The sequence below is a fragment of the Carcharodon carcharias genome, chromosome 1 (genome assembly GCF_017639515.1).
Source record: "Carcharodon carcharias isolate sCarCar2 chromosome 1, sCarCar2.pri, whole genome shotgun sequence".
NCBI classification, from domain to species: domain Eukaryota; kingdom Metazoa; phylum Chordata; class Chondrichthyes; order Lamniformes; family Lamnidae; genus Carcharodon; species Carcharodon carcharias.
This window is the reverse complement of record NC_054467.1, coordinates 181,453,111-181,696,903: the sequence shown is the minus strand read 5'-3', so window position 1 is coordinate 181,696,903 and position 243,793 is coordinate 181,453,111. Positions and strand designations below refer to the sequence as shown.

Here is a 243,793-nt window from a genome sequence, read left to right as displayed (position 1 = left end):
ACAAAATTGCTCCTTATCAATTGAGAGAACTAGGAACCAGGACCCACAGGGAACCATTAACCAAACTGTGGTTTCCACAGTTCTTCTTTTCTGTGAAGGACACTAGCAGCCACAGAAAGCTAGTAGTTCCTAAAGGGAGTTCCTAAAGGGAGGAGTTACAATAACAACAGGCAATGTTTGCTTCTCTGCTTTAATGGATGGAAACGTTTCCTGTGCCTGCAGGCGTCATTGCTTTACTCTTGGAAGGTGTGGCTCTGACTGAAGCAATAGCGTCACAGTCATTTAATAAACACTGACTTAATCAAGACAGAAGCTATTTAACATAGACACAGTGTGAGAGTAGCTCAGGGAACAACAATTAGAAAGAGTGCAAGTGATTACTTTGAAAGTTTGTGCTGGAGGCAGAGAAACAACTTGAATTTGAATGAACTCTCAGCCAGCTATGGGCTGCAACAGACAAGGAATTATTTCCTTTTTACTCCTTGTCCAAGGTAAGAATATCATGAGCCTTAGCCTGTGTTCAATTTTCTCAAAGGTTTGGGTTTTGGAACTAAATGTGAGAGAGTATTTTGAGAGTTGCTTCATTGTTTTAACTAAAGAATTTGTGTATATTCTGCATTAAATAGAATAACTCTGATTGTTAAATCCTGTACCTGCTAATGTGTACACTATCTCAGTTCAAACCTCCACTATGCATGGATTTTTTATTTATGCGCAGAAAGTGTTCCTCATTATAACACTGTTGAGAAGAATGTGTGTGTGTGTAATATTATTACCTGTGAATCAGCTTCAGTGCTTGCTCATAACTTCGGTACTGTACATTTAAAAGTGAGTAAAATTCTTAAAAGTAAGTGACCACATGTCAGGTTTTAAAAACATCTTTAATCATGTGGATGTTAAAGTTCAGCTGCTCTAGACTGGTAGTCTATAAGTAGAGGTATTCCTAAAATAAAAGGCCAGTCGACCAGAGAATGAAGTGTTGTGAAAAGCTGATATCAATTGTTTTTGGTAACATTTAAATCATCTTGTAAATTCCATCAGAATGAATTGGTGGCACAGAGTTCATAGATGGATACATATTTTATTTTGACTCCTCTGCTGATTTCTTTCAAGGTTCACAAATGATAAGCACAGCACATGGAAGTGAAAATAAAAAGCCAGGGAAACTAAGAGACAACAATCCTATCGCTTTTTGTGGAATTGTCTCTCAGTGTGAAATTTTCTGCATGCTTAGAATGTTAATAATAATTTTTAAATACTCTATTTTTTAAAAATATCCTATACTGCATGTGCACTATTGTACAGTCATGTACTGCAACCTAATCCCGCAAGTTGAACAGTCCTTTTGAATTTGTTAACTCAACCTGAATTAATAGGAGGCACACAGGGTATGACAAAGTCACTGGCTTATAGCTCAGTCATGTTTGTTCATGTTTCAAATAGGCATGTTACTAGAAGTTTCAATGATTTGTTTGCCTTCAGGCAACCTGACTATATTTTTTGTGATAAAGTGCTATGGCACAGTTATACTTTGAGTTTGAGTTGTGCAGTGACTATGAAACAGGAATCTGTTGTAACCCACATAGTTGGACTAATAACTCAGAGAACATGGCCAGGATTTTACCAATCCCCTGGAGATGGACTGGGAGCCGGGAGGATTGATAAAAGAGTGGCAGAAGGTGTTGGGAGAGAAGCCCAACATCTTTCTGCTGCCACTGGATATTCCCTAAAGCAGGAACAGCAGCTGCTCGGCCATCCGCCAACTGGAGGCCGATGGCAAATTAATCTAATTAACTGACCCATTAACTGTCATTTTACAACCCCTTTGGCATTCTGTTGGCATCTGAATGACCCCCTGCTGCATGGGGAGACCACCAGGTACATCGAGACCACCCAGTGGCTTCCAGGGGTGGGGGGAACTTTCTTTCTGGAGGCTCCATGATCCATGGAGGGGCCCTGAGCAGCAGTAATCATACCTGCAGCTCCAATGCCACTGTTGGAGGGTTCGTTCCTCTGATCACCAGGGCTTGCCTGCCAGCTGGCCCCTGCACAATGAAAATATCTCTAACCCACCCCTTGAGGGTGCTTCAACATGGTGGCAGCCCCCCCTTCTCGCTGCAGCCTTGGCAGTAGCCACCTCTAAATGTGGCACTGCCAAGGTTGCCAAGCTGCTAGCTGCCTGATTTCAGATTGAGGCCTGGCAAATTCTGGCCAGCTCTGAGGCTGAACCAGACCTCATCTAGGTTCTGGGAGAGGGAAGTGGTGTAGGGGAGCCAGCCCTGGCCAGCAGCATCCGCCAGCACTTTTATGGAGCCAGGAAGAACAGTTCTGGTCTTCTTGGTTCCAGTTGAAATGTAACTATTAAAAGGTTTGCTGGCTATTTCTTGAGTGACCTCCAGCTGTCACTTTGAAGATTGCAGGTGAGGCTGCTTAACATTCAGCACAACTAGGCAGAGCTTGCAAATTACAAGCTCCGCCCATCTGTACACAATTTTGAACTGGAGTCCTGGAGTTTGGACCCTGACTTGTACATGCCAATAGGATTTTCTGGACACCTTAGAATCCCAATATGGGTCCAGCTTTATTGCAGGGCAGCTCGGGCACAGGAGATTGCCGCCTGAAATTTGGACAACTGGTTACATCTGAAAACTGAACAAAGCTTAAGTTAAATTTCTCCCTTATTTTTTTCACATGTGCTTTTCAGGGAAGCCTGCCCTTTCACATCATCTCCATTCTCCCCAACCACCCCACACAGGCCTCCCCACTATCCTATCTCTGAGGGGCTGTATATGGCCTGTATAATGCAAACTTGCAGCAGACTGACATTTACTCCCTGCAGTGCCGCTCTTCCATGTAAATTGATTCCATCATAAACTTTCTGGTACAAAACCCAATGATAGTTCACTCAGTCTGTTGGGAAAGAAGCTGCCAGAGGTTTACAAGTGTATATTTTGAAAGATAAGCAACATGTAATCTGAATTGGTGTGTGAGTTTATAGTTCTTAATGTTTATTCCACTGTTCAAGGAAACAATGAATTTCTTGTGCTGTCATTTCAGAACATCCCCCATTCATATCGGCAAGCATCTAAACTTCTGTAAATGCACAATAGTCATTTATCAATGTTCTCTGTCTGTTAGGATAAAGTTTCCTTTGTCATCCTTGGGTTATTATCTTGAATGTGGATGATTACAGACTCACTGTCTTACAGAAATAGTCTTAAGAAAGTGACATTAGGAAAGGGAATCAAACAAAGAGCGTTTATTGTTTGCTGTTCCACTGCAAAAAAAGGCATTCTTTTCTGTCGTCATTAATGATTGATTGATCAAAAGCAGAGTGCAGTGCAGTAACATTGTAAAACAAATTCTAGCACTGCTTTCTTTCACTTAATAAATTGTGACAATCCTAATCATTTGGTGTTTGAAGGCTGTGAATTTTTTCCCTGCAGTCTAATCATTAGTATTTAGTAATTGTGTTTGTAGGGTAATGTTCAATGACTTCATCCCACCCATTGCTGACTGTCAATGGAATACACCAGCTGTGTAGGAGGACTCCAGCTAATTGTTAGCTGGATTGCTCAATGGAATGTCTGATGGAGGCACAATGTCTCAACGGAAAATCCAAGCTCTCTCATCGCAAGTTTGTCATATTATATCTTCGCTGATCGAGCACATAAGAGCAGTGACCTGGTAGACGTAGTGAAACCCATTATTCTCTCATCTGACAGAGCCTAAGGAAGAAGGGTTATAAAAGAATAAATAGAAAGATTCAAATTTGAAGAAACATTGGAAGAAAATGCTCCAGATATATATAGACCGAGAGAAAGGAATTGCATTTGTATGACTTTCACAACCTCAAGATGTACCAGAGTACTTTACAACCAATTAACTGCTTTTGAAATGTAGTTTCTGTTGTAATTATTGGGAAGAATGAAGCCATTGTCTTTGCTCCCCGCCACAAGCTCAGTTCCCTAGGCATCAACTCCATCCCCTCCCTGGCCAATGCCAAACTAGACTGTTCGCAAGCTTGGTATCCTAGCTGATTCCGAGATGATTTCTGACCCTATATCTGTTCCATCACAAAGGCTCCATAACTTTGCCTTCCTCCTCCAGCCCTATGGCTCTCCAAGATGTTTGAGCTCCTCCAATTCTGGCCTTTTGCATCCATGCTTTCAGCTGCCTGGGCCCTAAGCTGTGGAATTCCCTCCATAAACTGCACCTCACATTCTTTTCCTGGTCTAACATCTTCTGTAGCTCAGTAACAAATCTAATTTAATAATTGTCCCGTGAGAGTAGTTTTGTAATGTTAAAGGCACTATAAAAATGCAAGTTGTTGAAATGTAGAAAACAAGGTAGACAATTTGCATAAAACAATGTCCTACCAGCAGCAATGCGGTAATGACAAGATAATCTGTTATTTAGTGAGGATGGTTGAGGAACAAATATTGGCTAGGACACTGGGGAGAAATCCCACGCACTATGAAATAGTGGCATGGATTTTTTATGTCCACCTGAGAGGGAAGATAAAGACTTAGTTTGACATCTCATCTGACAGCACCTCTGACAGTGCAGCACACCCCCAGTAATCCACTTAAGATTCAGCCTATATTCTGGGCCAAACCTTCTGGTCTCCTGATGGTCGGAGACTGGACATAAGATTGAGATATGCGTTTGGAGCCTGTGAAAGTCCTGAAGCACAAACTTACATGGAAATTGCCCAGGAGGTTTCAACTTCTGATGGGCAATGCCCCTGCTCCCCAGGACCCTCTGCAAATATCTCCAGTTCTGAGTTAGAGTCGGAGACTTTGGACAATTCGATGGTACTTACCTAGATTAAAACCTAGTCTAACGTCTGGGTAACTACACAACTGACCCCACCTCTAGCTAGCCACCAACCACCCCTTCAACCACCCAACCACTCTTGTGACTCTAACCCGACTGTCCACCAACCTCCCTACCCATTTACCCACCTCACCCACTTACCCACCATACATTCATCCATTCACTAATTTTCAGATTGGACCTTTAAGCTTACCATACAGCAGCTCGTGCCATAAAAAGTGGGTGTTTCTCCTCACTGATCCTCTTCGGGGGTCTCTACGTGGGTTCTTGCGCTGAGTGAGTTCTTCAAGAATCGGCATGGGAAGTCAGGCCCTTTTAAATCTAACCAGGTTTTCTGATGATCAGCATCGAACACAGCAGCTCTGAGGCTGATTGGAAGATTTGAGTCTGTGTTCAAGTTTCTGGAGTGAGGATTTGAATCTATGACCTTCTGAATCAGAGGCAAGAGTACTACCCATTGAGCCCCAGCTGACAGATGTTATCTAATAGGTAATTATTCAATTTTTTTAACTTTGCAGTTTTATTTAAAGGAGCTGAGTGCTTTATTATTTTAAGCTTAAACCTATAATATTTCAAAGACTTATTTAATCTCTATAATGTGCCGGCAATGGTATGTTACTGTTCTATTGAAGGAACCAGTTTGAAATTGACTTGGCATGGGGATGGGAACCAGAATGTAACAGTAGAAAGGAAAAGCAAGAGCACAAACTGCTGGGAGACACTGATAGCTCTAGAGTAAAAAATAGCAGGGTATTAAGTGGGTAAATAATGTTGGTGAGCTGCAGGCGCAGATGGACGTGGGGAAATATAGTGTTGTCAATAAGAGAGGTTTTGCTAAAAAAAGGACAGGACTAAGTACTAAATATTCCTGGATACAAGTTGCTAAGGAAAGGTGAAGGGGCAGAAGTATTGAATAGTCAGATTTTTTAAATATTGTCTTGAGGATGCGAACATCATTAGCAAGGCCGGCATTTATTGCCCATCCCTATTTGCCCTTGAGAAGGTGGTGGTGAGCCACTTTCTTGAACTACTGCATACCATGTGGTGCAGTTACACCTCCAGTGCTTTTTTCTGTAGCAGTTTTGATACAACTGTGTGGCTTGCTGGACGATTTCAGAAGAAGGTTAAAAGTCAACCAATTGCTGTGGATTTGGGTGACATGTAAGCCAGCGCAGGTAAGGATGGCAGATTTCCTCCCCTGAAGGGCATTCATGAACCAAATTTATGAAAATCTGGTAGTTTAATAAGATAAGAATCTTATTCCAGGTTTATCAATTAATTAAACGTAAATTATCAAGCTATCGTGACAGTGTTTGAACTCACATCTCCAGATCATTAATCCAGGCCTCAGGATAACAGTCTAGCTTTATTACCACAGTGCTGCCATCCTGCTGATTGAGCAAAGGTGTCCTAGAGTTCAATACAGAACCCTGGTTAAAGCTAAGAAACAATACAGGTACTATTGCATGACTGAGTTTGTTCTGCAGGCTGCCAGCTAATGGGAAAATATAGGGAGGAACAAATTTGCAAACTTGGCAGTGTTAAAAGGTATATATATAAATGCAAGGAATATAGCAAACAAAACCGATGAGCTGAGGGCGCAGATTGACACATGGCCACATGATATTGTTGCTATAACAGAAACTTGGTTTGAAGAAGGGCAAAATTGGCAGCTCAACATTCCTGAATATAGAGCTTTCAGTCAGGATACAGAGGGGGATAAAAAACGGTGAGGACGTAGCATTATTGGTTAAGGAATCAATAACAACTGTAAGGAGGGATGTTATACTAACTGAATCATCAAATGAGGCCATATGGGTTGAGCTCAGAAATAAAAAAGGGAGCAGCCACACTGGTACTATAGACCTCCAAATAGTGAGAGGAAGATAGAAGAGCAAATGTGTAGGCAAATTCCTGAGTGCAAAAACAATAGGCAATAATAGTTGGGGACTTCAACTACCCTAACTATCAACTGGAATACGAACAATATGAAAGGCACAGAGGGCACAAAATTCTTGAACTGCATTCAAGAGAACTTTTTAAACCAGCCTGTAATAAGCCCAACGAAAGGGAGGGCAACTCTAGATTTAGCCTTAGGAAATGAATCTGGGCTAGTGGTTCAAGTAGCAGTGGGTGACCATTTTGGAGATAATGACCATAATACAATTAGATTTAGCATCATTATGGAAAAGGAGAAAGAAAGAACAGGAGTTAAAGTTCTAAATTTGGGGAAGACAAATTTTACGAAACTGAGAAGCGATCTGGCGAAAGTGGACATGTTACAACTTCTTGAAGGTGTATCAGTGACAAATCAGTGGGAGGCATTCAAAAGTGAGATTCTACATGCACAGTATTGACATGTCCCAACAAAGAAAAAGGGTGGGACTGCCAAATCAAGACCCCCCTGGTTATCCAGAAGCTTACAAGGTAACTTAAAGCAGAAAAAGAAAACCTATGACAGTCAAAAAAACTTAATATTGTAGAAAGCCAAGAGGAATATAGAAAGTACAGGGGTAAAGTAAAAAAGGAAATTAGGAAAGAAAAGACAGGATATGAAAAACTATTGGCAAGTAAAATCAAGGAAAACACAAAGATGTTTTGTCAGTACATTAAGAGCAAGAGGATAACTAAGGAAAGGGTAGGGCCTATCAGGGATGTACAAGGTAACCTATGCATGGATGCAGAAGATGTGGACAGAGTTCTAAATGAGTACTTTGTCTCTGTCTTCACAAGGGAGAGGGATGATGCAGACATTCTAATTAAAGAGAAGGATGTGAAATATTAGATACAATAAGCATGGTGAGTGAGGAAGTGCTGGAATGTTGCAGGTAGTTAAATCACCAGGGCCAGAAGGACTGTATCACAGGCTGTTAAGGGAAGCCAGGGAGGAAATAGCAGATGCTCTGGGGATCATTTCCCAATCCTCACAAGACACAAATGAGGTACCAGAAGATTGGAGGTCTGTAAACGTTGTACCATTATTTAAAAAGGGTGCAAAGGATAGGCCAAATAGTTAAAGGCCAGTCAGTCTGACTTTGGTGGTGACCAACTTATTAGAATCAATTCTGAAAGACAGGGTAAACTGTCACTTAGAAAGAAACAGATTAATCAGGGATAGTCAGCATGGTTTTGGTTGGGAAGGTCATGTCTTACTAATTTAATTGATTTTTTTGAGGAAATAACAAGTAGGATTGATGAGGGTTGTTCAGTGGATGTTTCTACATGGATTTTAGTAAGGCATTTGACAAGGCCCCACATGGCAAACTGGTCAGAAAAGTAAAAGCCTATGGGAGACAGGGGAATGTGGCAAGTTGGATCCAAAGGCTTCAGAGGCAGGAAGCAAAGGGTAATGGATGATCGATGTTTTTGTGTGGAATGTGGTTTCTAGTAGTGTTCCACAGGGCACATTGTTGGGACTCTTGTGGTTTGTTGTATATATTAATGATTTGGGCTTAAATGTGAGAGGCATGATTGGGAAAGTTAAACGTGACACAACTTGTCTGTGAAGTTGATTGTAAAGACGCTGGCTGTCAACTCCAGAATGATATCAATGGCTTGGTTGAGTAGGCAGAAAAGTGGCAAATGGAATTCAATCCAGAGAAGTGTGAGGTAATGCATCTGGGGAGGGCAAACAAAGCAAGGGAATATTCAATAAATGGGAGGGTATTAAGAGGGGTAGAGGAAGCAAGAGACCTTGGAGTGCGTGTCCACAGGGCCCTGAAGGTGGCAGGACAGGTGGATAAGGTGGTAAAGAAAGCATATGGAATGCTTTCCTTTTATTGGACAAGGTATAGAACACAAAAGCAGGAATGTAATGCCGAAATTGTATAAAACGCTGGTTAGGCCACAGCTGGAATTTTGTGTACAGTTCTGTTCACCACTTCACAGGAAGTACATAATTGCTCTGGAGAGAGTGCAGAGGAGATTTGCAAGAATGTTGCCAGGGCTGGAAAATTGCAGCCACGAGGAATAGGCTGGGGTTGTTTTGCTTGGAACAGAGGAGGCTGAGGGGTGGTAAAATTATGAGGGACCTATATACAGTAGATAGGAAAGACCTGTTTCCCCTAGTGGAGGATTCAGTTACCAGACAGCACATATTTAAGGTGATTGATAGCAGGCTTAGAGGGGACTTGAAAAAAAACTTCTACATCCAGAGGGTAGTGGATAGTCGGTGTGTGCAATTCGCCGCCTGGTTTGGTGGTGGAGGCAGAAACCTTAAGTTCATTTAAAAGGTACCTGGATCAGCACCTGAAGTGCTATAACAAGCAAAGCTATGGACCAGGTGCTGGAAGGTAGGAGTAGAATGAATTTTTTATTGTTTTATTTTTTGGCCGCCAGAGGCACAATGGGCTGAATGGTCTCATTCTGTGCCATGACTTTTCCATGGTTCTATTGTTGTAATTATAGAGTTGTCATAATGGAGGACTTTAATCATCTAATTTAGATGGGGAGAGTAACAGTGTAAAGGGTGGAGAGGGGGAAGAGTTTCTGAAGTTTGTTCAGGAAAATTTTTTAGATCTGAATGTTCCCAGCCCAATGAGGTAGGAGACATTGCTGGATCTGGCTCTGGGGAATGGGTTGGGTCAAGTGGATCAAGTGTCAATACGGAAACATTTAAGAGACAGTGATCATTGCATTATAAGGTTTAAGTTGGCTATGGAAAGGACAAGAATCAATCCAGAGTAAAAATTACTAATTGGGGAGGGCCAATTTCAATGTGGTGAGACCAGATCTGGCCCAACTAAATTGGAATCAAATATTTATACGCAAACGGTAATGGAACAATGGCTGTCTTTAAAGGAGAGATGATTTGGGTGCAGTCATTCCCATGAAGGGGAAAAGCAGAACAAAGAAAGCCAGAGCTTCCTGAATGATGAAATAGATAGAGATTGGGATGAAGAAGGCAGCTGATCCATATGACAGATGTCAGGTTGATAACACAAGTGAAAACCAGGCTAAGTATACAGAGTTCAGAGGTAAAATGAAACAACTAATAAGAGAAGCAAAGGGAGAGTATAAGGAGACAAAGGGAATTCAAAAGTCTCCAATAGGCATATAAATAGTAAAAGGGCAATAAAAGGAGGGCTGGTGCCGATTAGGGATCAAAAAGGGTATTTATGAATGGAGGTTGAGGGCGTGGCTGAGGTACTAAATGAACACTTTACATCTGTCTTTACCAAGGAAGAAAGTCTTGTTAAAGCCTTGCAGAAAAGAGGAGATAGTTGAGACAATGGATGGGCTAAAAATTGAGAAAGAGGAGGTATCAGAAAGGCTGGCTACATTTAAAGTTAATATGTCACCAGGGCCAAAAGAATTGCATCCAAGAATACTGAAGGAAGTGAGAGTGCAAATTGCAGTATTGGCCATAATCTCTCAATCCTCCTTAAATGCAGGGGTGGTGCAATAGGACTGGAGAATTGCAAATATTACACGCTTGTTCAAAAGCAAGTGTAAGGATAAAGCTTGCAACTACAGGTCAGTCAGTTTAACCTTGGTGGGGAAAAAGAATCTAGAAACGATATTCCAGGACAAAATTAATAGTCACTTGGATGAATGTTGATTAATTAAGGAAAGCCAGCACATGTCTAATTAACATGATTGAGTTTTTGGAAAAAGTAACGGACAAGATTGATGAAGGCAATAAGGTTGATGTGCTGTACACAGACTTCAAAAGGCATTTGATAAAGTGCCACTTAATGGGCATGTTGGCAAAGGTAATGACCATAGAATAAAATGGGCAGTGTCAGCATGGATACAAAGTTTTCTGAGTGACAGGAAACTGAGAGTAGTGGTGAAAGGCTGTTTTTTAGACTGGTGAAAGGTATACGGTGGGGTTCCTCGGGGATCAGTACTAGGATCACTGCTTTTTGTGACAAATGACCATGAAAATTAAAAGGATTCTCATAAAAACCCAATTGGTTTATTATTATTCAGAGAAGGCACCCATCATCTCTAACCAGTCTGCTCTTTACATTGCTCAATCTGTAACTTACAAAAATCCTCCCCACATCCCTACCTCCAAAGCCGCCTCATCTGACCTGATAAAATTCCACCCAGTGTTTCTTCAGATTGATGACCTTCCATCAGATGGCCTTTCACCACAGAAGCTGCCTGACTTGCTGCATTTTTACAGCATTTTTTTTAATATTTCAGTTTTCTCGTATGTGCAGCATTTTACTTCTGTTGGAGATAGTGGAAGGAGATTTGACTGACAAAATTGACCACTATTAGTTGCTGTACCATTTGTTACAGTTTTAATTGATAAAATTAGCAACTTTGCTTATATGTAGCAAATTATTTGCTCTCACTGTGTGTCTAAAGTTTAGTTCCACGCCCAATGTCAATGATTAGTGGAGAATTATGTGTTGCAGCTTCCACCATTTCAATTAAGGTTAGTCTTTGTTGGTCTCACTAGTAACTCCTACTGGAATTCACATTCCCATGGTTACCATATCCAGTTTGCAAGCCAAGCACGAGCTGAATTCCAAGTAGTACGTTGCCTGCAGTTACATTGCAGCATGTGTGAGAGGCATGATCTTCCGATAAGCCTCAGTCAAATGTAAATAAAACAACAGTTCATCAGCAAACGGTTCCAAAGTCTAACAAGTCAAATCCAACTCAAAAAGTGACTTTTAATTAAATTAAACTAAAGAGATCTAGATGTCTTAAGCATTATAATTATCTCTGAATTAGTTATAATAACATGTTTTAAATTTTGTTTAATGTTAAATAATTGAAGTTATAAAATTTAAGTAATAATCACTTACTGGTTTCATTTTGATTCCATGACCTTGTAGGTTTTAAAATAATTTGTGAAAGACTATTATTTTATTCACATCGCCCTGAGAAGTTTGTTATAAAAACAAGTACATCAACATGACATCAGTATTATATAGAAATTATTAGTCCTGCAAGCTATAAATATTACAAACTCTGGAATTAATCATGCCTCACTGGTAGCACTCTTTTCTCAATTAAAAGATAATGGATTCAAGCTGAACGTCAGAATTTGATTAAATGGTCTAGGTTGATTCTCAAGTGGAGTGACTGAGAGATCATTGTAGAGGTGCTGTTCTTCAGTTAAGATGTTAAACTGCAATTCCATTTTCCTGACTGATGTAAAATATATCCAATAGTACATCTTGTTCAGGGAAGGTGTTCCAGTGTCCTGGACATCGTATATCCCTCCAGGACCAGCTTCAAAAACAAATGGACTTGCAATTCCTTCCATTTAATGTTTGTAGATCCTGTAGCTAACTGCTCTGTTTGTTTATAAATACAGTGAGGAACTTCCAAAAAAATAATTAATTAGTTGTAAAACATGTCAAGCTGTGCTGAAGATGTGAAATACATGTCCGTTACATGTCTAAACTTTTGAAATAAAAACAACCTCATATAAATTTAATATCTGATGAATCTATTTTGTCAGAAATGAAAATCAGGAGCAAATAGTTTGCTTTCTCCATTGGGATATTGGATTATCTATTCGATTAGTTTTAGCCTTGGGATAAGTTATTCTCCTTATAATTTATTGTACTGTGTATAAGTGGCAGCTCTATTTTAGATCTATTATTTGTGGAGCATGTCATGTCATGACTGGCAGACGTGTTGCAGCTGAACCATCAAGAATTATAGTACATTCAAAGCCAAACTTCTTGTAATGACTAGTTCCAGACGGACTCAAAGAAAGCTTAAGGAGGGAGTCCATCTTAGCCTTTTATTGTTGTGAGTTCTTTCAACTTTTCACTAGATTAGTTAAGATTTTTTTTAAACTGATAAAATTAGAGACATAGGGTCCTCTACAGCACAGAACGAGGCCATTTGACCCATTGAGTCTTTGCTGGCTCTCCACAGAGTAATCCAGTCAGTCCCATTCCCCATCTATCCCTCTAACCCTTCAAGTTATTTCCTTCAGGTGCCCATAAAAATTACCCTTTGTAATCATTGATCATCTCTGCTTCCATTCTCCTTGTGGGAAGTGAGCTCTAGGTCATTACCACTTGCTGCATAAAAGAAGTTCTTCCTCATATTTCCCCTGCCAACCCTTGCCCAAAACCTTAATTCCGTGTCTCCTAGTCCTTGTCAGATAATGGGAACATTTTTCCCTTTGCCAACCTTATCCAAACCTGCCATAATCTTGTGCGCCTCTATTAAATCTCCCCTCAGCCTCCTTTGCTCCCTAAAAAAAATCATAGAATTATCAGGCCCAATGCCAGTGATATAAATCTATAGCTGTGAAGAGAGACAAAAGACACTGGCCGGGATTTTCCGTGCCTCCGGTGTCGGGTATGTTCGGTGGCATGAGCGGACAATATGGTGTGATCGGTTTCACGACGTCCTGAAACCAGTTTGTGATTGTCCGCTCAGCCCACCAATGGCAGGCCGCTTTTCCTGCCATCAGATGTCGGGAACTTCATCGTAATACATCAGCATATCATTACAAGGCCAGCTCGACGGACTCATCCCCCCACACCCACCCCCCACCACCCCCAGAGGGCTGCTGCCTTTAGGGGTCATTTCTTCTTTGCTGCAGTCCTGGGCTGGAAGCACTGAGTGTGGCTGTACTTTAAATGTGGTGCCTGGCGTGATGATGCAGTGAGGTGATGGCATGGTGGTGAACGAAAGCCCGTGTGCCATGTAAACGGCATATTTCCTGGGAAAGCATAAACAATGCGGCCAACGGGTGAAATGTTGTTTCACCCGCCTATTACCACACCTAGTGCAAATCTGGGACAATTCCACCCACTGGAACTATTTCCAATGGAGCAGAGGATAAGGAAGATTAATGAATAGGGAAAGACTATTTATTCTGTTTGGGCAGTCAACAATGGGATGTCACCAATTTAAGTGATCAATACAGTCTAGAATTTCCTTGATATGCTTCACACTGCTCCTGATCTTTAAAATAAGTGTTGTGTTCATTGCTGGACTCTGGGGGATATACGGTTTCCTATGTATTATCATTCACATAAACATTTGTGTGAAAAGTAGTGCAAAAATGCTGCAGTTAGCTTAACTAATGGAAAACTTTACTCCAGCTTTGTTTCAGTAATTTTTGATCACACTTGGACTGAATTATGAATATTCAGGTGCCATCTGTGCCCAGAATACAGCAAGGTGCGACATCAAACCCAAGGAGAAGAATTTGTAACTTTGCCCATCCAGACTGCCAAACCCTCCAGGAAATGCCAACATGGCTGTACCAAAGTTCCTTCACTGAAAGAATTTCCTACGCCATATCCCAGCACCACTAATGAACTAGAAATGGTGAGGAAATTCATTTCTTTAGAGAGAGGAGAGTAATAGGAGAAATTTCTTCACATAGAGAGTTGGAGCATGGAATTATTTGTCATAGGTTTCTGAGGCAGGATCCAATGCCAACATTTCCAGAAACCTGGATAAACATTCAAAGCTAAAGAAGATGTAGGCTCATGGAAAGTGAGTAGGGAATGGATTTGCTTTGTGTTGTTCTAGCAAAGAGCTAACACAGACATAATGGGCTCCTTCTGAGCTATAGAGTTGGTTCATTTAAAAGGTTTTAATGGGGAAGGGAATATATCCAATGGTAGGATCTCTCCTGGACCTTATGCCACATTTACCTTATAGTTCTGTTGATGACTTTATCTCCCTATTTGGTAACATCAAAATGTAGATCATACATTGCTGCCTCCATTGGAGATGTTAGGAGATAAGCTTGACCAGCATTTCCTGCAACAGCATATAAGCATTGCCATGTGAAGACCAGAATATTTTACTGCTGCCACGAATTTTCCAGCCCCATTTGTGTCGGTTGTCATTACGGTTGGGGGGTTGCAATATGGCGAGAAGGCTAAAAATCGGTTTCATGCCTCAGTGAAACCAGTTTGCAATCATCCGCTCCATCCATTAATAGCAGACCACATTTCCCACCACCGTAAATCAGGAATCTAATTTCAATACTTTATCATCTCATTATAAGCCCTGCCCACTGGAATCATCCCCCCGCATTGGATTATCGGGATACCTTGGTGTGATTGCACACCGACATGTTTCACAACTGTACATAAGCGACATGCACCTGGTAAGCTGCACTTCGCTTAGGACTTTAAGATTTGTTTGTCTACCTTGCTTCAGACAGCACTCAGAGTTGTTAGTGCCAGGCTTTGCAGGCAGCACCACATCACTTTTAAGGGGGCTCATGGGCAGTTCTCTATCCACCAGACCAGCCATAAGGCAGGGTGGTTTTTCAATGGTTGCAGGGCTAGGGCTTGCTTGGGGAAGAGGAGAAAGTGGCATCAGGCATGGGAAGAGTCTGCAGCGTGAGGGCTGCACTGGGGAATGTGGTGTGTCCCAGGATGTGTGTGAGGTCACATGTCGACCTGTGCAAGTGGCCTCAAGGTGGTAAGGGCTAAGGAGGCAGTCTCCAGAGGAGATGAGGCCAGGAGATGTGAGGGTGTGAATGAGAGAATGAATGGTGATGTCCTTTAAACTGGCAGTGAGTGAGATGCCAGTGAATGTGTGATGGCCTTGTGAGTGTGTAAGTTTGGAGTGATGAGATGGTTGCCTTACCCTGGCGGCAGGGATGAGATCATTCATCCGTTTTCTGCACCAGATTGGCACTGACCATTGCTGTCACCACCTCCCAAATCGTATTGGTGAGACTGATGGGCCTCCACGGCGTCCAAAAAGCATCCCAAGGATGTGTCACAGAATCAGGGGGCTGCACTCTTCTTGGCTTTTGGGGCCATGTCTTACCAGAGCAGTCCTGGGCTTCAAGCATTGAGAGGTGTGCACAGCTGCTGCAGTTTAAATCTGGTGCCCTGCGAGAGCAAGTGGCAAGATAATGGCATGGCGGGCAAATCAGGGACGCCTGCCAGCAAGACAGCGTGTTTCCTGTAGCTGCATAATTAATGAGGCAGGAATGGGATGATACAGTGCAAAAACCCACCATTACAGCCAGCTGGTAAAACAACTTTTTTCTGACCTGCTGCCGCACTTCGTGCATATCTGGGACAATTCCACCCTGAGTCATTCAGGTCACTCTTATATACCACAAGATCATAGGACTCATAAGAAATAGGAGTAGGAATAGGCCATTTAGCCCCTCAAGCCTACTCCGCCATTCAATATGATCATGCTGACCTGATTGTAAGCATAACTCCACTTTCCTGCCAGCCCTTCACTCCTTTGTAGATCAAAAATCAACAAAGCAATATTCAGCGCAGAAAATGCAACAGCCAGGGAAAAAAATAACAAAGTTTCAACTTAAAATCAGCTGTGTACATGCAAGGTTATATAAATTTTATGGGCTGAAATAGACCACAGCATGCTGTTCACCTTGTATATTGCTACCTCACAGTGTTTAAATGTGTTGAGGTACAAATCAAGTCAAACCCTATGCAGTGTGGTAACTAAATGTGCACTTTATTAAAAGCTGATTTAGCTTTTTAATCCCTCTGTTGCTAAAGTACTAAAAATAGAATATAAACACAAGCACAAACCAGTTGGGTTGAATGGCTTCTTTCGCTACTGTGTATACTAAGCTAATATATGTAATATGTAAGAGCAAACTGCATGCTGTCACTGAGTGTGAGGCGATGGCATTGTGGTATTGTCACTGGACTAGTAATCTAGAGACCCAGGGTAATTACCTGGAAAAACTCAGCAGGTCTGGCAGCATCGGCGGAGAAGAAAAGAGTTGACGTTTCGAGTTCTCATGACCCTTCGACAGAACTTGAGTTCGAGTCCAGGAAAGAGCTGAAATATAAGCTGGTTTAAGGTGTGTGTGTGGGGGGCGGAGAGATAGAGAGACAGAGAGGTGGAGGGGGTTGGTGTGGTTGTAGCGACAAACAAGCAGTGATAGAAGCAGATCATCAAAAGATGTCAACAACAATAGTACAATAGAACACATAGGTGTTAAAGTTAAAGTTGGTGATATTATCTAAACGAATGTGCTAATTAAGAATGGATGGTAGGGCACTCAAGGTATAGCTCTAGTGGGTTTTTTTTTTATATAATGGAAATAGGTGGGAAAAGGAAAATCTTTATAATTTATTGGGAAAAAAAAAGAAGGGGGAAACAGAAAGGGGGTGGGGATGGGGGAGGGGACTCACGACCTAAAGTTGTTGAATTCAATATTCAGTCCGGAAGGCTGTAAAGTCCCTAGTCGGAAGATGAGGTGTTGTTCCTCCAGTTTGCGTTGGGCTTCACTGGAACAATGCATTGTTCCAGTGAAGCCCAACGCAAACTGGAGGAACAACACCTCATCTTCCGACTAGGGACTTTACAGCCTTCCGGACTGAATATTGAATTCAACAACTTTAGGTCGTGAGTCCCCTCCCCCATCCCCACCCCCTTTCTGTTTCCCCCTTTTTTTTTTCCCAATAAATTATAAAGATTTTCCTTTTCCCACCTATTTCCATTATATAAAAAAAAAATAAAAAAAAAAAAAACCACTAGAGCTATACCTTGAGTGCCCTACCATCCTTTCTTAATTAGCACATTCGTTTAGATAATATCACCAACTTTAACTTTAACACCTATGTGTTCTATTGTACTATTGTTGTTGACATCTTTTGATGATCTGCTTCTATCACTGCTTGTTTGTCGCTACAACCACACCAACCCCCTCCACCTCTCTGTCTCTCTATCTCTCCGCCCCCCACACACACACCTTAAACCAGCTTATATTTCAGCTCTTTCCTGGACTCGAACTCAAGTTCTGTCGAAGGGTCATGAGGACTCGAAACGTCAACTCTTTTCTTCTCCGCCGATGCTGCCAGACCTGCTGAGTTTTTCCAGGTAATTCTGTTTTTGTTTTGGATTTCCAGCATCCGCAGTTTTTTTGTTTTTTTTTGTTTTTTTTTTTTGACCCAGGGTAATTTCCTGGTTTGAATCCAGCCACAGCAAATGGTGGAATTTAAATTCAATAAAAAGCTGGAATTGAAAGTCTAATGATAAAACCACGGTCAACTGTTGTAAAAACCCATCTGGTTCACTAATGCCCTTGAGGCATTCTGCTGTCCTTCCCCTGGCCTACATGTAACTCCAAACCCACAGCAATGTGGTTGACAATGCCCTCTAAACAAGCAATAAATGCTGACCTAACCAGCAGGATGCCCACATCTACCAGAACATGCAAACCAGAGAGTTAATGTTAGTTATTGCACTAACTGAGCCTCTTTCTCCCAAACCTTGCTTAAAAAAAGAGGGATTCTACCAGCATGCTGCATTGATATCACAGTTTTATCACATTCATCAATGTGTGGAGCATAGACCAGTTGGGCTGAATGGCCTGTTCTTGTGCTACACACACTACACAATTCCATGTTACTCCATCTTCCATGCAGTTCAACCAGCCACCTCACCCCACTGTTTGTCCTTGGCAAAGCACCGCCAGCAGCAAATATAAACAGTTACAGCTGTCAGTAGTGGGCACAACAAGGCAGCATTTGTTTTTCTAGGCACAAGCTGGATTAACTGTGCTTCCAGTCTTCCAGAACTCATATTCTTGACCCATGCTCATCCTCACAGCTATCATAAAAGCATTGCATCTGGAGATAAACAGTAATGATTGTAGCATCAACAACCACTTGTATATGCATTGTTGCTTCTTGTCCTCTGGAATCTAGAGACAGTTCCAGACAAACAGAAGCCAAGGTAAACAAATACTCATTTTTGAAATAGCTTTCTGTATTATAACCGATAACAGGCATCAGCCACAATTTTTATTCTTGACCAAATCATTTGTTCTCCTGCCGGTAAGGTCATATGGCACTCAAAATAGTGGAAAGATTGCGATCTTGCTCATCCTTGCAAAAGTGGTTCTGCTCTATAGATATAATATAGTACTAATAGAATAGAAAAGCGTACTAATTAGGGGAATTATATCAGGGTGGGGGAGTACTGAGTGGGATGTCCCAGGGCTCCATCTGCTTCTGCTTTGGTTGTGTCAGAATCACAGACTAATATCCATATTCCACTGATAATTAGATGGGTAGCACTAGCTAAACCAGGCATGATCTACTGAAATGGCAGTCTTCATAATGAAACTTATAAATGGAAATAATCTAAAGACCAATCTTGAAAATTTTGTATGATGAGGCTGTGACTATTTCCTATGGCAGCTTGTATCTACATGTTGGGGTTACGATTATTTCTAATTTACGGAAATGATTTGAATTCATAATTTCCATGCAAAGTGCCATACTTGCAGATGGTACTAAAGTTCTATGGGTGGTGTCATTGGAGGATGCAGCTCAGAAATTATAGGATGAGTCAAACAAAATATGTAAGTTGACCAAATAATTTATTGCAGGCAAGTGCTAAGTACTGTACATGGGAAGAAAACCAAAGCACAAACACACAAATTACACTAAAATGGCTAAGAATGAAGCTGAAAGAGACCTTTCTGTTTTAGGAATCTTAGTAGACTCAATGCTTAGTAGACTCTGGGAGATTGGAGATACTGCTAATCCACCTTTTCCCAGAAAAACAAACGTAGCCTTGTTGTACCCACAACTGACAGCTGTAACAGTTTATATTTGCTGCTGGTGGTACTTTGCCAAGGATAAACAGTGGGGAAAGATATATCTTGAGGTGGCAGTCTATGGCACTGTTCTACCTTCCAATGCAGTGCAGCAATAAGCAAAACCAGTAGGATATTGTTTTATGATGCCGTATGTGCCTTCATGCCATTGTAATGTAAAGGTGCTTGGCCCTGCCCACGGTATGATGTATACAGTCACATGGTAATGGACTGAGAGAACAATCAGGGGAGAATACTCTGGAAGCAGCCTACATGCATGGAACAGCACCATGCATAACAGTAACCTAAGATCTGTGAATTGTTAAAGATTAACAATAAATGGTTCATGTTTAAATGCACATGTCTCAAGATCTCACCATTGAGACATTTAAAGAACCCATATTACAACAAGGTTAGCAGCAGTAGTCGCTGCCAAAAGATATCACATCAGCAGTGACATGAAAGGTGGCATTTTAAACGATGAAACCAGAATAGTATCCCAAGGTATGGAAAACTAAAAAAGCTGAAGTCAGACTAGAGAGACATGCACTAACGAAGAAAACTTGAAGAAACAGTTGAAGAAGCTTCGCTACAGACTTAGAAGTTGAGCAATCCACCAGAATGGATAGAAATCCAGTGCAAAACCCTTGTGTGATGCAGGGTAAAAAGGAAAAATCCTGGTCAGATCACAAAGATGGGTGAGCACAAGTACAGAAATTGCAAGACCCCTGATTCATGCAGAGAAAAAAACTGCTCAGATCACAAAATGGGTGAGCAACACTACATAAATTGCAAGACCTTGAGTGATGCAGTGTCAAAGGACCTAGTTTGTTCATAAAACAGTGAGCAAGAATTATTAACACAGAAGCTGTACTTACCTTATAGAACAGGTGGCAGTCCCACAGCTTCAGCATATCCACAGAGAATCTGGAAGACAGCTGCAAGTGTTAAAAAAATTTAAAAAGGGAAATACAGCACACAGAAAGAAATGCTGCAGCTTTAAGTTTTTTTTAAAACAAGTGAGCCGACTGAGTCTCCCAGATTGCGGGACATCCAAAACAGAGGAGAAAAGTCCCTGCAGAGTAAAAGAAAATAAAAGAATCACCCAGAAAAAACATGCTGTTTTTTTGAAGTTTTAACAAGTTTGAAAAAAGGAGACCCATGATCACCAAGGGAGCACACCAAAACTTGAAAAAATGCAGGAAACTCAACAAAGAAAGCTGACAGCTGCATACAATCTGAAGTGAAAAAAATGGTCACTGCACTGAATGTCTTAAAGGGGAAATGACATTTAAATCTGTAACGACAAGAAAAAACTAATGGCCACGGACAGAAAATTAGAAGAACCTGACACATTTTGGATAAGGAAATGGCTACATCTGACACAAGAGTGGTCTATCCCACACCCAATAAAAGTCAAAAGCAACAAAAGACCCCAGAGAGAGGGCAACTCCCAATAAAGTGCCAAGGGCAACAAGAGATCCCAAGGGTGGGGCAATAAAAGACCCCAGTGCAAGTGAGACGAAGGATCCCAGAGTGAGGGAGACAAAAGACCCCAGAGCAAGGGAGATAATATTCAAGTCAACCACAAGATGGTGCCACCTATGTTAGTGCAATGAAATGCACTGGCCGAAGAGTTTAAAGCAGAAGAAAGAAATGGTGACACAGTACCCAAACGGCAACAGCAGATAACAGCATGGAGTGTGTAGATGAATGGGAATGAAGGAAAGCTATCTGAGGTAACTCAAAAGAAGCAAAACATGCAAAAAGTAAATGAAGCTGTTCTACGGGAAAATGTTTGCATCAGAGCTGAACTGGAAGATTTGAAGCACAAGAATCAAGCTGAGTAAATGAAACAATGCACTGACGCCCAGAGTGAGTTGGCAGGAGGTCAATGAGAAAATAAACAGTTGAAAGAAAAGTTGATTGTCCTTCAACATCAAATGCAAAAGAAGTGTGTGACCCTGCGGCAACACGAAGAAATGAAGACTGTCTTAGACAGCAAATTGGAAGCACAGCAGAAGAAACTTGAGGAGCCTTTATTGAATTACAGGAAAACTCAAGATGAAGCAATTGAGCCTTGCAAAGAAAAGGAAAACCTGTTGACAGACCTTCACATGCTACAAACGTGGAACAGCACCAAGCATGACAGTAACCAGGGATCTGTAAGTAGTTAAAGATTAACAATAAATAGTTCATGTTTAAATATACATGTCTCAAGATCTCATCTTTGAGACACCTAAAGAATCCATATTACAGGAGATATTAAACAAAATAGGGAACTATAAATCAGAGGGTGTCATTATCAAACTACAGTGCTCTGGTCAAACTACAGCTTGAACACTGCATTCAGTTCTGGTCAAGGCTGAAGCGAAATATTTGAGTACTGAGAGCAGGGAGAAAAGAGGTATGAGGGCTGATTGCTGTGTCAGGTTAATGATACATTTCAATGGAATGTGCAGGAACAAAGTTAATAAAGCATTTCTGTGAAGACAATCTAGTTGTAACATGTATTGCATGCAGTGATGTGACTAACAAACTTACTTCACCAAACTCACACAGCAGATTTGTTGTGCAAATAAAGCTTAAAAATCTCCATCTGCAATATGTATAATTAGAGAAAATAACCTGTAAATATAGATTACTTGATGTTCTATATTGGTCATCATGACTATTAAATGCTATATACCAGGAGTAAGTTGGCAGCCAAATTGGAAATATAATAAGGACAATAATTCCAACTCTCTTTAACTGCATTCTATCACTGTTATTATTTTTTTCCTGCTATACATCTTATCCTTTAACCATCTCCTATCCCTTCAGTTAAAAATATAGTTACTTTCTCAATCATTTAACAGTTTCTTTCATTGGCTTTCCCTGGTAATTCATTTGCAAGCTACAGCTTTTTGCATAAAAAGATCACTCCTGGCATTTTGAACCAGTGCCATAGTGATGAATTTGCCAGGAACAATTTTGTAATCCCTCTTCAAAATCTTGTAAATTTTAATTATGTCACCTTTTAAGTTTTTTTCCAAAGGAATGGATGCCCAATTTTCTTTACTCGTTCTCATAAGTTCTCAAAACGTGTTTCATAATTATTGGTCGTTCTGAACTTGCACAGTCAGTTGAGAAGGTCCACAGCCAGCAAATTAAAGCCAATAATAATAATAATAAAATTAAAGCCAATGTTGATTTGTAAACAATTATGCATACAACCCAAAGAAACAGGCAGGTTTCAGAGTACTGACGGTCAAGACAAAATAATGACTCCTATTTGAAAGAGTTCTGTTAAATAGCAATCGGCTACTAGATGTCCTATGAAAGAAAACTAAGACCCTGATTTCTACATTAGTATTATGGCCCTACTCATAATTATGTTTGACAAATTAATTATTAGCAAAAGCATTGCATTTTTAACGGTATTCCTGGATGATATCTGAGCTTTCAATGGAGTTGATAGAGGGTGTTTTAACAGTCAAATGTTTTGGAAAAATTATATCTATCAGTCATTAGAAGCTATTGTTACAGTCAGGGAGGGGATTAATTTAAACAGCCCTGATTTCCCCAATCACTAAACAGAAAGGAGTTTTTGATGAGTGGTGGCATATTTTCCCCAAACCTTCAGTTTTGGAGTTATCAAATCCTCCACTACTAATCCCACAGCAAACTTGAGATAAGGCAAAATAAGAAGATTGGTTTGCTTTACACATGCAGACAAAACACAGGAAAGAGGTTTTGCAACATCTGCCCCTTTTTGCATTCATACAATAAAGGAGGGATAAGGGAAAGAAAGAGGTCCAGGGCAGAGACCAAGGTAAAAATAAGAATTATGGTTTCATGCGAGTCCAGAATCCAGAATCAATGCCTAAGGAAGGTTCTTTTAGGTGACTTTGTCTGGCAAAATTGCTGGTCTTGGTCCTAGGAACACGGTTGTAGGTTGAGTCCATTGAAGATGCAGCAAAGTATTCTTGTATCCTGGGTATTAGTTCACTCTGTAGGCAAAACAAAGGGTTCTTTCTGGAAATCAGATTTGGTGAGAGAGATAGTGGTCAGAGGCAGGCTGCTAGTCAACAGTCCAGTTCTCTTATGTGGTGAAACCACAACTGAAGGTAAAATTCAAAAGTTGAATAATTAAAGGAATTCAAACAGTTCATGTCTCGGTCATGCGACAGGGTGGTTTCAGGTCAAGCTGATGTAAGGATGGGCAAAAATCCAGAGCCAAATTTCAAGCTCGGTTTAGCTCAGCTGACTCTTGTGCCTTTATCTGAGAGAGAAAAAAAATGTTGCCCATGGACAAAATGGAAACCTGAGGATTTAGTCTCACCTCATTTTTACTGTCTCGGGTGTTTGGTTTAAACACTGCGTTTGAATTTTTCTTCATTTTTCCATGGTTTGGGCACTTCTAGTTTGGATTGTAGTTTAGATGAGAAAATGAGATCTATCTCAAGAGTGTAGCTAGGGCTTTGTGGTGACAGGAGGTTTTATGGTGGATTGTGCAGATGAACAAATAACGTTGGGCAGTATATTCCCCCCATCGGGGGGTTGTATGGGGGCAGGCGGGAGTGGGCGCAAAAGAGCACAGAAATTTCCCTGAGGCACGGAGGTTAAAATTTTTTAAAGCTAAATACAGAAAAGAAAATATTATAAGAATGTCCCCTCATGTGACAGTGTTTTGAGCAGGTAACTGAAGAACCATTAGTACAATGTTGGGAATGATGAGTCCCAAACAGCTCCACCTTTGTCTAGAGCTGGCTGGTACAGATGTATCATCTATGAATCCTTTGTTGCTTGGCTGGAATGTTTATAAAATAGAAATCACATTCCAGGAGGATGATGAGGTAACCATTGTCTACTAGAACTGTTTATAAACTTCCAGAAACCATCATGTGATTAGCGGCAGTCATTTTATCAGCCAAGCAATTGTCCATTTCGAAAAACAGAAAAAAAATATTTTTTAATGTAGTCAGGCTGACGTAGATTCTTCCTGTCTCCTGGATGGGACACTATCAAAAAGTTTTATGCTATTTTTATGCCAACAATTATGACCTTAAAAAAGAATTAGGCTGAAATTTTCTGTGTGGGACCCCAGGCAGCGCCCCAGCCAGAAGTCCATTGACTTGCGGTGGGACCAGAAGATTGCGGCGTTGGGCGCGTGTGCAAAATCCTGCCCTTAGGCTTTTTTGTTAAGACTATGACATTTTTAAAAATTGACGATATCGTTATGACTGAACACAGCAAATTTCAAATAAAAATAAACCATTTTGGAAAAATAGCACATTTCATTTTTCTTGCCTAATGTTAACTACTACTCCACAATCAGTGTAAGAAACAGTAACTTGAGCAGGGCGTTGTAAGGATGGGCAAAAATCCAGAGCCAAATTTCAAGCTCGGTTTAGCTCAGCTGACTCTTGTGCCTTTATCTGAGAGAGAAAAAAAATGTTGCCCATGGACAAAATGGAAACCTGAGGATTTAGTCTCACCTCATTTTTACTGTCTCGGGTGTTTGGTTTAAACACTGCGTTTGAATTTTTCTTCATTTTTCCATTGTTTGGGCACTTCTAGTTTGGATTGTAGTTTAGATTAGAAAATGAGATCTGTCCCAAGAGTGTAGCTAGGGCTTTGTGGTGACAGGAGGTTTTATGGTGGATTGTGCAGATGAACAAATAACGTTGGGTAGTATATTCCCCCCATCGGGGGGTTGTATGGGGGCAGGCGGGAGGGGGCGCAAAAGAGCACAGAAATTTCCCTGAGGCACGGAGGTTAAAATTGTTTAAAGCTAAATACAGAAAAGAAAATATTATAAGAATGTCCCCTCATGTGACAGTGTCACATGAGCTGGGACATGTCAAGGAACATTATTTAATTTTTTAAAAAGTCATGAAACCTCATCCCGCCCATGGACACGGTTCCATGAAAAATGCAAAGGCCATCTGGGCTCTTTGCCCACCAACCTTAAGGTTGGACGGGCAGATCACGTAAATATTTTAATTAGTTTTTAACAGGCCTTAATAGGCCTTTGAAAATTCAGCGGGCATGCAGCCAAATCGGCTGCGCGCCCGCCGAACTGAAAATCTAAGTGGCGTGCAGCGACATCGGGACGCCCGTCCAACATCGCCCCGCGTCATTTTATGCATAGGCAAGCGGGCCCCATCCCCACTTGCCGACCCAAAAAATCTTCCCACTGGGCAGAATTTTCTGCCTGTCGGGCGGGTGGGCCCGGCCCAATCTCCGGCGGGCAGGAAGCTGATCCCCGCCAGCGAAGCGGGCCGCACCGCCATTTTATGTGGCGTGCCAGTTAAGGCCCACCCAACATGACGTCCAGCGGGGAGCGCTATGCGCAGGGGGTGATTCACTAAAAGTGAGAGTGCACTCTTTCACGCATGCGCACGAAAGAGTGCACATCTCCCTGAGGCTAAGTGCTGCCTCAGGCAGATTGCTTCCACTTTGAAAAATATTAAAAATAGAAAAAAAAATCCCTAGCATGTCCCCCTCATGTGACAACGTCACATGAGATGGGACATGTTCATAATTTACAGAATAACTTGATTAACATTTTGAGAACCCTGCATGAAACCTTATCCCGCCGCTGAATGAGGTTTCATGTTTTCTCTATTTGCCGCCAGGGCTCCTGGCCTGCCTGCCAACCTGATTTTGCTGCGCCCCCACCTTCCTGAAAATTTAAATGGGGTGGGATGACATCCGGGGTTCCGCCTGATGTCATCCCACGTCATTTTACATGTCGGCGAGCAGGCCCTGCCCCCTGCTCGCCGATGGCAAAATTCTGCCCATTATTTTTAGTTCTGATTCGTGCAAAACCAAAGGTACAGATTTTCCAATAGAAAACACCATGAATGCTCGAAGTAAGAACAAAATACACTGGAAACCCACAGCGGGTTAATCAGCATTTGAAAAGGAAAGATAAAATAGTATGTTTGTCCCATCTCTCATTTGACAAACCAATCATCTGTTTTCTTGTAATGCGAAATGAAGTAGACATCAATCCTATCGTAGTTTTCTTATAACATGTAGAATGGTACATAAAGTCAGATCAGAGAATATAACATAACTTCAGTTCATGTGACATTGCTAGACTTTATGATACTCATTGCAAGAATATAATTACATAGAAATTATAACATGGAAACAGACTATTCAACTCAATTGGTCCATTTTATTTTTTATCCATAGCATGAGCAGTACTCCTAATCCTGTGATCCCGTAACAATTTATTCCCTTTTATGTCAACCACTTAACAAATCTATTCTTAAATGTTGATTTGGGGCTGAATTTTCGTCTGGGTGCAGAGGTATGTTTCAGTGCACAAATGGCCACATTTTGACTCTTTTGGAGAAAATCCGATTTTCCTTTGCATTCCCAACCTAGTGCCATTTTCCTCTGATCTTTTTCCAGGCCGGCATTGCCAAGTGTGAAAAATGCACACCTGCCCCTGCTGAGTTTTGGTTCCCTATTTTGAATGATGGACGAAAATTGGATTTCCACTCACTACCATTTTTATCTGGTGGTACAGGGTTTTGGAAGCCCATTAAAAGCATGCCAGGTTTGATAGTTTGTGAAGAAAATGGAAAGCCTGCTGAGGAGTAAGGAACATTCTGAAAGTTAAGCAGAAAATATTTTGCCATATTCAGATGTCACTTTGAGGTGGTATCTTGTAATGTAGATAATTTTTTAATGCAGTGATTCATCATAGGGATTTGTCCTGCGTAGGTAAGTTGACCCTTACATTGACCAGCATTTTGTAATTGTTCATATGAATTACAGTACTTTTCCATTGGAGAAAGTGACATAATATAAAAAAGGAAGTCCTCTGTTGACATGTTTTTGTGCTCTGAATTTATTGGGTAGAATTTTACCATCAGTGAGCAGGGGGCGAGGCCCACTCGCCAACGCATAAAATGACGCAGGATGACGTCAGGCAGAACCCCCGACATCATCCCACCCCATTTAAATTTTCAGGAAGGTGGGAGCACAGCAAAATCAGCTGCGGGCCCGCCGACCTGTCAATGGTCAATTGAGGCCATTGACAGGATCAATGATACAATTAAAGGACCTGCCTGTTCAGCCTTAAGGTCAGTTGGCAGGCCAGGAGCCCCGGCAGCAAACAGATAAAACACGAAACCTCATCCAGCGGCGGGATGAGGTTTCATGTAGGGTTTTAAAAAGCTTAATAAACCTATTCTGAAGGATTTTCCCCTCAGCGATTTGGGGGCGGGGCCCACTTGCTGAGGGGAAAATGACACGGGATGATGGTGGGAGGAACCCCTGACATCATCCTGGTCCATTTAAATCTTCAGGAAGGCGGGCGGACAGCGAAATCAGCTGTCTGCCCGCCGACCTGTCAATGGCCAATTAAGGCAATTGACAGGCTAATCAACCTAGTTAAAGACCCTGCCCATCCAAGCTTAAGGCTGGCAGGCAGGCCAGGAGCCCCAGCCAGCTCCAGATTATTCATGAAACCTCATCCACTGGCAGGATGACGTTTCATGTCCATTTTTTAAAATTTTAATAAACATAGTGTTTCTTGTTAACATGCCCCATCTCATGTGACATTGTCACATGAGGGGGACATGTTAATAATTTTAATACTTCTCTACTTTTTGACTTTTCTTAGCTGTCAGTAAAGTCCCTGAGACAGCACTTTGCCTCAGGGAGCAATGCACTCTTTCGTGCGCATGCGCAAAAGAGCACACTTTGACAGTTGGGGATTCCCTCCCCCCCACCCCTGCACAGGAAGCACATAGCCTTAATTGACCCGCCCACTCAAAATGGCAGCGGGCCCCGTTTCGGTGGCGGTGGTTGGCTGCCCGCCCGCTGCCGAGCCTGTGGGTCCCACTCACTCATCGAGGGCTAAATTCTGCCCATTATGTAAATTATGAACATGTCCCATCTAATGTGACATTGTCACATGAGGGGGACATGTTAGGGAATTTTTTTTTCTATTTTTCATATTTTTCAAACTGTAAGCGATCTCCCTGAGGCAGCACTTTGCCTCAGGGAGATTGCGTTCTTTCATGTGCATGCATGAAAGAGCGCACTCTCGCTTTTGGGGAATCCCCCCCACCCGCACAGGAAGCACATAGCGCTTCCTGCCAGACTTTGCGCTTGGCGGGCCTTAATTGGCCCGCCCACATTAAATGGCAGCGGGGCCGCTTCTTCAGCGGGGATCAGCTCTCTGTCCGCCAGAGATTGGGTCAGGCCCACCTGCCCGACAGGCAGAAAATTCTGCCCATTGTCTGGCAGATCTGGCTGCTTTAAAAAAAACTGCTTCCAAAGGTAAAAGAAATCTGTACCTGCTCTCCTTCCATTGGCAGGCACTCTGCTTTGAAATGAAAATGGATATATATTCTGCCAGTAGAGCAGGAAGCTTTTGTTATGACAGCTATTCCATTATGAATGCTTGGCTAGGTTTCAAAAGTTTCAGCTCAACAGGTGGTCTTATTGGTTAAAAAACTATTAAAACTTTTACTAGCTTACAATAACAGAATATGTCTTCAATATGGTTTTGTTTCTTTACAAATCAAAGATGCACTTAAAGGATGACAATTTTTTTCTCTAGGGTTTTGGTCTCGTATCAATGATAGTGAATTTCAATTCAGATTTTTCTAAGATTGTTAGGGGTTTAATGTTTTTCCAATGATTTTGAGATAATTTCCATTGCTATTGTATAGGCTCCTGAGAACTATACATAGTGCAACTTGTTTAGTCCTATAGAGGATATATGGGTCATAGAGGTGGCATGGAGTGACATGGGGAATGTGAGGTAGCATGGAGTGGCATGAGGGTGGTGGGAGTGAGGGGTGATGTTTAGGAGCCTTTAAATGATGTTGGAAGCTAAGCTATTGTGCTGGAGCACCTTCACACCCATACTCCTCACACATTCCATTGCAACACACAAATTGCACTGCAAACCAGGCCCCTGTGTGAAAATATGGAAGTCTCTCATAAAGTCTCACATGTGTTTGCTGTGCATTTTGCGAGTTGCAAAAGTGCACAGGTCAGGTTTTCCCTAATCCAGATGAAAATTCTAGGTACATGGCCAGGATTTTACCCTCATTGGGCAGGCTCGGCGGGGGCGAGTGGGAGCGGTCGGGAAGCTGACCACCAACCGCGATCAGGCTGCAACTGTGATTTCACGCTGGCGGGCCAATTAAGGCCCACCCAGCTTGAAGCGCATGCTGCAGCGCTCAGCGCTGCCTGTGTTCGGGGGGGTGGAGGGCGAGTGGGGAACTTTGCTCATGCGCATGAGTGCGCGCAGGAAAAGCTCCCTGTTCGGGGAGCTGAAGATTTTAAAAATTACAAATAACAAGTTTTAAAATGTTAAAATACATTTCCCCTCATGTGACTGTTGCATAAGCAGGGAGATGTCATGAGTGAAATTTAAATTATTTTACTTTTATTTGCGATTGGAAACCTCATCCCGCCCGTGGATGAGGTTTCCTAAAAAATCCAAAGGTCACTTGGCCTTTTCGCCTGCCCGCCAACCGTAAGGTTGGACAGGCAGCGAAAAATTGAACTTAATTATTACTTTAGTGGGTCTTTTAGTTGTTGGCGTGCACGCCCGCTGACAGAAATATCATGCGTCATTTATGCTCATTCGGGTCGGACACATCCGCCAAACGAGTGAAAAATTCTGGCCTATATGTTAGTTCCCTATGACTAACTGAACATTAGATGGCTCTCTTCTTGGGAATAAGCACATTGTAGTAATTGTACACATTGTATTGTTTTGTTGTTCTTCAATGGAAGATGCTAGGGGTTCAGAAAATAAAAACAATTATATACTTAGGTACTGAGAAGTGTTTATTCAGATCCAACTGTGAGAAAGAGGTTAACAGGCAAAACATTATTAAAAAGATTATATATATGACATCTTTGTTCCTTGTCATCTGAAATGCTTTCTATCAGGTCTGCAAAACTTGGAAAATTGATGAATACTGAATCAGGTCACAGTGGCATGCATGAATTGAAAGATTTGGTTTCTTGTTTGATGCAAATTAACTTGGGACAGAAGCCAAAAAGAGAGCAATTATGCTCACCATCTGAGGGCCTGCAATAATATTGATTAAGATTCTGATTGCTCCTGTCCAGCCTAAAGGCAGAATGTAAGAAGCTTTAATCCAAATGGTCAAAGAACACCTGAGCCTGAAGACCCTTGTTATTGTGGGACAGTTTGTGTTTAACCAGGAGAGAAAAAAAGGTGATGAAAATGTTTCTCAGTCTGTGGCAATACTGGGAAACTACAAAAACATAAAACTGTTATGGGTTTCTTGAGAACACAGCACTTTGAAGAAAACATTGACACTGAGAAAAATGTTGGTGGAAAGCAGACTCATGTCTCAAAATAGTAATTATGGTAAGTGCCACAAAGTTCAGCAGCTGTGGATTTAACAGCGTTGTGCAACCATTTTAGAGGAGTGGTAATCATGATCATTCAAGCTGGCATTAAAGTAAGTGTCATAGCTGGGCAGAATCAGGCTATTTAACTCAGTTAACAACTAAGTGTTGCTCTGAACTGGTACATGCTCCTGGATTGGAGGAAGGGAAACAAAAATAGGTCCAGAAATCATATCATAGCACTGTGAGGAGAAGACAAAAATCTGGTCTTCATTCTGCCAATTCTGACAAGGAACCTGAGAAAGAAACTGGTAGCACAAGGTTAGATGAATGAAGGAAGAAACTTCTTATATGTTCCATTACAGGATTGAAGCAATGTGAGGTTGTGGTGTCAATTTAGATATTGGTGAAATTGAATTGGACACTGGAGTTCCAGTATCTATCACGTTAACATAAGTGTATTTGATAAGTTTCAGAAAACTGCCCTACAAAATTCATTTGATTCAAAAGTTATTGTGGACACTTTTTCCTGATCCTGGAGAAAATAAAACACAAAATTCAGACCAAACAATTGTCTGTAATTGTAGTTAAGTGCAGAGGTCCCTCATCAATGAGCCAAAGTCAGTTTCATTGCCTGAAGTTAAACTGGGCCAGTATTATGGCCTGAATTTTTCCTGTGTCAGGTCGGCTCAGTGGAGCAGGCAGAGGTGGTCGCGGAGCTGACCACCGCCTGCAATCGGCTCCGCACTGCCATTTTACGTGGGCAGGCCAATTAAGGCCCGCCCAGTGTAATACGCGAGTGGTAGTGCTGAGCGCTACCTGTGCGGGTGGGGGGAGAAGGGAGAGTCGGATCCAACGATCTTTCGGAAAGAGTGCTTCAATCTCTGAGGCATGGATCTGCCTAAGGGAGATTGAAGCACTTTTGAAAAAAATACATAAATGAAATAAAAATTTAATGAAACATGTCCCCTCATGTGACTGTGCCACACGAGATGGGACATGTTTTTATTTTTTTCAAAAAAAGTTTTTATTCAGTTTGAGAAAGTTTTAGGAAACCTCATCCCGTTCGTGGATGAGGTTTCCTAAAAAAAGTAGACCGCTTGGTTTTCTCGTCTGCCCACCAACCATTGGACAGGCAGCATGAATTTGAAATTAATCAGTTCATTAATGGCTTTAATAGGCCTTTATATTATCAGTGGGTGCGCAGCCGACGCCGGCATGTGCCCGCCAAACATAACATCACGCAACAGCGCGATGATGTTGGGACGCATGCCCGACGTCATCGCACGTCATTTTACGTTCCGGCGCGTTGGGCCCACCCCCGCACTCCGAATATAAAATCCTGGCCATGAAAATCACCACTCAAAGAACTGCAGCTGGATTCATGGAAGAAGCCCAATCTTCCCAAGGAAAGATCTTTTAGAACAGAGATGAGGAGAAACTTCTTTAGCCAGAGAGGGTGAATCTATGGAATTCATTGCCACAGAAGTCTTTGGAGACCAGGTAATTGAATGTAGAGATAGATCGGTTCTTGATTGGTAAGGGTATCAAAGGTTACGGGGAGAAGGCGGGAGAATGGGGTTGAGAAACTTATCAGCCGTGATTGAATGGTGGAGCAGACTCGATGGGCTGAATGGCCTAATTTCTGCTCCTATGTCTTATGGTCTTAATCTCAGTCCAAAACCTGGTACAGCAAGGGACATCCAGGTAAATCTTAATGGCCCAGAAACTGGTGGAGCCGTGTGCCTCATGGCAAGTGATGTGAATTAGACCTATTTCTTTACCGTTCAGATTTTCTATTTTTGGACAGCAAATCGATGGAATTGCAAAATAATAATGGTGCAACAATGTCAATGTCACAGCTGGGGGCCTCATGAATGGCGTGCCTATTGGTCTAGCTACTTAAACAAAATTTAACTGCATGCAGTTTTAGTTTCCCTATTTAAGGAAGGATATAAATGTGTTGAAGGCAGTTCAGAGGAGATTTCCTCGATTGATACCTGGAATGAGTGGGCTGTCCTTTGAGGAAAAATTGGACAGACTGGGCTTGTTTCCACTGGAGTTTAGAAGAGTGAGGGTTGATTTGATTGAAGTATACAAGATCCTGATGGCCTTGACAAACTAGACATTGAAAGGATGTTCCTCTTGTGGGTGAGTCCAGAACTAGAGGGCATTGTTATAAAATTAGGAGTTGTCCTTTTAGGACAGAGATGAGGAGAATTTTTTTCTCTCAGAGGGTTGCGCAACTTTGGAATTCTCTGCTTCAGAAGGTGGTGGAGGCAGAGTCATTGAATATTTTTTTAAGGCAGAGGTAGATAGATTCTTGTTAGGTAAGGGAATCAAAGGTAATTAGGGTTAGATGGGAATGTGTAAATTGAAACACAAGAAGATCAGCCATGATCTTATTGAATAGTGGAGCAGGCTCAAAGGGCCAAATGGTTTACGCCTGTTCCTGTTTCTTATGTTCTTATGTTCTTAAGGAAAGAAAAGGAAATGGAGATAACAATGGAGAAGGAAATAGAATGGCTTGGAGTCAATACGCAGAAAGAGAAATAAAGAGAGGGAAAGAAAGAGAATGGATTAAGAGAAAGAAACGAAAGGCGTCAAGGCCATGTGAGGAGGGCTAAATATGATTACCCCATCCTACCACTCCAAGTCTGATTGTAACAGAGGGCAGAATTTTCCCATCGGCAATTTGCAGGCGGGACCCGCTCGCCGACGGGAAAATGATGCAGGATGACGTCAAGAGGAACCCCCGATGTCATCCTGGTCCATTTAAATATTGAGGAAGGCGGGGAGACGGCACAATCAGCTGTCCGCCTGCCAACTTGTCAATGGCCAATTCAGGCTTTAAGGCTGGTGGGCAGGCTAGGAGCCCCAGCGGGCTTCTGATAAAACATGAAACCTCATCCACTGGCAGGATGAGGTGTCATGTCCATTTTTAAAAACTTCAAAAAGTTTATGTGCTTCTTATTAACATGTCCCATCTTGTGTGACATTGTCACATGAGTGGGACATGTTAATAATTTTAATATTTTTCTATTTATAAAGATTTTTATACTGTCAGTGATCTCCCTGAGACAGCACTTAGTCTCAGAGAGCAGTGCACTCTTTCGTGCGCATGCGTGAAAGAGCGCACTTTGACAGATGGAGAATCCCTCCACCCCCCGCACAGGAAGTGCGCGTCCTGTTGGGCAGGCTGCTGGTTGGGCCTTAATTGGCCCGCCCACTCAAAATGACAGCCGGCCCCATTTCGCCGGTGGAGTTCAGCTGCCCGCCCGCCACAGAGCCGGTGGGGCCCGCCCACCCATCAAGGTAAAAATTCTGCCCAGAGTTTTTCATGGATTTAGCAAGGATGTGCTTTGCCAACACTGCAGAAGCCCCATGTAAACTTTCAGATTATAAAGAATTAATCAGGCTGGTTTTCTGAGTCTATACAAAGAATAAGGTAAGTTTGGTGACCCTCTTCCCAAATTTGAAAAGAAACTAGGGCCAGAATCTTTGTGTCCGCGATCAGCTGCGCACCCTCCTGTGCCCGCTCCCGTCCAATCCCCAGGACAGGGAGAAAATTCTCCCCTAGCTAAATCACAACCACCATCTATACATCGCACACATCCCCTGGACCCACACACACACTAGTATAGATGGTAGCATAAGAGGATAAACTTAAGGTTTTTTACAGTTCATGAAAAAGATAAAACAAGCAAAGAAATATACAGTTAACTGTCCTTCGGCTCGTCTTGATGCGATGATTCCACTTTGCATCCGTTTTATTCGGTTGTCTTCCTGTGTTTAGTTGTATGGAGCAGATTTCCATGGTTTATTCCCAAAAGATCGCGGTTTTCAGTAGATTTCTCTTGTCAGGATAGTTACTTTGCAAATTGGGCATGATGCTTTCAAGGAAGTGAGAGAAAAAAGCAACTTCCTTGCAGCTTTTCAGCACAGCATTCTGATCTCTCCTTGTGATCTCCCTAGCTTGATAAAGCAGTTCTTAAAAGCTCTGTTAGCTGCATATCCAGAGGAATTTGATTACCATGTCTGCAATGGTCATTATTTTATAGAACAGGCAATTATATTTTTGTGTCTCATCTCCAAACTTTTGCAGAAATTCAAGATAGCATGAAAGCCAACAAGAAATGGAATTTTTCACACTCTTCGGGGGGGTTGGGGGGGGTGGGGAGGGGGGGTTTGGCAGCAGGGGTTTGGGTATCTGTTTCCCTTTCATCCCACTTGGGTGGAATGCAAGTTGTATATTCTGGCTGATTAGCAGTCCTCTAATGTCTTAATAGGCTTACAGTTCATTGTTTTTTTTTAAATCCAGCCAGAAAAAGGAAATTAAAAATTGTATCTTTTTTTTTAGAAAAGGCACATCCTCATAACAAAGGATGTCAGTAGAATTAGATTGGATGGTCTATGAAAGCATAATTGAGATAGGCAAGCCTGATTGTGCCTTTGATAAAACCTGAACAGAATGGTTTCAAGATCATTCTGAATGTGAAAGTACTATGAGACCGACATTAGTTGGGTATGTGGTTTCAAAGAAAATTGTAGATTGCTTACTCTGGAGGCCAAGAAGCAATATGACCTGGAATTTCCCTTGGTATCAATGTGCTTAACCCTTATTAAATGGGTAGTGCCAAAGAACATGTCAGCAGCACTACCATGGAAATGACATGCCAACTTGGTGACATCAAGGCAGCTTTTGTCTGGGCGGGCTACTAATTGGCTCTAGTAAAACTGTGTGGCTGTGGTCATACCATAGCCAAAGGAAGATGGTTGTTGATGTTGCAGAAGACCTTGCCTCAGCCTCAGGACATCACTGCAAGATTTTGCAGGGAAATGTCCTAAGCCCAACAACTTCAGCTGCTTAATCAATGACCTTCCCTTCATCATAAGGTGTTCTGTGTTCATCTCCATTGGCAACCACCATTCAAGCCACACACGTTCAACTAACATGATGGTTACAGCTGTAACACTCAAGGGATTTTGACACTGCTCTGAACAAAGCAGTTCTGCTTGATTTAGCTCACTATCCACTAGGTTAAGCCTCAATCCATCTCTGCCAGCATACCATGGCTGCTGTTTATACTATCTACAGGATATACCGTAGCAAGTCACCAAGGCTTTATCAGCAGCACTTCACAAAGCTATAAACTCCATTATGAGGGCATACAAGGGCAAAAGGTGCATGAGAAAAACATCACCTTTAGGTTTCCCTCCAAGTCACATACCATCGTCGCTTAGACATGTATCACCATTCCTTTATTGTTACTAACACTGGTAGTGCATTCTACATCCTCATGATTCACTGTGTAAGAAGCAAAAGATTCTTTTGATTCTCTGCTCTAAATCGCTGACGTGTAATCTTGGATCAATTGCCTCTCATAATTGACAGAATCTTAGAATGATACAGCACAGAAGGATGTCACCTAATCTATTGTGCCTGTGTCAGCTCATTGGTAAAGCAATCCAATTGACCCACTCTCCTGTTCTTAACCCATATTTTCCCTTAAAATATTTATCCAGTTCCGTTTCGACAATTATTACTGGGCAAAATTTAATGGACCCCCACCGGCTTGTTTGCAGGTGAGGTGTCTGTAAAATTACCCAGGTTACTTTTCCACTGCCCTCCATTCTGCCCCAACCTGTACGCAATTTTATGAGGGCCAAGCAAGGCTTAGCCAACCTACATGCCCTTGCCCAATTGAGGCCCTTAATTTGCTGTTTAACGGCCACTTCCCACCCATTCTCAATGTTTAGGCTGATGGGAGATCAGGGGCGGGTGGGGGTTGGGGCAGAGGGGCCCATCAAGTCACCCTGCTCGGGCAGGAAGGGGGAGCGGGGGTGTGGAGGGGGGGGGGGGGGGGGCTCACTCACTGACTCCCTTTTCACACCGGGCTTCCTCCCAAGATCTTCCCCCCACCCACCTTCTGAGTGCTTCTCCCACTCTCAGCCTCACCAGCAAGACCCCCATCTCATTCTCCCCCACCACCCCAGATCTCTCCTCCTGTCTCCACTGCAAGAGCCACTCACTCCTCCATCCTGAGCACTGGGATTTAGAAATTGGCTTGTTGTCCCAGTAGTGGCCACCACCTTCAGTCAGACTGACTGACAGCTCTCTGAGGCAGGATTTCCCCCTGAACAAGGGAAGACTAGTCTTGCCCTCAGCCAATTAACTATCCTCGGGGAAACCCTGCCACCCTGTTAAATTCTGCCCATTGAATCTGCTCCCAATACCTTTTCAAATAAAGCAAGCCAGACCATAGCAACATGCTGCCTTTTTTCCTCATGTCACCTCAGGTCCTTTTGTCAATTGCACTTAAACAAACTGATTTCTATTGGTCTAATGAAAAGCCATGGTAAATCACTTCTCACACATATTTGTGACCTAACTGTAGGAGGTTGTATATAATTGGGATAAAGACTTGGGGGGAGATGTAGAGTAAAGGATTAACATCAGAAGCACCGACGATGTAGTGACACATAACTGAGTGACATAGATCGGAAAGGAGGTGAGGTTCCAACATCGAGCAAAGTTCTTAATATGTACATAGAAGCTGTAAATTAGGAGTAAGGATTTTAACAAACTACATTCTCAAGCAGCTTACTTTGGGAGAATAGACAAGCCCCAAAGAGCCCCACCTAAACCCCAAGCACACAACAAAACACTAACCAATGTTCTCTCTCGATGCCAAGCAGACACGCAGCAACCCGAACGTTCTTGCGCAGGCTGTGTACAAATCGACACCATGAAGTCACTACACAAAAAGGTTTAAAGGGGCCATGCATTTAAACATATCGCCCATGCACTCCAATAAAAAAATCAGAGGGCATGTTGGACCTAATATTTGTTTACTGCTCTAAGAATTCCTTATTTTTTTAATTATTTGTTTAAGCAACTGCCAAGGGAATGTTTAAAATGACATGAAGGTGTTGAGGTTAATGGCACAGATGCATTTAAGGGGAAGTTAGATAAGTAAATGAGGAAGAAAGGAAATAGAAGGGTATTCTGTTAAAATTAGGTGAAGTAGGGTGGGAGGAGGCACATGTGGAACATAAACATTAACTTGGACCTGTTGATAAGAATGGCTTGTTTTTTTGCTGTAAATTCAATGTTTTTTTGATGGAATTCCAGAATATTCATTATTATCAGGGAAAGTGATTTGACTTAGAAAAATGCTTGTTATTTTCCTTACTGCTTGGAAATGAAGGAGGCTTCCTGTTGGTTACTGTAACATTTGGTTATAAAGCTGGCATGCATGCAAATTCATCCTGCTCACTGTACTGTTTGGAATGAGTACTTGAATGAAAATCACAGTGGGGACATCTGATCATGTGTCCACTAGTAAATAGGCGAAAATTTTCTTCACTCGTTTACAGGTTAAAGGAGACAGAACCTTTATGACACACTGCTGATTAAGATTGAAGTGATGGCAAAGTGACATAGGGCAGAATTTTCTCTTTGGCGTGCGGAGGCGGGCCCCACACGCCAACACGTAAAATGTGGTGACGTCGGGCATGCATCCTAACGTCACTGCGCGTCATTCCGATCTTCCGTTTGGCGGGCGTGCAGCGGAGGGGGCTGTACGCCCGCTGAACTGTCAAAGGCCAGTTAAGGCCATTAGGAGAGTAATTTAATTAATTGACCTTAAGGTTGTCGGGCAGGCAAAGAGCCCAAGCAGCCTTTGCGTTTTTCATGAAACATCATCCACGGGCGGTATGAGGTTTCATGAAGGTTTTATTAAATTAATAAATATTTTTCTCACATTTCATAAACATGTCCCAGCTCATGTGACACTGTCACACAAGGGGACGTGTTTAAATAATTTTAATCTGTCTTCATTTTAAACTTACAATTTGAAATTAATCTCCCTGAGGCATTTCCAGAGATTTCGACACATGCACGAAAGAGCGCAGGCCCCGACTCTCCCTCTTCCCTTTGCCCGCACAGGTAGTGCTGACCGCTACCGGACACACGTCACGCTGGGCGGGTCTTAATTTGCCCACCCATGTAAAATGGCGGCACGCAGCCAATCACAGCTGGTGATCGGCTCCATGCCCACCCACTCCCAACAGGCCCACCCGACAGAAGATTCTGCCATAGAGAAACTTCTGCTGCAAGGTGAAATTAGTACAATTGTTCACAGGATATTGGCCAGTACTTTCTTAAGCATCATAATTGGTGATTTACACCAGAATTTCTTATGAATCTCATTTAGCATTTTCCAGAATGCAAAGACAGGTACATAGCAAGCACAAATCAGCACAAACAATCAGGGCCCTAGAAAATCAGAAAACACACCCCTAAAATGAAATCACAAAACTTACGCTATATCCTTTTATGCACTTAGGCAGGCATTTTTCAGAAAATACAATTGTTGAAAGCTGCAAAGCTTTCAAAGATTTCTAAGTTTTAATTTAAACATTCTGGTGTCAGAAAAATGCTTTCAAAGATCCAGAACATACAATGAGGAGAAATTAAAAAATCCCTTTAGAAATTCTCCATGGCCTGAATTTTTCAGGCAGTGGGCTGGCTCGGCAGGAGCAGGCGGGGGCCAATTAAGGCCTGTCCAGGTAATGCACAAGCTGTACCGCTCAGCACTACCTGTGCGGGTGGGGGAGGAGGGAGAGTCATGCATGTGAGCAAAAGAGCACTTCAATCTCCCTGAGGCACAGATCTGCCTCAGGGTGATTGAATCAACATTGAAATAGTTAAATAAAAAGGTTAAAAATGTATTTAAACAAATCCCTTCATGTGACTGTGTCACATGAGATGGGACATGTTTTTACATCTATGAAAAAATTGTCATTTATTTAATAAAAGCTTTAGGAAACCTCACCCCGCCTTATAACTGTGTTTAAATCCAGTTGCTATGTCATTTAAAGGACCCAGTACAATTTTGAAGGACAACTGAATAGAGCATGTGCTTGCACTCTCTGCCATTTATAACAGGTGGTGCAAAGGAAAAGGCCACAAAAAGGTAAGTGAAAACCTATTTTTGAGAGGCCAGGAGGGGCGGCTGTGTTGCTCCAGGCTCAGGCTTAGGCTGTGTTGCTCCAGGCTCAGGCTTAGGCTGTGTTGCTCCAGGCTCAGCAAGAATAATGGAGGTCACTGTTTCCCTGGGTCCCCCTACTCCGCAAATACATATTTTCCTCCCTCTATCCCTGGATTTACCATCATTCTGGCTAAGAAAGCCTAAGGGCCACCCAATACATAGCAGGAGGTGAGCTACAGTGGGCGCTCATTTGGGGAACTAGCTCTCCAAAGGCATGGTAATGAAGTGTGGCCCTCTAAAATGACCAGACCTCTCCGTGTTAGGAACAGGTAGCTATCTCCAAGGGCAAAGAATTACCTTCTGAAAGAAGAATGGCAACATTGCAATTACTAATCGGCACTCACATTTTTGAAGTTAAAATGTTGAATGTTAAAATAATCCACAAAATGTGTGATGTATTATTGCTCAATTAGGCTTGAAAAATAGAAAATTACTTAAAATCATAACAATCATTCTTAAATATTAATTTCTTTCTGCTTCACAAATTGATATTGTTTTTGTCCTTTATATAGGTGGTCTTCTTCTGCAACCATCCCAGGCCTTTAATGTTGATGTGTTGAAAGCCAAAATGTTGTCAGGCCCTCCGGGTGTTCAGTTTGGCACCTCCATTCAGCAGTTCTCAAATTCTGATGGGCAATGGTAAGACAAAAGTTATTCTGACATTTATTTTGAAAACATCATAATGGAACTTGGTCCAGTCATGCTGTTCCTGGTTACTGCAGGGTTGAAGTAAATAAAAAAAACAAGACCAATACAATGTTCAATTTGGGCACTGTAAAGAGAGCAGGAGAATGGGTGACTTCTTCAACGTTTATTTGCTATCAGCATTTTTTTATCATGCTCTAAAGGGAATAGATAGTTAATTAGTAACTGAAATGTAAACAGGAAGTGGCAATTTTCAGTGGTATTGCTTTCCTATTTGCCATCCTTTCTTTAAAGAAAATTTAGCTTCATTGCTCACATCCATAGTAATGTGCAACCTCTTGCGGAAAAGCGTTGACAAACTCAGGTTTTAGAAAAGGGTTTTCACAGTGAACAAAGGATGAAAGAAAACATGGCCCACTTGGAAAACAATAATTATGGGAAGCTAAAGAGCAAAGAAAAAGTGCAATGGTTAAATGGCTACTTGATATCTATCTTTACCTAGGAATAAGAAGGGAAGTTACTTAAATCATATATCCAAAACAAGTCATCTATAATACATTAAAATCTTATATGTGCAAGCACCTAGGGCAGGATTTTACCAGCGGCGGGGACCGCTCGCCAATGTGTAAAATGACGCGGAATGACTCCCAACGTCACCCCGCCCCATTTAAATTTTCAGGAAGTCGGGGGCGCAGCAAAATCAGCTGCACGCCCGCCGACCTGTCAATGGCCAATTGAGGCCATTGACAGGATCAATTAAGCAATTAAAGAACCTGCCCATCCAACCATAAAGTTGGTGGGCAGGCCAGGAGCCCCAGTGGCAACTAGAAAAGACATGAAACCTCATCCACCAGCGGGATTTAAAATTTTTAATAAAGTTGTTATGGAAATTATGAACATGTCCCAACTCATGTGACATTGTCACATGAGGGGACATGTAAGGGAATTTTCTTTTTCTAATTTTAATATTGTTGAAAGTAGCGCCGATCATCTTGAGGCTGCACTTAGCCTGAGGGAGATAAATTGCTCTTTCGTGCGCATGCGCGAAAGAGCACCCTCTTGACTTTAGGAATTCCCCTTCCCCCCACCGCCCGCACAGGGAGTGCATATCTGGGTGGGCCTTATTGGCCCACCTACGTAAAATGGCGCCGCTCTTCCGATCAGGGGCGCCGATCGGAAGCGCGTTCGCACGCGCCAGCCCATCAACCTCCCCCAAACGGGGGGAAAATTCTGCCCCTACTGTGTGACATCTACTTCTTGTAGCAATTATACTTTTCTGTCACAGTCACATTTATCACTCACAGCTTCAACAAGCTACGCCCCTTGTGCTTTTCTGTCATGTTTCTCACTGTTTCTGTTTACATTACTTAATTTTTTCCCACACAGCAATGGTTATCTTTTATTTATTTATTCATTCACGGGATGTTGGAGTCACTGGCTAGGCCATCATTTATTGCCCATCCTGAATTGACCCCGAGAAGGTGGTCGTGAGCTGCCATCTTGAATCGCTACAGTCCATGCGTTGTATGTACACCCACAGTGCTATTCAGAAGGGCGTTCCAGAGTTCTGACCCAGAGACAGTGAAGGAATGGTGATATATTTCCAAGTCAGGATGGTGAGTGGCTTGGAGGGGAACTTGCGGGTAGTGGTGTTCCCAAGTATCTGCTGCCCTTGTTGTCCTTCTATGTGATAGAGGTCACGGGTTTGGAAAGTGCTGTTGAAGGAGCCTAAGTGAGGTGCTACTGTGCATCTTGTAGATGGTAGGCACTGATGCTACTGCATCCTCGGTGGTGGATGGACTGCGTGTTTGTGGATGGGGTGCCAATCAAGCAAGTTGCTTTTCCCTGGATGGTATCAAGCTTCTTTTGTTGTTGGACTTACATTCATCCAGGCAACTGGAGAGTATTCCATCACACTCCTGGCTTATTTCATATAGATGGTGGAAAGGCTTCGGGGAGTCAGGAGATGAGTTACTCACCACAGAATCCCCAGTCTCTAATCTGGTCTTGTAGCCACAGCATTTATATGGCTGGTCCAGTTGAGTTTCTGGACAATGGTTACCCCCTGGAAGTTGATAGTGAGGGATTCAGCAATAGTAATACCATTGAATGTCAAGGGGAGTAGATTAGATTCTCTCTTGTTGGAGATGGTCATTGCCTGGCACTTCTGTGGCATGAACGTTACTTGCCACTTATCAGCCCAAGCTTGAACAGAGTCTTGCATATGCACTCTTCAGTATCTAAAGATTCACAAAAGGTGCTGAACATTTCACAATCATCAGCGAATATCCCCACTTCTGACCATATGATGGTGGAAAAATGATTAATGAAGCAGTTGAAGATGTTTGGGCCTAGGACACGACCCTGAGGAACCCCTGCAGCGATGTCCTAGGACAGAGATGATTGATCTCTAACAACCACATCCATCTTCCTTTGTGCTAGGTATAACTCCAACCAGTGGAGAGTTGTTCCACTGATTCCCATTGACTCCAGTTTTGCTCGGGCTCTTTGATGCCACACTCAGCCAAATACTGCCTTGATGTCATTCTCACCTCACCTCTAGAGTTCAGCTCTTTTATCCATTACACTTAAAAAATACTTCACTGGTTGGGAAGCATTTTGAGACATCCTGAGGTCATGAAAGAAATAAAGCAATGTTTGTATTTATATAGCATCTTGTACAACCTCAGGACGTCTTTGAAATGCTTTACAGGCATTGAAGCACATTTGAATTATAGTCACTGTGTAATATAGGATCTTCAGCAGCCAATCTGCATACAGCAAGCATCCACAAACAGTTTTGTAATATTGATCAAATAATCCGTTTTCTGTGATGTTGATTGAGGGATAGATATTAGCCAAAACAATGAGAATATGTAATAGGACATTTTGACCCTTCCCTAGAGGGTAGACATATCTGGTTTAACACCCCATCTAAAAGATAGCACCTCCAGCAGTGTAGCACTCCCTCAGTGCTGAAATGTCAGCCTAGGCTTTTGCACCCAAGCCCTGGAGTGGAAGTTGAACTCACAACTTTTTGAGTCAGAAGTGAACATGTGACCTAACCTGTTCAATGGTTTGATTGATTGATTGATCTGTGTTTCATTATAATATGTTGCTGGAAATCTGGAACAAAAACAAAAATTAATGGAAAAACTCAGCAGGTCTGACAGCATCTGTGAAGAGATAGACAAGAGTTAATGTTTTGTTAACTCTGTCTTTCTCTCCACAGATGCTATCAGGTCTGCCAAGTTTTTCCAGCAATTATTGTATTTGTGTTTGATTATGTTTGGCTATTCTCTTATCTATGTCACTGTACTTGAATGCTTAAGCCTGTGGATGTAGGTATAGAGATAATTAAAAAGAGAAGCTTCCAGAGAAAAGACCTGGGTCCTGGATAACACCATGTGTGTACAAAAATCCCATAAATTCTGAGAAGTTGTGAAGTATTATAAATAAACCTGTTGTAGATTTAGAATTTATGTCATCTCTGCATTGTTTTTAGATAAATCAGACATAAGTTATGCAGCAACCTGGTGAATACACAACAAAAATTTCCGATGATGTTTGAGATGACAACACAAAGTGGGATGCAAGGCACTTGATAGTGAGCAAACCAGGATATTAAGTACATTGATAATGAGGATACATATCCTTTTCCTATGAGTGATGTTGATCATCCGGCTTATCAAGTTGATCACACAGCTCAACATCAAGTTTATAGATCTAATCGCAGATTGAAGAGAACTTTGCATCTCAAAGGTTATTTCTGTACTTGGAGAAAATAGGCAAATATAACTATAAATGATTTAATTCAAAACAAGGTTTTAGTTAAGGGGGCGGTGGGGAGATGTAATGTTCAATGGTTTGATTCACCTGTGTTTGATTGTGTTTGTCCGTTTTCTGATCAATGTAATTGCATTTGATTTTCCAAGCTTATGGGTGGTCTATAGAGCTAATTAAACAGAGAATCTTCTAGAGAAAAGACCTAGGTTCTGGCTGGCATCATCTGTGTGTACAAATGCTTTAAGTTCTGAGATGTTTTAAAGTATTGTTTAAATAAGCCTGTTTTAGATTTAGAACTAGTGTCATATCTGCGTTTTTCCAAGATAAATCAAACATATAAGATATACTGCAATCCAGTGAATACATAACACTATAAACTGATCCAAGGCTGACACAGGCACTGTATAAATGCAGTTCTTTCTTTCACTTTTCTTTCCATTACTGGTTAAGTGGCAGTGTTCCCTAAGAGACCTCCCACATCTGAGGGGAATAGATAGCGAGGAGAGGATGAAATTGTTTCCCTCAGTGGAGAATTCTCGAACCAGGGGACATAAATTCAAGAAAAGTAGCAGAAGGTTAGGGGGACATGAGGAAGAACTTTTTTAGCAGGTGTCTGGAATTCACTGCCCAAGTTGGTGGTAGAGGCAGAAACTCTAAACTCTTTTAAAAAGTACCTGGATCTGCACATTAAGTGCTGTAAGCTGCAGGGCTTTGGGCCAGGTGCAGGAAGGTGGGATTAGAAAAGGCACCTGGGTGTCCTCGGGCTGGCATGGACAAGATGGGCCGAATGGCCACATTCTGTGCTGTAACTTTTCTATGGTTCTATCTGTTTCCTACCTAGGTGGCACTGTTAAAACCTGTTTCTGGCATTGCAAATTTTTTAATTAAGTTTCAAAAAAAATGTATTTTACGTTTGTGCATAAACAACAGTGGGCACAGTTAACCTCACTGGCCAGAAATTCCCCCCTGCCGGGCGGGTTGTGCAAAGGTGGGCAGGGGCGCCTGAGAACCCAATCTGTGTCCCCGATCGGGTCCGCACCGCAATTTTGCGTGGGCAGGCCAATTAAGGCCTGCCCATCATGACGTGCGCCCAGAAGCGCCAAGCGCTCCCTGTGTTTCTGGTGGGGTAGGGGGGTGTGGTGGCGTGGGGGGGAATTCTCTGAGTGGTTCCCTGTGCTCTTTCACACATGTGCATGTGCGCCTAAGTGCACAGAGATCTCCTTGAGGCATGGAGGTGCCTCAAGGAGATTTGTTCCAGTGTTAAGCTTTTAAATAAAGGATTTTCAAACTTTTGAAACATGTCCTCTCATGTGAGACAGTGTCAAATGAGCTGGAACATGTTAATGAAATTTTGGAAAATATTTTACTGATTTTTTAAACACTTCATGAAACCTCATCCTGCCCATGGATGAGGTTCCATGGAATATGCGAAGACTGCCTGGGCTCTTTGCCTGCCCGCCAACCTTAAAGTTGGAGGGGCAGCTCATTTGATTATTTTAATTAGTTTTTAACAGGCCTTGATAGCCCTTTGACAGTTCGACAGGAGTGCAGCTGACTCAGCTGCATGCCCGCTGAACTGAAAATCTAAATGATGCGTGGTGATGTCAGGATGCCCACCCGACATCACTATGCATCATTTTACATGTCGGCAAGCGGGCCCCATCCCCACTCACCGACGGGAAAATGCTGCCCTCTGTTATTTTGACAGGAAATTCTGGCCAGTTATATGTTGGAATGAATCAATGAACAAGAGCCTCATGCACTTTATGAAACAAATTAGGTATCTAGACAAACTCACTTTGTCCTTTTCTAAGAATAAATCTTGCTAATTTAATTTATTCCCATAATTAATTCAAATAAGAAATGATATAATTGTTTTTGTTTATTCTTTTTTATTCCTGTGATTGCTGAAGCCTTATGAATCAATATATTGTTCATCCATTCTGACCCCTGCTGTGTTCTATTTAACTGGAAAACCTTCCTTTGACAGATTCCACATTTCATCCTGCATGCCCTTCTCTGATTGTCCAGAAAACCCCGAAGCTAGATGCTAATGCTATGGCTGTGTTAAAAAGCCACAGCAAAGGCTGGTTCAACAACAACCGGATTCCTGCAAAAATGTCGCGGGAGATGGGATATGTTAATGAAGTACACAAAAACTTTATTAAACTTTTTTAAATCCAAAATCAAACCTCATCCCACCAGCAGTTAAAATATCACTTACCCGGCTTCCCGTTGGGCTACGCCACCCGCATGTCAGCCAGAAAATTCAGCCCACTCAGTGAAAATCTGGTCCTTAGTGAAAACACAACATAATATGATGAATACGAAAGAAAATCTGGGACAGAACCTCAACTGAGTAGACCCACACACTGCAGGGACACTAAGCGAGTCGTAAATCCGGTTGTTGTTGAACCAGCCTTTGCTGTGGCTTTTTAACACAGCCATAGCATTAGCATCTAGCTTTGGGGTTTTCTGGACAATCAGAGAAGGGCATGCAGGATGAACTGCGGAATCTGTCAAAGGAAGGTTTTCCAGTTAAATAGAACACAGCAGGGGTCAGAATGGATGAACAATATATTGATTCATAAGTCTTCAGCAATCACAGGAATAAAAAAGACTCAGATTGATGCTGTGACCACACATAGGTCTCTTGCTCTTTCCTAGAGGTCTAGCTGTGGGATCTGAGGGACTGAAGTAATGTGATGTTTGCAAGAAATGAAGGAATAGATTGGTCTCTCTAAGCAAGCATTTGCGGCTGGAGTGATCAGCGGGGGTGTGTCCCTCAAACCTGGATAAATTGTCCCAAAAAGTCAAGGATTTCTGGCATCCAGTGGTAGCCACCTTGACAACCACAGGCAAATGTGTGCTCACCTAGGCCAGGAGACTGACCTGCCATGAAAGCCTGCACCTCCTGAGGCACTGGTGCTCAGGTCTGATGAGATACTTATTCCTCTACCTGTAGACCCTGTGTTGGGGGCTTCATCTGCTTCCTGCTGGATCTCTATCCATCCTCTCTGAACGGCAATGTGGCATATGGATGCAAATAAGGCAGCTGGTGCTGGTGTTGCTCCTATTGCTGCTTGTGTTGCTGGTTCTGCTGATCCTGCTCCTCTTATTCTTTATCTGGCCCAAATTAGAGCTGCTCCCATGCTACAGTAGAGTCAGGAAATGCAAATCAGGATGAGTAAATTCCAAAGCCTGAAGAGCATGTGAATTCCAAGAAATTGGTGATCACCTGTCAAACACCAAAAGCACACTTTCAGAAGAAGAGCACCAGCCACTCACCCACGTTCTTTAGGTTCACTAATCAAAGGCTACCCAGCCTGTCAGTTTCACTGAAGAAGCACTTCTCACTGTGTTCTCACCTGGCTGATCCTGACAAATTGCAGACAGCTCAGGAAATCTGTGCGCTGGCTGTTAAAACCAGAATGTTGAGTTAAACCCTGAGATAACTGTCTCTTTTTAAGTATACCAATTATTTAAAAGATAGTTCCACAGAGATTCCCTGTTCACTTCAAACCCGTGTTAAGATGGGGAAAGATGTGCGATAATTTTCCCCCTCTGATTGGAGGAGCCCAGCAGATCAGTGCAAAAGACAAAATTGAAGCTTTTACAACCATCTTCAGCCAGAAGTGCCAAGTAGATGATCTATGTCAGTCTCCTCCAGATGTCCCCAGCATCACAGCTGCCAGTCTTCAGCCAATTTGATTCACTTCATGTGATATCAAGAAATGGCTGAAGGCACTGGATACTGCAATGGCTATGGGCCCTGACAACATTCCAGAAATAGTACAGGAGACTTGTGCTCCAGAACTAGCCATGCTACTATCCAAGATGTTCCAGTACAGCTACAACACAAGCAACTAACCCAACAATGTGCAAAATTGCCTAGGTATGTCCTGTCACAAGAAACAGGACAGATCCAACCCAGCAATTACCACCCCATCATACACTCGATCATCAGCAACTGGATAGAAAGGGTCATCAACAGTGCTATCAAGTGGCAATTGCTTAGCAATAACTTGCTCACTGACACCCAGTTTTGGTTCTGCCAGGGCCACTCAGCTCCTGACCTCAATACAGCCTTGGTTCAACCATGTACAAAAGGGCTGAACTCTAGAGGTGAGGTGAGTGACACAAGGCAGCATTTGGCCGAATATGGCACCCGAGCAAAACTAGAGTTAATGGAAATCGGGGGGAAACTCTCCGCTGGTTGCAGTCATATCCAGCACAAAGGAAATGTTTGTGGTTGTCGGAGGTGAGCCATCTCAGTCCTAGGACATCACTGCAGGAAGTCCTCATTATAGTTTCTTAGGCCCAACCATCTTCAGCTGCTTCGTTAATGACCTTCCCTCTATCCTAAGCTCAGAAGTGGGGATATTGGCTGATGATTACACAATGTTCAACATCATTAGTGACTCCTCAGACACCGAGCAATCCGTGTCCATATGCAGCAAGATCTGGACAACATTCAGGCTTGGGCTCATAGCAGCAAGTGGCATTTATGCCACAGAAGTACTAGGCAATGACCATCTCCAACAAGAGAGAATCCAACCATCTTTCCATGTCATTCAATGGCATTACCATTGCTGAATCCCCCTCTAACAACATCCTAGGGGTTAGCATTGAGCAGAAATGAACTGGGTTAGCCATATAATTACCGTGGCTACAGTAGCAAGTCAGAATCTGGGAATTCTACGGCAATTCACCTCCTGATTCTCAAAGCCGGTCTACAAGGCAAAAGTCTGGAGTGTGATAGATGAGTGCAACTACAAGAACACTCAAGATGCTTGACACCATCCAGGACAAAGCAGCTGGCTTGATTGAAACCCCATCCATCATCTTAAACATTCACTCCCTCCACCACTGTTGCACGGTGGCAGCAGTGTGTACCATCTACAAGATGCACTGCAGAAACTCACCAAGTCACCTTTGACAGCACCTTCCAAACCCATGACCATTACCACCTAGAAGGACAAGGCAACAGATTCATGGTGACACCACCACCTGCAAACTCCCATCCAAGCCACACCTGGAAGTATATCACCATCTGTTCACTGTCGCTGGGCCAAAGTCCTGGAACTCCCTCCCTAACAGCACTCTGACTGTACCTACACCACATGGGCTGCAGAAGTTCAGAGCAGTGGCTCACCACCACCTTATCAAATGCAATTTGGGATGGGCAATAAATGCTGCCTCAACAACAGCAACTACAGCCCATGAAAAAATAAATGAAAGCAAATAATCATTATTTTTCACAACATTGGAAATGTAAATGCAACAACACTCACTTCTCAAATACATAGAGCAGAATTTTCAGTTTGGCAGGCAGGCGCAGTCGGTGGGTCCAGAATCGGTCAAGAACCGCCAACCGCGATTGACCCCGACCACGATTTCACGGCAGCTGACCAATTAGCGGCCAGCCAGTGTGAAACGGGCACCGAAAGGCTCAGTGCTGCCAGGGTGGCGGGAGGAGGGCGGGCACTGACATAAGCATGGGTGCGGATGAGCATGGAATGAAAACTCCCTGAAGGCAGAGAGCTGCCTCAGGGAGCTAAGGAATTTAAAAGCAATTAAGAACAATTTTAAAATCCAGATAAAATGTCCACGCATCAGAATCAGTTACCTGAACATATAAAAGATGAAAATTCTGTCCATAATTTTTTTTTAATATTTAATAATAGAAACCTCATCCCGCCCTTGGATGAGGTTTCATCGTAAATGCAAAGTCCGCCTAGCAGATTTGCCTGTCTGCCAACAGGAAGATTGGATGGACCATGAAAAATCGGGGACAATTGGAACTTCAATGGGCTTAATTGCCCTCTTAATTGTTGGTGGGCCACTTCCGAGTTTCATGCACGCCCGCTGACCAAAACATCACGCGAACACGGGATGACGTTGGGACACTCGCCAATGTCATCATGCGTTATTTTACACTCGAGTGGGTCAGGCACGTGCCCGCATGCCAAGCTAAATATTCTGCCCAAAAAGATGATTTCTAAAGACATACATGCACTTAAATCACTTAAATGTTGAAAAAAAAATGTCACTTCTTTACACAGTCCTTAAGACTAAAACTAGGTGGTTGAAACATTGCAGGCCCAAAGGATTCTCTTTTGGTTCATTAACATTGAAAGGTTCTACCTTTTCAGAGTGAAAGTTGTCAAAGTTGTAGTTCAGCCAAGAAATATAATTCTGCAGTTAAAACGGTTAACCCCCATTCTCTGCCTAAAGTGACTTTTGAGGCAGTGTCCTTCCTTGTGCTAGTTGAGAGATGGCTCTCCTCTAAAAGGTGATCCATAAAGTTCTAATGGAGCGTCTAATAAATGTTAAACATATGCTTAGATATTATCCAAACTGCATGCTATGTTATTTTTATAATGCTTGTCCAAACCTAAAAGTCTTTCCTCTCCTCTAGTCTTTGTATCCCAGACTGACCTGCTGAGCTTCCCTTATGGATTAATAAGGTATTGGCTATCTCCAGCCAGTTTCAGTCATATAACAACAGTATTGATGTATTCCATTGTCCACACAATGGATTTATGACAGATGTAATTGATGTACAATAAGGAATGAATGATATCCCATCAATGTTCCATTTATGATTAGCCTCCTGAAATGTTTTCATTTGAAATTCCATCTTCATGGGGCTCGCCAGTTTAGTAGCCATTGTAATTTTAAGTCTCTTCCATTGAAATGGTGAGGGGTAGTCAATTAGCATCTGGAAAGACCATTTGCATTGCCAGAGATTTGTTCAGACAGCTCTCTGTCCCTGTACAGAAATCACAAAATAAATCAACTGGCTATTTAGACTCCATTCTGTGAAGGAAGAGTGTCCATATCCCACATTCCTTTTCAAAGTAAAGTATCTATCTCCCTATAAGCTTGACAGGCATATGAAATGACTGTAACACCGAGTTAAGCCCAAATTGGATGGGCTCATATTGAGTTCCCAACCTGATGCCACTTCTCGAAGATTAAACGCTGCCCACCCATCCCCTCCTGCATTGAACCCAAACCAACCACTCTTGGCAGTTAAAATTCTGCCCTTGGGGTGTCAGTAGTTGGTAATATGTAATGGGTATATTTCTATTCATGTTTATGAAGGTTGTTTACTTCTCACAAGTAATGGGAGTTCAGCAGTGCTCATTCCACTTCAGTCATGGACTATTTTAATGATATGATACTCTGGCTACAGCCCAAAATGGCAATGCTAATACTCAAGATGAGCTAAGCCACAACCCAAGTTGCTATTCAGATTAACTTATGAAATCATTATTTTTTTTGACTACTGCAAAGCTTTGTTGTTCGAGAAACTGAGCTCTCCTTACTCCAGAAAGTGATCCACAAAGTTCTAATGGAGTGTCTGATCAATGCTAAACAAAAGCTTAGATATTATCCAAGCTGAGTGCTGTGTTATTTTTACAACGCTTGTCCAAATCTAAAGCTCTTTCTATTAAAAAGCAACAAAATATATTTGTAATGTGATACATGTGTCTCCACGTTCCTCCCTGCAAATTCATGTGGCAGAGGCTGGCTCACCATTAAATAAATACTTCCCTTTAGGAAAAGAAAATTGCTCCTGAAATCAATCTGTTGGCTAACCAACAGAAAGCAGAAAGTCGGGATAAATAGGTCTTTTTCTGGATGGCAAGCTGTAACTATTGGGGTGCCACAGGGTTCAGTCTTTGGGCCCCAACTATTTATAATCGATATTAATGACTTGGATTCAGGGATAGAAGGTGCTATAGCTAAATTTGCAGATGACACCAAAATAGGTGGGGAAGTAAGTTATAATGAAGAAATAAGAAATTTACAAATGGATATGGGCAGATTAGGTGAATGGACCAAAATTTGGCAGATGGAGTTTAACATGAATAAGTAATGGAGGTTATCCATTTTGGTCAGAAGAATAAAAAGGCGACATTATTTAAATGGAGAGGAACTTCAGAATGCTTCAGTGCAGAGGGATCTGGGTGTCCTCGTGCAGGAATTGCTGAAAGCTAGTATGCAGGTACAGCAGGTAATAAGGAAGGCAAATGGAATTTTAGCATTTATTGCTAAAGGAATAGAGTATAAAAATAGGGAAGTGTTGTTGTAACTTTACAAGGCATTGGCGAGATCACACCTGGAGTACTGTGCACAGTTTTGGTTCCCTTACTTGAGGAAGGATGTAGTTGCATTGGAGGTGGTTCAGAGGAGGTTCACTAGGTTGATTCCAGAGATGCGGGGCTTGTCTTATGAGGAGAGATTGAGCAGTTTAGGCCTATACTCACTAGAGTTTAGAAAGATGAGAGGAGATCTAATTGAGGTATATAAGATGCTAAAGGGGATAGACAAAGTAGATGTGGAGCGGATGTTTCCCCTTGTGGGGCATTCTAGAACAAAAGGCCATAATTGTAGGCTAAGGGGTGGTAGATTTAAATCAGAGATGAGGAGGAATTACTTTTCTCAAAGGGTCGCGAATCTTTGGAATCCACTGCCTCAGAGTGCAGTGGAAGCCAGGACGCTGAATAAATTTAAGAAGAAGATAGACAGATTTTTAATCAGTAATGGGTTGAAAGGTTATGGGGAGAGGGAGGAAAATTGGAGTTGAGGCCGAAATGAAATCAGCCATAATAGTATTGAATGGTGGGGCAGGCTTGAGGGGCTGAATTGCCTACTCCTGCTCCTAGTTCTTACGTTCTTATGTTCTTAATTCTATACCCTATCCTAAAACCCAGCCAGACTCAAACTCAAGATAGTCTTGGCCTAAATGTAACACTCAGCTCAATGCTAAACCAAACCCTAAAACTAAATTCAATCCTAATATTAAACCCAAATCTAACTCTGAAACCAAGATTCCTAATACCAAAGATTTTATTGTAATTTTATTCCTGGGATTCCCAAGGAATGTACATTTTCTCTGGAGTGACAGGAGACTACAATAGTTTAATACTTTTGGTGCTTAAGCTTCAAACTTTGGGTTCAAAACCATGACAGATGTCTAGGAAAGTAAATGCTGATGAGGCATTGCATACATAGCAAATTCTAAGGTCAAAGCACCAAATGCATATAGCTGGTAGAACCTGGTGACATGCTGAGACCATATTCAATGTATTTTAGGAGTCAAAGCCTTTGGTTAGCAATCCACTGGCAGAATGGGAGGGCATTCATAACTATTTCCTGACTCAATGTTTTTACAAGCTTGACAATGGTTGATGTATTTCTTTTAATCACCCTGGCATGATCAATCTTTTTCCTCCTTTACCTTCCCTTACTGTCATACATTCTGTTGTTCCATTATAAGAACTACTGGCAGCTTTTAACTTGCAATCTATGGAAAACATATGACAAGCAGCAACTTCTACAATGAAGTCTCTTCTTACTGTACCAAGTTTTTCAAGCACAAATCATATGCCATAACCTAGTTACAGTTATTGCTTACAGTAAAAAGAATTATATTCTCATTTTCTGTAAAGTGTACAGCATTCGTGTGTGTATTAATCTGTATACTATATAATGTATGTACAATACAGTAATAAAATATAAATACATTATTTTTGGAGCATTATGCAACATTGTAAATTAAAAATCAGCAGAATAGAACCAAATTCATCAAATCACTCAAATTATATTATTTGTTGCTATTTTCTGTCAGCAATATTAGAAACTAGAAATACCACAATATTAATTCACAAATAAGAAGTGACAGTTCAAGGTATCATTGTTTTGCAGAACAGACATTCATCAGTTCGTAAATCAAGGCACATTTACTGTTATACTGGGACAACACAATTCAGTTTCCATCAGAATATTAAGCTGTGAAATCCTCTGATGAGGATCCTGCAGAATCTTCTTCACTGAAATCAAATTCTGATTCAGGTACATCTGAACACCTCTACTGCTTCTAAATTCCCCAATCCCTTGATTCAGGCTCCAGTCCCCATGTATTGTGATTGTTCGCACTCTGCAATTTTGGAAAGTATTCAAGTCTTCAGCCATGTAGATTTTCTCCAGTATCTAAACAACAACTTTGTATGGTCTATTGTCTGAAGAAGCTGTGTTAGGTTGCCAAGTATTGGAGTTGTCTTAATTTTATTTTGTGTAGAAGGCTTCTAAAAGTATTTGGTAAGACCAGGGGCATCTGGGAGTAAATCTCCCTCCTTGGTGCTAACACAAGACTTCTTCATAGAATCACAGAATCACAAAACATAGAAAGAGGCTATTTGGCCTATCATGCTGTTGTAGGGTGGCTGAGTTGTGCCATTAGTGATAGAGTTGATCTGCAGACATTTCTTGGATGGAAACTAAGTTTATTTACAATATACTCAGCAGCAACTACACATGTGCTTTCAACCTCAACACCAACTGCTAAACATATAAAATGTCCTGAAGTTCTTTTCAGATGTGTAATCAAAAGAATTGGAGATGTTAGAAAAGGTAACTAGGATTTGTGAAGCATGCACCCACAGCCTTCTATCTCCAAGGCAAGAGTGCTATCACTGAGCCAAGCCTGACACCAATTACACTTTGTGTCTTATAGACAGCTATCAGAAATGATGAGGTTAAATCTTGTCTCAATACAATCACAGTATAAATCACTTAATTACAATCTGTCTTAAATTGCAATTTTCATTCTCATCGTGCCATAAGCAGAAGAAAGATAATCAATCAATTACTTCGAAGAAGGGATGTCATCATATCTGAAAAATATATTATCCGATTCCCATTGTCTACTGAATATATATATCTAATTGGAAAAAATATAAAAGAGCAAACGAACATAATTACAGATATCGGAAAATATAGACTGTGGAGGTCCTTCTGTCTAATTTAGCAAAAGGATTGTGTGAATTTTTTTATGTGGGAATTTCCATTTAATACTTATGTCAATTTTTTTGGTAAAATTGTCAATGGGGGTGGGGGGCAATTTCACCCTCTAATATTTTAAAAAGTCCAATTGAAATCTACATGTCTTGGCTGACCTTGTCTTTATTGTTAACTTCACTTAATACATGCAGCCTTTAAAGGAGCTGTTAGTGGAGATGAATTGGCTGATTATGAAATTTGAAGGCTTATTTCCTCTTGCCATTCTTCTAACAAAGATGTGAGCAACTCATTGAGCCACAAAAGACCCATGTTTCTGCAGTGAAAATGCAGCCTGAACTGTTATATTCATGTCTAAATTTATAATGCCCTTTGATCTCTTTCCTCAAATATACTCATGCTTCTGTATACCACAGTTTTAGATGCTGTTTTCACACAATAAAAGATGTATCATGATGGTAGTTTCATCCTTCCCTTGCAATTGATATAGGAAATAAGATTGTTTGATCTCATGGAAACAAGACAGTTCAAAGTTAAACTTTACAAACCCTCCATCCAAAATTTCGGCCTGAATCAACCAAAAGAAAACACGCCTAGATCTGCTCAGCCTTGCCACATTACACAGATCCATATTAACTTTACTGCTAGGCCATTAAATATATATTTTCTGTAACCATGGTTTTCAGATTTAGTAATCTGACAATTCAATTTTTAATTCAAGGACTTTAAGATGTTCTGGCTTAAAAATACCATTTCCTCCACGTCAACATGCTGCACTGATGCAAAAAGGTCATTCCAAAGTGCATTGCTTTATTTTCCAAGAAAAAATTGTTATGAATCACTGTCTAGATTTACATAGGGCAAGTGATCACTGATTAGGTCCCAGAGACCCATTGCAGCCACAAACCCCATCCTTCTACTTGCTTGCGGGAATTATGCCAGCTTTTAATTGCTTGTTTATGAAGGGTAGCATGCTAACTAATTACTACACTTCTTTCCTTTTCCCAGAGACTTAAGGGCAAAATTTCTCCCCCGATGGGAGGGAAAGGGCCGAAGTGTGTGTGGGCAGGCGGCCCTCCGATCGGTGCCCCCATTTTTTGTGGGCAAGCCACTTAAGGCCCGCCCAGCGTGATGTCCACACGAAAGCACTGTGAGCTCCCTGTGTGGGGTGGGTTGGGGGGGGGTGGAATGGCAAATGCGTAAGTGCTGCCTAAGTGCTGCCTCAGGGAGATCAGTTCCCAAAGAGAATAAATTAATCTTTGGAAAATTTCATTAACCATCCATGTTCCCTCATGTGACAATGTCGCATGAGTTGGGACATGGACATAACTTTAAGTAAAAGTTAATCTTAATTTTTTAATTCAGCAATGAAACATCATCCCGCCTGTGGATGAAGTTTCGTGTTTTCTCAGGTGGCCACCAGCGCTCCTGACCTGCCCGCCAACCTTACCAACGGGCAGGTCCGCTAATTGCTTTAATTGATTTTTCAATGGCCTTAATAGGCTGTTGACAAGTTGTCGGGCGCACAACTGACTCGGCTGCGCCCCCGCCGACATGAAAATGCAAATGACGCAGGATGACGTTGGGAGTTCTGCCCCCCACCTTCCGCATGCCGACAGGAAAAAAATATTCCCTAAGAATCATAAAATGGTTACAACACCAGGATGCCATTCCGTCCATCATGTCTCTGCTAGTCCTCTGAAAGAGCAATGCACCCTTGATTTCCCCCGTAACCCTGCAAATGTTCAGATAATGACCCAATTCCCTTTTAAAAGCCTCAACTGAACCTGTCTGCATCACACTGTCAGGTATTGCATTCCAGACCCTAATCACTTGCTCTGTGAAAAAGCTTTTCCTCATGTTTCCATTTTTTTTTTGCCAATTACCTCAAATTTGTGCCCTATGGTTCTTGATCTCTCCACCAATGGGACCTGTTTTTCACTATCTACTCTGTCCAGTCCCCTCAAGATTTCAAATACCTTTATCAAATCTCCTCTCAGCCTTCTTTTCTCCACGAGATACTGCTGATAAGCTTTTAGAGATTGATAAAACTCATGTAGGTGCAGAAGTAGTTGAACAAGGTGCTTCGTTTATTGACTACAGTAACTGAACTAAAAAAAAAACATGGACTCTGCGGTCCCACAATGCGCTAGCTTGCAAAGTACGGCAAGATCAACAAGACATTCAAAAGACATTCAATACATAACAGTCCTCTCCCACCAGCAGGACAGACCCAGCAAAGTCATGGCATTAAGTCATATATGGACAAGGAAACCTCCTACTGATTGCCACCTACCCCCCTCCCTCAGCTGATGAAAAAGTGCTCCTCCGTGTTGAACACCACTTAGAGGAAGCACTGAGGGTGGCAAGGACACAGAATGTACTCTGGGTGGGGGACTTCAATATCCATCACCAAGAGTGGCTCAGCAGCACCACTACTGACCAAACTTGTCAAATCCTGAAGGACATAACAGCTAGATTGGGCCTAGAGCAGGTGGTGAGGGAACCAACAAAAGGGAAAAACCTGCTGGACATTGTCTTCATTGAGATTACTCTATGGAGCAGACTGGTTTCATTAAGAAACTGTTAAACTTTATTACAGAGACATTTTTAGTCCTTGCACGCTCGACCAGATCTCTCATTGGAAAAGCCCCACCCGGTGGATTGCCGAGCCAAGAGGCCCCTGGTCGAAGCTCCCACAGTATATCACATGACCCGTGATTGGCAGGAGGGAGTGACTATACATCCAGTTACCACACTCATCAATCTACCTATCACAAACGCGATAGTATCCATGACAGTATTGGTAGGAGTGACCACTGCACAATTCTTATGAAGACAAAGTCCCTTCTTCACACTTAGCATACCCTCCATTATGTTGTGTGGTACCACCACTGTGATCAATGAGGTGCTGTGGGCTATCAGCAGCAGAATTGCAATCAACCATAACCTGGAACCTCATAGCTCATCATATCCTTCACTCTACTTTTACCATTAAACCGGGGATTAAGCTTGGTTCAATGAAGTGTGCAGGACAGCATGCCAGGAGCAGCACTAGGCATACCTAAAAATGAGGTGTCAACCTGGTGAAACTACAACACAAGACTATTTACATGTCAAATAGCAGAAGTAACATGAGATAGATAGAGTTAAGCAATCCCATAACCAATGGATCAGATCTAAGCTCTGCAGTCCTGCCACATCCCGTCGTGAATGGTGGTGGACAATTAAACAAATATCCCCATCCTCAATGATAGCGGAGCCTAGCACATCAGTGCAAAAGAAAGGCATTTGCTGCCAACTTTAGCCAGAAGTGCCGACTGGATCTCAGCCTCCTCTGGAGATCCCCAGCATCATAGGTGCCAGTCTTCAGCCAATTCGACTTCATGTAATACAAAGAAACAACTGAAGGCACTGGATACTGCAAAGGCTATGGAACCTTTTTTTTTATGCACTCTTGGGATGTGGGCGTCGCTGGCTAGGCCAACATCTATTGCCTACTTGAGGGCATTTAAGGGTCAACCACATTGTTGTGGGTCTGGAATCACATGTAGGCCAGACCGAGTAAGGATGGCAAATTTCCTTTCCAAAAGGACTTTAGTGAACCAGCTGGGTTTTTACAACAATTGACAATGGATTCATGGTCAGCATTAGACTTTTAATTCCAGAATTTTTATTGAATTCAAATTCCCCAAGGTCCCAGGGCATTATCCTGGATTAATCCACAATCTCTAGATTGCCAATCTAGTGACAATACCACTACACCACTGCCTTCTGACAACATGTCAACAATAGTATTGAAGACTTGTGCTCCAGAACTAAACGTGCCCCTAGCCAAGCTGTTCCAATGCAGCTACAATACTGGCATCTACCCGACAATGTAGAAGTTTGTCCAGTTATGCCCTGTCCACAAAAAGCAGGACAAATACAACCCAGTCAATTACCACCCTATCAGCTTCCTCTCAATCATTAGCAAGGGGATGGAAGGAAAGGCAACTCTGTGATCAAGACGCACTTACACAGCAATAACCTACTTACTGATGCAGTTTGTTTCTGTCAGGGCAATCAACTCCTGACCTCATTACTGCAAACGTAGACAAGAGAGCTGAACTCATCTCAGTTCCAGGATATCACTGCAGGAGTTCCTCAGGGTAGTGTCCTAGGCCCAGCCAACTTCAGCTGCTCCAAAAATGACCTTCCTTCCATCATGAGGTCAGAAGCGGGGATGTTAGCTGATGATTGCACAATGTTCAGCACCATTCGCAACTCCTCAAATATGGAAGCAGTCCGTGCCAAAATGCAGCAAGGCCTGGACAACATTCAGGCTTTAGCTGATATGTGGCAAGTAACACACAACTGCCTGGCAAAGACCATCTCAACAAGAGAGAATCTAACCATCTCCCCTTAATATTTAACAACATTACCATTGCAGGATCCCCCACTATCTACATCGTGGGGGGTTATCATTGACCAGAAACTGAACTGGACTAGCCATATAAATACTGCAGCTAAGAGAGCAGGTCAGAGGCTGGGAATTCCCTCCACCAGGATGGTCTGGGGGTTTTCTGCTGCTTCCTTGAACAGAGGCCCAAACAATCCCCAACCGCTACTATTCTCCTCCACTTGGCTGAACTTGTTCTCTCATTGAACAATTTCTCCTTCACCTTGTCTCACTTTCTCCAACTAAAAGGTGTGGCTAAGGAAACCCGCATGGGCCCCAATTATGTTTGTCTTTTTGTGGAGTATGTGGAACATTCCTTGTTCCAAGCTTACTCCGGCCTCCTCCCACAACTCTTTCTCCGGTACATCGATGACTGTTTCGGTGCCACTACACGCTCTCGCCTGGACCTGGAAAAATTTATCAATTTTGCTTCCAATTTTCACCCCTCCCTCACCTTCATCTCCGACACTTCCTTTCCCTTCCTTGACTTATCTATCTCCATTGCTGGGGATAGACTGTCTACCAACATTCATTACAAGCCACCCAACCCCTACAGCTACCTCGAACACACCTCCTCACACCCTGCTTCCTGTAAAGGCTCCATCCCTTTGTCCCAGTTTCTCTGCCTATGTCATATCTGTTCCAATGATGCTACCTTCCAAAATGGCACTTCTAACATGTCTTGCTTTTTTCCTGAGCTCAGGATCACCCCACTGCCCCTTTCTGTAATTGATGGGGCTCTCAACTGTGACTAACCCGACTCCCTTCTGCCCTCACCACTTCCCATTCCTCCCAGAACCATGACAGGGTTCCCATCATCCTCACTTTTCACCCCACCAGCCTCCGCATTCAAAGGATCATCCTCTGCCACTTCAGCCAAATCCAGCTTTATGCCACCACAAATTGCATCTTCCCCTCACCTCCCTTGTCAGCATTCCATAGGGTCCGTTCCCTCCATGAAATCCTGATCAAATCCTCTATCACCCCTAGCACTCACCCCCTTTCCATGGCATGTTTCCATGCAATTGCAGGAGCTGTAGCACATGCCCCTTTACCTCCTCCCTCCTCACCGTCCAAGACCCCAAACACTCCTTCCAGGTGAAGTAGTGATTCACTCGCACCTCCTTCAATTTAATTTACTGCATTCGCTGCGCACAATGTGGTATCCTCTACGCTGGGGTGACAAAACGCAAACTGGGTGACCGCTTTGTGGAACACCTGTGCTCAGTCCACAAGCATGGTCCCAACCTTCCTATCGCTTGCCATTTCAATTCACCATCTTACCGTCGTGTCCATATTTCTGCCCTTGGCCTGCTACAATGTTCCAGTGAAGTCCAACGCAAACTGGAGGAACAGCATCTCATCTTCTGATTGGGTACTTTACAGTGTTCTAGACTAAACATCGAGTTCAACAAATTCAGACCATGAATTATGTCCTCCATTCTGATATTTTTCCCAACCCCTTCCCCCCACCAGGGCCCATCTGTAGCTTGTTTTTATGTTTTGCTTTCAGAAAGTGCTGACACTTGTTCTGCTATTAACACATTCTGCCATCTGACCTTTATGCCACTATTAGCACCTGCCTTAATCTTTAACACTAGCATTACCACTCCCTTTGTTTTGTGTCCTTGACATATTTGTCAAATCTCTCCTGAGCTCCCAACAATCCCTGACCTTCTATTTTGCTTCAGCTGCTCCGCTCCCTCTCAGTATAAAACAATATAAAACAGTATAAAACCCATTACATTTCCACCTCTCTTCAGCTCTGAAGAAGGGTCATACAGACTCAGAATGTTAACTCTGTTTCTCTCTCCACAGATGCTGTGAGACCTGCTGAGCTTTTCCAGCATTTTCTGTTTTTATTTCTGGGAATTCTGAAGTGAGTAACTCACCTCCTGACTCTCCAAAGCCTGTCCACAAGGCACAAGTGAGGAGTGTGGTGGAATATGGTCCACTTGCCTGGACATCTCCAACTCTAGATGAGTCAGCATGATTGTACAATAAGTGTCAGGCTCGAGGCCCATGGAATTTCAGGGTTGATTAATGTACAAAATGAAAAAGAAATCACAGCGATGCAGTAGAGAATGATACTTAGGCTACATTTTTCTTCATTCCTAATAATAGTGGAAAATAATAGGGCAGGTTTCCTAGACTATAAGGAATTCAACCTTGCATTTAGCCCATGGTGTATCTAACTCAGGAGGGTTTGATGCTGCAATTGGGTCCTAAAGATAGAGAGCTATTCTTCTTAACACTGGCACCCATTCAATGGTGAGCACAATTTTTAAAAATTTGAAGGGCCTAGAAACTCTGTTATTGAGTTTTGCTAAGCAGCCCTTGACCAGTTCTAAGTTTGGGATTGTGACCGCAGAAATCAGTAAATTTCAGTGATTATCTCCTTAGTCAAGTGCATGTCTCAAACATTGGCCATCACTGAGGCTTAGGTATCTCCCCGAAGACCCTGGGTGGATATGGTCTCCTGCTGAGAGTGTTCCTCGGTCTCTTCCTCCTCCCTCTTCTAGTAGCTTGCCTTGCTCTGGGTGGATTCTCTTCATTCTTCCAATCATGTTCAATTTCAAGAGGAAGGCCTAATATTGCACCCATGTCTTAGAGCAACTGGTCTATGCAAAAGCTTAGAAGTCAGCAAAAAATTACTTCAGTACCTACCAAACCACTCCCTGTAGACATTCAAAAAAATTATAGAAAGCATCCAAAGTGTATAGAATTTCAGCAACAGCCAGAAGAAATAGACCAGCACTAAACTATATAGTTGATGATACTTTTAAGTGGCACTGGTGGGGCGTCCCTTCTGCTGCTTAACATTGTGTTCAGCTGTGCAAGATTAAGAGAGGGTGTGGATCTCTAAATGTCAGCACTGGCGTCAAATTAGGCTGTGTTTATAATCTGGCCTGCTCTACGGGTTCCCAGCTGACATTTGTCTTCAGTCGTCCCTTGATTCAAGGATAGTGTCTACCCAGGGTTGTGAGTTTGTCTTGTGTCTGTATGTGACTGAGCAATTTTTGGCCCACAGCTCTTTGGGCACATGGGGCAGGACGTCCCATAAAGTGCTGGGTTCAGGAGTGCAAGATTTGCTTCCTTTTCTCCCTTCTCTGGTGTTGCTCTGCCTCATCATTAAAGCATTAAGACTTGAAGCATGATGCAGCTTGATGAACAAATTGTCACCATTCTGAATGATTGGTAGCTCCTACCAGACATAAAGGTCAAAGCTGCTGCACTTGAAGGAGAGCTGCAGAGTTTCTGCAGCATTTTCATCCTCCCTGCGAACATTGGCCATTTGAGAGTTGAAAAAACAGGACCTGACAGAAGAGATGATATTCACCAATGTGGACATAGTGTCCAGTCCATCTAAATTAAATGTGCAGGAACTTTGCCTGTATGCTTGTGGACCTGTCTTCAAGAGGAACACTAACATTTATTTGACGGTCCCTCCACTGAATCCAGAGGCATTATTGATAGAATTTCTCTTATGTGCCATTGTTACAAAGTCTAAGTCTCACTGCAGCACAGGAGTGTGGTGATAACAACTGGTCTATACACTTAAACTTTTGTTGACTTGCAGAGGTCAAATCACTCGCTGCTGTAGTTTAAAAAAGGCTGAGCTGGCACAGCTGATTTTGGTGCTGGACCTCCTCATCAATGGTGGCCTTTTGAGAGAGGTGGCTGCTAATGTATGGGAAGTGCTCAACGTATTCCAGAGTCTCTCTTTTAATATTTATTAGGTGGAATATTCAGCTGACCAGCAGTACGTTTATATAAGAGTTTTATTTTGGCAACAGTCCAAGTTCCTTGTGTGCAGAAATGAAGAGATAAAGGGTGGCTTACAAATTTGGTGCAGAGTAGGCAATGACATCTATAGTTCATGTATATCTATGATAGTCTGTTTTGCTTTTGCAACATACATTCAGGTTAGGATTTAACATGGATGCAAGTCGCACTGCCCAGCAGCTGCAAAGTCACTTTAGGCTGGGCTGTCCAGAAAACAAAACACTGAATGAAAATTAAGTATTTCTCCCTCCCCTGCCTTCACTGCCCCAGGTCATAAGAGAAGTAAATCAGCGAATGAGTCATCTTACGCTGCTCTGATGCTTTTACAGAGCTCAAATAGCAGTTTACCATGACACCAACAGAGCCTGCATGGGAATAGGTCATAAACCCACACTTCCAGTCAGAGTGGGCTATGCTTTGGGAAAAATGGTACAAAAGGGAAGGAATTATTGGTGACAAAACAATCAAGTCAATCAATAAATGAACTTCCCATCCTCTGAAGTAAGAATTCAATTTTGCAAGCTTTACGATATTTTCTCTTGACAAATGTATAAAAAGAATATTATTTAAACTTCAAGATCACTTTCCTAAACAAACATCACACTTTTACTCCACGCTACATTTTTGTTCACCTGAGTAAACACTGCCAAGTAGTCTTTGACCTGACCCAGGAGAAATTCCTGTCTCTTGTGCAGCTCAGATCCAGAAAAGTGTTGCAACATTTATGTGTTATTGTGGTGGTTAGGAAAGGAAATGATTAACATCAGTGGTGAGCTGTCCTTTATGTGTTTTCTGCCCACCCCCTTTGCATCATGCATTGCTGACTCTTGACACATCTCTACAGAGTCACAGGTGGTGAGTTGCATCCTCTGAAATTAAAGATTACTTTGTGTCCACTTTTAGAAATTGAGCCTGTTCTCAGCTTTTGGAGGTGAGACCCCATGACTAGGCTATGGATGCATTAATTGATCGTGTCATTGTCCCGAAGGAGTGTAATGCAGCAAAAAGCTCACTGGACACATGAAGGTTCCAGTTCAGTGACCCTTTATTCCATTAGCACCAAACATATAAATGCACACATGAAAAAAACTTATCCCAAAGAAACATACTCCTTACATGGACAGCCTTTACTCGGCACCCCAAATCAAACAAACCACTGACAGCTCATCTCCTTGTTTCAAATCAGCAGCATTGCAGATTTGTTTGCTAAACCATGGGAAGCAGGAATGCCTTACTTTCAGCAAGAAGGTCTGTGATTCTCAACCTGTCTCCTTTTACCTCTTATTCCACTCTTCACAAAATGGTTTTCGGCTTAAAATTACACTTGAAGCACAGCCAAAACAAAGTTGAAAGCCAGTGTGCTTGGGGCACTCCCGTTGCTAGTTTCACTCAGTTCCTCAAATGACCTTGTCATGCAGACCACATAGAGTATCTTCAGCATCTCATGGCTTCTCGAACTCAGAGGAATCCTGTCTAGACTGCCCTCCTTGGTCTCCAGTAGCTGGATGCACACTCTAGTTCCCCTTTACCGAACCAGTTCCCCAGCCTTGGGCTGCTCTCTCTTCTCCTGCCCGCGCATCTGGCTCAATCCCCACGAGTCTGCTAAAAAAAGCTGCTCCCTTCCGTGAAAGAAGCAAGCTTTCCAGGCACTGATAGGTTCACCAAGCCGACGCTCGACACTGCCAGCGTCACCTGCCGCCGACAGGCACCACGGCAAGCACAGGGCTCAGTGTGATTCAGGAGGACAGTGCGACCTCCCCACTACACATTTCACAGCTTATGAGTTGCAAACCTAGCAACTATACATGTCAAACACTACTGTTTACTAAGCAATTGCATAACTAACAAGTTTGTTTGAGTTCTGATATCTAAAAAATTCAAATCAATGTTAGTGGCCACAGAACTGACCAAATGGTGAAAATGAGGATGATATCCAGCACTCACTCAAGGTGACCTCTTAGTACATCATCTGTACGAGTGCTGTGGGAGCATTAAGATGTTAGACACAGTCTTAACTTCTTATTTTTCAATGGGACCTGGGCTGGGTGATGGGTCAGGCATTTTGGGGTCTATGTCGTTCATGCTTTCAAGAACTTAATGAGCAGGAACAATTGTTGCATCAGCTGCAATCTCACTCACTACATGACATTTCTGCATCTTCTTCAGGTATTGGGGCAGGCCTTTTTTTATTCATTTATCGGATGTGGGTGTTGCTGTCTGGGCCAGAATTTAATGCTCATCCCTAATTGCCCATGAGAAGGTGACAAGTGAGCTGCCTTCTTGAACCGCTGCAGTCCACGTGGTAGGTACACCCACTGTGCTGTTAGGAAGGGAGTTCCAGGATTTTAACCCAGTGACAGTGAAGGAACGGCAGGATGGTGAGTGGCTTGGAGGGTAACTTCCAGCTGGTGGTGTTCCTATGTATCTGCTGCCCTTGTCCTTCTAAATGGTAACAGTCATGGATTTGGAAGGTGCTGCCTAAGGTGCCTTGGTGAGTTTCTGCAGTGTATCTTGTAGATGGTACACACTGCTGTCATTGTGCATTGGTGGTGGAGGGAGTGGAGGTTTGTGGAAGGGGTGCTTTATCTTGGATGGTGTCAAGCAGGAAGGTGGTGTCGTAGTGGTATTGTCATTGGACTGCTAATCACAGAATCACACAGTGCATTGAGTCTGCACCGACACATGAGAAACACCTGACCTACCTATCTAATTCCATTTACCAGCACTTGGCCCATAGCCTTGAATGTTATGACGTGCCAAGTGCTCATCCAGGTACTTTTTAAAGGATGTGAGGCAACCCGCCAACACCACCCGCCCAGACAGTGCATTCCAGACAGTCACCACCCTCTGGGTAAAAAGGATTTTCCTCACATCCCCCCCAAACATCCTGCCCCTCACCTTGAACTTATGTCCCTTCGTGACTGACCCTTCAACTAAGGGGAACAGCTGTTCCCTATCCACCCTGCCCATGCACCTCATATTCTTATACACCTCAATCAGGTTGCCCCTCAGTCTTCTCTGCTCCAACAAAAACAACCCAAGCCTATCCAACCTCTTTTCATAACTTAAATGTTTCATCCCAGGCAACATCCTGGTGAATCTCCTCTGCACCCCCTCCAGTGCAATCACATCCTTCCTATAATGTGACGACCAGAACTGCACACAATACTCCAGCTACGGCCTCATCAAGGTTCTATACAACTCCAACATGACCTCCCTGCTTTTGTAATCTATGCTTCGATTGATAAAGGCAAGTGTCCCATATGCCTTTTTCACCACCCCACTAACATGCCCCTCCGCCTTCAGAGATCTATGGACACATACGCCAAGGTCCCTTTGTTCCTCAGAACTTCCTAGTGTCATGCCATTCATTAAATACTTCCTTGTCAAATTGCTTCTTCCAAAGTGTATCACCTCAGTTTTCAGGGTTAAATTCCATCTGCCACTTATATGCCCATTTGACCATCCCATCTATATCTTCCTGTAGCCCAAGACACTCAACCTCACTGTTAACCACCCGGCCAATCTTTGTGTCATCCGTAATCCAGAACCCCATCATGCATGTTGGAATTTAAATTCAATAAAAAACCTGGATCAAAAGTCTAATGATGACCATGAAATCATTGTCGATTATCATAAAAACCCATCTGTTTCACTAATGTCCTTTCGGGAAGGAAATCTGCCGTCCTTACCTGGTCTGGCCTCCAGATCCACAGTAATGTGGTTGACTCTTAAATGCCCTCTGAAATGACCCAGAAAGCCATTCAGCAAACCACCTCCTTGCCTTTAGATCCTCTAAATTCATGACGCAGATCATTCCAGGATTCAGTGCCACTGTCCAATTCTTCATCACTTGAGCCACTGCCAGCTGGCACTCATGTTTGGTGACACCACTGAGCATGCTGTTTGTTCTCACACCATCTACAAGACTTGGCACCAAGCAACTCCCCTCTGTGAGTTACAGGTTTGATGGCATAGGTGTGACTTTGTGGGATTCAGGATCGCAGACATCTTGTATCTTAGTTTGACCCTTTCTATTCTTATTTCTATATTTCCTATTCTTGAGAAATACTCTTGCACCGATCCGGAGATCAGCATCATCAGCCTTCTAGTCATATAATGCTCAGTGCTTCTTTCTCTGTCCTCTTGAATGCCAGCCCAAGTAGATGACCTATGTAAAGAACTGGGTCTTTCCAAAGAAGATGTAGTGTGGAGAATAGCCTGATGAGGAATGTGAGGTATTGTTATAAGCATAAACTAGTTCTGGAAGATACTCAGGCCATTTTCATTTATGTTTAGGACATAGGATACACAATCTGTCATGAAGGGTGCAGTTGAATCGTTTGGATTGTCCATTATCCTCTGAATGTTAGCAGGTAGTGCAACTCTTGACAATATCATAGACCTTGGCCAGAATTTTCCCGTCAGCGATTTGGGGGCGGGGCCCTCTCACCGACGGGATAATGACGCGGGACGACGTCGAGAGGAACCCCAACGTCATCCCGGTCCCTTTAAATTTTTAGGAAGGCGGGCAGACAGCGAAATCTGCTGTCCACCCGCTGACCTGTCAATGACCAATTGAGGCCATTGACAGGTTAATTAAGATCATTTCAGACCCTGCCTGTCCAACCTTAAGGCTGGCGGGCAGGCCAGGAGCCCCAGAGGGCTTCTGATAAAACATGAAACTTCATCCACCGGCAGGATGAGGTTTCATGTTCATGTTTAAAAACTTTAATAAAGTTTCAGTGCTTCTTGTTAACATGTCCCATCTCGTGTGACATTGTCACATGACGAGGACATGTTAATAATGTTTTTATTTTTCTATTTTTAGAGTTTTTTAACCTGTCACTAATCTCCCTGAGACAGCACTTAGTCTCAGGGAGCAGTGCACTCTTTCGCACGCATGCGTGAAAGAGTGCACTTTGTTAGATGGGGAATCCCTCCATCCCCCGCACAGGAAGCACATAGCGCTTCCCATCAGGCAGGCCACTGGGCGGGCCTTAATTGGCCCGCCCACTCGAAATGGCGGCGGGCCCCGTTTCGCCGGCGGGGGTCGGCTGCCCGCCTGCTGCCGAGCCAGGGTGCCCGCCCACCCGCCCACCCTCCAAGGGCAAAATTCTGCCCCTTGTAAAGCTCTTGGCTCACCATCAACTTCTCAAGGGCATAGGGATGGGCAATAAATGCTGGCCTAGCCAGCGATGCCCACATGACATGAACAAATAATAAATAAATAAATAAAATGATCTTGCTCTCAAAGTTGTGCACTTGATCACTGTGTATTCTGCATGGAACATCAAAATGAACAATTCATTCATGCACTAGAATACAAGCTATCGTTGAGGCCTTCTGATGATGGATGGAAATTGTCTGTGGTAACGTGGTGAAGTTACCTGTTCATACGAGAAGTTGTTCATTCCCATTCGTTGAGGACTGTGAAATCCACAGCTGGGACTTCCAATGTCCTAGGAGCAGTCAGGGATTCCATGTGGGGTGACACCATTCCTTTTTTTTTTGGTAAAAATAGGCTTTATTCATAAAATATCTGAAAGAACATTACAAAACCTTTCAAAATGGCCATCACAAAAAGTGCAATCATATTCAACTTTTCCACATAGATCATGAGGTGCTTCAATACAACCAATGAACATTACAGACATTTCAATATGGCCAATACAGACAGTCAGACAGTGCAATGGTATTCAAGTTATCGACATAGATCATGTTACACTCTGAGGCTCTTCAATACAATTATGGTACATTTATTAATCACTGCATACATTCCTTCTGAGTCATACAGCCCGAGGGGTCTATACAATTTCCAGCCCCTCAGTGCACAATGCCAGAAAGGTCTTAGACATCGACCTTTCCCCAGTGGGGTGAAGCCACTTCCCTTCTTTGACTAAAGTATACTTCTCACCTCCCACCCTGACAGTAGGTGGCAATATTGTCAGCCATCCCTGGCCAGTAACACCACTTTCTTGACAGGGCAGTTGCCTTTTCTAGTGCTTAGTGCCCTGCTTGATCATAAACTGCTTTCAACATTTGAAGCTTGAGACTGCCGGGAAGAATAAGTTGCTTCACCTCTCTTTCACTGTAATGGAGAAGTTGATAGTGTTATGACCTGGATGGGAGGTGTGCACGAATTATCAAGCCCCACTCCTCCACAGGCCATACCATTAATTTATACGTTTAATTTTCTCACTTAAATGGCCAATCGTGTATCTATACATCTAGAACCCAGAAGAAAAGAGACTCTGACCAGGCTTCTTTCAAAAACTCAGAATGATTAATTTATTTTAAAACAAAACCTCTTTTAATAAGTTGCAATACTGGTTAACACACAATGGTAATCGGGAAGTATAACTATCCATTTCTTCCTAAAGAATTCCTCTAGCACACACACAAACACACAAACACAGATAAACAAACAACAAACAAATAGAGTCTCTCTGCAGAGATGGATTTTGGAGAAAGGGCATTATAAAATAAAGAATAAAGTCCACAGGGTCTTGGCGCTGTCGACCTGGAGTTCTCTCATGTGCAAACAGGCCATTGGTCCTGGTGGATGCCTGGACGTTGTCACCACTGGGCTCAGCTTTGCAGGTCCAAGTGCAGACTGGTTACGCTCAGATGAGGATTCTATGGCTATAGGTTGAGGCAAGGTAGAGAGAGAGGCAGTCAAGGTAGCCTTCCATTCTCAGCTTGTTCTCCAATAAGAATTACCCTCAAAACAAGCAGGTTCACAACTTAATTTTTTTCCCTCTCTCCAATTTCTTAATCTCCCAGCTTTTCATTAAGTAAAGTTCTTTGCAGTTCAAACAAACAACCTCTCTCAAGTACCATATAGGTCAGCTGATTTCTTGGAAGACGCCTGTTTGTTTACAGTTCCAAGGTGAATTTATGACCTTTTAAAAAAATCCCAGGTTAGCATCCAGATGGCCAGATCATGCCAGTTCTTTCCATTTTATAAAAGAAACCTTCAGTTTTTGAGAGATATGATTCTAACAATAAAGAACATCACCGTCCTTCCCAATCCTTTTCCAGCACCTCAACAGTTCGGACTCTTTCGTAAGGTAGCGTCAGGTAGGTAGGTATTCAATTTTCTTTTTCAATTTGAAGTCTAATCATGTCTTCATCAACAAGTTGAAGTTGCCTGATGTCCTCCTTTGAGATAGATGGCAAAGGTGATACTGAGTGTGGCTCTACCCTGCTGGACCTGGTTTGGATCTCATTCAAAAGCACATCAGTGACATTTGACAAATTCCTGCCCAGTTTTCATGGGGAATTGGGGTATGAATGCTGTCCCCTGCTTGAGGCATGGACATGATGTCAGCTGTAATCTTATCTAATCTGGCAGGGGTGGGTTCCATTGCATGGTCAGTTTTCTTGCTGAGGACATCAGCATGTCCTGGAATCTGAATTGAGAGAGTTCAGCTGCCCATCTGGTCTCTGTTTCTCCAAGCTTGCCAGATGTCTGTAAGAAGTCGAGTGGGTTATTGTCTGTAAACACTTCAAACTCTGCACTAATTACAATGTCTCTGAACTTCTGAGAAGTAGCTCACCTCAAAGCTAGCAGCCTGAGTTTCATGCTGGAATAATCTGCATATTAGAACTATATAATCATAGAAAAGTTATGGCCCATCGTGCCTGTGCCAGTAGAAAAATAAAAAATAAAAAACTAGCTGACCATTCTAATCCCACCTTGCAGCACCCAGTCCAAAGCCTTGCAGGTTACAGCACTTTGGGTGGAGATCCAGGTACCTTTTAAATGAGTTGAAGGTTTCTGCCTCTACTACCAAACCAAACATTCACTACCCTCTGGGTGAAGAAGTTTTTCCTCATGTCCCCTCTAATCCTCCTACCAATCACCTTAAATCTGTGAGACCTGGTAGTTGACCTCTCCACTAGGGGAAACAGAACATCCATGTTTACTCCATCTAGGTCCCTCATAATCTTGTACACCTCAATCAGGTCACCCCTCAGCCTCCTCAGTTCCAAGGAAAACAACCCCAGCCTATCCAATCTTTCCTCTTGGCTGCAATTTTCAAGCCCTAGGAACATTCTTGTAAATCTTCTCTGTACTTTATTATGCAATTATGTCTTTCCTGTAATGTGGAAACCAGAATTGTACTCAAAGTTCCAACTTTGGCCTAACCAGTTACATCATTACATCCCTGCCTTTGTATTCTACACCTCGTGCAATAAAGGAAAGCATTCCATGTGTTTTCTTTACCACCTTATCCACCTGTTCCGCCACCATCAAGGACCTGTGGACATGCACTCCAATGTCTCTCACTTCCTGTACCCCCTCCCAATATCCTCCCATTTATTGCTTATTTCCTAGCTTTGTTTGGCCTCCCTGAATGCATTACATCACATTTCTCTGGGTTCAATTCCATCTGCCACTTTTCTGCCCACTCAACCAAATCATTGATATCATTCTGGAGGCAACAGCTATCTTTTTCACTATCAACTACATGGTCATTTTTTGTGTCATCTGCAAAATTCCCAATCATGCCAGCCATACTTAAGTTCAAATCATTAATACATACAACAAACAGCAAGGGACCCAACAGTGAGCCCTGTGGAACACTACTGGAAACAGTTTTCCATTCACAAAAACATCCAACAAACCTTTGTTTCCTGTCGCTGAGCCAATTTTGGATTCAACTTGCCACATTCCCCTGTGTCCCACGGGCTATTACTTTTCTGACCAGTCTGCCTTATGGGACTTTGTCAAATGCCATACTGAAATACACGTAGACAACACCTACCCTCATCAACCCTCCTTGTTACTTCCTCAAAAAACTTGATTAAATTAGTAAGGTACAACAAAACCATGCTGACTATCTCTGATTAATCCGTTCATTTCTAAAGTGTTTGGCCCATCTCTCACACCCTTTTTAATGTTGGTACAATGTTCACAGATCTCCAATCCTCTGGTACCTCACCTCTATCTAGTGAGGATTGGAAAATGATCCTCAGAGCATCCGTTATTTCCTCCCTGGCTGCCATTAACAGCCTGGGATACAATCCATCCAGCCCTGGCCATCTGGCCATTAGATTACAAAAGCAGGGAGGTCATGTTGGAGTTGTATAGAACCTTAGTGAGGCCACAGCTGGAGTACTGTGTGCAGTTCTGGTCGCCACATTATAGGAGGGATGTGATTTCACTGGAGGGGGTGCAGAGGAGATTCACCAGGATCTTGCCTGGGATGAAACATTTAAGTTATGAAGAGAGGTTGGATAGACTTGGGTTGTTTTCGTTGGAGCAGAGAAGACTGAGGGGTGACCTGATCGAGGTGTACAAGATTATGAGAGACATGGACAGGGTGGATAGGGAACAGCTGTTCCCCTTAGTTGAAGGATCAGTCACAAGTGGGCATAAGTTCAAGGTGAGGGGCAGGAGGTTTAGGGGGGATGTGAGAAAAAACTTTTTTACCCAGAACGTGGTGACAGTCTGGAATGCACTGCCTGGGAGGGTGGTGGAGGTGAGTTGTCTCACATCCTTTAAAAAGTACCTGGATGAGCACTTGGCACGTCATAACATTCAAGGCTATGAGCCAAGTGCTGGTAAATGGGATTAGGTAGGTAGATCAGGTATTTCTCACATGTCGGTGCAGACTCGATGGGCCGAAGGGCCTCTTCTGCACTGTGTGATTCTGTGATTCTGTGGACACTGTTCTGGTTGGCACAGCATCTTATTTGCTTTCTGGGAACACTAACGAGGTACTTTGGCAGATAAAACTCGCAGCCTGATTGTAACTGGCTTCAGTTTGTTTCTGCTCTTTGCTCAGCAGAGACATTCGTACGTTGACTTTCTTCACAGCAGCCCTTACAAAGCACTGCTGTTTGGGCCATTGTTTTGGTCATATATTTATATTTTTGAAAAACTTGACTATTCCCTCACACTTCCAATATCCTGCCAGGAAGGCTCTCTTTCGTACAGAATGGCCAAAATTCAATCAATTTGGTGTTCCATCCTACAATGCTGCAGGTGTGTCCTTTTGGGCAAGCTGTGTCCTCTTCTGCTTGATCAATGTGAAATCTTTATTGAGATGTTTGTACAGCTAGTGATGTATTAATTTGCAGTTGGTAATAGTTACCCACATCACCTGGCAAACATTTATCCTTTAACCAATAAAGATCCAAGTCATTTATTTCATTGCTGTATGTGGGATCTTGTTGTTTTCAAATTGGCTGTTGTATTTCCTACACTACAACAGTGAAAAACTATCAGAAGTATTTCATAGATTGTGAAGTGCTTTGGGCCTTCCTGAGGTCATGAAAGGCACTATATAAATGCAAGTCCTTCTTTCTACATCTGCCATTCTCCAAGCAAAGGATTCCTTTGGCACCATCCACTGGATAAAGTAGGTATCACATCAGCATTTGACAACAAAGGCTGGATATGTTGACTAAACACAGAGAGAAAAACAAAAAACTGTGGATGCTGGAAATGAGTTCTGTTGAAGGGTCATGAGGACTCGAAACGTCAACTCTTTTCTTCTCTGCTGATGCTGCCAGACCTGCTGAGTTTTTCCAGGTAATCCTGTTTTTGTTTTGGATATGTTGACTGTTGCTCATGAATGTTCAATCCCTTCTATAAAATGGGTCATAGGGCACTACTCTGACAGTGGCACACCTAAAGGTGCAATGTCATGAGAATGTTATGACCACAACATGGATGAGATTTCAATTCCTGGGTCGGAACACCAAAATCGCAATGAATTCTGGGTGCTGACACTGCACCAATGTGGAAAAGAACACGTGCTGTTGTTTTGATATGCAAAGCACTCATATTGACCGGTGATCATGTTCACTGCCCAATTAGCACTGGCAGACATGAGAAAGAGACAAGATCAAACCAGGAGCAGGCCCATCTTAAAGGGTTTGAGGCAGCCATTACTGAGGCTGCTATTTGTGCACAAAATAGAGGAATAGCCTGATCTGTGGGCAGGGAGGGCTCTGGTACTGCAAATAGACAATAGGCCCATAAACTTCCCCAAAGGGGAAAGACAGGATAACATCTTGGGCATAGATCTAGTCAGTTCTAACAGTGACAAAAGTTTCCATTTATATAACAGCTTTAATGTGGAGAAGCCTATGAAACAGAGGTGTGAGGGAAAAATAAACACCAAGCCAAAGAAGGAGAGATAAGGAATGGTGGCTATGAAAAATGTTCACACTTTAAATATTAGACTGTCCTTTATTTTCACAGATGCTAATAGACTTGCCAGTATGTTAGCAGAAAGTTCTGGTTTTATCTTGGTCTGTAATGAACCCGGTCTCTCCAGCGTACCTTAGCAATTTGCTGTTGCTACGAACTCTGCGTCATTTTTGCTCCCAACGCTGAGGGTCACCTCACAGTCTTCTTTTTTCATTGTTGCCTTTTGCCTCTGTCCCACCATTGCAGATCGCTGTCCGCTATGTCAGTGCAGCCTCCTACATGTCGTGATTCTGACGGCAAGTCGAAACCAACCTATGAAAGAGGAATCTAAAACTGTCCCCTGAACAAGCTGACAGCAAGCTTGTTAATGGCCTTAAAAGGCTATTTAAGAAATTTGGGTGGGTTGTTTCTTCCGGCTCCTGCTGGCACCTTCCGAAATCTGAGCATCCTGGTCTCACATCAGGAAACAAGCATGCTGGCCCAGAAGGTGGTTTTAAGCAGCTGCCTGCCCGCGAAAATGCCTTCTCAAACAATCCAAAATACCTCCCCTTGTTTTTAATATAAAGCATAATTCTAAAAATATCCTAAGAGCACGTTTCCTTTCTGCCATTGCTGCAATCAATTCTGTTATGCAATAAAAAAGTACAGCAAAAAGCAGTAACTTGGAATTTTTGTTTATTCATTCACAAGATGTGGGCTTCGCTGGCTAGGCCAGCATTTATTGCCCATCCCTAATTGCCGTTGAGAAGGTGGTGGTAAGCAGCCTTTTTAAACCCCTGCAGTCCCTATGGTGTAGGTACACCCACGGTGCTGTTAGGGAGGAAGTTCCAGGATTTTGACCCAGAAGCAGTGAAGGAACGGTGATATATTTCCAAGTCAGGATCGTGAGTGGCTTGGAGGGGAATTTCCAGGTCGTGGTGTTCCCATCTATCTGCTGCCCTTGTCCTTCTAGATGGTAGAGGTCATGAGTTTTAAAGGTGCTGTCCAAGGAGGCTTGGTGAGTTCCTGCATGCAGCTTGTAGATGGCACACTCTACTGTACGTCAGTGGTGGAGGGAGTGAATGTTTGTAGATGGAGTGCCAATCAAGCAGGCTACTTTGTCCTGGATGGTGTCAGTCAAGTTTCTTGAGGCTTTTTGGAGCTGCACTCGTCCAGGCAAGTGGAGAGTATTCTGTTGCACTCTTGATTTGTGCCTTGTAGATGGTGGACTGGCATTGGGGAGTCAGGAGGTGAGTTACTCGCCACAGGATTCCTAGCCTCTGACCTGCTCTTGTAGTCGCAGTATTTATGTGGCTAGTCCAGTTCAGTTTCTGGCCAATGGTAACCCCCAGGATGTTGATAGTGATAGGCTTAAAAGTTCAAGGCTATTTGGATGCATTAAGCATACACGTGTAGCACATTTACACCCAAACCTCCAGATTGTTTAAGCCATAGGATTGGTTTTTCTCCACTGTTACATGTTTCTCAGAGTGCAAATACAGAGGAAACTTAAGGCCTCAGTGTTCAAACCATGACAAAAACACAGTTACCCACTGCTGCACAGTATTACCAATTTATTCTTTGCGCACTGTCTGGCATCACTGTGGTAAATTCTCAAATTGGCATTATTTAGCACTAATTTGTGCAAATTTCATGTTTGGAGTTAAAAAGAGACAAAATAAAGTGTCTGGCAAAATTTAGAAGACATATTGATCCACTTACTGTGACTAGATTGAGTGAAGGAGGGATAAGGATTATGAAGCAGAGAGATACATTCTAACATGCTTGACATTTCTTAAAGGAAATCATTATTAGAGGGAAGTGCTTTCAGATAAAAGGTCTGGTGATTAAGTTGTGGGAGACTTTTATTTCTCCTAACCGCTGCTTGTAAATAGTATTTTTTTAATGAACAGCTTCCTAAGAGTGCGTGAGCTCAGCTGTCACTAGCCGGGTTCCATCAGGGTCACTTTCATAAGCAACAATGGAACTCAGCTGCTCTCCAACAGCGATGGTTATATAAGGCAATATACTAAGGGCGTCTACAGAACAGCTGTCTGGTGTAGGATTGTCAAACACAGCCTCCATTGCGGAAAAATGTTTGTAGGAGATGTAAGAGGTTAAGGACTTTAAACTGAAAGCATCTCTGCAACCCTCCTCATAGCAATAATCCTGCGCATAAGACTTTAGCAAACAGAATCACCATGATCTGCCCAGTGGGCCAAATTGATCTGTAGCAATATAATGTTAATTGAATTAAATATGGTTTCCTGACATTTTGTCAAATGCTGTCAATCTGCTGTTGTTCAAAGACGAAGCCCATTAAATATTTATTGCAATTTTCCTTCTGGTACCTGATAACTCAGCCAAGTCACTGCTTTTAAGTAGAAGATTCCTATTTGGAATAATGCCCCTCATCATTTTTCCAGTCATAATGTACAATTTGATTATTGTTTTGCTTTCGCATCACATCTGCTTGAACCTGATAAACAATTAACAGCACAAAGTTCAAGGCCTGAATTTCACATTGGCGTGCATGTCAAGTTGGCGGGAATGAAAGCAGATGTGGAATCTTCTCCCAGCCGCAGATTTCACACTGGATGGCCAATTAAGGCAGCTCCCTGAAGGCTCCCGGGGGAGAATCTTCAAAGCCTGTCGAACAATGTCCTTACCAGCAGCTGGAAACGTCAGCCAATCTTCTCTGGATAGTTACTCCAATAACATACCAAAATGCTACTGTACCCTTGGTTAAACCCAAAGATCAAGAATGTTCTCAGTGTGGCTCTCACTCTGCTGCCATGCCTCTTGCTGGAAGTGTGACAGAAATTCAGTTTCTTCTCTTTGAATAATTCCTCCTTCATGTCTTTTCTTTAGCTGCTATACTCTCCATTATACCACCAAGACTTAACAAATCACTTTGCTTCTATTTGTTAGAACAGAAAATTTGAATAATTTCTCAGTTAACTTATTGTAGTAAGTTAAACTCTGGTGAAATTAAAACTTTGGTCCAATCGTTCAGCCATTGAAGCAAAGCTACCTAAAATGCCTTTACTCTCAAGATACTTTCCCCATGAAGTTTAAGGATGAATAAAATATTGAGTTTGGTTCCACCTATTTATGTTAGGTATGGAGGCCCTCTGCTCTGCCATGTTTTGTTCATCTGTTTACTGGTGTGACCACTAACACCATATATTGTTATGTTGAGTTGATGTGAGTGTCAACATGATATAAATTTTGTTTTTGTCTTAATGGCCTGAGTATGCTTCACTTGTTTTGTAGGTGCAGGGCACGCCAGTATCTCATGTTGGACGTGAATGGCTCTAAACTTTATGGCACAGGTACTGAATGGACTTTGAGTTCAAATTAAAGGTCATTTCAAACATCGGGGATGGAGGTGGCAGCCCTGGCATGAGGTGGAAGCAGATCTTTGGCAGCCTAGCTGAAGGAGCACTGGATCAAGGCATCCCTGGTGTCCCTACCTCCCTGAAGAATACAGAGGTCTGCCTCCATGCCCTCAGCGTTCTCCTCACCATGCTCCTGACTCACCACTGGATTCATCCTCTGTGGCCTGTGGAGCTGCCTCAAGATCTTCTTCCTCCAGTGGGTCCAATCTGCCAGTGTCAGATTGTGGAGAGCGCAGCATGCAACCACTATCAGTGACTCCGCTCTGAGGGGTATTGTAGTGCTTCCCCTGAACGATCAGGCATCAGAAGCACATCTTCAGAAGACCTATGGTCCTCTCTCACCACCGTGTGGAGGCGTGACTCTGATTGTAAAGCTGCTCTGCTTCTATTCTTGAGTAGCAGAGAGGCATGAGAAGCCACTTTTTCAAGGGATAGCCCTTGTCATCCAGCAGCCATCCATCCAGTCGAGCTGAAGCAGTGAGCAGCCTTGACATTTGTGATTGTCTGAGGATGTAAGCATCATGGGAGCAGCCAGGATACCTTGCACAGACTTGCAGAATCTGTGTCTTGTGGTCACAAACTATTTGGACGTTCATCAAGTGGAAGCCCTTCCTGTTGACTAAGGCACCTGGCTGACCCGCTGGCCACATGTGTACAGTTGATTGCACCCTGGATGCAGGTGTTATGACCCCTGCTGAGATTACCCCTGAACATGCCTGATCCCAGGGTGGAACCCAGACTGATAGATCCTAACTTTTATTTGTTTGTTTAAATACATGGAGAGTAGCCACTGAACAGAGTCACAGGAGTCAGCTGATGAACTTTTTACAAAAGGACAAAACATTTATTCAACAAGAAAAGATGAACTATATTACAATACACCTTCATCCAAACTATACCTTTACAATATATATAAAGATTTGTAAGGATAACACAAGTTAGAAAAGTTATCTTATACTTTAATGTTCACAGTAAGTCCCTGTAAAACTATGACACCCTGTGGTCAGACACACCACACTCTGAAACTAAGGGCAACATTTTCCCCATGTCAGGGGAGAAGAGCGGGAGCGGGCACCAGCGGGCAGCCTTTTGATCGCCGCCCCCGATTGGGGGGCGCAACCATTTTAAGTGGGCAAGCCAATTAAAGCCCGCCCAGCATGACGTCCACCAGGGAGCGCTCGCTCCCTGTGCATGCGGGAGAGATCCCCTCAGCCGGGAGTGTGCTCTCTCTTTCACCCATGCATGCAAAAAAGTGCACAAATCTCCCTGAGGCAAAAGTGCTGCCTCAGGGAGATCGGCCCCGATTTAAAACTTTTAATAAATATGTTTAAGATTTTTCCCTGCTGTGTCCCTTCATATGACACTGTCACATGAGTTGGGACATTCCATAAGTTTTATTGAAACCTTTCTTAAAAATGTAAGTAGTCTCATGAAACCTCATCCCACCCATGGATGAGGTTTCATGCTTTTTCCGAGGCCCTCCTGGGCTCCCGGCCTGGCAGGTCCTTCAATGAGGTTAATTAGTTTTTTAATGGCCTTAACAGGCCGTTGACAGTTCAGCTGCGCGCCCACCAAACTGAAAATCTAAATGACACAGGATGACGTCGGGACGCATGTCCGACTTATCCCCGTGTCATTTTACATGTCGGCGAGCAGGACCTGCCCCCACTCACCGACCAGAAAAACCTGCCCTAAGTGACAGATGCCACCTCAACCAGGTGCTATGGATCTCCCCTCAACTCCCCCCAGATGTTTGACGCACCATGGGCCAACCAGTCTCACTGAACTCCATCTGTCACACAAGGGTTTCCAATTACCACTGTCCTAGACCTCGACTTGGAATCTTCTCCCAAACCGACACTTTCTCTCAGATGCCTTCTGCAGGGTTCACCTCCAGGGTTTTGAACTCTCCTTCTCATTTTCCTCTCCCTTGGGTCACCACTTGCATTCAAGCTGTCTTCCATGCACTCTATCTCACCGACTCAGCCATTAACAGTACCACTGCTTCACATGTCCATACCAAAGAGTTACAGACCTTCTTGCCTCTTGCAAACTGTTTTCACTTTAAATATGCTTTCTGCAGCTTTTGTCTCTTTAAATCTGAAGTTTGGAGCCTTTCTCTCTGCCTCTCACTCTTAACTTCACTTAACAGGACCTCTTTCAAGTTCCTGTCCTTCCTTTGACTAGAAAATCTTCTTGGGACTTTCTCTTGTTCCACTCCCCTGGATTTTGGGGTCTTTATTTAGCTTGGGACTTCCTACCTGACATTTCTAGGTTGTTCCTGCCTGGCAGCTATCCTCAGGAACTGCTTCCAAAACAAGCTGCTGTTTTTCTTCTTCTGTGTGTCTGTGGGAGGGACCTGCCTCTCTGGGCCCCTGTTGCTAGGCAACAGCCCAATTTTTCTACCCTTGTGTTGCTTAACTTCTTAAGTCATAACCTTTCATTAGAAATGCAAGCACCTTTTTAACGTGAAACTAAAACGCTATTTGACTTTTCTTAACACACAGATACAGAAATACAAGACAAACTTAAACTTTAGAGCTAAAACTCATTCCTAACATCCACAAATAGCCAAGTAACTTACCTAAACAGTTTCTATTTTCTAACATCTTCTCTTTGGAGAAAGGAAAGCCTCACACAAACTTAACATCATAAATCTCTAACAATAGCTTATTACATACTATACAAACAAATTTTCCACCTCATTTCACAATTGCACATCATATTGCACAATTACAAAAACGTACTTAAAGAAAGCCAATAAACGTAACAGGAGTAGCAGAATTTGCACATCATAGTATTATCATAGTTCAACCCTTATGTTTCTTTTCCCTCTCATCCCAGTTTTTAACTCAGCAAAGAATGTTTCATTTAAGTCCACAGCCCAATTGTCCTTTTCATTCATTGTAGGCGTAATTCCATCTTCAAGCTCATTTTCTTAACACAAATGTGGTAAATTCTCATTTCAATTTAGCAAAGTCAAAATGGCATTTTTGTGCATTAACATTTCATTTCTTCTCTGTTGGAAATCTCTCTTTGCCATTTCAAGGGTGCAATTGAGATACTTTTTATGCTCATACAAAAGGATTTTATATTCCTGCTTGGTCTGATCTTTAAACTTTTTGTGAAATTGCTGTTTCTCCAGATCCCATTTCTAACATGTCTCTTCCGCTTCCTTTTGAACAATGTCAATTATATTTTCCCTGTGGAGTTTCACAGTTCGTTCCAACCACTCAATTCTTTTGCATAATCCATGAACTATATTGTTCCACTCCTTTACAGGTTTAGAATGGTCTTTTGTAAACTATTCACTTGCCTGGATTCCAACAGTTGTATTTTGTATATTAGCACCAGCAATCACTTGTAAACCTGTCTCCAGGCTATTTTGCACTTTCAGTCCTTTTTGCTGACAACTTTTGATTTCCAATTCTGCACGCACTTTCATTGTTTTCATATTGTCCATAACTAAGGTTGATACATCAGTAATTTTACTTGGATCAGTTCTTTGCACCTGTATGTTCTGAAGGAACATGGTTCACCTGTAATACTGTTACAGTTTTAACAACCATTTCCTTATCTGATGCAATCTTTCCTGAGGAAAGGTTGATGTAGCTGTCAACCTCAAATAAGCAATCAGCAGCAAACTTTCTCCCGAACTCCTCACTACTCACAATTTCAATGCTGCAGACCCATTTTATCCCACCTTTGGATGAGGTTTTGTTAAATGTGGGCTGCCCGCCTGCCCGTTTTGCCTGTGCAACGAGTGTGAAATCACGCAGGCAATGTAAAACCGAGTGTAATTGGCTCTTTAATGGCCTTAAGTGGCACTTTAATTGTTGGTGGGCATGGCTCCATCACCCACACATGCCTGCCAACCTGTAGATCGCTCATGTGTTGGGGACACTCGCCTGACGTCATCTCACGCTATTTCACATCCATTCAGGTCAGGCGTGTGCCTGCCCATGAGACGTAAAATTCTGGCCTAAGTCTTAATTTAAGCAGCATTTTTAAAAATTGTTTCCTCTGTAAAGCACCTTGGGATATTTTTCTAAAATCGCTATATAAATACAGGTTGTTCCTTTTAATCTCTTATGTCATGAAGACAGATTCTTCTGGAAAAAAAGGATTGAAACTTCCTTTTTTTCTGCACTCTTAATCCTCTGAAGACCCAATAAGGCACAAGGTATATATAAGATAAGACATAAGATAAGGCCCAATTTTAGCCCCCAAACACAATGGGACAGGATGGCATAGAGCTAAAATTCTAGCCGCACACTTCTCACCTCATTTAGATCATCTTCACCCCATCATCGTTTTAACAGGCACAGTTTGAACAACCAATGAGTTCCTTGGCTCAGATAGACCAGGGACTCAGTGACATTCAAAAATCGAGGTTATTCAGGCCCTGAGAATGCTTAGTGAGCAGTCGAGTTTGAAGGTGGCTCAGGGTTCCTAATTAATTGCTGAGTTTAGCTCTCTGAACTCTGGGCCAGAATCTTCAGGTCGGCAAGTGGAGGCGGACCCTATTCACCGAAGCATAAAATGACGCGCGGTGATGTTGGGCGTGCGTCCCGACTTCACCAAGCATCATTCAGATCTTCAGTGCGGTGGGCGCACCCGCCAAACTGTCAAAGGCCTATCAAGGCCATTTAAATTCCAATTAAAATAATTAGCTGAGCTGCCCATCCAACCTTAAGGTTGGCGGGTAGGCACAGAGCCCAGGCGGCTTTCGCATTTATCATGAAACCTCATCCACGGGCGGGATGAGGTTTCATGAAGGTTTTAAAACATTAACAAAAATTTTTTAATAAAATTCATAGACATGTCCCAGCTCGTGTGACAGTTTCACACAAGGGGACATGTCTTAAAAAAAATTTTTTCGTTTATTAAAATTTTTAAAAAGCTCTGTGCCTCAGGGAGATTTCTGCGCTTCTTTGCTTGCACGCACAAAAGAGCGCAGGCCCCGACTCAGCCTACTCCCCCCAGCCCGCACAGGGCTGCTCAGCCCTTCCAGGTGTGTGTCATGCTGGGCGGGCCTTAATCAGCCCACCCACATAAAATGGCGGTGCCCATGATCGGCTGCGAGCCTGCTCCCGCCCAACCCCCATCAAGGGGGAGAAAATTCTCCCCCTGATTTCTTAGCATGACCTTAAAGTGATGCTGTTATGTTTCATGGAACTGATCACCTGCCAAGTTTGTTACACAGCTTTCAGATGACACAACTTTTAAATGCACAGCATTGAAAAAGAATTTCCTCTCATCTCTAGTGAGATATTACAAAGCTGAAATGCAGAAAAATTGGGTACCAAAGCTATGTCCTTAATTTCATCTAATCTTAGAACAAGTTAATGTTTACATTTGTTTTAGTTTGATTGCAATTTTTCAACCTTCAGCATGGTTATCAGCTTTTAAGGGCAGGAGTTCTAACCAGCAAAGTTCATTTATAAATGCTTGCTTATACTATTTCCCTGTTTACGCTATTTTTACATAAGTTATCACTGTTTAAAATAAAGTAAAAATAGTGCACTCAAGAATGTAATGCACATGTTCCTAAATTAACACCACTTGGAATTTCTACCCTTGACATTTTCAAGGTGGCTACCTAATAGTGGTTAAATGCACTGATACTAAAAATCTATTGTGGCTCCCTCCATAAGTTCATCAGGAAAACAGGGAAGCCTCCTGCCTTGCCCTGTGTGACACAAACTACGAAGACACTGGGCAGAATCTTGCCCTTGGATGGCGGGCGGGCCCCACCGGCTCGGCGGTGGGTGGACAGCCGACCTTCGTCACTGAAACGGGGCCCACCGCCATTTTATGTGGGTGGGCCAATTAAGGCCCGCCCAGTGGCCTTCCCGACAGGAAGCGCTATGTGCTTCCTGTGCGGTGGGGGGAGGGATTCCCCATCTGTCAAAGAGCGCACTTCTCCCTGAGGCAAATTCCAGTCTCAGGGACAATACTGACAGTGGTAAAAACTTTAAAAATAGAAACATTAAAAAATTATTAACATGTCCCCCTCATGTGACAATGTCACACAAGATGGGACATTTTAATAAAGAACACATAAACTTTATTATTTTTGTACAAACCAGACATGAAACTTCATCCCCCTAGTGGATGAAGTTTCAACAATAATCTGGAGCCTGCTGGGGCTCCTGGCCTGCCCGCCAGCCTTAAGCTTGGCCAGGCAGGTCTTCAAGTACTTTAACTAGCCTGTCAATGGCCTCAATTGGCCATTGACAGGTCGACGGGCAGACAGCTGCTTTTGCTGTCCGCCCGCCTTGCTAAAAGTTTAAATGGCCCAGGATGAAGTCGGAGATTCCTCCTGACGTCATCCCGCGTCACTTTTCCCTCGGCGACCGGGCCCCGCCCCCAAATCGCCGAGGGAAAAATCCTGGCCACTAAGTTTAATCTCCAGTCTCTGCCGAATTGTGTGGCATAATTTAGGGCAGCAGTGGATGCTTAATTAGCTTTGGTGTACCTAGTCTGTGGTGGAGACACTTGTCCAGTGTTCCTGCTCTTGGTCATTCTCCATAGATCAAGAATGTGTGCGCCTGTGTGTGTGCATGTGTGTTTGTGTGTGTCCGTGCGTGGGTGTGCGTGTGTGTATGTGTTTGTGCATTTATTTGTGTGCTTGTGCGTGAGTATATGCGTGCATGTTTGTGCATGTGCATTTGTGCGCGTATTTATGTGTGTGCACACACATCACATGCGTTTGTGTGTGTATATGTGTTTTTGTGTTTGTCTGTGTGTGTGGGCAGAATTTTGCCCTCGTCGGGCGGACGTGGTGGGAATGGTCGCAAAGCCGACCACCACCCATGAATTGGACCCCGACATGGATTTCACACTCATGGCCAATTAATGGCCAGCCAGCGTGGAACACGCACTGCAGTGCTCAGCGCTGCCGGGCAAGGGGCGGGAGGAGCACGAGAGTGGATGTGTGCGCATGTGTGGGGGTGCACGCAGTAAAAGCTCCCTGAGGCACAAAGCTGCCTCAGGGAGCTGAAGATTTTTAATAATAAAAACAAACATATTAAAAATAATGAAAACATGAGACTCTGTGACATGAGCATGGACATGTTAAGTATGAGTGTTAAGAGTTTTAAATTTTTTTAAATCACTGGTCAAAACCTCATCCTGCCAGTAGATGAGGTTTTGCCAAAAATGCAAATACCGCTTGGCCTTTTCACCCGCCCTCCAACCAAACGGTTGGATGGACAGCGAAAAATTTGAGTCAAGTGGGTTCTTAAGGGCTTTAATAGGCCGTTAAATTAATGGCGGGCAAGGCTCTGACTTCTGCGCACACCCGCCAACTGAATTTTCACGCAAGTTGCTCGCATGATGTCATCGTGCATCATTTTACGCTCGCTTGGGTCGGGCATGCACCCACCTGACAAGCGAAAAATTCTGGTGTGTGTGCGTGTGTTTGTGTGTTAGATGGGATCAGGTTCCACATGATAGAATAGCCATGATAAATCAGAAACAATCATGTAAGTACATAAACACACTATTGTGTATAGATTTTTATCTTATTTTTAGACATTAACATCTGCATAAAAAAGAACATAGCCCTCGAATTGCGAATGAATAATCAAGATTTGGATGCAGCAATAGGGTGGAGTCTTATGAGATCCGTAGAGGTGCATGAAGTTGGAGGCTGGACCAGGAGGGAAATCAGAAAGGCTCACATTGGGTTAGCAGGTTGACACATTCCCACCCCTGGGCGATCTTGCCTGAGGGGAAGTGAACAATGGCTATCCACCTGGGAGCAGGGGTTAGGCAATAATGATCAATTAGCAGCCTATTGAGAGGAATGGGAGGACAACACCAGGATCTTCCTGGCATCGGAGTTGCTCCCGCTGAGTGGCAATCCCAGCAATTCACTGAAGGGGCCCCAAAGACCAGGGCAGGCAAGGCCACTTCCATGGCTCCTGGAGCAATTTGGCCAGAGGAGTTTGCCTTCTGCTTCGAAAGATTGACTGACTTCGGGCTTGATCAGTGTTAATTTTGTTGGACGCCTCTGATTGGACCCGCAGCCTCTGGAACCCATTCTCTGTGCTTCACTGGATGGGGATCCTGGAGGCAGCTAATTGGCATCCTCCAGGAAAATCTTACAGGTGATTGGGTGTCACAGATCATCGGTAGCAAGACCCAAGTCCGTCCCCAATGGATAATTATTTTCAAAGGAGGCAAGATTCCACCCACAGAGAGCTGTCAGCGTCAGTGGAACTCTTTTTCATCTTGACTTAGTGCCCACGGAGAATAGTCTAAAAGAACTTAAGCTAAATTCTGCTGACGTTGATTCAGATGAATATGAAGTGATATTGTGTAATTATTTTCTGAGTCTCATGCTATTTTCGATGCAGTCACGTTGTGCATTCCACACCACAGGTTACTGGTTGGATCACCATGGAGTAGCTTTCCTGAGAATCGCATGGGAGATGTATACAAATGTCCTGTCAGGGACAACAGTGGTACTTGTGAGAAACTCAACTTGGGAAGTAAGTGTGGCCCCATAACACACGGGTAAAATGTCAAAGTTACTGGTGACATATCTAAAAATTATGGCCTGGACTCCCTCACCACCCCTGGCTCAGTTTCATGCTGCATTGGAGCAAGGTTGCATGGAAAGCTGCCCATAACATATGAACATAAGAAATAGGCAGAAGTAGGCCATTCAGCCCCTTGAGCCTGCTCCACCATTCAATAAGATCATGGCTGATCTATTTGTGTCTTGAATGCCACATTCCCATCTACCCCCAATAACCTTTGATTCCCTTGCCTAGCAAGAATCTATCTATCTTTGCCTTAAAAATATTCAATGATCCTGCCTCCACCACCTTCTGAGGCAGAGAGTTCCAAAGTCGCACAACCCTCAGAGAGAAAAAATTTCTCCTCACCTCTGTCCTGAAAGGGCAACCCCTAATTTCAAAATAGTACCCCCGAGTTCTGGACTCACCCACAAGAGGAAACACTCTTTCCATGTCCACCTTGTCGAGACCATTCAGGATCTTATACACTTCAATCAAATCACCCCTCACTCTAAACTCCAGTGGAAACAACCCCAGTCTGTCCAACCTATCCTCATAAGACAACCCACTCACTCCAGTTATCAATCTAGTAAACCTCCTCTGAACTGCCTCCAATGCATTTATATCCTTCCTCACCAATGCCCTGTATAACTGAAGCATAACATTCTTACTTTTATGTTCAATTCCTCTCGTAATAAAGGATAGCATTCCATTAGCTTTCTTAAATACTGGCTGTACCTGCATACTAACTTTTTGTGACTCATGCATTTCTTTCATATCATTTCTCTCTCAACCTACTTCTCAGTGCCTCCTAGCAATGGATGGTATTAAAGCCCGTAGTATTTTCCAACTATATGCAAATTGGAGAAATGCATCCTCTGACACCCTTTCAATGATTCCTTTAACCAGTGGACATGGTGGGTGGGGGGACCGATTATTAGGCCCAGGGGTCCAAAGGCTCTTAATTTATTTTCTGGTATCTGGATCTCTATAAATGTTCAGAGACTGTGGCTTTGCACAGGTTGACGAGCAGGTGCCATTATTTGCCAAACAACTTAGCTTTGCCATTGTTGTTTCCATTCCCCAGCATCTTAGGTTTGTTGCCGTTAAACCACACCCCCTGGTAAAGGTTAGGTAGCCCAGTTCCTATATTTAAATGACTCCAGTGATAGTTCAACAAGGTATGCTCACATGGCAGGTAAAACACTCAGCCTTTCCCCATGGGGATATTAGGAGGAGACAATTTTTTGGACTGTTTACTCATTCTCACTGGTTGCAGTTTTTATGGTTTGCTTTCGTATGAGTAATGTTGACTTCAGGCCATAGTGTAAAGCCAGTCATATCAATTCAGCAACCAGTGAGAAATCTCCCCTGATATTACATAAGGAGAAATGTACAATGAGGGGCTGAATCAATATCATTCATTTAACATGATCACCCAAAAGTCAAAATTACCCCCACATGTGACTACTTTTACTGGCCCAAATCTCTAGGTAGTCAGAGACCGGACATCCTCTGAAAGATGTGGGACCCCTCGGAAGTCCCAACACAAGGATTCCATGGAAATTGATCAGAAAGTTTGAACTTCCAATTGGCAATTCCCCTTCTTCCTGGGACCCTTCAAAAATTGCCCCAATCCTGAGCTAAAGTCAGAGATTTCAGACAGTTTCAACTTACTTATCTGCATGGTTACCCAGGAAATGTTAAACAGGAAATAACCTAGTCTAAAACCTGGGTGACTCTGCAACTGACCCCCCAACCATTTACACTGACCCCCCAACTACCCCACTGAGCCCCCTACTATCCCTTGGCCCCATGACTCTACCCCGCAATCTGACCTGACCTGATTAGCCCCCAACTGAACCTGACTAGACCCACCACCCAGCTCCCCACCTGAACACCCCAGCCTGACTAGCTGCTGACCCAAATAGCCTCTGATCCCAACCCGACCCTCCCCAACTTGACCTGACTACCCCTGACCCATGTACACACTCATCCACCTGCCACTCCAGCCCACCAGCAACACTGCCACGCTATCCACCAACCACCCTACCCGCCTGCCATCCTTCCACCCCAAGCACCTGCTACCCTACCCCCATCCCACCCAACCCCTTACCTACTTACCTTATCCACCCTAACCCTTTACCCACTTACCCTACCCACCCTACTGCCTTACCCACTGATGTTCTCTCCATAGCTGTTTTCAAAGCAGCTTTGGGACATTTGAACTCTACTTATGGGAATACGGCAGCTGGTGCTGTAAAAAGGGGAGTGTGGCGTCTGTGCAGATTCTCTGCGCTGTTCCCTACAAGGTTTGCTGCACTGAGTCCAATGTGAAGGATCCTCCACTGAAAGATCGCTCAGAAAAATCGTAAGAAGTTAATGTGCATTTTTGTGTCTGATCGGGGTCGGAAATAAGGTTTCTGATCCTGATCAGAAGATCTGACCACTGTTTTTACTGTTATTCTTAGCTTCAGTTGTTTGCTGTCTTCTAAGTCTCTATCTGCCCCTCTGATTACCCCTTTCTGTATTTTCTTGAATTTACCATAGTAAGACCCATCCCCATTTTAATATATAGAATTTTTGCAGGTTGTTTTTCCTCTTTACCTCACTTCTAGTTTGATTGTTCATCCATGTTGGGTCACAGTATTGTAATCTGATCTTGTTGCTTTCAGAAATGTTTTGTATTCTGCATTCTTAGCATCGTACCTTTAAGATTGTCCCACTTGAGTTCCATTATATTTGCTTAGTTGTTCATGTGTCATTTAGCCTTCTTCAAATTGTGTACCTGGCTCCTGGCATTGGGTATTTTGAACTCCCAGAACAAGTTAAATTTGTTCACTCTGCTTATGATGATGCAAATGGCGTTCATTTCCTGGATGTTGTCAAGAGTTATCAGTAAATACTGGGTCAAGGTGAACACTACCTCTGGTCCTCTTAGTGCACTGAATTCTGCCATACATCTACCGACTCTGAATCTAAGGCAGCTGCGTTTTTCCAAATCTCTATTAAATTGATTGATGCCCCCTTCCCATTATTTTAATTTTCCTATTCTCACAAACTTCCCCTATCTCTTCAAAGAGTAAACCCTTCTCCTTCTTATGCTAACTTTATAGTATGGTAACAGAGACCCAGATTTTTTATCACAATGGAGATGCTCTCCATCATGGCAAAGATCCCGGATATGGCCAAAATTTCTAAGTCCCACACCCGAAGTTGGCATTTCCCATCTTCGTGGCTGCAGGACTGGAGTTGGGCCAGGGGTTCACACATATAAGTTTTGTAGGGGCAGCTGGCCACTTAAATCACTAGCTGCCTCCACTGAAGCGGGATATTGGAAGGCCAAGACTGTAGAATCCAGGGTGTACTGATTAGAACAGGCAAGCGGATGTTTGAACTTGGTGGATTCACTCGGATAGCCAGGGCACCTCTTCAGAGAGGTAAGGTATGCCTTTGGGTAAGGTCCTGGGACAGCTTTTGGATTGGTAAGGCACCATTTGGATTGGTAAAATTAAACATAATTATGCCCTGTTTACACACAAACCCATTGGAATTGTCCAGTTGGTAAGGAACTGTCCAGCTGTCAAGGAACAGTCCAGTTGTTAGGGATCAGTCAAGGAACTATCCAGCAGTCAAATAAGTATCAAGAAAGTGTCCATCTGTCAAAGAACTGTTCACCTGTCAAAGACATGTTCAGCTGTCAAAACCGAGGTGAGGGGGATGAGACGTGAGGGCTGGAGGGATATTTTATGTTTTATTCTTTTTCTTTATTTTTGGACACAGTGACTGATACCCTAATGAAGGTCTTCAGCCCAGCCCACCTCCATAACTGGCAGCCTCTTCACTTCTTCCAGTGTCATCCACCCGTGTTCTAATTCATTCCATACCCCCGGACTGAAAATCTGATGTTTGGGTAGCCATTTTCAAAGGTTGGCTTCGCAGAGCACCCGATGTGGGAGAAAAAATCCCTGCCTATGTCTCCCTCTCTCTCTCTCTCTCTCTCTTTCCCTCTTATTCTCCATCTCTCTCTCGCTCTCTCTCTCTCTCACACTCCTGTGTAATGGATAGAGATTAGAATTGCTTTAATCAAATAAGGCCAAAGTTTCTCATTTTCATCTGGGCTCAGTAAAACATGAGCTGCACACTTTCTCAACTTTTAAAATGTACACCCAACCCATATGTGACTTTACAAGGGATTTTCATCTTTTCATACAGGAATTGGGTTCGCAGTGCATTTTGCAAGTTGCAGTGGAGTGTATGAGGAGTGTGGGTGCAGAGGCAGGCTGGTTAGAAGGCTTTCACTGATTCTCCAACCCAGCAGCCCAATTCCCAACATCACTTAAAGGCCCCTAAACCTCACCCCTCTCACCACCCACCCCATGCCTCCCAGGCCACCCCACACTCCCTGATACCTCTCATACTCCCTTGGATTCCCCCATGCCAGTTCTATGACCCCATGCCACCAAGTTATTGATGCTGGACCAAAAAATACCAAAGGAAAAGGAAATAGAAAATCTTTTAAGCACCTATTAAGTTTGTGAACGAACAAGAAATCACACAAAGACATAATCTGTTATTATAAGCTCATAAATGTTTCAGTAGTTCTTGGATCAATAAGACCACCTGATGAGCTAAAGCTTTTGAAACCCAGCCAAGCTTTCATAATGCAGCAGCTGTCATAATAAAATCTTCCAGCTCTACTGACAAAAACTATATATATTTCTATTTCAAAACAGAGTACCTGTCAATCAGTGGAGAGGGAGCAGGTGCAGGCTGTTTTTTCTACCATCAGAAACAGTTTTTTCTAAACAGCCAGATCTTCCAAACCAATTAGAGAACAAAAACATGACAGTAGAGGACTTTTTTTTACATTATGGTTTTTTCAACATTGGAAAAGCACTGTAATACATGTGAACAATTACGCAATCTGATCAATGTTAAATCAATGTCGACTTACCTTTGCTGGACAGATACCTCTGATGAATCACTGCATTAAAAACACATCCCCATTAGGTACAGAACCTAATAGTGACTTCAAGCTCTCAAACCTTGCATTCTTTTAATGGACTTCCAAAACCCTTCAGCGACAGATGAAAACGGTGTAGGGGAGCAAATCAAATTTTTGTTCCCATTTAAAACGGAGAACCCGACCTTAGTGGAACCGGGTGCGCATTTTGCACACTTGGCATTCCCGACCCACAAAAAGCCCAGAAAAAGATGGCATGGGATCAGGAATGCAGAAGAAAATTGAATTTCCTCCAAAGAAAATCAAGGTGTGACAATTGTGCACCCAAACACACCTCTGCATCCAGCCGGAAATTTGGCCCAAACAGTTCCAAAATAATTGGCATAATTTTTCATTGTTAGATATATTTTTGATAAAGGTACTTAATTTATTGTTCTATCAAGCACTGAACAGATTTTATTTGTGTTGTCCCTCAAACTCAACTGTCCATTTAGTCATGACAATTGCAATGTCACTTGCACTGTATGAATTGAATACCAAAATATAGTATTCTATCAGTTGTTTTGGTTGATCTTTCAGATAAAATAACTTTTCCAAATGTGACAGAGATCAAGCAGAACATGAGTGCTGGTTCAACACTTATCAGGAATGATGAAACTGGTGGATTTCTGGTAACTATGAATTTTCAAACTAAATATTTAAAGAGGACTGTGGGGTGATACTGAGCCGAGAACAACTCAACTTTTACTTTTACACAATTTCTTCAGAGTATGAGTACTCTTGATTCATGGTAACAACTAGTCAAGATCACTTTTCAGAACCAGCTGAAAAACAGATTAAATAAAACTCTTTTAATTCAGCTACATTTATGGTAAATTTAGAGAGCCATTAAATTTTTAAACACTATTTACTTCTCTGAGTATATTACTACTAATATCTTTAAATATCTTTCCATATTGTGGGAAGATTTCCTTTGGGCAATATGTAGTGAAATAGTTGACATATTTTTGAAATGCAAGTTTACTATCTTGTTACATAATAGACAGAGTGCCCTCCAGGTTGCTGCTTCTTAATCAAAAAGGTAGCTAATCGATAATAATTCTCCTTCTGGGGTTTAGATCGACAATCTGTTGTAACTGCTCTGCTAATGTAACTTCTAAACAAAACAAAAGGGGCTGGATTTTCACTACCAAGGTGGATAGCTCGAGCTGGGAAATTTCCTGACTTGGCAGATCTGCCTTGATAGAAAGTGCCGCATCAGACCTAACTCTCATTCTGGGGAGGCAGGGGTGGGATGGAGTCAGGCTCACTGTCCCTTGAAGAAGATTGGAGGCAGCCATAGTGGCAGCCCAGTGCTGGGGTGGGCTAGTGAGAAGGCCCGCCTCCTTTCTCTGGGAATTTAGTCCCATTGTTTGCTTATATTTTAGACTCTATTGCCCTCACCCCCACCCACTTCCCATACCCTCTCCTTACCAGCTCATCCCCCCCCCCACCCACCCCCATGGCCCCTTATAGCCTCCATGCTAACTCACTGCCAACTCATGGCCCTCCCTTACCCATTAACCCAATATATATTCTGTACAGAACCAATAAACCCTATAGTAACACTGGGCATGTATAAAACTGCTTAAAATGCATCCATTCATGATTTCCAGAAAAAAATGATCTTGCTACAACCCTATAAAAGTGTCAATCAGTCAGAGCAGTAAAATATCAATAACAGAAGCTTTAGGCACTTGAGACCTCTCTATCTTGTGCAAATAAACATTGAGCCATTGACAACAGATCACAGAAAAAATAGTTTATTATAACCTCATATAGTTGCCGATCAAGCAAAATCCATACTTCTCCCCAGATTTGTAAGCAGATTTGATATTGACTTGGCATTGAGTTGGCATGGAGGGAGAATGGGGGCATGGGTAAGACCTTTTGTAGTTACCTTTCAAAAGGTTCCCAAATCCAGACCAAGGTTCATGACTCCTCGGAGGGTCGATGAGCCATGAGTTGGGGAGAAGCTGGCCCAACTCCACAAAAATGCAGGGTGTGAGGAGTTGCCTACTTTCGCAATGGAGCTGGCCTAGTTGGGAGTACAGGACGCTGCCTGCAATCTTATCCCGCACCAGCGAAAATTGAGGCCACCAGAATGGGGCAGGAATCCTGGAATCAAATTTTGCTCACCATTTTTAAATGGCTCCAGAGCCCTTACAACTCTGTGAAAATCCAGCCCAATATTTCATATCATGACCTTTCATCAGAACTGAGAGTTTAGAAAGCTATTATATGACTAACAGTGGTCATTTAGAAGCTTCTACTTTACAATAATTAGACAAAAATTGCCAGGTTAATTATTAAATTACAATAATTTGTTTACTTGTTCTTACATCTATCCAGTTCTGGAGAACTATTTTGTTCTTGTATAGTCACATAGCTTCCAGGAATTTCTTTAGGTAAATTCTGAGGAAATTCCTCTAAGAAAATGAATGTAGGAATTTTCCCAAACTTCACTTGAAGTAATGTTATGACTTGATTTTTTTTAAGTTTTAAAATTATCTCCTGTATATTTTACAGTATTGTTATCAACAGAATTTCATTTATTTTTCTTTCTTCCAGACTTGTGCTCCATTATGGACACAGAAGTGTGGCCAGCAGTATTACCCAAGAGGATTATGTGCCGATATAAATTCAAACTTCCAATTATCAAATATCTTCTCACCAGCTGTTAACCGTAAGCTATTTCATTTCAGATGCTGTGGACTTAATGTTAAAAAATGTCAGACATTCTAAATAGAACATTACTACCATCTCAGAACTGTGCTTAGCAGTGATCGTTGATCATTTTATGTTCGTCACAGCGAATGGCTGATGTCACTGGGGGTTGCTTGCTTTCCAACATGACCATTATGTTTCACAAGCACTTTATCTCCTGGCTTTAGTGGTGTAGATCTAAATTTTGTGTTTTACTCTGCATTTACTGTCATTCAATCTTTCTGTTCTCGATCATGTTCGCATGCCTGTTGATAACTAGCTCTGAGGGGTAGACCTTCTATTTGTGAGTGATTTTGATTGTAGACACTCTTTCGATCATGTCTTTCCAATTTCATGATTCCATAGCCACCATGCATAGCTGCAATGCCTCATCTTGTTTTGTTACCACTTTAACATCAGCTAGTTTTAGCAACATTGGCCACATTTAGGCTTACATAGTTAAGATATTGTTCAGCAACCTATTATTCACGACTAATAGGAATGACTGTCGGCAACAGATGCTGCAAAAGATAATCCACTGGGTTGAGCCAGCCGGCTGATATTCAACATGGAACTTGAATTCATTTAGTTTGAGCATTCAACACTTCATTTGAGTAGATGGTTTCCTATGTGGATTATGGAACAAGTTTAATATTGGTTTATGTTTGTATAGTATTTCAAACTCACTTCCATACAAGTAAAGATGAAAGTGTAAATGTTACAGACAGAAGGGGCTTTACTTTAAAACAGCCCTGATTTCTCCCATCACCCGTCTGAAAACAAGCATTTTTGATTTTTGATTTCCCTATTTATATGTGGTGGCATATTTTCCCAACCCCTCATTTTTGGTGTGATCCAATTCTCTTTTAATAACCCCACAGCAAACTTGAGATAGGGTAAAATCAGAGGTTTAGTTTATTTACACACACTCAAAACACAGGTAGTGGGTGTCGCTACGTAGCCCCCGATACATTCATACAAGAAGAGAGGGATAAAGGAAAAAAGAGATACAGGGCAAAGACCACAGCCAAAATAAGAATTATTGTTTCAGAGTCCAGAATCAAAAGTCCAGTGATGTATCACTTCACAGAGATTAGCAGGCTAAAGCTGATGCTGAGTAATTCACTTTTCCAGTAGCAACGACTTCCACAATGGGAGAGGCACATAGAGATGGATTAGTCTTGTAGGCACTGGTACAGAAGTTCCAGTAGAAATCAATGTAGGTGGGGAGCCAGGTATTCAAAAACCTGGACAGAGCCCTTTTTTTGCTGCTGCCGGCTGGATGGAAAATGGCAGTCTGCCTCTTTCAGCTCCACAAGGCAATGTGTTCAGTAGCTTGGGTGAAGGGGGTGGTGCCTTGTGACATGACTCCCAGTTCTCCACCTTGGCTTGGACAAAGATGTATATTCCTCAGAAGAACAGTGATATGGACTCGAAACGTTAACTTTGTCTTTCTCTCCACAGATGCTATTAGACCTGATGAGATTTTCCAGCATTTTCTATTTTTGTTTCAGATTTCCAGCATCGGCTTTTATTCCTTGTCTGCATTGTTGAAGTTGTTGATGTTTCATCCATTGATATTCAATGGAGGTTTCATAGTCCTCATGTCCTCGCTTACAGATCATCTCCATTGGCAAGGGGCTGGCCTTAGAAATGTAAAGGGGCTTTGTACAATTCCTTGGGATTTGATCTCTGCAGCCTCAGGGGCATTAGAGCCACTTTAGAAATAACAAAGTTGCTGCTGTTCTGAAGGCCAAAAATGTATTTTGTGTAAGTTATAGCCAGTCATGGCTTCAGTCAGTTTAAAACCTTTGTCAAGGTTTTTAAAAATAATAATTTTATAGATTAACTAGGATGACACATATATTATATATATATATATATATATATATAAAAACATAGAGTGAGGTCTTTGACCCCTGACAGTAAGGTATACCATGCAATTGAGAGCACTTCTCTCTCTGTTTGTGAATAACATTGCTGTACAGGCATTAGCGCTCTGCTTGCCAAAGCAACATTTGATTGACTGCACACCTTGTCTTTCTGCATGAGAACTGCACCTAAGCCAACCAGGCTTGCATCCATGACCAGTTGTATGATTTTCTCAAGGTCAAAAAAGGCATTTGTGCAATTTGTTGACAAGCATCTTTTAATCAGGTATACAGCCTGTGTTACGATCCCAGCTGAGATTACCCCTGGAAAAGCCTGATCCCAGGTGGAACCCAGACTGATAGATCCTAACTTTTATTTGTTTGTTTAAATATGTGGAGAGTAGCTACTGAACAGAGTCACGGGAGTCAGCTGATGAACTTTTTTTACAGAAGAATAAAGCACTTATTTAACAAGAAAGATGAACTATATTACAATACTCCATCACCAACAGCTATACCTTTACAGATATATACAGATTTGTAAGAATAACACAAGTTACTAAAGCTATCTTATACTTTAATATTCACAGTAAAGACACAGGCAATGTAAATCTATGGCATCCTGTGGTCAGACACACCACAGTCTGAAATCAAGTGGCAGATGCCATCTCAAACAGATGCTATGGATATCTCCTCAACTCCCCCTAGATGCTTGGCACACCGTAAACCAATAAGTCTCATTGAATTACATCCTTCACATGAGGGTTTCACCTCCTGGATTTTGAAATCACCTTCAGAAGTTCCTCTTCCCTAGGTCACCGCATGCATTTAAGCTGTCTTCTACACACACTGCTCTCTGACTCAGCCATAAGCAGTACATCCCTGCTTCGCATGCCCATAGCAAAGAGTTACAGACCTTCAGTTGTCTCTTTGGACCCTCTTGACTCTTACAAGCTATTCTCACTTTAAATCTGCTTTCTGCAGCTTTTGTCTCTTTAAACCTGAAGCATGGAGCTGTTCTCTCTGCCCCTCAAACTTAACTTCACTTAACAGTACCTTTTCCCAGGTTCCTGTCCTTCCTTTGACTAGAAGGTCATATTTGGATTTTCCCCTCTTCCATTCCCCTGGATTTTCGGGGCTCTCTTTAGCTTCAGACCTGCAATCTGTCCCCTTTGCTCCAGTCTCTCCTGGCAGCAACTTTCAGAACCAATTGCACTCAAACAGCTTCCAAAACAATTGCTGCTTCTCTTCTTTTGTGTGTGTACCTGTGAGAGGGACCTGTCTCCCTGGGACCCTGTTGCAAAACAACAGTCCAATATTTCTACCCTTGTATGTTTATGTTTACTTTATAGAAGTCGTAAAACTTCCCATTAGAAATGCAAGCACCTTTTTAAAGTGAAACTAAAACTCCATTCGACCTTTCTTAACACACAGATACAGAAATACAAATCAAACTTAAACTTTAAAGCTCATTCCAACACCCACAAATACCAATATAACTTACTTAAACTATCTATGCTTCTTAATAGCCTGCTTATGCAATTTAATCTGTTCCCACTTGGTGGCCTCTTTTGTCAGATCACGTTGGCAGGGGCGGGGTGCAGATAATGTAGTGAGGTCAGGAGTGAAGTGACTACAGTACATGGAGAGTCCTAGCAGACTTCGGACTTCTTGCATGTTTGCAGGATCTGCAACGTGTGCAATGGATCAGATGATACACCTTCTGAAGAAAGCAGACAAACACTTTCCAAAATTTTCATACCTAAAAGCAAAGTTTTTTGCTGAAAAGAGAGACTTGTGGCAAAAACCTTTTGTCTCGCACTCATCAGGACAAACAGAATAATGCCACATTTCAAACAATCACAACACTTTATACAAAGGAGTAAAGGGGACTGATTCAACTCTGATTAGCCAAGGCTCTACCCTGCCCAGACCACTTGTGAGTTTGAGTTTTTCCTACCAAAAAGCAGTTCATGTCCAAATGCAGCAAGGCCCAGGCCTAGACTGACAAGTGGCAAGTAACATTCGTGCCACACAAGTGCTGGGCAATGACCATCTCCAACAAGAGAGAATCCAACCATCACCCCTTGATGTTCAAAGGCATTACCATCACTAAATTCCCCCACTATCAGCATCCAGGAGGTTACCATTGACCAGAAGCTGAACTGGACTAGCTATATAAATACTGTGACCACAAGAGCAGGTCAGAGGTTAGGAATCCTGCAACGAGCAACTCACCTCCTGACTCCCCAAACCCTGTCCACCATCTACAAGGCACAAATTAGGAGAGTGATGGAATACTCCCCACGTGACTGGATGGTTGTAGCTCCAACAGCACACAAGAAGCTGGACACCATCCAGGACAAAGCAGCCTGCTTGATTGCCACCACATCCACAAACACTCACTCCCTCCACCACTGATGCATATTAGCAGCAGTATGTACCGTGCACTGCAGAAACTCACCAAGCCTCCTTAGACAGCGCCTTCCAAACCCACAACCACAATGAGTTTCCTCAGCTTCAGTTCCTATAGGCAACAACTTGATGGATAGAAACTGGAGGCTTTTCACGTTTGTGTTGGATCTTAGAATTCTTTCTCCCTTACACATAACATCATTTCCTTTATACATGCTTCTCTCTTTTCACGCAAATTCCAGTTATTTTTGCAACTTTGCTTTTCTTATGATATAAATCTTTCATAGTACTCATTTTACCATCTAGAAGGACAAAGGCAGCAGATACATGGGATCACCATCACCTGGAAGTTCCCCTCCAAGCCACGCACCATCCTGACTTGGAAATATATCGCCATTCCTTCACTGTCGCTGGGGCAAAATCCTGGAACTCCGTCCCTAATATCATTGTGGATGTACCTACACCACATGCACCTATACAACTGCAGCAGTTCAAGAAGGCAGCTCATCACCAACTTCTAAAGGGCAATTAGAGATGGGCAAGCCAGAAATGCCCACATCCCATGAATGAATTTAAAAAACCAAGATGAATCACTTCACCCTTCTCTACATTAAATTTCATATGCCACTTATCCGCCCGTTCCACCAATCTGTCCATGTTCTTTTCAAGTTTAATGCTATCCTCCTCACAGGTCACAATAATTTCAACTTCTGTGTCTTCCACAAATTTTGAAATTGTGCCCTGTACACTGACGCCTATGCTATTAGTATCTATCAAAAGCAGGGGGCCAAACACTGACCTCTGTGGAACCCTTTCTCCAGTCCGAAGAACTGTTTACTGCTATTCTCTGTTTATTGCCACTCAAGCAATTTCGTATCCAAGTTTCTACTGCCCCCCTTTTATTCCAGGAACTCTAACTTTGTTCACAAGTCTGTTATGTAGCACTGTATCAAATGTCTTTTATACACAACATCAACTGCATTGCCCTCATTTAGCCCTTCTGCTACCTCATCGAAAAGATCAAACAGTTTAGTTAAACTTTTGTGCTATCCTGCAAATTATGCACAGTCAGTATCTGACGTGTTGGCTATGAGCATCAAATCAAGTGATAGCGCTCTGTCTGCATCGTCATTGGGCAGGATTTTCCGAACAGCGAGTGGGGGATGGGTCCACCCGCTGACACGTAAAATGACGTGCTGTTACGTCGGGTGGAACTCCTGATGTCACCAAACCCCACTTAAGTTTTCAGTTAGACAGGGGCGCAGCAAAATCAGTGTGTGTCCACCGACCTGTCGATGGCCAATTGCGGCAATTGACAGAGTAATTGAAGTAATTAATGGGCCTGCCCATCCAACCTTAAGGTTGGCGGGCAGGCCAGGAGCCCTGGCAGGCTTCAGAAAAAGCATGAAACCTCATCCACAGACAGGATGAGGTTTCATGTAGGTTTCTAAAAATTTAATTAAAGTATTTTAAAAAGTTATGGACATGTCCTAACTCATGTGAGGGAACATGTCAGGGATTTTTTCTTCTGTTTTTAATACTTTTTAAGTTGTAGCCGATCTCCCTGAGGCAGCACTTAGCCTCAGGGAGATGAGTGCGCATGTGCAAAAGAGTTCACTCTTGGGTTTAGAGAATTCCCACCCCCCCCCACCCGCGCAGGGAGCACATAGCGCTGCCATGTGGACGTCACGCTGGGCGGGCCTTAATTGGCTTGCCCACATAAAATGGCGGCGTGCCCCCGATTGGGGTGCCAATCGGAGGCGAGACTATTGCGTGCCCAACGGGGGAAAATCCTGCCCATTGTCTTCTTGTTGTTTCTCCAATACATGGTGTCATGAAAATATAATAATTTTCATAATATTGTTGTGATTTATTGTAAAAGTGGATTAATAATGGTGTTTGGATAGTGTCTGCGTGAGATTACGTGTGTGGGGGATTTAATTGAATTTAAGACAGCTAGTCTAGAGCTTCTGAGTTATCAAAAGGAAAGCCAGGTTCGAAGTGCTAAATACATAAACATGGCAGAAGTTATAGAAAGTGAGGTATGAGGAACATTTGCATTTTTAGATAAACCAAAGTAGTTTGAATTTCAAAGAGATGGTAGGGTGTTACACCTAGTCATGGGAAGCTAAGCCAAACAGTGTGTTTATTTTCCCCAGAGATTACTGATAAAATGAGTACTTTGAAAGATTTATATCATAAGAAAAGCAAAGTTGCAAAAATAACTGGAATTTGCATGAAAAGAGAGAAGCATGTATAAAGGAGATGATGTTATGTGTAAGGGAGAAAGAACTCTAAGATCCAACACAAATGTGAAAAGCCTCCAGTTTCTATCCATCAAGTTGCTGCCTACAGGAACTGAAGCTGAGGAAACTCATTGTGAATGTCCCTCTCCAGGGTATTGTGTGCTTTGCCTGGGTCAGTTGAAATCTATCATGTTTTATGTTGCCTTAACAGAGGTGTAACTAGGAGTCAGATTAATTAAGGGAGTTAGGAGATATTATAGTAGTAATTTGCAGACCTATGTATGTGCTTAAAATCTTTTCTTTTATTAATAAGTGTTTAATTTAGTTTTGTAAAATAAACCTAAGTCTCAGTGGTCTCATTACTGCTGAATTCAAAGCATGCATCTTAAAATAATCTACAAGTTGCAAAACAATTGTGGCTGCTGTTTCAAGTTTCCCTCTGGGATTGAGCAATTGACATTTAACATCTGCTGTGCCATAACAATGGCCAGGTTGCACTTCTTGTGTTTCTGAAAAGATAAAGGCAGAAGGGTAGAATTTTATTTGCATGGAGTGGGAGAAGTTGAGAGATGCATACTTGAACCATCCTCAGCATGTAAATCAGAAGAGAGTCTGGAGGAGATTTGGCTATGAGGATACCATTTTATTTGATGGCTTCAGCCCTCCCTTGGGCTGTGGCCTCAGCAATAGGCATCACAATAATAGCCAGTAGTGTCTCCTCTATGAGGGTTAGAAAATGCAAGTACTCCTGTTCCCTCCCGGTTAGCCTGCTGCCTCCAGTTGTGGACAACCGTGTTGTGCAAAATAGAAAGGGAAGCATGTCAGTGAGTGTAGTGCAACCTGTTAGGATGACGTAGCTGTCCAAGATAAATAGCTGGCATTCTATCCAAGCTGTGAAATGAGTATATGAGGCTTGCTGAAACATTAACTGTGTGAGCCATGATGGGGCAAATGCATGTCATGTATGAATCCTGATTGTTGGATTGCTAGTAAGGGGTGATGGGCATGCAGTGAATTGAGGAGTGTTTGAGACTAGTAGTTGTCATGAAAATACATTTTTACAAGGTTATTGGGATTTATTATAAAGTAGGAATAGTGGGGTTTGGATTGTGTGTGTGTGTATGTGTGTGTATGACTTAATTGAATTAAAAACAGCTGGTGTGAAGGCTTTGATGTATCAGAAGAGAAACAAGGTTTGAAATGCTAAATAAGTAAACATGGCTGAAGTTTTGGAACATGAGGTATAAAAGGAAAATCTGCATTTTGAGATAAACTAGAGTAGTTGGGAATTTCAAAGAGAGGATGAAATGTTACTTTTAGCCAGTAGAAGCCAAACAGTGTATTTATTTTTCCCGAAGCTTACTGATAAAATTGGTACTATAGAAGATTTTTATTATTAGAAAGGTAAAGTCCAAAGACATATTGAAACAATGGGGTTTACATTAAAACAGGAGAAACAAGTATAAAGGAGATGAGGTTATGTGTAAGGAAAGGAGGATTTCTAAGGTCTAACAAATGTGAAACGCCTCCAGCCTCTATGTACCAAGCTGCTGCCTATAGGAACCAATGATAAGAGAATTCACTGTGAATATCCCTGTCCGGGGTATTGTGTGCACTTTGCCTGGGTCTGTTGGAATCTATTTTGTTTTTACCATTGCCTTAATGCGGTGTAACTGGGAGTTAGATTAATTAGGGGACCTAGGAATTATCATAGTAGTAACATGTAGACCAATGTATGTGCTTAAAATTATTTATTTTATTAATAAATGTTTAATTTAGTTTTGTAAAAAACCTCTAAGACTCAGTGGACTAATTACTACTGAATTCAAGGCATGTATCTCAAAGTCAAAATATGAATTGCAAAACAGTTGTGACAGTTGTTTCAAGTTTCCCACTAGAATTTGAGCAGCTCAGCATTTACCATCTGCTGTGCCATAACAGTTGTGCAGTTGGATGGACATTACATTTGAAGATGCATTCACTGATCTTGACCACTCTAGTACAGTGAACTTTTTGAGGCACTACATGCAGGTCCTTGGGGCTTGATTCTTGGAATTGACTTCCATGGCCATCTATGCCCATTGCCTACTGAGCCTACTGTGGTTACAGAATATCTCTCCTCCTTTCCACATCCTCCACCAAGACCTACAGTGCAGTTTCCGAAATTTTCAAAACCCGCTCTCTTGCACCTGCCATTTTTCAATGTTTCCTAGGTGAGATTCACTTTCTGCACAACTGCCAGCAATCTGGTCCAACTTCATTACACCTTCCCTTTAAACTATGCAGCCCAGTTTTAAGTAGTACTAACCAGTGACAACATTGGCCTCCTGCCATATGTCCAACCAATCAACATCTTAGTTAGCACTGTTTGATATGGAATTGAATTGAGCAGGCAGCATGAAGTTGGCATGCTGCCTGCATTGCAGTCAATAGGCACAAGTTAACCACATGGTCTCTATCTCCATGTCCATTTGCAGGGTTATCAAATTTAGCCCCCAAAAGTTCTATTGAGCGGATCTCGCAAAGTAAATGGATGTTACATAATTAACACTATTGCATTTATTCTGCTTAAAGGTTGTGGATCCAACATGGATCTTGTGATAGTGCTGGATGGATCCAACAGTATCTGGCCTTGGGAACCAGTCCAAAATTTCCTGAAAAAATTAATAGGAAGTTTAGACATCGGCCCTACTGAAACTCAGGTAACCACATTATTTGTTTTTACTTCTGGTACTTATCTGGCTCCCTAAAATGGTGTTTTACTAAGCATATAGATTTTATTTTCTATTATGTTTGTTGTGTGTGTCAGTATCTATCATATAAAAACAAGGACAGAGTGTATGTTGTTATAATAGGGATTAAATTAAGTCAGAGAATATGACCCCACTTTTACCTATTCTATTGCTTTCAAGTTTCTGTCCTTTCCTTTTTCCTGTTCTCTGTAATTTCCTTTTTCTTATGCATGGGTAGCGGTGTGTGGTGCAATGAGGTGGAGCAGGGAAAAGAGTCACCTATAACTGGAGATTACATTTCCTGTTGAAGGCTGTGGAGAAATTGTGGCCTTATTGGTTGCATTCCTCTTACCTTTTGCTGTCAATCGTTCTTCACCCTGCTACTTTGCTTCCTTTATGATTTGTTTTCTCAGTATCCCCTCTCCTTCCTACTATCCCTCACTCACATTGCTGCCCCTAATCACTCCTATTGCTACCCTTAGCTCTTATGCTTTGAGCTATCTGCTTCACCTCTTTATCCATCTTTCCCCCATCAAGCCCCTTCCTCTGCTGTCAATCACCTCACAATTAATTTGCTGTTCACTCCCTCTCACTCCCACTTGCTCCCCGAAGGATGAGTTTTTTTCAAAATCCAATTTGTGCAATTTTCCTGGAAAATTAACCAAACTGGGATGATGAAAGGTTCCCTAGTCTAGAAATCCCTAGAGTCACAGTTTGCTGCCTGTTCCTGCTTTAGCCCACAAATCACAAGCACCCCTATTGTATAATAAGGGTGGGCACCCACACCAACTTCAGCACCATTAAGTTACCCGCCCTGCACAGACATAGAGTTTTGCAGTGGCACCTAAACTCTTTGTGCCTGGGCATCAGGCCAATGCAGCTTAAGATCTTCAGGCTAACAATTTTTGTCTTGGCTCGCTCCTTTTTTTTGTTTTACATCTTTACTAAAGGCTGTCATCTGTCTGAGATTATTGGAAATGGTATTTTGGACTCCCACTTGCAGTCATTGTGTGGCAAGTAGTTCTGCTTGACCCAGATACAAACACTGTTGATTTGCACACTAGACAGAGCAGGTGAGATTTCCTGGGGAGTCCAGCAACCCATCAGTCCTGCCTCTAACTGTGATGTAAAGAGAAGAGGCAGGATGAAAAGGCAACTTCAATATAACCATCATCACCCCTTTTGTCACTTAAAAGGTATGCCAGTTCTACCCTATCACAGAGCTTCCGTTTAGTACTTGTTTCCCCTTGCTCCTTTCCCTTTTTTTAATTTGTTCATGGGATGTAAGCATCACTGGCTAGGCCAACATTTATTGCTCATCCCTAATGGCCCCTTGTTCAGCGAGCATTTAAGAGTCAACTGCATTGCCGTGGGTCTGGAGTCACAAGTAGACCAGACCATGTAAGGACAACAGATTTCCTTCCCTAAAGGGCATTAGTGAACCAGATGGGTTTTTACAGTAATCAACAATGGTTTTGTGGTGATGACCATCTTTTAATTGCAGATTTTTTTCTTGAATTCAAATTTCATCATCTGCCATGGTGGGGTTCGGACCCAGGTCTCCAGAACATAACCCTGGGTCTCTGGATTACCGGTCCAGTGACAATATCACTATGCCACCACCTTGCTGAAAAACTAGTGTATCTCTTTTTGCAGTTTTGACTAAAGATCATCAAGCTGAAATGCCAGACCTGCTGAGCACTTCCAGCATTTTCTGTTTTTACTTTAGATGTGACCACTTTATGCAGAATGCAGTGAACGCATGGAGTCAACTGCCAAGGGAAGCAGCAGGGGCAGATTGGATCAGTAATTCTAGAGAGGGTTAGAAAAGTTGGTGAAAATTTGTCAGAAGAATGTTAGGAGTATTGTGGTATATAATATGGCTGAATTTCCTGTCTGCCCCACTGCCAATATGCATTCCACTTCAATTGACGCAAACATTCCTGTAGTTTTGGTCATGATACTACCATCCCTTCTTCGCCCCGATATGTCACGATATAGGCCTGCCCCCGAGCAAAACATTGGCCAAAGTTAACGGCAGTAATGCTGCCATTTTGAAAAGTATGTATATGAAAAATTGTCTTTTATGTCCAGCTGTAAAAGGTGATTATACTTATTTTTTTCTTTATTCTTGCATGATTTGCGGATATTTCTGTAAAGGCCAGCATTTGTTGCCCATCACTAATTGTCCTTGAACTGAGTTACTTGCTAGGCCATTGCAGTTAAGAGTCGACCACATTGCTGTAGGCCTGGTGTCATAAGTAGGCCAAACCAAATAAGGATAGCAGATTTCCTTCCCTAAAGGAAGGCATGAAGAAACCAGGTGGATTTTCACAACAATTGATGATAATTATCATGATTACTGTTACTGGTTTTATATTCTCCAGATTTATGAAGTGATTTTAAATTCAAGCAGCTGCTATGGTGGGATTTGAACCCATATCCCCAGAGCATTAGCCAGGATTTCTAAAATATTGGTTTAGTGATATAACCACTATGCCAGCATCACCCCTAATCTTATTGATTTGATCCAAATAGGTGTCTATTATACAATATGCTAAAGATGCAGTATTTCAATTCAAGCTGAACAGTAAAAATGTAACAGCCGAAGTTGAGAACGTCGAACAAAAACTAGGAGATCAAACAAACACAGCTGGTGCAATTGACTTTGCAAGGTAATTCATGCCTTAAAGTAACTACTTGTAATTGTTTATTAAAATATTGCCAGAATAATTGCCTGGAATATTTCTTCTTCCGAATAAAAACCGTTTATGCAGGAAATTCACAGCAGGTCCATCCACATCTAAAATGAGAAAAGACAAGTTCAGAATAGAAATGAAGGCATTCACTTATAGCCCTCATTACTGTGGTGAAGTATGAGTTTAGGATTTTGGGTAAGAGATGCAGGGGCAATGTGAGGAAGGATTGTTTTAATGCAGTGAGTAATAATGACCAGGAACTCACTGCCCATGAAGGTGGTGAAAGGAGAAACAATCAATGATTTCAAAAGGAAATAGGATAGGCACTTGAACAAAAGAAACTTGCAGAACCACAGGGATGGAGCAGGATGGTGGAATTGATTGGATTCCTCTGTGGTCAGCTGACATGGATCAAATGGCCTCCTTTCGTCCTGTCTATCACCATAAATGGTGCAGTTTGCCTATTTTTAATCTTTTTGAGATGATACTTATTAGGGGCTGAATTATATGGGCCTCCGCCAATGGGTTTGCAAGTAGTGGGGCCTGTATAATTCCCTAAGTGGCCTTGTCGCCATTCTCCTGGCTGCCCCCAACCTGTCCACAATTCTTTGGGGGAGCAGGCCTAGGCCGAACTACCCTTGCCCTCGCCCTTATTAAGGCCCTTAAGTAGGCAATCAATGGCCAATCAAGAGCCGCATCCCACCTGAGCAGGTTGCCCTGCCAAGGAAGCCCGGCAGGTCACCCTGCTTGGGCCCAGGATAGGGTGGGCGCCTCCATTACTGACCCCCTTTCCGAGATCAGACACCTAAAGTGTGCTCCCACCTCACCCGCCCTTCAATTCATGACCTCCACTTTCTGGGCCTCCCCTCCCCGCTGCAAGACCCCAGATGTATTTGTGTCCTAGGGCTCTGACACTTTGATTCTGGGGGGCTGCTTGTGGTCCCAGCAGTGGGCAATGCTTCCTGTGGTGCTGCTGGGACTGCAGAGTTGCCTGGCAGCTCTCTGAGGTTAGGCATCTGCCAGACTGAGGGTGGAGGTCTCACCTCCAGCCAAGAAATGCTCCTCCTGATTGGTGGGATGTGCCCCCTGCTGATTCCTCTTGTGACGGGGTGGGAAACCCTGCCATCAGAAAAATTGTCCTCATTATGTCTATTTTGTTATCCAACAAATTAGTTGATCTTCTATGGCACTCCTCACAAGAAGTCTACTGTTGTAATTTTTAACTGCTAACTATCCCTTTAAAGCAATTGCTCAGGACACCCATTCGAGAAAGTGTTCTAAAAGGCACTGGGGTCAATTAGAAACCAATTATTGTTGTTGTTGGCAATTAGTTGCCTCTTCCCTTTGTTTCTTCAAGAACATTTTTAGGTTAGCTCAATGTCAGAAAAAATAGCAAGGTACAAATGAGTTTCCTTCTCTTTTTGTATACATTTTCAAATATTGTTCAATTATGATTTACTGATGTTTTATACAAAGCGGAGTGTTATAGAGTGCGATAGAAATGTAAAATGTTTATAAGAGTAGATGAATAATATCACAAGAAGATCAACTTTGCAACAAAATTGAATCCACAGTGACAGCACTCATTTATAACATTTGGGGGACATCATCTAACTTAGAAACCTGGATGATTTAAATGATCAAGAACAGGGGAACTAATGACAAAATAGCCCGTAGGGCGTAGATCTCTAACTGAACTGATTTATAATCGTAGCATTGGCAGTAAGTATTTCTGGCCCAAGTGAAAAGGTAACAGCTATATGCTTTGCCTCATACTGAATTGATAATCCAAGTTTAATGTCTCCATTTCTAACAAACTATTTAACATTATGTTTCACTGTACATTGATTGAAAGACTTGTAGATTGCCAGCCAGTTATTTTGCGAACTTGTTGAATTCACCAGGGTAACTAACTTTCAGTACATTGGCAGGTTTTGCTTGAAAGCGGATCGGTTCTGCAATGTGTTACACCATTTTGTCATATTTCAGGCAGGAAGCATTCTTACCTGAAAATGGTGGCAGACCAAAAGCAACAAAGGTAATGGTTGTTGTAACTGATGGCGAATCTCATGACAGAGACAAGTTACCAAAAGTGATAGCTGATTGTGAGAAGGAACGCATCATCCGATTTGGGATTGCCGTAAGTAAATGCCAACTCTTTTTTGTCAGCAAATTAGATACCCATTGTTTAACAGATGTTGTAAAATATTTAGCAAAGTTATGCACTGAGCAACAGAACCTTTTTAAAAATACACTTTTCAAATTGTCAGCAGACAAATATTTCACACATTCAAGTGACATTGCTCTGTCAGTTATTTTATCCTGCCCGTTTATGTTAAAAGGATGAAATTGTTCAAATTGCAGAGAAAGGGATGTCATGCAAACTTAAACATTCATTGACTAAATACTGCGACTTTAATTTTATGTTTTACTGGGTTATAAGCTACAGTATGATGGGCCCTATTCCCAAATTGTTTTAGATAATGGAATTTGTCACAAAACGGAGCGAATGCAGAAAGGCATTGGTTAGGAAATGACGAGAAATAACTAATTCAATAGTTCACACCCAAGTTAAAATCACAGGCAGAAAAATATCACACAAATGTTTTGAGCATTCTTTCACTAATATCACTGAACCATAGATGCGAATAGTCAATGTTTGACACTGACAGTCAACATTTTGGAAACTTATCCAGATTGACACACATAGCAGCAAAATGTCTGCAAAGGCAGTCCAGTCTACTGAGTCTGCTGTCGTCGTCATCATTGTTGTTATTGGCTGTCTCTCAATTGGAGGCAGATGTCTACTCAGGGTCGTAGGTTTCTGCTATACCTGGGCCTTCATGCAGCTGAACGGGACAATTCTCGACCCACAGATCTTTGAACACATGAGATAGGATGTCCCAAGAGGTATTAGGATCTGGAGGCAGGATTTGCTTCCTTTTCTTCCCTTCACAGCCACCGCTCTGCCTCATCACTAAGGCGTTTGGACTGACAGCATGATACAGCTTGATGGACAAGTTGTCACCATTTTGAACGATTGGTAGCAAGCTCCTTCCAATCATTAATGTCAATGTTGCCATGCTTCAAGGAGAGTTTCAGAGTGTCTTTGTAGTGTTTTCTTTGTCCTCCTCTGGGAGGCTGACCATTTGAGAGTTAGGAAAACAGGAACTGGTGGAGGAGATGCTTTTCAGCCATCTGGACAGTGTCCAGTCCATTGTGATAAAAACAAAAAACTATGGATACTGGAAATCCAAAACAAAAACAGAAATACCTGGAAAAACTCAGCAGGTCTGGCAGCATCGGCGGAGATAATATCACCACCTTCAACACCTCTTCGGATTGTTCCGACAGGGTTACACCAATAGTTATGCAGAAAAATTTGGAAGAAATTAACCTCTTCTAGCATCTGGGCAACTGTTGTAAAGACCCAGACCAATCCCCCAGCGGGACTCCCCCAACACTCCCAACACCCAGGAGACACCCCCACCCCTAACAAACCATCTCCCACAATATCACCCACTCCCAACCCCCCATGGGATTCCCCCCAATCGCACGGGACTCACCCCACCTCTTGCGAATGTCCAACTCCCCCACCCCCTCTCAAATATCTGACACCCCCCACCCAAATGTCCAACCACCCCCAGCCCCCCAACACCACCCTAGTGTCTGAGCCCCCCACCCCTCCCAAATGTCCGTCCCCTCTAGCCCCCCACCCCCCGAATGTCTGACTCCCCCACACGCCCCTAATAATACTCCACCCCCTCCCGAATGTCCAAGCCCCCCACCCCCTCCTGATGTCCGACCCCCCCCACCCCCTCCCAATGTTTGACACCCCAAACCCCCAAACGTCCGACCCCCCAACCACTCCCAAAGGTCCACCACCCCCCCACCATCAGCTCCTGAATGTCCGACCTTCCCGCACCATCCCGATTTCCGCAACCCACCCCCAGCCCCCAAACCAACTCCCCCACTGAATATCTGACCCTCCACCATCCTGAAGGTCTGCCCCCATCCCCAGCCACCATCTCCCAGATATCCGACACACTCCAACCTTTCCGAATATCCGACCTCCTTCCCAATGTCCCAAACCTTCCCCCTATCCCCACCTGACCTCCAAACACCTCCACCTCCCAAATCCTATCCACTTACCTTCTCCCTGGCCTGTCAATTTCGATTGGACCTTTAAACTTACCTGCTTTACGGCTGCTAGTGCCGTAAAAAAGGGGGCGTGTCCTTCTTCAATTTAACGATGCTGGATTTCGGAGACAGTTGCGCTGCCTGGATCTCTCCCGGTCTGAGTCGGAAGGTCAGATAAGACAGACACAGAAGAAATTTGATGTAGGTAAGTGGGCACGGAGTGGCAATCTGACGCTGATTGCCACTCCAAGGGAGTTACGGCCCTGTATATCTATGGTAGTCAGTTTAGTTTTGGCATAGTAAGCAGTATTTAATACTCACACCAGAGGGCAGTTGATCTTTGAAGAGGTGAATGGCCACTGTCAGGTAGATTGTAAATAGTATGGGGACTATCAAACAGCCTTGCTTGACCCCAGTTAGGATTTTCAACACATCTATTTCAGATCTCCCACTCAAGAGAGTTGCAGTGTATTATCATGAAGCAATTGCAGGATTGTGATGAAGGTTCTTGGACATCAAAATCTCTGGAGCACAATCCAGAGATCCTCGCGATTTAATGAGTCAAATGCTTTGGTCAGGTTGATAAATGCAATGAAAAGTACCCAGTGTTGTTCTTGACATTTTTCTTGGATTTGTCTGGCAATAAAGACCATGTCAGAGGTTCCTCTGGAAGGTCTAAAGCCACACTGTCTCTGGGAGGATTTGCTCAGCCACGTGAAGTAGGAAAATCAGGAGAATACATATAAGGAATTTCCCTGCTGTGGACAAAAGGAAAATAGCTCAATTGTTTCTACAGCATGATTTATCTCCCTTCATGAAGATAATTACAGTTGTCACATTCCTGAAGTCAGGTTGGGGGCAGTGTTGTGAGGAAGTTCTTTTTCCTCTCAAATCCATTGGGTGAGGACATGGTGTCTTGACGTAAGCAAAACACTTTGAAGACCTCAGGCGGGATACAGTCGGGGCCACAGGCTTTGTTGTTTGTCATCTGTCTGCTTGTTGCAGTTGTCCCATCATTGATGGTTCACCAGTGAATCCTACCACCGGGTACTAGAGAGTATCAACTGCCACTGTGGATTCACAGTTGAGGATTGTTGGATATGTTCTTTCCAGTATTGAGGATGACATTGTCACCCTTAAGAGACACTATTCTGTGAGTGAAGGGAATTTTGTCCATTTGACTTTGGTCTATAGATGGCCCTGGTAGCTTCAAAGCAGCTTGGCATGTCATGACGGTCAGTATATTTTTGGATCTCTGGAGCTTTCTCTTCCCACCACTTGTCCTTTATCTTCCGGATTTGTCTTTGTGTATCAGCCTTGAGCTGTTGGAATGCTGCGTTCTTGACTTTTTTTTATTCATTCATGGCATGTGGGTGTCACTGGCTAGGCCAGTATTTATTGCCCTTGAGAAGGTGGTGGTGAGCTGCCGCCTTGAACCACTGCAGCCCATGTGGTGTAGGTGCACCCACAGTGCTGTTAGGGAGGATTTTAACCCAATGACAGTGAAGGAACGGCGATATAGTTCCAAGTCAGGATGGTGGGTGGCTTGGAGGGGAAATTACAGGCGGTGGTGTTCCCATGTGTCTGCTGCCCTTGACCTTGGTAGTGGTCGTGGGTTTGGATGGTGCTGTTTAAGGAACCTTAGTGAGTTTCTGCAATGATCTGCATGTTGTAGATGGTACACACTGCTGCCACTGTGTGTCAGTGGTGGAGGGAGTAAATGTTTCTGGCCGGGGTGCCAATCAAGCTGGCTGCTTTGTTCTGGATGGTGTCAAGCTTCTTGAGTGTTGTTGGAACTGCACTCATCCAGGCAAGTGGAGAGTATTCTATCACATTCGTGATTTGTGCCTTGTAGGTTTTGGACTTGCAACCTTGGGTTGTTCTGCCAGGCAATGAAGGCTGATCCAGAAAAATGTGACCCTTGCTCTCTAATGCAGTGGACAACCTACAACTATGCAGCACTCCCTTGGAGCTGCTTGGAAGTATCAGCCAACACATGCCTGGGACTCACCACATACAAATGTGCAGTGGAAAGAAGAGGAGCATGGTTACACCATCTGCAGCTTTATACATTATATAAGATTGTGGGATATGAGTGAAATGGGATTTCAGAAAGTGCATAAAGTAGGAACACACCATCATCTTGAAGACTTCAGCGACTGGTCTCAGTGATGCCCATGCCAGTAATGCTAAGTACTAACTCTTCCGAAGGAGTGAGAAGATGTAGCTTTGCTGCTTCTTTGCTGCTCCCTCCTATTAGGTGCCGCTTTGCCCTGAAAGAACGAGGAGAGAATGCTAGTAAGTGTGTTTTTTGGTGATGTGCCTGTATTTGCTGAATAGCTTAGGGGTGATGTTTGCATCAGTGCTAAATATTTGAGGGTGAGGTGGAGCATCTGAATGTTAAACATGAGCCCTGGTTGCTAAGGATTGTTGATGGGTGAGTGATGGAGATCCATTGCATTGAGCAGTGCACTGAGGTTGTTGATGTGGTTGGTAGGATGTGGCATTTAAAAATGAATTCACTGCCCTCGACCATTCGTTTGAGGTCACTGAGCTTCTTACTTAGCTGAATCTAGCTCCAACTTCCTGGCATTGACCTCTGTAGCTATCTGCTCCCACTGCCTTTGCAGTGTCTGTCTTGGAGAACTTCCTGGGCCCCTGCTGATAGAACATCTTGCTCTCGCTCTCGCTCTCTCTCTCCCTCCCTCCCCTCCTGCACTAAGTTTCCAGTGCTGCTTTGGAGAACCTAGGAACTCTCGCTCTCTCTGGCCTTTTGAGCCTCTACTCCAGTATATTCCTGTTCCACAAATGTTTCCCAGCCAGGTGAATGAGCTTCCACGGCCAGAATGCATCTCCCTTTTAAGAACCACAGGCCAGTTTTAACTCGTGTTAGCCTCACATGAATACAGGCCCCCCCCCCCCCCCACCCCCCCCTCAGCTGAGCATGCAGACATTTAGCAGTGTACTTAACATTGGGTACAGGCCACTATCATGAAACTGAGGAGTATTAAGTTTGTATGCTACTTGGATTACCCTCAATAGGCTTAATTGAAGATCACAATCCCAACACCCATTAATAGCCTATCCAATGTTTAGCCTATTATCTCTTAACTCAAATATGAGGGCATCACCATTGAATCAAGCTAACATCCCAGGCAAACTAAATTTGTGAATGTGAACAATTGAACAAACCTATTGAAAATTGAAACAGTTGACAAAAATGTTCAATGTACTTCCATGTAATTGAATTCAATTTATTTTCTATTTCATAGGTTCTTGGATATTACACTAGAAACAACATAGACCCAGAAAACTTGATCAATGAAATCAAGTCCATTGCAAGTGACCCAAAAGAGAAGCATTTTTTCAACGTATCCTCAGAAGCTGCTTTGATGGAAATAGCTAGTGCACTCCGAGAACGTATCTTTAGTATTGAAGGTAAATCTTTCTTTCTGGTTTCTTCAAAGTATTGTGTTCTTATAATTTTATTTTACCCTAATGATGAATTTCAAACAATTAATCCATCCAAAGGGCTGCTATAATGATACAGTGTGCAGTTTTGGGACTATAGGAAGGAGGGTGAGGCAACAGGAAAGGTACAGCCCAGATTCTACAGTATACTGTCTGCGAATGAGGAGATAGTTGCCAAAAAAAGATTTGCGAAATTGTGGTTGTTTTCATTAGAACAGAAGACATTAGAGGATGGCTTGTTTAATGTATTTAAAATTATGATGGATATTTCAGAGGAAAACAGACTGTTTCCAATGCTTGACCATTCTACAGGAAGGGGATATAATTATATAATAAAATGAAAGAAATTTAAGTCAGAGAACAGGAAAAAACTTTTACAATAAGTATTGTAGGGCAATGGAATATACTGCTAGAGTTAGTTTTGAAGCAGAGGTCATAATCAACATTTAAGTTTATGTTAGATAAATGGTTGAAGGAAATGGGAATAAAACAATAGGGGGTTAGAATAGACTCATGGGATTAAAACTACTCCTCAAGCTGAAGATACAAACCAACATAAACTGGTTGAGACAGACAGACTATCTTTGTATTAAAACATAAAATTCTGGAAAAACTCAGCAGGTCTGGCAGCATCTGTGGCAAGAGAAACAGAGTTATCGTTTCGCGTCCATATGACCTTTCTTCAGAGCAGCTCTGAAGAGTCATATGGACTCGAAACATTAACTCTGTTTCTCTCTCCACAGATGCTGCCAGACCTGCTGAGTTTTTCCAACATTTTCTATTTTTATTTCAGATTCCCAGCATCCACAGTATTTTGCTTTTATCAATCTGTCTTTGTTTTGTAATTCTATGTATTATAGCCTTGAAAAGTACACCTGAAGTTATAGGTACATATTGCAGTCGGAGCTCCTGTACAGTGCTTCAGATCCTCAGAATGGTGGCATGGTCACAATGCTAGGGCTTTTCTCTTTAAACGTGTTGTGAGTAGTTGTTCTGCCAGTCTGTATTGGTTTTGTTGTATCTTTAGTAGTTTTAATCCCCATATTTTTTTATTCCCATTTCCTTCAACCATCTTTCTGATATTACCTTAAATGATGCTTATGACCTCTGTTTCAATACTACCTCTAGCAGTATATTCCATTGCCCTACAATCCTCTTTGTAAAAGCTTTTCCTGTTCTCTGTCTTAAATTTCTTTCATTTCATTATATATTTATACACCCTTGTTGTAGACTGGTCAAACATTGGAAACAGTCGATTCTGCTGGTTTCAGGATTTATTCAGTAATAAACATAGAATGTGTTGGAAATACACAACAGGTCTGGCAGCATCTGTGGAAAGCGAAAAACACGGTTAACATTTCGGGCCATGGCCTTTCTTCAAAATTGATTCCGACAAAACAGTCTGATGAAAAGTCACAACCTGAACTGGTAACTCTATTTTTCTCTTTCCCCAGGTGCTGCCAGACCAGCTATATATTTCCAGCATTTTCTGTGTTTCTTTCAGATTTCCTGTATCCGCAATATTTTGCTTTGGTGTCAGGGTTTCTTGACTTTGTTTCCAAACTGAACTTAATTCAGAGATCCTTAAAATTCATCACATTGAAACAATGATTCAATTTGACAAATATGTAGCTGGTATGTTACCTTAAGCACAAGTTCACGCTTTCTAGGCATCATCCATGATTTCATCTTAAGATGGTATTATGGTGCCAATGTTATTTTAAGGGCCAGGAAATCTGGCTAGTTGTCTTCCAACTGATAAAAAATAATCAAAGGTATGGCAGAACATTATATTAGATTTCTGTATTTTGTATATAGTATGTTTCATAGTTTTATATTTTATCCTTCTAGGGACAAGCAATAAAAATGAAGATACGTTCCTATTGGAAATGGCACAAGTTGGATTCAGTGCACACTTTGTCCCCAGCCAGGTATTAACTTTCTCTGTGTGGTTTTCATTTTATGTCATAATCATCAAGGTGAAGAATTAGCACAGGAAGTGTTGCGTTTTATGCCTTGGAGATATGCAGAGATGACACACCAGTTTCTCTGTCTAAACAGAACTTTATTTGCAAAAGGTTTTAAGATGTCTGCACTCCCATCTTTCTGGCTTCTTGCTTTCAGATTAGTTTCTGTTTCTCTATAACCACACTTGACTAATAGTGCACACAGAACAGAGAAGAATCAACAGGCACACATTATCAAGCACCGAACAATTGAATACTACATCTTTTCCACCTGAAAAACTAAAAATTCTCATTTAAGTTAAAACATCATAAACAATAAATTAAGGCATTTCATAGTGTTCAGCATGTTCATTTTCTCAAAGTACAGAAATAGTCTTTGCGATATGAAGGTTGTTGATAATAAACTTAAGGCTGTGGTTCTACGTGATCAGTTCAATGTGGTGGATGATCAACACCGTAATCACTCATTGAAAAAATAAATGTCTCCTCATAATCATTGTCCTTTTAATACCTTGGTTTGCTCATTATCAAGTGTCCAGCATTCCACTACCTATTGTTGTCCACAAATGGTACTGTGCAACCGCTCGATCTGCTTTCGTGGTGGAGGGGCGTGAGAGTCCCTTGCGGCACTTCACTTAGACTCGGAGCTGTACTCTGGACATAACAGGAATGAGTGACTCAATACCAAGTAATGTATAAAAACAGCAATTCATTAAACAATTATTAATAAAAAGGAGAGAAAAATAACTTGAACAAAAAAGGAAGCAAAAAACATTTTTGCCTTTCTTTCTTTTAATATACACTTTATTATAGTACAAATGACAATCTCAAATTGGTCTGTTCAAGGCAGTTCCCCAAAATGGTAAAACATCTCCAAATTAGTCTGTTTGAGACAGTTCCCTAAAATAGTACTGTTCCCCTTGATACATACATCACCAAGTCTCTGAATAACCTTGCAGGGAGATAGACTCTCCGGTCAGTCATTCCATCGATGTCCCTCCCTTGTTTTAGTTCCTGTGACTCTTCAGCAGAAGTCACAAATGGCAACCATCTCAAATTTTGTGAAACTGGTAGAACTGATGTGTTGATATGAGGAGCTTAATCTCTCCAAATCCGGTCAATAAGGAAGGATGGTATTGTACATCGTCTGTGTCATTAGTCATGTTAATGTGTGCTCTGGTGGACTGTTTAAGTTTGAAGCCAAGCTTATTAAGTAGGTTTACCACATAAGGCTCCTGCCTTTGGCCACGTAGAATATGAACCTGTCTATGGTGATGTTTTTGTTGTGCACTGGAGTTGTTATGGTTCCCAAAACCGGAATAATCAAGTAATCGAAAGTTTGTAGAGTGGCTGTTGTAGAAGTGAAAGAAAGCTGTGAAGAGTAACCATGGTTGAGTTTGTCACTCAATACAGATACGTTCAAGGCACAATGATGAGGAGCGACAGTGAGATGCTTGCAATCTTGACTGAATATTTCGTAAAATGACCTGGTGCTTTACTGACAATATTGGTGTACACACGCTGTACCTGACTCTTTAGGATTAGATTCCTCCACATGTCAAACTGATCAAGTCGTCTTCTTTGATGACATGCACACCTTTACAAAGTGATTCCGCTTTAAGCATGAGTTACGCTAGACATGGTGTTGTGAATCAATGAGCACCTCCACAATTTGGGAACATTTTTGAAGATGTCTGACTATAATGGGGCATGTGTTAATGATACTGCTGAGGTCTCGTTTGTCTGTAACCCTTGCAAATGAACTGGTTGTGACTGCAACCTTCAGTCTAAGGATGCTTTTCTGTGAAACTCTTGGAATCTAACATGTCAGATCCAATTTGGACTGACAAAGTTTGACTTTTTCCAAGGTTAAATCATCATCCTCCATGAGGAGGCATTCCTTAATTCATGGAATTGAAGTCTTTTCAATTGTACGAATGATTCATTAGTTTATATGCCAAATTTACATGTGGAAGGCAATTGCCACAATGCTTTTTCATCCTGTTTTATGGGCTCACATTTCCCTGACATCTGATGGAATGTATATCATTAGATTATCACACTTCTCTTTAGTCCAAAGTATCCTTCAAAAATACTTACCAATGTATCAAATGTAGTTGTGTCTTCTGTGAGCTGTTGAAATATTCACTGGTGACAACTTTCACTGTGTTCCGAGACAACGTACAAGTATTACCTTCTTGTGAGTTGATGCTACATCTGGACTGCCCATCCCCATAGTGAGCAAATAGATTTTGAACCCCGAAGTCCATTGATCCTACAGTATGGGTGGACAATTCAATGAAGAAAATAAAGTTGCTGGAACCAGTAAATTTAAATATTCTCTATCTTGTCACCAATTGTTGTGTTTTGTGCCTCAGATATGCAGAGATCACACATCTAACTGTTTCAACATGTGTAATTGGAGTTTTATTTACGTGCTTTTTTAAACGTCTGCACTCTCATACTTCCAGCTTCTTGCTTTCAGTTTAGTTTCTGTATCTCAATAACCACATCGAGGCTTGACTAATAGCACACAGAGAAGAGTCAACAGATGCATATAATCAAATTGAATAACTGAATACTAAAGAAAATGAATCCTTTCTATGGGTGTGGTGAGAGAGAACTCTTATTCCTTTCCTGGGTGTCTGTAATTAGTAAGCTTTTGAGAGAAAGATGTGTGGGCATATTTTGACCCCTGAGTGTGTGAACGATTTGAATAACCAGCAGCAAGCTTTTTGTATATTTAAAAAAAGGAAGAGGATTGTTTATGCACTCACACCAAAACCTAATGCAACGGCATTCACCAACTTAGCTTTGCATTCACAAATTCATCCAAGGAAAGTACAGTTGAAAAGAATAGTGTACTTTTACATGTTATAAGTAAAAGAATAGTTCATAATTCACATGATTGTCTTGTTCTGGAAAATACATGTTGCAAGCTTATTGATGAAGACATTTTTATTCCTGAATTTTCAAGATTAAAAAAGGACAAACAGGGCTGCCTCACCAGGTGACTCCTTTTTTTTATTCATTCATGGGATGTGGGCTTCCATTGGCTGAGCCATCCCTGGTTGCCCTTGAGAAGGTGGTGGTGAGCTGCCTTCTTGAACCGATGCAGTCCATGTGGTGTTGGTACACCCACAGTGCTGCTAGGGAGGGAGCTCCAGGGTTTTGACCCAGTGACAGTGAAGGAACAACAATATATTTCCAATTCATGATGGTGAGTGATTTGGAGGGGAACTTCCAGGTGGTGGTGGTGATTCCATCTATCTGCTGCCCTTGTATTTCTAGATGGTAGTGGCCGTGGGTTTGGAAAGTGTTCTTGAAGGAACCTTGGTGAATTCCTGCAGTGCATTTCTGCACTGGTGATCTCTTTACCAAATACGGCAATGGCCTTGGGTTAATTAGCCACATCCTGGTTTATTGTTTGAAGACACATCCTGAGGAGGTTAAGACAATCACCTTCTTTGTTTCAAGAAAGGACCCATTCAATTCAGGGATGTCTCATGATGGTCTCAGGATGTGTGTAGTTAACACCTTTTCATATGGGATGTGCCTTTTTGTCTCTGTTGGACAATGAGGCAGTTTTTACACGGCAGGTCATCTGACCTTCAGTGGCCATCTTTGCAGCACATTGTTCACTTTTTAAAGGAATCTGAGTTTATGCATTGTTATGATTTTGATAAATCCCTAACAGCTAGAGAGACCGGAACATGCATTGAGTTGGCACACTTCTTTTCAATTTTTGGGACTGAATATAATTCTGAATACAGTAATAGAATGAAAGTTCTGCTTGAGCTGCAAAATGCACTTCAACAGTCTGAATATATTTACTAGAGGTTGTACAGTATACACAACTCCTAATTAAAAATGTTTGGCATTAACTGACCAATCCCATTCAGAAATGTTAAAGTTTGGTTAAAGAATGAAAAACAGTGGTGCAGTAAGAGATATTCTTCTGAAGTTGAGGTGGATAAAGGAAACTTTACTTTGCAATACTTATCCTGGGACAGCCAGGTGCAGTCACTGGAGATAGAAAATGGAGAAGTGTTCCACTTTGCAGCAATAATATCCCTCAGCTTGATCAGAACAAAAACTTAAAAGGATAAATCCAATGCAACACCTTAAGAAGAGTGTGATGATAAAGTAATGCCACCCAGTGTTCGATGCATTGAGTAGTTTCCTAGTTGTGAACTTTATTCAAGGTAAACATCCTTTTTTCAGGACTTGCTGATGTTGGGAGCTGTAGGAGCTTATGATTGGACAGGCACAACTGTCCATAAATCATCTCGCAAGACTATTATTTTTGCCAGGAAAGTTTTTCAAGACATTTTGCAAGATAGAAATGACAGTTCATACTTAGGTAAGCTTTAACCTCATTCCCACACATTATAATATCACAGTTGTCACATTCACCTTCTGGATCATTGATTTGACTTCAGGGCAAACAAATTGGTTTTACAATTTCTATGTTATTATAAATAATGAGCAAAGTTTCCTATCAAGGTTAGAAGCCCCTATGCCATTGCCAGTCATAAATAGGATGACATAAGCATCAACATGTTGAATCATGTAACAGTGGGATGAAGGCTTACACTTGAAAAATCACAAATACTGAGTTCCTCAGGCAAGATGCCATGGATCTTTGTTAAGCTGAATGCAGATATTCCCCAAGGAAGTATGGACAGGATAAAAGTCATTCCCAAACTTGTTTTACTGCACCTCCAAATGGTTTGATTTGGAATTACTGTGACCTGCACTTTGTTCATTTCAGTAACTGCTTAGAACTTAACTTTTTTTTTGCACAATGGAGCAATTTCTCAGTCTGATGTACCTGGGGAACGGTCTGTTCCAGGTGCAAAGAAGAAAAGGGATATTATAGCCATGATGCCAGTCTTCTCCATTCCTTTATCTCGCCCACAGATTTCTGGGGTTACCTCCCAAGTAGGTTCCTGGAGTGTTTATGGTTGCCATGATAATGAGAAAGGCAGGGGACAACTAGCCATTCTGCACATTTCGCCACCCACCCACCTGAGCAGCTCATTTGAGAATCCTTATTTTGTAGGGCTTCCAGAAGAACCTCTGATTGAAGAATCAGAGAGGTCGCATGGATTGTATGGATATACACCTGTCAAAGACAGAAAGTAAAGACCACAGAGTATAAGTCCCCTTTTCTTACAGAGACAGTAGGACAGAATCACAGAATTGTTATGGTGAAGAAGGAGGCCATTCGGCCCATTGTGTCTGCATCGGCTGTCCGAATGAGCATTATGACTATGTGTCATTCTCCTGCCTTTTCCCCATAACCCTAAACATTGTTTCTATTTAAATAACCGTCTAATGCCCTCTTAAATGCCTCGATTGAACCTGCTTCCACCACACTTCCAGGCAATGCATTCCAAACCCTAACTACTCGCTGTGTGAGAAAGATTTTTCTCACATCGCATTTGTTTGTTTTGCAAATCACTTTAAATCTGTGCCCTCGTGTTATCGATCCTTTTACAAGCAGGAGCAGTTTCTCCCTATCTACTCTGTCCAGCCCCCTCATGATTTTCAACATCATTATCAAATCTCCTCTTAGCCTTCTCCTCTCCAAGGAGAACACTCCCAACTTCTCCAATCTACCTTCAGAACTGAAGTTTCTCATCCCTTTTTTGTAAACCTCTTCTGCACTCTCTCCAATGCATTCACATCCTTCCTAAAGTGTGGCACCCAGAACTGTACACAATACTCCAGCTGAGGTCTAACTAGTGTCCTATATAAGTTCAGCTTAACCTCCTTGCTCCTGTACTCTATTCCCTTATTAGTACATCCCAGGAGACTGTATGCTTTATTAGCCACTCTCTCAAACTGCACATATACACCCACGTCCCTCTGCTCCTGCACACCCTTTAGAGTTGTAACCCTTCTTTTATATTGTCTCTCCATGTTCTTCCTAGCAAAATGAATCACCTCACACTTCTCTGCATTGAACTTCATCTGCTACCTATCTGCCCACTCCACTAACATGTCTATGTCCTTTTGAAGTTCTATACTTTCCCCCTCAGTTTACAATGCTTCCAAGTTTTGTATCATCTGCAAACTTTGAAATTGTCCCCTGCACACCAAGATCTAGATCATTAATATATATCAGGAAAAGCAAGGGTGCCAATACTGACCTCTGAGGAACTCCACTACAAACCTCCTCCAGCCCGAAAAATATCCATTAACCATTACTCGCTGTTTCCTATTTTGCAGCCAATTTTGTATCTACATTGCTACTATCCCTTTTATTCCATGAGTTATAGCTTTTCTCACAAGTCTGTTGTGTGGCACTGTATCTACTCTTTTGGAAGTCCATGTACACCACATCAACAGCATTATCCTCATCAGCTCACTCTGTTCTCTCTTCAAAAAACTCCAGCAAGTTAGTTAAACACAATTTTCCCTTAAGAAATCCATGCTGGCTCTTCCTAATCGACCCACATTTTCCTATGTGACTATTAATTCTATCCCAAATAATTATTTCTAGAAGCTTCCCCATCACTGAAGTTAAGCTGATTGGTCTGTAACTGCTGGGCATATCCTTACAACCTTTTTTGAACAAGGGTGTAATGTTTGCAATTCTCCAGTCCTGTGGCACCTCCCCTGAGTCTAGGGAGGACTGAACGATGATGGCCAGTGCCCCTGCAATTTCTACTCTCACTTCCTTCAATATCCTTGGATGCATCTCATCTGGCCCCAGTGCCTTGTGAACTTTAACCACTGACATTTTATCCCAATACCCCCCTCTTTATCAATTTTGAATTGATTTAGTGACAGTTTCCTCTGTCACCGTGGTCACCATGGCTTGGGTAGCATCTGCTTCTTTGGCAAAGTATTCATTTAACACCTCAACCATGCCCCCTGCCTCCATGTGTAAATCTCCTCTTTAGTCCCTAATCAGCCATACTCCTCCTTTTACCACCCTTTTACTAATTATGTGCCAATAGAAAATTAGATATTCCCCTATATGTTGGCTGCCAGTCTTTTCTCACAATTCCTTGTTGCTTCTCTTATTTGCTTCTTCACCTGTCTTCTGAATCCTCTGTATTCAGCTTGGTTTTCAATTGTATTTTCTACCTGACACCTGTCATAAGCACACTTTATCTTCTTTATATTAATTTCTATCTCCTTTTTCATTCAGGGAACTCTGGATTTGTTTAATTTACCTTTCCCTTTTGAGGGAATATAACTTGACTGTGGCCAAACCATTTTATCTTTGAACGTAGCCCATTGTTCAGCTACAGTTTTTTCCCACCACCCTTTAGTTCCAGTCTATGCAGTCCAGCTCTGTTCTTACCCTATTGAAGTTGGCTATCCCCCAGTTATTCTTACTCTGGATTGCCCATTGTCCTTTTCTACCATCATCCTAAACCTTATGATACTGACTACTAAATGTTCCCCCACAGACACTTGATCTTCTTGGCCCACCTCATTTCCAAGAACCAGGTCCAGCAGTGCGTCCTTTCTTATTAGACTGGACACACCATACTGCTGTAGAAAATTCTCCTAAGCATACTCTAGGAACTCTTGTCTCTCTCTGCCCTTTACAATACTACTATCCCAGTCTATATTCGGGTAATTAAAGTCCCCCATTATAACTACTCTATAATGTTTGCTCCTCTCTGTAATTTCCCTGCAGATTTGTATCTCTACATCCTTCCTACTATTTGGTGACCTATAGACTACACCGAGCGATGTAATTGCACCTTTTTCATTCCTTTGCTCTAGCCAAATTGATTCTGTCCTTGAACCTTCTGGGATATCCTCTTTCTCCAGCACTTAAATGCTCTCCTTAATCAATACCGCCACCCCTCCTCCTTTTCTTCTTGCCCTATCTTTCCTAAATACCTTGTACCCAAGAATATTTAACACCCAGTCCTGCCCTCCCTTGAGCCAGGTCTCTGTATTCGCCACAACATCATATTCCCACCTGTCCAGCTGAGCCACTCGTGGTGCCACAAACCTGGCTCTGACTGCAATCCTCTGATGAACAAACGCCCTGACCAGTATCCAAAATGGAAAACCAGTTAGTGAGCAGGATGCCAGGGGACTCCTGCATTACCTGCCTGGTTCTCTTAGACTACCTGATGATCACCCATTCCCTTTCTGCCTCCATGCTCCTAACCTGCGGTGCATCCCTTATTGACTGTGCTGTTTGAAAAGCCTGTCTCTTTTATAGACTCTCTGATGATTCACTAACTAGTTTAGCTTCCTGCTACAGTAATTAACACCACTTGAACCGACTGCTTTCAGGTGATTGATAGATAACTGCCACTCCAGGCAATTCTCTACTTAACAAGCTAGCCTAACTTACTTATGTCAGATCTTGATTCTTAAATCTATAGTTAAACCTGAAAAGGACTTACCAGGACTTACCACGTGAACCTACTTAGTTTGCTACTCACTCGGTCACTGTCGTATTTGCCTGTCTCCTCACAGACCCCTTACTGACATGCTCAGTCCTAGAGTCTTTTGGCAGGCTGTTTTTTGGACTGAAGCCAAAAGATCCTTTGGCAAGCACTGCTATTTAGGCCTCACAGGCTCCAGCCACTATATATCCATGCCCTCTTCTATGTCCAAAGCCCTGACAAAACTAATAGACTGAAACTGCAATTATGGGTGGATTGCGATAACAGCAGATTAAGAAGGTTTCAGGTATATTCATTCTAACTAGTACCAAAGCTGAAAGAGGCAAAGAAAGCAATTCTAATAATTTGCAAGTATTCAGATCCCCCTCATCCTGCTTACTAGACAAATGTAGTATTAGGTTTTATAGTGATGCATGAATTAAATATTTAAAGCTCAATTTAAGAATTTAATCAATGTATATTTAGTATATGTTATTTATATACTTTAGAAACCGTTTATCGACTTTGCAACAATATTTTCACTGATGATATATGACTTGTATTTTACATCCTAGGTTACTCTGTGACATCCCTGGTTACACAAAATTCTGTGCTCTATGTTGCCGGAGCACCACGCTTCCAACACACTGGCCAGATAGTCATTTACACAGTTGGGTCAAATGATGAGGTGGTAATTAAGCAAACAGAAAAAGGAGAACAGGTATGTACTATGCTAACTCAACCTTTTCTTTTAGATTCTGCTAGACCGGCTGTGCAATTACGTTACTTTCTGTTTCTGTTGGAAAGGACAAAGGCAACAATACAGCAACATGACTGGATTTGTGTTTGAGGAAAGATGTTAAACTTATTTAATAGAAAGCCAAGCATTGCATTATGTTATATTTGGGGAAATGTTGCTTTGATTCAATCTGCAATCTTTAATGCCATAAAGATCAATTTTTATCAGCAAATTACATACAAACTACAAACTTCAGCTCATTCACCAAAGCAATATTGTGCCACAAGTGGAGTGAGGACCTGACCTTGACATAGTTGCTCCCATGGCTGAAGAATAATAGGTCTATTTGACTTTTGACAGCTGCATTTATTTTCCTTCCACGAGGCCATTTACAAATGCTAGGCAGAGTCCAGGCACAGAACCTCCCTCTGCTGGGGCTGTTTACGTGCAGAAAACAAGAAAAAATGAGATGCTGTCTGACATCCTGAGTGTTTCCATCATTTACTGTTTTTAAATCACAATCAGAGCCCTGGGAAGGAGAAATTAAATATCAACTCCTTTTTTGCCACCATTTCTTCAACTGACCTCGGGACAGTTGTGGAAACTCCAGTTGATGGGAGTCTGTGGCAGGTCACAGTGTCAATTGTTTTGATTAGTGCCATTTCATTGAGTTGCTCAACAAGCAGATTCAGAAGAAAATATGTCAGGAAATGCCCCTCCCCACTTCATTACAATACAGCAGGAAATGGCCCCTTCTATAACAGACAGGAGATGTCTCTTCACCCGCTTCCCCTCTACTCCCCACACCACCACACCTCATTTCAGGCAGGAACTGCTCCCTCTCACATCATTACAGTACATGCATTGGGCCTACTCCTATTATAAGCGCAGGCCTAGTACTAACATGAAAAATACCCAGGAAGTGCCAGGACAGCATAATGGTTGGGGACACCTGATCCAATTGGCCTTTGCTTCTTTTTCCTCTGTGCTGTACCTGGTGCAAGGCAGAGGAAAATCTATGGTAATGTAGAAAAATATTGCTGAAAAGAAAGACATGTTGCCAAAGCTTTTCATCTTGCTTTCATCAGGACAAACGCAAGAATGCCAAATTTCAAATGATCACAACAATTTATATAACAGGAGAAAAGGATGCTGATTGTTTGACATGTTGACTTTGATTGGCCAAGGCATTGTCATGGAGAAAGCAACATGGAACTATCAGCTCCACAAGCTCCTGGATAATTCAAAAAAGGCACAAAGGTTGAACATATTGCTTTTGTTTGAGAAAACAGATACGTCACTTCTAGCAAGCCTAAATGAGCCAAATTATGAACTCGACTGATTATCTTAAATTGGTTGTTAGTGCAGCTATTAGCGTACTCAGCAATGTTCAGCAAATGCTGCTCAGTCATAGAATAGCATCTAACTATAGGCATTTTAATTTGGGTTTTGCAAGTGTGGGCTGGTTGAATACTTTGTACTCTGTTGTCTGGGCTCTGCCTATTACGAGCAACCAAAGGAACATGTTGTTTGATTCAATCAGCCAATCCCTGGGACATACAGCCTATGTAACTGGCATCACACCAGCACTGCTTTCTCCATGGCAATGCCTCAGCCAATCAGAGTCGACTTGCCAACCAATCAGCACCCTTTTCTCCTGTGGTATAAATTGTTGCAATTGTTTGAAATTTGACATTCCTGTGTTTGTCCTGATGAGTGAAAGATGAAAAGCTTCAACAACATTAACACAACAAAAAAATTTTGTTGTGTTAATGGAGAAAATTGAAGGCTTCATCGCGGACAAAAGGAAATGTGACAAATGCACAATCGGAACCTGGTAAGTTAAAATTAAAATATTTAGGGGGAGAAATTTGTTTGCGTGGCACTATTTCTAGCTATGGAGATTTGTGTTGATTCAGCAGGGCCAATCAGTGCCGCCCTTCCATTATATTAATGAAGAAAGCCCTGCGGATGCCTGCCCCTGGGGTATCAATGCAGGTCTGGCAGAGCTATGCTAACAAATGTGTCCCGTATAATCTACTTGTATATAATTGGAATTTTAAATGAATGACTGCCCTGTTATCTTTTCAGCTTGGATCCTATTTTGGCAGTGTCTTGTGCTCTGTAGATGTTAACCGGGATTCACTAACAGATGTACTATTGGTTGGGTCACCTATGTTTATGGGTCAACACAAAAATGAAGAAGGAAAAGTGTATGTTTTCTCTGTCAATAAGGTAAAATGATTTTTCTACACAATTTAATATCAAGTTGACCAGTTGAGCAGAAGTCTCTTAGCGGAAACATGTTTTGTACGAACAAAATCCTTTAATCTAATTTCTCTTAATAAAAACAAGCCCCCTTAAAATTACTGAGACCATAAATGCTGCCCAAACCTTTAGACAAATGTTCCAGTTATACTTGCTGCCTAAAGTACAGTTGCAAAACATTACTTGATAATGATAGAGAATCACTTGTACGCTAAGTACAAGTATACAACAGCTCAATGTGTTACTTAAAAAATACTTTGAATACTGGAAGCACTATTATCTGAGAATACTTAATTGGCCCATTGCTCTAGAACCCAGAGCTTTTTAGCAAAGTAAATGGCATTAATTCAAACTGAAATGTAAAAACTGAATAATACAAAGTTACACCTGCAGTCGATGTTATTCATAGAGCAAGCCAGCTCCCAAAGGGAAACTTGTCTTACTGATCGTAACTTTTTTTGTGTGTATTTTGCAAATGAGGGTATAACTACTGATCCCAGAAGCATAGAATCCCAGTAACACTTTTAAGATTTTAAATTAAAAGATTTATTAACAAGGAGAAAAAATACTTATACAGCGAAGAATAAAATTACACAGATGAAACAGTTTTACAAAACATTCCCAAAAAAACCCATTTGGTCACATAGAAGAACACATAGGTAAACTATTTGGCAATAGCTCTCTTATAGATTTTTTTAACTCTAAAAATGCAGTAAAAGTACCCAAGGCAAAAATTACTGCTACTTTAGTAAAGTATGCCACAAGACTTCTCACAGTCTTCCACTCTACTTTGGAAATCCAGAGGAAGTTTCAGAAACAGACTGCTTTCTGAAAACAAAGACTTTCCTGGCTTGAATCTGGATTTCTGTTTCAAATTCACAATTTTTCTCAGCACAGAGCTGGTCTCAGGACATCTCCCCCACACAGCAACCTCAACCCAACTAAACATCTCCCTGAATATCTTTTTTTCCCCCTTTCATCCTAGACTCCATTGTCCTAAGCATCACTTTGAACTCAACTTTTCCAAAATATAAAAATCTTTCATGTTTGCTTATTGCCTCCACTTTCAGATCAAATAAAATTTAATTACCTTCCCTTGTTTACTTATGAAACCTTGTTAACTTGTAAAAGTCTCTTAAACCCCCTTTTAAACTTAGGAGCTGAAAAGTCAGATCCTTATCTATCACCTAATGCAAATCTTAAAGCCCAACTTATTTACTTGTAATTCCAATTTCACCATAGTTTCTCATTACAAATGCATGCATCTACTACCTTTACTTTCATCTCTCAGTTCCCACAGACAAGCTGTCTTTACTAACCTACCCACAGTTCAATTGCCCATGGACACACACACAGAGCCTTCTTTACAGAATACGACCATATTTCCAAAATTATTAAGATAACACCCATCTTCGAAATGATATTTATAATGTAATAGAAACCTCATTTGGTGCAGAAAAGTTTGTTTTAGCTGAAGCAATGAAATGGCATATATGCTGGTCTAATCCTTGAAATGTGTATCATACAAATATCATTACAAATTATCCTTGAAATATGTATCATTTATTTGTGCAGTGCATCAACATAAATACAGTCTAACAATAATAATTGTGTAATGCAGCAGGGTAGCCTGGAAGAGCATGGCATCTTAGAAGGACCAGTTAATGGTAGGAACACTCGATTTGGAGCTGCTATTGCTGCTATCTCTGACATCAATCTGGATGGTTACAATGATGTTGCAGTTGGAGCCCCAGTAGAAGATGAACAACATGGAGTTGTATACATTTATAATGGATACCAAACAATAATCCAACCAAAACATACACAGGTAAGAGCTTCCTGATAATTCTAAAAGGGTTGCCGGCTAGACATTTAAGCTGAGATCTTGGCAGCAAAAGCCTGCTCCCAGCACTCTGGAACCTGTGGTACAGAAGCTCGAGACGTTGAAAATGGCAGGTGCACTGCCTCAGCCACTTCCTGCACGACCTGTGTGGTGCACCATGCATGTGATGACATGAGTACATCGGGCAGATTGTGAGGTCAAACAGTCCCTCTGGCTGATTTTCTGAGCAATCTGTCAATTTGGATCATGTGAGTCCAATTAGCACTCTGTCCTAAGTGTATCCAGCTGCCCCTCACCCCACTCTCTGCGTTATTTAAAGGGCCAGCCAAACAATTTGCAGCTGGGGTGCCGTTGACTTACTTTTAACGTTGCAAGAAGTACTTGCAAGAATAGAATAAATATTCTAAACATACATTGATCTGCTTTCCAGAAAATACAAGCCTCAAAAATCAACTCACAATTGCAATATTTTGGACTGTCTATTGATGGGCAGAAGGACTTGAATGGTGATACCATCACAGATCTATCAATTGGATCCATTGGGAATGCTGTGCAACTCTGGTAGGAGACTTGATGATTCATTTCAATTTTTAATATGTTACTCGTATAGTTCCTATAGCATTGCCCATGGGTAGTCAAGTAACGGAAGTGTAGTTTTTGATGTTTGCACAGCCTGCTGCAGCCTAAATGCCAAAATGGTATTTACATTACTGAATGATTTAAGAGCACCAGTTATGTAAATTGGGCATGTTCTCTCTTTACAGACCCCACAATTCACCAAACTCCTCCACAATCTCCTCGTGATCTCCATGATCTCCTCCTCAACCTTTATCTGAAGAGTCCAAACCCAAGCCATCCTCCACCCCCTCAAGATTTCATTCCCATCCTTCCTTCTCTCTACTCCCTAGATGCAGCGTTGTGCCATAGGCTTTCCATCCTGACAGGTAGCCAGCTTATCAATTATTGGGAGAGTATGTTCCATCAATCCAAATTTCCAAAGTTCCAAATTTCTGCCACCCTTTGTGTATAAAAGTTTTTCCTAATTTTACTCTGAAACATTTGGCTTCAATTCTGGCCTGACTGTTAAAGGTCTTGCAGGAAACCTCTGAAAAATGTAAAACATGTCCTGCCCATAACTTCAGCAGGGCATCTAGGAAAGCCAGACTTGAGGATTTCTGATCTTCTCGCTTCATGGCCAGGAGTAAGTATCGGGGCCAAAATTTCAGTGAGCAAGTGGCCTCCCTATAAGTGGCAGTGGTTAGCATTGATTGATTCAAATGCAAATTAGATAGATTCCTGTTAGAAAATAACATACAGTATTTGAGGCGCAACATGGGGTAAGCGTAACATACTTGGTACTAAAATGGTGACATTTGATCTATGATTCCTAACATTCACCACCATTCACTCACTTGATGTCTAAGTCCAATGTAGATTAACTGATAAAGATTAAAAGCAAAATACCGCAGATGCTGGAAATCTGAAACAAAATCAAAAATAACTGGAAAAACTCAGCAGGTCTGACAGCGTCTGCGGAGAGGAATACAGTTGATGTTCCAAGTCCAAATGACTCCTCATCAGAAGATTGATTGCTATGATTATTTGCCAGCTCCACTATCATTGTATCATGTGACCACCAGGATGGCAGAAGGCCAACTGTGGGAAGATTTTACTCTTTTCTCATTTAGCGGTTCTTAAATTTACTGAAACAATGTTTCGCATCGCTGACGAGTAAAAATTATTTCATCTTGTTGATGCAGAAAAATATATATCTCATGGATAAAATATTTTGTAGTACTATTTTCCTGACACTCCCAGAGATTTTTATTCCCAGTTGTCTACATTCTTCAATATTTGGGGCCTGATCCTTGCACTTGTTGGGCGCATGCAATCAGCAGGCCCGGGAGCAGACCTGATTTGAGCTTCCGGCCACGATCTATCCCCAACCGTGGTTTCATGCTGGCTGGCCAATTAGCTGGCAGCTAATGTGAAACATGCGCTGAGAAAGGTTCAGCACTGCCAGGGGGTGCAGGAAGAGGTCAGATGCCGAGAAAAGTAGGTGTGCGGGCGGACGCTCCCTGAAGGCCGACAGCTGCAATACTGTAAAAATAAAATGAGATCAATAAACTGCTGAAAACTGTGTCAATGCTGCAAATTTAAGCACCTGACAGCAGCTACATAACACCTCATCCCTCAGACGTCTTCTTTCATTTTATTTAACCCTGGACATTTTATCCCACCCTGGACGGAGTTTGCAGCAAAAATGTGAAGGCCACCTGGTCGATCAACCTGTCCGCCCACCACATTGCTGGCAATTGGCTCCTTAAGGGGCTTAGTTGTTGCTTAATTGTCGGCAGGCGCGCTTCCGACTCCCATGAATGTAATGTTGCATGCAGTCTTGCGCGTTTTCACGCGATTCCAGGTTGGGCGTGCGTCTGCACACTCAATGTAAAATTCTGGCCTTGATTTATTTTTTGTTCTGTCTGCTGCCATAGATTTGCAGTGTTTACGTAGGGTTTATGTGCGTGCTAATTCTTCCCTTCCCAAAAATAATATTCTTTTCCTCATTCATTTACATGATTAGTAAAGATATTTTCTCTCTCCTTGTGTGATCTGTTTGATTAGCAATCCTTGTTGTTTCCCCAGTGTTGAGTCTCCAGTAGCCTGCACTGAACAGGCTTCAGTTCTGTGGTCCAGGCCACACTAACTACAGTACTAAGGACAATCAGAGCATCTCATTAACATTTCTTCTGGTGTTGGCACAACCATCAGGTTGGCACAACCCTTCGGCAATTCAAAAATCACACGTTCCCAAATTATATTGTTGTTCAGCATTTTCTTAGCATTTCAGATTAAATCTTTTTTATTATTTCTTTGCTGTACCTTTTTTACAGTTGTTATTTTCAACTTTTCTGCCTGTTCGTGATGGTGCACTGGTATTGCAGATCCACATGAACAAAGAGAATAGTGAGCAGTAAATAAACAGGTCGATGGTCATTATGACTGGGTGATATCCATTCGGCTGCCATTACATCTCTTCCGATTTTCATTTTTTTTTAAGTCAATGTATACTGTGGATTTGAATTGATATCTCCCATTTTACACTATCACCTTAAGTCAAAAAGACCTGCAAACTGTTTATTTATTATTAATTATGTTTCCTATCTCATTATTGAATATTCTTATAGCAGCAAACGCTGTTTTGCAATTATCACAGCACCATTCATAGGAATGACAGGTACTGTAACCAAATGTTGACACTTTTTACAATGGATATTGTGATAGACAAAGCCAACATAAGCTTTTAAATGCATTTTCAGAAAAACTTCTATTGCACACAACCTTTAAAATATATATGGGAAACTCATGGAATAAAAGGGACAGTAGCAACATGAATACAAAATTAGCTGACAGGAACAGGGCACAATTTAAAAATTTGCAGATGATATGAAACTTCGAGGTATTGTGAACCATGAGGACGATAGTGTCGATATTCAAAAGAACATAGACATGTTGGTGGAATGGAAGGACAAGTAGCAGATGAAGTTTAGTGCAGAGAAGTGTGAAGTGATTCATTTTAGTAGAAAAAACAGAGAAAGACATCTCCATGTTTGGTCCCACCGCTGGTAAAATGCCCCAGTACAGGATCTCATCAGAGAGCTGACTTAACGTGGCTCCCAGTGATATTATTGGCTCCCTATCTGCCTTCTGGGGGCTGGTAAAATCCTGACCAATGCTTCAGGTCTGTGACCTTTCAATTAAGGAAATTTCAGCCTGGTAAACCCTGCAGAGTCAAACTCACTAAGGGCTCATTGACTGGCTGCAGTTCATTTTCTAAGGATCATCACAGCACCTCATATACTTCCTCATCCTCTGGCTTTGATGCAACCATCACTTTGGTGAGTTCCTAGTTGCAAAATCTCTCCCATGGATCTGTCAACCAACAGTCTGACACAATCCTATTTTTGAAGCTTCAGAGCTATTAGCCAACGTCCCAGACTGATCTGTAAACATCCCAGAGCCTACCCTGCCACAGTTGCAGGATTATCCTACTAGAGTAGGGGCACAGTGGTATGCAGCACATAGGTTTGGTTCAAGGAGTCTTCAACGTTGATCTGGATTCCTTAAGGGCTCATGGCTGCAGACCAAAGAAAGGAAACTGCCTGCTGAATATCACTTAACACTGCTACCCCTACTCTGTGCTTCATCAATCCCCAGCTAATGAATCACAGCTCCTCACTATTAAACATTTCTTGGGGGAAGCTCTAAGGGAAGCGGGGTAGAGGATATAATCTGGCTACTGGAATTCAATAGCAATCACCAAAGATGGCTCACTCTTACCACCAACTAACCTGGCCAGGTCCTGAAGGACATAGCTGCCAGACCAAGCCAACAGAAGGTAGTGAGGGAACCAGCACAAGGAAGTAATGTACTTGACCTCATCCTTACCAATTGAAATGTCCTGGACGTATCTGTCCTCAATAGCAATGGTGGAAGCGACCATCATACAGTCCTTTTGAAGGCAAAATCAGGTTTACAGGATGCACTGTAGCAACTGTTCAAGGTTATTTTAATACTATTTCCTTCTTGTGCAACTTGAGAAGTATATGAATAACAAAATCATGGGAAACCATCACTTATAAGTTTCTTACTAAGTCACATCCAATTCTGAAGTGGATATATGTAGTAATTCCTTCATTGTCAATGGATCAATGTCCTAATATTTCGCATGTAACATCATTGTGTATGTAGCACCAATATAAGGACTTCAGCTTTTCAAGGAGAAAGCCTAGCACCTCCTTTTAAAGCAACTAGGACTAAGCAATAATACTGACCTTGTCAATGCTGTCCATAACCAGGAAATTAATTTGCACATTGATAAAGTACAAAATCTCACTATCCTTCTGTAACCATGTATTGTTGTTGCTTTTAATTGTTTTGGATGATTAGATTTAATGCTTTACTACAAGGACTATAAATTCAGCTTCTGAGAAAACCCATCGCTTAGGTAGATTCTTAAACTTTCTTCATGCTGCAAATTGTACATAAATTTAACTAGTGCTTCATTATCATTTAAGTTCCAATAAACACAAAGAGCAGAAATTTTCACTTGGTGAAAATACCCGCTTGAGCATGAAATGACACGCGTTGACGTCGGCCAAGCGTGACGATGCCAACCTGCAGTCAGGTTTGGTCAGCAGGCACATGCTGGAGTTGGCAGCGCGCCCACTGACAATTAAAAGGCCTGTTAAGGCCATTAAATTATCAATTAACTTAAATTTTTCGCTGCTCGTCCAACCTAACGGTTAGCGGGCAGGCAAAAAGGCCAAACAGCCTTTGCATTTTTTTGTAAACTCATTTGCAAAAGCAAATAAAAATAAAATAAAAGTTTTAAAATTGAATTAATAACATGTCCCTGCTCATGTGACAGAGTCACATGAGGGGACAAGTTTTATTACATTTTTATTTTCTTTTGTTTATTTTGTTTTTTTAACAACACTTCATCTCCCTGAGGCAGCTCTGTTCCTCAGGGAGATTATGAAGCACTCACTTGCATGCATGCACAAAGTTTGCGCTCGGCCCGCTTGCCCTACTCCCCCCAGCCCACACAGGTAGTGCTGAGCGCTGAAGCTCGCGTTTCATGCTGGGTGGGCCTTAATTGACCTGCCAGCATGAAATCACGGTCCAGTCCCGATCGTTGGCAGCTGACGGCTTTCCGACCGTCCCCACCCACCCCTGACGAGCCGGCCCACCAAGGGCTAAATTCTGCCCAATGTATAACAGAGTTTTAACTTATTTTTTCAGGTCACGAAGCATTGCAAATGTAAGCCTTACCATGATATTTGAACCAACCAAATTGTCCATTTTGAACAAAACTTGCCAGGTCAATGGAAACAAGGTAACTTGTGGTCGAGTCAAAATATGTTTCCAAGCTACAATTAAACCTGAAAAACATGGATCATCAATCAGTAAGGATCATTACATTTTGTTTTACTTTTATTAGATAAAATGCCATATGCTGTGTCAATTCCAGTTAATTTACCTTATATTACCAAGTTTTATACTAACAGGCAAAATCAGTACTGCCCTGAAATTCTATTTGGGTTGTCCCCGTGTCACATAATGCCAACTGGTTTCCCACCATTATTTTGTGGAGTCTCCTGCCAAGATTATGACAGGAGCCTGGGACAACACTAGTAGAATTTCAGGGTCTATGCATTTATTGATGTTTTGTTTCATTCTTACTTATTTACAATTTCTAGTTCAGCAAGAACTGGCAATCTGTTTGGATGTATAGTTAAAGGTTCAGGATAGTTGCAATGCCAGCCTTTTGTCCACTTTATGTTTTTCTACCCTAGTGCCATTCTGTTTTTTGTTCTCATATTTTGCTTTCAAACAGTGCTGATCTTTGTTCTGCTATTAACTCCTGCTTTGGGCCAATGCTTTGTACCTTATTCCATGACATCATTGTCATTTAATCTCTACCACCCTCTACCTAACCTGCACATTCTCTTTTGCTCTATCTGACATTCATCCTTTTTTCAACAGTTTAGAACCCATCACATTTATCCACCTCTCTTCGGTTCCAAAGAAGAGTCATATTGGACTTAAAATATTAACTCTGTTTCTCTCTCCACAGATGCTGCCATTCCTGCTGAGTTTTCCAGCACGTTCTGCTTTTATTTCAGATATCCAGCATCCACAGCGTTTTGCTTTTATTGTATAGGTTCCTTTCAGAACCACTATACCAAGCTCCAAATTGGTAATTAGACTTGGGTGCTCAAATGGCTCTAGTGGCACATCAGCGCCATCATGAGCACTTCCCACTCACCCCACGGTGCACTTTTAAGTTAAGATTGACATTAAAGGATTTATACGATTGTATCTAATCCCAGTCAAAACTGAACTAATTGGCTATCAAACGGACCCACAGTATGGACAAAGTTAGATACTGCACAACAAGGATTCCATAACACCGTTAGACCATAAGACATAGTAGCAGAAGTAGGCCATTTGGCCCATCAAGTCTGCTCCACCAATCAATGAGATCATGGCTGATCTGATAATCCTCAACGCCACTTTCCTGCCTTTTCCCCATAACCCTTGATTCCCGTTCTGATTAAAAATCTACCTCAGCCTTGAATGACCCAGCCACTACAGCCATCGATGGTAAATAATTCCACAGATTGACTACCCTCTCAGGGAAGAAATTCCCCATATCTTTGTTTTAAATGGGTGCTCCTTCCTCTGAGATTATGCCCTCTGGTCCTAGACTCTCCTACAAGGGGAAACAACTTCTCAGCATCTAGATAAAAACAAAAAATTGTGGATGCTGGAAATCCAAAACAAAAACAGAATTACCTGGAAAAACTCAACAGGTCTGGCAGCATCGGCGGAGAAGAAAAGAGTTGACGTTTCGACTCGAAACGTCAACTCTTTTCTTCTCCGCCGATGCTGCCAGACCTGCTGAGTTTTTCCAGGTAATTCTGTTTTTGTTCTCAGCATCTACTCTGTCAAGCCCCCTAAGAATCTAATATGTTTCAATGAGGTTTCCTCTCATTCTTCTAAACTCCAATGAATACAGGCTCAACCTGTTCAACCTCTCCTCATAAGAAAATCCCTCCATCCCTGGGATTAACCTAGTGAACCTTCCCTGGACTGCCTCCAATGCCAGTATATCTTTCCTTAGACAAACCCTTAGATGATATAGCAGAGATAAACCTGCCCTATATAGAGATGACCTTCACTTCGAGTGGGATACTTGGTAAGTGCCCTGGGTTTGTAAAGAAAAAGCATAGAGCTGTGGTATAAAATGTTTTTGCTCCAGACAATGTAATAGATTCCAATTCCAGTTTAAATGGACATTCTAACTTGAACTATCATGGATGCACTGAACTTGCAAAGTTTTAACAACACTATTGAGCAGATCTGATGACCATCAATCCAAGAACAATTACTCCCCCTTATAAAACAAAACATGACTAATGCAGGAAATCTGGAAGAGAAATGGAAAAATCTGGAAATACTCAGGTCTGGCATCATTAGTGGAGAGAGAAGCAGAGTTAAGATTTCAGGTCAATGGCCTTTCATCCGAACTTGAAAAAGTTCAATTTTAAAGGCAGAGAAAGTGGGGAGAGGGGTGAAGGAACAAAAGGGTAGGTCTGCGGAAGGCAGGAGTGATTAAACAGCAGAAGTGTTGATAGCGTAAGTAAAAGAGGGGGGTCAGTTCATGGGACAAATACAGAAGCAAAAATGGTCTAAAGGAACTGAAAATGGTAAAAACAGACCAACAATTTCCATCCAGGCAAATGATAGCAGTAGTTGTAATTTGAAATTGTTGAACTGAATGTTGAGTCTGGAAATCTGTGAATTATCTAATCCTTGAGTTTCATTAGAACAGCATAGGAGACTGAGATTGAGATATCAGAGCAGGATGGAGGACTAAAATGACAAGCAACCAAAAGCTTATGGTCAGATTTGCAGACTGAACAGAGGTGTTTCACAAAATGATCACCCAATCGGTGTTTGATCTTCCCAATATAGAGGGGATTGCATTGTGGGAAGGTGAGGACAAGGGAAACCCTACCGTAGTTCTGGGAGGAAGGAGAAGAGGTGAGAGCAGAAGGTGAGGCATGAGAAATGAGATAGCCAATAATGGTCACAGGTCACAGAATCACAGTGCAGAAGAGGCCCTTCAGCCCATCGAGTCTGCACCGACATGTGAGAAACACCTGACCTACCTACTTAATCCCATTTACCAGCACTTGGCCCATAGCCTTGAATGTTATGACATGCCAAGTGCTCATCAAGGTACTTTTTAAAGGAGGTGAGGCAACCTGCCTCCAACACCCTCCCAGGCAGTGCGTTCCAAACCGTCACCACCCTCTGGGTAAAAAAAGTTTTTCCTCACATCCCCCTCTAAACCTCCTGCACCTCACCTTGAACTTGTGTCCCCTCGTGACTGACCCTTCAACTAAGGGGAATAGCTGCTCCCTATCCACCCTGTCCATGCCCCTCATAATCTTGTACACCTCTCCAAAGAATGCATCATGTATTATTGAAAGTAATCACCAGCTAGTATTTTGTTCAATGTCTATACTTAATGACAGTTGCATGTCTCAAATGTGTGAAGTTTTTCCTCATATTGCCAATTCTTCTTTTGCCTTTAAAGCTTCTTGTTCTCTAACCTAACACCAATGGGAACAGTTTTTCCCTATCTACTCTGTACAGACCCCTCCATGATTTTGAATGCTTCCATCAAGTCTTCACAACCTTCTCTTCAAGAAAGAGAAAAGGAAAACTGTCCCAACTTCTCCAGTCTATCCATATAACTGAAGTTTCTCATTCCTGGAACAATTCTCATGAAATCATTGCACTCCCATGCCTTCACATTCTTCCTGAAGTGTAGCACCCAGAACCAGACACAGTACTTAAGTTGAAGCCAAATCAGTGTTGTATACAAGCTTAACAGAACTTCCTTGTTTTTGTACTCTATGTATACTTTATTAACCATGCTCTCAACCTGTCCTGTCACCTTCAATGATTTATGCACATAAACAACCAGGTTCCTCTGCTCCTGCACCCCCTTTAGAATTGCACCTTTTTATTTTATATTGTCTCTCTGCATTCTTTCTACCAAAATGAATCCCTTCATACTTAAATTTCATCTGTTACTTGTCTGCCCATTCCACCAAACTGCTTTATATTCTTTTGAAGTCCTATACTGTCGTCCTCACCATTTACAATATAGTAAAATCCCGATGAGTCAAATCCCAGGGGAGCCGCTTCCAAATTTGTGTTTAAATAGAGCTTCATGATAGCTGATCAGGCCCCATTTCCACATGAATGCATCTCTATGTAACCTGATATGCCTATAAACTCAAGTGTGCCTGAAACAATAGATTGAAATATCAAAATGAAAACACAGTAAATGTGTGAAAAAGTCTATTCAATTTGTTCATGCTTTAGTGACCTGAACTTGCAAAAGACTTGGGCTTTGCATTGAAAAAGACTGGAGGTCATCCAGGCAGTTTTGTTAGCCTCATGCTGCATAGGTACATTTGCAAAGCAACATGGTTTCTTGGCCTAGACTGTCACAAGAAGTGGCAGTTTTTTAGTGCCATCCATGTTGACGTATTCCTTGCTCTCTTTCCCACCAGTACATGTTTCACCTTTAAACATCAGAGCGGCCTGGCAAAAGACAGGTTCATCCATGTTAAAAATATCTTGGTGCATACTTGTTTGTTAGCGAGACCATTTTGGAGTCAATCATCTGTCATCATTGCCATAACTACCACACCCTCACCACTTGCCTCGCAGAAGATGATGCCATGCCTTGTCTTTAATTGGTCCAGCCATCTGTCACTGCAGGAGAACTGCATGTGGCCCAGCTTCTTTGCCAGGGTGAGTCCCATTTCCTGCAGGATTGGACCAGAGATGAGAACATTCTCTACTTGGGCCACCTTATATCATGTTAGTAAAGCTTTGTTCTCATTCTATCTGTTTTCTGCTTCATGTCACTGTTTTCCAATTGCTGTATCAACTTTGCCTTCTCTCTGTTTGACAACACTTAAACTTTCTCTCAGGTTTAGCCATACTCTCAGGTTTTGGATGTCCTTTCACCAGAAAGTCTTAATGACAAATGATGGCTTGCTCAGCATTCCATGATTTCACCCTTTTTGTGTGGTCTAACTCTGCTATGGTTGGCAAGGTCATATGACAAGCTTGGACAAGTTTGGCTAATCCAGAGTAACCAGTGCAGAATTTTGGCTCATCACTGGCATCGTTCTATGGGATTTGTTATTCTGCTGGCAAGAATGGTTGACGGCTTCGACAGAACTAGAATTTTGAGTCATCTGAGTTTGACTCATTATGATTTCACTGTACACCAAGGTCTTGGTCATTAATATGTATCAGGAAGAGCAGGGATTTAACACTGATCCCTGGGGAACACCACTCCAGTCTGAAAAACCTTCATTAAGCGCTACTGTTTCCTGTCACTCTACCAATTTCGAATCCATGTTGCTACTGTCCCTTTTTTCCATGAGCTCTAACTTGGCTCAGAAACTTGTTGTTTGGCATTTTATCAAGTGCCTCTTGGAAGTCCATGTACACCACAACAACATTACCCTCATCAACTCTGTTATCTCCATGAAAAACTCAGGCAAGTTGGAAAAATGCCATTTACAAATCCAAGCTGGCTTTCCTTAACCCACATTTGCCCAATGACTATTAATTTTCTCCCAAATTATCATTTCTCGAAGCTGCCCCACCACCAGGTTATATTAACTGGCCTGTAGTTGCTGGGCTTATTTTTTTCACCCTATTATTGAACAAGTCTCCAGTTCTCTAGCACCATCTTTGAGTCTAAGGGAGATGTTGTTTTGGATTTTGGCAGACCACCTCTAATTAGTTTACTGACTGTACTGCTAGGGTAAGAGCTAGATTTAGCAACACTGCAAAACACAGCACAGACATCAATCTTCTGGAATCCAAATGAAATCAACTCCCTGAAGGATTCTGTTTGAAACATCCACCTTCTTTTATATCTCTACAGATGTTCACTGACCGTCTACTCTCCACATTTGTTTTTTTTTTTTTCGTTTTTTTTATGGTGATGGGGAATCCTTGACCAAGGAAAAGGGAAGACGCATCAGAAGCAATGGTATGGAAGGTAGAAACAGATGTGACCTTCCACTTCAAAGGATCCTTCTCTGCCATTTCTTGCCATCACCAAACACATCTTCCCTCCCCTTTTCTGAAGTAGTCCAAAGGCATTTTCCTTGATGTCACCTCCAATACCCCTTCCCCGTTCCATGCCAGCTTCCTATGCAAGTGCAGGAATGCAACACCTGTCCTAATGAGCTACAATTTTTGAAAGCTATTCTCTCATTTGATTACATTGTATTAGACTATATAGGTCACAGAGAAATTACTTTTTAAAATAATCCTTTTCAAACTCTTCAGACATTAGGTACAATGCAACATTTGATGTAAGTCTCAAGTCATCTCATGCTACTTCACGAGCATTGTTTCAAACAAACTATATGCGAGAAATACAAGAGGACATTAAAGTTGATCACACGCTAAAGTGCAATGAATTTAGCTTTTATGTCAATGTAAGTATGATGCTAAATTACTTTTTATAAATTGGAGAATATTTCACGCTCTTGATTACTATATCAGGCTCGATTGCTTAATTGAAATTTAAATAAAGTGCAAAAGTATTGCAAAACAACTTTATAACAAGCCTATGATTTGTAAGTAATTACAATTGCTTTTGCATTAGGCATGTGTGTTTTTCATTGTATATTCCATATAATTCTAGATGTTGTGTTCAAATTATAGTTGTGATTCTTTCCTAACTAGGACAAAACAGATATCGTTAGCCCTCTTAGTCTACGTTTAGACTTTGCTCCAAAAGATACTGAAGCTGGGCCTAGCCTTGATGCCCAAACAGCAAGGTCCAGGGAGTTTTTTGTAAGTTCAAGGAGATAACACAGATAAATTTTATTTGATGCTGAATTACGTGTATGCAATTTAATTTTCCATTCAAACTGTTTCAGATTCCATTCTCCAAAGACTGTGGTGATGATGAAGAATGCATAACAGACCTTGCTATTAAAATTCATTCAAATATTCCAAACAGCAGGTGGGAAAATCTAATTATATTTAATTAGTTGAACCTACTAGCTTGCTTCATTTAATAGAGCATTTATTGAGGAATAAAATATCCTAATTTTGACTTGGTAGAATCAATACATTCTTTCCTATTGTTAGCGTTGAGGCTCCCTTATTGCTCTTAAATTCTTCAATGCTAAGCATTCCAAACATTCCAGGGATGATTTTCCTTTAGATGTTAGTCTGGTGCAATGTACCCAAAGGCTACCAAGCCTGTGCAGACTTGAATCTTTCTGCATTTGGATATTGCATGGCCCACAGCCACTCTCAAAGTGCAGGATTAATACTGCCCTGTTGCCCTTCATTGCTTCAGGCCTGATGGGCCTGCAATAGCAACAATGAAACATTTTCTGAAACAGCTCTCCTGGGTATGCATAAAAATAGGCACTGGTTAACAACCAAAGAAGAAAATGTGGTGGAAACATTAACTCTTAACTTACTGCTCTTAGCTGTCTAAAAGCAGAGGAATCCCCAGAAATCGATGGAGCCAAGTAGATGGGACAGTGAAAGCTATTGGATTGAAATAAAGGTTGCTGATTCACCAATGTCCTTCAGGGAAGGGACATGCCACTCCTTACTAATACGGTTAAAATGTGAGTCCTGTCCTAAACTAAGCAGCTTCTTAATGTACTTAAGGCAATTAGGGTTGAACTGCCTTGCCAGTGTTCCCCACAACTCAAAAGCAAATTTAAAAACAAACTGTGCAGCATAGAGCTGAAAGAGAACAATATTTCTTCTCATCTGACTGAAACTATGCTGATGATATTGCTGACTGAATCTATCTTAGTAATACTGCTGACTGGGTTTAAAATTCTGGCAAGTTACCGTACGTTGCAAATCATAATATTATGAAGATACCAGCATCCCTTTTGTAAAGATAAGAAACCTAGGGGAAGGATCTTCCAGTCCGCAAGCAGGGGCAGGGCCCACTTGCCGACGCATAAAATGATGTGGGATGATGTTGGGTGGAACTCCTGACATCATCCCGCGTCATTTCCATTTTCAGGTCGGCGGGGGCGCATCCGAGTCAGCTGCGCGCCCGTCGACCTGTCAACGGCCTATTGAGGCCATTGGAAAACTAATTAAGGTCGTTAATGGACCCCAGGCCAGGAGCTCTGGTGGGCTTCAGAAAAAGCATGAAACCTCATCCACAGGCGGGATGATGTTTCAGGAGGGTATTTAAATTTTTAAGAAAGGTTTCAATAAAACTTATGGACATGTCCCAACTCATGTGACAGTGTCACATGAGAGGACATGACAGGGAAAATTTTTGAACATGTTTATTAAAAGTTTTAAATCGGAGCTGATCTCGCTGAGGCAGCACTTAGCCTCAGGGAGATCTGTGCGCTCTTTTGTGTGCATGCAAGAAAGAGTGCACTCCCGGCTGAAGGAATCCACCGCCCCCCCAGCCTGCACAGGTAGTGCATAGCGCTTCCTGGCGGACGTCACACTGGACGGGCCTTAATTGGCCTGTCCACATAAAATGGCAGCGTGCCCCCAATCTGGGGCGCCAATCGGAGGCACACCCGCCCGCGCCACTGTAGCACTTCCACCCCTAACGGGGGGAAAATCTTGCTCTTGGCTCCGGGGCCAAGGCAAAGATCATAATATCATAAAAAATAGGAGCAGGATAAATAGGCCCCTCAAGCCTGCTCCACCATTCAATAAGATCATGGCTGACCTGATTTAGCCTTAACTCCACTTTGCTGCTGGCCTCCCATAATCTTGACTCCCTTGTAGATCAAAAATCTGTCTAACTCAGCCTTGAATATATTCAATGACCCAGCCTCCATTGCTGTCTGAGGAAGAGAATTCCAAAGATTAACGGCCCTCTGAGTGAAGAAATTCCTCCTCATCTCCATCCTAAATAGGAGATCCCTTATTTTGGAACTGTGTTCCTTAGTTTCAGATTCTCCCATGAGGGGAACATCCTCTCAGCATCTGCCTTGTCAAGCACCCCCAGGATCTTATGTTCCAATAAGTTCACCTCTCATTCTTCTAAACTCCAATGAGTATCGGTCCAAACTGCTCATCCTTTCCTCATAAGACAATCCTTCATTCCAGGAATCAACCTATTGAACCTTCTCTGAACTACTTCCAATCTAAGTCTATCCCTCATTAGGTAAGGAGACGGAAACTGTACACAGTATGCTAGGTGCAGTCTTACCAATGCCCTGTACACTTGTAGAAAGACTTGCTGACTTTTATATTTCATCCCCTTGCAATAAAGGCCAACATTGTATTTGCCTTCCTTATTACTTGCCATACCTGCATGTTTAGTTTTTTATTATTCATGTACAAGGACACACAGATCCCTCAATACTGCAACATTTCTGCAGTCCCATGGATCCCTTGGCAATGCCATATATTTGGGCATGTATAGTGTCTTTAAAGCTGAACTCAGCTGCATAGGTTGCTAAGTTCATTAGTTCAATGAGTACAGATTCAAACAATGGTAGTCTGTTTAGATTGCCAAGATATACTGACGCGGCGCAAGTATCTATGAGTTCCTTGAATGGACTAACAATGTTGAATGAGCACATGGACAAGGCATTGCTATCGATATGCAGACCACTTGTAGATGTTGTTGCCATGGACCAGCCTGTGCCAACATTTTCACTGGTTTCCACGAGAAACACGTTGTCGATAGAAAGTTTCCTACCCTCCTACCCTTTGCATATTTCCAATATGTAGATGATACGTTTCCTATGTTTGAATCTGCAGCTGCGTGTAAGAATTTCCTTACACACACTAATAGGCTCCATCCTGCACTTAAATTCACCTCTGCAATGGTGCAGTCTAACAAACTCCCATTCCACAATGTGCTAGTTGAGAAATTCCCTTAAAGGTTCCCTACTACTTTCTACCACAAGCGCACCTTCACTGGTCAATGTATGTGTTGGGATTCCTACAGCTCCACCCACTGTAAGATTGGCCTTATCGGCAATCTCGTAAATAGGGTCCAAGCTATTCTGCTTTTGCACTTAACTAGCCAGTCAATAAGTAAACGTTTAAAATAAAACAACTTCTGAGAAAGCGTTAACAGATTTGTGAAAAATGTCTTTACTCATAAAATAATGTTAAATGCATGTAGAGCAAAAGTCTAGCCTAAGCTTCACAGTTCTCACCTATGCTCAAGGTTGCTGCAGAATTAAGGGCCATCAAAGCCATCCTGCGAGGTAGTGGCTATCCCAATCAGATCATTGCTCACTGCATATCACACCAACTCATGCATGGGCCTAAGGCTGCCATTTTCCGTCCTAAAAAGTACCCAGTCTAGCTCAGATTACCCTGGAAGAGTAAGCCCCCTCAAAAATTTGAGCAACAGATGAAGCTAGCCATGTCATGCTGCTACAATGCAGAACCAACACAAGTGGTATTCTCCATTAACAAGATGCTGCTGTCAGATCCAAAGATGTTCTACCTATCACACAAATGAATAATGTAATATATGAATTTCCATGCTGGTTTGATGCTCGGTATGTCAGCCATATGTCCCAAAGACTGGTGGATCGTATCAAACAGTATGTTGCTTCAGCTGTTCACAACAGGCATAGTTTGTGCAGCACTTACTGAACAATCCCAAATGTGCCAAGAGTTACGTATGTTAACAAATAATTTATGATTATCAGTCGCTCATTTACACTTGCTAGAAGCTACATAAATTAATATGCAGGCCCAGTCCTCTGCAGGCAAAAGGAATTTGTCCAGGAATTGCACCTTTTCTATTAAACAAAAGCTTGGGGGTATTGTTCCCTTGTGCATTCTCCATGGCAAGGCCTTGACCAATCAGAGTCCACTTACCAAACAATCAGCACCCTGTTTCTGCAGTGTAAATTCTTGTTGCTTTTGAAATTTGGTATTCTTGTGTCTGTTCTGATGAGTGCAAAACAAAAAGCTTTGACAGCATATCTCTTTTTTCAGCAATAGTCAAGTTGTGTTCTACCAAGTGACCATTTATCACATTAGTGATTTTCCAGTCTGCTGGAGCCTTTCCAGAATCTAGGGAATTTTGGAAGATTAGAACCAATGCATCCACTATCTCTGCCAACACTTCCTTTAAGACCCTATGATGAAGGCCATCAGGTCTAGGGATTTGATATCCTTTAGTCCCATTAGTTTTCCTGGTACTTTTTTTCTAGTGAGTGTGATTAATATAGATTCCTCCCTCCCTTTTACCTCTTGATTTTTTATAATTTGTGGGATAGATACATTTTGTGTCTTCTACTGTGAAGACAAGTACAAAATACTTGTTCAAAGGCTCTGCCTTGTTTTTCACTATTAGTTCCCCAGTTTCTCTAAGAAACCATCACATACTTTAGCTATTCTTTTACTTTTTGTACACTTGTAGAAGCGTTTACTGTCCGTTTTTATATTTCTTGCTAGTTTTCTTTCATATTCGAATTTACCCTTTTTTTTTCGCCATCCTTTGCTGGTTTCTAAAGTTTTCCCAATCTTCTGTGCTACCACAAATTTTTGCAGCATTCTGCACCTTTTCTTTCAATTTGATACCATCCTTAGCTTCCACATTTAGCCACAGATAGGATTTTTCCTATGACGGGCGGGCTGGGAGGGGGCCAGGCCAGGAGCCGATCGTCGCCCACGATCGGCACCACACCGCCATTTTACACGGACGGGCCAATTAATGTTCGTCCAGTGTAATACACGGCCAGTAGTGCTCAGTGCTACCTGTATGGGCGGGGGAAGGAGGGAAAGTTGGGGCCAGCGCTCTTACATGCATGCGCACAAAAAAGCACAGCAATCTCCTTGAGGCACAGAGTTGCCTCAAGGGATTAAATGGACATTAAAATAATTAAAGAATTGATTAAAAAATTTATTTAAACATGTCCCATCATGTGACTGTGTCACATGAGTGGGAACATGCTTTTATATTTATGAAAATGTATTTGTTTATTTAATAAAAGCTTCAGGAAACCTCATCCCGCTCATGGATGAGGTTTCCTGCAAAATGTGAAGGTTGCTTGGGCTTTCTGCCTGCCCACCAGCCTTAAGATTGGACGGGCAGCATTCTCAAGTGGTTCAATTGACTTCTTAATGGCCTTAATATGCTGTTTACATTTCGGCGGGCATGCAGCCGATTCCGGCACACACCCACCGAATGAAATATTGCAATGGCACATGGTGATGTCAGGATGCACACCTGATGTCATCGCGCATCCTTTTACGCATCGGCATGTCAGGCCTGCCCCTGCACACCGACTGGAAAATTCTGCTCATAGAGTCTTTCTTTCTCAGACTAATATCACCTTTTTCAAGGCAAATAGGGCAGGATATCATCAAGGTAATGGACAAGTATTTTCTTTAAATGTATAATTGCGTTCCTTTCTTTGAAAAAATTTGGTGTAATGCACTGAGGTACAAGGTTAAAAAAAAACCTTTTTCAGTGAATAGGAACTAACATGTCAGTCATGGCTTAGTTAGTGGTGCTCTCACCTCCGAGTCATAAGATTCCAAGTTCAAATCCAATTTAAAGGCTTAAGCACAAAAATTAATGTTGATACTCCAGTGTAGTACAGAGGTGGTGCTGCTCTGTCTTTCAGCTGAGATATTAAACCGAGGTCCCTTCTGTCTGCTCAGATGAATGCAAAAGGTCCCTCAGTGCTATTCTGACAAAGAGCAAGGGACTTATCCCCATTGTCCTGGCCAATATTTACCCTTCAATCTGCATCACCAGAAGAGATTATCTGGCCAATATCACTTTGCTGTCAGTGTGTGTTTGCTTTATGAGAATTGGCTGCCGGATTTCCTACTTTCTAACAGTCCCAACATTTCAAAAGTACTTCCGATTGTCCATAAAGTGCTTTGGGACATCAGGTGATCATTAAAAGCATTATCTAAATGCAAGTCTTTCTATAATAGTATTTCTTCCTTATGGCTTTACTTGACTACAATTTACCATTTCTCACTGTGTTTTCAAATATATATCTTAAATTAATAAATGTCTTATTTCTACCAACAGTAACTACATTGTTAGTAGCAAGCAAAAACAAGTAACCATTAATGTAGAGACAGAGAACAAGAAGGAAAATGCATTTAATGCTAAAGTCGCTGTCCATTTTTCTGATAACATCTTTTTCGCATCAGTGAGTATAACATTTTAATTATATGATACTTTACATGATACCATAGCCCTTACATACTAAAAACAAAAATGTAGATCTTTGTCTTTTCCACTTGGGTGTTAAGCTGCCTCTGTGTGGAGGATAGAGGGAAAAGTTGGGCAGAGAAGTTGACTGGCCTGTCACAGGTAACTTTCATACTGCATCATTGCCAGACCATGACCCTTTCTGACAAGGAAAAACTGACTTATCCCCTGCCCTACACATCCATTCTTAGATTTGTGAAGTGGGGCACTCAGCCTCCAAACAGGCCACCTTTTTTGCTGTACTTCCTGCAGTCAGACCTCCAACCCTTCAGCATCAATGGGAACAGTGTTTCCCACATGCCTCTATTGTGCTATTGTAAACAATTAGTTGATTTTCATGCCACCACCCCAAATTATGCTTCCATCGTGAGCTGCAGCCCTTGAGAGAGGTGCCTGACCAGACTTTCTGCTCCCCAGCCATGTGTGCTTCAGGTTTAGCTCCCTGGACAAGCTTGTAATGTGTCAGTAGACAATTCATATCATGCTGAAGGGATTCCAATTGCAAAATGTGGCACAGCCCCAATTTTTTCCAGATTAGTAAAATTGTGCTGCACTATCTGTAATAATGTTGTTGAACAATAATTTCACCTAAACAAATCTGTAGATTATAGAAATTTCATAAAAAAGATAGTCTATCCTATTATAAAGCTATTGGAGTGAGATAGGGATATGACAGAGAGAGAGAGAGAGAGAGAAATGTATATTTAAACTATATGATGGGTGTTTTATCTTTTTATTTTAACAGGCTGAAGGCACCGACTGTAGTGAAGAGAACTCAAATTTGGTATCCTGTGACATTGGGTTGCCGTTTTTAAAAGGAGGAGATAAGGTGATTTTTTTTAGTTTTTGTTAAGAACACTTTACTGGATTCATTAATAATAAAAGCTTGGAATAGAAATGCATGCAATTTATGATTTTAAATACATCAGAGATCAGAGGGGTGAATTACCAAGTCTACACTGAAGACAGTGGATGTTAAGCTGGCCACAGAATAAACGCTCAAAGGAGAATTCTACACTGGAATCTGTTTTTTCCATTCTTAACTTCCAAAAGTACCCCTCCAAAATCTCTTATTCAGGTACCAAGGCAAAGGGTCAATACCCATAGTGAAGGTCATCATGGAATTTGAAAAAAGTGAGAGGTGAGGCTAGGTAGGTGAGGAAGTAATCAGAAGATGACCCTAAGCGAGATGGATGACCCCTATGAGATCTCGTTTATCTACTAAGATGCTGACCACACATGCCTCCATTGTCCTCAAACCCCCAACTGAATATAGCTACAAGTGAGAACCCAAGAAGATAATGAAAATCAGTTTGGTGCAGAAAGTGTTGTCAAAATATGAAAAGATGCTGCATGCTTCACAATGGCCCAAGAAAAGGGATTTGAACTTGAAACAGGTGAGGAGGAGCTGCAGCAGGAGGAGTATCAGAATGAACAGCAGGATGAGAAAGCATGATGAAACAGTCACTAAGCAGCCAGAGTCCTTAGAGATGCAGTGGATAGGGCTCTGGTTGAAAGCATTTTCAATAAAGACCCTTACAGTTATTCTTTATTAAATATTGATTTAGAAATTACCTTGTGATTAAATGCTTAAGTCAGAGCAAAACTATAAGTTAAATACATTAAATTCAATTTTTCTTTTTACACGTTGATAGGTCTCTTTTAAAATTAACTTTGATTTTAATGTCAACAAACCACAGAATGATACATATGTGAACTTCCATGCCACCAGGTAAATATTGATCATAATAATTCAGACAATTTACTTTTTATGTTTTACAATTTCTATTTGGAAGTTTGAGTAATATCATAGCTGTTTTATTTTACAGTGAGAGTTATGAAGATCCAAAAACTAATTTTGACAACAAGGCAAATGTCAGCTTTACTGTAAAGTATGATACTGAAATTCTCTTTTCAAGGTATGGAGGATGTATAAGGCTTACTGTATAGTATGATCTTGCAGTTTATTATTTAATCAACTTTCTTAATGATCTGTGGTCATAAAAATGAGGGATGTCGGTGATCAGAACAGGATTTTTTTTGCTGTTAACTCCTCTGTTCTTGTAAACTATAATCCTGTCCCCAAACATCCTGTTCATCTCTAATGTCCTTGAACACAGGGTCTGGGAGAGGGTGGATGAAAAACACCAGGGCTCATGCTCTAAATGTGCCCATGCTCATTGGCTGTATAGTATGTTAATGGGGATGGTCTACCTGCCAGATTGGCTACAAGTTGTTCTGGCAGTGCTTAAAGCAGCCAATATGGCAGATATATCATCCCAATCAACAGGAACTCAGTCAGTGATTGCTGTTGTTCTGAACAATAGCAATCATTGGCTGAAGAGGACATGGCAGATTCCCCAGTCCCTCCTTTTTTGCTTACCTCTTGGACTCTTCTGTTTTTGTTGGGCATTGCCAGATGCTTTCTTTACCCATCACTTCAGACTTGAATAAAGGCGGCTGGAGCACAATGTGAGGTAAAATACCTAGTGCCTCACCTCTACATTTGGCTTACCCCAAGAAGGCCCTTCATGACCTTCCGCCTTGACGTTGTCGTCTTGGCCCTTCACAACCTCGCCTCCCTCAAGTTGACTGTATAGCTCTGGCCCTTCCTGATCTCTCTTCCCTCGATGGTGTGACCCCCTACCCCTGGCTTCCTGACCTCCTCCCTCAAATTGAATGTGTCCGTGCAGTATGTACCACCAGAGGTAAACACAAGGTCAGTATTAGCTAACGCAATTCCTGAATTCATCGCTGGTCCCCTCCCCCTTCCATGATGACCAGGACTTGGGGCCTACAGTCTGTCTCTCTCTCACTCTACTTCTTAAGCAAAAAAAAAAGGTTTTATTTGTTAGCTTGGCACTTTTTAATGGTCATTTTTATCAATACCTCATTTTTAAAGTGATCAGTTTATTGCCTTGACTTTTTTTTGCTCAGCTAGTTGTTTGTCTTTTCTTCATACCTTAACTTTTGGTTTTGCAATTCAAGTTTGACGTTGTGTCTAGTTGCTTTTTGGGCAGCTGGCAAAAGGGGTTAGTTTTGCTCCAATAGAAGCGGGAAGTGTTGGAAGTGCTCAGCACATCTGGCAGCATCCGTGCAGAGAGAACAGAGGTCAGTGACCCTTCGTCAGAACTAGTGCAGATTGTGGACCCGAAGCATTGACTCTGTTTCTCTCTCCACAGATGCTGCCTGACCTGTTGAGTATTTCCAGCACTAACTGTTCATATTTCAGATTTCGAGCATTTGCAGTACATTGCTCTCCTATTGTATGCTTTATGCTGGACATTCGTAACTGTTAGTTTCAATTTAAAGTGAGAAAATACTTATCACTCAATGCTAACAATATTAACAAAGCCCACTTGAGTGATTAGAATTAGCACCAGCCAATTCACCTGAAAGGTTTTGCCATTTTTAAACTTGGAATTGAAACTAGGAGTCACGTGAATCGAATATGTCATTGTTAGTTCAAAATATTCCCATTTGTACATGGGGTTGTCGTTTGTGGTGCTTGGGAGATTCAAGTCTTTTGGACGCTGCTGTCTGGATATTGCATAGGACTAAGTTCAAAGAAGCAGAGCTGGTTTCATAATATGAAAGACCAAGTTATGTGTAATTCTCTGATAAAGCCATGGCTGTAAATTGTATCATATTGAAACCTGAGCTTTCAATGGGCTTTATAAATAGAGGCATAGAGTACAAAACCAAGAGGCTTCTCTGAACCTAAATAAAACAATTCAATCCCACTGTGATTATGCTTCCCAATTCTGTGCATCCAAAGGATTTGTAATCTTTGTGGGGGGCTCAGGGACGAGAAATTAAAAGAAGTTGGGGTCATTGTCCTTAGAACCAAGAAACCTGAAGGGATTTGATGGAGGTTTATAAAGTTATGAAGGGTTTAGATAGAATAAATAGAAACTGTTTCTAATGACTGAACAATCGATAATCAGATGGCCCATATTTAACTTCATTTAAGTTTATTGGCAAAAGAAACAGAGGCAACATGAGCATCATGTCCATAAGATATGTAAGAGATCATAAACTGTTCAAATCAACCATTACTTTCTGCTTATTTTAAAATGGACTTTGCTGGACCAAAAACTGCTACAGGTCACATGATTTTCAAGGTGGCTGCAGTTCTGGAAACTTCCAACAGTAATTACAGGACAAAGCTCAACCCTCATCCTTGTGGAATCACACACATATCATTGTGTGGACCGATGACAATCAATGAAACAAGGGGACAGCAAAAAGTCTGTCTCCCCAGCCAGGGCTTATAACAAGGAGAGAGCCATTGAAACTTGTTATGCCTACAGAGGCACTAACAACCACCATCTATCTCCTAAGGTGGACAATGGATTTTCACCAGAGGCATAGAAACTGATTGTTACCCTAAAACTGACTCCTCAGTGGGCAACAGACATGTCCTAAGCCCCTTTGGCTGTTGGAAAATGTAAACGTTACATTCTTGGGCTCTGAGGGTAGTCTGCTGTTAAACATCTAGCCTGTCAACAGCAAAGCCTGGCTCCAGGCTGACAACAAAGCCTGACTCAAGCCTAAACCTCCTCAAAGCCTGGTTCTCTGGAAGATTCCTGCCATTGCGTGTAGAGTGAACAAAGTTTCTGGGTACCAATCTCATCTTGCTGCTTCATCACCAACTATAAAGGAGTGGTTATGAACAGGAATGCACTGCCAGAAAGGATGGTGGAGTAAGATTCAATCTTGGCTTTGAATTGGCTAAAACCTGACTACAAGGAAAAGGTGGAGGCAGAGAAACTAGCCAAATTGCTCTTGCAGGGATCCAGCATGGGTTTTACAGGCCTAATTGTCTCTTTCTGTGCTGAAAATATTGGTTTCACCTTTGCATCCTGATCTTTTGAACCTAAGAAAATACCAGCCCTAATGCCATTCTGTTTAAATACCTTAGATATATAGTTGAAAAGGAAACCTTTATAGGTATGGGATTCCATATGATGCTTTATAAAATAATGGCTAACAAAAAAAAAATGGATTAAAGTGATGAACTGAAATATGTTGTATTTTGTATTCATGAGTTTATATTCCAATTCTTAGCCACAGCTTTGATTCTTCTTTCTTTGATGTTGCAGAGTTACTAACATAAATTACTATGAAATTTCTCCTGAAAAACTGGTTCCTAAAATAATACATAAATTAGATGAAATTGGTCCAGAATATGTTATTACCTTCAGAGTAAGTATGTTTTGTTGTTGCATTGCACTGTTGCATCCTACTGGCATCTCCTTTTCAATATTCTCCACTTCATTCGTGAAGGACAATAAACTAGATGAAATTGTCAGACGTGATATTAATGTTTGCGTGAAAGACATTCATGTGAAATTTATTTCCTGTCTTAGTGATGTTGCAAGCCTATTACTAAATGTATTTATTTTTCAGAAAATGATATCGAAAGGGTACAACTAATAATGTACATTATATTTTAAGGTCAATACTGGGCATTTCCCTGTACAGACCACCTATATTACTATTGAAATACCAGAATCCACAAAAAAAGACAATCGACTACTATACCTTACTGGGATAAATCAGGTATGCTGTATTTATAATTGTTGAGAATTAAGCAATTAGTACCTAGCAGCATTGCAATAGCACTGAAGTTTGTCATATGACAACTGCAACTTTTGTATGAAGAACACAGAAAATCTATGAAAATTTAATCACCCACTTCAGTTAATGGAACTGAGTGAGTAGTGAATTAGGTTCATGTGGGAATTCAGTGCATGGGGAAAGAGGTGTGGTATACATATGAATTATTCCAAGTTAATTAAGTGAGTAATTAAATTAAGTTAACTAAGTAACATACGTAAAAATGGCAGGACAGGTGTTATGTTGCAGCTGTGGAATGTGGGATTTTGGACACCAAGGTGATCCATGACAAACACATCTACAGAAAGTGTAAGCAGCTAGAAGAATTTTGGATCAGGATTATTGATCTGGAAGCTGAACTGCAGACACTGAACATCATAAGGGAGGGGGAGAAATACCTAGACACTGTGTTCCCGAAGACGTTCATACCTCTTAGAATGGGGTCGTCTGTTTGGTCAGCAGTGAGGACTGCTGACCAACTGGATGTGACCTACTGGATGTGACCATGAATGAGGCAGCTGATGGGACTGAGCAGACAGTAAGGGAGGAGCCTCAGACCTTCCAATTGTCAAAAGGTTTGAGGTGCTCACAACCTGTGTGGACAAAAGCAAGATCTGCAATGTGGATGAGCAGGCTGACCATGGCACCATGATACAGGAAGCCATTCAAGCAGGTGGAGCAAACAGGAATGTAGTGATAGTAGGAGACAGTATTGTGAGGGGATTGACACTGTTCCCTGCAGTAAAGAGTGAGAGTCCAGAAGGCTGTGTTGCCTGGCCCTGTGCCAGGGTTTTGGACATCAGGACTGGAGAGGACTTTGTAATGGGAGGGGGAGGATCCAGTCATTGTGCTCCATGTAGGTACCAATGGCATAGGCAGGACAAGGAAGGAGGTTCTGCATTGTCAGGATGAGTAGCTAGGTACAAATTAAGAAGCAGATCCTCAAAGGTAATAATCTCTGGATTATTAACTGAGCCACGTGCAAATTGGCATAGGGAAAATAGGAATAGAGAGGTGAATGCATGGCTCAAAGACTGGTGTGGGAGAAGTGGGTTCCAGTCTGTGGGGCACTGGCACCAGTACTGAGAAAAGTGGGGGCTCTACCGTTGGGATGGTCTATACCTGAACTGTGCTGGGATGCATTATCTTGCGAATCGCATAACTAGGGAAGCAGAAAGGGCTTTAAAATAAACAAGGTGGGTGAGGGATCAAGCTTGGGAGATGTGGCAAATCACGGGGTAGATTCAAGGCAGGAGAACATAGTGATTAACGTGGGAAATGAAGGTCATAGAATAACAGGAAGGGACAGAGAGATAAAACCTAAGAATACACCAGTAGTCAAGACTAGGTGTTACAAAGATAACACAAAGATAAAACTAAAGGCTTAGTATTTGAATGTGCATAGCATTCATAACAAAGTAAATGAATTGATAACGCACATTGAAGTAAATAAATATGATCTGATAGCCATTATGGAGACCTAATTGCAAGCTGACAAGGATTGGGTCCTAAATATTGAGGGGGTATATGCTAATCAAGAAGAATAGGAAGCTACGTAAAGGTGGAGGGGTAGTACTGTTGATCAAGGATGACATTGGTGCAATAGTTAGAGATGACCTTTGTTCAGGAGATCAGGAATAGTAGGACCAAGTATACAAGAAGAAGTATTGGGTGCTTGTGATAAAGGGATGGCATAATCATGGGTGATTTTAATCTACATATAAACAGGAAAAATCGGATTGGCAGTAGTAGTCTGGATGAGGAGTTCATAGAATGCATTTGATTTAGTTTCTAAGAGCAGCACCTTCTAGAACCAACCAGAGAGCAGGTTATATTAAACTTGGTGTTGTGTAACGTAACAGGATTTATTAATGACCTCGGAGTGAAGGCACCCCTAGGTAACAGCGACTACAATATGATTGAATTTTACATCCAGTTTGAAAGGGAGAATAGTGGGTCTAACAACCGGTGTTTTAAACTTAAATAACGGCAACTATGTGGACATGAAAGCTGAGCTAGCTGAAGTAAACTGGGATACTAAGCTAGGGGATAGATCAATAGAGAAGCAGTGGCAGAAATTTAAGGGGATGTTTCAGAGTATTCAGAATGAGTACATTCCTACTATAAAGAAAAATTCTAAAGGGAGGACCCACCATCTGTGGCTAACTAAAGAAATTAAGGAAAGCATCAAACTGAAGGAAAAAGCACTTAACTGTGCAAAGATGACTGGCAGGCCAGATGATTGGTCCGAATATAAAGAACAGCAGAGAATGATTAAAAGGTTAATCAGGAGAAAGAAATTATGTATGAGAGGAAGCTAGCTTAAATCATAAAACCAAGAGTTTCTACAGGTAATTAAAAAGGAAAAGAGTAGGTAAAGTGAGTGTTGGTCCTCTAGAGTGGGGAGTTAATAGTAGATAATAAGGAAATGACAGAGAAAATGAACAAATATTTTGCTTCAGTCTTCACTATAGAGGATACAAAAAAAAATTCCAGTAATAGCTGGAAGGGGTGGAAGGGGGAGGGGAAATTACAATCACATACAATCACAGGGGAAGCGGTGCTGAGCAAACTGATGGAGCTGTGGGCTGACAATTCTTCGAGTCCTGATAGACTTCATCCTAGAGCCTTCAAAGAGGTGGCTAATGAGGTAGTAGATGCGTTCCTGTTAATTTTCCAAAATTCCCCAGATTCTGGAAAGGTTCCATTAGACTGGAAAGTGACAAATATTCAAGAAGGGAGGGAGGCAGAACACAGGAAACTATAGGCCAGTTAGCTTGACATCTGCTGTGGGGAAAGGTGTTAGAATCAATCATTAAGGGGATGATAGCTGAGCACTTAGAGAAAATCAAGGGGCAGAACCTTATGTTCGGCGAGGCGGGGGGTGGGGGTGGGGGGGCCTGTCTGTCGACGCGTAAAATGACGCGGGGTGATGTTGGGCGTGCGTCCTGACATCACCCTGTGTCATTAAGATTTTCAGTTCGGCCAAACTATCAAAGGCCTGTTAAGGTCATTAAAATTAATTAACATGATTAATGGACCTGCCTGTCCAACCTTAAGGTTGGCGGGCAGGCAGGGAGCCCAGGTGGGCTTCTGAAAAAACATGAAACCTCATCCACACGTGGAATGAGGTTTCATGAGGGTATTAAAATTTTTATAAAATGTTTAAATAAAAGAAATTGACATGTTCCAACTCATGTGACAGTGGCACATGAGTGGCCAATCAGTAATTTTTTTCCCCTTCTTTATTGAAATTTTCAAACCTGAGTAGATCCCCCCGAGGCAGCACTGTGTGTTCTCTGGCGCACATGCGCAAAAGAGTGCACTCCCGGCTCAGGGAATCCCCCTGCCCTGCCCGCTCAGGGAGCACACAGCGCTTCCTGGCGGATGTCATGCTGGGCGGGCCTTAATTGGCCTGCCCACATAAAATGGCGGCCCGCCCGAGGAACATGCCCACCCGCACCCGCTCCCATACATCACCCCCAATGGGAGGAAAATGTTGCCCAAGGTAGTCAGCATGGTTTTATGAAAGGGAAATCATGTTTAACCAATTTATTAGAGTTCTTTGAAGGAGTAACATGCACTGTGGATAAAAGGTAGTCTGTAGACGTGCTTTCCAGAAAGCATTTGATAAGGTGCTACATCAAAGGTTATTGTAGAAAATAAAAGCTCCTGGTGTAGGGGGTAACATATTAGCATGGATAGAAGATTAGCTGGCTGACAGAAAACAAAGAATATGCATAAATGGGTCTTTTTCTGATTGGCAGGATGTGATGAGCAGAGTCCCCCAGGAGTATGTGATGGGGCCTCAACCTTTAACAATTTATATCAATGATTTAGATGAGGGCAGTGAAAGGATGGTATCTAAATTTGCAAATTACACAAAGATAGGTAAGAAAGTATGTTGTGAAGAGGACATAAGGAGGTTGCAGACGAATATAGATAGGTTGAGTTAGTGGGCAAAAATCTGGCAGATGGAAGAAAATGTGAAGTTGCTCACTTTGGCAGAAAGAATAAAAAAGCAAAATATTACTTGAATGAAAATGGCTGCAGAATCCCTAAGTGCAGAGGGATCTGGGTGTTCTAGTTTGTGAGTCATAAAGTTAGTATGCAGGTACAGCATGTAACCAAGAAGGCTAATGGAACTCTATCCTTTATTATGAGGGGAACTGAACATAAATGCAAGGATGTTATGCTTCAGTTATACAGGGCATTGGTGAGACCACATCTCAAATATCGTGTGCAGTTTTGGTCTCCTTATTTAAGGAAGGATATAAATGTGCTGTAGGTAGTTTAGATAGGGTTTATTAGATTGATACCAGGATTGAGTGGGTTGTCTTATGAGAAAAGGTTGGATAGACTGGGCTTGTTTCCACTGGAGTTTAGAAGAGTGAGGGGTGATTTGATTGAAGGATATAAGATCCTGAACGGTATTGACAAGGTGGACGTGGAAAGGATGTTTCCTCTTATGGGTGAGTCCAGAACTAGGGGGCACTATTTTAAAATTCGGGGTTGCCCTTTTAGGACAGAGATGAGGAGAATTTTTTTTTTCTCAGGGAGTTATGCGACTTTGGAATTCTCTGCCTCAGAAGGTGATGGGGGTCACTGAATATTTTGAAGGCGGAGGGCAAGGAAATCAAAGGATACTGGAGATAGATAGGAATGTGGAATTCAAAACACAAACAGATCAGCCAAGATCTTGTTGGATAGCAGAGCAGCCTTGAGGAACCGAATAGCCTACTTCTGCTCCGATTTTGTATGTTTGTAGGGGTAATTTTGACTCTAGGTTATAATATTAGATACTGATACTTAACTTCAATGGAAATGTAAATCAGTTGTTTCACACAGTCACTCAAGGCCAAAAATTCCCCCATCTGGCTGATGCTAGATCATACATACTCATTCAGTAAAATAACCTTGTTGAAACACTATACATGCAGAATCCAGTAAAGTATGAACAAAAGTCTGACTTTCTTCTTCTGTCTTTCTAGCTTCTCTTCCCATTAGGTAAAATTATTTTTACATGAAGTACAGTCAACAATGTATGTTTGTAATAAGGTAGACTGAAAGAAAAATAGTATAAGCAAATTTATTTGCTCTTTTCACGAGTGAAATTTGTGCCTCCCTGTACATTTTTTGGTTTCTGTCATTCAAGCCATGTGTTTATAATCCTATACTTATGCCTGTGGTGGTCATCTGCATCAATTTTCTGGTTGAATGCACTTTCGCTGATTGGTATTCTGATTGTTCTTAAGATGTTGGAAGCATCCTTGTTCCTCTTTAATTGAGCAGGATCAGGGTAAGGATATGTGTTTCTGGTCAGCACTGCTCTAAGCTGCAAGTAGGAATTCATAAGATTACCCCTTTAGAAGGTTTAACAGTCAACAGTGATAGTTGATGAGGGAGCATTCTAACAAAGTTGGATGTATTCCAGTACTGCAGCAATGAAAAAACTGACTCCTACCCCACAGGCATCTGTCATAATCCATCATTGCTTACTTATTCAATGGGCTATCTTTCACATTTGAGACTAATATTCATTAGCAGTGGAGTTATTAAGGACAATGTATGTTTTGTAGTTGGTCATTCAAATAGTGATCCTCTTTGTTCTAAAATAATTGCAGGAAAACAACATAAAATGTGATGTAAAACCTAATGCATTGAACATCGAACCAGAAAATCATTCCACAGCTTTTAAAAAGGAGAGTTTTCGGAGTGGAAACGATTTGGTAAGGCAAAATGTTATCACCTAATATTTTAGTTCTTGGACCTGGCATTTACTTTAAGTTTGATCAATTAAACAAATGGTTGGCAATTTATGTAAATATCTTAATCTATTTTCACTACACAGCCATCAAGTATGTCCCTGACTCTGGTTACTATGGCAGCCAGGGCCCTTCTTTCTGCCAACCATGTGTCACCAAAGCCAACCGAGCAGAAATCTTGGCATGTTATGGGTATTTTGGCAGTCAGTCAGTAATGTAGAAGAACTTGGCCAACTGTTTGAAAGATGTGCTAATGCCAAAGGTAGTGATTCATCTGTGTAAGTGTTCTCTAATCAGCTATTAACAACAGTTTGAGCGGTAGTGAATAGCTGGACCATCTCAAGTTCCTCCATGTCATTAGCACCCACCCTTATAAAGCTGAAGGCCTTCCCCCAGTGATAGCTCCCTCTCAAGAGCTTGTTGTAGAACAGACTTATGCAGCAAAACTTGATGATATGGGATACACTCTCTGGGCTGCACTGGAGAAAACCGCAAGGCCTGCCTAGGCATTAGAATCAGTGCTGCAAGACTCCAGTGATTGATACACAGAGCTGATTGTATTTGCTTTCCACTGCTGAGTATGGAATTCTCACAGGTGTCATCAGCCAGGTATGTATGTGAGATCCCTGGTCGCCAAGGCATCAAGATTTAACTTGTTGTGCAGGATCAAACAATTGAGGAATGGAGGATTGGTGTAAGATAACTTTGTTACGCCAGCTGCTGAGCCCTGAAAGATATTTTAGTGGTAGTCAGAGATCACAGTGCCACAGTGTTCAGTACCACTTCTGACTCCTCAGATATTGAAGTTGTCCAGGTAGAAATGCTAATTAGCTATCCTCCCAGACACAACAACTCCTTTCTTTCTTGGAAATAAATAGATTAGAGTATAACAGTTCACAAACCTGACATTACTAACACCTCCTTGCGAGGTGACAGTTGTAATCATTGACAGTCTAACCAACATCAGCATCACTGCCCTGGTCATTAGTTACAGATGTGAATATCTTGAACCTTCTTCCCAGTGAAACAACCTGGGCCCCTCTTTAACAGTTAACAACCAAGTAACCCAGGCTTGTTGTCTGCAGAATTCAGAGCCGGTCACATGACCCCCTTCATTCTTCCATTTTACCTTAAATTAAAGACACAATACCAAAATGTAACAATCTTATAGACTTCATATTTGTAACAGGGTGCTCAGAAAATTGCATGCATGCTCTTCTTCGGCCTATTAATTTAGTTGATGAAAAAAGGAGGTCCATGAGCAGGCTTCCTTCTATCTGCTGGCCTTCCAACAGAATGCTTATTTCTCTCCTTGTCTTCCTAGTATGCCGTATGGATTAGGAGTTCAAGAGGAACTTAGGTCCTTTGTTTAGATTGTTTGGATGGTTGAAAAAGTCTCATAAAACCACCTTCACAGATAGAGGATGTACTATGTAAGACACCTGTAGCAAGTGAAATACTATTAATTTAAGTTTGTCACTGGGATCAGCAGTTGGTCCCTTTAAGTAATATGTAAGACTGCTGGCTGACTCACAGAAGGACCAAGAAATGGTATGTACAGAAGATGCTGTCACCATTGCAATGACAACGCTTGGGCTCAATTTATATATATTAAGGAGGCTTCCACCTGTTGTAGAGGGGATTTGAATGCACTTTCATTTATGTACATTTGCCCCCTACCTCCCCAGAAAATTGGGTCATTCTGAAAATTGGGCGAAGGGGAAGTAAATGCCAACAAATCTTGCTTGATTTTCTGGCTGCTACTATCCTATTTTAGGATGCAAATGGAACAGCAAGCAGACCAATATTACTGCTGTAAAGTCTGGATATTTTACGGAAATTATTTTTGCTGACTGATGAATCTCATAGTCAAAAATATTTTTCAATTTTATTTGTGCAGACCTGTGAAAATGTCAAATGTGAAAGCTTTGTGTGCACTATTAACAACCTTGACATGAACAAGGAATACTTTATTAATATTACTACGAGGATTTGGCTGAACACATTTATAAATGTAAGTACCAACCATCCAATCATTCATTATGCTGAGTTTTTCCCCAAGTTTAAATTACACTTTCTCCTACTCTTAAAAATATTATGCATAAAAACTACAATGCTGCTCTCAGTAAGAAGTCCTAAAAATAGCAATTATTAAACATTTTGCAAAAATTACAATTATAATATCAGAAAGGATTGGCAGTTCATCTTATTGGCAATTGTGACTGAAGATTTTAGAAATCTGTAACTAATTTACAATATATATCTATTCATTTTCCCACAAATAGGTTATAATTAATACAGAAAGCAAGATTAATTTCTTATGGTACATAAAACTAAATTTTATATTCCATTATTTGTTCTTTTTAAAATCGAATTTTTTATCTTTTACCTCCCCCCTCCACCCCCACCTTCCCCGCCCTGGTCTTCTCGATCTGAACATCACTGCTGGAAGTGGACAGCTACTCTTCTACCTTCCCTGATGCCAAGAGGCACATATGAATGACATCTCTTGTTTTTATTCCATATCTGCCTGCTACATTTGAGCTCACTTCTGCCCATTGCAATCAGGGGTGGGAGCGTTGACAGATTTTTTCTTTCCTACCCCATGACATTGACACCAAAAGTAGCAATATTACAACTGCCCCAGCTAAGATGGTCACCACAGAATCGCTTTGGCACAGAAAGAGTCCACTCTGCTCATTGTGACAATGCCAGTTCTCCAAATGAGTAATTCATTCGGTGCCATTCTCCCACCTTGTCCCCGTAACCCTGCACATTGTTCCTTGTCAGATAATAATCCAATTCCCCCTTAAATGCCTCAATTGAACCTCCATCCACCATGCTCTCAGGCAGTGCATTCCAGATCCTAACCACTCACTGAGTAAGAAAAGTTCTCATGTCTCCATTGCTTCTTTTACCAATTATCTGAAATCTGCGCCTTCTGATTCTTGATCTTTCCACCTCATGATTTTGAATACCACTATCAAATCTCCTCTCAATCTTATTTTTCTGTCAGTAAAATTATTAAAATGTGGATTTTTTTTAACTTCATGACTTGCTGTTAGTGAGAATTGTTTAACGTGATTGGTTACGTAGCCTGCTTGACAGCATTACTGTTGCTGGATACCGGAGATCCCCTTGAGCTGACACTGGATTCAAAGCAAGGTGGGAAATGGGAAATTCACGTCACAGAGATCGCTAATTTGGGCCAATATTCTTTGCAATGCAATCAAATAGGAGCTGGATAAGAGATTTTGCTCAACCCACCATTTTAGATTCTTGTCCATCATGTGATCGTCTTATGTCAGGATATCACTACAGATGCTAGTACCTAGCGGCGCCAATTAATTTACTTTTTTAAAATTAATACTTTAATTAAATAGGGCAATTTTTAAGTGACCTTGAACAACTTCACATGTTTATGTAGTGTGAAACTAGCGAAATTTTTAAAACTTTACTAAGTTTTACTTTGTTTTAGGCTGACTTCCAAAGTGTAACATTGACTCCATCTGCACAGATTGATACAGGGGACTCATTACTGATCATCAAAAGCAATACGTTAACAGTAAGTGACCTCAAAACTACCGCTGTAATTGCGTTGCAAAGTTTCTTATGTTATGTTGATATAATCATTCAGACTTAGTACAGGTAAGACTTGAAATACAGTTAAACAGAGCTTGCAACATAGAGGAGAACAACTAAAGTGGGAAGGTGCAGTTGGGCAATGTAAAGACAAATACCTTGAAGTGACATGAGGACATTACCATTTGAACACTCAATGTCTCAGTATGAACTTTCTATGCTGATTAAACTGAATGTTAATCATTTTATTTTAATGCATTAAACATTTATATTTTAATATTCATACTGCATAATTTCAAAGACAGAGGCTGAATAATCTGGAGAAAAGCAGAAACTACGTTAATGTTGATACTTCAGTGCTAGAAGCATTCAGAATGTGGAGTGTGAAATCCACGTTGGGCGGTATTACAAAATGGACGACAGTGAATCGGCAGCTGGTTTTGCACTCTGCCTAAATGTCAGGCCAAGTGTAAAATGGACTAGCAATTCAAAGTTGCTCAATTTGCGCTGCTGCCCAAGAGTGAATTTCACATTCATAATGTTTGAGCTAGGAAGCTGCAGAAACACGATTCATTTCAAAAGATTGGAAAGAATTTAAGGGTAAAGTTATAAACAGAAAGTTGAAGAATAGAGAAAGCTGGAGATAAAGGGGTTATTTTCAAAATTTATCTGAAGAAGATAAATTGATAACCCAGGATAACAAAATGAAATGTACTGCCGAACTGACTGTCCTGAGACCATTCAAATTGGACTTTGGGCCCCATTAATATTAGTTGGGTGAGCCACTTGTGCCCCATAGTACTTCCATTGACAGCTTGCCTAGCTAAAGAAAATTAATGTTAAACCGCTTGACTCGCATAAGTAGTAGCAAAAATGTAGGCTCTGGGGAATTAGAGCAGAAACGATGTTGGGCTGAAGGTGAGAGTTGGCGATAATTGGGATAATGAGGAGTGGCAGAGCACTCACATTTTGCAGGCAATAGGATGCAGCAACTGCTGAGGAAACCACACCTGCTCCATTCCATGATATCCAATATCCCAGAAGGGACTTAAAATAGGTAATAGGCTTATCATTTCTATGTCTCTTGGGATATCTGAAAGATGTCCCACTCAGCATCATCTGCAGAGGATATTGGTCCCTGAAATTGGCCCTTATTGAATTTTTTAACACATTTACAGGCATAATATCCAATTTCTAGCCCCAAGTTCTTACAATTGATCAGGATAGCATAGATAATTTAAAAATCATAGGCCTTTAGTTACTATAATATGATTATGTTTAAGGTTATTGTGGCATTAAGCACCACTTAAGTTTTGAGTTCGGGAGTCACAGATTATTCATAGGGGATAGAACACAAAAGTGATTTTAGAATAGTTTATTAAGTGATTATTAAGAAGCAACTGTTTAAATATGATGTATAAGCTAAATACCTTACAAAACTGAGTGCGCACTGATCGCTGAAATAGGGGGTTCATTCTTAAGCTTCCACCAGATACAATTAGTGGCAAAATCAATGACTACTCTGAATCTCATGAGCGCATCACTACTAATAAGCCCTGTCCATTGTGCCTAGTCATATAAATTGGGGACAAGACTGTGACTCGAATCCCATCAATGTTTGGCTATATGGGAAGGGATCACTGTGTTAGCTGAGTCTAAGCTGAAATGTCAAACCCTGTTAGAATTTTGAGCGAGCCCTTCATTGGCCAGGGTGAGGATTGTGGATGATGGTAGCAGAGGAGCCAGAGTTAACTAGCATTAATTGTTGACAGCCTCCATTATCAAAAGTGCAGACTACCAGTCTCCTACTATCATCGTATGGGATATGGGAAATAACCTCTCCCTGCTAGGCTGGAAGGCGTCACTGGGGAAACTGGTTTAGTGACCTGGAGGGCTGAGGCACTGTGGCAGCCATTGGCTGGGCTCCATTCCAATTCACATGGCCTTTATCACTGCCTCCATTCTCTCTAGTCGCTGTTACAGGGTCAAGACTTATCTGCACTGCAGGAAGGGGTAACACAAGAATAGGTACAGCAAGCAATTAGGAAAGCTAATAAAATGTTATAATTTATTGCAAGGGGAATTGGTTACAAAATAGGGAGATTATGCTTCAATTGTACAGGACATTGGTGAAACCACATCTGGGTTATTAAGTACAGTACTAGTCTCCTTATTTAAGGAAAATGGTGTGTGTGTTAGAAGCACTTACTAGAAGGTTTACTACACTAATACCAGGAATGGGCAGATTATCTTACGAGGAAAGGTTGGATAGGTTAGGCTTGTATTCACTGGAGTTTAGAAGAATAAGTGGCGACTTGATTGAAACGTTTAAGATCCTGAGGGGTCTTGACAGGGTGGATATGGAGTAGATGTTTCCTCTTCAAAAACAGAATTACCTGGAAAAACTCAGCAGGTCCGGCAGCATCGGCGGAGAAGAAAAGAGTTGACGTTTCGAGTCCTCATGACCCTTCGACAGAACTAGGTGAATCCCAAGAAGGGTTGAAATATAAGCTGGTTTAAGGTGGTGCTTGGTGGGTGGGGGGGGGGGGGGTGTGGGGAGAGAGAAGTGTAGGGGGGTGGTGTGGTTGTAGGCAAAAGCAGTGATAGAAGATGTCACAGACGGCAGAACAAAAGAACACATAGGTGTCGAAGTTGGTGATATTATCTAAACGAATGTGCTAATTAAGAATGGATGGTAGGGCACTCAAGGTATAGCTCTAGTGGGGGTGGGGGGAGCATAAAAGATTTTAAAATATTTAAAAGTAATGGAAATAGGAGGGAAAAAGAAAAATCTATATAATTTATTGGAAAAAAATAAAAGGAAGGGGGAAGAAACAGAAGGGGGGTGGGGATGGAGGAGGGAGGTCAAGACCTAAAGTTGTTGAATTCAATATTCAGTCCGGAAGGCTGTAAAGTGCCTAGTCGGAAGATGAGGTGTTGTTCCTCCAGTTTGCGTTGGGCTTCACTTGAACAATGCAGCAAGCCAAGGACAGACATGTGGGCAAGAGAGCAGGGTGGAGTGTTGAAATGGCAAGCGACAGGGAGGTTTGGGTCATTCTTGCGGACAGACCGCAGGTGTTCTGCAAAGCCGTCGCCCAGTTTACGTTTGGTCTCTCCAATGTAGAGGAGACCGCATTTTAACTCTTGTTGGGGAATCTAGAACTAGGGGTCACTGTTTAAAAAGAAGAGGTCACTCATTTAAGACAGAAATGAGATGAAATTTTTTCTCTCGGGGTTGTGAGTCTCTGAAACTCTCTTCCTCAAAAGGCAATGGAAGCAGAGTCTTTGAATATTTTTAAGGCACAGCTAAATAGATTCTTGATTAACAAGGGGATGAAAGGTTATTGGGGGTAGGCAGGTTTGTTGGTTGAGGTTACAATCAGAACAGCCATGATCTCATTGAATGGCGGAGCAGGCTCGAGGGGTCAGTGGTCTACTCCTGCTCCTGATTTGTATGTTCATAAGAACACAAGAATTAGGAGCAGAAGTAGGCCACAGTGACTGTATTCTTGCTGGAGTACAGCTCAAGGTAGCATTCTAGCCATCCCTCCAACTGTTTATTGCAGTCGGTAAGGACCTCACTCACCTTTGCTTTCAATTGAGCCGTTTTTTTTGTTGATGGACCTGTTACCTTTTTAATTCCTTCATTCATCCCCCTAGCATCCCCTATGTTGAAGGACATCTGGATATTCTGACAGAGTTGTAATGAGTAGTCTTTGATGCACCGCCTAGCAGTCTGTTGGACATTACATCAAATGCCTCGTGTCATGCATTCAGATCTCTCTTGTAATGAATGAGAGTGTACCACTTGGCTTCAATGACAAGTTCCATCAGAGTGATAGCCCCGAACCAGTCAGCATTTTTCCATACTTGCTTCCCATATGTTGAGAGTGCAATATTGTAAATGGTGTCTTGAAGTATGGTCCATTTTGATTATGTGCTGGAGAATGCCTGCTCAATCAATTTGAGGGACTGTTGGTTTTTATCTGGATAGGCAGTATGATTAATGTTGATATGACGATTGCATTTCTGGTTTGAATCAAAAAGACTCTTTGAGGGCTACTTCCTAACCCTGCTGCACAACAGAGAGTGATCTGTTAGTGCTGTAGTAGCTGCATGTGTTGAGAATGCTGTTCAGAGTCATGTCTAGTGATGATCAGGTTCAGCAGGTGCCAATATCCTGATCTTGGATGTCTCCAGGACACTTTGTGGCATGGTTTGTTCTGAAAGAAGCTGTTAGATACACAAACTCATGGTAGCAGCAAAACCCATGTAGTCTCTGTCCGTTCTAATTTATCTTTCCCAGGCTGTGATGCCCAAGGCAGGAGGGCCATGCCTCAATGCTTGTGCACATTCTTGCATTGAAACTGCCAGTGGGTAAAGATGGTCTGATAGCAGAATCAAACTCCCCATAGAACTGAGCTTTTGCCTTTGGAGTGGAGAACATTGTTGAAGCATAAATACGTATGAGGTTAACTTCTCTTGTTTGAAAGGCGGATGGAGAGAACACATGTTGAACCATTTGTGGGGTGTTAATTATTTAGAGTAGTGAGTTCCTTACAGCGAGGCTGACATCTTGTTCACACACATCATCTGAATGCTTCCCCTGCCAGGTGAACACATAATACCTATCTTTCAGTGATCCACTCTCAGAGAGCCTGGTGTTTTGTAGGAATGCTACATTGATGTTCAGCCTATCAAGTTCTATGTCAACCACAGCTGTCTTAAGCATGTTATTGACCAGCTCCAAGTTATCTGTCAGTCCTTTGTACATGATCCTTAGCTTGTTAATCAGACAGTTGGCTTTTTCTTTCTTTCTGTTTGTTTTGTTTGCCTGGTGCGATGGATTCTGTCTCTTGTTGCACAGAGACTTGAAGCTTCAAGCACCCAAGGTGATGGATCGTGGCAGGGCAGCATCTTACTAGTTAGGAGCCCACCTGAGGTGGGCAGTGGCTGACCAGTAGGATACAAAGGTGCCTCCCACTTTCGGAGACCCCCCATAGCACCTATTCTGTATGTCAATTGAATTGGGCTTATCACTCATAACAGCTGTTACCTATGCTGTGTTAACATTTGTAGTGACACTGGAGCATTTTCTCCAGGACACACAAATTTATGGAGACCCTGGGCTGTCCAAACATTAGGGTCCTCCCCTCGACCTCCCCTGTTGAGTCTATAGGAATGCAAAGCCCTACAATCAGAACCAGCTTGGTTATAGGAGTTGCCAGAAATATGACACATTTAGACATTAGTCCACCTTTGGGCTCCACCAACAGACTTTTTGTCAAGGTTCATTCCCTTATCCTTCAACTCTCCCGAAGTATTCACTAAGTAGTTGAACTATTCACCTATAGCTGGGAGTTTGGTTCATAAATACCAGGGTGTGTCTACATGCTGCTGGACCTGCACACTCCATATCTGGGGGCCAGACTCCGAGTTCTCTGAAGATTTAGCCTGGGGCTGTGAGGGATCCAATATGTTGCCACAAGGAGGCACAACTGAGGATTTGCCGATGGAGAGGCTATGTGCTGACAGGGAAAGACATACACATTTGGCTCTCTTTTTCACATTGCTGCTAGCCAATGGTATAGGCCCAAAATGAGAAGCAAACTTGCACACAAAAGCGAAAAGCATGCTAACTCTCTTTACCCACACATTCGACATATTGGACACACTAGTACATGGATGTACTTCCAAGAGCCAATCACAAAATAACAAATATTATGTTATCCTTACAAAGTTGCAAATAGGTCCTGCCCTTGTGGGCTTCAGGGACCCCTGGTCCCTTCCCAGTTCTATCAGGGACCCCTGATCCCTTCCCCTTTTGTTCTCTATTGACAGGCACAAGGAATCTACCAATGAGCTAAATCCTACAGTCCACCATAGTTCATCAAGTCCCAGACTTCCTCACCAATGTCCTAGCAAATATAAGTTCTCACTTTGGTTCAAGACCAAAGAATTCACCCAGCAGTTCCACTGACAAACTTTGTGACTCTAATTACAGTTCTGCCCAAGCTGTAAAACTTGTATATATAAACATAGTTAAAAGAATTGTAAGTATTAAGACCACTTATTTAGTGTTTCACAAAATAATGGATCGAGTTACGGAATTCAATCTCCAAGGCACCAATAAAAAACCCAAAATAACATTGTGAAGATGTATGTTATTATTTTTGGGAATATGGTGGTATTCTGTAAAGAAAGCTGTGTGTGTTTGTGTGTGTATGTGTGTGTTTGTGATTAATTAAACTGAGGGGTGCAGGGGTTTATAGAGACAGCTTGCCTGTGGGAACTGGGAGATGAAAGGTAAAGGCGCTAGGCGCATGCATTTGTAATGAGAGGCTATGGTAAAGTTGGAATTACAAGAAGTTGGGTTTTAAAAAGTTGCATTAGGTGAAAGGTAAGGACTTGAATTTTCAGCTGCTAAATTTCAAAGGGAGTTTAAGGGATTTTTACAACTTATAATGGTTTCACAATTAAACAAGGAAAGGTTATTAAATTTTATTTGATGCAAAAGTGGAGGCAATAGAAAGACATGAAAAAAATTATATTTTGGAAAAGATGAGTTTGAAGGGGTGCTTGGACAGTGGAGCCGAGGATGAAAGGGGAAAAGAAGATACTTAAGGGAGATGTTTAGTTGAGTTGAGGTTGCTGTGTGGGGGAGATGGCCTGAGGCCAGGTTTGAGCTGAGAAAAGTTGTGAACTTGAAGCAGCCATCCAGTTTCAAGCCAGGAAAATATTTCTTTTCAGAAAGCAGCCTGTTTCTGAACTTCTTTCAGATTTCCAAGGCAAAGTAGAAGAGAGTCAGAAGTCGTGTGGTAAACTTAATTGAAATAGCGGCAATTTTTTGCCTTGGGTAATATTATTGGATTTTTATGATAAAAATCTAAAAGGGAGCTGTTGCTAAGTAGTTTACTATGTGATCTGACCAAATGGGTTTTTTTGGGAATGTTCTGTAAGACTGTTCCAACTGTGTAATTTTATTCTTGTATGTTTAAGTCTTTTTTTCTTGTTAATAAATATTTTAATCTTATAATCTTAAAAGTGTTACTGGGATTCTATGTTTCTAGGATCAGTAATTTCCCCCTCGTTTTCAAAATACAAAAAAACAGCTACAATCAGTAAGACAAGTTTCCCTCTGGGATTTGACTTGCTCAGCGAACAACTTCAGCTGTGGTCGTAACATCATTTAATAAAAATGGAAATCACTGAGCCCGCGGAAATGCCCTTTATGGCATAAACACCCCTATTTTATTAAAACAGCATTTTGACTTGTCTTAAGTAATGCCATAGGAGATCTACTAGTATTATGTAATGTATAGTAATTTGCATAGTTTAAGGCTCTTGTTATCAAATTGTATATCTACCATGAGCACTGATATGGGAGATCCATTTGTTTTATATCAAAAGATAAACACACTAATCCCATGCTCCTGGCAGGGAACAGTGCTTTAAGGGAGTGTAGGGAGGAGGATTAACACTTCTTGTATCACACTTCCTCCAACCCACATTTCCTTCAAGCATGGCTCCTTGCTATAACCAGGAGATTTTTCAAGTTACGCTTAAATCTGCATTTTCTTTTTTTGTTCCAAGTTAATAAGTTTACTAAACTTTTGAATGGCATTAAGATATAACTACTTTTTACTTTAACCTTTAGATCCCAGTTAGAATAACAAAACCAATGGAAATAAAAGTAGTGCCCGTAGGAGTGATTGTGGGGAGCGTAATAGGAGGACTACTTGTACTTCTAGCATTGATTGGTGCCTTGTGGAAAGTAAGTACCTTCTAAGTTTCGTAAACTTAGAACCAAACGATTGATTGAGATGCCAGTGAACATCGCAATCTATTTCTGATAGCTATTTTTGGGTCCTCATAAAATGCACAACAATTCCAGTAGCCACACAATTCTGTAATCGGGTATCCTAATACGTAGCATGCACTTTAAAATTGCATGTAAGTTGGTAACCTACGTGACACGCAGATAATTCCATAGATTGTCTCTTACAATGCTATGTGTGAAAGTGTTTGTTCTTTTTGAATGAACCACAAAATGTTACAGTTCAGATTGAGATCATTTGGCCCATGATGCTTGTGCCAGCTCTCTGAAAAAGGTCTCCTCTTTCCTGCAGCCAACCTCCATACAAATTAGTGAATGTGGAGCTTCTTTCTTGCTCTTCCCAGAGTGGAAGATTTACCCCCCGCCCCCCACAAATTTGACCGTAAATAACAATTTACAACTGGGTGGATTCCATTAGTTGGACACAAGAGGAATTTTGATTTTTAAGCGTATTTGCAATTCTCTGAATTAAATCTTTTTTTTAAAAAAAAAACAGCTGGGATTCTTTAAAAGAAAATACAACAAACTGGAAAAAGATGAAGAGGACAATGAAAACAATGGTGATAATGATGCTGAAGAAGAATAATGAATGATGTTTAATTTCACTGTGAATTTTATTCATTCTGTTTAGCACTTCTCTTTAGTGTGAACAGCTGAATCTGCCTGTTCACAAATGATATAGAATGTCAACTCACCATCAAGTGAATTTAGAGAGATATTCCAGAAAAATATGAATGTTTGGTGCATTCAATGTTTACATTTTATGGGAGTGATATTTCCACTTTTAAAGAAAAGGAAAAGTGCTTGCATTTCTTTGTAAATTGTAGAAATACAGGGCTTTGAAATGTGTTATTTCTAAGAATGCGATTTAATTTGTGTGTTGTCAATTAGGAAGAAAAATGGATAATTCTCCATGTTAGTTTTAAGGGACTTCACCCGTAATCCTTTGGATTTCAGAATAGTTAACATCAATGTTGCATATCAGGCTTAAATTTGACAAACATAACATCAGTGCTCCAGATTTTACAAAATATACCTGATGCTTAAATTAGGTGATACATGGTGAGCAAAATTACATTGATCATTGCTGAATTTTGTTCTATGGTGTCCTTCGTGAAAAAGATAAGAATAATAAAACCTACATTTTAGAATGTTTTAATTTCTACCTGGCATCCACAAGAAAAAGTAAATGGTTACCACAATGCCATGTGATACCTTACCAGTTGCCACTGAGATACTGAGTGCAAATCTCTGCATTTGTGCTGCTGGCAGGAAACCTTGCCCACCGGAGGGCAAATCTCATAGAATTGCATGCAGCCCTCCTGCATTTTTCCAAAGTGTACTGCTGGCAGCACATCAAAAATGATCGCCATTGTCTTCATATGCACACTGGCCAAGTATTGGTCTGATCAAAAACAAGGGCATAACATGTATCCAATAAGCGTGCCTAACACATCACAAACTAGGGAAAGTTAACCCCAGATTTAATGTTGCATTGTAAGTCAAAACATACATTCTATTATTACTTAATATTTTTCTATGTTGTAAGCCAGGTTACAGTAGAATCCGCTTTTATATTACTTGAAAAGATGCCAATTTCTCTGTACTCTGTCACATACTATGTTTCGCTATGTCAAATTTGATCAGAGTAAGAATTCATCTGAAATTGATGTGTCATATTCTAAACTCCAAGTGACAACCTAACCATAGTCATTCCAAGTGATGACAATCACCGTGTGATGAGAATCACCGTGTGATGAGCTTAACCTACAAAAACCAAAACCACGGTGAATGTAAATTTTGGTTCAATGGTACTTTATTATGTAAATAAAACTTTCATAATTTCTTTTGCATGATATTTGTTAAGAAATTGGGATTTTTGTGTATAATTAATTTTTGGGATTAGGTCAAAATAAGAAATCTCTAACAAGTGAAAAGATTCTTCAAGTCTGGTACTGTTTTAAATAATGTGATTAGCAGTTTATGTTTCGTGAGCATTAACTTTTCTGTCTCCAACATTTGAGTTTGTATTTTTATTTTGTGAACAGTGTAAAAAGAACACTGCCAAAAAGCGGTTTTAAAAATGGGCTGAGGACTCTGGTAGTTTATTTGAATCTAATGTAAAAGTCAGTTATGGTGCACTGGTTGGGTCTTTGCTATTTGCACTGGTACATTTTTTTATATATATATATATAATTATTTGAGTTTTCCTGCATTAAGTTTTTAATTAATATTTATTAGGTGGTTTCTTGACCAAACTTTACATTGCTGGTTTTTAAGGTGGATTGAAAATTTAAAGGGTTTTCCCATTTTGCATTAACTCCTTTTTATGTGAAATGTCTCCAACTGCTGTATTTCACAGACTGTATTAAAAAAACATATATAATATTGCACCTACTGTGTATTTTCTTTTACTGCCAGTGCTACTATTGCCATTATAGAACAGTTCGTGAACATAATTTTTCCTGGATTTTTTTCCCCACAGGAGTTGTACGCATCTGTTGCCTTTCATTTTTCTTGATGGGACCTGACAAAACCTTGGAGAGAATTTTCTCCCCGTCAAGGAGGTTGAGCAGGAGTGAGCGCGGGCAGGCACGCAGTCATTTTACGTGGGCCGGCCAATTAAGACCCGCCCAGCGTGACGCGTACCTGGAAGCGCTGAGCGCATCCTGTGTGGGCAGGGGGAGGAGGCTGAGTCAGGGCCTGCACTCTTTCATGCATGCGCGCGAACGAGCGCAGAAATCTCCCTGAGGCACAGAGCTGCCTCAGGGGGATTTGTTTGATTTTTGAAAATTTTAGTAAAGAAAAAAATAAATTAAAGACATGTCCTCTCATGTGACAGTGTCACACGAGCTGGGGCATGTCAATGAATTTTATTTAAAAATTTTATTAAACTTTAAAAACCATCATGAAACTTCGTCCCGCCCGTGGATGAGGTTTAATGAAAAATGCGAAGGCCGCCTGGGCTGTTCGCCTGCCCGCCAACCTTAAAGTTGGACGGGCAGCTCCGTTAAGTATTTCAATTGATATTTAAATGGCCTTAATAGGGCTTTGACAGTTCAGCGGGCGAGCAGCTGACTCGGGTGCGCGTCTGCCGAACTGAAAGTCGGAATGATGCGCAGCGACATAGGGACGCACGCCCAACATCACTGTGCGTCATTTTACACGTCGATGAGCAGGGCCCGCCCCCACTCGCCAATCCGAAGATTCTGGCCCTTGTAATCTGATGGGGATATCCCATTATTTCAGTCATTCAGAAAATAACACTGACCTGGAAAATACTGAAGGATGGTAAAGTTTGCGTGTGTGTGTGTGAGAGAGACAGAGAAAGATAGTGTTTTTGGATTCTGCACTGGAGGATTCTGCACATGGTAGGAAGAATAGAAAAGCAGAATATTTAAAGAAATGTTCAGACACTTGGGTGTACTCGCACAAGGAGTGCAGAAAGCATCCAGGAGCACCAAGCAATTAAGAAGGCAAATAATGCATTGGCCTTTATTGTAAGGGGATTGGAGTACAAGAATAGCTGCAATTGTAGATCGCACTTTGGTGAGACCATGCCTCGAATACTGTGTGCAATCCTAGTCTCCATATCTCAAATCAAATTTCAGTGACATAGAGAGAGAACTAGCCAGGATAAGTTTGAAAGAAAATTGGCGGCTGAGACTAAGGCAAATAGAATGGAAAATTATTATGGATAAACATATTCCATTAAGAAATAAAGGCTGTTTAATCCAATAAGGATTCAGGCATAGATAATAACTATTCTCCTGGAAAGAAGATTGTATCTCCATGAAAATCCCTGTGCCCATTACTCTTTTCACTCTGGTTCAACGGTGAACAGGTAAAAGAAGAAAATCAAAAAAGCTAATGGAATGTTGCATTTTAAGTCTATGCTACAACTATCTAAAGCTTTGACTAGGCAACATGTGGGGAAGAATTTTCCCTTGGGTGAGCGGGGGCGGGGCCCACTCGCCAATACGTAAAATGACGTGCGATGATGTCAGGCGAGCGTCCCAACGTGTCATTTAGATTGTCAGTTTGGCGGGCGCGCAGCCGACTCAGCTGCGCGTCCGCCAAACTGTCGAAGGCCTATTAAGGCCATTAAGAAGGTAATTAAAGTTGTTAAGAATGCTGCCCGTCCAACCTTAAGGTTGGCGGGCAGGCGAAGAGCCCAGGCGGCCTTTGCATTTTGCGTGAAACCTCATCCACGGGCTGGATAAGGTTTCATGAAGGGTTTATTAATTAAATTTTAAAAATTTGAAAAAAAAATGGACAGTTTCACGAGGGGACATGTCCTTAAAATTTTTTTTCACCCTCATTAAATTTTCCAGAACTTAAACTAATCTCCCTGAGGCACCTCCGTACCTCAGGGAGATTTCTGCGCTCTTTCGCGTGCATGTGCACAAAAGACCACAGGCCCCGACTCAGGGAATCCCCCCCATCCACACAGGGAGCGCATAGCGCTTCCAGGTGTGTGTCACACTGGGCGGGCCTTACTTGGCCGGCCCACCTAAAATGGCGGTGCCCTGCTGATGGGGGGCTCCCAACCGCTCGGTCCCACCCACCCGCCCTCGTCTGCCCCCCCGCACAACACCCCCAACAGGGGAAAAATTCAGCCCCTGGAGTACGTTGTCCAGTACTTCGTTCTACTCCTTAGGAAGGATATATTAGTAATGGAGGGAGCGCTAGAAAGACTTCAAAGGTTAAATTAATAGGAAAAATTATACCAAGTGGGCTGAGTTTCGAAGAAGAGTCACATTTAAAACATTAACTCTGCTCCTCTCTCCACAAGTGATGCCAGTCCTGCTGAGCATTTCTAGTATTTTGTTTTTATTACACCAACCAGGATTGAATTCCTTGGAATTTAGAAGATTAAGAGGTGATTTAATCAAATCAAACTTTCCAGATATGACTGAGAACTGATAAGGTGGATACAGAGAAACTATTTCCACCGTTTGAGAATCTAGGGCTATGAAACATAGGCACACATTTTCCGGTCTCCGAATCATCAGAGGTGTGATGTACACGGGAGATACGTGTCAAACCCCTGCGGAAGTCCTGATGCACAGACACGCTTGGGAATTGCCTAGAAAGTTTAAACTTACGATGGTCTGATTCCCTGCTGCCCAGGACCCTCCATGAAAGTCTTGGACCCTGAACTCAGAGTGGACACTTGGGCTAGATACATGGGACTTACATGATACTTACCCAGGAAATGTTAGACAATTAAACAGCTGGGTAACTCAACTGAGCACCGCAATAACCCATCCTATCCCTACCCAGCCTACCACCCAACTACCTCCCGACCTGACCCAACTACCCATCCCTGACCCGGCCATCCCCCACCGGACTCAACCAGATCCGATTATCCCCAAACCACCCCTCCGACCATCTCCAATCGTCTGCCTACCACCCGATCAGATTACCTCCTGACCACCCAACTAGACCCTGACCCAGCTACCCACTCAACCACCCACCCTCATTCGTTAAAACATTTGGACCTTTAAAAACTTAACTGGATACAGCAGCTACTGTCGTAAAAAGGGGCATGTCCTCTTCTTCCGAAACTTTACTGAGCAGGTAGAAGAAATGGGCAGTATTGTCAGGTTGGTAAAAACTTTGCAGTTAGCGGCAATGTGCCCAGCATTGTCACTGATCGGAAGAACGAGGCCCACTAAATAAAAATTAGAGATAGGGCTTCCATATGCTAAGGGTGCTGGAGATTTGAAACCTCCTTTCACAAATGGTAGTCGATGCTTGGTCATTAATTTGTTTAAGTCTGAGATTGACAGATTTCCATAACCAAAGGTATTAGGATATATGAGCAAAGGTAAGTTATTTGATATTAAGTCACAGATCGGCGACAAAACAGACACAAATGGCTAAACTGGCCTGTTCCTATTTTCCTTAGAAGGGATCTCAGTTTGCCATGACAAAGGCATCACTATGCTAGGTCAGCTCCTGGTCAGATTCCACTGTGCACAGCATGGCCTAACTCAAAATTAAATATCTCTAAAGGGCCCAATCATTTAAAAATAAAATCCATTGTCAAGCTGTACCTTCATTTCTTGTCAAGATTCGACCTACATAGCTCCACCGTGTATACAAAACAATTATATATGACAGCATTTAAAAAGGAACAAAGAAGTGGGAAGTTGCTGTCCTCTGTGTTAAACCCAAGCAGTACAAACATGCTTTAGTAGGAGTCTTACATCTCCTGCATTCAGGGTTCTCTATTTGTTACTCTCCATGTCCGTTTCAACTGACACAAAAGGTGGTGTAAATAGGTTAAAGAATATGGGTCTGTAAGTGTTCAGGTGCACTATGTATTTTTTCAAATTCTTTCATAGGATGTGGGTGTCACTGGCAAGGCCAGCATTTGTTGCCCATCTGCAATTGTCCTTGAGAAGGTGGCGGTGAGCCACCTTCTTGAACCACTGCAATCCATCTGGTGTAGGTTCACCCTCAGTGCTGGCAGGAAGGGAGTTCCAGGATTTTGATCCAGTGACAGTGAAGGAACAGTGATATAGTTCCAAGTCAGGATGGTGTATGGTTTGGACGGGAATTTGCAGTTCCCATGTGTCTGCTGCTCTTGGCCCTCTAGGTGGCAGAGGCCAGGTTTGGAAGTTGCTATCAAGGGAGCCTTGATGATTTGCCACAGTGCATCTTGCAGATGGTGCACACTGCTGTCACTGTGCTTCAGTGGCAGAGAGAGTGAATGTTTACGTGGACTTGTCCTGGATGGTGTAGAACTTCTTAACTGTTGTTGGAGCTATACTCATCCAAGGAAGTGAACAGCATTCCATCTTACTCCTGGCTTATGCTTTGTAATGGTGGACACATTTTCGGAGTCAGGAGGTGAGTTACCCATCACAGGATTCAGTTTCTAGTCAATGGCAACCCCCAGGATGTTGATAGTAGGGAATTCAGGGATCGTAATGCCATTGAATGTCAGGGGGAGATGGTTAAATGCTACTTAAATGTTACTTGCCACTTGTCAGAATGTTGTCCAGTTCTGGCTGCATCCAGACACTGACTGTTTCAGTAACTGAGGAGCTACGAATGGTGATGAACATTGTGCAATCATGAGCGAACATACCCACTTCCGATCTTATGGAGGGAAGGTCATCAATGAAGCAACGGTATACCTAACTGTAACCCTCCCATTCAGCACAGTTCATCATCGCTTGCTTTATCTGAATACAGAATAAGTGTCGGTACATGCAATGTTCAGGAATATAGGTTAAACATGCAATATCAGTGATTAATGTGATTTGCTGCAATCTTTAATAAGTGTAGTGAACAAATTAGATTGTTTGTAAAATTGGCCTATGGCAAAATCCATTAATGAAGGGAGTTAAATAAACTCTGGTTAAAAATCAGTTCAAATTTATTGTAACAAGTATTTTGAAAACTATTACCAAAAAAATGGGTCAATATAATCTCTGCTCCATTTAAGTATGCACTTGGGAACTGTACATGTTGAATGAAACCACTAGAGGTCACAATTTCTCTACTTTATAGCAGAGCCTAAATACTGGCGAGGACCTATTTTTACATAAAAGGTGAACTATGTTTAACTCTTTCTAGCTGGGAAAAAAACAAAACAATTATAAGTGATCATTGAAAATAACTGGAATACTAGCCAATTGGCAGCACCAGTTACATTGGGTGAATTCCCATTGAAATTCGCAACCCCCCCCCCCCACCCCCACAAAAGAACATTGCTTTTCTTCCCTTATCTAATAATTTAACTCTCCATGTATGGGTCAAATTGTAGCCCATTCAAAAATTTTTTAAGCAGATTAAGGCCCTGGGGTTCAGTGCTATGAAAACTCCTGTTGCTAACATACTATTTATTGCAGAAATGGAGTTTACAATGATTTTTGGATACTGGCTACCATTATTTTATACTTGAAAAAGTAATTTTTATTTCTGCTTGGTGATGCAGAACATGCCACTGGGCTGAAAAGATCTGGGCCAGGATTTCCCAGTGGGCGAGTGGGGGGCGGGGCCCGCTCGCCGATGCATAAAATGACGTGGGATGACGTCGGGCCGAACTCCCCACGTCACCCCGCCTCATTTCAATTTACAGGTCGGCAGGGACTCAGCAGAATCCGTTGAGCGCTCGCCAACCTGTCAACAGCCAATTGAGGCCATTGACAAAGTAGTTAATTAGTGGACCTACCCATCCAACCTTAATGTTGGCAGGCAGGCCAGGAGCCCTGGCGGGCATTAGAAAAAGCATGAAGCCTCATCCATGGGCAGGATGAGGTTTCATGTAGGGTTTAAAATTTTTAATAAAAGTGTCAATGAAAGTGATGGACATGTCCCAACTCATGTGACAGTGTCACATGAGGGGACATGTCAGGGAAATTTATTTCTTCAGTTTTTAAAAATTTTTCAGACAGGAGCCTATCTCCCTGAGGCAGCACTTAGCCTCAGAGAGATGAGTGCGGTTTTCATGCGCATGCGCGAAAGAATGCACTCTCGGCTCAGGGAATACCCCCCTCCCCACCCACGCAGGAGCACATAGCATTTCCTTGCGGACATCACGCTGGGCGGGCCACCCGACTGGGGGGGGGAAAATTCTGCCCCTGGTAAATATTTCTTACTCTGGGGCAATTCCATATTTTCAACAATTAGTTTTCTTATAATTCTCAATACGCACTGAGAAGTATCCAGTATTATGTTTTTAATTGACAAAACTTAATTCATCTTCAGAATTAAATACAGTTACAAACTGAGGGAGCACGCAACAGCTTTCACATTAAAATTTAGAGTTCCCTTTGATCTGAACATGATTATCTTCAGAATTTAGTTTTGACTAACATTATTGGATATGCTTGTTCAAAAATATATATATATTGATAAGCAGTTAATTTGCACTACCAAGGTCGTAACATGGAAAGACTATACATATTTTTCTGGTCAAGTAGTATAGAATTACAGAGTATGCGTGTCATTAGCCATACTTGTACGTACAAGTATAAGTGCAAAGGCAAATCACCAATTACAATTAATGCATCCATCACTTAATTCCAATTCAAAAGGTTAAATGCTTTGGCAACAGACAGTGTGATGATACTTCTTCAGGGTTACATTGAGTTCTAATTACTTCTGTCTATTTTGTGTCCACTGACATTCTTTATTTTGCTTCCAGGTATATTCTTCCGTATCATAAATCTCCTAAATTAAAAATAAATACAAAATAAATTTTAAAAATGAAAATACCCTATAGCAAACATATGTATGTCTAAATGGCAGTTTGATATTTCTCTATGACAAAGATTTGTAAAAGCTATAATTAAAAAGTATGAAAATTCTAATAACTTGGTGTTCTGACTCTTTAATTAATTGACCCAATCTCATAGAAGTGTGATGGTGTTGTTTCTCCATTCTATTGAGTCATATTTACTGACCAAGTGCATCCCAGCACCATAGCTGAAGGCTGCACACCATACAAGACATGTTGGTCTCAATTTTTCAACTCATTTTCCGAAGAAGCAGAGGCTTGGTCAGTAACCTCACATAGCACATAGGTCATCCAGTGCCACCCTGGTAAGCATGGTGACAGAGTCCAGGGCAGCAGCAGCAGGTGTGAAATAGCAATGGATGATGTTGCTGTCTCTCCCAATGGCACATTTGCATAATTTCACATTCCTAGTCTGATGAATTCACATATGCCAGAAAATAGCCAGGGATGTGCTACGCCCACAGCCTGTGGCTGAACAATCTCAAGAGTGCACAGCCACCACAATTCCAGCAGCTTCTCATTGACAGGCAACTTCCAGCTACAGGCATTGTGGCAAGATGAAGCACAAGATTAGCTATTACAACACAACAAATACAATCTGCTGGGAAAGGGAAGCATTGAGAGAGGGAGCACCAGAATCAGAGATGTGATGCAGTTTCAATTCAAAATTTAGTGACACCTGAATTGAACAGGATGCAAGTCAGTTTTAAGTTGCATGTCTCTGGAAAGTAACTATAGTTGGGGGTAGTGGTATGGCTAACACGCTATTAAATTTGCTGGATAATTATAGAGGATAGAAGTTCACTTTGGGGCATGGGAAGATGGAGGGGAAGTTTTCAAGCATAGAATAAATGATGTAATTAATGGATGTCATCTACAGGACACAGATGAAATGAGTGTTTCTGCAACAGAATCTTCAGCTTTCCCAGAGATGCTTCCCTAACGATGTTTTGGAGCTTTCAGCCCCCCACCCCCAACCTTCAAGAAAGTTGATGAGAAAATTTGGGAAAATATCACGTACTGGAATATGCATTCATAGTTAGTCATACAACAGAAACAAAATCAGGATAATAAGTCAAATGGAAAGGGAATTCAGAAAATAAAGCTTTTAAAAATACTAGCTGAGTGAAGTCAACTTTGACCCAGTGTTCTTTATCCAAGGCCTGCCAATTTGCTAATGCCCGTTTTGCACTATCGGGACAGCTAAAATTTCATCCTCCAGATGTCAAAGCTCATACCTTTTTCCATATTGGGACTGTTGCTTTCAAAGCAGTAATGCAATACTTCACTGCTTCAATAGACTCATTCCTGTGTGGAGAGGAGATGGCAATGATCACACTTGCTTCGGTTATATCAACCACTCTGCAGATTTACAAAGGGAAAAATGGAAACTGAAGCAATTTTTAAATTAACAACAAATTTAAATCCTGAAATAATTGCTCAGAGACACACAATAATACGACAGCTAAATCCAACAAGTCACTGGTGCAATTTTTAAGAGGCTATTTATATAAAGACATAAATTTTCTTGATCATGCTTTCTTTTCCACTAAATTCCTAGCTTCATGCTGTATAGGGCCAGAAAATCTGATGTACTGGTTACCAATTTTCAGGCACTGCCAGTCGCACTGTTGGATTTTCAGTAATTAAATGCACCTCCAACCTCAAAGGTAATCCTGGTGTCCCAGAAAGACCTAGAGTACAGAAGCCATACACAGAAGAAAAACAGACATTGGCTGAAAAAGGATCAAGCTAGATCATTCTCTTAAATGGCACCATATGGGGAGGATCAAAATTTATACAAACTGGGTTCATAAGCAGGCCAAAATGTATCAATGAATAGCATTGAGATGCAAGTCAAAAAAGTAGCCCATGTTAGTATAAAGGAATAAAAAAGGCACTAACACACCTGGTTTAATTATCAACCTGTCAGGGGTTTTATTGTAAATAATGAAACACATTCAGCTAAAGCACCTTGCATTTATATTGCACTGCTGATGTACAGAAAATGTTCCAAGTCGCTTCACAGAGACACACAGAAAAGAATGGATGCTGAGCCCAAAAAGCAGATGTTTGGAGGCATAATCAAAAACTTGGTGGAAGAGATAGGTATCAAGAAGGGTCTCAAAGGAGGAAGGGAAGGTGGAGAAATAGAGGTGCATAGACATGTGCACAATGATGAAGCATATGAACATAAGAACCAGGAGCAGGAGTAGGCAATTCAGCCCCTCAAGCCTGCCTCGCCATTCAATACAATCATGGCTGATCTCATTTCGGCCTCAACTCCAATTTCCCGCCCTCTCCCCATAACCTTTCAACCCACTACTAATTTAAAATCTGTCTATCTCCTGCTTAAATTTATTCAGCATCCCGGTATCCACTGCACTCTGAGGTAGTGAATTCCACAGATTCACGACCCTTTGAGAAAAGTAATTCCTCCTCATCTCTGATTTAAATCTACCACCCCTTAACCTAAAACTACGGCCTCTCATCCTAGAATGCCCCACAAGGGGAAACATCTGCTCCATGTCTACTTTGTCTATCCCCTTTAGCATCTTATATACCTCAATTAGATCTCCTCTCATCCTTCTAAACTCTAGCCAGTGTAGGCCTAAATTGCTCAATCTCTCCTCATAAGACAAGCCCCGCATCTCTGGAATCAATCTAGTGAACCTCCTCTGAACCGCCTCCAATGTAACTACATCCTTCCTCAAGTAAGGGGACAGAAGCTGTGCACAGGACTCCAGTTGCGGTCTCACCAATGCCTTGTACAGTTGCAACAACACTTCTCTATTTTTATACTCTATCCCTTTAGCAATAAATGCCAAAATTCTATTTGCCTTCCTTATTACCTGCTGTACCTGCATACTAGCTTTTAGCAATTCATGCACAAGGACACCCAGATCCCACTGCAATGAAGCATTCTGAAGTTTCTCTCCATTTAAACAATAAGTCGCCTTTTTATTCTTCCAACAAAAATGGATAACCTCACACTTATCCACGTTAAACTCCATCTGCCAAATTTTGGCCCATTCACCTAACCTGTCCATATCCATTTGTAAATTTCTTATTTCTTCATTGCAACTTACCTTCCCACCTATTTTGGTGTCATCTGCAAATATAGCTATAGTACATCTATCCCTAAATGTAAATAGTTGGGGCCCATGGACTGAACCCTGTAGCACCCCACTAGTTACAGCTTGCCATCCAGAAAAAGGCCCATTTATCCCAACTCTCTGCTTTCTGTTGGTTAGCCAATCCTCTATCCAAGCTAATATATTACCCCTAACTCCGCGTGATCTTATTTTGTGTATTAATCTTTTGTGCAGCACCTTATCAAAGGCCTTCTGGAAGTCCAGATATACTACATCTACAGGATCCCCATTATCCACTTTGCTTGTCACATCTTCAAAGAACTCAAGCAAATTAGTCAAACATGATTTACTCTTCATAAAACCATGCTGACTCTGATGGATTGCATTTTGACTTTCCAAATGCCCCATTACTACTTCCTTAATAATGGATTCCAACAATTTCCCAATGACAGACGTTAAACTAACTGGTCTATAGTTTCCTACTTTCTGCTTCCCCCTCCTTTATGGATAAGGATGTTATATTAGCATTTTTCCAATCCACTGGAACCTTTCCAGAATCCAGGGAATTTTGGAATTATAGCCAATGCATCCACTATCTCTGCTGCCACTTTCTTTAAGACCCTGGGATGTAGGCCATCAGAAGAGGAGATGCACAAGAAACCATAGTCAGAGAGAGAGAGCTTGGATGACAGGGGGTTGCAGGATAGAGAAAGTAGGGCAGGCAAGGCAAGGGCGTTCAGGGGAAAGAGGGAAAGGGCACCCAAAATGGAGACTGAAATCGTCAATGATGAGGAGTTGCAAAGGAGGAAAGGATCCTTCCTATCGAGGAGAAATTCATTGTGGGCCTTGGGCGTTGGTAGGCAACAAAGAGATGAGAGGGGTAGAGAAGGTGCCAGAGGAGTAAGGGGAGATGCAAAGGTGTGGTATGGTGATAAGAGCCACATCACTCCATGCACGGTTTGATGAGGGCAATTGGTGGAAAATATAACCAGATGGGAAGTTTCAGTGAATGGCTTGATGTCGCCAACTGTGAGCCAAATTTTAGTCAAAAGTCAAGATGTCACCAAAATTATTGGCAACAAGATTATGAATGACAAGGGTCTTCTTCATAACTGAACAGATGTCCTGGGAAAAACAGAGAGAGGCAGAGTCCAAGCAGACAGGATGAGCAAGATGGATAGGGTTAACAAGGTAGTTAGCAAGGTCAGCAATTGCAAGTTATTGCGTATAAAAAGAAACAAAAAACTTACAAACTAAAAAAAAAACTCATGGCTAAATTACGGCAAAACAGATTGCATTTGGACTGCATTATGTGGGATTTTGTGAACAATAAGACTATCCCAAACAAACACATCTGCAGTAGTTGCCTGATTGAACTGGAGTGCGAGCTGGAGACATTCTGACAGATAAGGGAGGGGGAAGAGTATCTAGACAGCTTGCTCAAGATTTTGGCAGAAAGATGCAGATTCAGAACACGTTTCATGTGATCAACAGAATGAGAGTAAGGGGAACTCAGGTGAGATAGAGAACAAAGAGCCCCCAAAACTAATCCAATTCAACAGGTGCAATGTATTTGCTACAAGCAAAGAGAAGGAAAAAGCCAGCTGGAAGGATAGACAGAATGCAGATCATGGCACCCTGAAGCAGTAGGCTATCCAAAGAGGGGTGGGGGATGGTGAGGAGGAGCAGGAGGGAGACGGAAAGCAGGAAACTGCAGGCCAGTTAGCCTAACATCCATCATAGGGAAAATGCTGGAACCTACTAAGGAGGTTATAACAGAGTACTTAGGAAATCTTAATGTAATCAGGCAGAGTTAACATGGTTTTGTGAAAGGGAAATCATCTTTGACTTATTTTTTTTGAAGAGTTATTTAGGAAATAACAAGCAATATGGATAAAGGGGAACCTGTGGATGTGTTGTGCTTGGTTTTCCAAAATGCTTTTAATAAGGTGCCACATCAAAAATTACAACACAAAATAAGAGCTCATGCTATAGGGCTAACTTATTAACATGGATAGAGGATTGATTAGCTAATAGGATGCAGAGAGTAGAAATAAATGGGTAATTTTCAGGTTGACAAGCTGTAACTAGTGGGGTGCCACAGGGGCCTCAGCTATTTATAATCCATATAATTAACTTGGATAAAGGGACCAAATGTATGGTTGCTAAATTTGCTGATGACACAAAGATAGACAGGAGAGTAACATGTGAGTAAGATATAAAGAATCTGCAAAAGGAAATAGATAGGTTAAATGAGTGGGCCAAAATTTAGCAGATGGAGTATAATGTAGGAAAATGTGAACTTGTCCACGTCAGGAGGAAGAATAGAAAAACAGTATATTGTTTAAATGGAGAGATAATTCAGAACTCTGCGGTACAGTGGGATCTCGGTGTCCTGGTCCACGAATCATAAAACGTTAGTATGTAGGTACAGCAAGTAATCAGGAAGGCAAATGGAATGTTGTAGTTTATGGGAAGAAGAATGGAATATAAAAGTAGAGCTGTCTTGCTACTGTTGTACAGGACTTTCTTGAGAACTCATTTGGAATACTGTGTATAATTTTGGCCTCCTTATTTAAGAAAGGATATAATTGCATTAAAATAAGCTTAGAGAAGGTTCACTCGACTGATTCCTAGGATGAAGCGATCATCCTGAGAGGAAAATTTGGACACGTTGGGCTTGTATCTATTGGAGTTTAGAAGAATGAGAAATGATCTTATTGAAACATACAAGATCTTAAGGAGACTTGATAAGGTGGATGCTGAGAGAATGTTTCCCCTTATGAGGGAGACTAGACTTAGGGACACAGTTTAAAAATAAGGGGTCTCCCATTTAAGGCAGAGGTGAAGAGATTTTTTTCTCTCAGACTCACTAGGCTATGGAATTCTCTTCCCCAGAGAACAGTGGAGCCTGGGTCACTGAACATTTTTAAGGCTGAGTTAGCTAGATTTTTGATTGACAAAGGAGTCAAAGGGTATAAGGGATAAGGGAGGAAAGTAGAGTGGAGGCCACTATCATATCAGCCACGATCTGATTGAATGTCAGAGCAGGGTGGAGAGGCTGAAAGGCCCACTCCTGCTCCTAATTTGTATGTTCATATAGGAAGCGTAATGCGATAATTGTAGGAGATTGAATAGTTAAAACAGCTAGCCTACTTTGTAAAAGGATTGAGAGTCCCACATGGTATGTTGCCTACTTGGTTACAGGGTGAGGAGCATCTCAAACTAACTTGAAAGGTTGTTGGAGTGGGGGGGTGGGCGTTGAGAGAGAGAGGATCTAGTCATTGTGATCCATGTTGGGATCAATAAAATTGGCAAGAGTAGGCAAGAGCTGTTTAGAGAATATCAGCAACTGTCAGGAAGATGTAATAATATTATTGGAATTTATTGGAAAATAGTGGTGTGTGTGTGTGTGGCTTAATTGCATTAAAGGCAGCTGGTCTGGACGCTGTGATGTATCAAAAGATAAACTAGGTTTGAAATGTTAAGTAGGTAAACATGGGGGAAGTTTAGAATGCAAGGTCTAAAAGGACATTTGCATTTTTTTTGAAAACCAGGCTAGATTATTTTCAGGGAAGGAGTGAAATATGTCACCTAGCCAAGTGAAGTTCAGAAACAGCGTGTTTATTTTTCCTAAAGATTACTGGTAAAATTGATACTATAATAATTTTTTATGATCAGGGAGATAAAGTCCAAAGACACAGTGAAACAATGGGAATTTGCATTCAAAGGGGAAAATATGTACAAAGGAGAGAAGGTTGTGTGTAAAGGCAGGCATTTTAAAATCTAACAAGCATGAAAAGCCTTCAGCATCTACATCTAAACTCAAGCTGCTGTCTATAACGAACTGAAGTTAAAGAAACTCACTTTGTATTGGATTGCTCAGGGTATTATGTTTCTTTGCCTGGGTCTTTTAAAATCTGTGTGTTTTACTGTTGCCTTAATGGAGGTGTAACTGGGAGTCAGGTTAGTTAGGGGACTTAGAAGTTATCAAGTAATTTGTAGGCTTATGTACGTGCCTAAAATCATTTCTCTTATTAATAAATGTTTAATCTAGTTTTGTGAAAACTTAAGGCTCAATGGTCTTATTGCTACTGAATTCAAAGCCCGCATCTTAAAACATATAAATTGCAAAAATAGTTGTGGCAGCTGTCTCAAGTTTCCCTCTGGGATTTGAACAACTCAGCATTTACCATCAGCTGTGCCATAACACAACTACTAGCTAAATTAAAGAACAAGACCTCAAGGGTACAACTTGTACATTATTACCCGAAGCATCTGTAATTTGATGTAGGGATAAGCAGATCAGGAAAGTAAAGAAGTAGCTAAAGGGAAAGTGTGAGAAAGGAAGGCTCTATTGCATGGGACAATGGATTGGATACCTTTCTTTCTACTGCCTGCACCCTTGGACTCCCTTATTAATCAGGAATGTTTTAGAACAGGAAGGAACCTTACTGTTACGAAAGGCTCCACCTGAACCGGGCGGGGACCAGGGTCCATGTGAAAAGGATTAATCAAGCAGTCATGAGGACTTTAAACTAGTAAACACAGGGAGGGATCAGGTAGAAAAGATAGAAATAATGGCCCAAAAACAATTGAAAAGGAAGAGAATAGAGAAAAAAATTCAGTAATTGTGCTTTAGGCAAAGGGAAAACTAAAAGGTATCTTTACAGTGCAGAAGGAGGCCACTCGGCCCATTGAGTCTGCACTGGCTCTCTGAAAGAACATTCCACCTAGTTCCACACCCCTGTCTTATCCCCGTAACCTTGCACATTCTCTCTTTTCAGGTAGAAATCCAATTCCCTTTTGAATACCTCAATCGACCCTGCCTCCACCACCCTTTCAGGAAGTTTGTTCCAGACTCTAACCACCCTCTGGGTGAAAAAATATTCCCTCACATTATATTTACTCCTTTTGCCAATTATTTTGAATCAGTGCCCTCCAGTTCTTGATGTCCTCTTGAGTGGGAACCGTTTCTCACTATTTAGAACCATAGAAAAGTTACAGCACAGAAGGAGGCCATTTGGCGCATCTTGTCCATGCCAGCCCAAGGACACCCAGGTGCCTTTTCTAATCCCAACTTCCTGCACCCGGCCCATAGCCCTGCAGCTTACGGCACTTAAGGTGCAGATCCAGGTACTTTTTAAGAGTTTAGAGTTTCTTCCTCTACCACCAACTTGGGCAGCGAATTCCAGACACCCACTACCCTCTGCGTAAAAAAAGTTCTTCCTCATGTCCCCCCTACACTTTCTGCCACTTATCTTGAATCTATGTCCCCTGGTTCTAGAATTCTCCACCAAAGGAAACAATTTTATCCTGTCCACACTATCTATTCCCCTGATAATTTTGTACACCTCAATCAAGTCACCTCTCAGCTTTCTTTGTTCTAAGGAAAATAACCCCAACCTATCCAATCTCTCCTCATAGCTACTATTTACCCTGTTCATACCTCTCAAGATCTTGAATACCTCGATCCCTCTCCAAAGAAAACAGTCCCAACCTCTCCAATCTATCCTCATTCAGTTCTTTATTCTTGGATTCATTCTTGTGAATCTCCTCTGTACTCTCTCCAATGCCTTCACGTCCTTCCTCAAGTATGGCACCCAGAACTGGATAAAGTACTCCAGTTAAGGCCTAACTAGTGTCGTATACAAGTTCAACATGACCTCCTTACTCTTGTACTCAATGCTCCGATTAATAAAGCTTAAGATACTATATGCTTTATTAACTGCTCCCACAACATGCCCTGCCATCTTCAAAGACTTATGTACGTATACACCGAGTTCCCTCTGTACCTGCACCTCCTTTAGAGGCTGTCCCTTTATTTTATACTGTCTCACCATATTTTTCCTGCCAATATGAATCACCTCATACTTCTCTGCATTGAACTTCGTCTGCCACTTGTCTGCCCAATCCACCAACATGTCTATGTCCTTTTGAAGCTGTGATGAAAATATAATAATTTTCATAATGTTTTTCTGGTTTATTGTGAAGTAGGTTTATGGGGGTAAATATAGTTGGGTCTCTGTGTGATTTAATTACATTTTGTAGTCAAGTAGGCTGCAAGCTTTAAATCATCAAAAGAAGCTTGCGGCTTGACATGCTAATGAGTAAACATGGATGCTGGCTTAGCATTTAAGATGTAAAGAGAATTTACATTTTTAGATAAATGAAGAGATTTTGATTCCAAAGGGATCTAAGTCTGTTTACAACTAGCCAGATAAACAAAGCTAAGGAATGTGTTTATTTTTTCCCAAAGGTTACTGACAATATATTGGCAACATGAAAGTTTTTATATTGTGAGGAAGATATAGTTTCAAAGACATATGGAACAATAGAATTTACTTTTTAAAGAGAGGGAAACATATATAAAAGAGAATGAAAGGCTATGTGTCAGAAGGCCATGTAAGATCGAACAGGAGTGTGTGAAATAGCCTTAACATAGCCTCCAGCCATGTGTGCATAAGTCTGCTATATAACAAAACTGAAGTTGGGAAAAAGCCACTTGGAATTCTACTGTCAGATGGGTATTGTGTTAACTTGCTGATTCTATTTTAAATCTAAAATCTGTTTTGGACAGTTGCCTTAAAATGAGTGTGGGATCTAATTGGGAAACTTGTGGAGCATAATTTCAAACCCACAGACATGTTTTGACCTCATGATTGGAACTATAAAATTTAAAAAGATAAGCTGCAATCAGTAGTACACGGCTGGGCAGCAAGGGGTTAATTCAGACATTTAGTGAAAACGCAGTGACTCCTTAAAAGGGTTTGGATATTGACTAACACGATCAAGAAGTCTGATTACCCAATATAATGGTAGAAAGGACATATCATCAATACGCTCAAGGAATTATTCAAACCCCACAGACCCAAGTGCTGTGAATGAAAGCCCAGCCACACAAGACACACCGAGGCAGGCTACACTGTGGGGTGGGGGTTAATCTCAGACATTCCAACATCACAACAGAACTGATGCTATTAAAATAGGACTGGAATTTAAGACATCATCACAGCAGTGAACACAGGGTAACCACCATCATGTAATCTAATTAAGAAATGAAGGAGGCCATTGTCACAACCAAATGGCTCCAGACAACATCCATTCACTCCGGTCACAGAAGGAGAGAAACCTTTCACATAAATATCAGCTCTGGAGCCAGGAATACCTCACCTTGGTGAGATTCATTGTTTTCAATTGTGGAAACAACATCAGCACTGAGTAGGTCTCTCTGGAAGACTTGAAGGATCAAAGAAGGTGCTAAGCACTAACCATCCAGCAGGATGTCCTCAGGAAATGTGTTCATGATATTTCAATAAGGATTATCATAAAAAGAACAAGTGAGAAGGGTTTGGTTTTGCAGTCAAGGGGGGGTCAGGAGTCGTCAACCTGGCTCTCAGGCCCATAGTTAACACTGGACAGACCAGCCGTGTAGGGGATCGCAAGTGTTTTCAGCCATACCATGGTGATAGTGACCGGAAAGGTTTGGGCTGCAGTCAAAAGAAGAGTCGAGTTTGGTCATCTTGACTCAGGCAGACCAGCCGTTTGGGGATTTCAGCCAAATCATAGTGATACTGGTCTGAGGGTTTTATGAAGGTTTGGGGTGAAAACTTGGTGATTTTTTTGCCGGTACTTTGTAACTTGTTTCAGCCATATCTTGGTGATATTGGTCTGAGGGTTTTTTTTTTCTTCAGGACAGCACGTGGTGTTTTGCCTGTGTTTTTGTAAGTTTTAACCGAGCCATAGTGACTTCGTGTCGGGTACTGGGGATAGATTGTTTTAAATTTGGGGTTTTGTACAGTGGGGTTGTGGGTGATTCAATAAAGCAGTTGTGAATTATCAGAAGAAACTTGTCTCGCTGGTCATTCTGTTCAAGCCATACACTTGTGAATCTGGTGTCACAAACTGGAGTGTGAGGAGGGTCTCTGGGGGAGATGTAACTGGGGATCAAGTTAATTAGGAATTTTAGAAGTTATTATAATAGCAAATAATGGTAGTCCTAAGTATGTGCTTGAAATCATTTATATTTTGTTAATAAATATTTTAATTTAATTTTTAAAATCTCTAAAGGTGGACTTTTTACTTCTGAATTCAGTGCATGTATCTCATAATAAATACAAATTGGAAAACCATTGTGATAGTGTGTCCACATTTCCCTTGTGGATTTGATCTGCCTGGCACACATCATAACAAAGTTCAAGATTATCGCCATCACAGTTGACAACATTTCCAATCTTCGTATCATCTGCAAATTTTGAAATCACGCCCTGCACACCACAGTCTAGGTCATTTATGTCAGAAAGAGCAAGGGTCCCAACACTGACCTCTGGGGAACTCCACTACAAACCTTCCTCCAATCTGAAAAACAATCATTTATCACTACTCTCTGTTTCCTGTCACTGTCAATTTCTTATCCAAGTGCCTACTTTCCCCTTTATTCCATGACTTAGAATTTTGCTCATGGGTCTGTTGTGTGGCACTGTGTCAAATGCCTTCTGAAAATCCATGTACACCACATCAACAGCATTTCCCTTATCAACCTTCTCTGTTACCTCCTCAAAAAACTCCAGCAAGTTAGTTAAACATGATTTTCCCTTGAATCTATGCTGGCTTTCCTTAATTATCCTGCATTTGTCTAAGTGACTATTTTTTTACCCCATACTATAGTTTCCAGAAGTTTCACTACCACGGAGGTCAAACTGACTGGTCTGTAGTTGCCAGCTTTATCCTTGCACCCCTTTTTGAACAAGGCTGTAACATTAGAAATTCTCCAGTCCTCTGGCACCTCCCCTGTGTCTAAGAGAGACTGAAGATTATCACTAGTGCCTCCACAATTTCCACTCTCACTTCCCTCAGTACCCTTGGATGCACCTCATCCGTTCCTGTTACCTTATCTATTTTAAGTAAAGATAGCCTTTCCAACACCATTTCCTCAATTGTAAGTTCTTCTAGTGTACCAGTTACCTCCTCGCTCACCTTGGCCTGGGTAGCTTCTTCTTCCTTTGTAAAGACAGATGCAAAGTACTCGTTCAACACCTCCGCTATTTCTCCAGCCTGCACGTGCAAGTCCCCATTTTTGTCCCTAATCTGCCCTACACTTTCTTTTACCACCCTTTTATTATTTAAATGCTTATAGAAGACCTTGGGATTTCCTTTTATGTTCACTGCCAGTCTCTTTTCATGCTCTCTCCTTGCTTTACTTATTAGTTTCTTCACTTCCCCTCTGGTCCTTCTATGTTCAGCCTGATTTTGCATTTTATTTTCTAACTGACATCTGTTTTATGCACACTTATTCCTTTCCATCTTTATCTCTATCTCACTTGTCAACCAGGGCATTCTGGATTTATTTGTCCTACCTTTCCCCTTCAAGGGAATATACCTTGATATTGCCTGCAATACTTTTTCTTTGATGGTGGCCCATTATTCAGCCACCGTTTTTACTGCCAACATTCGATTCAAACTCACTCAACTAATGCAATCTCATCCCATCAAAGTTGGCTTTCCCCCAATTAATTATGCCTTCTCTGGATTGTTCCTTGTCCGTTTCCATGATTAATCTAAATCTTATGATACAACAGTCACAGCCGCCGAGAGGCTCTCCCACTGATATCTGAACCACTTGGGCCAACTCATTTCCCAGAACCAGGTCCAAAAGTGCATGTCCTCTCATTGGACTAGAAACATACTCCTGCAGGAAATTATCTTGTAAAGTAATTAAACCAGGAGAGAAAAATAAGAAACATACAAGTAAAACATTAGAGCTGAAGGACAGATTAGTTGGCCCATTTAAGTGTTTTTTAGACAAATGCATTTAGAATAATAAACAAACTGAATGAATTACAGATGCAAATTCAACTTGGAAGTTATGATGTGCTGGCCATTGCTGAGACATAGCTGCAAGGCAATCAGGACTGGGAACTAAATACACCATGTTATATGGTCTACAGGAAAGATAAGGAAAATGGCAGTGCGATCAGAGTAGCCTTACTGATTAACGATGACGTAACTTCAACAATGAGAGAGGATTTAACAAAAGGCAAGTGGTTGAGATTTTATGAGTAGAATTTTGAACTAGAAAAGCATTTAAGACTGTACTGAAAGTTGTGCAGAGGCCTTCTATTAGCAGCTGTGAAGTGATCAATTGCATAAATGCAGAGATAAGGCAAGCATGTAGTAATATAAAGAATGGATTTAGTAGGGGATTTTAACTTTCAGAGATTGGGGCAAGCAGACTTGAACAATGTTAGAAATTGAGTGAATTTCTTGAGTGTGTCCAGGTGATTTCTGTAGTAGTATGCCCTAGAATCAACAAGGGAGCATGAGTCATTACTAAATCTAATATGATATGAGCCAGACTTAGTGAACAGCCTAACGGTGCTTGAACATTTATCTAATAGCAATCATAATATGATTGATTTTGGCACAGTGTTTGAAAGAGAGAAACCTGAATCAACTACTAAGGTTCTAGATTCAGGTAAGGTTGACTTCTATGGGACAGAAATTGTTCACAGTAAACTGAACAAATCTCTTAATGGATAAAATGATAGAATATCAGTGTTCAAATAAGAATTTAATGTTACACAGAACAGAGCAAGAGCTCTATTTGCCAAAAACAAAAACAGATGTGGACAACTAAAGAGACAAGATAAAACTAAAAGAAAAGCACTAAAAATGCAAAAATAAGCACTGATCCCAGCAAATGGGAAAGATACAAAGAACAGCAAAGGCTGACAAAACAGATAATAAGGCTACAAAAAATTACAAGAGATATTAAAATCAACATTTTTCCCCCAATTGTATTAGGAAAAAGATAGGGGGCAGGAGCAAAGTGGGCCCCTGAAAACTAATAATGGTGATGAAGATGGGGAATACATGTTAGCCTTGGCTTATTTTCATTGGAATTTTTTTTTTGTTTTATTTGTCCATTGGATGCGAGTTGGAGGGGTTAAATGGCCTACTCCTATGTTGTTAAGGAGGCAGTGATAGGTGTCTTAATGGGCCCTAAGAAAACACCAAAAGTGGCACAAAGGATATCTGTGAGCATCATCAAAGGTATCAAGACTGGCATGGTGGCACAAGAGTTATAAGGTAGAATAGGGGATCAGTGGGGCAGGGAGAATGGTCAAAGCACCCAGATGGAGGAGAATTGAAAGATGGTATGACTGAGGTCCAGGAAGAGGAGGAAAAGGGAGCAAAAGACCCAAAAGAAGGGGAGATAAAAAATGAAGGAGCATAGAAATAATGGGCTTTGGTCCAGAGCAGCAACCAAAATTCTCACTGCAAATGGACACAAGAGGATTCAAGGGATGGAAAACATTAGCTATATCACATAGCTAAAAACATCAATTTTGTGGTTTTTTGCTGAAAAGGAACTAACACAACAGTGTACAATAAGCAAGACAATTTAGAATTATACAGCCGAGAAGAAAAACAGCACAGGAATGTATAAGGGAAGGCAAAAGGTGAAAACAAAAATTATTATAAAATACAAAATAATAAAACCAAATACATCAAACTATTATTACGAGTAGTTAAATGCACAGAAGAAATTACTGAGCCATAATGCAAAATGCAATTTGGACAGAATTATTAACTGAGCTTAAAAAGCTTTCACATTCTACATTCTACAAGTTTAGCTTCAGTGCTCTGCGCAACCAACAAACCTGGATATAATTCAGGTACCAAGATCTGAACTGATTCCCAGGTGAAGCAGAATAAAACTGCTTCCTCCAGGGGGAGTTTCATTCAGATTTGCTCTGCTGTCAAGTCGGACTTTGATGGCAGATTCAGGCTATATCCAATTCAATAACTTCAGTATTAGCATGATAAACTTTGCAAAGATTACACAGTTAGGGTGGAATTTAATCCAGGCAACAGGGGTCTCATCCTCCTGCTGGAGAGCAGGCCGACATCACGTCCTCTGGGAAAGGGGAGGATCAAAAGAAAGGGCTGGGAGTGGCTCTCAACAGGCCCTTCCCTTCCTAATGCCGGTCCCTCAATCAAGCAAGCACTGAGTGCATCTGAACAGAGTAAGTACACACAATGAAACATATTAAATGGCACAGGTTTTGTGCATTAGTTGCAAAACCTCAATTATTATTTAGTTACCATTCACTTTATTGAACAAATGTCTGCACTCAAATGTGAAAAAGGCAATATATTCCCATATTTGCTTTGCTAACTGCAAAAGCAAATAATTCTATCGAAAAGCTCTATTTATGTGCTTTATACAGGATACTACAGAAAAACCCAGTCTAATCCTTTCATATTCGTTGCCCTTTCCCTTTTACTGTGCCTATCCCTCTACCTCTATACCATATGGGATCTAGTGCACAACATATTCAATATCAGTAACTTACCCAAGTCTGTGATGGACACTGATGTGCTGAATCATTGGCCATTTATTCCTTATATCTCTGCAAATTTTTTTTATTTCATTTTCAGCCATTGAAATATAAGCTTCATATTCAAGTCGAACAACTTTCTTTCCTTCAAAATTGTTCCTAGTTGTACCTAACAAGTGAGATATATAATGTAAAGATCTGTTAAAGGAATGTATGAATCATTTGCTGAACAGTTCTGAGCATCTATGACCTTTAACAATCTAATCTAGTGCTGAACCTATGTCTCTATGGTTCCTTTCGCATTAACTACCATACCGTTCTAAGCTAATCTTATCCATTAAGAACTACCTCATGTTTCCTCAAACCCAATCACACTGAAGTGTTAACGTCTAACTTCTCTTCCCAACCCCCATGCTAGCTGACATTAAAAATTGTTCCATTTCTTCCAAATGGAAAATTGTTCCATTTCCTTCAAGCAAATTTCAAAACTGCAATCTCCCTCTCCCCATCTCCACTCCCTTTGATTATAGTACAGTTGCTTCCTTTCCTTTAGCAGACCTTTGATTTTCCTTATTCCATTCACCCCACAATCCTCCATCAAGCCCAATCCCTTTTCTCTGACCAATGACTATACTTTTTCCTTCCCCTGCACCAGCAAAATTTATCTTATTCTTACTACCCACCTCCTACTGTGTCCTTCTAGGCTATAAAACTTGATTCCCAATGTGCATAGTCATGGCAGACCAATAATATCTATTATATGTTTAACAATATTTATTCTTGATTGTAAAAACAACCACAACTACAAATTTGTTGACACTAGCATGTTTTAAAGTTTTCACTATTTTTTGTGATATAAAATTGCATGTTGTTGCTTCCATTCAAATAACACACAAGTAAGTGCCTTATTATATTAAATGTGTTCATGGTAGCAGGTCCCTAAATGTGCAGTTTTGTTTCACCAGGATGCAAGCTTCTGAGCTAACCTAACCCCACATAACTCGAAACTGATGTTGTGATCAAACTTCCTTTTGGAAAAGTACAAAAAAACTGCATCCGCACACCAGACTATAATGACTTATTTGTCAATTCTATTTACAAAATGTATACACTGTAATTAAAGGCTATGAAGGGTATACTCTATGGTTTTAAAAATAACCTAATGTATGCAGTTAAATACCAAACCTTCAATTAAATTAATAACATTAAAATCCCTATATCAATCAAAATTTGAATTTGCATTAATGAACAGAAAAATACCAATCTCAATGCAAAGGATGGATTTTTTTTTCATTCATTGATACATTGATATGAAAAAGAATCCCATTCAAAAATATATCCAATTATATATAAACATGGAATTAAACATAACATGAATTAAATGTGTTTAACAGCTGCTTGTTGGAGATAAGATAAATTGATTTATGTATTTGAAATAAAGGAAATGTTGAAATTTATTTAAATAAAAAACAGAAAACAAAAAAAAGCTGGAAATACTTAGCAGGTCAACCTGAAATGTTAACTCATTTCTGTGTCCATGGACACTGCCTGACCTCCTGAGTGTTTCCAACATCTGTTTTTATTTCAGATTTCTAGCAACTGCAGTGTTTTGCCTTTGTATTACCAGTTTCACTAGTCACCCAGAGTATCTGTTTGGATGAATATTAGGGTATCAAAACAATTTACAAAATACTTTTGTAAATGTGTTTGTAATCATTATCAAGGTAGTGTACAATTAAAGTATTTGCTCTGCACTAAGAATGTTTGAAACAGAATTAACATTTAACCATGTTTTTATATATCACTGAAGTATGTTGATAAATATGGGGATTAAATTAAGGACATTTTATTGCATAGATTATGTCCAGTAGAGATCATTGGTCATTAATATTAAACTGGCATTGCTGTGGTAACTGCTTAATGTAATCAGGACAAACCCTGCAGAAAGTAGTCTCAAAGTAATTCTGATTAGCCCCAATATTTTTACTTTAATGTCATTTTTAAAATTCTAAACAGAAACTTGGGTCAAGATTTAAATCTTTTAATAAACTACATGCTCTTTATAAAATAAATATGCACCATTTTCAATTATATTTGCAATTATGTGCAGTGTAATTTCAAATAAATTGTTGATGGTGATTGTTAATTCATATCTCCTGCATCCATCAACAAATTCAACTTTTCTGAAGTCTTAACACTACAAACAGAGCAAGAGAAGGATTTCTGCTGATCAAGGTTGTGACATACAATTGGTTCACTGGAAGCAACACAATCTACTTGCAAGCAGCAAGTTATCCAATATTCATAATAAAATATTCAGTAACAGTAACTGCTCACAATGTTGTACAACAAACTGTTCTGTAATGCATCCCAATGACAAGATTTCAAACGAATACCACTAGGTTCATTTTTTGGGCATTATTTTCATGTTGAAAAATAGCTAAGGTAAGAACAATCATACTGTGTATTTTTCAAGGCAGCAATTATATCTGTTCTTATATAATGAGATTTTTTGTTAATAGCAACAAAAGCATTTGTTGCATTTGTTATATCAACTATATGGAAATCTTAATATCTTGCAGTCATTTATTTGTAGTGGAACATTAAACTCAAATGTTAATTTCATATTATTCACAGCAAGATACAATGCGCATGAAGAATTAAGTATCTTTAAGATTACCATTTGTAAATATAAATGCAAGTTGTTGATAGTGTAAATGAAAAAGCACTGTATGAAAATAACCTAACATAGGAGTAGTAGGTCTTTCTGCCTAATCATAGACTATTTTGAAGAAATTACAAGTGTTTTGTTTATTCCCAAATTGCAAAGACTCTGGCAAGGCTACATTTATTTCCCCATTCATTGTTAACTTAAATAGGCGATGATGGGCCACATTCTTGAATCGATGCAGTCCTTGTGGAGCTGGTGCCACAATAGCATTCAGTATAAAATTCCAGGACTTTGATCCAGTTATGAACGAACAACACCACGTAGGCAGCATAAATTGCAACTACAGTATGTTGGTGATACAAGGGGCAGCTATTGAATCTAGTGCTGGGACAATGATCAAGCCACCCTTCTTAAATGTTATTGCAGTTTCACCCATCAAGTTGAGTAGTGAGTATTTCATCACATTCCTGAATTGAAACTTGAATTGAGGTTAAAGAGACTGAGGACAGGAAGCAAATTGCATGGAAATACATAGAAGTTACGACATGGAAGCAAGCTATTTAGTCCTCCCATTTAATCAGGAAGAAACAGCATATTCACCAAAATTAAACCAGGGCTTAAAGGGTTAGCTTATGAGGGCAGATTGCATAACTTTGTCTTTTACTCCCTTGAGTTTAGAAGGTTGAGGGTGTCTAAATTGGGAAAGGGATTCACTAAGGTAGATAAAGAGAAACTATTTCCACTGGCAGGGCAATCTGGAACAAAGTGTTCTAATCTTAACATCAGAGCTAGGATATATAGGGGTAAAATCTGGAAGCACTTTTTCCACATGAAGGCTATTAGAAATCTGGAACTCTCCTCCCAAAAACATTGTGGATGCTGAGTCAATTGAAATTTTCAAAACAGAGTTTAATGGATTTTTGTTAGGTAAGGGTGTAAAAGGATATGAAGCAAAAGCAGGTAATTCGAGTTTAAGATACAATTCAGCCATGATCTGAGTGGCTGTGCAATGTCCCATATATCTCTGTAACTAGTTTTCACCTGCCCTCTAAATCTAAATTTGAATGTATGGCCCTTTGTTCTTGATCCCTCAATTATTTCATTGCAGAGAACCCAGCCTCTGCTCTGTTCTTGAAACCCGTATTGGCATAGGTGGACAGCAACTCTCCATCTCTCCTGTGCAATTCAGCTCTTGCATCCATATCTGGATAATGACTGTAATGATGTCTATAGACATATAGTGGCAGAATCCAAACTGAATGTCAGGGCGCAGATTATTTGTGAATAGATGCAACTCGCTGACACACCTGATAACTCATTCCAACACTGGGTAGGAAACTGGCCAGGTTAAACTTATACTTTTTTATGAATAGTACATACCTCGGTAATTTACAACACTGATGCATAGATGCCAGTGTTATAACTTATAGAATCAAAGAATCATAGAATGGTTACAGCAAAGAAGGATGCCATTCGGCACAAGAAATTTAGCTTGACTGAAACAGCTCAACTGTGGGAAGGCAGCAAGTTCTAATGCAAAGGCCTTCAGCATTACAGCAGGAATGTGTCAGGGTAGATTACCTTTGCTGTGTCCAGTGAATTCAGATACTTTTTAATGTCACATGGAATGAACTGAATTGGCATCAATGGTGGAAGAAATCCACCAATAGACTGGCAATATAGTCCCAATTCAAAATAGTGTGACTTGGAGTAGAACTTGCAGGTGTGGTGTTCCCTTGTATCCGCTACCCTGGTCTTCCTGGGTGTAAAGCTCGTGGGTTTGGAAGGTGCTGTTGAATGATTGGCTTGAATGATTAGCTTTTTTCTTGTTGGAGATGGTTATCGCCTGGCACTTGTTACTGACACAAATGTTATTTGCCACTTATCAGCCCAAGCTTAAATGTTCTCTAGGTCTTGCTGCATGTAGGAATGGGCTGTTTCACTATCTGAGTCGTCACGGATGGTACTGTACATTGTGCAATCATCTACGACCATCCCCACTTTTGACCCTGTGATGGACCGTTCCCAAAGCCTTTAAATGAAGCAGCTGAAGATGATTGGATCCAGGACACTATCCTGAGGAACTCCTGCAGTGACGCCCTGGGGATAACCAACAATCACAACCATCTTCCTCTGTGCTAGGTATTAACTCCAAACAATGAAGAGTTTTCCTCCCGTTTCCCATTGACTTCAATTTTGCTTGCTTGATGCCACACTCAGTCAAATGCTGCCTCAACACCAATTTTCTCGACTCTATACTGTCGCTAACTTCACAGACTGTTGGTACGACAGAGAAGCAGAAATTTCTGCAGTTAACCATTGAATAGACTGAAGCCCTCACCTTCAAAAGGCACTACAAACTCAGATTCCCCAGCCACCAACTTCCATTCCTCTCCCTGACAACTGTTCATGGCAGAACAAAACCACTTGTAACCTTGTTGTCATATTAGGTGCAGCATTAAACTTCCAACTGCACATCCACACCAATAGAAAGACTGCCTATTTCCACCTCTGTAATATCACCCCTGCCACAACTCAAATGCTGTTGAAATTCTCATCCATGCCTTCATTATCTCTAGGCTTCCACTATATTCCAATGCCGGATCAGCGTCCCACATTCAATCGTCCATAAATTGAGGTCATCCAAAACTCTGCTACCCCGTCTTAACTCATACCAAATACCATTCATCCATCACTCCTGGGTTCGCTCATCGACACTGGCTTCCATTTAAGTAACTTATTGATTTTAAAATTTTCATCCTTGTGTTCAAATCCCTCCATGGCCTCATCCTTACCCATCTCTGTGATCTCCAATAGTCCCACAGCCCTTAGAGATAGCTGCACTCGTCCAATTCTGGCTCCACCATTGGTGGCGATGCTTTCAGTTACCTGGGCCCCAAGTTTGGGAATTCCCTCCCTGAACCTCTCCATTTCTCTTTCCTCCTTTATGGCACTCCTTAAAACCTACCTCTGACCAAACATTTGGCCACCTGCCCTAATATCACCTTATGTAACTCAGTGTCAAATTCTGCTTTATAATGTTCCTGTTTTAATATGACAAAACTTCCCAAGGCACTAAAGGTCTTATATAAATACAAGCTTTTGTTGTTGGGATACTCCAAGGATCAGTGCTATGACTTCTCTAATTCTGGAATTGGACTCTCATTTCAAGACAAGTTAATTACTGATTTTACCAAATTAAAGGGCAATGTGGACTCTGAGTAAGCAGGAAGCTCTTACAAAGAGACCCCAATGGAGCTTGCATCTGGGCTCATGAGTAGCAAGTGAGGTTCAGTTTAGGATTGATTACTAAATATTGTCCTTTACCGTGACACCCACATTCTGAAAAAAAAGTTGAGTCTATGATACTGAATATTAGAAGAAAAATTAAGAGGCACAGATATTCTAGTTATGGAATAGAATTTACACTCCATCAGCAAGATGAAACTTGCTAAGAGATAAGTTGAAAGAGTGCAAGGATATTAGTTTACTTGCCACCTCAAACAGTGTATACATTTCTCTCCAGCATGACATTAGGCAACCATCCAGCCCCTAATGGTAATGCAAAAGGTGAGCAACAAGGCTCGTACCAGGAATCAGAGGAATTACGCAATAAATTGGGAATTTTCCCCTCAAAGAAATGCACCTCAGAGGTACTCAAGATGCGTAACAGGATACTGAAGGTAAACCTAAAATAATACTTAGATATGCAACGAAATGCAGATCACCGTCATGAATACCAAGCTTAAAAAAAATGTCAGGCAGTATCTTCTTTGTAAAAAGATCTAGATCCTCTGATCAGCTTTAACACTAGTGTTAATGCAGAGTTCTGCCAGTTTTCATATTTATTAATCGTAATTACACAACTACAGTATAATCAATAGCTGGAAGCTAAGACACCAATGCATTGTACTTGTTTCAAGAAAGAACTGAAGGCTGTAATGGGAACAGCACAGTGGCAGCAGTGTATACATCCACAAGATGCATTGCAGTGACTCGTCAAGCTGCAACAGCACCTTCTGAACCCGCAAATTCCACTACCTAAAAGGACAAAGGCAGCAGATACACGGCAACACCACCACTTGAAAGTTCTCCTCAAAGTCACACACCAGCCTGACCGAGAATTACATTGCTGCTCCTTCACTGATCAAAAACCTGGAACTCCCTTCTTACCAGTACTGTCGATGTACCTACTCCACGTGGGCTGCAGCGGTTCAAAGTAGCAGCTCACCATCACCTTCTCAAGCAGGGTTCAAAACACACAGAGGTGACGGTCAAATTCACCCTGAAACTCACAAGCAGCCTTTGAAAAATCAAAGATGGGGATAAAAAATTCAAAATATTGCAAGAAAGATTTCCCTCATGTATTTTGATTGGAGTAGCAAGCATGGGAGAGACAAAATCTGAGGAGCTGCTCCTCCAATCACAGGTTCTGTTCCTCCCATGCTTACTGCTTTAGCTCCTCCAATCACAGACCACCTCCCTCCTGCTTGCTGCTCCTCCAAGACAGGATCTAGCAATGAAGACTGGAGGAAGGGAACCTGAGAGTGGAAGTCAAATAGCAGTTATTTTGGCTGGTCTTGCAGCCACCATGCAGGTAGCTTTCAGCTGCGCCAACACCAATTGCTTTGAGCAGCTGCTGGACATCAAGAGCAGGGAAGAGGCAGCCAGAAATCCAGTAGCAAGGCGCAGAGCACAGATCAGATCAGGTTACATTTGCTGGCTGGTGGATTGTGACCCATCGATCGCATACTCCTCAGAAATCCTGCTTCTGTGAACGTGATGCTTCCCTCCCCATCTCTATTAAGCAACAAATGCTCCCAAAGGTCATGGTTAACTTCACAATTTTTAGCTGAAGGGTAATTTCCCCCCAAAAATCTGTTGTTTTTAATGTAAGCGAACAGTGTCAGCGTCGAGAGAATGGCACCCTCTCTTATTTCAGGTTGGTATCTAGGTAGTGTGTGCAACAAACAGCTAAACTCCATTCACTGTCCCAAATGATGGTGACGATCTATTGGCACAATGTGGCCTTTTCATTTTGCACACCGGCCACTCCCATAGCCTGTCAAATTGAGGTCGGTAATCTGGGGCTGCATTTGTAGGCTTGGTAGGTCCCAAACCCAATGGAAACTTGGTTTAAGTCTGTACAAATATTGTTCCATGCGGTATCCCTCAACCCAGCAAAGAAAAAGAGAGTATCTCTCCCATAAGTCAGGGCTAGGTTTAAACATAGGTCATGTGGTGAAAGGACAGCGGCATCACCCAAGTTCCCCCAAATTTATTCCCCTTTTCCTCCTCCTTGGAAACGCAACATCCCAAAAACAAAATATTTGGTCGTTATCAATTTTCTGTTTGTGGGAGCTTACGATGTGTAAATTGGTTGCTGTGTTACAACAGTGACTACAATTCAAAAGCAGCGTATTGGCTGTAATTCACATTTGTGACTTCCTGAGGTTGTGACAGGTGCTATATAAATGCAAGTTTGTTTTTACTTCAGGATTTCCTTTGCTCCATGCTGAAAATTGCTATTTTGGACAACATTTGCCTGTCATTGTATTTGTGATAGTTATCCAAAGAGGGAAACCCTAAAAAATTCAACACAAATACAAAAGATAATGCGAGGATAAAAAAGAGCCCTATAAAACCATAAAGCAGACCCCAAAAATCAAAACGTAGCCTAAAAAATTTTTTTGACCACTATTCTCGAGGAATATTAGGCATTGGTAACAAATGCTGGTCATGCCAGCAATGTTCACATTCAAGAAAGAATAAAAGGTTATTATTCTTGAGAAATTGTTCAATCATATTGTATTTAATTTTTGTTTGACTCCAATTAACTTTCATATTGTATCCAAATTTGATTACTTCAGATGTATTTGGTAAAATAAAAAAAATCTACAACTAAAACAATCATTTCCTCGGTTATTGGAGGGGATCATTTTTGAAGATTTGAGTCCATTTCCTATTGCATTACTCAAAGATTGAAGAAAAAAAGAATATACAAGTTTGCATGCATGGGAGGTGGCCAAGGCCCACTGTAAGGCGGATGAATGTGGGATAAAGTTTGGGGGCAGAAACCAATCTGCCAGCAAGGAGGAAACGAGGGTGCCTAAGTGGCCAGCATTAAGAAATTGCAATCACAGAGCCAAAGATATAGGTAGCTTTCATAATTTTAAGCAAAAACATACATATTTTAAGGGTTTGTTATATTCTTTCTCAGCTACATATTTAGCAGATTCAGAACTAAAAATGGCAGCTCACATGATCTTGTAAAATAAATGCTGCGACACAACCAGTTGAAACGGAAGCCTTTAAGTACTAGCTTTTCACTGGGATCTTTGATGATCTATCCTTCAGAGAATTGGTATGTTTAAATTGCTTATTTGAGGTAATGAGAAAAGCACAAGGATTTTTTTCTGCAATATGGATTGTGTGTGGTAAAATGTCACGTTAAATATTAACTCCTCCCAAAAGTTACAAGCACAAGAACACAAGAATTAGGAGGAGTGGGCCTGCTCCACCATTCGATAAAATCATGGCTGACTGAATTAGGGCCTTAACTCCACTTTCCTGTCTGCTCCCCATAAACCTTGACCCCCTTGTTGATCAAAAATCTATCCAGCTCAGCCTCCACTACTCCCTGGAGAAGTGAATTCCACAACCTGACAACCCTCAGAGAAAAAAGTTTTTCCTTATCTCAGTCTTAAATGGGAGACCCCTAATTTCTAAACTGTGCCCTCTAGTTTTAGACTGCCCCCAAGGGGAAACTTCCTTTCACTATCCACCCAAGTCTTCTTGGGATCTTATATGTTTCAGTAAGATCACCTCTCATTCTTTTAACCTCTAACGGATATAGGACAAGGCTGCTCAACATTTCCTCATAAGCCAACCCCTTCACCCCAGGAATCAGTCAAGTGAACCTTCTTTGAAAAACTTCTAATGCAATTATATCCTTTCATAAGGGAGGAGGCCAAAACTGTACACAGTTATGATTATAGAAACACTTCAAAAAGCAAGGAAGCGCAAAGTGCGTCAGATGCAAAGAGCCCAGTTGGGCACCCTTGTTATTGTTATTTTCATCCCAGTCAAAGGGAAACCATTTCAGTATACTTTGAAAGCATTTGCATAAAATAAGTGAGTTACCATACACCCTTGCACCAATTTTAAGCTTATGTGTGCCAGACTGCTATGTTCCGAGAGGAAAGCTAAAGGATGGACACTGAGTTTAGTACAAGAAGTAGCATTACGTATAGATAGATACACATTCAAGCCCTGAATCATTTCTTTCTTCATCTGAGCCACGCTGAACAGGAAGCTGTTGAACTAAAGCTGTAGCATTTCTCAGCAGTGGGGTGGTGGGTCGTAGGGTTGGAAAAAGAGGATGTAATGCCCTGACAAGTATGGGAGCTTGCTACATAGATTACTGTAAAGAACTAGGAACTAGGCATATATCTGCTCTCTGATCTACTGCATCAAGGAAGATGCCAAGAAAGGGGATTATCATGTGTGCTGATCCTGTTGTTCATCATGCACGCAATCAGTTTTTGGCAAACTTTGTGCCTCTTTCCAAGTAATCAAGCAATGTCAGCTTCTATGAGATTATCCTCTCTAGAGTTTCGCCAGGCTTTTGTTGGCCTTTCAACACTTTCCTATATTCTATTGGGTTCTCATTTCAGTGCTTAGCTTGATATTCTGGAATTTGCATTCAGAGCACATAATCTAACTAACTGGCATGGTTTTGCTTCACATGCTGGCTTACAGGCAGCTGCTTTGTTCTTAACTCCAATTATCTTGTTCCTCAATTTATCTGTCCAGCTAATACCGAATATCTTGGAAAGACATTTGAGTACTGTAAATTATTATGTCCGCTATTTTCAGTCTACTGGTAACACATTTGCATTGAATTTCTATGTGCACTACTTTGCTGAAGTTATTAACCCATTACTATTGGCTGTCATTGTTAGCTCAATGACAATCCTTCCACCTCTGCAGATTGTGGGTTCAAGTCACACACCAAGGACTTGAGCACATAATCAAGGCTGACACTTTGGTAGAATACTGACAGAATGCTGCATAGTTGAAGGCGCTGTCTTCAGATGAGAAGTTACACCGAGGACCTGTCTGACCTTTCGGTGAACATAAATAATCCAATGGTCCTACTTCCCAGCCAATATTTTTTCTCAACTAAAACAAATAAAAACAGATTGTCTAGCCATTAAAACATGGGAAACAAAAACAGAATTACCTGGAAAAACTCAGCAGGTCTGGCAGCATCGGCGGAGAAGAAAAGAGTTGACGTTTCGAGTCCTCATGACCCTTCGACAGAACTGTCAGTTCTGTCGAAGGGTCATGAGGACTCGAAACGTCAACTCTTTTCTTCTCCGCCGATGCTGCCAGACCTGCTGAGTTTTTCCAGGTAATTCTGTTTTTGTTTTGGATTTCCAGCATCCGCAGTTTTTTTGTATTAAAACATGGGAGTTTGCTATTTACAATATTACACCAGCGACTGCACCACAAAAGTATTTCTTTGACTGCTGAAGTGTTTTGGGACATCTAGAAGTCATAAAAGCCAGCATTGTACAAATGTTAAACAAAAACAGAATTACCTGGAAAAACTCAGTGGGTGTGTGTGTGTATGTGGTGGAGGGTGGGTGGTGGCGGTGTGGTTGTAGGGACAAGCAAGCAGTGATAGAAGCAGATAATCAAAAGATGTCACAGACAACAGAACAAAAGAACACATAGGTGTTGAAGTTGGTGATATTATCTAAACGAATGTGCTAATTAAGAATGGATGGTAGGGCACTCAAGGTATAGCTCTAGTGGGGGTGGGGGGAGCATAAAAGATTTTAAAATATTTAAAAATAATGGAAATAGGTGGGAAAAAGAAAAATCTATATAATTTATTGGAAAAAAACAAAAGGAAGGGGGAAGAAACAGAAAGGGGGTGGGGATGGAGGAGGGAGGTCAAGACCTAAAGTTGTTGAATTCAATATTCAGTCCGGAAGGCTGTAAAGTGCCTAGTCGGAAGATGAGGTGTTGTTCCTCCAGTTTGCGTTGGGCTTCACTGGAACAATGCAGCAAGCCAAGGACAGACATGTGGGCAAGAGAGCAGGGTGGAGTGTTGAAACGGCAAGCGACAGGGAGGTTTGGGTCATTCTTGCGGACAGACCGCAGGTGTTCTGCAAAGCGGTCGCCCAGTTTACACTTGGTCTCTCCAATGTAGAGGAGACCATATTGGGAGCAACGAATGCAGTAGACTAAGTTGGGGAAATGCAAGTGAAATGTTGCTTCACTTGAAAGGAGTGTTTGGGCCCTTGGACGGTGAGGAGAGAGGAAGTGAAGGGGCAGGTGTTACATCTTTTGCGTGGGCATGGGGTGGTGCCATAGGTGGGTGTTGAGGAGTAGGGGGTGATGGAGGAGTGGACCAGGGTGTCCCGGAGGGAACGATCCCTACGGAATGCCGACAAGGGGGGTGAAGGGAAGATGTGTTTGGTAGTGGCATCATGCTGGGGTTGGCAGAAATGGCAGAGGATGATCCTTTGAATGCGGAGGCTGGTGGGGTGATAAGTGAGGACAAGGGGGACCCTATCATGTTTCTGGGAGGGAGGAGAAGGCGTGAGGGCGGATGCGCGGGAGATGGACCAGACACGGTTGAGGGCCCTGTCAACCACCGTGGGTGGAAAACCTCGGTTAAGGAAGAAGGAGGACATGTCAGAGGAACCCTTTTTGAAGGTAGCATCATCGGAACAGATGCGATGGAGGCGAAGGAACTGAGAGAATGGGATGGAGTTCTTACAGGAAGCGGGGTGTGAGGAGCTGTAGTCAAGGTAGCTGTGGGAGTTGGTAGGCTTGTAATGGATATTGGTGGACAGTCTATCACCACAGATTGAGACAGCAAGGTCAAGGAAGGGAAGGGAAGTGTCAGAGATGGACCACATGAAAATGATGGAGGGGTGGAGATTGGAAGCAAAATTAATAAATTTTTCCAAGTCCCGACGAGAGCATGAAGCAGCACCGAAGTAATCGTTGATGTACCGGAGAAAGAGTTGTGGACGGGGGCCGGAGTAGGACTAGAACAAGGAATGTTCCACATACCCCATAAAGAGACAGGCGTAGCTGGAGCCCATGCGGGTACCCATAGCCACACCTTTTATTTGGAGGAAGTGAGAGGAGTTGAAGGAGAAATTGTTCAGTGTGAGAACAAGTTCAGCCAGACGGAGGAGAGTAGTGGTGGATGGGGATTGTTTGGGCCTCTGTTCGAGGAAGAAGCTAAGGGCCCTCGGACCATCCTGGTGGGGGATGGAGGTGTAGAGGGATTGGACGTCCATGGTGAAGAGGAAGCGGTTGGGGCCAGGGAACTGGAAATTGTTGATGTGCGTAAGGTGTCAGAGGAATCACGGATGTAGGTGGCAAGGGACTGGACAAGGGGAGAGAGAAGGGAGTCAAGATAATGAGAAGTGAGTTCTGTAGGGCAGGAGCAAGCTGACACGATCGGTCTACCGGGACAGTTTTGTTTGTGGATTTTGGGTAGGAGGTAGAAGCGGGCCATCCGAGGTTGGGCAAATATCTGGTTGGAAGCTGTGGGAGGAAGATCCCCAGAGGAGATGCGGTCAGTGACAGTCCTGGAAACAATGGCTTGATGTTCAGTGGTGGGGTCATGGTCCAGGGAGAGGTAGGAGGAAGTGTCTGCGAGTTGACGCTCAGCCTCCATGAGGTAGAAGTCAGTGCGCCAGACAACAACAGCACCACCCTTGTCAGCAGGTTTGATGATGATGTCAGGGTTGGACCTGAGAGAATGGAGTGCAGTAAGTTGAGACAGAGAGAGAGAGAGAGAGAGAGAGAGATTAGAATGGGTGAGAGGAGCAGAGAAATTGAGACGACTAATGTCGGGCCGACAGTTCTCAATGAAAAGATCAAGAGAAGGTAAGAATCCAGAGGGAGGGGTCCAGGTGGAGGAAGAATATTGGAGGTGGGTGAAAGGATCCGTTGAACGGGGAGAGGATTTGTACAAATGTTGCTAGAGTCAAGTATATTTTCTGTTTAATTTCAGATTTTCAGCAATTGCATATTATTTTATTCCCACTCTACTTCTCTTTGTCCACGTGCATCATTAGCTCTACTTCTTGTTCAAGCAATGGGGTAACCAAGTACATCCTTACACATCAGTCAGAACATCAGTCTTTATTTTGAGCCATCCCACTATGCTAGCCTCCAATTTAACATAACAAATCATTCATCATCATGTTATGGACAAGAGTTTCCTCTGAGTTGCTCCCACTCTGCCACCATTACTGCAATAAATGTGCAACGTTGACCTCAATTATGAGCATAAAAAGAGAGTATCCATCACCTTTCCAGCAAATTTAGGCCAGCAAAGTGGGAGCAGATTCAAAGAGACTCCTAGCCTATGTATTGCAGGATATTAATACTGCAAAATTTCAGAATTGAAATTTATCTAAACAGGCAAAATGCCTTTTTAAAATTAACGAAGCTAAAGATGCAACTACGATTTATATTTAAAACTTTCTTTATATTTTTGCCAACTGCAAATATCTGTTTTTACTCGGAGGTTGTTTGCCACACTTTCTTACAGTGTTACTAATTCTATTCAGCAACATAATGCTAAATACTTTTCCCAAGGCGGATTACAAAGTCACCCTATATTTTTTGTTATCGCAGTCATATCTCCCATATTTGGCAGCTTTTAGGTCTTCCTTTCTTTCCACAGGATTCTTTTCTCATGCCTATATCAAATGTTATAGATGGGCTCTTTCAGTTGTCATTATGTCTCCACCATTATGAGTCACTTATTGCTGTGGCTGTTAATTTCAGCTGTCTTTCCAGGTTTCAGCCTATTTAATTCATTGTTGACTTCTAATTCAAATGGCCTTATTTTTAATCTCAAACTCTAGATTTTCTGTTCATGAATTCTTGGAATGGGTCAGTTTAATTATTTAATCTTCCCACTTTCTGTAGCCAAATTCATAGCTTTTGTTTTGCCTTCTTCTTCCCAATGAAGATTTTGTCTCAGGTCTATTTTACTAGTTGCTAGCTCTGCTTCATTGCTTTACTATCTATCCATTCCTCTAGGTACTTCAAACACACTGAGTTCCTTATTCTTCAAAACATTTTTCCTTTCCGAATCCTGACATCTTCATCTTTAGTATTTCTTTTTGTTCTACCAGATACTTAACTGTGACAACCTTTACAGGTAGATTCACAAAGTTGATCCTCAATTTGAATATGTTATGTATTTCCACTGCAAAATTAATGCTCAGTACTTTTAATCTCTAATTATAAAATTTCCATTTATTTATTCAATTCTAATTTACTTTCAGTTTGCAAATTAGGTAGTTCAGCCTTCCTCTATCTGCGGCTCTGTATGATGCAATCAAAATTCACACCCATTCCATTCCATATTTCCCCAATATGTTCGAGCTGGTTCTTGATGCTGTCATTGTGGATCTCCATATTGCTTTCTGTATATTTTTGCATGCAGAAAGCATTCTTAGCACTCCTAGCTTGTTTGCAATGCAGAACTGTGCAAAATGCTTTACATTTTCATTTAGTGTAAAATGTCCTTCCTGTGTATTGATTTTATACATAGTCAAAAAGTAAATAGTGCCAAATTGGCATAATTCATGTTTGCAAGTCTGTGACGATCCAGGAGACGCAAATTCAAATTTCTTTGTATCTTCCTATAAAATAGTTCTGCCCCAGCCTTTCTAAAACTGCACATATATTGGAAAATGTGAGCAATGCTGGGCCTTTCCGCAATGCAGCACTTACAAAATTTAGGTACAATACCCTCAACTGAGCTTTGATCATCTTCAGTTGGAGTGGTCCTGTATCTCAAAAGGGTGTCACATCAAGCACAGAATCAATCATTTCAAATTTCACAATATTAAACTGTACCATATATTCTACAGAATTTGAATTATTTTGCTTTATACTATCAAGGAAGCAAAGCTAGGTTGAAGTAAGATAGCTAGAATATGATCACTTTCTGGAAGTATCCAGGAAGGACAAATCTAGTAGCATGCTATCCATCATAGGCAATCTCACAACAAATGCAATGGCTTTGCCATCAGTTGTGTGGAAATTAAACAGGCTCAAATGATGCAAAACTAATTTTAAAAAAGGACATGCATTTATAAATACCTTTCCTGACTTCAGGATTTTCTAAAGGGCTATAAAGCCAATGAAGGACTTTTGAAGCGTCACTGTCGTAATGCAGTAAAGATCAAATAATCTGATTTAGGGATGGTGGATGAGAGATAAATACTGGATAGGACCTGGAGGAGAACTCTCTGTTCTTTGAAAAGTGCTGTGAGATCTTTTACATTCACCAGAAAGGGCAGATGGGGCCTCAGTTTAATGCCTCATCCAAAAGGGAGCACCTCCAACAATGCAGCACTCTCAGTATTGCACTGAAGTGTCAGCCCAAATCATGGGCTTAAATCTCTGGATTGGGACTTGAACCCACAATCTGTTGACTCAGAGGCCAGAGTGGTACCATTGAACTACAGCTGACACCCATTACGATAATAAAATCAATTCAGACAAAATAAGAGCCCCACTCAAATGCCGAATTATGCAGAAAGCATTTGATGAAGTCCCACACGAAAGCTACACAAGATTAAGGTGATAGGCATCCTTGGTAAAATTTGGAAGGGAATAAGGATTTTAATGAAGGAGAGAAAGTTGCAGGAACTGGTAATGTTAGGCTAGACAGATGTACTGAGTGAAATGCCCAAGCATCGGTTCTGGGTCTGGCAGTATTTCTAGTCAATCAGTATGAAGTTTGTAAAATTAACAGATAATATTAAACTGGGGAAAGGTGGTTGGGTATCATGTCTAATACATTAACCAAAGAACTGGACTTAATATGCAAGTGGGCTGAAGTGTGGCAAATTAAAACTCCATATAAATAAATGAAAGATATTATACAATTGAACATAAAAGAGGTAAAAATCGATGATATTGAATTAGTCTGGGGACAATATCTTCAGTTTTGAAAAGGTGATGAATGGGGACATTAGAGATGATTGAGAGTTGAGGGATACTAAGTGATGCAGAAAAAGGTGAATTCAAGATATTATGTCAAATGAAATCCTGCCTGTTTAGTCCTGCAACATCCTAGCCCAACCATTTCTCTAATCTTCTCTCCCATCAGATTCATCCCCTCCATGAAACACACCTCCCCATCTAACTCTCAACACAATCTAACCTTTCTATAAGACATAACTGCCTCCCTTTTACAGATATAATTCCCCTCTGCTGAAAAATTACCATCACCCAACTCCTCAAAAAGCTCACTCACAACCCACTTGTCCTTTCCAACTACTACCCTATTGTTAAAATTCTTTTTCCTCACCAAGGTGAGGACGTATCATTGCACCTAGCTGATTTTGCATCAAATCCCTTCACTCCGATTTCTGTCACACCAACAGCATCAAGATCTCCTGAGTCAAAGCAATCAATGGCATCCTTTATAACTGAACTCATGTTACGTTATCACTCATTGACTTTTTCACAGCATTCAATACACTTGCTACGTTTGTGTTGTGATCCATATCTGATGGACCAACTGCCCTTACCCATTTCTACTCTTTCTGGCTGTTTTGGGCCAGGAAGATCCATGATAACGGCCTCGCCTCTCATTCCCAGGCAGTTCCTTCTGTAGCTTCCATGGGTAGAGTTTCCCCCCCATCGGGGGGGTTATGCGGGCCCAATCAGCACCCCCCGATCAGGTCCGTGCCGCCATTTTACGTGGCCAGGTGTGACTCGCACCCGGAAGCGCTGTACGCTCCCTATGTGGGGGGCGGGGGTTCCCTGAATCACGAGTGCGCGAAAGAGCGCAGAAATCTCCCTGAAGCACCTAGTATTAAGTTTTAAAAGGGTAATAAAGTGGAGAAATAATTTTTATGACATGTCCCCTCATGTGAAACTGCCAGAACTGGGACATGTGCATTAATTTGAATAAAAATTTGTGTGAAAATTTAAGATCATTCATGAAACCTCATCCCGCCTGTGGATGAGGTTCCATGAAAAATGCGAAGGCCGCCTGGGCTCTTCACCTGCCCGACAACCCTAAGGTTGGACATGCAGCTCAGGTAATTGCTTAATTGCCTTTTTAAATGGCCTTAATGGCTGCGCACCTGTCGAACTGAAAATCTAAATAATGCACAGCGACGTCAGGACACATGCCCAACGTCACCCCGCATCATTTTATGCCTCGGCGAGCAGGCCTTTTCCCCGCTCACCGATCCGAAGATTCAGGCCCTTGATTCCATCCTTGCTCTCTTCTTTTCGTCATTTACATAGTGTTTCTCAGGAACAATGTCCATAAGCACAAGTTTCCATGCACATGCTGATGACCCCCAACAGAATCTCTACGCCACCTTCAGTGACTCAAAACCACTTCCATCATTTGAACATTTGGAAGATCAGTACCATCTTACCTGTTTCTGCCTTAAACTCCATAACCCTTGCAATTAAACCCATTAAATTATCCCATTGTAGACTGAATCACCACCACCTTGTGTTATTATTTTTCAGGATGTTGGTGTTGCTGGTAAGGCCACCTTTTATTCTTCCTACTTAGTTGTTCGAGAAGGTGTCAGTGGGCATTATTCTTGAGCTATTTAGTCCTTAGGTTAAAGCTGCTCCCACAATGCTACACGGTGGGTAGTTCCAGAATATTGACCTAGTGATAATGAAGGGACAGCGCTATTTGCTAAGTCAGGATGGAGGAGAACTTGGAGGTGATGGTGTTCCTAGGTGCCTACTGCTCTTGTTCTTCTAGGTGGTAGAGGTCACAGGTTTGGAGGTATTGCCAAGAAGCCATGGTGTGTTGCTGCAGTGCAATGGTATGTCAATGATGGAGGGAATGGGTATTTAGACTAGTGGATAGAGTGGACTTTAAAACCAAGTAGACATCTCCATCCGAATGTTGTTAAGCTTCTTCAGTGTAATTGCAGCTACATCCATCCAGCTGAGTGGCAATTATTTCAGTAAAGTACCGACTTGCATCTTGTAGAGAGTTTTGAGTGGTCACAAGCTGAGCAACTCATGGAGATATAGAAAGGTTACTACATAGAAAAAGTTCATTCAGCTCAATCTGTCCATATTGGCGTTTATCCTGCATGGCAGAAACAATATCCTAAACACATTTTCCCACCCTGTTTCCGTGCCACCTTCTCCCTTTTTTCCTTCATCGGTCTATCCAAGCTGAGGGAAATTTATCAGGAATAGAATGAGCAACTGGACAAGAATGAACAGATCAAATAGAGTCAGCATGAATTTGCAACAGAAGACACCAATCCAGTTGAACATTTTACATTGGTCACAAACAAGATGGATAGGAGAATGTGTATGGATATTCTCCAAATAGACTTCCAGAAAGCATCTGATAAGGTTCCACACAAGAGAGCAGCAAAAATAAGAGGACACTGAATTGAAAGTAATATTGTCATCACCTTCTTCAGTTCTCTACCCGAAGCAGGTCTGACCCACAGCGTCACCACCTCTCCTATGGATAGGGCAAGGAGGCAGGTCCCAAATCCATCACAGCCCTGAACGGGGGATCGAACCCCATGCCATGAGCATGAAGCTGACCCACCCTGACTGTTCAGCTAACTGAGCCAACAGCATCATACGGCTGACCAGCAATCTCTCCCACTCTTATCGCCTGCCATTTACATATGTTGGAAGCATTTATAAGTTGACACTCGACCTATGTGACATGTTATGAATGCACCTTCCTTAGCCATCAAGTCCTCAAGCACAACTTGAGCCCAGAGTTTCTGGCCCGGAAGAAGGGACACTACCTACAGTGCCACAAGACCTCCACAAAACCTTGTGATATGGATTGATAATTGTTTGTAAGGTAAGAGACAGAGAACAAGGATAAAGGGTCAATTCTGATCTGCAGGGTGTAACAAATGGTGTTCCCCACTATCATGGACATTCCATAGCAATTCTGACTTATGCCTTGTAGATGGCGGGAAGAAGAGCCACATGCTGCAGTGTACTTCACAAGTCATTCTTTCTCTTTTCCATTATCAGCTCTTAACCCTCCTCTTCCCCTTCCCCTTGTTGTTCCATTTTAAATGCTGCTCATCTGTAATATTTTGCAGTACTTAAGAAAGGTCTGTGACTTAAAAACATTATTTGATTCCCCACAGATGCTGCCTTATCTGTTGAGTATATCCAGCTTTTCTTTTGTTCTAATATAGTACCAAAGTCTATTTTATCAAAGGACTGTACTTACGAATGGTTGGCAGTGACTAGTGGGGTACTGCAGGGATCGGTGCTGGGACCCCAGTTATTCACAATATATATTAATGATTTAGATGAGGGAATTAAATGTAATATCTTCAAATTTGCAGATAACACAAAGCTGGGTGGGAGTGTAAAATGTGAGGAGGATGCAGAGATGCTTCAGTGTGATCTGGACAAGCTGAGTGAGCAAGTGCATGGCAGATGCAGTATAATGTTGGTAAATGTGAGGTTATCCATTTTGGTAACAAAAACAGGAAGGCAGGTTATTATCTGAATGGCTATAAATTGAGAGAGGAGAATGTGCAACGAGACCAGAGTGTCCTCATACACCAGGCGCTGAAGGTAAGCATGCAGATGCAGCAGGCGGTAAAGAAGGCAAATGGTATGTTGGCCTTCATAGCCAGAGGATTCGAGTACAGGAACAGGAATGTCTTGCTGCAATTGTACAGGGTCTTGGTGAGACCACACCTGGAATATTGTGTGCAGTTTTGGTCTCATTATCTGAGGAAGGATGTACTTGCTATAGAGGGAGTGCAGCGAATGTTTACCGAACTGATTCCTGGGATGGCGGGACTGATAAATGAGGAGAGATTGAGTCGATTAGGATTATATTCACTGCAGTTCAGAAGAATGAGGGGGGATCTCATAGAAACCTATAAAATTCTAACAGGATTAGACAGGGTAGATGCAGGAAGGATATTCCCGATGGTGGGGGAGTCCAGAATCAGGGGTCACATTCTGAGGATATGGGATAGACCATTTAGGACTGAGAGGAGGAGAAATTTCTTCACCCAGAGTGGTGAGCCTGTGGAATTTGTTACCACAGAAAGTAGTTGAGACCAAAACATTGTACGTTTTCCACAAGTAGTTAGATATAGCTCTTGGGGCGAAAGGGATCAAAGGGTATGGGGAGAAAGCAGGAGCAGGCTTTTGAGTTGGATGATCAGCCATGATCATAATGAATGACGGAGCAGGCTCGAAGGGCCGAATGGCCTACTCCTGCTCCTAGTTTCTAAGAAAGTCTTTTCTTATTTTATATATAATATTTATTATTCAAAACAGAACAGCAGCTCTTTTGGACTAAGTAACAAAGCTGCAACCAAATAAAAAAAATCCAATAAGCAAATTTATTTTATAAATTCATCTGAACCAGTAGCTCTTTCAGCATCGAAATACACTATCCTCTTTTACATTCCTGTTTTTCATCACTCCACCACTAGGGCCATGCTTTCAGATAGTTAGGCCCAAAGTTATCTCCCCCAACCCCTCTCCTTCTCTAGACACTCCTTAAAACCTCTCTCTTTAACCAAATTTCAGCTTACCTGTCCTATCATCTTGAGTAGCTTTGTTTCAATTTTATTTGATCCCACTCCTGAAAAGTACCTTGAGACGGTTTACTATATTAAAGGTTGCAAACAAGCAACTGTGTTTCTTTACATCAATTTTCTCTTATCTAATTTCATCAGTTTATTTTACTGCTGTCACTCAAAGGATGTGGCTATGATTCATAGAACAAGGTGTGGCTGCCATGTTTGCCCATTTAGGTTTTGACCTGACAAGCTTTAAAGGGCAGCATCACATGACAGGAAGAGAAGATGAGGTCACTCTTTTAAAGCATATATCACATACAAGTAGAGACGTCCTACTTTTCCAGTATACCAGTGTGATAATTTGGGAATCTTCTCCAGCTATACAATCTACATATAAATCTATATTGTAGATAGATCTACATTTAAAATTACCATATGAATTTGTATTGCACCTAAACTAAAAATTAAATTGTGACTTAAAGATTCTGCTTGGTATGTGAACATGACGCTAGTATATCATTGTCATAAACAAGGTTAACTACACATGTCATCTTGTGAATAATTCAAACTTAGTCCAAACAGTGAATGAAATTTTATATTTTAGAGCAGAAACATGATCCGAGAAAGCTTCAATGGAAATATGTAAATTATTAATGGCTACTGCATTAGCACATTCTAAAAAGAAAGCCAACTGTTACAACACTGGAATTAAACAGTGATTAAACATCAAGGTTCAAAGCACAAGTTTTCAATTACTACTGTAGTTACTATTGTTAAATTATTGCCTTTATCAGCTTACAATATTCAGAAATTACACTAACTAGCTAAACTGTGTTGCTTTCCAGTTTGAACAGAATGGAAAGCAAAGACAATTTCTTAGCTATTAAGTAGTGATTTTTTTTAGTATTTCATTCGAGACCCTATTTTTACTAAAAATATACAAAGAAGTCATAAATTCTGTACATTTAGTCCAATCTGTTTTGAAGTGATGAATATCATATATACTTGGGAACCCACAATTATGGTTTTGCTTAATTTGATGTTCAGGATTTAAAAGTCACTTCCATTTTCTCACAGAAAGATGTTCACAAACCTATTAAGTTCACAAAGCTGGCTATTAATCACAGAATGACTCAGGAGGACTGTTTGTTCCAACTCTGCAAATGTACAAGTGCAATAATTACATCACCACAATCTAGGATGACAGCCAGCCTTACAAAAAAAGAAACCTTGATGAACATTTCTATAGCATGCCTTTCTAGCCTCATTTATATTTAATAGGGTTCACCAAGTTTGAGACGAATAACAAAGTGACCTAGTTCTGTGTCTCACCATTTAAAAATATGTTCTAGTTATTAACTTGTTTGCAATCTGACTCATGGTTTTACCTTAAAAAATTTCAAGCTGGCTAAGTCCTAAATGACATGAATGTCAGATCGGGCCTGCAGTAGGTAGTGAGAGAACCAACAAGGGAAAAAAAAAACTACCTAATCTCATCCTCACCAATTTACTTGTCACAGGTGCATCAGTCCATGACAGTTTTGATACCAGTGACTGACGCACAGTCCTTATGGAGTCACATTTTCATACCTAGTACACATTGTGTTGTGTGGCACTACCATTGTGCTAAATGAATTAGATTCAGAACAGATCTAGCAACTGAAAGCTGGGAATACATGAGGCACTGTAGGCATTAGCAGCAGAAGAACTGTATTCCACCACAATCTGTAAGGTCATGGCACGACGCATCCCTCAGTCTTCTATTATCATAAAGCAGAGGGAGCAACCCTGATTCAACGAAGAGTGTAGAAGAGTATGCCAGAAGCCACACCAGGCATATCTAAAAATGAGATGCCAACCTGGTGAAATCACAACACAGGACTGCATACATGCTTAGCAGTGGAAGCAGCATGCTATAGACAGAGCTAAGCAACCCCACAACCAGCGGATCAGATCAAAGCTCCGCAATCCTGCCACGTCCAGTCATGAATGGTGCTGGTCTATTAAACAGCTAAATGGGAGAAGGCGGCTCCATGAACATCCCCAGCCTCAAAGATGGCAATCCAGCACATGAATGAAAAGACAAGGAAGCATTTGTAATCAGCTTCATCCAGAACTGCTGATGGACGACCCATCTTGGTCTCCTTTTGGGGTACCCAGCAGGACAGGAGCCAGCATTTAACCAATTCATTTCACACCATATGATAAAGAAACGGCTGAGCGCCCTGCTTACAGCAAAGTCTATGGGCCCTGACAACATCCTGGCTATAGTACTGAACACCAGTTCTCCAGAACTAGCCATGGTTCTAGCTAGCTATTCCAGTACATTTACAACACTGCCATTTATCCAACAAAATTGCCCAGGTATGTCCTGTCCTTGAAAACATTATAAATCCAACCCAACCCATTAACGCCTCATCAGTCTATTCGCAATCATCAGTAAAGTGATGAAAGGTATCATAAGTAATAAGATCAAGTGGCATTTATGAACCAATAACCTGGTCATCAATGCTCAGTTTGGGTTCTGCGAGAATGATTCGGTTCTCGGCCTCATTACAGCCTTGGTCCAAACACAGGCAAAAGAGCTAAAATCCAGACCCGAGGTGAGAGTGGCTGTCCTTGGCAAGAAGGCAGCATTTGACCAAGTGTGGAATCACATAGCCAAGTAAAGCCGAGTCAATGGGAACTGGGATATGATTGGAGTCATACCTAGCATGAAAGAAGATGGTTGTGGTTTTGGAAACTGATCATCTCAGCCCCAGCATACCACTGCAGGAGTTCCTCAGGGCAATATCCTAGGCCCTTGCTTCATCAATGACCTTCCTTCCATCATAAGATTGGAAGCGGTGATGCTTGCTGAAGATTCATTTCTATTTGCAACTTCTCAGATACTAAAGCATTCCATGCCCACATGCAGCAAATCCTGGACAACATTCAGGTTTGGGCTGATAAGTGGCAACTAACATTCATGCTACACATGACCATCTCCAACAAGAGAAACTTTAACTACCTTGGCATCACATTCAATGGCATTACCACTGTTGAATGCCCCACCGTCAGCATCCTGGGGGTTATCACTGACCGGAAATTGAACTGGATCAACCGCATAAATACTGTGGCTACAACAGCAGGCCAAAGGCTGGGTATTGTATGGTTGGTGACTCACCTCCTGACTCACCAAAGTCTACAAGGCACAGGTCAGAAGTGTGATGGAACACTCTCCACTTGCTTGGATGAATGTGGCTATAACAAGGCTCAAGGAGCTCAACACTATCCAGGACAAAGCAGCCTGCTCGATTTCCACCCTATCCTCCAACTTAAACATTCACTCCTTCCACCATTGGTGCACCTTGGCTGCAATGTGCACCATCTACAAGATATACTGTAGCAACGTGCTAAGATGTCTTTTATGCACCTCCCAAACTTGGTTCCTCTATCACCTAGAAAAACAATGTTAGCAAACACCACCTGCAAGTTCTCCTCCAAGTCACACACAACCTGATTTAAAAGGATATTGCTGTTTTGTCATCATTGCTGGCTCAAAATCATGGAGCTCCCTCCCAAATTCACTGTGGGGGGACGCCCACGGCACTAACTTTAGAGGTTCAAAGAGGTAGCTCACCATCAGCTTCTCAAGGATAATATAACTGCTGGCCTTGTCAGCAACACCTAAATTCCATGTGAGAAGAAAAATAAGTAAAATAGTACAGCAACGTTACAGGGTGGGTTAAGAGGTCAAAGCCAGAGGAATGGTGTTTGAAGCTGTGAGGTACTGTGGACCATCAGCAGCAGCATAAGTGAATACTACATGGAAGAAACTTAGGAGAAACCCAGTAAGTGCACAGGTCTTAGCCTTGATGTTATAAGAATGCATAGTGTAAGGAGCATGCACTTTACATTAAATGGAGGAAAATAAAGCAGTTATCAAGTTATATCTTCGTAATATCAGAAGTCAGGGCTGGGGCACAGATTACCAGCCATTTTCTAAACTACAGATGGTACCTGATGCGAGAATATCAACAAGTTGTGATGGGAGAAGATCAAAGAGTAGGATGATTGCCAATTCTCACTTATAACAAAAGAAGAAAAAGCTGGAAACACTCAACCTGCTAGGCAACATCTGTACAGTGTGAAGGAAGGGTTAACGTTTCAGACCTACAAAAGTAGTTTGTAATATAGAAATCAGAAATATCTTAAGTAAAATGGATTCAAGAACCCAAAAGCCTAATATCCACAACATATTTTGTTAATTCAAATTATTGTCCAGATTTAATTACAAATAAAATAATTCACAGAAGCAAATGAATTATGAACAAAATATTTTCATAGAAAACAAGAATAGTCTGCAAGGCATTAAAATACCACCTACCATGTCCTTTACAGTTTCAAAGAATTGGAACAGCTTCTTTGACAAATTCATAGAAACTAGGAGCAGGAGAAGGCCTTTAGGCCCTTCGAGCCTGCTCCGCCATTCATTATGATCATGGCTGATCATCCAACTCAATAGCCTGCTCCCGCTTTCTCCCCATATCCTTTGATCCCTTACGCCCCAAGAGCTATATCCAACTCCTTCTTGAAAACATACAATGTTTTGGGCTCAACTACTTTCTGTGGTAACAAATTCCACAGGGTCACTACTCTCTGGGTGAAGAAATTGCTTCTCATCCCAGTCCTAAATGGTGTACCCCGTAGCCTCAGAATGTCATCCCTGGTTCTGGACTCCCCCACCATCAGGAACATCCTTCTTGCATCTACCCTGTAGTCCTGTTAGAATTTTATAGGTTTCTATGAGATCCCCCCTCATTCTTCTGAACTCCAGCGAATATAATCCTAACCAACTCAATCTCTCCTCATACGTAAGTCCCGCCATTCCAGGAATCAGTCGGGTAAACCTTCGCTGCACTCCCTCTATAGCAAGTACATCCTTCCTCAGACAAGGAGACCAAAACTGTACGCAATATTCCAGGTGTGGTCTCACCAAGGCCCTGTATAATTGCAGCAAGACATTCCTGTTCCTGTACTCGAATCCTGGCTATGAAGGCCAACATACCATTTGCCTTCTTTACCGCCTGCTGTACCTACATGCTTACCTTCAGCGACTGGTGTATGAGGACACTCAGGTCTTGTTGCACATTCCCCTCTCTCAATTTATAGCCATTCAGATAATAATCTGCCTTCCTTTTTTTGCTACCAAAGTGGATAACCTCACATTAATCCACATTATACTGCACCCGCCATGCATTTGCTCACTCACTCTGCTTATCCAAATCACACTGAAGCATCTCTGCATCCTCCTCACAGCTCACCCTCCCACCCAGCTTTGTGTCATCTGCAAATTTAGAGATATTACATATAGTTCCCTCATCTAAATCATTAATATATATTGTGAATAACTGAGGTCCCAGCACCGAACCCTGCAGTACCCTACTAGTCACTGCCTGCCATTTGGAAAAAGACCCGTTTAGTCCTACTCTTTGTTTTCTGTCTGCCAACTAGTTTTCTATCCATCTCAATACACCAGCCCCAATCCCATGCACTTTAATCTTACACGCCAATCTCTTATACGGGACTTTGTCAAAAGCCTTCTGAAAGTCCAAATAAACCACATCCACTGTCTCCCCATCATCAACTCTACGAGTTACATCCTCGAAAAATTCCAGTAGATTTGTCAAGCATGATTTCCCTTTCGTAAATTCACGTTGACCCTCTCTGATTCTGCCATTGTTTCCAAGTGTTCAGCTACTAAATCTTTTATAGTGAACTCTAGAATTTTCCCCACTACCGACGTCAGGCTGACTGGTCTATAATGCCCTGTTTTCTCTTTACCTCCCTTTTTAAATAGTGGGGTTACATTAGCTACCCTCCAATCTGTAGGAACTGTTCCAGAGTCTATAGGATCTCGGAAGATGACCACCAATGCATCCACTATTTCTAGGGCTACTTCCTTAAGCACTCTGGGATGTAGATTATCAGGCACTGGGGATTTATCGGCCTTCAATCCCATCAATTTCCCCAACACCATTTCCCTACTAATACTGATTTCTTTCAGTTCCTCCCTCTCACTAAACCCTGCATTCCCCAACATTTCTGGTATGTTATTTGGTCCGCTTTTATGAAGACAGAACCAAAGTATGTATTTAGCTGGTCAGCCACTTCTTTGTTCCCCATTATAAATTCCCCTGTTTCTGACTGTAAGGGACCTACATTTGTCTTCACCAATCTTTTTCTCTTCACATACCTATAGAAACTTTTACAGTCAGTTTTTATGTTCCCCGCAAGCTTACTCTCGTACTCTATTTTCCCCTTCTTAATCAATCCTTGGTCCTCCTTTGCTGAATTCTAAACTGCTCCCAATCCTCAGGTCTGTTGCTTTTTCTGGCCAATTTGTATGCCTCTTCCTTGCATCTAATACTATCTCTAATTTCCTTTGTAAGCCATGGTGTGGCCACCTTTCCTGTTTTACTTTTGTGCCTGACAGGAATAAACAATTGTTGCAGTTCACCCATGAGCTCTTTGATTGTTTGCCATTGCCTATCCACTGTCATCCCTTTAAGTAACATTTCCCAATCCATCATAGCCAACTCACACCTCATACCATCGTAGTTTCCTTTGTTAAGATTCAGGACCCTAGTCACAGAATCAACCACATCACTCTCCTTCTTCATGAAGAATTCTATCATATTATGGTTACTCATCTCCAAGGGGCCTCGCACAACTAGATTGCCAATTATTCCTTTCTTATTACACAATACCCAGTCTAGGATGGCCTGTTCTCTAGTTGGTTCCTCGACATATTAGTCCAGAAAAACACCCCGTATACACTCCAGAAATTCCTCCTCTACAGTTTTGTTACTAATTTGATTTGCCTAATCTATATGCATATTAAAGTCACCCATAATTACAGATGTTCCTTTATTGCATACGTCTCTAATTTCCTGTTTAATTCCATTCCCAACATCACCACTACAGTTTGGGATCTATATACAACCCTAACAATTTTGCCCATTAGTGTTTCTCAGATCTACCCATACAGATTCCACATCGTCAGAGCTAATATCTGTACTCACTATTACTTGTCCCATTCCCACTATTTTTCACTGAGGCCCTGTTTGATCCTTGCCCTTGATTTCTCTGCCTACCACTTTTCTTATTCCCTTTTCTGTCTTTTGTTCTTGTCCTTGATTCCCCTTCCTCTGGCTCCTTGCATAGGTTTCCAACCCCCTGCCATTTTAGTTTAAACCCTCCCCAAACACGCTAGCAAATGCTCCCCCTAGGGCATCAGTCCCGGTCCTGCCCAGGTGTAACCCGTCCAGTTTGTACTGGTCCCACCTCCCCCAGAACCGGTCCCAATGTCCCAGGAATCTGAAACCCTCCCCCTCACACCATCTCTTCAGCCACGTTCATGTTCCTTTTCCTATTCCTATTCCTGTTTTCTGTGGATGGAGCATAGCTGAGTAATTTGCCACACTGTCAGGCGGATATAGTTTCACAGCTGCACTGAAACAGCTTAGCTAGGGAGCAGCTAGATCTGGTGTACAGGTTTTTAACACTACATCCAGAATGTTGTCAGGGCCAATAACTTTTATGTGCTGCATAGTCAGTGGCTTATCAATGTTACATGGAGTGATCCAAGTTGTCTGGACCCTGGAATCCATGACAAGGAATTCTGAAGGAATTATCCACTCAACAATTTAAGAAACTTGCAAATGTTTCAGCTTTGTCTCTTGTAACCACATGTTAGGCTCCAAGATAGCTGAGATGGGAATGTTCATGAAGCTGCATCCTCCTGTTAGGTGACTGGCTGTCCACCAGCATTCTTGACTAAACATGGTAGCGTTAAAAAACTTTAGCCAGATTTGTTGGTTGTAGAATTGATTTGCTTTGTCTATAGCCTACTGCTTTGTGTGTTTAGCATGCAACAACAACTTACATTTATATAGCATGTTTAAATATGGTAAAAACATCCCAAAGAGCATTGTCAGTCAAAATCAGAGCCACCTAATGAGCTCTTTGGACAGATGATCAAAACCTTGATTACATAAAATAGGAGAGAGATACAAAGGCAGAGCGGTGTAAGGAGGAAATTCCAGAGTTTAGGGCCCAGGCTGCTGAAGACACAGTTATCAGTGATGGGGCAAAAAGCTGTGAGTGTGCAAGAAGCCAGAATTGGAGAAAAGCAGTGATTTCAGGAGGCTATAGGGCTGGAGTGGTGAAGACATGGAGCAATTTAAACACCTTGGATGAGAATTTTAAAATCGAGGTTTTGAAATCTTGGTTGCTTCACCAGGTCGGTACCTCATTCTGGGGACTTCAGCCGCTGCTCTATCTCCAGTCCTATTGAAATTTTCAGTGGTGGAAGCAGATTCAATAACTTTCAAAAAGTTAACTGGATAAAATACTTAAACAGGCAAATTTTTCCTTCCAAATTTTCCAGGACTCTTGGAAGTGGAACTAATTGGATCTCTCTTTCAAAGAGCTGACACAGGCACAATGGGCCAAATGACCTCCTGATGTGTTGTGTCATTCTATGATTCCATAAAACAAGGTTGGTCTTTGGTTTAATGTTGATCAAAGGAGTGTGGGATGCGTCTGGCCATCAGATTGTGATGACGTACAATTTCGATGCTGCTGCTGATGGTCCACAGTACCTCACAGCTGCCCACTTTTGGGCTACAGAATCTGTCATTAGTCTGTCTCACTTAGCACAGCTGTAGTGCCATGCCACATGATGAAAAATATTATGGAGATGAGATGTTATCTTCACATGGACTTACAGTAACTCCTATTAATTCTATGATGACAGCCATGTCTGTGCCAGGTAGAATGTTCGAGATAAGATAATGCAAGTTACTTCCTCATACTGGTTCCCTCACCACCTGATGCAGGTCAAGTCTGGAAGCTGCTCAGGAGTCAGCAACCAAGTCGGATTGCTGCTTGACTAGCTTGTGAAAAAAGTTTTCTGTATTTGGTACTAAAACCTAAATTTAGCAAGGAAAACTTTTCATAATATTGATACAATGTTTGGCGATTGTAGGTCTGAATTGGTCTGATATCTTCCTTCTTTATGGATTTTGTAGTGGCTATTTACAACTTAATACTGGCTTGCTAGGACACTGCATGTCACATATAGGCCAGCTCCCCTCCTGCAGGACATTACGAGGATCTGCAAACGAACAAGGACCAGGAGTAGACCAATCGGCCCTTCAGGCCTGCTCCACCATTCAGTACGATCATGGCAGATCTGATTGCAACCTCCTGCCTACCCCCGATAACCTTTCACCCCCTTGTTAATTAAGAATCTATCTAGCTCTGCCTTAAAAATATTCAAAGACTGCTTCCACTGTGTTTTGAGGAAAAGGGTTCCATAGGCTCACGACCCTCAGAGAAAAAAATTCTCATCTGTTTTAAATGAGCAACCCCTTATTTTTAAACAGTGACCCTTAGTTCTAGAGTCTCCACAATAGGAAAAAACCTTTCCACATCCACTCTGTCAAGAACCCTCAGGAACCTAAAGGTTTTGATCAAGTCACCTCTTGCTCTTCTAAACTCCAGTGGGCACAAGCCTAACCTGTCCAACCTTTCCTCATAAGACAGCCCACCCATTCCTGGTATTAGCCTAGTAAACCCTCTCTGAACAGCTTCTAAATCATTTACATCTTTCCTTAAATAAGGAGACCAATACTGTACACAGTACTCCAGATGTGGTCTCACCAGCACCCTGTACAACTGAAGCACAATCTCCCTACTTTAATATTCCATTCCACTTGCAATAAACAATAACATTCTATTAGCTTTCCTAATTACTTGCTGGACCTGCATACTAACCTTTTGTGATTCATGCACTAGGACACCCAGATCCCTCAATCTCAGAGCCATGCAATCTCTCAATATTCAGATGACATGCTTCTTTTTATTCTAATATAAAGGCAGAGTACTGCTGATGCTGGAAATCTGAAACATAAACAAAAAATGCTGGAAAAACTCAGCAGGTCTGATAGCATCTGTGGAGAGAAAGACAGAGCTAATGTTTCGGATCTGTATGACTCTTCTGAAGAAGGCTGCTGAGTTTTTCCAGCATTTTTTATTTTTGTTTCTTTTTTATTCTTTCTGCCAAAATTGACAATTTCATATTTGCCCACATTATACTCTATTTGCCAAGTCTTTGCCCTTCATTTAACCTATGTCACTTTGCAGCCTCCTTACAGACTCTTCACAATTTACTTTCCCACCTATCTTTGTGTCATCAGCAAATTTAGTCAGCAACTGTCCCTTCATCCAAGTCATTTATGTAAATTGTAAAAAGTTGAATACTGATCCCTGTGGCACAGCACCTGTTACATCTACCCCAATCAGAAAAAGACCCATTTATGGCTACCCTCTGTTTCCTGTTAGCCAGCCAATCTTCTATCCATGCCAATCTATTACCACCTACACCAGCTTTTACTATCTGCAATAACCTTTGATGTGGCACCTTATCAAATGCCTTCTAGAAATCTAAGTACAGTACATCCACCGGTTCCCCTTTATCCACAGCACATGCAATTCCTTCAAAGAACTCCATAGGCTGGTTAAACATGATTCCCTTTCCACAAAACCATGCTGACTCTGCCTGATTGCCTTAAAATTTTCTAAGTGCCCTGCTATAACATCTTTAATAATAGCTTCTAACATTTTCCCTACGACAGATGATAAGTTAACTGGCCTGTAGTTACCTGCTTTCTGTCTGTCTCCCTTTTTGAATAAAGGAGTTACATTTTCTGTTTTCCAATCTAATGGAACATTCCTTGAATCTTGGGAATTCTGGAAAATTAAAACCAACACATCAACTATTTCACTAGCCACTTCTTTCAAAACCCTAGGATGAGGTCCATCAGGAACTGGGGATTTGCCAGCCCACCGCTCCAACAATTTGCTCAATACCACTTCTCTGCTGATAGTAATTTTCCCAAGTTCTTCCCTCCCTTCCATTTCCTGATTTATAGCTATTTCTGGAATGTTACTTGTATCCTTTATAGTGAAAACCGATGCAAAATATCTGTTCAATTCATCTGCCATCTCCTTATTTTCCATTATTAATTCCCTCTTTAGCTCCGAAGAATGGTCATACAACTCGAAACGTTAACTCTGTTTCTCTCTTCACAGATGTTTTCAGATCTGCTGATTTTTTTCAGCATTTTATGTTTTTATTTCAGATTTCCAGCATCTGCAGTACTTTGCCTTGAACTCGATTTCTGGGTTGCTGGTTCAATATTATAACTAGATTACCTTACACAGGAATATTGTTAACTAATATATTAAAATTTAAGCCTTTCACCTCCATTCAGTAAAAATCAATAACTATGGATTTCAACTGGTGCCTAGAAAAAGTGTGTGCCATTGATTATATTGTGCTTGAATTCTAGTTAGACAATTTAACAGCTTACCAATAAACAAAGACACTGCTCCGCAAGATGGAGATTTTACTGATTCTGCAACTTCATCTGTGGAAAGCTTCTCATATGTCACTTTTATCAAATCCTTTGGTTTGTCATCCAATTCATACATGGTAACTGGAGAAAGGAAACAAAAAATAAGTCTACCTGCTGGTGATAACTATTTATCAGACCAACTGGGTGGTCTCTATAAACCAATTATTGCCTTTTGAGACAGTTTTGCACCAGGCTATTTTGAGCACAAGGGAAATAGGTGAATAGAACTTACTAAGAGTTAAGGTATGGATGGATAGCATAACTTTGAATGAGTTCCAGTTTGAGGCTACAAATTGCAGGCCTGTGAAGAAAGCATTGGAATCAACACTCTTTTCAGTCTCAAGTCCTGATGAGAAGGTAGCAGCGCCTTGAAATCATAAAGTTGTAATAGTCTAACTGCACAAGTAGGGGATTCTTAGTGCAGTGAGATACAAGTTAACTCTTGAAGGGAGGGAAGAAACTGTGATAGAAGTGAGGAGCCTTTTATTCCTTTTACAACTTGTGATTCAGTATAGATCAGAAAACGATCAGCTCTAAGTAAAATCAATATTAACAGTCCAAATCCAATGCCTAGTGGATCAGAGGCCAACACAATCTTATGTATAAATTTGTTGAAGTTATATTTATAATTTAACATTACTTACAGCTCAGTCAAATGACAAGAATGCACAAATGTGAATTAGAATCATTGTGCTAGTATAGGGAAGTGGGATATTTGTTTCTCTGTTCTCAAAACATCAAAGGAGGTTTACTGTGTAACCAATATATTAACCAATATATACCATAACATATATATTATGGTAACCTTACAGTATTTAATATAAAGACGAGTGAAAAATGTGAGAAAATGTTCCACTGTACAACTTTCCCTTCCCCCCTCACACCAAAATGAATAGCTGATCCAATTTGAAATTTGACACAGGGTTCCTTCAAGGCAGATTTGTTAGTGAAAAGGAAGATTGAAGGAGGAAAGAAAGGAGGATGATTGCAGTAACAGTAGTGAAGGGAAGGTGTAAAATACCATACAGGGGCTAGGTCTACTCGACTTATTTAAAACCAATTTAAAAGTAAAATCATACAAGCTCACTGAATAATGATGATACACAGATGCTAGAGTTGAAACAGAAAACTTTGCCTTATGTAAGGAAAATGTGGGTAAATATTTACTATTATAATTTAAGTTATTGTTTTGTCTGGGTCTATTGCATACTATTGCGAGTGTGCTCTGCTTCATAATCACACATCTTTCAGTAGGCCTGCGGTGGGGCTTTCTAGTCAATTGGAGAATATACAATTTTAAAATAGCAGAAATGTTACTGTACATAACACTAATCAACTTAATAGAGGTGATATTGTCTACTATTGCTCATAAAGAAAAAAAAACTGTTTATAAATCTCTCGGCTCCTTTCCCACTTGCTTGATACAATTTTCTGTCTTCTAACACTTTCTGTACTGTAGTTATATGATTTTTAAATTGCAGTCACTATCACTTGGTCCAACTCATTCTCTCGAAGTTCCCTAAAAAGGCCATTTTTGGAAATAAATCAGTACAAATCAGTCAAAAGCAGAGGAAGGGGGTTTTTATACAGGATCAGGAAGACTTCAACAGATTGCAAATTCATTCAAAACGTATGCACTAAACAAAGGATTAAATAATGAAGAAATACCTACAAATTTCAGATACAACCAGTAATATTACTTAAATTGAAATACTAATTTGCTTCATGCTGACACAGGCTTAAACTGATCGGAGCTGAGAGTGTCACAGAAATAACAATGGCATTATAGAATGTTGTCATGCAAATTCATTATTTTACTTACTTTAACAAACCATTCTGTGATAGTACTTTAAAGCTTGCAACACAAAAGAGAAAAAAAACGTTTCTTACCACTATAGTATTAAAATAGCGAAAAGTCATGATTCAAAAGAAACAATTTGGGAGCACACTGAAGTAATACTGTACCTCCACTTCTAAAGCCAAGGGACACCACTGAACCGACTATAATTAAGCACCAGATTTGATCGTCGTAGTCTCTGAGATTTCAAGACTACTTTTGAAAATACCAAGATGCCTCATGGCATTCATAGCATTTCAGTATCATAACAAATAATTATTCACAAGATTCTAGTGTCTTCCAGTTGGTGACATCGCTAGGCTGGGACAGTCTCCAAAACCAAAGAAAAGCCCATAGGTTGACATGCCTCTGTAAATTTTGAATAAACAATTAAATATTTCTAAGCAGTGCATTAAGCCCACAAGTGACTGAGCTCGAAGAGTTCATAACTAACAGCGCCAACTGTATACCTCCCAACGTGCTTCCATTGCTCACTCCTCCTCCTCCAACCGCTCGCCTGCCCCGAGAACAATCAGGACTTGAACAATCTTCCACAAACCTTAATCTCTATGCCCCAAGAATTCATTTAAGGAAAATCTGTTGAACTTTTTAAATTAATGTGACCATGAACTGCACTCATTGTGCACCTCTTGTGAAAATTCCCTGTGGAGGACTACTGAGGAAAACCTTAACAAGTATCAAGTCACATCAGCCATTAGCCAGCGGCCTTTGACTAACAATATTGTAGCAGTGTCTAATTATGACCGAAGAATCACACATACACCATCAACCACTCTATACAAATTTAAGGCTATGATCATTATTGAAATTGTGCAGATACAACTTGAACCTACATCTAACATGGCAGTACTTAATTCTGACACGAAGTACAAACAATGTAAAATGTTCCATTTCCTAGAAAGGACATCTGCCAGATACATTCTCCTCTCCCAATAACTAACATTACTGCAGTTGTTAGCATTCGCTGTCTTACAAATACACATTCATTTGGTCATGTTTTATGATTACAGTGAAACTACTTAAAATAGCATGGCTCCATATAATAAAGATACAAAGCCAAATGCAAATGGACGAAAGGGAAAAATCAAAAGGCAATCGTCAAATGAATCAGTGGACCTGGCTAAAATTAAAGATTCCATCAGGAATTTTAATGTGCGCCCTCCTGCACCTGAAGTAATATTTGAGGAGAAACTGGAAATACCTGCATATGTATGCCAGGAGTTAGCCCCCGCTGATAGGGGGGATAACTGCGATCTCGTCGCCTGGCTGGAGGAACAAAAGCTGATCTCCCAAGATGATATATTCCTGACGAACAGCAAGAATGATATGATCCCTTATGGTACCAAGCCTGTGGACCAGGTAAGAAAGGAAAAATGTACTAAATACCTATGATATTTAACATTTAACATTAAAAATGTCATTGCATTTAATTAAATTTTCCCTCCTCTTCCTATTAATGGTCAATAATGCCCTCTAAATATGATTCCAGGCCTCCCAAATAAAACAGTTTTGAGTCACTGCAACCTGTCCACGACACTTAGGCAATTTTAGCCATGACAAGGCAGCTAAATGAAATACTGTCACCCAAGGTATTTCATCAACTGGTGTGGCAAAGTGTAAGGGAGTAGCAATATGCACTGTACACCAAAGACTTGGCAGCATTAATGATTTCCATAAGAGATGGATTAGAACAAAATTTGGCTTCTCATGTGAGAATATGTGCTGTGCATACTGTAAAAAGGAATATAAATGACTATTAAGAAAAATCATGCAATATTTCAACATTTCACAAAATGTCGCAACCATTCTCCAAACCAGACATGGTGGAGGCTGGCTACGTTGACTTCCAGTATTTACCTGTCCTAATATATGATGCACTGAATTTTCAACACTGATTTTTATTAATCAAAAAAGTAACACTGTTCGTAGCAATACATACACTATTAAAACTGTTTCTCTTATCCATGGGGTATTTATTGACTCTTCAAACAGATTGAGCAGGTTTTCTAAACTATTCTGTGGATTATTTTAGTTACCACAGTTTACACCACCACAGCTTTCATATCAACATGACTCCTACAACCTTCACTAGCAAATCTGCCTATGTATTTTGACTCATATAAGCAACTCTCATGCTTCTATCTTTCCCCTTCTCATTCCTTCCTGTATCATGTCCTATCCAACTTAACATGGTCTATCTGCTGCCCAGCATCCTGGAATTCTACTCCAAACTTGGATGACAGAATAAATCTAAAACTGATACATACAAACATACGAATCAGGAGCAGGAGTAGGCATTCAGCCCATCGAGCCTGCTCCACCATTTGATAAAATCATGGCTGATCTGATTGTGGCCTCAACTCTACTTTTCAGTCTACCCTTTATACCCTCTAATCTCGGCTTGATTTCCCTCATATTTTCCCTCCACTTCCTGTGGAAAAAACAGAGTAAAGGCAAATTGCTCATTCCCATAGCCACATGACTCCCCACAGAAAGCAGCACAATTCCAATCCAACCAATTACTGCCCCATCAGTCTACTCTCAATTATCAGGCAAGACTCCAACAGCACCTACCACCTCGAAGGACTAGGGCAGCAAACGCATGGGGACACCACCATTTCCTGCAAGTCCCTTTCCAAGCCACATGCCATCCTGATTTGGAACTATATTCCTTCACTGTCACTGGGTCAAAACCCTGGAACTCCCTTCCTACAGAACTGTGGATGTATCTACACCAGATGAAATGTAGTGTTTCAAGAAGGCAGCTCATTACCTTCTCAAGGACAACTAGGGATGGGCTAGCCTTGCCACTGAGACTGAAATCCCATGAAAAAATTAAAGGACCCTCCTTGAAGATTAAAAACAAATGAACAGCTGAAATAAGAGGATTTGGACATTTGACCCTTTGAGCCTATTCCTCCATTCAATAAGATCATGGCAGGTCAAAATACTAGTCATTGAGGTGATCACCAGAGTTGGTATGCCACACATCCACACCATACTGAGACAGTCGCAACTAAGTTGGGCTGGTCATGTAGCCAGAATGCCTGACAATCAATTATCAAACAAACTTCTATGGAGAGGTTTGAGTCTGGGGTGCGCTCTCATTGCAGTCAAACTTGGCACTCTCAAGGCTTCATTTACAAGTTGTGATTTTGAGTCCTGGGAAAAGCTCATCCAAGATCACTGCACCTGGCGCAGCCAAAAAACACTGCAGCCTCCTTCGAAAGCAAGTGCATATCTGAGGCAGAAAGAAAACGCAAGAAGAAATCCCCAGCCAGCAAATCATGCAAAACCCAATCATTTGCAGTAGAACCTTCTGGGCACAGACAGACTTTTGCAGTCACCTATGTACCCACCGGAACCCTACCATACACTCCAGATGATTAATATGGTCATTTTCGCCTCAAAGGATGAACAAGCTAATCTTCTCCACCTTCCTGCACTCTCTTTATATCCCTTGATTTCCTTAATATCCAAAAATTTATCAATCTCTGTTTTGAATATACCCTAGGGTGCAGAATCCCAAAGATTCTCAACAATTTGCATGAAGAAATTTCTCCTCATTCAATCCTAAATGGCTAACCCCTTATTCTGAGCCTGTAATTCCTCATTCTAGACTCCAGCCAGAAGAAATATCCCTGCAGAATCTATCCTGTCAAGCTCCTTAATAAATTTATGTTTCAAAGAGATCACCTCCCATTCTTCTAAACTCTAGGGAATATAGACCCAAGTCTCTACAATTTCTCCCTTGTTCTGCTATTCTGTTGTAGACCTGGTTGTATTTTCAGGGAAATTAGTACAGGGCTGAAGGATACAAGTACAAAACACACAACCTGGAAATAAGATTAGAAATAACAAACAAATACTCTCTCAGGCCAGGATAGTGGACAAGTGGATCACAGTCCCAAATGAATATATTTGATTCAGGGTCATATGACAGCTTTATAAGAAGTTGGATCAAAATGTATCAAGATGAGGAATTAAAGATTATAGTAATATCTCATATTTTTCCCCCCAGGGAAGATAGTGAGTGTAGTGATCTTTCACATAAGTATCAACAAGTATTGAGAAGAAGGAACAGGAGGGAAGTTCATGGTAGAATAAACACACGGACTACATTTGGAGTGAAATTAAAGCGCTAAACTGCCCCTTTCTCATACCTATCCATAATTATCATTATTCACTTCATGTGTTATTCTAGCCAACACAGTTTACTCCTAGATCTCTGCTAATGACACACTTTAGTAAATCAGAGAAGTGCATAAAGCAAGTATGAGATAATGAGTGTCAGAGTTTCTTTTAATCATGGTATTAGTTTTTAAGAATTTTGGCATGCTACATGAGTTTTAAAACCAACTTCACTCTCAGAAAAACATGTTACAGTTTAAGATAATATTTTAATCACCTTTCTTCCACTAGGCATCCAAATACAAGCATAAATATAGGTGGATTTAAATTCTAGATTAAGTTGGGTCAGATACAAACATTTTGTGGGTTTTGTTCTAAATGTATATTTGACTAGAAACTCTAGTGAACTTAAACAGCTGTTTAAGTATATTAAGTCCTGGTTATTTTGTGAAATTATTTCTTAGTCTGCCTGAAGTCTTTGTTGAATGATAATCAAGCCAGATAGCTTATGACAAAAAAAGTGAAGAACCGTCACATAAGAGTGTGCAATTTGGTGCAGTAGATACACTAAAGAGTATTTTGTTTACTTGAAACAATGAACAACTTTAATAACTACTGAAAAATCTACATTATGTCATTGCTACATTATGTCACTTATACTTTTACCGTTTAATAAATGTGTTTGGCCATTAAACAGTTAGAAATGTTAAGTGACGTAGGAAATGCTACCTTCCAAAGTTAAGAAACATCAGGTGCGGGCATATGATAAAACCAGTAAACCATAAAAATGTGAATCAGCTTCTCTGTTCAATTCCAAGGCATCCTCCAAATTTACCTTTATGCTTGCAAACAAAGGTTCAACTATGGAAGTGGTCAATGACACTGTATTAAAAATAAAATCTAGAAGTAAAAACCACCCAGATGTCATACATACCCAAAAGGTCATACTACAGAACAGAATGCTAAATGTTAAAGAAAAATCATCCTCTTGAATACTGAAGTGTACAGTGAGTATGAATTCTATGGATTTCAGGAGTTTCTAAAGAACATATTCAACAGCTTGATTTATATAATGCCTTTATATCATAGGAAAACATCCCAAGGTGTTAGACAAAAATTGACACTGAGCCAAAGGAGATATTAGGAGATTGGAAAGCTTGGAAAATAGTTTTAAAGAGGTCAGAGGCCCAAGAACAACTGAGATCTTTATTTTAATTTGGCAAGTCATCTCTCTACAACAAATGTTAATCTTCTTAATTGCTAGTCTTATCTTCATCAAATGATCAGGATATATGCACTGCATGCAGAAAGAGAAGAAATCCAGATCAGATAAGCAGTGTTGCTGAAAAAAATTGAGGCTTTCTAATAGCTGTACCTTGGATGTCTCTTAACAATTTCCTGCCACAGTTGCAAAGAAGTTAATTGCTGTGGTACAGAAATTGTCTCAGAACGAACCCCTGACAATTCAGCACTCCTGGCAAAATACAGCACTGAAACCTATATAAAAGAGAGAAATATTAACTGTTGCAAAAGCATGAATAGCTCATGATGCCACATTGATTTGCCTATTTACTAGTAAAAAGAATTCTGCGAAGACCAGATTCAGAGTTACCAAATCAACAGTGGCCTCAAGCCATATTTCATATTGTCAAAGTTTCATTTCAAAAGGTTTTGACGTGAGACTTCCATTACCTACCAGGCTATTGGTTCCACTATACAATACTATCAATCTACTGGTACGTGTAGATTGTAATACACACTCTACATACCAAGTTGCACTGGGGCCGTGCTATGGCCGGGATTTTCTGGCCGCATCACGGGCAGGACCCGTTGCGGGTGAGGTGGCGCCCCAGCCAGAAGTCCATTGACCTGCAGTGGGACAGGATGATCCCAGCGATGGGTGTGTGCGGAAAATCCCGCCCTATGTCTTTCGCTGAGCCAGGAAAACTCCATCTGATAAAAGCAAAATATCGTCGATGCCGGAAATCTGAAACAAAAACAGTCGACTGCATTCGCTGCTCCCAAAGCGGTCTCCTTTACATTGGAGAGGCCAAACACAGACTGGATGGCCACTTTGCAGAATACTTTAGCTCTGTCTGCAAGCAAGACCTGAGCCTTCCTGTCGCTTGCCATTTCAACACGCCATCCTGCTCTCATGCCCCTCCTCGGCCTGTTGCGATGTTGCAGTGAAGCCCAACGCAAACTGGAGGAGAACTCTTCTTCCAGTTAGACCCTTCACAGCCTTCTGGAACATTGAGTTCAACAACTTCAGACCATGAACTCTCTCCTCTATCCTCACCTTTTTTTCAATATTCATTTTTATTTTTTACTTTTTATTCACTTATTTATTCTTATTTCTTATTTATTCATTGTTTTATCATCACCTTTTATCCTAATTTTGATCTTTTTTCCCACCACCGTCCCTTCCCCTCACCACATCTCCAAGTGCCATCTGTCACTTGTTTATGTTGTTCTTTTCAGAGTGTTTATCCTTGTCCTATTATCACATTCTGTTTTCTTATCTTAATAACACTAACAGCACATCCTTTAGCCAGTATACCACTACCATTAACACCCTCTTTGTCCTTTTGTTCAAGACATCTTTGTCAATCTCTCCTTTGCCCCCACCTATTGTTCGCCTTCTATCCAGCTTCACCTGCTCCAACTGCACCCCCACCCCCCACCCACCCACTTAAACAGTATAAATTTCATCACACTTTTACTTCTCTTTAGCTCTGAAGAAGTCATATGGACTCAAAACATTAACTCTGTTTTTCTCTCCATAGATGCTGATAGACCTGCTAAGTTTTTCCAGCATATTTTGTTTTTGTTTCCAACTCTCTCTATATATATTTAGTCATATATAAACATTCAAATATTTGAGTGAAAGTTGGCACTTCATAACCAAAATGCTAGTTTTCATTACATAAGGAATATTCTGCTGGGAGTTGTTCATCTAACAATTGTGATAACCTCACAACAGTAAAGCGTAAGTGGTTTCTACATAGTTAAATGACCTCCCTATCTTTCTAACCTCCACTCTCCCTACATCACTCTATGATTGGTAACAATGAATTCAGCTGTCTAGAGCACTAAGCTCTGGAACCCCCTCCCTAAACACTATTACCTCTCTCACTTTTTTAAAAGACTGTTTAAAACCTACCACTTTGATCTAGCATTTGGTCATCTGTCCATATTTCTCACGTGGCTCATTATCAAATTTTGTTTGATCACACTCCTGTGAAATGCCTTGTGATGCTTTACTATGTTAAAGGTGCTGTATAAATACACATTTTTAATGTTGGTTAAGGAAAAATTAGTATCTGCATATCTCTTATTAGGTATCCAGTACTGTGAAGCTGACGGTTTGATTTCTTTTTCACTTTTTGAAGGGTCAATGATGGGGTGAGAACATTCCATATTATTAATGTCTCAGCACCAAGTGAGGATAGGAATAGCCGTCCCAACAACATTATTCAAGGTGCAACGCATCCCCAGTTTAAGATGTATTTTTTGCCTTTCCAAAGACCGGATTATTGTTTTGGACACACAGACTGCTGATCCATTTGAAACCACCTAAACCAGAGATTCTGATTTCCCAAACTGAGCAAACAGCAATTACTGATCGGTCAATTCCCTAATAGACAGAAAGTGATTTCTCAACAACAACTTGCACTAATATAGTACCTTAACAAACTAAAATACTCCACGGCACTCATGGGTGCATTATAAAACAAACTTTGACACCAAGCTGACACCTGTTTCTTGACGATAAAATTAAAACATGGCAGCACGCTGAACATTTTTTAGACCTAGTTTATCAATGCAGTGGACACTCCAGCCCAACCTAAACACCATTCTTACACATTAGTATTAAAAAAAGCTCATGAAAGAGCACTCTCTTCAACTTGTTTCAGTCACTCCCCAAATGCCACCAACACCCGATCGGACACCTAACCCAGGTCAGCTCATTCCAGCCTCCTTCATTAAATTCATATAAGAGTTTACAGGAAAATCTTTGAACTCATAAAACAAGAGCGGGAAGAGACAATGTCACAAACTGAGGCCGAGCTGTTTCCCCGGGACACGGGCGCCGGGGGTGTCAGAGCCGCTGGGCCTGTCCCTCAAACAGCAGCGGCCGCTATCCAGGCTTTCGCTGGCAGCTGCTCCGAGCCTTTAGCCGGGGAAAACTCCGAACCAGGGGCTGTACCTGGGCGACCATCTCAGAGACACCTACGCCCAATTACCGGACAGTAAAGCGGCTGGACCGGTGTAACAGGCACTGGAGTCCGGGTGGCTACATCTCCCTGTCTGTGCGGGTTATAACTGCAGTGAGGCTGCTTCAAACAAATCATCGCTGTTTATTCCAATCCTGTCACCCTTTTGTGTTAATTGAACCGTAGAGCTCAACAACAAAGAAAGCTGGAAACACTCGGCAGGTCTGGCAGCCTTTGTGGACAGTTAAAATTTCAGGTCGATGATCTGAATATTTCCAGCATTTTCTGTTTGTATTTCAGCTTTTCAGTATTTTGCTTCTGTGTTAGAGAAAGTTAACACACAGGTACAGCAGGCAATTTGAAAAGCAAATGGTATGTTAAATTTTAGGGGATCAGACGAATATACAAGTAAATAAGTTTTACTTCGATTGAATAGGACTGCTGAGGCCATACCTGGAGACTTCAGCGTTCATCTTACCTAGTACAGGAATACCTTGAATTCCTTCTAGTACAATGTCTGAGTGGAAAATGTTCTTGTTTGATTGTGAATGTCAAAAACCAGGAACTCCCTTCCTAACAGCACTGTAGGTGTATCTTCAACAGATGGACTGCAGTATTTCCAGAAAACAGTTCACCACCACTTTCTCAAGGGCAATTGATGATGGGCAATAAATGTTGGCCTAGCATCCCATGAATGAATTTTTTAAAAACTGATGTCCTATAATTCTTGGGGGTAGATGTTTTTTCTGCTCCTTAAATATTGGACTCAAGACAGCTTCTCCCTATCCATTTGGAAATAGTCCCTTCCTTCAAGTGTTATTAAACACATGAACCAATGGCTCACATACGATCTCTCTTAAAAAGAAATAACTAAAAAGAAATCTTTAAAAGAAATAAGGAAGGAGAAGATTAAGTATGAGGGTGAACTAGCCAGTAATATAAAATAAGATTGCAAGAGTTTTTTTAGATATATAAAGTGTAAGAGAGAGGCAAAAGTGGACATGGGCCGCTGGAAAATGACGCTGGAGAAGTAGTAGTGGGGAACAAAGAAATGGCGGAGGAACTGAATAGATACTTTGCGTCAGTCTTCACAGTGGAAGACACGAGTGACATCCCCAAAGTTCAAGAGAGTCAGGGGGCAGAGGTGAGAATGGTGGCCATTACCAAGGAGAAGGTGCTAGAAAAACTGAAAGGTCTGAAGGTGAATAAATCACCTGGACCAGGTGGATTACACCCCAGAGTTCTGAAGGAGATAGCTTAAGAGATAGTGGAGGCGTTAGTGGTGATCTTTCAGGAATCACTGGAGTCAGGGAGGGTCCCAGAGGACTGGAAAATTGCTAATGTAACCCCCCTGTTTAAGAAGGGAGTGAGGCAAAAGATGGGAAATTACAGGCCGATTAGCCTGACCTCGGTCGTTGGTAAGATTTTAGAGTCCGTTATTAAGGATGAGATTTCAGAATACTTGGAAGTGCATGGTAAAATCGGGCAAAGTCAGCATGGTTTCATCAAGGGGAGGTTATGCCTGACAAATCTGTTAGAATTTTTTGAGGAGGTAACAAGTAGATTAGACAAAGGAGAGCCAATGGATGTTATCTACTTGGACTTCCAGAAGGCCTTTGACAAGGTGCCGCACAGGAGGCTGCTCAGTAGGATAAGAGCCCATGGTTTTAGAGGCAAAGTATTAGCATGGATAGAAGATTGGCTGTCTGGCAGGAGACAGCGAGTGTGGATAAGGGGGTCCTTCTCAGGATGGCAGCCGGTGACTAGTGGAGTTCCACAGGGGTCAGTTTTGGGACCACAACTTTTCACTTTATACATTAATGATCTAGATGAAGGAAGTGAGGGCATCCTGACTAAGTTTGCAGATGATACAAAGATAGGTGGAGGGACAGGTAGTATTGAGGAGGCGGGGAGGCTGCAAAAGGATTTGGACAAGTTAGGAGAATGGGCAAAGAAGTGGCAGATGGAATACAACGTGGGGAAGTGTGAGATCATGCACTTTGGTAGGAAGAATAGAGGCATAGACTATTTTCTAAATGGGGAGAGAATTCAAAAATCTGGAGTGCAAAGGGACTTGGGAGTCCTGGTCCACGATTCTCTTAAGGTTAACTTGCAGGTTGAATCGGTAGTTAGGAAGGCAAATGCAATGTTAGCATTTATTTTGAGAGGACTAGAATATAAAAGCAGGGATGTGCTGCTGAGGCTTTATAAGGCTCTGGTCAGATCACGTTTATAATATTGTGAGCAATTTTGGGCCCCGTATCTCAGGAAGGATGTGCTGGCCCTGGAGAGGGTCCAGAGGAGGTTCACGAGAATGATCCCAGGAATGAAAGGCTTAACTTATGATGAACATTTGAGGACCCTGGGTCTAAACTCGATGGAGTTTAGAAAGATGAGGGGGATCTGATTGAAACTTACAGAATACTGAAAGGCTTGGATAGAGTGGACGTGGAGAAGATGTTTCCATTAGTAGGAGAGACTAGGACCCGAGGGCAGAGCCTCAGAGTAAAGGGAAGACATTTTAGAACAGAGATGAGGAGAAACTTCTTTAGCCAGAGAGTGGTGAATCTATGGAATTCATTGCCACAGAAGGCTGTGGAGGCAAGGTCATTGAGTGTATTTAAGACAGAGATCGATAGGTTCTTGATTGGTAAGGGGATCAAAGGTTACGGGGAGAAGGCGGGAGAATGGGGTTGAGAAACTTATCAGTCATGATTGAATGGCACAGCAGACTCGATGAGCCGACTGGCCTAATTTCTGCTGCTATGTCTTATGTCTTAAGTCTTATGTCTTATTTCCTTCAGCCCCCATGGGATAAATGGCATTCTGTCCAACAGCCCAATCAACTTTAACATTAACTTTAATCCTAATTAAAGCAACATTTACTTTTATAGAATCAATGGTCTGGTTTTACGTTCCCCGGACAGGCATTTTCTTTGTGGGGGAGGGCAATAAAATAGGGCGAGTGTCAAACCCACCATGTTCCCGCCCACCTCTGAGCTCACCCCACAAATATGGGGGGTGGGCAGGCACCAAAATCAGTAGCACCATATTTAACTAAATAACCAGTGGTCAACTGAGCTTTACAGCCTTCCGGACTGAATATTGAATTCAACAACTTTAGGTCGTGAGCTCCCTCCCCCATCCCCACCCCCTTTCTGCTTCCCCCTTCCTTTTTTTTCCAATAAATTATAAAGATTTTCCTTTTCCCACCTATTTCCATTATATTAAAAAAAAACCCCCACTAGAGCTATACCTTGAGTGCCCTACCATCCATTCTTAATTAGCACATTCGTTTAGATAATATCACCAACTTTAACTTTAACATCTATGTGTTCTATTGTACTATTGTCGTTGACATCTTTTGATGATCTGCTTCTATCACTGCTTGTTTGTCCCTACAACCACACCCCCCCCACCTCTCTCTCTATCTCTCTGCCCCCCACACATACACCTTAAACCAGCTTATATTTCAACTCTTTCTTGGACTCGAACTCAAGTTCTGTCGAAGGGTCATGAGGACTCGAAACGTCAACTCTTTACTTCTCCGCCGATGCTGCCAGACCTGCTGAGTTTTTCCAGGTAATTCTGTTTTTGTTTTGGATTTCCAGCAGACGCAGTTTTTTTGTTTTTATTTTTGCTTCTATCACTGCTTGTTTGTCCCTACAACCACACCCCCCCCTCCACCTCTCTCTCTCTCTCTATCTCTCCGCCCCCCACACACACACCTTAAACCAGCTTATATTTCAACTCTTTCTTGGACTCGAACTCAAGTTCTGTCGAAGGGTCATGAGGACTCGAAACGTCAACTCTTTTCTTCTCCGCCGATGCTGCCAGACCTGCTGAGTTTTTCCAGGTAATTCTGTTTTTGTTTTGGATTTCCAGCATCCGCAGTTTTTTTGTTTTTATTAGATAATAAAAACTATTAGCTTGATTATGAAGTAAGTGTTTGAGACTTTGGTGAGGATACCACAAGAGATCACCTGGAAGGACATGAGGTTGATCAGGGAGGGTAATGGTAACATTGAGTACATATCCTGTGTTGTTTGACATCTTGGGAGTTTCAGACAACCAGTGTCATTGTATTTGAATGAACCATTCAACTTGAAAGTACCCTTTTGAATTAGTTTCAGGAAAAGGCATTCATTCCATATCAGTCTGAAAGGTTTCTTTTACATCTTGAGACAGAGGATTAGTTTCAATCCACAAAAGAAGTCAGGTAACTCTCAGGCAGCCATCTTTGCAACTTTTTGTGGTCAGTTTAAAAATATAAAAATTAGTTATACTATGGCACAACATTAAGAAGGATGTCAAGTGTCTGTTGCTCATGCAACAGTAGCTTATAGTAGCTTACAACCATCATAATCACTCATAATATTTCTATGACTATCCTTTCTTCTCACCTTGCAAATGGATGTAGACCAATAATGAGCAGATCTGCAGCAATAGAGTTCTCCAGGAAGGATAAGAAGGTAAAAAAAGGGAAGTGTGGTTCTGTCCCTCAGGGAAAGTTAATGTATTACTGAGAAAAAGGAAATGGAGGTTTTGCAAAAAGTCTCTTTGAGTCTAGGCAATAGTGGTTACACGTCATAACAAATAAAACAAATATATATTAGTGCCATGAGAGGTCATTAAAAGCATGCCAATACTCCAGTTGTAATCATGGGGAAATCTTAATTTTCCTGACATGTATTGGGAATTACAGTTGGGGTAATCTATCCACATGTAAGAGTTTATTTAAATACTTGAAACATATTTCCTTAAACAGTAGGAGTGTGCATCTAAAAGTGAATGCTGTATTGGAGTTTCTTCTGTCTAATTAGGATGAAGTAATAAGCCAAATTGAAAAAGCAAACATTTGAGGGCCTAGTGATCATAAAGTTGTTACTTTTAAGGTTGTAAGGAGGAATGAACATATCAAAAACACTTAGCTCGATTGTGAATGTTTGAGACTTTGATGAGGATACCACATGAGATCACCTAGAAGGGCATGAGGTTGATCAGGGAATGTCAGCAGTGGTTCTGAAGGAGCAAATAATGTTTGACTAGTTTTCTGGAATTTTTAAAGAGAATTAAGGTGAGATACTGGATGTTATCTACCTATATTTTAGTAATGTTTTTGACGCTGTCCTACATAACAGACTAATTCACAATGTGTGTTTGCCAGTTGAATAGATGATAGTAATAGACTGGAATGGTGCATGGAAAGGATCAAACTGGAAACTGGCAGAGTTCCAGTGTTGGGGCTGCTGTTGTTTATAACTTTTTGTAAATGACTTTGAGCACAGTATGTTCTGCAAAGTACGTACATGTGTGGATGATTAATTGTGTGCTGAACAATTTTGACAGGCTTTGTCAATGGGAAAGCGGTAGTAAATGAAATACAATACCAGTAAGTGTAAAGTAATTGATTAAGTAAAAGGAACAAAACTGTGAATTACATATTAAATGGTAATTTATTTGGCATCCTATTTGACTCTGAACTGAGCTTCTGACCCCAAATACTCTCCATCAACAAGTCACCTCCTTAACATGGCCTCCAAACCTACCTCAGCTCATCCGCAATGGAAACCATCACCCATGGCTGTAATACCCCTGGACTTGACTAATCCAATACTCCCTTACCTAATACACTGCTAACAAAAAAGAAAGTGCAAGCACTTGGACGCAACCTATTTACATTAATAGGGAATTGATTAAAAAATAGAAGACAGAACAGGGAA

At 41.5% G+C, this 243,793-nt stretch overlaps 3 protein-coding genes across 4 annotated transcripts; 1 reads left to right on the top strand and 2 right to left on the bottom strand.

Annotated features, from left to right (window-relative positions):
- The first annotated feature begins 286 nt into the window (after positions 1-286).
- Positions 287-172,824, top strand: itga2.2 (integrin, alpha 2 (CD49B, alpha 2 subunit of VLA-2 receptor), tandem duplicate 2). Its single transcript, XM_041187111.1, has 30 exons — positions 287-491; positions 40,266-40,392; positions 86,165-86,274; positions 91,850-91,941; positions 93,881-93,995; positions 103,122-103,249; positions 105,818-105,954; positions 107,968-108,118; positions 113,391-113,556; positions 115,441-115,520; positions 119,781-119,919; positions 124,504-124,649; positions 126,759-126,902; positions 128,557-128,763; positions 129,209-129,339; positions 134,584-134,747; positions 140,746-140,897; positions 141,148-141,258; positions 141,345-141,430; positions 147,440-147,563; positions 148,371-148,454; positions 149,281-149,357; positions 149,455-149,544; positions 152,731-152,833; positions 153,086-153,190; positions 158,872-158,976; positions 160,913-161,026; positions 162,491-162,577; positions 170,252-170,368; positions 170,928-172,824. The coding sequence occupies exons 1-30, from the start codon at positions 425-427 to the stop codon at positions 171,015-171,017; spliced, it is 3,549 nt and encodes a 1,182-aa protein (XP_041043045.1). The 5' UTR covers positions 287-424; the 3' UTR covers positions 171,018-172,824.
- A 6,292-nt stretch (positions 172,825-179,116) lies between these two features.
- Positions 179,117-228,139, bottom strand: LOC121284725 (molybdopterin synthase catalytic subunit). Its single transcript, XM_041200280.1, has 5 exons — positions 228,097-228,139; positions 227,820-227,945; positions 195,145-195,298; positions 180,929-181,052; positions 179,117-179,623 (listed from the first exon to the last, which is right to left on the bottom strand). Exons 1-5 carry the CDS (start codon positions 228,122-228,124, stop codon positions 179,549-179,551), a joined length of 507 nt encoding a protein of 168 aa, XP_041056214.1. The 5' UTR covers positions 228,125-228,139; the 3' UTR covers positions 179,117-179,548.
- Positions 180,936-238,240, bottom strand: LOC121284735 (molybdopterin synthase sulfur carrier subunit). 2 transcript variants are annotated; one of them, XM_041200290.1, is made up of 5 exons: positions 238,101-238,240; positions 235,229-235,350; positions 230,924-231,070; positions 227,820-227,945; positions 180,936-181,052 (listed from the first exon to the last, which is right to left on the bottom strand). In XM_041200290.1, exons 1-3 carry the CDS (start codon positions 238,206-238,208, stop codon positions 230,944-230,946), a joined length of 357 nt encoding a protein of 118 aa, XP_041056224.1. In that variant the 5' UTR covers positions 238,209-238,240; the 3' UTR covers positions 180,936-181,052; positions 227,820-227,945; positions 230,924-230,943. The 2 variants fall into 2 exon arrangements, with proteins under 2 accessions (XP_041056224.1, XP_041056231.1); XM_041200297.1 differs by having other exon boundaries at positions 238,064-238,181.
- Between the last annotated feature and the right edge of the window lie 5,553 nt (positions 238,241-243,793).

Excerpts from the sequence above, each read along its gene's own strand:
- itga2.2 (XM_041187111.1), top strand. The coding sequence starts at position 425 with ATGAACTCTCAGCCAGCTATGGGCTGCAACAGACAAGGAATTATTTCC. Across the intron at positions 40,393-86,164 it reads TCAAATTCTGATGGGCAATG|GTTACTGGTTGGATCACCAT; the intron begins GTAAGACAAAAG and ends TCCACACCACAG. Across the intron at positions 86,275-91,849 it reads TGAGAAACTCAACTTGGGAA|ATAAAATAACTTTTCCAAAT; the intron begins GTAAGTGTGGCC and ends TTGATCTTTCAG.
- LOC121284725 (XM_041200280.1), bottom strand. The coding sequence starts at position 228,124 with ATGCTATCCATCCATACCTTAACTCTTA. Across the intron at positions 195,299-227,819 it reads AGCAGTGTCTTTGTTTATTG|GTACAACTAGGAACAATTTT; the intron begins GTAAGCTGTTAA and ends CTCACTTGTTAG. Across the intron at positions 179,624-180,928 it reads CAGTCCCAATATGGAAAAAG|GAGATTTATGATACGGAAGA; the intron begins GTATGAGCTTTG and ends TTTTTAATTTAG.
- LOC121284735 (XM_041200290.1), bottom strand. The coding sequence starts at position 238,208 with ATGATTTGTTTGAAGCAGCCTCACTGCAGTTATAACCCGCACAGACAG. Across the intron at positions 235,351-238,100 it reads TCCAGCCGCTTTACTGTCCG|GTTTCAGTGCTGTATTTTGC; the intron begins GTAATTGGGCGT and ends TCTTTTATATAG. Across the intron at positions 231,071-235,228 it reads ATTGTTAAGAGACATCCAAG|GCTTGGTACCATAAGGGATC; the intron begins GTACAGCTATTA and ends CCTGGTCCACAG.